Raw genomic sequence first — 288,358 nt, 5'->3', positions numbered from 1 at the left:
CGTAGCACTGTAAAATTTTCACGCAATCTCCTTATACAGTCAGAGACCAAAGGGTTAACAATCGCCATAACAGCTAAAATTGCAACATTTATGGGATCATACCAGACCCTAGGCCAAAGAGAGATAACCCTGGTCAAGCAGATGTTTATGAATGGCATTTCCCATGATGCTCAGCAATACATTCATAAGATATGTGGTTCACAAATATCTGTAGTACCAAAAGGTAGCCATCAAAGGCCTAGACAGTGCTATCAGTTAAGGCACCATGGGAGGTATATGCAAGTAAGGACACAATTATTGCGTAAGTCTAAATAATGATCATAGCAGAAAATATAGCCTAGAAAAGAAGTGGCACATTACTTATGTAAACTGGTAGATACAATGTGCAGATTTAGGAAAAATACTAATGAAGATCTTTAACATCTGATATAAGAATATTTCCATATACATAGTTCCTATTTTCATACATTCAGAACAATGTAATTTAAGTATGATGTTACAGCTACCTTCTGAAAAGGCACGGCCTGAGCATATCATGCAAAATCATTTCACAATCAACCAAAGAAGGGGTCTCCTTCACACGTCACTTTTCCTTTACAGTTTTTAAATGCATTTCATAAACTGGGGCTTGCTCTCTCTATGTGCGATATTAATCTACATTCACATAGAACAGTGCGGATTTATTTTCCATAACCAGCATGACTTTCATGAACAAGAGGAGCCATCAGAAAAAGTAAGTAACATTGACTACGACAGACTACGTTGGTTGTATTCGTAAGAAAATATTCCAAAAACAACCCCACGTATTACCCGACTGACATAGCAAATTTCATTCCTACATCAATAGTGTTAGGTTGGATGAGTACAGTATAAAGCACCAAAAGCCAATGTCACAGTTGATCATTAAAGAACCACTATAGGCACCCAGACCACTTCAGCTTAATGAAGTGGTCTGGGTGCCAGGTCAATCTACGGTTAACCCAGCCTGCTGTAAACATAGCAGTTTCAGAGAAACTGCTATGTTTACAATAGGGTTAATCCAGCCTCTAGTGGCTGTCTCATCGACAGCCGCTAGAGGCGCTTCCGCCTGTGATTTTCACAGTGAGAAGATGCCAGCGTCCATAGGAAAGCATTGTGAATGCTTTCCTATGAGACTGGCTGAATGCAGCCGATGACAGGGAAAGGAGGCGGAGGGTCTCCACCGCCGAGGGAGCCCGGCGGTGGAGAAAAGGTATGTGTTTAACCCCTTCCTCACCCTAGAGCCCGGGGGGAGGGGACCCTAAGGGTGGGGGGGGACCAAGAGACCTTATAGTGCCAGGAAAAAGAGTGTTTTCATGGCACTATAGTGGTCCTTTAAAAGCCCCGTTATTCAATGTTTCTAATGACCCTGAACTCTTTAACATGCAAAGTTTTAAATAAAGCTTATTTTATACTTTTAGCTTCCTGTGGGAGTTCTGTACCGAATGTTCAATTACACATTATACCACTATACACACTATAGCACTAGAGGCAATTAGACTACATTCCCCTGATGCTCAGTAAGCATTGACTAGCTAAGCATTGTCCGAAATGTTATTCACAAATGTCTGAAGTGTCAAGGTCAATCATTATTAATTTACTATTTATATAGCGCCATCAAATTCCAAAGCGCTGTACAATCATCACTGGTATATACAGTACATCATTATACGTACTATATGTACAGTATTTATATATGCATATCCTATTAGCCATTGCTCCTACAATGCTTTTTTTTATTGTATGTCTTACCCTGGTTTTGCTGAGAATAAAGTTGGCTTTAATGGCCTGTTTAATTACATATATCTAAGAATACAAGTGAGAACCAACCTATTTAAACATACACTCAGGCCTAGAAAAATAATCAATGATTTGCACTTGTCAAGTGAAAAAGTTACTAATCAGGAGAGAAAAGTTTACATTATATAATATTTTAATGCGTACTAAACTTCTTAACGCATCACTGACTAATGGTAATTTCCAGCCTTTATTTGCACTTTGTGATGTGTACAGAACAATTTTTTATTAACTTTAGAAGATGCAAGATATGTTTTGTTTTATTTAATTATTGCGAAACATTAGATCCGGGGTGGACAACGGTTGTAAAACTATTACTCCCTCGATGCTTTGACAGCCTGAAGACTGACAATCATGGGAATTGCAAATCTTGGATTTATTTTTCTGCAATCTTTGTATTAGTTAATACCAGATGCATTTTCTCAAAATTGAAGCTTTAAATAGGTGAGAGGCCACTTGTTAATTATTGTCATTATTCTGAGAGCAGGGCATCTCCGACATACAAAACAATTATTTATTACAAAGGCTTAAAGGGACACTATAGTCACCAGAACAACTACAGCTTAATGGAGTTGTTCTGGTGAGTATAATAGCTCCCTTCAGGCATTTTAATGCAAACACTGCCTTTTCAGAGAAAAGGCAGTGTTTACATTGCCCCTAGGGACACCTCCAAGTGGCCACTACTCAGATGGCCACTGGAGGGGCTTCCTGGCTCATTGCTGCACAGTAAGCAGCCCTGCCATTCAGCGTTCCCACGCTCTGCATGGAGATGCTGAATTTTCCTCGTAGAGATGCATCTTTTTTGGCCCTGCCCCTGTGCCAATTTCCCTATGGGAAAGCATTGAATTGGCTGAAAATCAGCCATTTTGATTATGTCACAAAGGGGGCGGGCCAGCGCCGCCAGAGCCACACGGCGCTGGAAATAAAGCGAGTTTTAAACCTTTATAGGCAGGCTAAGAGGGGGCAAGCCACCTACATGGTGGTTTTAGCACTATAGGGTCAGGAATACAGGTTTGTGTTCCTGACCCTATAGTGATCCTTTAATGAACAGGTCCGCAAAATGGTTGTGGTTTTCAGGATGATGGGGAACACAAGAAAGTGTCCTCTTCCATCAGGAAACTCCTTTGATTCTCATCAGATTATGTTATAGGCACAAGCAAAACGCAGCAAAAACAATAAAAATAATATAGCAGCAGTGTATCATTGGCTAAAGCAGAGAGTCTGACAGAGAATTGCATCAAAAGCAAGTGTCACAAACACATCTTACAAAGGTAGGGAGAAGGGAGAACTACCAAGCATATTTTGATGAGCTTACAGTAGGGGAAGAAATGGAAGACAGAGCTTCAATGCTGCAACATATGAGTTCCACGTTTGGAGAGAAGAGTGCAAACCATTAATTTCGATTGCTTTCTTCTAAAGGGTGATTGCTCGGCATTATGATGGGCAAGTACCGGTAATTTTGTTTTTAATGTCCTGCTCTGCACACAGTAAAATCAGTAGTACATTTTTTATCCATAAAGCACAACTGGCAGATTTCAAAAAAACTATTTTGAAAAATCAAAGGCATCTCAGAGAGAAGGAAAGGTCACCTTGAGATGAGACAGATGTGGCTTGACCTTTACAGTGATGGAATTAAAAAGATTTTTTTTAAAAATCCACTGGATCTTCCGACATATTCAGATATACACGTTCAAAGTTTGTCCAGAGCTGGCTATATTCTACCTGCCATGACATATGACTTTCACACTGTGCCAGAATGGATACGTAGACTGCAACAAAAAATAAAAAAAATCACCGCTCACCAAAAATGTGTAACAGCAATATTTCTGGCAAGCATATGCGATATAGGTGATATTTAGAATTGGATTTTTTTTTTTTTTTTTTTTACAGAAATGTGGTCAAATTGAATGGTCACTACACACAAGAGTTCCACACTCTAAACATTTTGGCCAAGACATTAATGTTCATTCTGCTTCATCGATTGTCTTCCAGCCATTAATGGATGTGATGGTTTGCACACTCTGCTGAGTGAATTCCAGGACTTGAGGTGTAAGAATAGAAAATGCACCATGTTCCAGAAATCCTGATTTGGTCATCTCTTGTGGGTGGGTGGCAACTGAAAAAAAAGGTTCTTATTTCTGGATGACTGTCCATGGAACATGGGTCCAACTTCGAATGTTATGCTTTTTTTTTGTTGCAAAAAACATACACTAGTTATACAAAACAAAAATACGAATAGTTTGATGATGCTATTAGATGCATGGTTGGCATTTTGGTGTCTGGAGTTTTACTTTTACGCCTTCAAAAATTGTCCTGCACTACAAAAAAAGTAGTTGCCCCTTGGTATTTCACACCCACCCCCCTTTGTTTGGGCATATCTCCATTAAAAACTTGATTAAATCCTTATTCCCAGGTTCCCATGAACCCCCCACTTATAGAATATATATACATTTCCTGATAAGTTAGAATATGCCATGATTTTAAACAAGTCTTTAAACAGTCAGAATATAACAGCCTACTTCTGAAGTTTGATATAGTAATGTGCCAACAGCTCTTCTTAATGCCACTATACCATTATTTCCAAAATTACTTTACATAATTTCCTTAATCTTAAGACACAAAAAAAGAAAACACAGCCAGGGACTATTTCCTGTGCTGTCATCGCAGATTTTTATATCAAGCTCAAAAAGACATTACTTTCATAAAAGGGCATTAGCATTCTATAAATTAAATCAGCAAAACAGGAGTATTATTGAGTTAATAGTATGTTATTATATTTGAACAAAAAGGGGCCCAGGTCATATTTTAAAACTTGCGAAAGCTAAATGTATCCTTTTTGGTTAAATAAATATTTTTATATAATTGGTATTTCTTGGTATTTCTGATTCGAACAATAAAACATCCTTTTTTATGTGAAGGGGGTCATAATGTCAAATACTACAGTACAGTCTAAACATGTCCAACAGTTTTGACCAGTGACTAATTTTACAATAGACGGGACACATCCCATGTACCCAGATTGCAATTCCCTTGATATTTCATATAAGCACTCTCTATTTTTAACCTATCGCTTTACCAGCATGACATGCAAACCTTCCATTTTACAGCAATTACGCATTTTATGTATAGCAATTCAAAAGGTCACACCATCAGATAGCGGGGTTTGAAGTTTGCAGACACAGTTTGCACGCAGCCGGATCGTATGGATCAATAGTATTTCTTAATATAAGAAAAGTCAATCCTTTCCAATGTGTAAAAATGCTACAGTTCATCCATAGTTACTTCTTAGGTATAAAGCTGTAGCAATATCTGGTGTCTGCCGTTTTAATAGGCAACTGACCAATTGTTTTTTGTTTACTTGTCCCAGAAAAAACAAATAGTTATGAATAGTTACATCTAAATATTTTACATGGAAGTGATTTATCACCCCCATCAAAATTATAAATATATATATATTAGATATCATAATTTGTTAATATTACATTTATATTGCTTATCTTGGAAACAATCTATCAGGATGCTGCCTGAAAGGAATATGAAGATACCTTGATGCTAAACAACTGACCCTTTCTATGCTTTAATTAGTGGTCAGTAATTCATATTACCAATATCCTATTCAATTTATTATTTTTCCCTGATGGTGTAAGGGTTATCTCCTGTTCTAAATACAGGTGACACTTCACTCTCCCAACATTTTCTATCATCAAGGTCAAAAAGAAGAAGAAGAGCAGGACATCAGGTACATATAAAGTGTAAGGAGACGATTAACTAGCAATTTACAGGCTGGATAGCTGGTAAAGGATGGGACAGGAAGAAGATGGAGGAGATGAGCCAACTCACAAGGAAGGATATCATGAAGGATAGGACATCCACTTCAAAGGATGATATATTACAGGGAACAGCCGAGATAAAGTCCCCTCCAAGAGAAGACAGTTGATAAATCTTGGAGGCTCAACTACACACCTAGTAAGATGACAGTCACTCTCCCAGTATGGACAGCTTAGACAAAATAGTCAATATCTAGGGTGGGCAGGTCGATTACACAACCAGGATGGCAGATTAGATCAAATGGTTACAACTTGGGGTGGGCAGTTTAGAGGGTTGATCACAAACTCAAAATGGACAGCTTACCAGAGGCATTCTCAAATCAGCATTGGTTAAGCAACAATGGTAAATAGCCACTAAATTTAGAGGAGCGTGGACAAGGCACATCCCACAATGAAGAGGTCTCGTCCTCTTGTTGGGAATCAAATAAATCCTTGGTGAACAGAATAGGAAAACTGCAGGGTGCACGTTACGAGCTGGAAAGGCAAGTCTGTGGGTGCTGAGCAGATGGTCTTCTCCTAGAGTGCAGAGCGGCAGAAAATATTGCAGGAACCTTTAGCTGCGGCGTGACTTGGAATGCTGGATTAGCCACTGAAGAGTGATATCTGAGGAGAAAGGTTATTAAAATTAGAACCCCACACTACAGCACAATGTCTTGCATACAACGCTCAGCTTCTCACCTATGTTATCCTTCTCTTTACAGGAGATGGAGTAGCAGCAAATTTCCCGGTCCTGGATCAGTGAAAGGCTCCTGGGCAGGGAGAGAACATTTTAAAAATATTAAACACAGCATATATGTAAAAGAAAAATAAAATGAAACAACAAAGGTACCAAGCTTACAAAAAAAGGAAAGCTCAATATGTGTTGCATTAGTACCGTAAACATCACACAATCCAAAATCATTAGAAACATTATGTAAAGAAGAAGTGATAGCTCTCCTGCCCAAAAGGTGTAGACAAGGCTCTTAGAAGCAGTTGATAAACGAAAGCTGTAGTGCCACCTGGTGGACACCTCTGGTGCAAACCATTTCTTCCAAGTGCATAAGAACAAAATCTTCCACCAAGAAAAGCAGGGTATTACTTAGAAATAGTATATTTGTGGAGGAGTGGCAAGGGAACTGGACAAGAGAAATCGCAGATGGGATATTTCTCAAATTCTGTAATTTTTTACTGGTTTCATATATTGGCCCAAAATGTCAGTTACCCATTACCTCATAGTTCTTGGGAACTGTAGGCTGCAAACCATGTGCAATGCCAACATAAGTCATCAATGATCGAGGGAAGAGCTGTGGGAAGAGCGGTATATTTCCTTGGCTCAAACCGACCTGCTGGTACTGCCAGACTACATATACCACTATAAGCACAGATATTTCTGCCTTGGCACAAGATGTAAAAACCTCTGAGGTTAAAGTTTTAAGTGTTGCACTTTAAAGAGCATTCTAAGCACCCCAGCTTATTATAGTAGTTATGGAATCTGAGTTTTTCCCCAACCCACAATTTGCTGTTAAACGGTTTATAAGTGGTTTGACTGCAAAAAAAAAAAAAAAAACAGGACCCAATTTAGTATGATTCATTGTACTCTAAACGGCAATGACAATCTGCAAGCACTGAGGGTGGATTTAGGACACAGTAAACAATTGACAATTCTCAGTTTAGTGGGTAGCCTTGTAAATGCTTACAATAAAGTATTTTGAATATAGTGTTACTTTAATATACTCTGTGGAATGCTTTTGTGTGTAAGGCATTCATTACATTTCCTTAGTTTTATATTTACTGACATGACATTATACACAATTTGTGGTTTGTTTTTCTTTCTTAATGTATTGCTAAAAAGAGAAGCATGTTGAAGATTCCGACACTATATATACTTTTTTTTCACCACAATGTGTTCATATTAGGACTTTATACATCATTTATTCTATTTTCCACTTTACAAGTAAGCCGCCTGTCTGTCACCTGCATGATCACGCTTTGTAAGAGAAGATCAGTGCCACGACATGGAACACAGGTTATTTCTAAAGCTGAGCAGCAGTGGACTTTCACATTTCCCAACAGTTTACGTACTTAGAATTTGTACTTTCTTATCAATAAGATTAAGCAAAAAATAAAAAATAAGCACTTGACGCTACAATGAGGAAGAATGAGAACTGTACAATTCCAGGAATTTCCTGCATGGCTGCAAAATGGCATAGTACTTCTTGCTAAATTAACCATTTCCCTGTCAGACCATCCACCCCACCCCTTTTTTTACTGCCACATACATTTTTTCAATGAGCTGCTTCTCATCCAGTGCACTGGAAAGATCTCGCTTGTTACCAAGAACCAAGACCTGAAAAAATAAAATAAAAAAAAGACATGAAATACATTGCAGAGGTTAAAAGAAAAAGTTAAACCATACCCTGGCGGTTCTGGTTGCAAACATTTAGTTCTCGGAGTACCAGAGAAGTGTTTATTTTCTTGATGTGCAATGTGATGAGCACACTTATGGTTAAAGGAGGACTTCTGGAAAAGGCATCTTGAACTCAACTAAAGACACATATATTTTAAAACATGGGTATTAATGCATCCCCAACCCTAAAAAAGCTGCATCCTCCTTGATGGAATTCTAAAGTTTCGATGGAGAATACACTGTTGGCTACCCAACCCTGGTCCATGAAGAGGAAAAGTTAAAGGGGCAGTAAATATCATCCACAACAAGCTGTGTAATATACAGCCTCCTCAAGCTAAGTAAAATAAAATGAGAGCACCGGAGCTGGAAGGTGACTATCACAACACACTACTAGTATTGAAACAGACCAGATATAGGGGATTATTTGCATTTTCTGCAAAACCCACAGAGCGCTTTCAAATCACTGTAAGCATGGGCTTTAAAGGGACACTACAGTGGTGGGAACACAAATTTGTATTCCTAACATTATAGTCTTAATGTCCATTGTTAGTTTCAGCACCCCCTCCCCGTCTCAAAATCAATCTATGACAGCATTGCATGTGTTATCACAGTATGCCTGGGTATGAGAGCCAGGAAGTAACAGTCCCTTATCCAATGAGCTTGAAGGTGTGGTTGGAAGCCATGCTTCCAAGAATTCAAACTATTAAAATATTGCAATTTTGAAGCTAGGACATGGGGGTGGGGGGTTACTGAAGCTACCATAAAAACTTTATTTAAGTTTTTCTAGTGAGTAGTTCTAGTTCCTTTCATCCCTGAGTGAGTTTGGGCAAAGCTGCAGATGACAAAAGTTAATAAATGGGGGGGGTAGGGGGGTGTGGCTGGCTGGCCGGCCTACTGAGGAGTCGTGCATGAGTGGAGCTCCGGTTTCATAAGCTCATAAAATATATTTTAGCCATGAATTTACTGAAAATGTAAAGAGCAGCAAAGGCCTTATAACCAACCACAGAGAGATGGAGCAAAAGGATAAGAAATTTGCCCGTTCAGAGGGAACAAATCTTCCTGACAATTGACTGTTATTTGAAAGACTACAGACGCAGGCCTGAATCAACATGGCGCCTGAGAGGCCACATACCTCTAGCGACTATGACTCTTCCCAAGATGTAGAGGAGAAGTGGACACCGCAAGCAGCTAGCGGAGCGTACCAGAAGACTCACTTCGAATTGGACGCTTTCCCTCCACAAAAGGAGACATTAACAAGCTCCTACTGGATTTGAGAGGTCCAGAAAGCAGAACTTGCCGAAATGCAAGCAGAGGTTGGCGGGCTGTGGCAGAGGCTTGTGGATATTGACTCTAGAAAGTGGAATCCCCAAGCGCGGCACCGCCGGAAATATTAGAATCTGTGGAGCGCCAGAGTAGGTAGGTCCAGATGGAATACGTCCTTAAAGTTATACAGGCGATGGAAGTGCAAAGGGACAGCGAGCAGTCATAGTTTCAGCCTTCGGTATAAGAAAGGCACCGACCTCCACCACAGACGCATTGAGACACAGAATAGCAATTACTAGGGACATTGTCATGAAAACATCCATCATGGCTCGCTCCCGGTGGCTCCCCACAGTTACTGTGAACAACTGTAGAATCACAATCTTCAATGACCTACCCTTCTCAATCCTTTATGGACAGACAAGTTTAAGCCCGTGACTAGGACCTTGAGGAAACTGAGCATTAAGTACAAATGGGGGATGTCAGAACTCTGGTGAAAAAACAGGGGGACGAGGTCAATGCCCTTTCGGCCTTGGAAGACCCAGCAGAATTCTTGTAAAACCTCCAGTTGCCACCAGTTCCATCCGGAAAGAGAGGGGAAGTAGCGGCCCAGAAGGGCACAAAACGCACACAGTGCTGCCGCCCATCACATGTGTTAATAAGTATGTAGGATTTAAAAAATAAATAAATAAAAATACCGCTTTCTGTCTTATTAGAGATTTTCTTTTGCTTTAAGCTGAAGCAAGCAAGGTGAATTGTTAGTGTAGGACCCAAGAGGTTTGCCTTGACTTGGCAGGTGGGCTTGCATCTAATGGCCATTGGTGTGGAACTAAAAACCTCCATTTATATAAATATGCATAGGGATTTGGAATAGTGCGCAAGTAACTTTTTTCCTGTTTTTTTTTTATGCATCAGGGCTGATGTGTACTATGGTCATTGCTGCCGCCCAAGAGTCGTGTGAGTTTGAGCGCAGGACTTATTTTTGTGTAGACGCAAGTTTACGTCCATGACTGGGGCCTTGAGGGAACGGGACATCAAGTACAGATGGGGAATATCAGAACCCTAGTGGTACAACAGGGGGGGATGAGGTCCATACCCTTTCGGCCTCAGAAAGACCCAGCGGAATTCTTGCAAAGGCTCCAGTTGCTGCCATTCCCATCCAGAAAGCGAGGGGAAGTAGCGGCCGAGAAGGTCACTATCCCCAGAGTGGAGCAGGGACCCAGATCCCGAACAGCAAAAGACACACACTCCCTGCGGCTGCAGGGTCCCCCCAAAGGACTCGCCAAATAAAAAGTTGTCCGGACATCAGGTCCTTACACCAGCCCTTCTGGCACTCACTACATTCCATTAAATGCTCAAAGCCTGACAAGATGATCAGACACTGCAAATGTTGCTTTATTCTTATTTCATCGTTTGATTCAGATGCATATTCAGAGTGTCTTTCTATATACCATACGTGCATGACTTGAGTGTTACACTTTTATTTTTTTTTTAACTGCCATATTTTTTCTGTATTGTGCATCATTATTAAAACCTGTGGCGAACAACGACAGTAAAGATGACCCAAAATGAATGAACGCACACAATACCCAATGGACCCATTTCCCCCCCTCTCATACCCCGATCTTTCCACATGGGGAATGGTCACCAACCCACACCCACTCCCTGTATTGACTCCTAGTTACGACCCTCACACCTAAATCCTCATGGGCACAGGGGTAATAGGAACGCAGATCGCCAGATGCACCAGACCTCCTGAGACTCACAAAGGGAGATCCAAGGAGAAGCTACACAATACGCATCACAGTCCCAGACCCCGAAAGACACAATCCCTAGAGGGATTCAGAGAAAATAGACAAGCTAGTTAACCCACAAGGGTCAAGGGGTAAACCAAATAAATACTGTACTGTTCTATGTTAATGCTATATGTGGATTATACAATGTAACAATGCATCATGTGAATCTGTTACCTTATGCCTAACCCGTACCCGCTCGTCTCGACGAGTCCTCACCCTCCTTTCTTTCTCTACCCCAATTCCCTTAATATAAACCAATAAAACTGGAATTAAACAAAAAAAATTCCTGTGGTGAAGCCCACAACTAAATTAAAAAAAATGTTTTGATAAAAAAAAAAAAAAAAATGGCAGAGATTCTGCCACCAACTTCTATAACTTCCCAGCAGCTGTCACTGGCAACAGCTGTGGCAAAATATGCAATGACTTCAAAACTGACAAAGCTGCTTTAACGAATAGATTGAGGAGTGGTCAGGGAATAATGCAAGTGTGTGGGGGGGGAATCTAATCACATACCGGAATACCCTGTAATTGTGGTTTTTCCAGAAGGTTGTGTAGTTCATTACTAGATGCTTCAATCTTCTCTCTGTCTGCAGCATCAACCATGTACCTGTCAAGGAAAACATGTCAGAGTTCTTAGTTTGCAATACCTAAAATAGCCAAGATGTCCATTTATTGATGTATTTATTTCATTGTAAAAGAATCCCGCCGAGACTTTTCTAATCCCGCCGAGACTTTCTGTGGCTGTCGAATCATAGACTTCCTAATGCAGCTCAATGAGAAGTCTTTGCAAGGCAGCTGCTCTGACCTTCTTCAGTCTTCCTCCACTGAACTATACAACCAGGAAGTAACAGGGCCAGTAGTCTGATTGGCCGCAAGGGGGTGTAATATGGTTAAGTTATAAAAGATAACATTTCTATTGAAATCTGCATTTTTTGTAAAATGACAAAAAATGGCACATAAAGTACTTCAACAAGCTAATGTGCTTTAGAGCCTATTCCTAGCTTGGGAGGGGTCTGCCTGATTAAGCACTTGCCTGTGCAAGTACTGCAGTTTTAGGAACTTTGGAATTAGCACCATCATTTGTACATCTCCCCTCAATGCAACAGAACGCTACCTCTCCCAATCCTAAAGCAGCAGAACACTACCTGCCAATTCCAATGTAGCAGAACACAACGTTCCAATCCCAATGCCGCAGACCACTACCTCCCATGCAGCAGAACATTACCTCCCAATCCCACATGCAGAAGAACACTACACCTCCCAATCCCACATGCAGAAGAACACTACCTCCCCAATCCCACATGCAGCAGAACACTACCTCCCAATCCCACATGCAGCAGAACACTACCTCCCAATCCCACATGCAGCAGAACACTACCTCCCATACCCACATGCAGCAGAACACTACCTCCCATACCCACATGCAGCAGAACACTACCTCCCATACCCACATGCAGCAGAACACTACCTCCCATACCCACATGCAGCAGAACACTACCTCCCATACCCACATGCAGCAGAACACTACCTCCCATACCCACATGCAGCAGAACACTACCTCCCATACCCACATGCAGCAGAACACTACCTCCCATACCCACATGCAGCAGAACACTACCTCCCATACCCACATGCAGCAGAACACTACCTCCCATACCCACATGCAGCAGAACACTACCTCCCATACCCACATGCAGCAGAACACTACCTCCCATACCCACATGCAGCAGAACACTACCTCCCATACACACATGCAGCAGAACACTACCTCCCATACACACATGCAGCAGAACACTACCTCCCATACCACATGCAACAGAACACTACCTCCCATACCACATGCAGCAGAACACTACCTCCCATACCACATGCAGCAGAACACTACCTCCCATACCACATGCAGCAGAACACTACCTCCCATACCACATGCAGCAGAACACTACCTCCCATACCACATGCAGCAGAACACTACCTCCCATACCACATGCAGCAGAACACTACCTCCCATACCACATGCAGCAGAACACTACCTCCCATACCACATGCAGCAGAACACTACCTCCCATACCACATGCAGCAGAACACTACCTCCCATACCACATGCAGCAGAACACTTCCTTCCATACCACATGCAGCAGAACACTTCCTTCCATACCACATGCAGCAGAACACTTCCTTCCATACCACATGCAGCAGAACACTTCCTTCCATACCACATGCAGCAGAACACTACCTCCCATACCACATGCAGCAGAACACTACCTCCCATACCACATGCAGCAGAACACTACCTTCCATACCACATGCAGCAGAACACTACCTTCCATACCACATGCAGCAGAACACTTCCTTCCATACCACATGCAGCAGAACACTACCTCCCATACCACATGCAGCAGAACACTTCCTTCCATACCACATGCAGCAGAACACTACCTCCCATACCACATGCAGCAGAACACTACCCAACATACCACATGCAGCAGAACACTACCCAACATACCACATGCAGCAGAACACTACCCAACATACCACATGCAGCAGAACACTACCCAACATACCACATGCAGCAGAACACTACCCAACATACCACATGCAGCAGAACACTACCTAACATACCACATGCAGCAGAACACTACCTCCAAATCCCAAAGCAGCAGAACATTACCACGCATTCCCACACAAATGTGATACTTAATATATGAGCAGAGGGAAGGCTTTGCATGCTGCTTTCTAAACATACTCTTTCCAATTACCTAAGCAAGACCAAAAACCTTAACAAATCAGCCACATTATCCATCAAAAAAATGTAAACGAGATGACTAAATTCTAGTCAACCAAAAAAATGAGCTGAATATGTAATGCATCCAAGTTCCCATGTTTCTATTTTACTAATTCTCTACACACACTGAACTGACATTCACTTACACTATTGCATTGACACCCCGACAATAACGTTCCCACATGCTGCGGAAACGTGGTTGGCCTCCAATATCCCATATCTGTTGAAACAAGTGGAAACAAACTCAGTTACACATACCACATTTCATTTAAACAGCTCCCAGCTGTACAGCTTCTTACTAAGTGGGGATAGAGAAACCATATTGTACAAATACATAAAAATCATTAATAGCTTATTCTCTAAAATGGGAATTGACCGAGTCACACAGAGTCATATTGTGCTGAGCAAAGCACGCAGAAAGTCACAGACTCGTATTGTGCTTTACAGGAAAGCATAGAGTCATGCAGAGCTGTCAGTGCTGTAGAGTGAAACAGAACACAAGAGTCATTTTGCTTTGAAAGAATATGGAAATTCAAGCAGGTCTATACTACATAAACATAAAAAAGGCCATGCATGCAAGTTATGCTACAGTGAGATTGGCAAATGAGCAGGACAAGATCTGTAAATACAGAAAACAAAACAAAAAACAAATCCTAAACATGGCATCAAGAAGCAAAACGGACTTGTAGAATTCAGTAACAGCAACAAGATATACAGTACAAAGTATATATAGATGAGAAACTAGAACATTACAGTTTAGTTATCAGCTATCAATATTTACAGCACTAATAATATCAGTAACATACATAGCTTCATCCTGTACAGCAGCATCAGAGAATCGGAATTAGAGAACCCAGAGTTGCTCAGATTTCACTCACTTTTATAGTCACGTTGCCCTTGGTAACTTTACGCATGTTGAATCCTACAGTCGGTATCATATCTTCACTGAACTGACCTGACTAGGGAGAGAAGAAGACAAAAAACAACCTATAAACTAATGTAACTACAACACATGTGGAGAACATGCAAAACACTCTATACTACTTATGGCACACCTACTTATGGCAGACCAATGCCAACACAGGTACTCTGTAGCCTCCGTGATGGCACTAAGGAGCTATGCATCCTTGAGATATCATTTTATGTCGATTTAGATCAGTCATGGCATTGCAGGATATTCAGTTGCAGTTATTTATTTATTAATTTATAAAATATATTACCAGGAAAGATACATTGAGATTTCTCTCGTTTTTAACTATGTCCTGGGTCCACAAAACATTGCATTGATACATCAGGGTACAATAAAATACAAAAAAAATATTAATACACAATATATACAAAATTTTACATAGAACAGGTAGGAAATATATAATCAACAATGACACGTGCATTCTGTTTTGAGGTATGTAGAGAGGGATCTCTTAAAGGACTTTAGGCTTGGGGAAGATTTTAAATTGTGCGGGAGGTCGTTCCACAATTGCGGTGCTCTGTTGGAGAAGGATTATCGGGCTGCTTTCTTTAAGTATTGAGGTAGACTAAGTAAAGTGTTGGTACTGGATCGGAGGTTATAAGAAGTGGGAACAGCTGGGGAAAGCATTTTGCTCAGGTAGGGTGGGAGTTTCCCACAAAAGCTCTTAAACACAAGGCTGGAAAGATGAAGGGTGCGTCTGGATTCCAGCGACAGCCAGTTTAATTCTTTTAGCATGTCACAATGGGGGGGTCCTGTAATTACATTGTAGCACAAATCAGCAGAACGAGTAATACAATGTAATGAGTTTATTAATGTGGGATTGCGGTGCAGATGAATATACTACATCCCCATAATCAATGGTTGGCATCAGCATTTGCTGTACAATCTTTTCCTTTACTGTAGGGCTTAGGCAGGATTTGTTTCTGTACAGGGCACCTAATTTTGGATAAAGTTTAGATGAAAGTTTTGTTAAGAATGATAGCAGCAATTAGATAATCACTACAATATTCACCACGGTTACATCCTATACTTGGACTAGTGGCTAGTCAGTGGCATAGGACCAGCACTATACAGGGTATGAACCCTTGTTACAATCACATGAAACTAAAGCTATTATCTAAATACAGAACTATTTTATCTGGTGAGAGATGAAAATGACACAGATGTTTTTATATAATAATAATAGGTCATGTAGATAAACTAGATACAATGTCCAAAAGATGTAAGCTCATGACTTTATAGCAACTAGAGTAACTGAGTAAAGTTACAGTGTTTCAAATGAAAAGTAAAAGCTACATTGCAAACATGTCCTTGAAAACACTGCTCAGAAATGCTTCAGACAATTAAAGGGACACTCCAGGCACCCAGCCCACTTCTGCCAATTGGAGTGGTCTGGGTGCCAACTCCCACCACCCTTAGCCCTGCAAGTGTATTTATTACAGTTTTTATAAACTGCAATAAATTACCTTGCAGGATTAAGTCTTAGAACACGAAAGTGTTTTAAACTACGCTGGACGTCCTCACGCTATGCATGAGGACCTTCATCGTCGACGGAATCCCCATAGGAAAGCATAGAATAATGCTTTACTATGGGGAGGTCTAATGCACATTAGGTCTCCCCCGCCGGCTGACGTCGGCGGAGGAGGGTAGGCAGAGCCTGACCCAGCGCCAAGCGACATCGGCGCTGGATTCAGGTAAGTCACTGAAGGGGTTTTAACCTCTTCAGCAACATGGGATGGGGGTCGGGAGGGAGAGGGGCACTGCAGGACCCTGCAAAAAAAACATGTTTTCCTGGCACCGGAGAGTCCCTTTAAAGGACCACTATAGGCACCCAGACCACGTCAGCACAATGAAGTGGTCTGGGTGCCAGGTCCCCCTAGTTTTAACCCTGCAGCTGAAAACATTGTTTCGGAGAAACTGCTATGTATTACCCGTATATACTCGAGTATAAGCCATTTTTTGTGCTGAAAAACCCCAACTCGGCTTATACTCGAGTCAATAGTCTGTATTATGGCAATTTGCATTGCAATAATACAGACTGGGGCTTACCTCTCCTGCAGCTCCTGTCAGCTTCCTCCTCCTCCGCGCCGTCCGTTCAGCACCTCGGTCAGCTCCCACTGTAAGTCTCGCGAGAGCCGCGGCTCTCGCGAGACTTACAGTGTGAGCTGATAGAGGTGCTGAACGGACCGGCGCAGAGGAGGAGAGAGAGCTGACAGGAGCTGCAGGAGAGGTAAACTCTCTGACAGCCCCCTCCCCCCCCCCCCCCCCACTTAGGAACACAGCAGGTACCATAACCACTACATGAGTACCCAGGCTTCCCCAATTGTAAGTAGTCAAACCATTTTAGAATAGTTTGACTTCTTACCTAAGGTTTGCTGTGTACCACTCTCCATCTCAAATACCTTATCAAGAGAGAGAGGAGGGATCAGCTGACATTCTCAGCCAATGAGATTACCCTGCACTGCACGGCTTAGCCTAAAAGAGCTAATGGAAACCCCTAAGCAGGCTGAGAGAGAGAGGGGGTGGTGAAAGGTTCTCGGCAGGCACTAGGTAAGAAGTCAAACAGTTCTTAAAATTAGGGGCGTCAGGGTACTAAGTGGTCATGGTGCTTGAAGTGTTCCTTTAAGGATGAAATGTCACTTCCATTTTTGCACATCCTAAAAGCCAACTAAAAGTTAGTTCTAGGCTCTGCTAAAAATAATTTACAATTCTTTATGCTTTAGTTCCTTTTTTGGACTTTCATTTCCGCCATCACCTCTGGATACAGTAGCAGATATCCAGTGGTTAGGGTTGTTTACTTTCCTAACCTTTTTTTTATTTTTATTTTTTATCTATAATAGTACAAAAGGGGTATTAATAAAAGGCATTAAATATACATATATTAATTACTGATTTGACTCAGTGAGTGGGGCCTGTATCAGAAGGCAAAATCAGGGGTTTGAAAACAAAAAAAACTAAATCTCTACACTGATCAATACATAAATAGGCTATAAAGCATGGGGGGGAGGGGGCGGGGGGGGGGCTGTGTGTTAATTGAAATACAATTATGAGTTACATTTTAAAGCAAACCATAAGCCCAAACTTTCTTCATAATTCCAGGTGTGAAGTCTGGGCTTTTAAACTGAATGAAAACATTATGTTCTAAGAATGCCATGTTATTATGATAACACAATTCCTAGCACTAGGGTAAAATTATCTCCAACCTGGACCCTTTTGGACCAAAATATTTTAGAGTCATATAAGACCTAGAAATTGTTAAAAGAAAATGAAACATCAAGGCCTGTGGATATGATTTGCAATTTTCCTTTGGATGTGCTACATGGGAGGGATTGCCTTCACTGAAATGCAATCACACTATTATAAACCTTATACCCCATTAACCCTACAGTCATTGTTGTACCAATGCCAGCTCGTGTTTCATGAGTAACTTAGATATTTGTATTGGATTCATTTTAGATTAAAAAAAAAAAGATGATGATAAACAATATATATAACAATTCAGACCACAAAGTGAGACACTTGTAATTTATGGGAATCCATCGCATTTATTGTTTTGTCCTTTATGGTAGTTTATCTACTTTTTCCCCACCTCTTCATTACACGTTACAATACAACTTATCTTGTGAAATTCCCCTATGTTATGGCCACACAATTTACTTTTTTTTTTCTATGTGATTTCCATTTCCTCTGAAACCTTTAGACAATTTAGAGATGCTTAACAATTGCTGCCTTAAAGAAGCATCAGAAAGTACTCACTACATAAAAGTAACATAAGAGTAACTCAATACCAGTAAAAGTACCCCCACTGCATAAGAACATTCCATAACATCAACCAGTTTCTCAAGAAGTATCAAACTGTATAACACCTTGCATAAAGTAAATAATGCGTGAAGCAGAGGATGCCTAATTTTAAACTGTTTATTCTATTAACCCCTTAATGACACAACTTCTGGAATAAAAGGGAATCATGACGGAATATATCTGTCGCCTGTCCTTAAGGGGTTAAGCACCTTATAATAAGGGTCTATTTTGCACTTTTCTATTAGGCACCTTATTATAAGGGTTTATTGTGACATACACAGTATATTTATCTAAAAGGCACAGCGCACCTTATTGTAACGTATTAAAGGACTTCTATAGTGTTAGAAATACAAAAGTGTATTCCTAACAATATAGTGCCCTCTGGTTCCCCTCGTCCAGCAGATAAAGGGTTCAAAACACCTTTATTTACTCACCCGATTCCACTGCCAATCTCCCTCGGCGCTCCGCCTCCTCCAAGAGGGGTACCTAATGCGCAGCAGGTACATTAGGCCCTCCTATAGGAAACTATGGACTCCGTGCTTTCCTATGGGGATTTAACTGACGCTGGTGGTCCTCATTCAGAACCGGAGGATGACCAGCATCATTTAACGGACCAAGAGTCCGGTAATCTCCCGAAAGCTGTCTGGTGGCTGTCTAAGCCACTAGAGGCTGTCTTACAACTACAATATAAAAATTTTAGTTTTCCCTTTAACCCCCTTAAGGACGGCGGGTGTTCTACGTCGTCCTTAAGGAACAGGCTCTAAATGCCAGAGGGCGGCATAGAACGCCCAAACCGTCCTTTCTACTTACCCGGTCACCGGCGATCGCGGTACGGGGACTCACCTGGGAGCCCAGGGAGTCCCTCTCCGTCCTGTTCGCCCCCCCGGGCCAGATGATCGTGAGGTCCTTGCGAGGACCTCACAATCACATGGACGGCATAGCCGTCCAAGGCATTGCCAGCAGGGGGAGTGCCTGTAATATATATATAGGATCTAAGTATATATACACACATACACTGTCTAAGTGTATTTTAATATTAATATATATATATATATATATATATATATATATTAATATCAAAATACACGTGCAATGATAGTGATTAAATATATATATATATATCATATTATAAAATAAATAAATCTGTAAATACGGTAAATAATTTAATAAAAAATAAATTTTAAAATATATACATGTGTAAATTCGTTCTAACTGTATTTTAAAATATATATATATATATAGATCTCAAAATACATGTAGAACGAAATATATATATCTACATAAGTATATATCTATAATAATTTTATAAAATTATACACACACACACACACACATATATATATATATATATATATATAAAATTCTACGTATATATTTATGTAATAATTTTACATAATAAGGTAATTTTATTAATTACAATTAGCAGGACCAGCCTGACAACCCAGGCCAAAAGTCCAGGGAATTTAATTTGCTAGCACTATATTTAACCCTGTAACATTCCAATACACCATAAAACCTGTACATGGGGGGTACTGTTTTACTCGGAAGACTTCGCTGAACACAAATATTAGTGTTTCAAAACAGTAACATGTATTACAATGACTATATTGTCAGTTAAAGTGACATTTTAAATTTTTCACACCCAAATGGCACTTACACGGACAATATAATTGTTGTGATACGTTTTTACGGTTTTGAAACACTAATATTTGTGTTCAGCGAAGTCTCACGAGTATAACAATACCCCTCATGTATTATGGTGTTTTCAAAAGGTAGAAAGTCAAATATAAGGCTTGCGTTTCAGTTTTTTCACATTGAAATTCACCAGATTGGTTACGTTGCCTTTGAGACCGTACAGTAGCCCAGGAATGAGAATTACCCCCATAATGGCATACCATTTGCAAAAGTAGACAACCCAAGGTATTGCAAATGGGGTATGTCCAGTCTTTTTTAGTAGCCACTTGGTCACAAACACTGGTCAAAGTTAGTGTTAATATTTGAAAATGCAAAAAACTAATTTGAACATCAATTTTGGCAGTGTTTGTGACCAAGTGGCTACTAAAAAAGACTGGGCATACCCCATTTGCAATACCTTGGGTTGTCTACTTTTGCAAATGGTATGCCATCATGGGGGTAATTCTCATTCCTGGGCTACCGTACGGTCTCAAAGGCAATGTAACCAATCTGGCGAATTTCAATGTGAAAAAACTGAAAAATTTAACATGCTATATTTTACCCTGTAACTTCCCAAAACACCATAAAACCTGTACATAGGGGGTACTGTTTTACACGTGAGACTTTGCTGAATTCAAATGTGTATTTTATTGCAGTAAAATCAAACAGTATTATGACATTCACAGTTAGAATGTCACATAGAACTAAACATTTTTTAAAAATTCTTATTTTCTTCCATTTTTTTTATATTTTATTCCTATAAAATTATGTTTTATACCTCAATATTTGATGTTAAATAAAAGCCCTGTTTCCCCTGAATAAAATGGTATAGAAGAAGTGTGGGTGCACATAATATAAAAGAGGTGAATTACGCCTGAACAGACATATAGCGCAAATTCAAATTTTTGTTTATGTTTTGATCACAACGTGTACATTTGGCTCAGTCCTTAAGGGGTTAAATTAAACTGTGACTTAGGTTACCTAGATTTAACATTTTATTTTTACTTTGTATGAATTAATAATAAAATGTGAAAAAGCAATTGTCCTGGGGTCATACTAATACTGGTGTGTAACTGCTAGTTTGGGAATTTCTTGGAAGCAGAGCTAGTTAGGTTTGGTCTTCAATAAGCCCCAACAGGCCCACTTCGGATAATGAGAGGCATTAAAAAAAAAGCATATCCCCCCCCCCGTGCTGCAAAAGGGGTTAATAACCACTGCAGCCACTAGAGGAGGAGCTAACCCTAGCAGGTAATTATTGCAGTTTAAAAAAAAACTGCAATAATTACATGCTCAGGGTTAAGGGTGATGGGACATTGCACCCAAACCACTTCAATGAGCTATAGTTGTCTGGGTGCCTACAGTGTCCCTTTAAAGAAGCGCTCTGTGAAACCACCAAAAGTGCCTCTAGTGGCTGTCTAGGAGACAGTCACTGGAGGCAGTCAATACCCTGCAATGTAAGCATTGCTGTTTCTCTGCTTACATTACAGGGTTAAGGGGACAGAGGCACTGTACCAAGACCACTTTAAAGATAAATCAGAACTTGTATAAACCGACAAGGAGGCATGCTCCCAGCTGTCAACCATCCAATGCTGCTCTATGAGATGCACTGCAGGGCAGCTGTGTAAGAGCCCTGCATCCCAATGCTTCTTATAGTGTAACATCAGATTGTTTAAAAGACCATAAGTATGGATCATATCGCTACAGACACAGTAGAACTGCAATGAAACACACATTTGTGTTTATGGTGTATAGACAATGGGGTTATAAATATCAAGCCAAAATAGTTGAGCTGGAAATACATATTGGAGCTAGAGAATTTTTTCCAATTCAGCAATTCTGGTCCAACACTGGCCATTCTAATGCTAATTCTCCACTATTCACAGTTAAGTAAATAAACTGCAGAAATACACAATACTTTCAAGGGTATGCATTAATCCAGGAATATGTGGAAACCTGAAAAGAGAATGATACATTTAAGACCAGAACCGCAATAAGATAAATTATCAATTTCTGCTAGTTCTCTAGTCTGGATATTATTGGCCTAGCATTCACAAATCCCTTCTCAATTTCACACAATTCCTAGATTCATCAAACAGTGTGTGTATTTTAGATAAAACTGGGATTCTGAAGGATATGATTTTGGTTATAGTCATCTAGTGATTCAGCAATGACGATTATAAATCCCTGATGTGTAATATAACACAGAACCCCCACTCCATCAGAATACTGCAATGATCATGTGTTTCTAATATTAGTAAAGGGATTTGGTAGAGTCCTTTGACAGCTAACAACTGTCTTTCTTTACTCTTGTAAACATGGGATGATTGTTATAAGTGCATTAACCCAGACACAGAGATTACCTATTAAACACAACTCAATTATAACATCCTGAGAAGCAACCAGGCCAGAAACAAAATATCCCTAGGTGTGTACAATAATTAGTTGTCACATAGGACATGTTTAAAATCTGGGAAAACCTGTTCTTCCAGCGCTACAGTTATAATGTAGTCACGAGGAAGAAAGCCACATCTTCCCATCTTCCTGAAACACCAGGTACATTAACATCAGAAAAGGCTAAATGATACAAATTGGTCCATAGAGAACTTCTGCCAGCATGGAATAACATGATTATTTAGCTATGACAGCTCAATGTTAAATAAACACTTCCAATCACCATGACCACTACAACCCATTCTAGGTGTGTCTTGGTGTTAGAACGGTTTGACCAATTACCTGGGTCACCCAGGAGTTCACATCATAATCTATCTTCTCTTGCAGGAGAACTGGAATGTAAGCAGGTCCAATACAATTATTGGGCGAGGGTACTCCGCTAACGCTCTGAGCCGAAGGACAGTACTGCTCTGCTCAGTGGAGGACCTAGATTCTCACTGTTAAATTCCTTTAAATTGCTAATATTAACTGGACAAGTCTTCTCATTTTACGATGGGATGCTTAAAGCATGGGTTGTTAAGGATGGCACAGATCATCACTGATTCTTAAGGGGTTAAAATGCAGAAGTCAGTAACCCTCAATGCAATGGGTATGCGGCTAGTGCTATCAGTACTGGCCGTTAAATATCTGTCTGGTCTTGATAAACCAAGGAGGGTTATGAAACCCTCATTTATAAACATTACATTTGGCAACTATGGCATCTGTGTGACAGTCACAAGAGACAATGAAACCACTGCTGTTCTGCAGAAGGCAATGTTTTCACTCGCAGGGTTAAAAGTGGGGGATTGTGACATGGCATCCAGACACAGATAACTAATAATTAATGGTAAGCTAAAACTCAATATAATCCTAGAGTACTTTGAGAAGTGATGTTACCCATTACTACTTTACAGTATGCCTTTCATTTTAAGGCTGCCTGCCATGCAGCAGCAGTTGGCTGCAATCCTCATCATGATGAGATAGCTAAAGTTTTGCTCATGGGAAATGTATAATGTGCATGTGCTTCATGTACAGCACTGAGATAAGAAGCACCTCTAGTGGCTGTCTGTGTGACTGCAATTAGAGTTGTCACTAGGCAGCAATTTAAACACAGCCATTTCTGTGAAAAGCCTGTAGGGACATTAAGCTGTATTGGTCCTGGTGACTATAGTGTCTATTTAAGGATGAAGGCAATTGTCCAAGTACTGAACCATAACAAAACCTAAAAGTTGACCAATAGGTCTGTTCAACCAAGTTCTGCATGGCATTTTAACCGTGAATTTCATAATATGGTTAGCTTTTACTGCTATAAAACACATATTAGTATGCTGTATGTCCCACAACTACAACAAAGCCTCCCACGTGCAGGTTTTATGGGTGTTTGAAAAGTTACAGGGTCAAATATAGGGCTTGCAAATTAAATTATCTGGCATTTCAGCTGGGCTGTTATATGAACAGCTAATATCTATTAATTATAGTAACACATCTATAATTTCATTCTAAATGTATTTTCATGCTACTATATGGGTAATTATATGTCTTCATGCATATTCTGGATTCTTGGATGAGAGTACATGCATTCTTAATATGTGTAATTATGGTTTTTAACACTCCCTCTCTTAGTACCATCTCCTGCACTGTTTTTATTTTTTCCTCTCTCTACCCCTCACTCTGTGATAATGGTGTCTATTTTCCATCAGACCTGTGTATTATCTGTACTCATGTTGCATGATCCCCAGAATCACAACACAACTTGTTTTTGTTCAGAAATGCTTTAGGTACTTGAGAAAAGGAGGTTCTCCAGAAAGCTTGTCATTCCAAAATTCTGTTTGGCCAATAAAAAAAAGGTATTACATGTCAAGATACTAATTTCATCCAATAGATAAATAGAGACAAAGAGAGATTTGTCAGATTCCTTAAAGGGACACTCCAGGCACCCAGACCACTTCTGCTCATTGGAGTGGTCTGGGTGCCAACTCCCACTACCCTTAACCCTGCAAGTGTAATTATTGCAGTTTTTCATAAACTGCAATATTTACATTGCAGGGTTAACTCCACCTCTAGTGGCTGTCTATTAGACAGCCACTAGAGGTCACTTCCTGGGTTCTAGCACAGGTTTCCTGTGCTAGAGCGTCGCTGGACGTCCTCACGCTGTGTGAGGACCTCCAGCGTCGCTCAAAACCCCATAGGAAAGCATTGAAATGATTTTTCAATGCTTTCCTATGGGGAGACGTAATGCGCATGCGCGGCATTTCCGCGCATGCGCATTAGGTCTCCTCGGCCGGTGAGCGAGATTAGTCTCGCCCACCGGCCGACATAATCACTAGGAGGAGCGTCGCGGAGGAGGAGACAGCGGCGAAGGACATCGCCGCTGTCCCAGGTAAGTGACTGAATGGGTTTTCACCCCTTCAGTAACCGGGGATTGGTGGGTGGAAGGGAGAGGGACCCTCCAGTGCCAGAAAAACGGATCGTTTTTCTGGCACTGGAGTTTCCCTTTAAGCTTTCTAGCACATGCATCAATGAGAGTGTGTGGATTGTAGAGAAGTCAAACTGAATTTTAAAGGGACACTATAGTCACCAAAAACAACTTTAGCTTAAAGATGTTTTGGTGTATATATCATGCCCCTGCAGTCTCACTGGTTCATTATCAGCCATTTGATTTAAAGGGATTCTCCAGTGCTGGCACTGCAAGACCCTCTAGTGCCCCTCTACCTCCCAGCCCCCCATCCCAAGTTGCTGAAGGGGTTAAAACCCCTTCAGTGACTTACCGGAGTCCAGCACCGAGTCAAGGGGAAATGGTTTCATTTTCAATTAGATTTTATATTTACATTAGAAGATTATATCTTTAGCATTTCTAATAACAATTCCCATTTTCAACATCTAACTCTGCTAGTGGGCAGTGCATCTAATGGACTTCCCTGCAACAAGCAGCATTCACATGTCACAGACTTCTCCTTTTACATACAGTGTTATTCAATAAAGTGAAGATTCTATTCGAAATTCACTTTGAATTCCTGACAATTCGCACTTTAGTGAGTAACCCTGTGAATGTACATCCCACCTCCAGCACTGGAATCACACATACTGCAAGGAAGCACTTTTCATGTGCTGCCCATGACACTCAGGATGTAGAAGTTGCATGGTCCTGGTAAACAAATGGAAGATATATAGCTATAGATAATATACAAAGAACCATGATGTCTGACCCCCAGCTGTTGTAGACTACATTTCCCATGATGCTCAGCCAGCAATGGGAAAGGTGATCCACAATAAATGGGGGTCCTATTGATCAGGCATTTTATTGTAGCCCATTGTTGGTTTCCAGTTCCCAGGAGACCCCCACCCCCTCTCTCTCACCGCTATGACATTGACAAACGTGGTTTTCCCTGAGTGCTGCAGCCCAACCAGGGTGAGCTCCATCTCCTCCTTCCAGAAGAGGGAGCGGAACCAGTCCAGCAGCCGAGACAGGAGGGACAGCATCCCGGGGACCGGGGGAGGACACCGGGGAGAGGAGGTACAGCTGGAGTGAGGGAGACACCGGAGAAACAGAGGGTGGAAGGGGGAGAGGAGGAGACTCTAAGAAGAGACCAGCGGAACTTCGAGCATCAGGACTGGAAAAACACCGGAACTATCGATGACAGTCCAGGGGGGAACCGGAAGTCTCATGACCTGGCACAGAATACTCGACGCACCACCCCTTGCTGGGCCAAATGCAATGCAGGACACCGCCACCTACTGGCCACACATTGTACTGCACCTGTCTGTTTACATTGATGAAGTGCTGGATCTGCTTTCATTGTAGATTGGCAAAATTTAAAGGACCACTATAGGCACCCAGACCACTTCAGCTCAATGAAGTGGTCTGGGTGCCAGGTCCATCTAGGGTTAACCCTGCAGCTGTAAACATAGCAGTTTCAGAGAAACATTGGGGTTAATCCAGCCTCTAGTGGCTGTCTCATTGACACCCGCTAGAGGCGCTTCCGCGCTTCTCACTGTGAAAATCACAGTGAGAAGACGCCAGCGTCCATAGGAAAGCATTGAGTAATGCTTTCCTATGGGCTGTTTGAATGCGTGCGCGACACTGTTTGAATGCACGCTCGTCTCTTGCCGCGCATTCAAAGTTGACGGCGGCAGAGGGAGTAGAGTTCCCCAGCGCCGAGGGAGCCTGACGCTGGAGAAAGGTAAGTGTTTAATCCCTTCAACCCCCATCAGCCTGGCGGGGTGGGGGAGACATAAAGACCCTATAGTGCCAGGAAAACAAGTTTGTTTTCCTGGCACTATAGTGGTCCTTTAAGTAAAAGTTAATGATCTGGCAAAATACTCCGACTCACCTGCAGTCTCAACTTGGTTTTTTTTTGCTGAATTTTGCCATTCAGAATTTTAATGTGCTACAAGTTTGTAGATAAACTCTGCGAGTACAAAGTTGATGTTGACTTCTGATCCATGCATTTTTACTAGTCAACTCGGGTTTAGTGAACATACTAACTGTCCCAAATATTAGAGGGTTTTTGTTTAGTTTTTTTTCACCAGTGTCCATATTAAGGGAACGCAAAACTAAAGTCCCCTAAAAGCACTGCACATGCAGTTTATTAAATTTGTTTGTGCTTCCCAAGGTTTTACTGGAGCTTTTCTACGAATACGAGAATGCTTAAAGGAGCACTATAGTCAACATATAAAAGCAAGAAAGACAGGTCCCCTAGCCTTCTTTCTTGATTTTATATGAACTTCCCATTAATAAAAAATAAATTCGAGTCCTTTTTATCATAAACTTACCTCCGTTCCAGCGCCGAGCTCCTCGGCAGGCCGCAACCCCTTTTTCGTCAAAATGACGCAGCAGGGCTCAATCAGACAGTTCTCTTAGAGAAGCATCATAGTGATCTGGTGCACATGCGCAGATTCGCGCTGCACCAATCGTATTCTTCATAGAGCGGCATTGAATGCCGCCCTATGAATGAACTGAGTGCTCTACCGCGCATGTGCAAGCGGAGCTGACTGGCAGCTCAACTCGCTGTCTATGCCCACACCTCTCCTACACTACTCTCCAGCCCAAAGTTTGTGTGTTTGCATAGAAACACTACATATAGAGATACTACATGAGACAGGAGGCGCGTTCACAGTGCCTCTTGTCTCCTGTCATCACGTTTGATGTAGTCACCCAAGCGTGAAGACGTCAAACGTGATGAATGCGAATTAGGCATACATGAACTCGGAAGTCTCTCTGGTGGCAATTTGAGTGACTGCAACTGGAGGTGTTCCTAGGTTCTAATGTAAACACTGTATTTTCTCATAGGGAGCTATAGTTCTCACCTGAACAACCTCATTAAGCTGAAGTTGTTCAGGTGTCTATAGTGTCACTTTAACCTGCTTATCGTAATGTGCTCCCTGTATACAACTACAGATTCAGCAGATGTTTACTTCTCAGAATCATCATCATAGACATTTTTCTTTTACACAATACAAATGTGTGGAGATGTAATAAGGATTCCTGCCTTCACTACAGCTGACAGAGAAAGAGATCTATGCCTAAGCTAAGCGTGGCAGAGCAGGGCTTAGCTCATTGATTGAGAACTATCAACGGACACTCTCAGCTAATGAGGTTGCCCTCGACTGCTCAGGAGAGCTAATAGAAGCTACTAAGCAGAGCTTCTGGATTACATTTGGCTGTAGTGGAGATAAGGAGCAAAAGGTTTGACTACTTACATGGGGAGAACCAGTGCACTCATTGTACCATAACCACTACAACAGTCTGTAGTGTTTATAGTGTGTAGCGGGCCACAGGTAACCTGACCTGTTACCTCTGACAATTTCCTTCCATCAGCCAGTTAGGAACTATCTAGAGCAGGGATGTCGAACATGCGGCCCCCCAGATGTTGCTGAACTACAACTCCCATGATTCCCTGTCTATCTGTTTCATTGAAAGAATCATGGGAGTTGTAGTTCAGCAACAACTGGGGGGCCGCATGTTCGACATCCCTGATCTAGAGTATAAAGAGACCCATTCCTCCCTCCCTTCTCTCACCCCCAATTAACTGGACGACACACAGTCCTGGAGGTACAATACAATTGTATTGGCCACACACGGCTTTTATGCATAACCCCATGCAAGGGGTCTACCTTATAACCATACAGGGTCACATCCCAGGATCCTCCCCCTCCCTGGAGTCCTAGCGCATGAAGGGATTCCCATCCCTTTGTCCCCAAAGCCCGCCACTAAATCCACAGGGTTCCCCACACCAACCACCAGGGGTCTTCTTCCCAGAGGCCTCTGTGCCTGGTAGTCCAGGCATGGGAAAAGGGACCATTCCTTTGTCTCCCAGACGCAGACAAGCCCGTCCGAGGGAAAAGAGCTGGTCTCTTCGTCCCTGCATGCACCAAAAAGCCTGCAAACCTAGCCCATGCCCAGAAGTGTCCATACCAACCTCAAGGACACTCACAGCGGTACCTTCCTCAACCAGTCTCCACTGGCGGGGTCCCTGTGTGAAACCGTGCAGGGGAAGCGTTTCCTTTCAGGATATGAAGACTCCCCCTGGACGTCATTCGTCTATACGAAATGGCGGCCGCCCAGGGAAGCACTCATTAATTACTTCCCATGCGGTTTCACACGTGTTGCGAGTGTGAATGTTCTGAGTAATTGGTGTGAACGTTCTAATGGGACATCTGGGAGGTCCTCGTTCGTGAGCTGAACAAGTCGGGAAAAAATCCACAAATGGTCCCCCTGGTGGGCGTACGCCTGTATGAATGGTGGCCACCCAGGGAAGCACTCATTAATTGTTTACCGTGTGGTTTGCAGTTTGACACTTATGTTGCGTGGTGAGAACTTCTAACCCAGCGTTCTAAATGGGAGATTGGGGTTGTCCCTGTTAGGGAGGCAAATGGATTGCCTTTGCGGAAGCACTCCCGAATGGGAAGCGGGCACAACACACAAAAATACAGGGGGAATACATGAAAAAGAAAAGGAAAACACACGAATAGGCAGCTGTTCCACCACAGGTGCTCCACTAACAAAGAGAGAGGGTAGAGAAATAATAGGGGAAATTTCCACGAACATAGGTTGCGCTTGTTTATGTTCGGGAAAATTTAAACGTGGAATCCCTCTAATGTTCCCCGAATATAGACCAGCTAACGTGGGGAATTCCTTGAATCCCTACGCGAGAGCTAGTTGTAAGTGCGAGCCATCATAAAACAGGTAGGTCGCAAAGTGAGGACCACCTGTATAGCTTGTAGTTCAGGGGTAAAAAAAAATTTAAAGGAACTTTATATATAATTTATAAAAATTTTATCTCGCAGTATAGTTTAAACAAATATATAAACACTAATATAGACTATTAAAGATAATTCAGTAAACCAGAATTGTCAGTAAAATTAGAAGAACTGTGTGGACAACCAAACATTTTCATCAAAATTAAGTTGTTATACTGCGGATACGTCCCTGACACTTTCTTAATTCCTTTAGTTCCTTTAATTCCTAATTCCTTTAATTTAAAAAATTCTCCATCTCAGATATTTATAGCTTATTTTGTTAATACTCAATTTTATTGAATAAAAAGAGTTGAAGGTACAAATGAGAGGATATTAGTGTCAGAATATGATTCTGTTCAAAAGTAGTTTTTTTTGGTTTGTTTGTTTTTTATGTAAATCTTTTATTTACCAAAAAAAAAAAAAAGCCAAACATGTCCACACGGATGCCAAACGGACATACTAGGTTGAATTTGATCTCAATTATGGTAATGCCTTACACAGGGTGGGCAAAAATTCAGAGCAGGATTCGAGGAGTCAATAACCTTTTTACTAATGAACCAATTTCAATGATATTACATACAATTAATGCATAGCATGTGGATATTTGTTTGACTAGGTACAGAAGATGACATCTTTTATATGAACTCCATTTGCTGTCTTGCAAAGTTGGGCTCTTTTGATTGCATTGTTTCTAACATTAGTTAATGTTGGAAGCTCTAGAGCTCGAATATTCTCCTTGAGTTGCTCTAGTGTGTGTGGTTCGTTTCCTCAAAACGCTACATTAGTTTCTGAATCATAGTCATTGAGGGTCCATTTCTTACATTGAAGTGGCGGTGGTAAGCAATGGACCTGCCATTTTAAAATTCCATTATTTTAACTTGTTCCGTCATGATGAATCTCCCAAGACTCAGTTATAATATGTATCTGCAACAAAAACAAAAATTAAACTGCTAACAAATACCCACTGTGTAAACAACTTAAGGGACACTATAGGCATCCAGACCACTTCATGTACTTCATACATTACAGTTTTAGATAAACAGTTTTGCGAATGGAGCTGTCTGGGCTTGGAGCTCCGGCTCTGAATGGAATCTTAATCAGCCTCTGCCTGATCGCCTGCACACTATGTCGAGTCTGTCGTTTTCTTAGAGCTGTTGAGTAGAGACTCCAATGGAATACAACGCACTGGATGCCTACAAATATTTTGAGTGTGAGTGTATCCCAGAGCTGCAGAACCAGTAATAAAATCATGTGTGGTTTGGCAACAATACACATGCTTTAGGATTAAATTATGTAAATAAAATTCCTTGGTGCTTTTGTATAAAATGCAACTGAAAGGAAAATAAAACTAAACAGTAGTAATCAGCAGGAAGCAGGGTGCATTGGCGGTGTGCCCCGAGACCCGAGTGACAGAGCAGACACCTATGTACCTGCGTATTGCTGTTGGGGCACTTTGTGGCAGGTGACTGCTTTGCAGCTGTTGTTGTGTGGGTGCCTAGGGGTGCCAAGGGGGCTGCTGGGATCTCACTGTACTGAGTGACCAGCTCCTTTGTATTGATACTGGAGCACCAGCATCCCAGCATCAGTACAGAACAAAGGAGAGCTGTGCAATCCATGCAGAAACTGATCTCAGCACCCACTGGACCACAGGAATGAGGTTGCACTCCAGGTCTCCAAGTTAGGAAAAGGGAAGCTGGGTAGACATCATTACGACCTCCCAACCGCCCACCCCAACACACACATATGTATATAGGAATGTGTGTGTATTTGAATATGTGTGTTTAGGAATATGAGTTTCTGTATGAGTCTGTGTGTGTATGTGTCCATGTGTGTGCTTGTGAATGAGTCTGTGTGCATGTATATCAATGTATATGCTTGTATATGTGTAAATATATAAAAATTGATTTTCTCACCCTTCCTGGGTGGTATGTTCATTCCTCAATCTCGGGTCCTCTACCAGAGGCCTGGGAGTTTGAAGGTTCTGCGCAGTATCTTAGCTGTTCCTAGAACTGCACTCTTCTGGACAGCGATCTCAGATGTCCCACCTGGAATCTGTTGAAGCCACTCCCCCAACTTAAGAGTCACAGCCCTGAGTGCTCCTATCACAACTGGGACTACTACTTCCTTCACTTTCCCCATCCTTTCTATCCTTGGTATTTGTCCACTGTGACAAACTCCCCTTTTCCAGTGAGTTTGCCACAAGTTCCTGGAGGAGCCTGCTTGCCAGCCTCCTGCCCACAGACTATGGACCTCGTGCCTCATGAAATATAATGTAAAAGTCTCTGTTCGTGCAGTTGGGATTATATGGTGCGGTTACCGAACAACTGCACGAACCAGAGACCACCCTGGAGCTTGTTAACACCTATTAACAACTTGGAACGTTTCTCACTGCAGTTTTCTAATTGTTCTTCTGTGTGTCCGGAACAAGCTCCAGAGTAAGACTATTGACTCCGTTCAGTAGTTTGTTCGTTTGCAAACTACCGAACAGTTCTCTGGAACTGTAAAAAGATAAAAGGTAAAAGCGCACACACAAAAACCAGAAAATTTTTACCTTTAATATATACAATTGTGGTAACCAAAAGTAAATGTTCCTGGTATATGCTTGAGCAAGGCGTATACACTGATACGTGTTACCTATAAACATTTAATGAAACAGCAAAACATAGTGTGATCTGTATAAAATATAATAAAAGTGAATGTTGAAGAGCTGAAACCACTCACAATTTTTTGAGACTGTTAAAAGTTGGCTCAGAACATATACAGCATGCATGTCTCATTCATGGACATAGGTGAAATTGTCTTTTGGATAGACTCTCTGGGCTTTTAGGAACCATGGGTTTGGAGTAGAAAAATAAATTCTTCCCTTGGATAGATCCTCTGATAATTACTCAATCTCATATAGTGTGATATAGAGTCAGGAACCAAAAGTAAAAAGTATATTTAAAAATGTATTTATTTCTTTATATAAATGAAATAAAAGCAGGCACAACGCGTTTCAACCACCAAAATGTGGTCTTCCTCAGGTGCTAGTCAACATAAAAGTGAGCACAAAAACAGTATATAAAGGATACAATATTAAAACATAATTAATTACACATGTGTCAAACTATTTCCACCCATTTCCTTATTTAGTCATAACCAGATGTGCACCGCCACCTCCAATATGACCGCACGTCCGGTTTTGTGACATGATTAGGGTGCCATCTTGGTATCCCAAAAGGGATATAAGACCTTCCACATAAAAGAGAAAAAAAGTAATGCATAAACCTCTTCAATACATTGCATACCTACTTAGCACAGGCAGCAACAACAGGATAGATAACCTGTTGATGTCTGTGCTGTTCGGAGAATATATAACACGTTATTTGATCCGTCGGGTCACTTCCGGTTTCGCTAAATCATTGAAGAAATGTCCCAAACTTCCTCCCTTACTTGTAGTTGTCCATGCATCATAATCTCTCATAGTCCAACAGAGGCAAAAAGTGGCATTTTTGAGCATAGCACACCAAGTCCCATATCATATATAGTATATAAAAATAGAGAGAAAAATAATTATAATAATTATGATTTCATATCTGATACTCTGTCCCTGGCCATAAACCCCTCTCCCTACTGGGGCACCCCACAAGAATTTGGAAAAGAGCAGATGGATGGCGGGCGGCAGACACCCATCAGGGGGACTTAGATCAGAAACTGTTCCAATGGGAGAAGGGACGGCTAACGCAGACGTTCTTTTGGCCCAGAGTTACCCAGGATTTACAAGATTATTGTAGGACATGTGATGTGTGTCAAAAATAGGAAAAAGGGGTGACCACCCTAGGGCTAAACTCAGATCCCTTCCAATAATAGAGGAACCATTTTACTGGGTAGCAGTAGACTTAATAGGAACGCTAAGTAAGCCCAGTTCATCTGGAAAGAAATATATTCTTACGATAGTGGATTATGCCACTAGGTACCATGAGGATGTGGCCCTCTCTGATATTCATGCAGAGACCGTAGTCAAAGCGTTGGTACAAGTTTTCACTAAGGTAGGATTTCCCTGGGAAATCATGTCCGATCAAGGGACTCAGTTCACAGCAGCCATTACCCAACAGCTCTGGCAGAGCTGTGGGGTAAAACCTATTTTAAGCTCTCCTTACCACCCTCAGACGAATGGACTCTGTGAATGATTCAATGACACTCTTAAGCAGATGCTGAAGACCTTCACAGAGTACTGTCGCAAATGGGAAATGTTTCTCCCCCATCTATTGTTCGCATACCGGGAAGTGCCCCAAGAGTCAACCGGCTTCTCTCCCTTCAAATTATTGTATTGGAGGACAGTGCGGGGACCCCAAGACCTGGTACGGGAACACTGGGAGGGAGATATGGGAGAAGCAGGAAACCCCTATAGTATGTTCTTGAACTGAGGAACCGTTTGCATGCCCTAACTGAATCTGTTCGCGAAAACTTGCGACCGGCCCAACAGCATCAGAAACTTTGGTATGACTGGGGAGCTAGAGATCGTATCCTAGAGCCAGGGCAGAATGTTTTAGTCTTGCGACCCAGTAAAACAGATAAATTACAAGCCTCATGGCAGAGTCCCTTCAAGGTAGTAGCGAGGATTAGGGACACCACCTATATAGTAGTGAGCTGTTCAAATGAACGGATCAGAAGGTCTTTCCATGTAAACATGCTCAAGCTGTACCTCGTAAGGACGGAAGAGGTATCAGCAGTTTGCGCCCCTGCCTTCGATGACAGTGAAGGTTTTAACCGTTTTGTACATAGTTATCCGTTTAATCCGTTGTCTTTTATCAACCCAGATGAATTTGTCTATTTTTGATTGGAGGGCTTTAAAGTCCAGTCTAGAGATGGGGATGGGCAAGGTCTGGAACAAATATAAGAATTTGGGCAGGAGGTTCATTTTTATGGACGCGATTCTGCCGAACCAGGATATGTGCATGGGTTGCCATCTTTGTAGATCTAACTGGGCTTGTTCGATTAGGGGGGTGTAGTTTAGCGTATAGGTTTTGGATAGGTCTGCTGGGATGTGAGTCCCTAGGTAGTGGATACTTCGTTGGTTGTATTGGAATGGTTGTGAGTGCTCTATTTGGGTTAAGAGTGGTTGTGGGAAGTTGAGGGGGAGGGCTTCTGTTTTATCTAGGTTTAGTTTGTATCCTGAGAGATGGACGTACTCTTGGAGAAGTGTGAGTAGTGAGTGGGGGCATGGAGTTAGTGGGGTCTGTGAGGGTTAGCAGGATATCGTCTGCATATGCTGCAATCTTGTATTCTTCCTGTCTAACTTTGAGGCCCTGGATTTCGGGGGTGATGCGAATGAGTTGGAGGAGGGGTTCCAGGGAAAGGGCGAACAGGAGTGGGGAGAGCGGGCAACCCTGCCTCGTTTCATTTTTTATTGTGAACTTGTGTGGGCTAGTGTTGGGGAGGAGGAGAGTCGCTTTAGGGCTGGAATATAGGGTTGTGAGGGCCATAATGACGGTGTCGGGGAAGTGGAATTTTTGTAGAGTGGAGAATAGGAAGGGCCAGAGCAGGCGATCAAACGCTTTTTCTGCGTCCATTGAGAGTAGTAAGGTGGGGATGTTTCTATGTTGGGCTCTCCATATTAAGTCTATTGTGCGTCTGGTGTTGTCACAGGCTTGGCGGTTGGGGATAAATCCTACCTGGTCTGGGTGTATGAGTTTTGGAAGGAGTCGTTGTATTCTGTTGGCCAGTGTTTTCGTGAGGATTTTAATGTCTGTGTTGAGGAGGGATATTGGGCGGTAGTGTCCAGGGTCGAGGTGTGTTTTGTGTGGTTTGGGGATTAAGCATATGTTAGCTTTGAGCATTTCCGTTGGTAACTGTTCACCTTCATTATTGAGTGGCAGAGTGTGGTAAGGTGGGGTAGTAGTGTGGTGCTGAATGTTTTGTAGTAGAGGCCCGTGAAGCCATCGAGTCCTGGGCTTTTGTTGGGTTTTGTGTTCTTTATCGTGAAGGCTACTTCTTCTTCAGTGACCGGGGACACGAGGGATTCCCATTCCTGGTTTGTTAGTGCTGGGAGGGGGATTTTCGATAGGTAGTTGTGTATTTCCTGACCTAAATTCGGGTGGATGTGGGTGTGGTTGGGGCTGTGGTCATATAGTTTGGAGAAGTACTTGACGAATATGGAGGCTATTTGGTTGGGTTGGGTATGGGCACCGGGGGGTATGGGCACTATCTGGGTTGGGTATGGGCACCGGGGTGGGGGGGGGGCTCTGAGGCACCCGTCCGCTCCCTTGGGGTAGGACCTCAGAGTGGGGGGGGTGGGGAGTTAGGCAGGTGGGGGAGGGTTACAGAGTTTGGGGGGATGGGTTGTGGAGTGTCTATCCTGGTCTTATGTGGTAGTTGCCAGGTAAAGTGGGGGGTGTCGGTGTTTACACCTTGGGTCTGTTGTGTAGTTGGTGTCTCCCAGGTTTCCCGGGAATTGGGTAGTGGGGAAGAGGAGGAAGAGTTTTCATGTTCCTGTTACTCCTCTCCCCCCCGCGCTGGATGTGGTGTTGCACTCACGGTTCGGCATTGTCGTGTTGTCTGTCTGCGGTGTAAGGTGCCGTCCGTGGAAGTAATGGCGTTTTTATGAACGGCCGGTTATTACCGGAGGTTTGGACAGGACTATAGCGCCATAGCTAAGCCCCTGACTGACCTCACAAAAAAATCCCTCCCCAGACAAGTTTTATGGTCGCCAGTAGCTGAAGGCACCTGTATTAGCAGTCAATGTCATTGGGTGATTGTTTTGAACTGCTGTCCCCTCTCAGGTCCAGTGGAGAGTGCCCCTTGCATGGGAACCTGCATAAAATTAACAGCTTGAGACCTTTGCTTGAGTGCTTTCCCTGGGTAGCCGCCATTCGTATCACCGAATGCACGTGGTTCAGTGCACGGCCATTTTGTCTCCCGAACGCAGGCAGAGATATGGTTGTCGAACGCCTGAAACTATTTTCAGCCTTGTGTCTCCGCGAACCCGAGCGGAGTTCATACTGCTGCCCGTTCAACTTCCCGACCATCTAGACGAACGCCGTTTGCGAGATATGTTCTACTGAACAGGAGGAGCATTCACTCCATAGCAGCCAGGGGGATCGTTTGTCGGTGTTCGCATAGGAACCCTCGAAAGCTGTCCGGCCATCCTTCCCAATCCCCTCCTTTTTTTTTTTTTCATCACTGCAGGTTTCATCCGACTAGGCAGAATTCGACTGTATAGTATCATAATAAAACTGCCATACTTTTTAAAAAGCCTGAACTGTGTTACAAACCTGTGCTGTGAGTTTGCCCGTTAGAAAATTATCTTTTCGTCACTCACTCATCCACGATTGTGCCAGTGCCCTTCTAGCAGCTAAATTAACTTTATTGAGCAATAGTTATTCAGTAGGCATTAGTCACTCCATGGGTTTTGTCATTAGAAAGGACCATGGTCCAAGCAGAATTATCTGTGTAAAATGGCATTTCGCATTCTCCTAACCCTTTCCCAGTATAACCGCACACCCTGGGTTATTCCCACTAGATATGAATGAAGGTCCCAGAAATCCCACATCAGTTCCAACAGACGTCTCTAATGGTTCTCCCCATTTTATATTGTTGTGCCGGTGTCATGTACCATCGAAGCATCATCTTATATGCTTGCTCCTGTTGGACCCAAGTGTTTGAATCACGTCCACCTCCCATTTATCAACAGACTTTAGAGTGCCCCATTCCCCAGTTGTGTCACAGATGTGGGAATATAATGTTGTTATAAGCTCCTTCTGTATTGTATCAGATGTGCACATCCACTCTAAAAATGTTATTGGGGTACCATCACCATCTCACCGTGGAGGAAATCTCTCACCAGTAAATATTAACAACAACAAAAAGTCCTTATTTGTTAATGGAGCAGCTTGTTTAACCTCATCAGACGTAATCAACTTGTTGTTGAGATATAGAAGCCCATATCTTGTAGGCCTGTGTGTTTCAGACTTCTGAAATCTCTAAACCGCATCCTTGGCTCAAAGGCTCTGTTTCTCAAAAATGGGGTAAGACGTGACCAGACACACCGAGTTTAGGATGGCCAGACAATTGGTGTACTATGCGAAACATTAGGCATACACAAAACTTACGTAGCCACCCTATTCCTCCTTCCAGACAAGATTTCTAATTGTACAAGAAGAGACTGCACCACACAAGTTCATTGTCTCCGGAAGATCTATAGATCATTTGTTCTTTCTTTTACTCTTTCTCTGGAATGCTCCAAAATATAATGTCAGTGCTCAAAAGTTCAAGTCATACACTACTAGACAGACCTAAAAGTTACCTGCCACTGCAAGCCTGAAAGGCCCATGGTGAATGCACACCAGGGGTAAATTTTTATTTGCCAATGGCTAGTGGGCAAGTGGAATATTTGAAACCTGATGATGTCATATCCAGGCTCCTTATGTTTCCATTAGAACACTGAGAGAGGTTTGCTATACCCTAGCTATGCCACTGCTGCATTTACCATTGCTCCCAAGTGTACCTATTTAGGAGGGACAGTCCCTATTTTGGATCCCATCCATCTTTTCTATCCTAACGTCCCTCTTTTCCTCCATATTGTTGATGTGTCTGAGTGTATAACAGAGCTATAACATCATTAATACACCTCGTATTGTGTCTTTAAACTACAATAAATGTATTTAGAAATCTGTCTGTGTAAATATGATACATTGATATGGTTCTAAATTACATTTTAGTTGCATAAATTGTGATGAGTAAGTCACTTAAAATTTCTCAGTACAGACTGCTCCTGTCCACACCCCAAAAATGAAAGTATCCCCCTTTATCCATTTGGAATGTTGGGAGGTATGGTTTACTACTAGTTGGCCTCAATTTTGTTACACAATACTTTTGTAATAAATCAAATATTATTTTTCCCTTCCTTTGTTTTACAGCCAAGAGCACATACCACAACCCAGCTGCTGGAGGTTAATAACATGCATACAAATGCACACGGGACCTTCCCCGTTTGGGTATGTCAACTATTTAGTATTTCCCCATTCAGCACCAGACCCATTTCTATCAGGTGTTTAGGAATGCAGTACTGATCAAAGGCCACTAGGAGGCATAAGAAGTAAAGCCATAAGACTATGAGTTAAGATAATCACTACATTTCAACCCTTTGCAGGTGTTGATCTTGTGCCCTTTAGTTTCATCCATTTCAGGCTTAGAGGTCCAGAAGTCAAGTCAACTGATATTGATATTAGGCTAAATTTAGCAAGTTGGCTTAATCGGAGTGCCTGAAATACGCTATATTTACAAGTATGCTAGAGAAAAAAAATGATAAAGAATATGGGTTAAATAAATAAAACTTAACTTATGAATTTTGGTCATATTGTCAGAACAGTATGTCTTCATGTTGATAATGTAATATTGCCTACATTCCAAATACTCAATACTGTTAGTACCCTACATTTTTCTTTCCCCACCCCTTTTCACTTTGCTTCTCTTCCTTAATTATTGTTACTTTTGTTTCCGTTGATATTTAATGTTCTAACAGATATTATTATACGGATTGCCTGGCCCATTCAGCCACCATGTGCTCAGTGGTGTGAGGATTAATATAACCCAGCACAGGGTTTTGTAATGAAATCACGAAATTTGTCGTTACGCTTGTCTTGCTTGACAAATCCAGGGGTAAAGAATTTACAATTTGCCTGCTAATAATTTTTCCATTTTCCATTCACTGCAAGAACCATAACCACTACAGTCAACCACTTATCAATCACTGCTTCCTGCCGCAAAGGAGGAGGCAACCAGTGCTGTTAGACCTTAGGTAAGTGATCAATCCATTCCCCAAATGTTTTTACTAAATAACTGTTCTGTTCCTGTAAATGCAACGCTGTTACCAAACTAATGTAGATAGGGTCCTTGTACAAGAATTTATTTTAGGCCACCTTCCAGCGCAAGCATGACCAAAAGGTAGATCCCCATCTGCCGTACAATTTCCACTATGCTTTGTCAGCTGGGAATTTAACAAGTGCCCATTCTTGTAGAGCTGTATTTGTGAGCAGTGTTTGTGTTTTTGAATGTCTGAATGTTTGTGTGTGCAGTGTTGGCATTTGAATGAAGTTGTATGTTTGTATGTACTGTTGCATTTTGAAGGCAGTGGCGTCGCTAGGGGGGAGGCCAGAAGGGGCCATGGCCCCCACTACATCATGCTGTGTCCACCCAAATGCAATCACTGTATCAAGGACAATGTGCTTGGTTTTTTTTTTTTATAATCCCTGGTGGATAAAAAATGAATCCTCCACCCGGGATTATTAAAAAACAAACACATTGTGGTGGGGGCGTGTCCAAAGGATGTCAGGAGCGGGGTTAAAGGTGCCCAGAAGACATTGGTTGGGGTAACTGCTGCACAGGAAGGGGGCTTCCCCAACATCCAGACTCCAGGAGCTGCACTGCCTCCACTCCAGCCCATAATGGATAGAGGTAAGTGTGTGTGACTGTCTGTCTGACCTCTGTTTTTGACTGTCTGCCTGTGTGTGACTGTAACTGTGTGTGTGTGTGTGTGTGTGTGTGTGTGTGTGTGTGTGTATGTGTGTGTGTGTGTATGTGTGTTTGGCTGTCTGTATGTGACTGTAACTGTGTGTGAAACTGTCTGCCTCTGTGTGTGTGGATGTGTGCCTATGTGTGACTGTGTGTGTGTGTGTGTGTGTGTGCCCTGCTCTAACATAATATTCTGGCTCCCTGCATCGCCGCCTTTGATGTGCTCACAGCCACCCCACTGGACCCCAGGTACAGATCCACTCCAGCTCTCCCAAAGGTAGGGAGGCTGGGTGGACAAATTAAAATAATAATATTGGTAATTTGAGAGTGTGTGTGAGAGAATGTGTGTATGTCTGTCAGTGAGTGTGTGTATGACTGTCAGTGAATGTGTTTGCGTCTGTCAGTGAATTTGTATGTGTCTGTCTGGGAGTGTCTGTCACATCAGTGAGAGTCTGTGTTTGTCATTGAGTGTTTGTGTGCTGTCAGCGAATGTGTGTGTGTGTCAGTGAGTGTATCTGTGTCGGTCAGTGAATGTGTGTATGTCAAATCAGTGAGAGTCTGTGTCTGTCACAGTGTCTGTGTCTGACGTCTGTGTGTTTGTCATTGATGTGTGTGACTATCAGTGTGTATCTGCCAGTAGGTGTGTGTCTGTCAGTGAGTGTGTCAGTGAATGTGTGCGTGTGTCTGTTAGTGAGTGTGTGTATGTCAGTGAATGCATGGATGTCTGAGAGTGTGTTTGTGTCAGTGTGTGTCTGTCAGTGAACATATGTGTTAGTTAAACAGTGTGTGAGACAATGACTATCAGTGAGGGCATGTTGTCTGTTAGTCTGCCTGTCCACACTGTGATCCCCACACCCTGCCCCCCACATAGTCCCCTTCATACACCCCGCTCCCTACACTGTCACCTTCCAACACACTGCCCCCCCACACTATCACCTTCCTACACGCTGCACCCCATACTGTCACCTTCCTACACACTTCCCTGCAATACTGTCACCTTCCTACACACTGTCCCTCCCCTTCCAGCCCACAAGTAAGAGGCAGGGAAGGGGTTTAAAGGACCACTCTAGGCACCCAGACCACTTCAGCTTAATGAAGTGGTCTGGGTGCCAGGTCCCTCTAGGATTAACCCATTTTTTTATAAACATAGCAGTTTCTTATAAATTGATTAATCCAGCCGTCAAATCCTCTAGTGGCTGTCTCACTGACAGCCGCTAGAGGCGCTTGCGTGATTCTCACTGTGAAAATCACAGTGAGAGCACGCAAGCGTCCATAGGAAAGCTGAATGAGACCGGCTGAATGCGCGCGCAGCTCTTGCCGCGCATGCGCATTCAGCCGAAAGGGAGGATCGGAGGCGGAGAGGAGGAGGAGAGCTCCCCGCCCGGCGCTGGAGAAAGGTAAGTTTTAACCCCTTTCCTCTCCCCAGAGCCCGGCGGGAGGGGCACTATAGTGCCAGGAAAACTAGTGGTCCTTTAAGCCCAATTTAATTTAAAGGGCTCACCCCCCAACACTTATCCAACACTATATGCACTACACAGACACTACTACATGCACATCCACTACATCCACTACACAGACACTACACCCATTAGACACACTGCATCCACCACACAAGCACTAGTTACACTACACAAACACAGACACTGCATCCTCTACATACACACACAATGTATTTAATACACACATTGCAATACAAATGACATCCACGACATGGAAGAAGGGGAGAGAAAATACATGAAAGGGAGGGGAACAGAGACATGGATGGTAGGAGGGGTAGATGCGAGCTGAACGGACAGTGCGGCTACATCTAATATGTGACAGATTACCTACCTGGCTGAGACTGCAGTTTGCAGAGGGATTAACCCCTTAAGGACACATGACATGTGTGGCATGTCATAATTCCCTTTTATTCCAGAAGTTTGGTCCTTAAGGGGTTAAAGAAGCCAGGGCCGGCCTTAGGCATTTGGGCGCCCTGTGCAAAAAATCTTCACAGCGCCCCCCCCTTCCCGTCCCCCCCTCCCCCACTCCTTACCCCTTCCCACACACCCTGTCACACACACACACACAGGCAGACAGCCATACACACACACACACAAACACACTCAGGCAGTCATACACAGACAGCCACACACAAACACACACACAGACATAGAATGTGACGGCAGATAAGAACCATTCGGCCCATCTAGTCTGCCCAGATACACATAGGCAGTCACACACAAACACACACACAGGCAGACAGCCACACACACACACAGGCAGACAGCCACACACACAGCCACACACAAACACACAGGCAGACAGCCAAACACACAGAGGCAAACAGCCACACACACACACAGTCACACACACACAGACAAACAGTCAAAGACACACTGTCAGACAGCCACACACACACAGTCACACACTGGCAGACAGTCACACACACACACACACACATAGGCAAACAGTCACACACACAGGCAGACAGACACACACACAGTCAGACACACACACTCACTAACAGACAAACACACTCACAGACACACACACACACACACACTAACATACACAGACACACACTAACATACACAGACACACACTAACATACACACACACACTAACAGACACACACACTCACCCACATTAACACATTTTTTTAAATTTATTTAGACACCCCCCCCCCCAGCCTCCTTACCTTTGGGAATGCTGGGGGGGGGTCTCTTCCTCCCTGGTGGTCCAGTGGCTGCTGGGCGGCACTGGCGTGCGGCTGGCGAGGGAGCACTTCCTTTGAGCCGTCTGCTCAGCTCCCTCGCGCGCCACACAGTGAGGCTGGGAGCCGGAATATGACGTCATATTCCGGCTCCCAGCCTCACTCTGCGGCGCGCGAGGGAGCTGAGCATACAGCTCAGAGGAAGTGCTCCCTCGCCAGCCGCCCGACCGCCCAGCAGCCCGGCATGTCTGTTAGCCGCAAGGCTAACAAGACATTTGCCTTGGGCATTTGGGGGCGGCTTTTTTTGCCGCCCCCTGGAAAATGCCGCCCAAGGCAAATGCCTTGTTAGCATTGCGGCTAACAGACATGCCGTGTGAGCTATGCGGCAGCAGGGCGCCCCCTGCAGCATGGCGCCTTGTGCGGCCGCACAGCTCGCACACCCCAAAGGCCGGCCCTGAAAGGAGCGTGTTTATATATACACACACATACATACATGTTTTATAACTGCCCCCCTACTTTTGTCTCTGGCCCATCATGTGCCCCCCCACCTAAAAATAAATCCTAGAGACGCCACTGTTTGAAAGCAGTGATGTACGTGTGTTTAGTGTTTTGAATGTTTGAACGTGTTTGTATGTGAAGTTGGCATTTGATTGCTGGGATGTATGCTCATAGAAACATAGAATCTGATGGCAGATAAGAACCATTTGGCCCATTTAGTCTGCTCAATTTTGTAATCCTTTCATTAGTCCCTGGCCTTATCTTTATAGCTAGGATAGCCTTATGCCTATCCCATGCATCCTTAAACTCCTACACTGTGTTAACCTCTACCACTTCAGCTGGAAGGTGCACATATATACACTATCCCGCACATAGACACTTAAAAACACACACAGATAAACACACTGACACAGACACACAGGTATACACACTGACATATACACACAGGTACAAACACACAGATAAACACTGACACATACACACAAAGGTACATACACACACACTGACACTCAGATGCACACATACACACACAGATGCACACATGTACACACACTGACACAGATAACACTGATACCGGAGAAACTGACGGAAGCAAAGCACAGAGAGATGGACACAGGTTTCTTCAGGAAGGAAGAGATTCTTTATTGGATCACCGATCGGGACTCAGAGGGACTAATGTCACCAAAATACAGCAAGTTCTGAGCCCCGGACAATAGTGCAGGCTCCTTATATAGGCACATAACTCCTCCCATATTAAGCTCCACCCGCACATTCTCTTGACCAATCAATACAAATAAGAATTAACTTCCTGCTTGACCGCATGGCCTGTCCAGCACAATGGAGGAGGGGAATACTACATCCTGTATTCTTGCACATGCTCCGTACACTACTGATCGTATCTTGCCTCGTGCAACCAACTGATCGATACGTCAGCATATGCACGTACACATGCCACGTGGTAATCTCGGCCTACTAAATTTATTTTTACCGAGATTCCACCACATTCCCCCCTTTGATGCCTCTTGATATTTCACAATTACTTGAGGCATCACTTAACCTTAGTTTGCATACACCGCAAGTTACCTTGAACCAGACCAGACTTATCTTATGATGTGAATCTTCAACACTCATCTTCCTGCATTGGTTCTCCCTGATCTAGAGCCTTATATTTATAAATTGCCATTATCTGTGCAGCAGCCTTCCTCTCTGCTATATTTTCTATCAGGCTTTGCACAGACCTAACTACTAAGGGTATAAGACATGGCAGGAGTAGACACAACATTAAAATCAGTAGGACTCCACCTACCACTGCCTTAAGCCCTCCAAACCACTCATACCAGCTACCAAACCAACTGCTTGGATTGTACCCTTTCCATACCTGAGTAGGCACATGCGCTAGTTTAACCATATGGCTAGTAAGCTCAGCTATTGCTTGCCCTTCGTCATCTATTTGAAGACAGCAATTGCTCAGGTTAAACTTCCCACATACACCTCCCTCTACTGCCAAAAGGTAATCCAAGGCTAATCTATTTTGGTATACTGCTGTCCTCATCCTGGTATTATGCTTCGCTAGAAGATTGAGCGCTTGTGATGTCTCGTTAGTAATAATCTCAACCACCGCCTGTAATCGTATAATACGGTTGAGCATATAAATAGGGGTTCTATAACCAAAAGTACCATCCTCTGCCCACGTGGCTGGCCCATAATAATCTATAATACGCTGGGGAGGCCATTCATTATCTTCCCAGGCGCCTATCTCTATGGGTCCCCTTTTCTTCCTATGATTCACATCATACACTTTAACACCTAAAGTCTCACCTGTTTCAATAGGTAACAAGAAGAAGGATGGTTTGAGCATACCCAACACACATGCCCCTTCCCAGTCCTGTGGCAACTCCAAATAGGCTTTCTTACCACAGATCCAGTACAAATTTGCTGGGGCTCTCCAAGTAGATGTGATGGATAGGTCAAACCACACATCCTTTAAATTGGCGTATCTAGCAAACGGGTTAGATGGTTCTGAGACATTTGAAGCCGACCACCAAGTTGTATTCCTTGTATCATCATCATAAGCTTTTTGCCCTAGACAAGTTAATTCTCCTACAGAAGTATTATACATCATTCCTTTCCTTGCTATGCAAACATAACCTATGATGGAGGTCTTTAATCTCCACTCAGATTTACCTCTAACACTCATATGATAATCGGCCTGTGTAGATATTAATTGGTCAACTGCCTCAGAACCGGACATTACCTCCTTTGCTTCCCAAGGCCATTGGTCTCCCATGTTAGTACCTCCACACACATAGCAGTTGGTAACATTAAGACTACCGGCAATACTTTCGGCTAAATCAATGAACAGGTTTTTAGCATTATGGGGGATCTTATTATCTATGCTCATCTCTTCATAAAAGGAATGGTATACTTGATGAGTTTGGGAGGATACCGTATCAGTCTCTATCCCTATAAACAATACTGTCCCAGGATCTAAACCCGTCCCATATATTTGAAACCCAAATAAATTACCATACTTGTCTAAGAACTTGTCGGGGTTATTTATAAGTATATGGACTGGATTGCATTCCATAGACTTACAATATGGGCTAGTAGGCAACTTAGTCACTATCATGTCCTTGTCTACTGTCTGTCCCCAAGTTGCCCACCCCACACAAGACCAATATGGGCAAAAGTTATAATCTCTATTTGGGCATCTAGGACTCACATATTTATTTTTACTACTGGGACAAATATATTTATCGTTAGACCCGTACGTCCTCTCCCATCTAAGATCCCCACATACATTCCACGGCTTTCTACCACTTGATATCGCCTTACACGCATCAAATAGCAGAACACCCGAAGAATGTACGGATTCTAATACCGTCTTGTTAATTAGGGTCCCCTGAGGATCTCCATTCCTGAGAGTCAACCAAATTGTACGAGGTTGGTACTCCGGACTGAAGCACTTAGGTTCTCCTACTCCTAAATGGCACACACTATATTCTATATTTAGGTATCTACATCTTGATACATCTCCTTTACACTCGTATTGTGAATGCCAAATTAGGGTTTGGGAAATATGGTTACCTGTTCTTGTAGTCTTAATGCATACCTCACAGCTAGGAGTGTCGGTACCTCTACCTTCCTGAATATAAAAATACACATAAATAAACATTATCAAGAACACATCTTTCGTCGTCATCCTCAGTCTTCGTCCGTGCGAAGGCACCTCAGCTTCCAGGATGTAAGGGCTGCAGGGAATGGAGTTCTGCTCGTCTTCACAGGAGTCCCTTCGAGACTTTTCCTGGCTTATACACTATACGTCGGTGAGCGGACAGGCTTTATTATGGCCGTCTAAACACTCACTTTACCAAATCTCTGAAACAATAAAATTTGTAATCCACAAGGTTCCTCGTTACTCCGACTGAGTCGTGCGTTTTAACTGGATCTTGCAGGGATTCTCTGGATCTGCTGTAACTTGCCAAGAATCGACTGCTGCTGGTTTAACCCTGGAGTGATGTATCCACGGAGTCACTTCGGCTACTTTTATCGCTGTAGGGGTAGACAAAAGAACAACATAAGGACCTCTTCACTTGGGCCCTAACAGTACATTATTCCACTCTTTAATCCACACTTGGTCTCCTGGGTGGTAACTATGAACTGGGGGATAAATATTCACAGGTAATCTATCTTGTACCCATTTCTGTACCTCCTCCATAGTCTTACCCAACTCTACAACCTGCTGCCGGGTAATTCCTTCTCCCAACTGACTCAAATCCCCCCTTAAGTTACCAAGTACGGGAGGTGGTCGCCCATACATGATTTCAAAAGGAGAGAGGCCCATCCTTCTGGTAGGGGTACTGCGGATTCGCAATAGAGCTATGGGTAAGAGAACGTTCCACTTAAGTTGGGTTTCCTGACACATTTTAGCCAACTGATTCTTAATAGTTCTATTCATTCTCTCTACCTTACCAGAACTCTGGGGTCTATATGCCGTATGAAGCCTCCACTTTATACCAAGCATATGAGTCAGTTGTTGTAGGCACTGATGAACAAAAGCTGGACCATTGTCCGATCCTATAGAGCAGGGTAGTCCACATCGGGGTATTATTTCTCGTAGCAGGAATCTCACAACTTCTCCTGCTTTCTCTGTACGAGTAGGACATGCTTCTACCCAGCCTGAATAGGTACACACAACCACCAGCAGGTAGCGATGTCCACCCGATTTAGGCATCACTGTATAGTCAATTTGTAAATCGGACCTGGGGAGTCCCCCCATAAACTGGACTCCTGGTGGCTTTACTGGTCCTTGCCTTGCATTATTTTTAGCACACGTTACACATCTTCGTACAATGGCCTGAGTCAAGTTGGACAATCTTGGTATGTAGAAATGTTTTCTGAGAGATTCTTCTGTGCTGTCTCTCCCAGAATGTGTCCCGTTGTGATAGTTTTGGACAATTTCTACCGCTAGTGACGCTGGAATAACTATTCTTCCATCTTCTAACTGATACCATTTGTTCTCCAAGTACTTTCCAGGTTCAGTCTTTAACCACTCCTCTTCTTGAGCTGTATAAACTGGAGTCCATTGAGACAGTGGAGTTGGTATAAGAGCAGCTATATGCCCCACATACTCCTGTCTTCCCGATTCAGCGGCACGCTTAGCTGTACTGTCTGCCATCCGATTTCCTTTGGTTACATCACCATCTCCTCTCAGATGCGCTCGACAATGTATGATACCGACTTCTCTCGGCTCCCACACTGCTTCCAATAGTTGTAGGATTTCAGCTGCATACTTGATTTCTTTGCCTTCTCAATTCAATAGTCCTCTTTCTTTATACAAAGCTCCGTGGGCATGAGTGGTTAAAAACGCATACTTGGAGTCCGTGTAGATGTTCACTCTTAAACCTTCAGCCAATTGTAACGCTCGGGTCAGTGCTATCAATTCTGCCTTTTGTGCTGATGTTCCTTTTACCAGTGGCCGAGCTTCTATCACCTTGTCTATTGTTGTTACTGCATATCCTGCATAGCGGATCCCTTCTTTCACATAACTACTGCCGTCGGTGTAATATTGAACATCGGGGTTCTGGATGGGAAAATCACGAAGATCGGGTCTACTTGAAAATACTTCATCCATTACTTCCAAACAATCATGTTGACTTTCAGTAGGTTGTGGCAAAAGGGTAGCTGGATTTAAGGTGTTTACAGTCTCTAAATGCACTCTTGGGTTTTCACACAACATTGCTTGATACTTGGTCATACGGCTATTACTAAACCAATGATTTCCTTTGTAATCCAACAACGTCTGTACTGCATGTGGGACTCGTACATAAAGTTCTTGACCCAGAGTGAGTTTATCGGCTTCAGCTACTAGCAGGGCGGCTGCAGCTACTGCTCTTAGACAAGGTGGAAGTCCGCTGGCCACTGCATCCAGTTGCTTAGACATGTAGGCAACAGGTCTTTGCCATGATCCCAAGTACTGTGTCAATACTCCCACAGCCATTCTTCTTTGCTCATGTACATACAGGTAGAATGGTCGTGTGTGATCAGGTAGACCTAATGCTGGGGCACTCATCAAAGCCCTCTTCACATCTTCAAATGCCGTTTGCTGTTCTTGCGTCCATAAGAAGGGGTCGTGCTCTGTACCTTTGATAGCTGCATACAGAGGTTTTGCCAGTATCGCGTAGCTGGGAATCCATATCCTACAGAAGCCTGCTGCCCCCAAGAATTCTCGCACTTGTCTTCTATTCTTGGGTATCGGTATTTGGCACACAGCTTCTTTTCTCTCTGGCCCCATAATTCTTTGACCTTCAGAGATATGTAATCCCAGATATTTGACAGTTGGCAAACACAACTGAGCCTTCTTTCTAGACACCTTCTATCCTGCCTTCCAGAGAATGTGTAGTAGATCGTGCGTTGCTTGCTGACATATTTCCTTTGTAACTGCTGCTATCAACAAGTCATCTACATATTGTAACAGTACACACTCTCCTGGGATGGACTCGAAATCCAGTAGATCTTGACTTAGAGCTGAACCAAATAGGGTAGGTGAATTTTTAAACCCTCGGGGCAGTCTTGTCCAGGTCATTTGGCGTTTTGAGCCCGTTACAGCGTTTTCCCATTGGAAAGCAAAGATACATTGACTTTCTGCGGCAATTCGGAGGCAAAAGAAGGCATCTTTGAGGTCTAAGACTGTAAAGTAAGTAGCCCCGCCCGGAATTAAAGCAAGCAGGTTATATGGATTGGGTACAACTGGATGTATACCAACAACCGCATCATTGACTGCTCTCAAGTCCTGCACAGGTCGATACTCATCTGTACCGGGCTTTTGAACAGGCAGCAATGGGGTGTTCCAGGGGGAAGTACAGAATTTTAGGATACCATACCGTATGAACTTATCCAGATAAGATTGGATGTTCTTCTTAGCCTTCTGCGGGATGTGATATTGTCTTAGGCTCACTGGATAAACCCCAAGTTTTAGTTCGATTTTAATAGGTGGAATATTGCGGGCCAGTCCTGGTGGGTTGTTCTCTGCCCAAACTCCTGGTATGTTAAATAAGGATTCATCACTCCTAGGGTTTTGGCTAGTCAACGCTGTATAAAGTCGCCACTCTTCTTCCTTTGGTACGGATAATGTCATAATACCTGAAGGTCCATTAAACTTTAAGGATGTTGTTCCATTTGGTAGGAACGTAATCTGCGCTTGTAACTTAGATAGCATATCACGTCCCAGCAATTGGACTGGACATTCAGGCATATAAAGGAATTGATGTTTCACTACGTGGCCTCCCAATGTACAGAGTCGACTTTTAAGAACCGGTTTTTCAGCACTTCTTCCAGTTGCTCCTATTACAGTAATAGTCCTTCCAGATGGAGGAGCAACTAGATTAGTCACCACTGAATGTTCAGCACCAGTGTCGATCATGAACGCACTCCTTTTTCCCCCTATTGATACATCGACCATAGGCTCCGCTCGACCAAGGGGGATGGAGCCCGGTCGGTATCAATAGTCCTCCATGACCGTGTCAGCCAATCCCACAAAGTCCCTACCTTCTCTATCGCGGGACCTTTGCGCTGCTGGAAAATACCTATCTTCCCTAACACTTCATCTGTTCCCATTGCTCCCTCTATTACGATTACTCCCTCCGGGGCCTCCTCTCCCTCTCGCTCTGCCTCTAAAGTTTCCGTAACCTGCCCTGGGTTGGTCTCTCTCGTACTGCTCTCTTTGTGGACACTCGTTCCTCCAATGCCCTTCTTCCTTGCAATACGCGCACTGATTCCTACTCAAAGGCTCCCTATTCCATCTACTATCGCCTCTATCTAGGCCCCGTCTATCTACGCCTGCGATCGCTACCGCTAACATATCTGCCTTTTTACGCATCTTGCGCTCTTCTTCTTTCTTACTTTCTGTTTCCCTATTCATATACACTTTATTCGCTACCTCCATTAGTTGGGTGATAGACATACCTGCAAACCCTTCTAGCTTCTGTAGCTTGCGCTTAATATCTCCGTAAGCTTGGCTGACAAAGGCGGAGTTCACCATTCGGGAATTATCTGCGTCTTCCGGATTAAAGGGGGTATACAAGCGGTATGCCTCCAATAATCGGTCATAAAAGACACTGGGCGCTTCATCACTTTTCTGAATCACCTCAACTGTCTTCGACATATTAATGGCTTTCTTTCCTCCGGCTTTCATGCCAGCAATTATAGCGTCTCTATAGGCTCTGAGTTGAACCATATCAGCACCATTTACATTCCAGTCGGGATCGGTGTTAGGATAATGTGTTGCGGCCCATGCTGCTGGATTGGCTTGATTCAAAGCACGGGCTCTATCCTCTAGCGCTTTAATGGCCGCTTGATTAATCCTTGTCCTTTCCTCATTGTTAAACAAAGTCATTAATAACTGCTGGCAATCAGCCCATGTCGGGTTATGTGTCTGAACTATCGAGGTGAACAGATCAGTCATAGCTTGTGGTTTCTCAGTATACGAGGAATTGTGGGTCTTCCAATTCAAGAGATCGGTAGTCGTGAACGGGACATATACGAAGACTGGGTCAGCATGTGCCATTTGACCTGCGGCATCGATATAGGCTGACCCGGGATTCAGACGAAGAGGCATCTGATAATGTTTTAATTGTTGGGTACCGGTCAGTTGTCGGGTTAGTATGGGGCTACGTAGAGGGGCGTCAGTTAGAGGTTCCGGTCGGGGGGTAATAAAGCATGAGGATGTGGGAGCTTGGTTTTGGGAAAAGTTAGTAAATAGAACACTTCGAGCCGAGCTAGAAGAAGCTTGACCGGAAGTCTGAAGTGGCGCCAAATCAGGATATTCAGATCTAATGGGGGTTGGTTCTGGTTCCGGAAGGGGAGATTTAGTACGAGAGGGGGTGGATTCTGTACTGGAGGAGGAAGCGGAAGTGGATGGGGGCAATGGGGGAAGGGGTGCAGGACTTCCTGCATTCGCGTCACTTCCTCTTAAAGGAAAGTAAGGGGGCGGCAAAGGGATCTCGGACTCAGGGGGCGTGTCCAAAATGGGCCTAACGCCAGTCCTAGTGGACAAACAAGTCCTAGCCACCATGAGGCGACATTGCTCCTCATGGCATGTCTGAATCCATTTTGGCGAGTCATTTACGGCCTGTCTCCAACAATCAATATAAGGAAACTGCCCGTAAAGTTCAGGCCTACCTGATACAGCCACGTGTAAGCGCTGTACCAGAGTTGGATCCAAACTGCCACGTGGCGGCCATGCCGCAACCAAAGTAGGCCACTCCCTAGTACACAAAGTGACCAAACGTACAGGAGACATTTTAACCCCAAAATCACATGTTTTGAATCCCTTTTTAAAATTCTTCACCATACAACCTAAGGGATCCGGAATCGTTGACTGCGACGCGCCCATACTTATCAATGGAATGTCGTTGACAACGAATACTATGCACGCGTACTTTTCAACAGTCACACCCGTTTCCTCTGGCAACAGCACCACGTGGTACGGTTACCAAGTGAAACGTACACAATAACACAATAAACACTCAGGGAATTCCCATACACACACAGCTGTTACACCAGTCACTAGATAATCAATATTATGCCCTTTGGCGAAACTATACAGTCACCCACGCTATAATTCTCTATATATGAATTACCCGTCTATAACACACCCCAGTAACATCGTCTTTTACAAATAGCGGTTACAGTACGGTTAGCATTGGTCAAAGCACAATTTAAGGTCACAATACAATTATTAGTGGTTATGGTGTTAAACATGCAATAGACGACAGTGATTAGTACTTATATACAGTGTCAGTAAATATACAGGGTTATGGTACCGTGCACTATGATACAGCAACACACTATTAACACTCTCGCTAGACGGCTGAGCTCGCGCTAACAAGATATACACTTTACTAAACAATCTTTAACACATTTACAATTCCCAACTAAACTATTGGCCAGTACCTTGAATGGACTACCTAAAACTATGTACACCCGTTTTGGTTAGCCACACTGCCCAAGCACCACATATAGCGAGCTAGAGGACCGAATTTACACAGACGCCTCTTAGTCGATTACTATCAAAAATCTAGTGGGTTCCAAATTTACACGCCTTCCCACTTAGCCAAGATAGGTTGAGAGCTAGCGAACCGAATTTACACAGGCGCCGCTTAGTCTCCCGGTCCCTCCGACCTAGCGAACGTAATATACACCCTAGAACGCTAGTCTAGACAAGACACCGGTGTCCGGCTAGGGCTATTTACACCAGAACCCCGCCTGACTAACCAATCAAACGGTCTGACTAAAGAGCGTTCGATTGAGCGGTGCGCCTTCGCTCCTTCCCTCCGACAGAGGGGGCAGATTCCATACACAAATAACCCCTTATAGGCCTACCGCACAATCGGTATACCCCTAGTGGGTCTGCCGTCTAAAACAGCAGTTGTCTTACCTCCTCGTTCCTGAACCTGAGTTCACACTCATCGACGGGGACACCCCAGCACTTCTTACGTAGAGGCCGATGATCTCCTGGACAACAGACCAGTGGCGCCGAGACGAAGGGAGGTCCACGCAGAAGTTCAGGGGTGCAGCCGTAGAGAACGTGGGCAAAGATAGACCGTCTCACGCCTCTGCCTCTCAGCTACCGTTGAACGATGAGCTTCCCGGCCAATGCACCAAATGATACCGGAGAAACTGACGGAAGCAAAGCACAGAGAGATGGACACAGGTTTCTTCAGGAAGGAAGAGATTCTTTATTGGATCACCGATCGGAACTCAGAGGGACTAATGTCACCAAAATACAGCAAGTTCTGAGCCCCGGACAATAGTGCAGGCTCCTTATATAGGCACATAACTCCTCCCATATTAAGCTCCACCCGCACATTCTCTTGACCAATCAATACAAATAAGAATTAACTTCCTGCTTGACCGCATGGCCTGTCCAGCACAATGGAGGAGGGGAATACTACATCCTGTATTCTTGCACATGCTCCGTACACTACTGATCGTATCTTGCCTCGTGCAACCAACTGATCGATACGTCAGCATATGCACGTACACATGCCACGTGGTAATCTCGGCCTACTAAATTTATTTTTACCGAGATTCCAGCACAACACAGATACACACACTGACACATACACACAGGTACACATTGTCACATACACACACAGGTACATACACACTGGCACACAGATGCACACATGTACACACACTGACACAGATGCATATAGATAACACATATTACAAAGAAAAATATAGCAGATACAGGCTGCGCCAGGAAATTAACAAGTACAAAACTTAGGAAAATTATAAAAAACGTCAGAAGAACACAGTCCAAAATGTTCTCAGACCATAGATGGTTTTACTACTCGTTTTGGTGTTTCATGGACACATAAGAGAGAGAAGAAATAACAAGCGATAGTGTAGCATGTTTTAAGCAGGAGTATGACATACAACAGAAACGTGTGGTAACCAGCAATGGGGGTATAATCCCCACCAAGGATGTAGTGTTCTACAGTTCGTCTAGGAGATGTTTTGTCCAAGTGCCAGGAACAATAAAAAGAATAGAAAATAAAATTGGCAATAAAAAATATAAACGGCCAAATACTAGTGAGATAGTCTGGGGACCACTAAGCTGAGGAATAAAGTGTTGGTACTTTTGACACTATAACCACTACAGCGCATTGTAGTGGTTTTGGTACTTGGAATGCTCCTCTAATAGCTTTTTTCATAACAGCAAGAAGACAAAAAGCTAATCTATACCTCTTAAAAGGCATCTACTGCATAACAGAACATGGCTTTAATTAGAGTGGAATTACACATCATTATAAGGTTTACTTTAAGCAATAATGTATTTCACATGTGATGTTAATTACTTTTTAGTTTCATAGTATGACCTAGGCCTAGGATAAAGATTTGGAATGCCAAGTTTCCCATAAGTACAGACAGATTGTTATTGAACTAGAAAAAAAATAAATCACATGGCATTGTATTTGTGTCGGCTAATTTAAATATATCTAATATGGTGTACTTATTTCTTATAATAGTAATTCTGTATCCACCCTTGTTAATGTATCTGGGCTTTCTTCTCATCTATGTAATAGGTGTTTTGTAATTATACATCATATTACGTTAACACAAACATTTATAGGTCAACTGCATTTGTGAAATGCTCTTGTCACATGGGTGATGGTGTGACTCCTGTGTTTAATTGCATTAAACAAATGAGATATTAGCATTGCTTAAGCCTTGTTTAAACAGAGAGCTGTGTGAACAATATTTCCCATGATGCTCTGAGACCTAGTGGCAGAATTATGGATCATCGTATCCAAGCCCTCAATAATGACTGTCTGGCACTTGAGTAAGCAGGGGCATGACTAAAAGCCGCTGGGCCACAGGGGAAAAAATTAAGAAGGGCCCCTTCCTTGTTGCTTTCCCAGGGGAGTTGCTAGGTGGGGAAAAAACAGGGCCTGCAATCAATCCAATCCAAGGGAAATTGTGTGGCCGCTCCCACATGTATTGATTAAAGCCCTTCTTAAAACCAGTCCTAAGTCCAATGCTGAACCTTAATGTGTTCTATAAATTACATTGTGACACTGTTGAAAAAAATATTTTACCTATGCAATGCTTAGTGAATATTGCCCTAGTCATGCAGAGCTATATATTTTATGTTACAGGGTGTCAGTCTCATGTCCTGCTTTCTACAAGGCCATGCTTAGGCCATTAGTTGCCCTGTGCAAAAAATGTCTTCACGGCGCCCCTCTTTCCCCCCCCGCCAAGTTGCCTGTATACAGTCACACACACAGGCATAGGCAGACAGTCACACAAACAGTTACAAGCAGACAGTCAGACACGCTCAGTTACAGGCAGACAGTCACACACACACACACAGTTACAGGCAGACAGTCACACATGCTCAGTTACAGGCAGACAGTCACACATGCTCAGTTACAGGCAGACAGTCACAGAGCGAAACACACAGTTAAAGGCAGACAGTCAGACACAGTTACAGGCACACAATCACGAACAGTTACAGGCACACAGTCACACACACAGTTACAGGCACACAGTCAAAAGCAGACAGTCACACATACTTCATTACAAGCAGACAGTCGTACACACATGGTTACAGGCATGCAGACACTCACGCACGCTGATAGGCACACACACACTCAGTTAAAGGCATATAGTCACACATACAGGCACAAGCACACACAACGGCACAGCTACAGCGACACACACAATTGGAGTCACACACAGGCAGTCAGTCACACACACAGGCAGGCAGACAGCCTCTCTCACACACACACACAAACACACAAACACAGGGAGGCAGTCACACAGACAGACAGACACAGTCACACACACACGCAAACAGTCACACACAGGCAGACAATCACACAGACAGTCACACACAGGCAGGCAGACATTCACACACAGGTAAGCAATCACACATGCAGACAGTCACACACACACATGCAGACAGTCACACACACACATGCAGACAGTCAAACACACAGGGAGGTAGTCACACAGACACAGTCACACACACACAGGCAGGCAAACAGTCACACACACACAGGCAAGCAGTCACACACACACAGGCAAGCAGTCACACATACACAGGCAGACAGTCACACAGACAGACAGTCACACACACAGGCAAACAGTATGTATTAGACATGTGCAATTCATTTCGGGCCGAATATGAATTCGGGCAATTCGGACATTCAGGTACTTCCAAATGTCCGAATAGCCGAAGTGCTGAATTACCGAGGTCCCGAAGTTCCGAAATTACCGAATTTCTGAAGTGTCGAAGTGCCAAAGTTCCGAAGTGCCTGTGGCTGCTCACTGTTAAAAATGCTTTTAAAAAAAAAAGGCTCATAAAGCCTTGCCCCGCCCTGCAATTAGGCTCAGAGCACTCTGATTGGAGGGTTTAAGCCATCCAATCAGAGTGCTCTGACAGGTAAGTCTCTACATTTACCCGTCACAGCACTCTGATTGGTTGGTGTGAAATCCACCAATCAGAGTGCTTTGTGTCATTTTACACAGCGTGGGAAAGTTCTTTGGAATTTTCTCACGCTGTGTAATTTGACTCATAACTCTCTGATTGGAATTTTCCCACACTGTGTAATTTGACTGACAACTCTCTGATTGGTTACCAATCAGAGAGTTATGAGTCAAATTACACAGCATGGGAAAATTCCAAAGAACTCAGGGGTGGGGTCCAGGGGGAAGGACATTAGGTCCCCCCCCAATTAGTATTTAGGGCCCCCCTCCCACCGCTCAGGGGTGGGGGCCAGAGGTGATAACATTAGGTCCCCCCCCGAGCGGTGGGTGGGGGCCTGGGGGGAGGACAATAGGTCCCTCCCCCATTATTTTCCTTTAGGGCCCCCACCCGCCGCTCAGGGGTGGGGGCCAGTGGGGGGCAATAGGTCCCCCCCTTATTCTAATTTAGGGCCCCCGCCCACCGCTCAGGGGTGGGGGCCTGCGGGGAGGACAATAGGTCCCCCCCCATTATTTTACTTTAGGGCCCCCACCCGCCGCTCAGGGGTGGGGGCCTGTGGGGAGGACAATAGGTCCCTCCCCCATTATTTTACTTTAGGGCCCCCACCCACTCAGGGGTGGGGGCTCGGGAGCGGGTACCCTTATTTAAAAAAAAATTTTTTTAACAGTGAACAGGCACAGGCTGCTCACTGTTTACTAGACATGCGGTATAGCGAGTAGGGGCATAATTTACTAACACTAAGTAATCTTTAATATTAGTAAATTTGGCTGAAAGACCAATTTAGGTCTTTCAGCCTTTTGGTAGATAACTCCCTAATACCGTGGGAATTAGGGAGTTTTCTACGAAGCGGCTGCAAGAGAAGTTCCGAAGTGTCGACGTGCCGAAGTTGCCAAAGTTCCGAACTGTCGAAGTGCCGAAGTTACCGAAATTCCGAAGTGCCGAAGATCCGAAGTGTCGAAGTGCCAAATTGCCGAATTGCCAAAGTCCAGAATTTTGGAATGCCAAACCGAACCGAACAATTTTCCCATGCATATGCCTACTATGTATGTATGCCTGTATGTCTCTGTATGTATCTATGTATGTATATATATATATGTCTCTGTATGTATGTATGTATGTCTGTGTATGTATATATATATATATTTCTCTGTATGTATGTATGTCTGTGTATGTATGTCTCTGTATGCCTCTGCATGTATGTCACTGTATGTATACAGTCAGGTCCATAAATATTGGGACACCGACACAATTCTAATCTTTTGGGCTCTATACACCAACACAAGTTCACCTGATTTTGAAATGAAACAAACAAGATGTGCGTTAACTGCAGACTTTCAGCTTTGATTTGAGAATATTTACATCCAAATCAGGTGAACGGTGTAGGAATTACAACAGTTTGTATATGTGCCTCCTGTATGTGATTAAAGTTCAATTTAGAGATTGAGATGTAATTTACCTTAAATAATTGTATCTGTTTGAAAGTGAAACCAGTTTTTTTTTTTCATGCAGGCTCTGTCAATCATAGCCAGGGGATGTGTGGCTAGGGCTGCATAAGCAGAAACAAAGGGATTTAACCTAAATGACAGTGAATTGAGCAGTGAAATTGCAGGGGAATGATCTATACACTAAAACTGCTTTATTTAGCTACAGTAATTTAGGTGACTATAGTAGTGATGTCCCGAACGGTTCGCTGGCGAATAGTTCCAGGCGAACATAGCTTGTTCGCGTTCGCCACGGATGGCGAACATATGCGATGTTCAGTCTGCTCCCTATTCGTCATAATTGAGTAAACTTTGACCCTGTACCTCACAGTCAGCAGACACATTCCAGCCAATCAGCAGACCCTCCCTCCCAGACCCTCCCACCTCCTGGACAGCATCCATTTTAGATTCATTCTGAAGCTGCATTCTTAGTGAGAGGAGGGACAGTGTGCTGCTGCTGATTTAATAGGGAAATTGATAGCTAGGCTAGAGTATTCAGTGTCCACTCCAGTCCTGAAGGACTCATCTGATCTCTGCTGTAAGGACAGCACCCCAAAAAGCCCTTTTTAGGGCTAGAACATCAGTCTGCTTATCTGCCCAGTGCCACCACTCATATCTGGTGTCACAATAGCTTGCATTAAGAAAAAAAACCTTTTTTGACTGTAATATAATAGCAGTCAGTTTCCTTCACACGTGTGCGTTTCAGGGCCTGCCAGGGCACAGTGTCACACCAGTGCAACTCATATCTGGTGTAACAGTAGTGTACATTTAAAAAAAAAACTAGAAATTTGACTGTGAAATAATAGCAGTCAGTTTCCTTCACACGTGTGCGTTTCAGGGCCTGCCAGGGCACAGTGTCACACCAGTGCAACTTATATCTGGTGTAACAGTAGTGTACATTTAAAAAAACAAAAACAATTTTGACTGTAATAGATTGAATAGCAGTTAGTTGTCTGCAAGCGTGTGTGTCAGGCCTACAGCGTCTACTCTGCCAACTTCTGCCAGTGCACAGTGCAGCTCATATCTGTTGTCACAGTAGCTTGCATGCATAGTACCACTAATCGAAAAAAAATGACAGGCAGAGGCAGGCCACCCCGCAGGGGCCGTCGTGGTCGTGGTGCTGTGAATCCCTTTGGCCCTAGAATAATGCCCAGTGTTCAGAGGCCACGTACCCTGAACTCGAAAAGTTCTGAGGACATAGTTGACTGGCTAACACAGGACACCCAATCTTCTACAGCTTCCGCTCGGAACCTTGACGCACCATCCTCCTCCAGCTTAGCTTCGGGCACCTCTCAAGTTACCACTCGCCCGCCTGCCGCCACCACCAACACTAGCACCACAGCCGCTTCACTTGGTATGTCAGAGGAGTTATTTACACATCAGTTGGTAGAAATGAGTGATGCGCAAGCATTATTGCCAGAGGATGTAGATAACAGGGATATGTCTCAGTCAGGCAGCATTACACACATGGACGTACGGTGTGATGCTGATGATGTTGTACCCGCTGCTGCTTCCTTTGCTGAGTTGTCAGATACAAGTGAAGCGGTTGATGATGACGATGCGTCCGTGGATGTCACGTGGGTGCCCGCTAGAAGAGAAGAAGAACAGGGGGAAAGTTCAGATGGGGAGACAGAGAGGAGGAGGAGACGAGTTGTAAGCAGGGGGAGGTCGTCGCAAGGAGCTAGTGGCACAGTCAGACAGCATGCATCGGCACCCGGGGTCAGCCAGACAGCATGCCAATCAACGCATGCTGTTGCCACCACCAGAATGCCGTCATTGCAGAGCTAAGCAGTGTGGCATTTTTTTTGTGTGTCTGCCTCTGACAACAGCGATGTCATTTGCAACCTGTGCCAAAAGAAACTGAGTCGTGGGAAGTCCAACACCCACCTAGGTACAACTGCTTTGCAAAGGCACATGATCGCACATCACAAACGCCTATGGGATCAACACATGAGTACAAGCAGCACACAAACTCAAAGCCGCCATCCTCCTCCTGGTCCAGCATCTTCAGCCACGTCAACCACTGCTGTCCTCCTTGCCCCCTCTCAACCATCCGCCACTCCGTCTCTCGCCTTGAGCAGTTCCTGCTCATCTGCCCACAGTCAGGTGTCTGTCAAGGACATGTTTGAGCGTAAGAAGCCAATGTCACAAAGTCACCCCCTTGCCCAGCATCTGACAGCTGGCTTGTCTGAACTCTTAGCCCGCCAGCTTTTACCATACAAGCTGGTGGAGTCTGAGGCATTCCAAAAATTTCTAGCTATTGGGACACCGCAGTGGAAGGTACCCGGCCAAAATTTCTTTGCACAAAAGGCAATCCCCAACCTGTACTCGATTGTGCAAAAGGAAGTAATGGCATGTCTGGCACACAGTGTTGGGGCAAGGGTCCATCTGACCACTGATACCTGGTCTGCAAAGCATGGTCAGGGCAGGTATATCACCTACACTGCGCATTGGGTAAACCTGCTGACGGCTGCCAAGCATGGAATGCGTGGCTCTGCAGAGGAGTTGGTGACACCGCCACGACTTGCAGGCAGGCCTGCTGCCAACTCCTGCAACTGACTGTATATGTATGTCACAGTATGTATGCATAGAAAAGACACAGAAAGGGACTGAGGGTAAGAAAGAAGCACAAATGGGCTGGAGGAAGTAAGAGACATACAAAGGGGATGGGGGAAGGAAGAGACACACAAGTGGGGTGGTAAGACACACTAAAGGGGAAATAAAATACACTATAGGGGCAAAAGGGGCAAGACATTCAAAATAGGGGATTTGAGACACTAAAGGGACAAGAAATTCAAATGGGGGGGTTACAACAAGACACGCAGGTGAAGATGCATTTTTTTTTGCACCACCCCTGGGGTTTAAAATGCAAGAGTGCCAAAAATAGACCTAAAGCTTTTCAGGACGCAACTCGGAACACCTTACCCCACCCCCCCTCAAGCAATATACCTGAGTGGGATGTGTGTGATTGGGTGTCTGGCTGAGTGTATTAGGTATGTGTGGAGTTTTCTGAGTGTGATTATGTGCATGTGGGCTTGTCTAAGTGGAATGTGCATTGAGTTAGCTAAGTGTGATTGTGTTTGGACTTGTCTAAGTGTTAATGAATGTGGAATTGGTTGAGTGTGGAATTGGTTGAGTGTAATGGTTTGGGCATAGAGACCATGGTCCCATCTGCACCGGTGTGGGGCTTATCATCTCCCCTTGGTGGGCTAGACTGCCGCTGGGGAGGGGGGACAAGGTTCTCCCCTCCCAGTGGACGGCTCTGCCGCTGGGGAGCAGGACCGACTGTCCGTACTCCCTGTAGCTTGGGCGCAGAGACCATGGTCCCATCTGCGCCGGTGGGGAACTTAGTGTCTCCCCTTGGTGGGCTAAGCTGCCGCTGGGGAGAGGGGGTAACAAGCTCCTCTCCCTTACACACTTTCAGCCGCTGGGGAGGGGAGACACTGCTCTCCACTCCCTGCATTTTACACTGCCGCTGGGGAAAGGAGACACTGCTCTCTATTCTCTGCAAATCACACTGCCGCTGGGGATCTGAGCCAACCGACCAGCATCCCTGTAGCTCACCCTGCTGCTGGGGAGGGAGGACGCTGCTCTCCTCTCCCTGCAAGGTACACTGCCGCTGGGGAGGGGAGACGATGCTCTCCACTCCCTGCACTTCACACTGCCGCTGGGGGTCTGGGCCGACTGCCCAGCATCCCTGTAGGGCCGGTAGAGAGACCGCCGTCCCATCTCCACCTGCCATCTGTGGGTCTTCCCAGGACCAGTCTGTGAGGTCTCTCAACATTTGCGAGTAAGGACCACCTGCTTCCGCACCTTGTAACTCCGGCTGCTGCTGGGGATCTGGGACGGCTGCCCAGCATCCCAGTGGGCCCGGTGGAGAGACCTCGGTCCCATCTCCACCTGCCTGTTGTGGTTCCTCACAGGACCAGTCTATGAGGACCCCTACTTCGGGTTCCTCCGGCCGCCTCAGGGGAAGACGGCTAACCTCCTCGGATGCAGCCTCTACTCGGCTGCTGTGACACTCCTTCTGCTGAGCATACTCTCTCTCTTTCGCCAGCCGGAATTCTCGGTCCAGCCTTGTGTTTCGCTCGGCCATGACCTGGTTCCAGATCACCCGGCGTATCTCCATTGGTACATCCCCATACTGGGCCACTTGCTGCCTCACCTCGGCCAGCCAATCATCTTCAGAGCCAGAGCCTTCCATACCTGTCTGCTCCAAGTCGTTGGATACCTCTGCTCCCAGGGGCGCTGCACGTGTGCTAGCGTTGCCGTCAATTTGTAACTCTAAACATTACCAGTGTCTCTGAGCTGCTTCTCCTCGCACTAGGATCCCATCCCACCGCTGCCACCAATGTAACGGATCGACGGGCACCCCGACTGGGTACCTCCGTTGAAGGATGCCCCTAGCACTTCCTGAGGACTCCAAGCACTGCAGCAGACACCACAACCACCGAACCGGAGAAGCATACAAATGCTCACTAGCATATGAATGCTGTAAACAGCTGAACAGGAAAAGCATTCAATCAGCTTACACTCCTGGCAATCAGCATACAATCCAATTCCCCCAATAACGAGACGACACTTTGTTTTGAGGTCAAAGCAGAACTAACTGTACTGGCACATACAGCCTCTTTTATTCCCAATCCACAAACATAGTACTGCCCACAGGGTTTTACAGAACAACCAATTAATACGTACAATACACACAGACACTCCCACACAAAATCCTCCCCTCTGCCTGTGATATGATTACTGAACACAATGGGTAATATAATTATCACAGACAGAGAAATACAGTTTTATAAAACATATCACAGGGACCCCAAAACATGCAATAACCCCATATATATCCTCAGAACTGGGGTATCTGGGTGAACCACATATCCAAAATTCACCCAGATCCGTTCAGTAGTTTGGAAGATACAGTTTAATGCAGATTCCACAGAACATATACAGTTTATATAAAAAATAATTACTGTATAATGTGTCCCCTGTTGTATAGTTTAAAACTACTGCACGATGTCTCTGTGCACCAAATACCGGCGAGATGGCACCATGTAGAAAAGTCACAACAGTGTCTGTGAGTTAAAATGGCCGCCATCCATTGTTCTCACCATGTGCTTCATCCATTGTTCTCACCATGTGCTTCATCCATTGTTCTCACCATGTGCCTCTGATACATGAAATGGTGGCCACCCAGTAACTCCACAGTATGTCCCCAGATGGTTCTTAAAGGGCCAGTAGCAGCATAATACAATACAACATGCCCAAATCCTGTATTTAAAGGGTCAAATCTCCCAGGGGAACTTCGGCACTTCAACACTTCGGAACTTTGGCACTTCAGCACGTTGACACTTAGGAATTCGGTAATTTGGGAACTTCGGGACTTTGAAAATTCGGCAATTCATCTATTCGGACATTCGGAAGCACCCGAATGTCCGAATTTCCCGAAATTCATCCGAATTCACATTCGGACCGAAACGAATTGCACATTTCTAGTTAGGAGTAGGGTTAGGAGTAGGGTTATGGTAAGGGTAGGGTTAAGAGTAGGGTTAGGGTACCTCTACTCCTAACCCTACCCTAACAGACCCTAACCCTACTCCTAACCCTACCCCTAACCCAACCCTAAGCCTACTCCTAAACCTAACCCTACCCTAACCATAACCCTACCCCTTACCCTACTCCTAACCCAACCCTAAGTCTACTCGTAACCCTACTCCTAACCCTAACCCTACTCCTAACTCAACCCTAACCTTACTCCTAACCCTACACCTAACCCAACCCTAACCCTACCCTAACCATACTCTTAACCCTAACCATACTCCTAACCCAACACTAACCCAACCCTAACCCTACTCCTACTCTTAACCCTAATCCTTCTCCTAACCCATTCCTAACCCTAATCCTTCTCCTAACCCATTCCTAACCCTAACCCTACTCCTAACCCTACTCCTAACCCTACTCCTAACCCTAACTCTACTCCTAACCCTAACTCTACTGCTAACCCAACCCTAACCCTACTCCTAACCCTACTCCTAACACTAAGCCTCCAAAAAACAAACAAGAGTCCTGCTCATCCAGTATAGCTGTGCACACCCAGGTGCTACCACAATTTAATAGAGGACAAAGTTTAAAGCAGCAAACGTTTCAGGCAGCAGCCCTTTCTCAATGCTAATGTCCCTAACCCTAAACCTACTCCTAACCCAAACCTAACCCTAATCCTCCAAAAAACAAACAAGAGTCCTGCTCATCCAGTATAGCTGTGCACACCCAGGTGCTACCACAATTTAACAGAGGACAAAGTTTAAAGCAGCAAACGTTTCAGGCAGCAGCCCTTTCTCAATGCTAATGTCCCTAACCCTAAACCTACTCCTAACCCAAACCTAACTCTAATCCTAACCCAACCCTAACCCTACTCCTAAACCTAATCCTAACCCAACCCTAACACTAACCCTATTCCTAACCCAACCCTAAACCTACTCCTAACCCTAATTCTAACCCAACCCTAACCCTACTCCTAATCCAACCCTAACCCTAACCCTACTCTTAACCCTAATCCTACTCCTAACCCAACCCTAAACCCTACTCCTAACCCAGCCCTAACCTATTCCTAACCCTACTCCTAACCCAACCCTACTCCTAACTCAATCCTACTCCTAACCCTACCCCTAATCCTACACTTACCCAAAGTGCTGAATTCCCGAAGTCCCAAATTTCGGAAGTGCCGAACTAAACCGAAGTGGCGAATTGCTGAAGTCCCGAATTTCGGAAGTGCCGAACCGAACCAAATTGCCAAAGTCCCAAATTGCCGAATTTCAGAATGCCAAACTGAACCAAATTTTTTTGCCCGTGCATATCCCTATTTAACAGTTATTTAATACATTCCCAGTATGAAAAGAGAGTAACAATTAATAATAACTGAATGAAAAGGAATGGCAGAGCATCTACCCAGCTCTGCAGAATTTCTTGGCACTTATATACACTCATGACTGATGGTAGTGTGGTAAATATCATGCTATATATACGAGGTCTGTCCAGAAAAAGTCCAGCCATTGTTAAAATAACGAGATGCACGACATCAATGTAACCTCACAGCCAAGGAGAGTGGACTGGAATGCGTTAACAATGAGTACTTCACTGTACTAGTCAGTGGGGGCGCTAGATGCTGTTGAGGGAGCATGTGTACTGTGTGGCTGTCGCATTCAAAATGACTGAGCGAGTAGAGCAGCGAATCTCCATCATATTTTGAGTTTAAAAATTCCTCTGTAGCAACTATTCGGATGATTCAGGACTTTCAGGCACGATGCAATAAGTTCAGCGCAAATAAAAGCATGGCACAGACGCATTAAAGATAGTTGAGAATCTGTTGAAAGATTTGGCGCTCTGCATTTCTGGCTTTTCCCAAAACTAAAACCACCTTTGAAAGGGAAAACATCTCAGTCCGCCAATGAGATTCAGGTAAATACGACGAGGCAGCTGATGGTGAATACAACAAATGATTTTGCATAATGTTTTGAACAGTGGAAGAAATGCTGGGCGAACTGTGTGAGGTCCCAAGGTGCCTACTTTGAAAGGGACTGAGGCGTCATTGTCCTATGTACAATGTATCTTGTCTCTACTAAATGTCTCTATTTTTCATATTACATGACTGGATACTTTCCAGACAGACCTTGTGTATATACATATATTAAGAGAGAGAGAAAGAGAGAGATAATTCAATAATGAGCTCGCACTTTATGTCTAGGTTCATTTTATGTCCTGAAGAAAGTTCAGAGCTTTCTAGTGGATTGATTTCCACAACTTAGAGTACTCTCTCATTATGGAATGGCTGTTTTGATGTGTTGCTAGACACTGGGCATAATATCAATATGGAATAAGGTTGGAGTGCAGGACTAACTTTATTACATATATATATATATATATATATATATATATATATATTTCTGTAATTCTGAAATACTAACCCATATAACCCGACTGATATATTGGATAAACTTGCTCTCTGGTAATAGAATGGTTAATAGGCAAAGGTGCAGTGCTTAACAGTATAATTGCTTAGCAATATAATTAATTTGTAACAAAACTTTCAATGTTTGTAACTAAAGTTTTCAAGGCCAGCAGATGTGTATGGAGTTGTGTTACTCCCAACCTGAGGAGTTACCCATCTCCCATTTAGAACAGTCTACTTTACTGTTAGAGAAAAGATAAAGAACTCGGTGTATGCTAAGCCTGCCAAGATAAAATTCCTTTCTGTTTTTTATTTATTTATTTATTTTATTTATTCTCTTTCGCTAATATAATGTATATATTCAGGATCTGACTGTGTAAGCTCACAGAACCAGTTGTAACTGCTTCTCCTCTGTTGCAATAATGACATGATTCTATCCTTTTGCTATTCCGGCCTCTGATTGGTTCCCTGGAAAATACTTTTCAGAAGGTATTGGCTATTTAGGACAACAGCAGTGCCAATGCTTATGTACCAATTTCCAATTATTAATCAAAGCTGAAATTAAAATTATATTTATGTAGGCAAGTAGACAGATGTTAAACACAAATACTTATTTTACAAGCAAAAATACAAACTTTGCTAATGTCTTTGTTTTTTTCTATATGTTTACATTGCAGCTCTAAGTCTGCCCTTTGTGGCTGTCTAATACTAGACAGCCACTAGAGGGGTTTCGTTATCTGACGCTGGACTTTTGGTCCATTATCTGATGCTGGACGTCCTCACAGAACTCCAGCGTCAGATTTTCTTATGGGAAGATTGAATGCGTGCGCTGGCCGCTCATGCGCATTTTATCTCTTCTGCCGGCTGATGTCGGCGGTGGAGGAGCATGAGCTGAGCCTGACCCACTGCCAAGGGACACCAGCACTGGATTCAGGTAAGTGGCTGAAGGGGTTTTAACCTCTTCACCCCCGTGGGAGGGGGGCGCGAGGGTGGTGGGCACTTCAGGAGCCTATAGAGCCAGGAAAACCGTTTTGTTTTCCTGGCACTATAGGATCCCTTTATGGGGTGTCAAACTGACCCTTTCCACAAATTCTACTGGATAACACACTCCTTGAATGAACACTTTAAGTACCATAACTACTATATCTCTGTCACTACTGGGTGTAGTCACTCAACAAAGGCTAGAAATAGTCAAGCTTGAAACATGCCTCACTTGAAGATATTATTTTTATACTCTTGTGGCCTAAAACTTTAAGTTCCCATGTAAATTCTACGCACTTGCCAGTTTTACAAATACACACAGGTCCGACGCTATCGCTAGGCAAATTAGGCAGCCACCTAGGGCGCACTGGCCCGGGGGTGCAATGTCCGGGTGACCAGCAGGAGGTGACAACACAGCGCTCCTCTCCTGATGGTCACTGCGTGTAGCAGCCCAAGCAGTGGTCAGGGGTAGAGATTCTTCTGTATCCTCTACCCGGCAGTGGCGAATCCCCGAGATTCTCCCCTGCCGGCTAATGCATTGTCCAAATGCCAGCCCTGCAATGTGCCTTCACAGACTGGAGGGGAGATCAGAGATCCCCCTCCCCGGTCTGCAGGCACATTGATGGCAGCCGGCAGGGAGCGAGAGAGGACCCGGGAGCTCAGCCTGCAGCTCCTCCGGGTCCTACTCTCGCGAGCATGGAGTGTTGCCGCGGTTACCACGGCAACGCTCTGGATCTCGCAAGAGTGAACTCTACCCCTGGCACTACGGGCTAGAGTTCACTCTACCCACTGGGACCACCAGGGATGGAGAAATGTCCCCCCTCCTCCCTCAGTTAGGGTACGAAAGGAGGGGGCATATAAATATATTTAATTTATAAAATAAAAATAAAAAAACATTATTAAAAAGCCTCCCTACCCTCCTTCCCCCCCATGCACACACTGCCCCACACACACACTGCCCACCCATAGACACACTGCCCCACACACACATACAGTGCTCCCCATAATACACTGCCCCACACACACACACACACACACACATTGTCACACATACACACATTGCCCCCGTACACACACTGCCCCAAACACACACACACTGCACCGCTCACACACACACTGCAGCTCTCTCACACACACACTGCCCCCTTGTGGTGGGATCAGCCTAACACACACACTGCCACCCTCACGCACTCTCACACACATTTCACCCCTCACACATACCACTGCTCCTATGCCCTATATCCCAGCAGACCGCAGGTAAGTTGTCAAACTGTTCTTAAACGGTTTGACTACTTACTCTAGGATGGGATCCTGGCACTACTGGCACCATAACTACTATACTGAGCTGTAGTGGTTATTGTGCCTGGATTATTTCTTTAAATAATCTACAAGTGCCCCTCCCGAGATCAGGCTCTGGATCCGCCACTGCTACCCGGTCTGATAGGAAGCTGCTCTGTGCTCTCAGTGAGCACTTCCTGTCAGCCCAGTTAGAGGAAACAGAAGATCTTCCACCGCAGTCCGACCAGCCACACTACATGGAGGGAGATGAGCTGGCACAGGATGGAAGAGACCACAAAGGCATGGGGGGGGTTCAAAGAACGGATTAGGGGGAAAAAGGAGGGATGGGGGGGGAGAGAAATGTAGAGGGTTGGGGGGCAAAGAGACACAGAGAGGGTTGAGGGGCAAAGAGACACAGAGGGGATGGGGGAAGAAAGAGACACACAGAGGGTTTGGGGGGACAAAGTGACGCACAGAGGGGCTGGGTGGAAGAAAGAGATACAAAGAGGGGCTGTGGTTGAGAAAGAGACACACAAAGGCCTGTGGGAAGAGACATACAGAGAGGCTGGGAAAGGGTAAAATGAGACACACACAAGGGGGGAACACACTTAGTTTGCAATTTTTGTTATGGCTGGGGGATGCAAATAGCTGATCTTGCATAGTCTCGCACCCTCATATTTTTAGGTGTTCCATGGGAGTTGAATTGCTGTACCTTATCTTTCCCTTACAGATCTACAGCATGTGTCATCTGTTTCTACCATTTAGACTGTCTGTCTATCTAAATAGACCATGGCTTTTGCTTGCCCTGTTAATACTGTCCCTTCCTTATTAGGAACATGGTTTGTCTGTGTAAGGGATTGGGCCACACGTGTCCACCCCGTGTGTGATGTCTAAGCAGCAGAGGGAGCAGGATAGCCAAATCCATCTTTTCTTTCAAACTCTGACTGCTCACTGGTTCGTGACGCAGATCACTGTATCTTGTTATCCACCCACAGACTGAGTCATTGCCCTGCATTCCTCCCTGACTTCCAGCATCCCCCCCCCCCTTGCAGGATAAACAGCCTGGAGACTGTGTCCCTGACTGGCCAGGAGGTACAGAGAGCGTGCCAGCTACTCTCACTAATCACTGGATCACGTGCAATGTGTGGCACTGAACTGCTCACCTAGTGTGTGCGTGCACAACCAACTAATGTAATAGCTCAAAGCACGCCTTCTAACCTTCATATAAGCACACAGTCCCTTGACAAATAGGCCCCTTTTTCATTTTTGCTTACGGCAGATCTGCTGTGTTACTTCAAATATATATATATGTATACACATTTTTACAAAGAGAGAGTGTCACATGTCAGACGCAACCCATAAACCTGTAAAATGCAAAATACACTTTGCACACTAACCTGGTATTGCCTTTGTGACTTATCTTCATTGGGTTTCCCCGGAAGATCGTACAGGAAATCTTGTAAGATTATCTGATATTGGGATCAATGTAGGATAAACAGAAATAGGAAATGTAGCGCTTATATAGTATATAAATAATAACTTACCTGCTAACTTTATTGATTGGGATCAATGTGACACATAGCTCCTGACTTTTTTTTTTTTTTACTTAACTGATCAAATACCTCTAAGCTGTCTCTGCCTAAGCCTGCTGTAGTGGTTATGATACCAAGAGTATCCTGGCCCGGTTCCCTGGTAATTAGCAACAGTTTACCCCTTTACCTGGTTCCTCACTGGGTCTAATGCTCCCTGCTGCTGTTGTGAAGAACTTTTGCCAAGCCGCGGAAACCTTAAGCCACGGCCATCACAGTTCATTGACTGAGAGTGTCAGCTAACAAATCAGCCAACCACTGTCATTGTATTCAACAAACTCTAGTCCCATCTGGTCGATGACTCCTCAATGATGCTGCCAGAGGTGAAGTTACTCCGGTAGCAGCGAGGAGTTTCAAAGTGAAACTCTGCATATACATACTCCAGGCACCATTACCACTAAGTAAGTGGCTATGGTGCTCGAATTAACCCTTTAATAGCGTTTCGTGCAAATATTAAAACCGGTTAATCATTTGGAGTGCATGTTACTATGAGCAGAGTCTTCTTTACCGTTTATTTTTGTCATTTATTTGTTGTTTTGTATATTAGCCGCATACAGCACTACAGAACATGTTGGTGCTATAAAAATTGCAATAACAACAATAATAACTATCACTAGGGATTAACCCCTTAAGGACCGGACTGTTTTTGCGATGTTGTACATTTGCGACCAGGCATCTTTTTACACTTTTGTGGTGTTTGTGTTTAGCTGTAATTTTCCGCTCTCTCATTTACTGTTCCCATACAAATTATATATTGTTTTTTTCAGGACAAAAGGGGATTTCTTGACATACCATTATTTATATAATCTCATGTAATTTAATTTTTAAAAAATGAAAAAATATGATGAAAAGTTGAAAAAAATACACGTTTTTTGACTTTTATGTGAAAAATCTTTTACTCATCTACAAAAGCGAATGAAAAAAACTGCTAAATAGATTCAAAATTTTGTCCTGAGTTTAAAAATACCCAGTGTTTACATGCTTTTTGCTATTTTTTTGCATGTTATAGGGCTATAAGTACAAGTAGGATATTGCGGTTTCAAAACATACATTTTTTAAAATGTATCAATTGTGACATTGTAACACTATTATCTGTCATAAATCGCTAAATAACACCCCACATGTACATATTTTTTTAAAAGTAGACAACCCAGGGTATTCAATATGGGGTATGTCCAGACTTTTTTAGTAGCCACTTAGTCGCAAACACTGGCCAAAGTTAGCGTTCATATTTGTTTGTGTGTGAAAAAGTAAAAAACTAAATTGAACGCTAAAGTTTTATTTTGGACGCTATGACGTGCTGACGTGTCGACGCGATCACGTGCCCGCGTGCAGTGTCGTCATGACGGAAGAGGAGGGGCTCCTGCCGGCGAGGGTGATGGCGGGTTCTGAGGCGGCCGCTCTCGTGTGAGGCGTCTGCATTCCCGCGCCAGCCTTGACGGATCACTCTAAGCTGGATATACAGCCCCCCTTCCCCTGGACTCACCACGCATACGGTAGTTTGTTTCCGCTGGAGTTCGTTTGCTGGTTGGGATATCTTTATAGATAATAAACTCAACTGAAGGTAACCTTTGAATTTGCACGAGGATGCCTTTGATGCCTTGCTATAACTTGGTGTGATATCCTAACCAACGCCGCTGGGGCTTTTATCACTGTTGCAGCCTGTGGGGTATATATACATTTATATATTCTATACCTTGAATATCCTTTAATCGTATTTAGCTTTTCATTTTTCTTGCCTATCCACCTCTCACTAATTGAGGCAGTGGCAATACAATATAATTGAATATGGCTTCAAAGAAATCCAACGATAACAAATCCTTATCAAGAAAGGATAAGAAAGAGGTCTCACAAGATAAATCATTGAACACTTATTTTTCCCCCCAACATCAAAAAAAAACGAAATCGAAAGATAATGATAATGACTCTATTTTTGAGGCATCTGAAGCTGAGGGGTTAATCACTACTGAAAAAGATCAAATTACCCCTACCATACTACGCAATACTCTAAGACTGCATCTGGAAGAAATAAAGAACGAACTGGCTGTGACTGCAGCAGCAATTAAGACAGAATTTAAGCAAGAGATAAATCTCCTTTCGGCCAATATTCAGAGGATGGAGGATCAATTTAAAGCTACCGATTATCAACTTAAATCTCTCACAGAGGACAACAAGAAGGCCCAAAGTAAGATCTTGGCCCTTGAATATAAACTAGCTGATTTGGAAGATCGAAGTCGGAGAAAGAACTTACGCTTTAGGAATATACCGGAAAATGACAGACAAGAAGACACTAAGCAAATTCTGATGGATTTTGTTGCAACATTGGGAATTAAGTGTGATCCACAGGAGCAAACAATAGAGAGGTGCCATAGGATACTTAAGCCCCAATCTATTCAGAAAGACTTACCAAGGGACATCATTGCCTGTTTCTCTTCCTATGAATTTAAAGAATCAATTCTAAACACTGCTAGAACAGGGCAAATAAATTCTGGCCATTTCAAAAATATTCAGGTTTTTCGGGACTTATCGTTTGAAACACGTCAAAATAGGAAACTATTTAGCGCTGCAACTCAAATTCTCCGAGCTCATAACATAAGATATAGGTGGTTATATCCATGCAAGTTATCTCTCACATACGAAGACAAAAGAGAGACTTTTGACTCAAATTCTGATTTACTTGAATGGCTGAGGGGCAAGAAACTACCATAGCGGATACAAGACCTGGGTGGGGTCGGAGGGAGGGGGGGGATCAATTATGAGGATTAAGAGAATAGTTAATTAATAAGAGAATAATTTAACCCTCTAGTATGGTTTTAAAGTAGGGGGTTAATGATAGATAAATTCCACACTGGGGGTGTGTTGCAATCCTTGTATGTTTTTGGTTTCCTTATAATGTACATCAGTCACCAGACATTGCTCAATGTCTAAATAGCCTAAACCACACCACTATAGAGCATATGGGAAAGAAAAAGGGAAATAAAAAGGAAAGGAAAGAAAGATGAATACCTATACTATTTGGCGATTATGTATAGTCAGAGCGATAAAATAGAATAATGATTGATATCTATAGGTTTTTCAAATTATAATTTTATATGGGTTGATTATAGGATAATACATGTAAAGGCACTTACACAAAACAATTTAGTTCACTGGGATGATTTAAATGATGTGATAAATATACAACGGGCCTCACTTAGGCTTAAGATGTGTCAATTGAGAAAAATGATAGAATTATTAATCTAGTTAACTCAACATCACTACAAAGAATCTGGCACAGGTCTGTGTGCAGACTTATGGATTGAATTGGATTGGATGTAAATATAATGATATAGGGGTCTGATATAACTCTGTAGATGCAAAATGTTTGATATTTTTGCACGGTGATAAAGATGACATAGTATCGGGGGGCTAATACAGGATAATACAGGTAATGCACTTATATATAAAATAATTTAGTCCACTTGGACGATTTAAATTGATGTGATAAATATACTAAGGGGCTGATGTAGAGTTAAGATTTGCCAAATGAGAAATATTACATAATCACTATTATAGTTAATTTAACAACACTATAGAGAATTTGGGACAGGTGTGGGTGGAGACTTACGGAGAGGATGTAAATATAATGACATAGGGGTTTGAGATAACTAGTAGTTGTAGAACGCTTGATTTCTCGGCACGGTGTTAAATATGACATAGTATGTGAAATGGAGACATCATAGAATAAGTTAATTATTAAGGTTGATTTAGCGATGGGTCCACATAAGGTGTACATTGTGGGTTAATAAGGATACGTGCAATATATACAGATATTCTGATAAAATATAACATAAGCACACACTGACAGTTAAGGATTTCACAGTTCAATACTAATGGGTATCGCTGTGTGTGGTGAGGACTATAATATAATATATCCAACAGCACTATTGTAAAATAAGTAGAGCAATGGCTACGGTCTAGAAGGGTGATATGCCAGACCCTATGTGTTATGATTTAGTGGCGGGGACACTCAAGTAATGGCTATGGTCTAGTTGTGGGTACACTTTAGATAATGCAATGTCTGATGAAATGTGGTGGTTATTTATTTATGTTCTATCTGTCTATTTATTTATTCTATTTGACAAATTCTGCAAGGTCCTGCCTAATGACTCCTGAGCGGCGGGCATAAATAGACAATACAGTATACAGTACCCATATACTATGCCACCCGGAAGCAATGTAAAGGGCTATATATTATAAGCCGATAACTATTTCGCTCATGTCCCGTGAAACTAATCGAAACAAAAGGAATCTTCTTTATGGGATACGGGATGAGGTTATTCTGCTATCTTCATCTCCCTATAAACTACATGATCCCTAGAGGCTGGGTTTTTTTTTTTTTTTTTTTTTTTTTTTTTTTTCTCCCCTCTTCCTGCTTTTTGATGGGTTGCCCCTCTTGGTGCAGTACTACTGCAGTGTTTCCGTTGATTTCTATTACAATCAGAAATTTACGGTCTAAAAAAGAGAAGAAAGAACTTTGTTCTTCTCAATTTTGTTTCATGTGGTTTGTTGACGCTGGATCTACTGCGATTTTATTCGCAGAGATTCAGCGAAGTATGTGTTTCTTGTTGTTTTTTTAGGGGTGTTTTTTTGTTGTTAGTTTTTTGTGTTTGTTGTCTTGTTTGTTTGTTTTTTTTGAGAGCACACGATACCTTTGATATAGCTATCACAATTAAGTATATTAAGCATATTATCGCTTTTCTGCCTCCAGAGGTCGGGATTTTGAATATTGGAGCATATGTTGAATCCCCGATAACTCTAGATGCTTAGGTTCCTATCTCTGAATGTGCAGGGTATAAATACTAACAAAAAAAGGAGAAGACTGTATAACACTCTTAATGAGCACAATGTACAGGTGGCATTCATACAAGAAACTCACTGGCTCAAAGATACCAAACAGAGATGGGGAGGGCATAAATATCATAATATTATTCATGCTTCATTAAGAGATAATAAAAAAAGGGGAGTTGCAGTTGTGTTCAACTGTAATTTAGATTTGGAAATTGAATATATCGAACTAGACCCAGAAGCGAGATTCATAATTATTGTCTGTACTATTGATAAATTGACCTATACTTTTGTCAATGTCTATCTCCCGAACGTCGATCCTATGACTAAATTTGCGAACATCATGGATCGAGTTGATAAAGTATTTAAGGGACATTTAATCATAGCGGGCGATTTTAATTGTATATGGGATCCTAAAATGGATAAGACGCATCTTTTTGGAAATCCTTGTGATAAAAGAACTATTAAGCAGGCCAAAAGACTCTATAACATCTCTCAACAGTATAATATCCATGATATATGGAGATTACTACATCCTACTGATAAAGATTATTCTCATCAATCGTGTGTGCATGGTACGTTTGCACGCATTGACTTTTGTCTCCTGGATGCAAACACGATATCTTTGTGCAACTCAATTGAAATTAAAGAGAGTTTATGGTCAGACCACAGCCTCATATTAATGGACCTTGGAAATAAACCCCCTATGGCCCGTACTACATGGAGACTAAATGATGCTCTCCTTAATGATTTAAAGAATAAAGAAGAATTAAGTCAATTACTAAAAAATTTCTGGTCAGAAAATAGTCCTTCGGATACATCACCGGCAAACAATTGGTGTACACATAAAGCTGTTATGCGTGGTTATTTAATCAAATTAGCCCATAAAATGAGGGTCCTTAATGGCAAGACCCTGACTGATTTATATATTGAGTTCTATAATTTATCTAAATTAAATAAACAAAACCCATCCATACTATTAAAAACTAAGTTAAACACTTTAAAAAAACAGATCAATTCTAAGGTTGAACAAAAAATTAAACAATTATTATACGGGAAACAGGGCAAATAAAAATTTGACAAAAAGACTGCAAAATCAATACTCAAAAAATAGAGTCGAACAACTGACTGACGGACAAAAGATATATTCGACACCCTCGGCAATTGGGGAGAGATTTAATCAATTTTATGAAGATCTATATAATCTTAAATTGTCTCCTAATTTAAACGATATTCAAAATTATCTAGCTGGTACCCAGATTCCTAAAGTTACATCTCAAGAGTTAATAATTCTAAATAGGAGCATTTCGGTGGAGGAAGTCAAATTGCAAATAAATAGACTCCCTACTAATAAAACTCCGGGACCAGATGGTTTTTCGAATGTGTACTATAGACAGATGCAGCCTTTGTTAATTAATCCCTTAACAGAAATGTTTAATCAAATAGCCCTAAATAAAACTTTTCCATCTGAATTGTTGCAGGCGAATATTATTCCAATACTGAAACAAAATAAATTGAGTTCTGATCCCAGTAACTATAGACCCATAGCGTTAATTAACACTGACATGAAGCTATATGCGGCAATAATTGCCGAAAGAATTAAGAAAATCATTTCGTCACTGATCCACCCTGATCAAATTGGATTTGTTCCCGGTAGGTTAGCATCCAACAATACTAGGAGAATAATTGACATTATAGACTGGGCCAATAGAACCAAGCTTCCCCTCCTGGCCCTGTCATTAGATGCCGAGAAAGCATTTGACAGGGTCGGGTGGGGTTATCTTAGTGAAGCCCTTAATGCTTTTGGCTTTACGGGATGGATACACAACGCCATTTTGGCCCTCTATTCTTCTCCCTCTGCCAGAACTGTGGGTCCGAACATTACAGCAGGGTGGTTTGCACTCAAAAATGGCACGCGACAGGGATGCCCTCTCTCTCCTCTGTTGTATATCTTGTCTATTGAGCCATTGGCCATTAACATTAGGAATAACGCATTGATAAAAGGTGTACAAATCAACTTGCTGAACGCTAAAATATCTCTCTATGCGGACGACGCGTTACTCACGCTATCGGCTCCGGAGTCGTCTTTAAAATTTCTAATGTTTGAAATTGACAGATACTCGGCTATCTCAAATTTTAAGCTAAATATAAATAAATCCACGGCAATGTTTATGAATCTGAATAAGGAGATAGTAAATAGTTTAGCCCTTAGCTATAAATTTATATGGACCGACTCACAAATAAATTATCTGGGACTAGTTATAACATCTAAAGTGTCAGAAATAATGGAGAGGAATATTTCGATTCTCATGAGAAATATGAATCACAAACTTAGAAAATGGAGAAATCTAGAAAATTCCTGGCAAGGAAAAATTAATATTATAAATTCCTATATTTTGCCCAGATGGCTATATTTATTTACAATGATTCCGCTTGGGGTCCCTAGATCTTGGTTGGCAATGATTCAAACATACTTCAATAATTTTATTTGGAATAGTAAAAAACCAAGAATTGCCCAGAAGATTTTAACCAAAAAACTGACAAATGGAGGCCTACATTTCCCTAGTATTGTGTATAGTTATCATGCTAGCATTATCAGGCATATATATTTCCTTCAGGATCCTAAACAGGTCTTGGAACCATGGTATATTATGGAGGCCGAAGTGGCCTATGTAGACAAACTACACTATTTGATGTGGACAGTTACAAGTAAAAACTTAATAAACTCGTCTATAAATAACTCAGCGATACTATCTCAAATATTAGAAGAGTGGATACTAATTAAAAAAAAACTAGGCCTAATAAATATGATACCTAAGACATGTGCCTTGGATATAATGCAATTACTTATACAAGATTTTTCGTTAAAGAATTGGGTCCGAGCGGATAAAATAAGAATTGCAGAAATTATGCAGGGAGATAACATACTACCCTTCCAGAATATTATGGATACTCTGCATATCCCGCGCAGAGAAATTTTTACTTATCTCCGCATAAAAAATTTTATTCATAAAAATGTGATTAAATCATCGTCCATTTTTTCCAAAAAGTTAGAAGTCATATTCAATTTCCAATCTATTAACAGGATTACGTCCGCTGCAGCGGCAATGTTGGAAGCTCTTAAGGAGTCTCCCCACAGCTTGATTAAGACGTGGGAACAAGAACTAGAACTGCAAATTTCTCTGGATGACTGGAATGTCTCTTTGAGTCTGGTGAATAAATATATTCACTGTCTGAACTTGTCTGAATGCCACTTTAAAGTCCTCTATAGATGGTATTATACTCCGGCAAGATTGGCGAGAATGTTCCATAATTCCGATCCAACTTGCTGGAGATGCGGTACGTACCCAGGTACTTATATACATATTTGGTGGGCCTGCCCAGCTGTCAAAAATCTATGGTCTTGGGCCTTTAATATTTTTACAACGGTGACCACTAATAGAATTATGGAGAATGCCGCTTCTGCTCTTTTACATCTAAACTTGTCATTTGATTCTAATAAAGACATTTGTTTTGCGATTCATTGTTTAGTCGCTGTTAAAATCATCATAGCGAGACAATGGAAATCATCTAAGCCCTATAACAAACGACTATTGATTGATCAGGTCCTGTTCCAAATATCTATGGAACACGAGATGATCAGCAATGAGAATTCGAAGAAAAAACAATGGTATGGGGACTGGCTGGATAAATATAAGACAATATTTTGCTCCTCTAATAGTCTTTCGTGATTATACCACTACTCGAAATTTAGTAGTTGGCATAGGGAAAGCGACGAATATTGATTAGTGACAATATAATACAATATAATACACAAAAGCGATTATACAAATATTCAAATTAATTGATCCGGTGCTCTAGATTTGGTGGGGGTTTTCTTCTTTTTTTTTTTTTTTTTTTCCCTTTTTATGTTTGTAACTTCGTTTGTATGTGATATATGATATATGCTGAGTTATAACTGAACACAAGATAAATCTCGATGATGTAAAATTTAATGGATTGTTATGCGATTTTGTGCTGTTTGCTGGATAAAATGTGAGACCAGTATATTGTTGTATATGTAAAAAAAAAAAAAAGAGAGAGAAATTCTCTAATAAAAATTATATTAAAAAAAAAAAAAAAAAAATTGAACGCTAATTTTGGCCAGTGTTTGTGACTAAGTGGTTACTAAAAAAAGACTGGACATACCCCATTTGCAATACCTTGGGTTGTCTTCTTTTGCAAATGGTATGCCATCATGGGGGTAATTATCATTCCTGGGCTACCATACGCTCTCAAAGGCAACGTAACCAACCTGGCCGTTTTCAATGTAAAAATATTTGACCCATATATTTGACCCTGTAACTTTCAAAAACGCTATAAAACCTGTACATGGGGGTACTGTTATACTCAGGAGACTTTGCTGAACACAAATATTAGTGTTTCAAAACTGGAAAATGTATCATAACAATTATATCATCAGTAAAAGTGCTGTTTGTGTGTGAAAAATGCGAAAAAAGTCACTTTCACTGACAATATCATCGCTGTGATATGTTTTACTGTTTTGAATCACTAATATTTGTGTTCAGCGAAGTCTCCCGAGTAAAACAGTACCCCCCATGTACAGGTTTTAGGGTGTCGTAGAACGTTACAGGGTAAAATACAGTGATAGCAAATTAAATTCTCTGGACTTTCGGCCTGGGTTGGCAGGCAGGTCCCTTAAATTGCAATCAATAAAATAACTTAATTATGTAAAAATATTACATAAATACGCACGTAGAATTTAAATATATATGCATATTTATATATTTGAAGTCTACGTGTATATTTATATAATTATTTATGTAATTTTGTATATGGACATATGAATAGTTCGTATTCTTTTTATTTATTTATATATACATAGATATATATACAATTTCATTCTAAGTGTATTTTGATATAAATATATATATATATTAATATCAAAATACAGTTAGAATAAAATTTCGTATAGATATATAATTTTTTTACAAATTTTTATTATTATTTTTACATGTTTAATTTAATTTAAATTACTTATTATTTGTATTTTATAATAATATATATATACAATATATATCGTTATTATATATATTATATATATACGTGTGTAATTTAATAATAAGTGTATTTTTATATTAATATATGTACATATTAATATAAAAATACACTTAGCATGACATTATATATATGATATATAGACATATATTATATAGGTATAATATATGTCTATATATCATATATATATATATATATATACACATATATTATATAGGTATAATATATGTCTATATATCATATATATATATATACACATATATAATAATACATTTTTTTTATTAACATTGACTTTAACTTTAATTTTTTTTAATGATTTTACAGTTGCAGGGAGACTGCCTGTCAGCACAGACAGTCCCCCTGCAGGCAGACACATGGACACCTATTGTGACCATGTGGTCGCCCTGTTGGGCGATCACATGGCCACAGGGGTCCTAATCCGCCATGGGGAGACTGTCTGGGCTGCAGGCAGTCTCCCCACAACGGGAGCACCGCCGATCGCCGCCGGGGGAACGACGGCGATCGGGTAAGTACATTTTAAATTTAGGACGGTTCAGGACCGTCGTCGGTCGGCAACGCAAAAATGCCGATGACGGTCCTGAACCGTCTTGCGTCCTTAAGGGGTTAAAGATCCCAACTGTATTTACCTTAAAATCTGTGAGCTCAGCTGGGATAATAATAATGAAAAAAGAAATGTTGAATTTTCAGCCTAATATTTGAAATTCCTTGGTAATTCTAATAATAAAGTGAATAACCCATACTGTTGCATTCTATCTGTACATTGTTGCTTATGCTTTAAAGGACCACTATAGACACCCAGATCACTTCAGCTCAATGAAGTAGTCTGGGTGCCAGGTCCCTCTAGTTTTAACCCTGCAGCTGAAAACAAACTGATATGTTTACAATAGGGTTAATCCAGCCTCTAGTGGCTGTCTCACTGACAGCCATAGAGGCGCTTCCACACTTCTCACTGTGAAACTCACAGTGAGAAGACACTGGACGTCCATAGGAAAGCATTGAGAAATGCTTTGAGAAATGCTTTCCTATGGGCGGTTTGAATGCGCGCATTCAGCGCTGACGTCGGCAGGAGGAGGAGAGTTCCCCAGAGCAGAGGGAGCCCGGCGCTGGAGAAAGGTAAGTGGCTGAAGGGGTTTTAACCCCTTCAGCCCAGCGGGAGTGGGACCCTAATGGGTGGGGGGGACTTAAAAACTCTATAGTGCCAGGAAAACTGGTTTGTTTTCCTGGCACTATAGTGGTCCTTTAAATGTGTAGTAGTAGGACGAAAAGATAAATTGCACATCTGACTATTTACAAATCTAACTGTTACAGAGATCACACTGAGCTCACAAGTGTTCAATAAAGTGTTTATTGTAGGGAATTCACAGCAAATTTCTCATTTTAGGCCACAGTAGCCCAAATGTTTGCTATGCTTTCAGTTCAGCTATTCTAAATCTAAAATTTAAAAATCACTTTGAAATCTCAACAATTCACACTTTAGAATAAAGCAGATTATAGAAAATAAAGGCAAGCTAGCTGCAGTGACTCCATTTTATTCACTAAATAATATAATAAAATATGAATAATATACAAGAGGCACAGGATAGCCAGACAGACATTGTATACTCCGAAGAGCAAGGGGGGACTGGGGCTCCCGAACCTCTACCTCTTCTACCTTTCAGCACAGCTTGCACAAATCATCGAATGGCATTCACCACCAGACGCTCATAGATGGGTCGACTTAGAGACCCTGCTAATGAGCTCCGACCTCCCGCAGTTCTGGATCTGGGTACCACGACCCGACAGACCAGAACTTCGAACGAGGTGCCTGGCCATCCTGAACTCAATCAGGATCTGGGACTTAACAGCACATAAATATGCCCTAACACATCAAGTGTCAGCATTAACCCCATACCTCCGTAATAAAGCATTCCCGCCAGGACTAGTGGCGAGGGATTTCCGCAACATTGAAAATATGGACATACAGCGTTATCACCAACTATATCAGGGGAACCACATCAAAACATTTGACGACCTCAAAGCATTAGCCCCACTTCATTCGCTATATGCAACTGCGTGACTTTGCGGGACAACCGCAGATACGCACAGCAGCTCAGGCCAAATTCACCTTCTACAAAACATTGTGCACAACCGGGGGACCACGTACCGGCCTCATCACCCTCCTCTACACACAGTTAAGCGCACCAACAAAAAACACACAGACACCCACATATGTGGCACAATGGGAGGCAGATCTACAACAAAAGGCATCCATTTGCGTCCTACACCAGGAACAATGCTACAAAACCCTGATGAGGTGGTACACCACCCCAGTCAAACTCTGCAGAATGGGTAAAACAACTACAGACATATGCTGGAGGGGATGCGGGGACAAGGGGACATACTTCCACATGTGGTGGACATGTCCAAAAGCGAGCGCCTTCTGGAGTGAGATAGCCAAGCTACAAACAGAAGTACTACACAAACACATACAACCGGACCCCGGTGCGTTCTTAATCGCAAAACCACTAGATGCTCTGACACACAGGGAACAAAAACTCTTCAATAAAATAAACTTGGCTGCCAGACGAGCCATGGCACAGACGTGGTTGCACGCCGACTTGCCCCCAATGGACAGAGTTACTAGCAACATAAAAGAAGCACACATCATGGACAAACTCACAGCTCAACTCAGAGACACGTACCCCTCCTTTCTCAAAACATGGGAACCCTGGGAAGACTATACCGACCATTAGACGACATAACATCGACTCGCACACACATGCAAGAACATTACACGCATTTACAGATAGCTCAGGCTCCAACTGCAAAGTGTAAGTCCATCCCGCTCCTCCCCCTTAAGCTTCTCCCCACCCCCACCTCTCTTTCTTTCTCTCTCCTTGTCTTTCACTACCTCATACTGCTTTTCACCTCTACTAAAATAAAGGAAAACTCATGCCTCAACCTCAGCACTCTCGATCGTGGCATTAGTACCAAAAGTACAAACTACGGATAGGGAACAACACTAATATGCAACGATGAGATACAATGGCCAGGTACTGGCGAAAGCACCACCAACAGCAACCAGAAGAACTGAATGTGTATATCACGTGGGGTGCCCCTGGCGGGTGTCGGGGTGGGAACGAGTGGCCGGCTGTGTGTGGCCGTCTTGGCGGCTGTGCATGGCCATCTTTGATGTCTCTGTGTGGCCGCCTGGATGTCTGCGCATGGAGGCTGTGGCTCTGGTACACAAACGTAATGATACCTGTAAATAACCACTGTGAAGGCTTTCTGTAACCACCCTATTGAATGTAAATAGACAGCTTACAATGAATATGTGACCATCTTGGCATCCCTGTGTGGCCGCCCCTCTGTACATATGTAACCGATTTGTAAAATGTGCATGGCTAACTCGGCATCTTTACTAGACCTTCTCAGAGACTAAGCAAAATCGATTGAATATGTTTCCCTATGTATATGTCAACACGAGCAATGTGCTCACTTTTGTACCCAGTTTGTGCATGACCTGACAAATAAAGAATAAAAAAAAAAAATATATATGAATAATATAAAATGATAACTGTTCGCAGTTTTTTCGCTAAAATGGAAATTGTGGAAAACTGACCTCGATTTGAAAATTTTAAGTTAAACCATCCAAGCTGGGATCATAGCAGAGTTGGGGAATTTTTCCAGTTGGCCTCTTTTGGCCTGAATATGCCATGTCATTTGTTAATTATGCACAATTTTCGATTTAGTGAATATGCTCTAAAGCATTTTACTGAGATCCTCTGGGGTTCTAGGCTCATCCTCTTTTAGATCTAAAATATTTAACTGCATTAAAAGTCTCTCGTTTACGGTACTTTAGATTGTACACTCGCTTGGGAAATATCGTCTTTACTTTTTGTTCCTGCCAAAACTTAATCTCTTACTTGCCATTTAAACCACCCCACCCCACCCCACCGGATAACTTAAAAATTCTGTGGAAACTGTTCACGCATTAAAAAAATAAAATAATCCCTGATTATAATTCTTGCCAACTCAGTGTCCCAATGGAAGGCAGATCTCCATCTGTTTCCAGAACTACGCTCACATGACGCAATAATAGCCTAAATGCTGCCCGAGCATTATGAGAGTTGCAGTTTTGTAACAGCCAGAGTTCAAACATGTGAGCATGTGTACTTCCTGTGAAACCTTGGTTTTAACTTTCTGTGCTAAAAAAAGTCAATAGAACACTTTGCAACCACCTGCATAAGTCAGTTCTCGCTAATCACTACCTGAGCAACAGATAACAGGTGCAGGTCAACACTATGTATTCTAGAGAAATTATCAAAGCCGCACCCTACGATAGGAGATGGGAGAAAGTGTGACAAGCCCGTTACCTATGTATTTTACTGCCTTCTGGCAAAAGTTCACCTAAGTGCACACAAAACGTGTGCGGAGGTGGAAAGGGGACATCACAAGCGAGGTCGTGTACACACTGCGTCACATCGTTCTCGCACCTAGTTTCATCCTGTTTACTCTTTGTTTACGAAGTTATATTGTTGCCATAAGGACACGAAATTGCCCCATACATGTAGTTTGCATATTAAAACATAGGTAGGAATGTCATTGTATTGTTATCTATTTAAAAAAAAATATATATATATTTTTTTTTTTTGCAGCACTATGAAAGGATTGCACGTCTGCACACAGACGCGTAGGAAAGTACATATTTTCAGAATTACTATGTAGCTAAGCACAAACTCTGCTCTGAGAATACACCTATGTATTCATGAGAATTTTGAGGAATCCCCCTGATGACCCAGATATTTACAAATGCTAGGTGTCTACGGACACAACACTCAAATTCTCCCACCAAGGTGTTTTTTTGTTTGTTTCAGTGAGAGAAAGAAGGTCATTGCCATTTTTAGCAGGGACCTCCTAAATTTGGTGGGGAGGGGGGACAAGGAGGCAGTTAAGATAACACTAACTATTCTTAAGAAACCAATGTTTGCCCGTGTCCGTGATAAATGCAAATTTAATTTCAGAATACACTGTATTAACAGGTGCTTTTTTTTCATGTTTAAAACTTTTGTTGCAGTTCACGTAATCCTCTATATCTCAGATATTAGACCTGCGTTTAACAGACTTGTGACCAATATGGTCCAAAAATCCGGACCTACTAAGTGAGGCAAAACTTGCTGAGGCAGAGTCTTTGATGTCCTGACAGAATATCAATGAAACTGCTAAACACCTGAAAATTCTTTTGAACTTTGAAGCATAGTGGTGTGGGCTGCCATTCACTGCTGTCCAATTTGATTTAGTTATTTTCTTGATACAAAGCAGAGGCCATCAGAGTCCTACGTGGTAGATCCAACAACTCTAGAAAAACGTTATGACCATGCCAGAGGTGGCAAGCTCTCAGAACCTCGTTACCAGGGTATCAAAGGCAAACACCAAACAGATCAGGAACTCATTAAGAGTGCTATTATGCAAGACGCTTTGCCTCATGAATGCAACGAGTGTTCTAAAACACATGACCTAATCCAGCATTTTCTGCAATGTACTCTTTGTATTAAAATAAAGTTCAGTATTATCATTTGTATTATCTTATGCACAGCATGCCTATTCTGCGGCACTGCAACAAGGTGGAAAACACGGTGAAAACTGTGCATCTGAGACGGAGTGGGTTGATCAAAAGAGCTGGCAATTTAGTAGATTTCCGCAGTGTAAGACATTTATTTGAATTTATTTGTAAAACAAGATTTTTTTGTGTAAAAAGCGTGCTTTTTCCATCATGTTACATTTTCACAAACATATCTGTAAGTTCTTTCCAAGGCATCTCAAACAAAAATGTTTAGTTTTACAACATTATTATTAAATATATACATAATAATGATTGACAGGCAACTAAGATGGAGGCATGGGGGGGCGTAGCTTGGACGCCGGACAAGATGGCGGCGTAACCCGCGAGCTCCCTCAAGGCTCCCAGCACTAATCCGCCAAGCCAGCACCTACACCCGGCGCCATGGGCAAGACACATAGGGCCACGCAGGCCGCCCACGCAGCTAACACCCCGCGGGGGTCCCACCCGGCGGGCATGCGCCAGTTCCTCACGGCGCCGGCGGACCACGCCGCACAGGCCCCAAGAGACACAGAGGCCTCAGATCTATCCTTGCCGGTATCCCCGCTGGAGAGCCAGCCGGACGACTCCTCACAGGACCCAGCATACCCACCGCAACCAGACTGGGTGGCCCTGATTCGGAATCAACTAAGGCAGACTTAAAGGAGGCAAACGCTGCACTACAGCAATCTATCACAGGAGAACTGCACGCTCTCAGAGAAGACATGCAAGGTATGCAGACCAAACTAGCACAACTGGAAGCGGACTGTGACCACATGACAGCGGCGCAGGCCGCAAACACGGGTGTAATAAGGCGCCAGGAGACAACTCCGGCAAATGGCGTTGCATTTAGAAGATTTGGACAATAGGGAACGTAGACAAAACATAAGAATAAGGGGCCTACCGGATGAAACAGACCAGACCACCCCCTTAAGAGACACCCTCACTGAATTGTTCAACGACCTCCTCAATAGGCCGAAAACAATGCACATTGAATTTGGTAGGGCACACAGGGCCCCCCGACCGCGTGGACCGCCAGACTCCCCGCCAAGAGATGTAATATGCTGTCTCGCACACTTTCTTTTTTCAATTTATGTTTTTATTAGAGTTTGGATACTCATAATATAACTTTGCCATAATATGAAAGTAATATCAAGAATTAGATAACACAAGATTATAACAATATCAAGAATTAGGTAACACAAGATTATAGCAATATCTCAGAGTTCATTTTGCTGTAGTGTAACAGGTATCAACATGACCGTGTCTACACTTAACGTCTGGTTACATTAATAACAGTCGTCTGTTGGGGCTGCAATTGGTAGATTTGAAGATTAGGTGATGCTTAGGTGAGGTTTCAGGTGGTGACGGCTCTTGCGCTACTTGCGCCACAACTGGTCAGCTATGCGGGATCCGAGGGTGTGTGTGCAGCCACTTAGTGGTGAGGCTTGTGAGTGTCTCTTGGGCATTGTCGCTATATACATGTTTTTCTTCGGACCCAGATTACTTTTGGGCGTACGCTGCGATGCGATGTCATCATCTTTGGATTCTGGCCCCCCGGGCTCTGGGAGGTGCAGCTGGCGGAGGAACTCCTTTTGGTCGTCCATAGAGGTCAGGGTGAGCGTCTGGTTTCCCCGTGGTACCTCCAGGGACCCATCTGCCCCCCATCGGTATCTGACTCCTGCTCCCCGCAGTTGTTTGGCAGCTGGTGCAAGTTGCCTCCGTTCCGCAAGTGCTGCGAATGGTAAGTCCCCATAAAGGGCCACCGTGCTACCCTCCATTTGCACAGTGCCCAGGTCTCTTGAGCGGGACATAATAGCGGAGCGGGTTGCCATGTCCTTCGTGACCGCTATAGTGTCTCTGGTTGCGTTTTCCGGAGCCGTTGCAGCTTTCCGGATTCGAAACGCTGAAAGTTTTGCGGTGGGGTCAGTGCCTCCTTTAAGGCCCATTGTAGACAATAGGCGGTGGATGTAGGGTATTAATGCCTCTCCTTCCACGTTTTCCGGTATCCCCCTGAGGAATATATTCCGCCTTCTGTGGCGAGCTTCCATAGTGGTGATAGTCCGGGTTAGTTTCTGGACTTGTGAGGAGAGGATCTGCATTGTGTCTTGGGAGTTCTGTATCTGGTGGTCCCTTGCACTTTCTCTAGTTTCCATTGCTGTGAGCCTTTGCTGGATGTCCCCCACCTCTTTCTGTGTGCTTAATATATCTGCCCTCCACACCTCTCTCATTTCTTTTAAGAGATCCCTTATGTCTTTCTTCGTGACAGGGGATGATTCTGCCTCTGATTCTGTGTCAGGACATGGGGGCTCGGACTCTGCTGTAGGTGAGGTAAGGCTTTCCCTATCGTCCTGGGAGTCCTCCTCCTCACTGCTAACTGCGGCCGCCATCTTGACGGCTGCCTGTGGATTAGGCCTTGTAAATGAGAGCCGGATATCGGTCAATTTGGGTGTCTCTGGCTGGCGACTTTTCTTATTTTTGCGCCCCATTAGTGTCTCTGGTTGGGAGGCGTGTGTGTGGCCGATTTTGGGAGCCGGGTGTCGGGTAAGTGCTTACTTTTTTATGCGCTGGTACGGAGCTCCACACACTCGCGTCCTGTTCACTCGGCAGCCGGCCACGCCCCCCGAGATCGTCTCGCACACTTTCAAACAAAAGAAGACATACTCCGTAAGGCGAGAGACACTAAACAGATCCTGCTCAATGGGGTGGAAATACAACTATACCCTGACCTATTACCGGCAACGCTGGCATATCGCAGGGCACTGCGCCCGCTAACAAGGACTCTGCAAGCCAACAAGACCAGATACCGCTGGAACTTCCCAACCGGCATACAGGTCACCACAGCTAACGGACCATTCAATGTGAAAAACAAAGAAGATCTAACCGACCTACAAAGGGAACTACAACTACCACCACTACAAATGTCATGGCCGGACCCGATGACTTTCTACGCCTTCCCGACAGACCCACAGCAACAACTCTTGCAAGCCGCTCGACCCAAGAGAACCCGACAACAGGCTACACGCCCATCGGGAGCTAATGTCTGAGACCAAACACGCAGAAAGCCCTCCCGGTGAACCACGGACTTTCATCTAAGGACTAGACCATCTCCTAAACCCCTCCGAGAGACGACACGTGCAAGACCCTATGGACTAACCACAGAGACATTAGACTAGACTCACTAGACACCCGCTTGGACACTATGCTCACAGAGCCGGGGGGGGGGGGGGTCGGGAGCAAGGGTCACGAAAGAGAGGCCAGGGAGACAGACAGTGGTACCCGAGCTCCCCCCTTCCCCCTCCCCGCTCTCCTGATCTCCTGAAACATGCGAAGCTCAAAAGGGCATACCACTGGAGGGAGTTATGTATTGCCGCATCACAGATTTACAGAGCATTTCATGAGGGGAAATGACAGGGACCCAGGCACACATAGGGGTTAAACACACAATGGCCGTGCCACGTGGCAAATGTATAAGATGATCACGTGGGGGGGTGGGGGGCCAACCACCTGGCTGGGCCCAGCCGCCGGGGCTACCCGACCTGCAACGAACCTAGGGGGGCAACGCCGGCGGGGCTCACCCGGGTGGGGACCACCACCCTCACGGGCGAGAGGAAAATGAAACGCGAGACACACGGTGTCTCTGCCTCCTCCTGGCGGGAAAGTGCATAGAAATGGGGAACAGGGGAAAGGTACACCCCGGATGGGGGAGAGGCACATCGGGAGAAAACAGGCGCAATGTATTGTTAGACTGGAATCTAAAAGGGCCACATTAACACCGGTGGCCCATCTGAGAGCCCCCTAGCCACCCCCTATCCGGCAACACAGGCCAAGACCATACAAAGGGGGAGAAGGGTGGGAATCTCACTGGCCAACCGGAGAGGGCAATACCTGAAGCTTGCTTAATTGTTCATACCAGTTATGTTTTAATATGCTGAAGAAATGTTATTGAATGCATATGCCTATATTATGTTCTGCTGCCGAACAGGGACACACCCATACACCGATACATACACACCCATGCCGGCCCTTAGGCCAACACACACCATGGCGAGGAAATGTAGCACACCACTCCATACATCATTCTACAGAGCCGAGAAGGGACAACATGGGACACATTCCAATCCGCCCCAAGGACAACAGGAAACCTTGCTGGTATTAGACCGAGCGTACTCTCATACTGACAGGTACATCTGGACGTCCTTCCGACCCCCCACATGCAGAGGCGTCACCATACAGGTGAGCACACCACGCAAACCACAGGTGGTAGCGTGAGACACTGCTCCCCGACGCCTACACCTTAACCGACGCCGACCAGCGATGGACACTGGGGAAGGTTACCGATACCCCCCAATACTACCCACCAAGACCTCCCTCACGACCCGCCCATCTCCAGGCCCCCGGGGCCAACAACAGACACCCTCCCCTACCCTCCATCTCCCTCCCCCCCCCCCCCCCCCGGACGGAACGACACCGGACGGAGACGACCGAGGTGACCCCAACTACAATACCCAGACGACATGGCGCTAACACCCAAACCCCTTACTATCCTAACGATTAATGCCAAAGGACTGAATAGACCAGAGATAAGATCGGGGGCACTGAGAGACTTCCACCGACGCAAAGCCTCCATAGTAATGATCCAAGAGACGCACTTCCGAGAGGGTGCCAGACCTAAAATGACCAACCACTACTACCCGCATGGATACTACAGTGACTACCACGGTGGTAAATCCAGGGGGACCGCAATTCTCCTACACAAAATGGTGCCGTTACAGGAGGGGGGGTGCAGGGTAGACAGAGAGGGCAGATACATATTCCTCAAAGGGAAATTTGCGAAACCAATCATACACATTTGCGAACATATACGCCCCGAATAAAAACCACTACCGCTTCCTCAAGCACACACTCCGCAAACTCCAGGACTTTACAGAAGGGATACTCATACTGGGAGGAGACTTCAACATAGCACTTGACCCCATATGGGACTGCTCCGCAGGCACCTCACATACCCCCTCATACCAACTCCAGAACATAAAATCCTTACTCCGCAACCACCGGCTCATAGACAGCTGGAGAGCCCACCATCCAGAAGACAGGGACTACACCTTCTATTCCTACCCCCACAGCTCCTACTCCCGAATGGACCACTTCTATGTACCGCACCATAACCTACCCTTGGTAACAGATGTAAACATAGGGGAGGCGACGTAACACTGACACTAAAATCCCAACTCTTCCGCCCCACCATCACTAAATGGCGACTCAACGAATATTTGCTCTCCAGATCAGACACCAAAGTCTCCATAGGTGAGACGATCAAGGAATATTTCGACCTTAACACCTCAGAACAGACATCGCCAATGATTAGGTGGGAGGCCCACAAGAGTGTGCTAAGAGGTCACTGCATTCAACAAGGGACGATATTGAAGAGACAATCCGAGGCCCGCTTATCCGAGATACTTACACAAAACAAACACAAACTAGAGGAACTAAACAAACATACACAGACACACTCCAGACAGGCCCAACTACTACAATTGAGACGAGACCTTACTACTTTACTACACTCCAAACATTATAGGGACGCAACCAGACACAAAGCCTTCTTTGCCCTTCATGGGAATAAGAGTGGCAAACTATTGGCCAGGATGCTGAACAAGCGGAGACAACAGACATACATCGAAAAAATCAGAGATAAACACGGGACACTTCACCGACTTCCGACCGACATAATGACGACGATCCGCACATATTACGCAGACCTATACACACTGCCGCAACCACAAACTGAAGCAGCGAAATCGCGGCTACGGGACTCTATCCGGGCTTACCTCGCTAAATTTCCGATGCCAACCCTAGACAGGGAGACATCAGCATTGATTGATGAACCAATCACAATAGAGGAACTGGCACTCGCAGTCAAATGCACGAAACAGGGCAAAAGCCCGGGCCCGGATGGACTCCTGACGGCATACTACAAAACCTACGCAGAACACCTATACCCCCCGATGGTGGAGGCGTTCAATGCAATCAGAGACGGACAACACATACCCAAACAAGCCTTGACAGCCCATATTACTATTATCCCTAAAGAGGGCAAGGACGGGGAATATTGTGGGAACTACAGGCCCATCTCGCTCATCAATTGCGATATCAAACTTTTGGCAAAAATCCTAGCATCCCGGCTCACAACGCACATCCCCTCGCTGGTCCACCCGGACCAGGTGGGATTCGTGGGGGGCAGGGAGGCGAGGGACAACACAATCCGAATGCTGACCCTTATACATGGAAAGAGGGGACAAAAGGGGGCCTTCTCCTGCTGTCTACAGACGAGGAGAAGGCGTTCGACAGGGTCCGGTGGACGTACCTGTTCGAAACCTTATCACACCTGGGAATAGGACCGCATATACAGAGATGGGTAGAGGCACTATATCTAGAGCCAACAGCCCAAGTACTGGTCAACGGAGCGCTTACAGACCCATTCACCATATATAACGGCACCCGACAGGGCTGTCCCCTATCTCCTCTGCTATTCATACTAGCTCTGGAACCATTCCTGATACACATTCGACAAAACAGAGACATAACCGGGCTGGAGACAGACAAAACACACCACAAGGTAGCCGCGTTCGCAGATGACCTCCTTTTCATAGTCTCCAACCCGGCAATCTCACTCCCCAACATCATGAAAGAACTCCAGGCGTTCGGAGATATCTCCAACCTGAAAATCAACAATTCCAAATCATTTATCCTTAACATTAGCATATCGACCAAACGAGCTGAACCGCTACGCCACAGCTTCCCATTCCACTGGGCTGAAAGTAAAATAAGATACTTGGGAATATGGCTAACGAGGAAGAGTAGTGACTTATTTAGAGAGAACTTGGCAGACATGCTTAAAACATTCCAAAATGACATGAGAGACTGGTCGTACCCACATATCTCTTGGTTGGGACGAGTTCAGGTCATTAAAATGAACTTCCTCCCGCGACTTCTCTACCTCCTCCAGGCTATCCCGATAGCGAGTCCTAAAACGTTTTTCACCACCCTTAACTCCGCGATGACTAAATACATATGGAACGGGGGGAGACCCAGACTTAAACTCACCACCCTGATGCAGCCCAAAGATAAGGGAGGGCTGGCCCTACCAGACTTTCATCTTTACTATGTCACCACACACCTGCAGAGGGTAATGGAGTGGTCAAAGGATGGAGTATTTAAACTATGGAAGACACCTTCATGCATCGATTTAAACACACTCAACTTACGAATTTTGTCCTCACCCTATCCCAGGGACCAGCGCTCACAAGGGACCACACCACGTTCGAAAAAATATGCATGCAACCAGCCCCAGCCCCACACGGTGTATCCCTACTTTACTCCATGCTCCAAACTGAGACCCCACAGGAGACACCCCAATTCATGGGAAAATGGGAGGCGGCACTAGCCACCACATTCTCGGACACAAAGTGGGAAACCATGTGCTATCTTACACACCACTGCTCAGTACATAGCAAGACACAGGAAACTTCCTACAAGTTACTGACAAACTGGTACAGGACACCACATTTCCTTCATACAATAGACCCGACCTACCCTGACCTCTGCTGGAGGTGTGATAAGGACCTAGGCACCACAAAACACATCTGGTGGGACTGCGAGATGATTAGGCCATACTGGGAGGGGATCGACAAAATACTGGAGATATTCTCCGACGCACCCCCCCCCTGGAACCGGCAGCGATGCTACTCCACCATACAACCATACCCAGATCACGCTACAAAAAATCTATGACTATTAGAATACTAAACGTAGCAAAACAGGTCCTTCCCCAGCTGTGGAAACAAAAGAAAACTCCGTCTCTACTAATCTGGTTCAACCAAATGGAGGGACTCAGATCAATAGAGGAGCTGACTCTGGCAACCACGACCAATCCAACAACTTACACCGACATATGGACACACTGGATCCTAGAGACAGGAAAAGAAGAGTTCCAACGTAAACTCCGATACAACCAACAACCTGACACCGACCACTAGAAATTCATGACGACTATACAGAACCCAGACATCAATGGACAAATGACTTATCAGGCAACCACGAAACATCCCAAACCCCCCCACCTCCCCCAAACCCACAGCGATGCCAGACCTGACACCCCCTCACCCCTACACCGCTTCACCTGCCAAACCGACCAATAGGGCTGGACGGGGGAATAGGCGCCCCCGATCACCCAAGGGGCCAGAGACACAGAGGGGAGACAGAGACTAATTGGGAGCGAGGAAATCATAATTGACCTACAAGCGCACCACAATTGGGAATATGACAAGACCATTTATAGGGCGACACACAACCTACCCTACATCAATCAAAGGGAGGACCGATCCGAACCTTGACACAGAGGGCCACAAGAGTTACCCTCCAAGATGGAGGCATGCAGTTTCAGGATCTTACTAAATAGAATGGTGTGGCGTTTTCCGTGTAATTTTATTTTTAAGATCTCACAAACATATTTGTTTAACCTCTTAAGGACCAAACTTCTGGAATAAAAGGGAATCATGACATGTCACGTGTCCTTAAGGGGTTAATATTGGGGCTAATTAAACCTATTGTGATAGTCTCCCCCAAAGTGCTCTCGACAGAATTTGTGCTCCTGCTCCATCTCGCTCAACAGTAGCTTTAATATGCAAGCCTTTCACTGGGGCGTTGCTGATAGGATGAGAGGGTAAGCGGACGCTCATAGCCTATTACTAGCATCACACTGAAAACAATGCTTTAAAAAGGTTGTACCACAGTGAAATGCTTCCGCATAGACTCCAAGGTTGAGCGGGAGGAGGTAGAGGGGCCAGAAAACAGCAAAAATTGTGAACACTTTTGTGTGTAGACTGTTCAAAAACTGTTTAACTCCTTAAGGTATGGTGGCGTGCAGTGCCTGACACTATAACTACTTAATTGAGTTGAAGATGTTCTGGTGCCCAGAGTGGTTCTTTAAGTACATTCTATAAACGCACTGCCTAAAACAAAACCAAGACCCCAGGCTACAATCAGGAAATGAATGAATGAATGTCTTTATATAAGCATAGGAGGTAAAATGTCAAATGATGGACACTCTTGGCGTTTATCCACAAAAGTCCAAATTCAAGTTTATTAATGCCTGATTAACAAAATTAAGGCAAACATAGCCGATCTGGAAAAATTCTCTAACTTAGCTATCATCGGCTATAATTTTTACGGAAAATTTTAATATTAATTGCTACAGATTGACTGTTTAACCCCTTAAGGACACATGACGTGTGTGACACGTCATGATTCCCTTTTATTCCAGAAGTTTGGTCCTTAAGGGGTTAATAAATACCAGGAACAATTGTACATTTTAGGCAAATTCAACCTAGAAAGATAGCTGTGTTAAATAATTTTTCCAGTTTGGCAATTTTTTTATAAAAAAAAATGCAGTTCCCTTGGTATTTCATCATCATTCTATGACTATGGAACACCCCACCTGTGCTTCAAAAATGCAGGTATGACTGGCTTTTAAACAATGGTAACCTCTCTAGGCATTTTAACTTACTCATAAAAGTGTATCGAGTATCTACAACTTGAACCTCCTCCTAGACACAGATCACATTTTTCTTCCCTTTCTTCCTCGAAAGTCCGCCACATCCGGGGGGGTAGAATTAATACGCTACGGTCTTGCACATACATGTCCCCTCTCAAACTCACATGTGGTTACAAATTCTACTTGTTTCTAACATGTGTTTTATTACCTGGTTTGACACATTCAGTTCTTCTCAGAAGTGTTTTATTTTTTATTTTTTATATGATACTTGCACTTTGCATGGGAGAGGAATTTTATCATACAACGTTCCCAACAATTACCTCCATCAGATACGGTCGGTCATATGTTATGTGGGACTGACAGGTGAGGTAGTGAACAATTGTCATTGAGGAGCAGTACAAGTTTTTATGGCAATGAGGCATCAGAATTTGGGTACAGGGAGTGAAATTAATGACTCATTTCGAGGAGCAGGTATATAATTTGGTGCATAAGCAGTGATTCTGCTGCTTTAACCTTTTAAATGCATGACAGGTGTATGTTTTATATTGTATTGTGTTAGGGGTGTGATATTTAGTAATAGGTAAATATGAACGAAGAGACAATGAGGACATTTTAAGTCACATTTTTTTTTTAAATGATAAATTTAGTCACTTTATTTATTTTTAATTGGATGCCATAGTCATTTTATCCTTTCCTTACAGCCCATGTGAACCTTTCTCACTCCCGAACATTCTCTTATTGTTTAATTGCAGGGCCGGATTAAGAGCCCTTTGGGCCTGGTGCTGACAATTATGATGGGCCTAATTACAGAATCCTATTGACAGACACTAAAACAGTTATACCTCCCAAGCGTCATGTATCTGATGGAGGTGGTGCTGGAGGGAAACTCAAAGGATATAGCTATCAAAAAACACATACCCTATGCTAATATCTTGCTTTCATCTTTCATTAAAATCTATACCCCCTAACAGCAGTGTCCAGTGAAGTAGGATTTTGGTGGGTGGGGTAAAACCAGAACTGCCCTAGGGGACAAATATACCCAAAAAGGGGGCGTGCCTGCACGAAGGATTAGATGGTCAGCCTGGCGTGAATGAACATCAGGCTGCCGGCCAATCATGCAGGATGACCAACCAAGGGCATACTGTGCAGACAGCATCATGAACTTGGCATAAATGCGTTTAATGATGCGCTGGCTCTACGCTTTTTAAGGACTGTCCACAAGGCTCTCGCTGGTCCCCTCCTCTCCTATCCTTCTTACTAGCAGGCAGAAGCTCCTGTTACACAGTATGGGACAGAGAAAAAGTGTATGTAGTGAGTGTTGAAGAAAGGGAACATGCCACAGTGTTAGAGAGACTGAAGCAGCAAGAGTATTTCCATAGTGCACAAAGTCAGTTTTACCTTAACTAAATTCATTTTCAGCCTGTCAACACAATTTATTATTATTATTATTTTTTTTTAAATCAATGGGCCTATTCCATGGGTATGCTCCATCAGCCCCTAGGTTAATTTTCTCTGTATATATGTGTATATATATGTATATATATATATATATATATATATACATACACACACACACACACACACACAGGTGCCTCATCCCAGGGCCCTATTTAGCCTTGTACTGCAGAGAACTCCCCCCGTTGACGTTGTGGCAGGCTTATGCAATGTATGATCATATAATGTAACTAAACCCCCATTATTTTTTGCCAAGATTAGGTGTTTTTAAAAAAACTAAAAATCTATCAGCACCAAAGTTGCTGTTTAGTAGATAAGGAAGTGCGCTGGATTTTCATTTATATGTTAATCCGGACCTGCATATATGTCATATCAATTATATCATACATTCACAATAAAAAAAATGTATTTTAAAATTAGTTCTGAGAAATATTAGGTAGCTTACGAATAACTATATATGCAACTAAAATGTAATTTAGCGCAATAACAATGTATCTTATTTACACAGACAGCGTTCTAAACACATATATTATAGTTTAAAGACACATTACTGTAAGTTTTATTGCTATAGAGATTCATTACATACTCAGACAAACCAACAAATATTTAGCTCCTAGAAAAGAGGGACTTGGGCCCTAAATAGGGACATTTGGGAGGTATGATAATGTTGATTTTTGAAACGAAAAGACTCATATGTTTTTGGGAGACATTATTCCCACACTGAATGGCCTTTAAACGTTGCTGATTCATACCACAGACAAACCACGCATTCCCAGGCAGGAAGTGTCTCAGCCAGAAATGGGAGTGGGGGAGGGCGGGAATTCTCAGGAACCCTCTCACCCTGACAACTGGAAGCTGGCCAAGGCTGTCTCCCAAGCCCAGCAGGTCTGTGCCCATGAAGGGCTGGAACAAGCCATGGGGAGCTGCACACACTCACGTTTCATGAATGAGAGGGGGGAGGGAGGGAACATGATGTTACAAGAACTCTGAGCTGTTTATTGGAAGAGACAGTAAATCCATACCCAGCAAACACCTGCCTGGTACAGAGAGTACATGATAGAAGGAGATTGGCACAGCTCACCGAGCAATGTGAGAGGATCCTGAAGGGTAAACGATACTAGTACAAGAGGGTATTGAGGTATGCAATTAGTCACACACCAGCGGCATCGGTTACCCATCAATCTTTTTAACAGTGGTAGAGCCATATTGCACAGAATACTCAATTAAAGATCCCGTCTGGGAGCTCGGATACATTTTGACTCTATAATTAACCAGATTAAAACATGACGTCTTAAAAAGAGCATCATGGGGGGTTAATGCCTTTAAAATGTGGATTCAAATACAAAGAAACAAGTCCTGCGCTCAAACTCCTATTACTCCTGGGCGGCAGCAACGACCATAGTACACATCAGCCAAAATACATATAGTAAAAACTAAAAGGGAAAAAGGTACCTGCACTCTTTCCACATCCCTATGTATTTTTAAACAAATGGAGGTTTTTAGTTACCTCCAATGGCCATGAGAGGGTATGCCCACCTGCCACGTCAAGGTAGACCTCTTAGGTGGGTCCTAACTCTTACCATTCACCTTGCTTCCTTGAGCTTCTGGCAAAGATATCTCTAATGAAACAGAAAGGGGTATTTTATATATATATATATATATATATATATATATATATATATATATATATATATATAGATAGCTGAATGGGGGGGAGGGATCTCCAAGTCAGTCGTGTTTTCAGTTCAGTAATTTCGGTCTAAAATCTATCATTTACTTTGAATTCGTGATAAATCGTAGTTTAGTGATTAACCTTAAAGTACCACTCTAGGCACCCAGACCACTTCAGCTTAATGAAGTAGTCTGGGTGCCAGGTCCAGCTAGGGTTAACCCATTTTTTTTTTATAAACATAGCAGTTTCAGAGAAACTGCTATGTTTATAAATTGGTTAAGCCTTCCCCCTAATCCTCTAGTGGCTGTCTCATTGACAGCCGCTAGAGGCGCTTGCGTGATTCTCACTGTGAAAATCACAGTGAGAGCACGCAAGCGTCCATAGGAAAGCATTGTAAATGCTTTCCTATGCGACCGGCTGAATGCGCGCGCAGCTCTTGCCGCGCGTGCGCATTCAGCCGACTGGGCGGAGAGGAGGCGGAGAGCTCCCCACCCAGCGCTGGAAAAAGGTAAGTTTTACCCCTTTTCCCCTTTCCAGAGCCAGGCGGGAGGGGGTCCCTGAGGGTGGGGGCACCCTCAGGGCACTCTAGTGCCAGGAAAACAAGTATGTTTTCCTGGCACTAGAGTGGTTCTTTAACTTACCGATTTGACAAAGGATGACTCCTAGCATCATAACATCTACAGCTTGTGCCGAGGCTCCTCTAATTGCGGGTGACGCACACCAACTTTTTGCAGAGCTGGATGCTTGTGCCGCCAGTTTTTCATGGACTAAAAGTGTGAGATGAGTGATTTAAGTCAATTAATGAAGCTGTGCACAGCACTTTGCACAAAATTGACATTCGCCAACCCAGAACTCCTGTTACGACCTTGCTGGTGACGTTGCCAGAGGTGGAGTTATGCATCTGCACATACAGATATATTTTATATTTCTACTAATGTTTCACAGACTTCTAGGATCATGACCACTTCCAACCACTGATGTGGTCATGGTGCTTTGAGTAACCGTTAAAATAGGCTATCCAGTCTATAAAACCAAATAACATGTCTCTTTGGTTAGTGTCTTATAAAGATGTATTGCAGTATAGTTTAAATTGTATGAAGTGCTCCCAAAAGAATAATTCATGGAGAAAAAAAAAAGTATACTTTTACTTATTCATGACAGGGCTGTCCTATCCGAGGACGTGCCTAACCCCTTCTCCACAAAGGGTCAATAGAGTATCATTACAACATGCGTTGTAATAGTCTTGTTCCTGTAAGTCAGACTTATCTTATGCTGTAACCCTGAACATCCTTTTATCATTGGAGCTCAGCATTGTTGCCCTTAACTCACACGGACCATTGAGATGCCGCCCCAGTCAGTTGTCACCTAGCTGAAAACTATTGACGTTACAGTTTATAGCATCTAGATTGCAGGCACCACCTTGCCTTAAAATGTCCATAACAAAAAAAGCAAACATTGACAACATTTGAATAGGCACCAGAGACTTTGCACAAGCACTCTTATGACTTAAAATGAATTTAAAAAAAAAAAATATATATAATTTTGCAGCTGTGTGTGTGTGTGTGTGTGTGTGTCTATATATCTTAATACACACACACACACACACACACACACACACAACGCCACCCCCAAACTGCAATAAAAAAAAACTTAAAAAAATAATAAAAAAAATGAATTGGAAGGTAAACGTCAAAGAATTATGGAATACATGGTTTGTAGATGTAAGAAGAAAAAAAAGATCTAAGAGTTCGATTTTGTTTAGTATTCTGAAAACTATGTTGAGTGACCTATTAAGACACTAAATATTGATTTTTCTCAAGTTCAGGAACTTTGAACTTACCCACCCACCCACCTTAAGGTCACTGTGAGCAGCTGCCTTGCTTTCTTGCTATCGCAAGTCTGACATATGCAAATCCATTTTTCATTGTGATGCAATTTCATGTAACTGTAAATGACAAACATGTGGCAAAGTATACTTAAGTTCATATCTCATTTTCTAAAAGGAGGGGAAATAAGGAAACAATACAGGCAGCAGTGGTTACATTTTTACATTTATTTATTTCTTTTATTTTTAATAGAGCCCCTTCTGAGATTCAGTGTGATGATAGTCAGGAAGTTTCCATAGGAATGTGTTAATATTCAGTCACAGGCAAGAGTTCGGAATGTTAAAATAAATTCAGAGGCCAATAATGGTAATGGTCAAGCAACATTAGTAAGACTTACCCCTAGACCAGTGATGGTGAGTGCCCAAACCGCAATGCATGCCAACTTTTCTTTCCTCAAAGTGCCAAAACGGCAACTAAACCTGAATACGGAAGTTTAAGTTTAGAAAAAAACAACTCGTACAGTTGTCCGAACTAATTAACATCTTTTGTTTTAAAAGAACACAGAATGCAATGATACAAATGATAAATGATATAAATTCTAAATAAAATGAAGCTTATATTTATTAGCATCTCCAACAAATGCAATACATACATACAATATATGCACAGACAGGGCCGGCCTTAGGGGTGTGCGAGCTGTGCGGCCGCACAGGGCGCCATGGAGCAGGGGGCGCCGTGCGGCCGCACAGCCGGCCGGGATTTAAAAAAAAAAAAAAAAAATTTTTTTTTTTTTTACATTTGCAGCGGGGGCGGAGCTTAACGTGCGGCGGGGGCGGAGCTAAAAGCGCCGGAAAACTGATGCAGGGGAAGCAGGAAGGAGTCCCTGCTTCCCCACCAAACAGTCACCAGGAGCTGCACTGCCTCCACAGGTAACTGTGATTGTCAGGTGAGTGTGACTCTCTGCCTGTGTGTATTACTGTCTGTGTGTGTGTGTGTGTGTATGACTGTCTGCCTCTGTGTGTGTATTACTGTCTGTGTGTGTGTGTATGACTGTCTGCCTCTGTGTGTCTGTGTATTACTGTCTGCCTGTGTGTGTGTCTGTGTGTATGACGGTCTGCCTGTGTGTGTCTGTGTGTATGACTGTCTGCCTCTGTGTGTGTATTACTGTCTGTGTGTGTGTGTGTATGACTGTCTGCCTCTGTGTGTCTGTGTGTATGACTGTCTGCCTGCATAGGCGTGCGCACGGGGTGTGCCGGGTGTGCCTGGGCACACCCTAATCCCCGCAGCACGCCTATGTATTGAGACCGGCAGGGGAGATCTCAGGATCTCCGCTGTCGGCTCATGCAGAGCCGGCGCTATCCAAGCGCCGGCTCTGCTCTCAGCCTCCCTCCCCACCGACCCACAGGCAGGGAGGGAGGCAGGAGAGGACCGGCGGAGCTCTTGCCAGCAGCTCCGCCGGGTTCCTCTCGCGAGATTTGAGCGTTGCCGCAGCAACGCTCAAATCTCGCGAGAGTGAACTCTAGCCCCGCAGGGTAGAGTTCACTCTCCACTGGACCACCAGGGATGGCGGTAGCATGGTCCCCCCTCTCTACATAAGGTAACAAGGGAGGGGGGATATTAACTAAACGGCACCTCACCTCACCTCCACTGGACCACCAGGGAAGGCAGCAGGAACAAGAATCCCCCCTCCCTACATAAGGTAAGAAGGGAGGGGGGATATTGAGTCATGTACCCCCACCTCCACCCCCCACAATCACCCACACACATACAGCACACACACCCACACACACACAGCACACACACACATACAGCACCTTCACACATACAGCACCCCCACACAGCACACACACACACATACAGCACCTTCACACATACAGCACACACACAGCACCTACACACACACAGCACACACAGGACCTACACACATACAGCACCCACACACACAGCACCTATACACATACAGCACCCACACACACATACAGCACACACACACACATACAGCACCCACACACATACAGCACCCTCACACAGCGCAAACACACACATACAGCACCCACACACACAGCACCCTCACACAGCGCACACACACACACAGCACCCACACACAGCACCTACACACATACAGCACACACACAGCACCCACACACACATATAGCACCCCCACATACACAGCACACATACAGCACACACACAGCACCCACACCCACATACAGCACCCACACACATACAGCACACACACACACACACACACACACACACAGCACCCACACACATACAGCACACACACACACACACACACACACACACACACAGCAGTGTGTGTGTGTGTGTGTGTGTGTATAAATAAATATATATATATATATATATATACACACACATACATATACACGCGGCGTGTGTTTGTGCTTTAGGGTGCACACCCTAATGCAATAGGCTGCGCACGCCTATGTCTGCCTGTGTGTGTCTGTGTGTATGACTGTCTGCGTGTGTGTGTGTATGACTGTCTGCCTCTGTGTGTGTATGACTGTGTGTGTGTCTGTGTGTATTACTGTCTGCCTCTGTGTGTCTGTGTGTATTACTGTCTGTATGACTGACTGCCTCTGTGTGTGTCTGTGTGTATTACTGTCTGTGTCTGTGTGTATGACTGACTGTCTGCCTGTGTGTGTCTGTGTGTGTGTGTGTGTGTGTGTGAGACTGTCTGCCTTTGTGTGTGTGTGTGTATGACTGTCTGCCTGTGTGTGTGTGTATGGCCGTCTGACTCTGTGTGTGTCACATACAACCAATACACGCATATCACACACTGTTAATACACCCATTACAAATATCACACATAGCATACATATCACACACAGTCATCACACCTACTATCACATACACAGACAACACAAACATTACAGCATACATGGATGACGGGGGGGGGGGCGCTGTGAAGATTTTTCGCACAGGGCGTCTAAATGCCTAAGGCCGGCCCTGTGCACAGACTGCTGAATAAACACACACACACAAAGGACCGGACTGACCATCGGGCATACCGAGAAATGCCCGGTGGGCTGCGATGGCCAGGGGCCGAGGCCAGCAAGGGAGATCACAGGCTGTCTCCGGCCGGCCTATGCAGGGCTGACACTATCAATGTGCCGGCCCTGTTGTGTGCCTTCATGGGCCGGTGGGGAGATCAAAGATACACTACAGCCGGTATGCACAACCTCGCTACATCCCCAATACACACTATGCCCCCTATACACACACTCTACAGCCCCTAGCACAATACACTTTCCTGGCCCTTTTGTCCTCTGGTATCCCACTTACTGAGACACCAGAGACAAAGTAAAAGCAAACACAGCACAAGCATGTTATTAAATTTGCTTGTGCTGCGCAGAACAAATACAGGGCCTTTTTCTCATGCTAGAGCTCTTCAGCTCTGTGCATTGAGCTAACATGCTCACTTTGAGAGGGGGCGTGCTTGTCATTAGTGATGACAAAACACACCCTCTCTGGGCCTGCCCCCTTATCAGGGGGCCGCTGTGATTGAAAAATGTCTGGGCCAAATTTTTTCCCAGTCTGGCCCTGCACACACACACTGCATTGTGTGTGTGTGTGTGTGTTTGTATGTGGGTAGGGGTGCTGGGGGGGAGGATGGCAAATGTTTTTTTTCTTTTAATCATCCTGACCTATGCATAAAATCTTTATTCCCCACCCCCTTACTTCTTCTTACCTTTGGTGAAAAAGGGGAGGGCACAGTCAGCCCTGCACTGGTGGATCCAGAGCCTTATCTTGGGAGAGACACTCAGATTATTTAAAGAAACAATCTAGGCACAATAACCACTACAGTTTTCTATAGTGGTTATGGTGCCAGAAGTGCCGTGGCACCCACCAAGAGTAAATAAATAGTCAAACCGCTTAAGAACAGTTTGACATTTACCTAGGGTCTGTCAGGATAGGGGCTGTAGTATGGGGATAAGGCCTCTAGCTAGGTATGTGTGTGTGTGTGTGTGTGTGACAATGTGTATGTGGGAGCACTGCGTAGGAGGGGCATTGTGGGTTTGTGTGAGTGGTGTAGTGTGTGCATGGGAGAGGAGGTGATATCTCTTGTAATTCCTGGTGGTCCTCGTGGTGAATCCCTGGCAGTTCTAGTGGGGAGTGAACTCTGTTTTTTGGCCATTGCTGCCGACCGGCACTAGCGCACCACCCCCCGGCTACCTATGGCCGTGTGCCCACAGATAGGGTTTGGTGTGCCACAGGTTCGCCATCACTGCCCTAGACTGTTAATAGAAAAGTTTTTAGAAAGGAAAGGGTACATTTCAGGCTTAGTCGCTAAATTGTGACTTGTGTGGAGCTCAAAGTGAATACAATCAATTTAAAAATCTGGGCCAAAGCAGCTGAAATGAAAGCACAGCTAAATTAGACAATTCTTCTAATATGGCTATTGTGGCGTCAATCCAGCTTTTCTATTCTAATGTCCCTCGTTTCTAGGAGCTCCATATTGTTGGTGTCTGAGTGCATAACAGAGCTCCACAGCAATGTGTCTTTAAACTACAATAAACGTGTTTAGAAATCAGTCTGTGTAAATAACATACATTGTTTTAAATTACATTAGTTACATAAATTGGCAAGTTTTCAAAATTTCTCATAACATTCTGCCCTTGGCCACACTCCCACCCTAAAATGAATTTATGTCTTTGCGCATACCTCCCAACATTTCAAATGGACTTTCATGAGTCACTGGACAACATGTTATTAGTTTAATTATGTCATGCGTCCTAGATATTACACAATTGAATTAACCTTGTTAGGATGAAATGCTGAAACAGAACACTGCAAGATCCAAGGTGGCGAACAACAAGCTGCAGCTGGAGCATTAACTACTGACCTACCCATTATACATACCTCCAAAGAATCATTGCACTAAAATGGTTTATAGTTCAGGTTGTACTATGACCCTCATAATTCTTAGCCAGTGGCTTCCATACAGTGTGACAGAGCTTGTAGCACAACATTGTACAGTTTACTCTCTTAATGAGGTAGGGGAGGGCTAGCAATGTGATATTCTGGGCCTACAGCCCTCCTAGGTGTTTCAAGAAACCAAAAAAATAAAAAATAAAAAAATAAAAATAAAAAAAAAAGGATTTTGCATTTAAATAAGCTGGTTAAAGGGACCCTAAAAGTTTTATTCCTCTTTTCTTTTCTGTTCATTGAAGTGATCTTGGGTGCACTGTTCCTGTCCCAATTTGTCCTGCAATGTAAAACATTGCAGATCTAAGAAACATAAAATGTGATGGCAGATAAGAACCATTCGGCCCATCTAGTCTGCCCAATGTTTTTTTTATAAAATAAACATTTATTTTGATGTGAATGGTACAACAGTAGACTTGCTCAGCCACAACAGCAGACGCAAACAGAGCGATAATAGTTACATTAAGCATGACATGGCATGAAAATAGACATCCCAATTTTTGTTTATGACGATAATAGGGAGAGACAAAATGTATTGTAAGGTTCTGGCTTTTCCCACGGTCTATATTGGTAATGTAGGTTAAGGTTCAGCAATGATAGTACTAGGTAGGTAAATTATACGTTTAACGTTTATATATGAACAGGCTTAGGTAGTTCAACGCTTATGGTGCGTGCTAGGCATGATAAAAGTATGAGGCTTAGATATGTATAGGCCAAGACATATTACATTACAGACAGTTTCATTTCCAAACAATACAGCGTCATAGCATGTTGGGTTTGCCTATTTTAACCTAGAAAAAAGGGTTTATTCAGGATGTGGACGTAGTATGTTAATTAACAGGCTTAGTCAATTACCCCATTGCTATCTTAGGCTTAACAGTGTACAATTAGTGAATGGTGACCGCAGGTTTTCTTATTTAAAGGCGAAGAGGGTGAGACAGGTATGTGGCTCTCGACAATATAAGCTTAGTGACTAGTTGTTTGCTGACTGCTAGCTACAGCCTCGTCTTTAGTAGAGGCAAACTGACAGACTTAGCTGATGGGTGGTGCGCCTTCTGGTCGCTTTAGCGGAGTGCAGCTCTTCATGCGTCAAATTAGAGCATTATATAAAGGTGTCAGTACTGTCAAGTCGGATCTTCTCCCTCACTGTGTCGTCTGTGGTCATTTAGTCGTTCGATATACCTGGGGGCTATTTACTGCAACGGGCAAGGTAGTGACCCCGGAATCGTGGCAAAGGATGGGGCTTATGACATTCCGTGTCAGGGATTGTCGTGTCAGTTCTGCGCGTCTGAGCCGATCTAGGCGATAGCGGTCAGTGAAGGAGGAATTGCATGCATGGGGTTACCCCGGGGCTTGTTGTGCCTCTCCATCATTAATTAGTAATAGTCTGTCAGGCAGCGTGGGGCAGTATTATGGTAGGCAGAAGGATTTCTCTGTGTCATGTGAGGGATAACAGATGAAACCATGAGACTTATCCAGCTGTGCTAGAGCCCTAGTGATGGTTGGGGGTGGGGCAACCGGGAGCCCAAGTACAATAGAAGTGTGTTGGTCTGTTAACTAATTGAAGGTGTCATGTCTGCAAGCATCACCAGGTTAAATCTAGTTATGGGAGCGTGGTTAGGCAAGAGGACCAATAACTAACAATAACATAAAACAAACTTTAGATACCAGGATAGGTGTGCCTCTTTTGAGATGTGCAACTAGCATTCAGGAAATGACATGCAGGGCAACCCTTGGTTGGGGTAGTTAACTCCTAATTTACCTTGTTGTTTCAAAGAGGACTAGTGCTATTTTGTACGCCATTATACAGTTAGAGCTACCTCTTTCAGAGCAGTATTACAGGATAAATGTCCAGCAATCAGGGATTATGAGATCTCCTATGTACTTTTAGGCAAATTGTGGTATATGTTATTTTATACATTTTTGTCCACTGTCTATTTATTTGTATTTTTTTATGCTGGGATACTCCGCGTCTGACCAATAGGTCGTTTCTTTACCGTTCCGTATGCCTTTCAGGTAATGAGTGCCACGTAGGGTTCGGGTGTGTGACCTGTCGGTACAAACTGAATGGATCTTGCCGGGTCCCATGGGTGTTGAGGAGACGTGGCACTATCTTGGCCTGTCTGTGCGAGGGAGTCTGGTGGTATAAAGTCAGTGCCTGTAAAAGCGGCGTTGCGTCGCTCAGATCCCTGATCTGATGAGTTTTCCGTCCCCTGCTGTACGGTGAGTGTGTGGGTCATTTGCCATCGGTACTTGAGGTCTCTTTGGCAGAGAAGTGTGGTAAGAGGCTGGAGGGAACGTCTCCAAGCCAGGGTGCCTCTCGAGAGATCGGAGAAGAAGGTTAAAGTCATCCCTTCAAAATGGAACGGCGTCTTTCCCCTCAAGGCATTCTGGACTGCTGTTTTGTCTATTCTAGTTTGGAAGGTAAGTATGACGTCTCATGTGGCCCCGGTCGGCACCCTTGGTGGTTTGGGGATCCTGAATATGTTGGCAGGGGTAATCTTGTTGGCCCGCGCGGGTGGCAAGATATTTGCCAGGAGGCGTTCAACAGCTTGGGCTAGTTCTGCCTCGGGGATCACTTCTGAGATCCCTCTTATCTTCATTTTATCACGCCGCCCAGCATCCTCCTGCTCCGCCTGCGGTGGTCATAGAGTCTTTGTTGCCGTTGAATGTCTTGTACAGTTTGTCTGAGTTCCCCAATGTCTCGGGTAGTGGTTTTGGCTTTGTGTTCCAGTGTATTTAGGCGGGTTGTTATCCCTTTTAGGTCGCCCCTCAGTGCAGCGATGTCGTTGTGCAGATCCTTGTGGTCTGCGAGTAGCCACGTGAGGGCCGCTATAGTCACCGGAGCGGTGTCTGGGTCTAAGCTAGTTGGCTGTGGTGGTCTCCCTGACTTGGTTGCCGGCAGGTACTCCTCTCCAGAGAGGTCGTCCGAAAAATCGGAGCAACCGCCATGAAGCGCCGCCATGTCGGTCCCGCTTGCCCCACGGTCCTGTCTCCACATGTCGCCAATTGTGAGTTCCGGGGTGTGTTTCTCAGTTGGCATTTTTTTGTTTTTTCGCCCCATGTCGCTCAGAGGGGGTGTATTGCGTCTTTGTGGTGATTTGGGGGTACCCAGCCTGGGTTTCCCCCCGTTTTTCTCGCTGAGCTTTCAGCCCTTGCGACTGCTTGTCTCGGTTGTCAGGCTCCGCCCCCCCAATGTTTTTTTAAATACTTTCATTAGTCCCTGGCCTTATCTTATAGTTAGGATAGCCTTATGCATATCCCACGCATGCTTAAACTCCTTTACTGTGTTAACATCTACAACTTCAGCTGGAGCCTATTCCATGCATCCACTACCCTTTCAGTGAAGTAATACTTCCGGATATTATTTTTAAACCTTTGCCCCTCTGTCAGCCACTAGGGGTATTTCCTGGAATACAACTTTGTATTCTTACACTATTTAATCCCTTTAAATAAACTCATTTTGTCTAAACATTTTTCTCCTTGAAATAATCCCCCTAATGGTAACCAATCACATTTCAAGCCCCAGAGAGTCGTTTGATCTTAAGTGGTGGAGACTTAAAAAAAAATAAAATAAAATAAAAAAATAAAAAACACACTAGACCTATGTAGACATAGGACTAACAATGTCTAACTAATTAATTTAGTGAAATATTTGAAATGTATTTTCCCAAAAACATCAAACTGGAAAATTTTACAAGGGAATTGGAAATTGTAGGCCAAATTTGAAAAAAATTCTGTGTATTTTTCCAGCTCAACAATTGTGGCAATATTATCCAGTTTATTTTTTATTTATCAAATAAACTCCAAGTCAAATATGTGAATGGATGAGTATATTATGGCTTTTTACTTTGTTCCTAGAGATGTCTGTGGTGACTTGAGTGTGCATTAAAGAAAAAGTTTAGAGAATTGTATTTAATTAGGGAAAGCAAGCACCTAACTAGGAGAAAATGAAAAATGAGAGTTTCAGGGTTAAGGAACATAAAAAAGGGAACATTTGAGAAGTGACAAGGTACACTACGGGAAGAAGTTGAGGCTGGGTGATTCCGTGGAAGGGGTGGGTGGCGTTTGAGCACAGTGCATGGTGTCAGCATGCGGCTTTTTGAACTGTTGCCAGTCACGTCTCATTCCAGGAAGCTGTGGATAGATTTAGCTCCAGGCTGTACATGAAAGCAGCAGTCGGAAACCTGGCTGTGTCAACATGTGCAGGGTGATGGGGAGGTGACACTGTCAAAACAAGTGAAGGGGAACGATTTGTCTGCTTGAAATCAAAGCGTGCACATCCCCTTCTTTAATCCCTCCCTTCAGGAGGGGATGCTGGAGAAAGGGCTTATTGTTACAAACACCTGTGAAAAGTGAGTCACACCTGGTGTGTCATAGGGGCCCTGGGGTGAGGTCAACCTGAGAAGGGGAGGGGATGCAAGGGAGTAGAAAAGGACTTATAAGCCCTTAGGTTAATTATAAGTGGTTGCAAACAGTAACAAGCAGTTTTAATTTAACCCTCTAGGAACCAGAGTTCAGCAATCTTCTGCTTGGCCGTGCTATTTGCATGGCAATAGGTGTTTACTTAACATAACATTGTAGAGAAATAGGCAACAGATTCAGTCATGAAATAATTTTATTTTCACATAAAAATATTTTTTTAATGTTTTACATTTCAGTGACATACCCTCACAGTACCCTCAGGGTACATGCTATGGATGGGTATGGACATAAAGTGCTTTATCACAGAACCTCAATTCACACCATTTTGGGGAGAGGGAAGAATAGGACCATCACTGGGCATTATATGGGCTTCTGATCTGGCAGTTAAACCCCATCCATTCTGTGTTAGAGAAAAAACAAATCTCTCATTTAATGTCCTGGAATACCAGTTCAAGTCAGTTAACACTTTTGGAGCTATCCTTGTTGACGCTGCTCATCAGTCGTCAACCGCTCTCAAAAGCAGCAGCCGTAAGTGCAAAGCTGGGAAAGGTTTCCACACGTCTTGTAGGCCTTAAAGTTCAAATTTTTGGTTTGTGATCGCTGGCCTGACTGGATCCTCAATGGCATATCCTGCCTAGTCTCGAGATCCAGAACTAGCAAAGCCACAAACTATCGATATTTCCACGGGGCCTCAGAGAACGGCGTCCACTTCTTGGGTTCTCACAGACTGGCCCGAATCCCTGATTCACATTCTACTTCAGGCACTGCCACTTGACTTCGCCTCCTGGGTTCAGTCTTTTGGGTCTGTACCTGAAGTGGTGATTGGTTTCAGTGCATGTAGCAGGGCAGAAGAGTCCAGAGATGACATGGCAGGAGAGTGAACTTGCTGAGCTCTATCCTGACTCAGTAATCCAGAGTGCGATAGTGATGGATACAACATGGGCATAGAACCTGGGTACCAACACTTCTCAAGCATGGGGAGGTAGGCAGAGGCTGAAGGTGGAATGAGATAAAAAGGAAGGCAGAGAGGATGACCAGGGTAACTTTCAATGGACTGTAGGTCATTGCCATTTAATCTGGGCTGCTCTATTGCGCTATCCATCCTAGGTCGTTTCTTGGGAATCTCATCTTTCTCCTGCTTGATGACTCTGTCCAAGCTTGGAGAGCTATGGTTCACTTCCTTCCAGGAACTACTCTGCTCCTGAGTGCTCTCTGCCTTCTCTACCTCCCCTCCATAACCACTGTCTGTGTCGGTGTCCGTTCCACTTTGTTCTCCAGATGGAAGAGGGGCTGCACGTCGGATGACAGGAACACAGTTGGTGGCTTGTCCCTTGGGGGCAGGTTTATCAGGTAGTTTTGGCGACCTGGGTGGACTACGGCTTAGGTCAGAGACAACGCGATGCAGGTGAGCAACCAGCTCTCTCCTCTCCCCACCTTGGAGAAAGCGAAGAGCCTCTTCAGCACACAGCTGGAACCCGGAGAGGAACATTTCCTCACCAGACATTTTGCTACTCTCAGAGGGAGAACCTAAAAAAAACAAAAGCAAATGATTAGGACAAATACCAGGACATGGACCCTGGAGCAATGTCAACCAACAATGTAATAGCCAGATTATCAGGAAGTAGAGGAAAAAAGCAATGACAATACATCTGAAAGTGTGTCAGAGGTGCTCATACTCGCTCATCTCAAGTTACAAGTGGTTTTACTGTGGGTCCCTGTGCACCCCAAAAGAAAAAGTGTCAACTACTTCCTTGTACGGTAATTGGGTTAAGAAATGTACATGTAAAATAGTTTGAATGCATGTAAATATTTCTTCTACTACACTTCAAAAAAACATAGTATGTTTTCCCTAAGTCATTCTGAAGAAGAGTGACACTTCATGATAGGAGACAAGTCAGAGTTCTCCAAATTTTGTACAGATATGAGTTTTCCTTTAACACAATTCTACTTTGCATTTTTTAAATGTACATGGTAGGAAGTTGTCAACCTAAATAAGCTTTAGGTTGAAAGACATTTATTTCCTTAAAAAAAAAAAAAAAAAAACCCACTCCCATCCTCGTGACAACCTAAGCGCATAAGTTTTAATTGAGATTACGTTGTTATAGGAGACGTTTGGAGTGCCTTTAAAGGGACACTCCAGGCACCCAGACCACTTCTGCCCATTGGAGTGGTCTGGGTGCCAACCCCTATGACCCTGCAAGTGTAATTATTGCAGTTTTTATAAACTGCAATAATTACCTTGCAGGGTTAAGTCCTCCTCTTGTGGCTGTCTAATAGAGGGACTTCCAGGTTCTTAAATAACAATAAGGGTTTTAAAATACACTGGGCGTCCTCACGCTATGCATGAGGACCTCCATCGTCACCGGAACCCCCATAGGAAAGCATTGAATAATGCTTTCCTATGAAAAGGTCTAATGCACGTGTGCGCCCATTGCCACACATGCGCATTAGGACTCCCCCGCTGGCTGACGTCGGCAGGGGAGGAGCGTGGGGAGAGCCTGACGGAGCGCTGAGGGACATCGGCGCTGGATTCAGGTAAGTCACTGAAGGGGTTTTAACCCCTTCAGCAACATGGGATGGGGGTGGGAGGGACAGGGGCAAATGGGTTTGTTTTCCTGGCACTAGAGAATCCCTTTAAAGCTAAAGGTTTGAGGGAGGGTGACAGACTAACGGGAGCTATTTACCATTCTGCAAGGAGAGAATTTGCTTCTGTTGCTGCTCGATCAGGCTGGATAAAGCCTGCACGTGTTTCAAAGTCAGCTCCAAAACCACAGCTTTTTCTAGGTGTCCTAAAGTCTGCAGATAAAAAAAAATATATATATAGTTTTAATAAAAACAGGATATCATATTTCAAAAGCTTGCATTACTTAATTTTTTTTCAGTACAGAAATATATAGTGAGACTGCAAAACAAATGTAACCAAGTGCATTATTTACACAGAAAAAAAAAAAAATAGCTCCTCCATTGCAAAGGCTAGCAAGTAAACCATATGGTCTAGTCTAGTGATTCAGAATATTAAACACCAAACTGCATAATTCAGTCTAAAACAAAGCTGTGACTATAGTTGGGAGTTGGCTACTTTTTCCAAATTGCAATTTAGATTTCAACTCACAACTACTCTGTTTAGTGAATAGCTCTTACTGTTAATGCCAAACTGCTTCAGGAGGTAATTTTCCCGCTTTCAATACATTACTTCACCCTCCTATTATTTAAAGTGGCACTCTCACCATAGACCCGAATGTTGTACTCTCACACAAGCCCAAGAGTACAGCAGTGACATCAACGCTGAAGAGGACCTGTCGGATTAAGGTGTCTACACCCGAGAGGGATAGGTTCAGATAAGTAAATACCACCTTTACCTTCCCCGCCCCACCCTCCCCCGGTCACCAGACCCCTAGCAGCGATGTCAGTATAGGGGTCTTTGCAAATTTGGCAAAGTCCCCAGACTGACAGGACAGATTTAGAAAGAAGAAAAAAATATTCCACAGCACTTTACAGGTAATGAGGGCCCCGCTCGAACAAACATATAGTCGGAAAGGAAATTGGCAATATTTACGTAGTAAAGGTAAAAGTACATTTGGAGCAAAAGGGAAAGTAAAGATTATCAAGTGCCCTAACAATATATAAAATACATAAACAGAACATGACACATGCAGACAAGAAGGTGGAGCTGGTATGGTGAGAATGGAGAGGTGATACAGCTTATTAAAGAGGTGTCTTTTTACAGATTTCTTTAAGGACCGGAAACTGGGTGAAAGTCCAACATAACAAGGAAGTTATTCTTTAAAAATATAAAGACGTAGTAGTAAGTGATTTGGGGCTTTTAGTGCAAAATCAGGTTATGGACAGAGAGAAGTGGGTGGGGGAGAGGGAAACACGCAGATGGCGATGATGCACAATTTGAAATAAATTATTGAGAACTTTGTACACGAGTATTAGGATTTTAAATTGAATAATAAGAAGCCAGTTTAGGATTAACAAAAGAGTGAAAAGAGAGACTGTAAGAGTTACTTTACACAATTAATATGGAGTAGGTTTTATTTTTCTCCTTAGGACTGCTAAGGAGAACAGAATCTTTGACCTGAACCATGGATTAGTTTTACATATGCGCACTACTACTGCGACTGACATGTTTTACTCCCGTGGCTGTTGAATCTTTGTCCTATGACTATCACATGCACACAGGCTTGTGCAAGTCACATGCATCTGTACTGTGTTTTCTGTTGCTATCACATGCATTTGCATTAACTGGTTTGTTTTGACGCCAGTGTGTGGGGGGGAAGGGGGTCACATGTTTACTCTAGAACAGTGTTATTAATCTATGAGAGCAATAGTTTACTCATAGGCGTTTTGTTTTTTATCAAGATATGTTTACAGTAATAATATCTAAAATGCTATTTTATTACGCTTTTATTTGATTAATAGGTTGCGGGAAGGAGTGGGGGGGGGGGGGGAATTATATAAAAGATGTATTGATTCCTCAAATTTAGATTCAATGTTTGAATTCAACATTTAATGACAAGATACTGGCAATTAATCTCTCTGTATGGATGATCAGGCCATCCTTTAGATTTTAAGTTCTTTTGGGATAAAATCCTTCCCCCTTCACTGCTTGCTTCCATTCACCTTACGTTTGTCACAATTTATATCTATACCCATGGTACAGGGCTGGGGAATATATTAGCACCATATGAAAGATAAAAAGCAGACTTCAGTCTCACCGTCAGTTTCAGATGCTCAGGCAACAGGTCTTTGAGCTGAGCGATACATTCATTGATCCGATCCCTACGCTTCTTCTCAATCAGCCGGTGTGGGAGTTTGTACGTGTCCTGGATTAAAAAAAAAAAATATTCACATTGTTAATGGCAACATACAGACTATACAGTATAAGCCACTTTATGCATGTACGAAATTACACAGTGCCTCCTACAGACTGGTTTTACCTTCCAACATTGAACAGCTTCACCTACATGTGACCGTACACGTGAGAGATAGATCACTCTGCAAGAACATGTAGCCATACACTCTTGCACACCACAGACTGCACAAAAGGTGTAAACGCCCACACACACAGAAACGGATAGAAAACAAAATATAGAAGAGGGCATTATTCACTTAACTGTTAAATGCAGTTTAAGAATTTGCAAGATTTTGTCAAAAATAGCCAGGAAACATGTAGCAAAGCTATCCAATTTTCCAACTTTTGTTAATTTTGCCAATTCCTTTTCACTGACTATTCCTACAAATCATTCCAACAAGGACAAAACAGTACAAACGCTATAGCATGACACACAGAATCAGACAAGACAATATAACAGCACAGTCCATTCATTAGAAATGCCAGGTGTTAAATATGGCTTCCTGACCACTTTGTTTATAGTTTTAGCAGAAATCGCTAAGAGAGAGTGTGCATAATATTGACACGTTCAATGAAACCCAAATATTAATCTAGGATAGTGCTTACATCAGACCACACTGAAATCTTTTCCTGTTCACAATCCATGCAATAGGTGTGCCAGTCCAGGATTTGCCCATATGTACATTAGCTTTAAATAATGCAAGTTCCATATTAAAATTCTTTATTCTAAACTAGAACCTTCCATTGGAGTCTGTGAAAAGTTCTGTTATTCAGATTAATTCTGGTTTAATAACAGGATTCTATATATACACACACACACACACACACACAATTTTTGATAAAGGTTTTAGTCCTCAATTCTATAAAGTTATATAGGGATTAAGGAAAGGTTCTGCGACAGGTAAAATATTTTGAATGTGTATATAAACACATAATTACATTTATCAGCACGAATACACACATTGATAGAGATATGCATATGGACTATACAATCTTACAAAGTGAACATAGACAGTCTTGGGCAATAGACTATCTTCCAAAAAGCACAGCAAGTTTCAGGATAAAAATAAACGAAATATTTCACTGCCAGTAAAGCTTGTGGTACAGATTAAATAAGGACACATTTTGAGAGCAGACTGCTCTAATCTATCACACAGGCTTACCTTGCTGTCCTCACACCTCTTCAAACCTTTCCTGGGTTTGAAAACTTGATACATGTGAGAGAAATCCATCCTGTGGGAATAAGACATCAGTCAGTACCCATCAGGTAATCAGAGACAGGTAAAGTGTTTAGTTTTTGCACTCTAAAATCATTCGTATACAGCATATATAAATATATATTATAATATGCAACAGTGATGTGCATAGAAATTTGAATACTTAAAAGAATACAAGTATGTTAATTTAAAGTTACTAGTAATAATAATACATTTGATTTGTTGAACCTATTTTGATATGCTAACAAAATAAAATGACAAAAAAAAAAAAGAAAAATCTTACCCAGACAAGGATGTTGCTCTGTCCAGACAGGCAGGAGGAGGTTGGGCACTGGGTATCCTTTCCATGTCAGATAGGGCAAGGTAAGTCACCAGTAGTGGATGTGACAGTAAAGGTAAGTCACCAGATGTTGAAGGAATGATTCTAAGAGACGGTCAGTATGTTCCAGTTAGGTATATTGTATTGACTTGAGGCTGCTCCAGGCAGGTATTGCATACAGCACACACTCCGTGTATCTCCCAGAGAAGCAATGTTAGAAGTCAGGGCTACTCAGCTGGGTGATGGTGTTATGAGCTGGAGCCACTGGTTAAATGGGTGGGAGGGGATGCAGGGCTGGTAGGAGGGAGGGAGGATGGTGGTGTGTCCCTCCCTGTGACAGCAGCACGCCTTGTGCCAAGTGAGCCAGATACTACTGCTGCTGTTACTGCTGTCATATGAAGCTCACGTGCCAGACAATGCTGTCTCTGTTTTAGGGAGGGAGAGGAGTGTGAGGGAAGACACTCAGGCAGCAGAGGGGAGGCGCAGAGAGAAAGGGGTGTGAAAATGCAAGGAGAGGTGTCTGATTCAGGAAGAAGAAAACTAAAACAGAATATTTTGGGCTGTTTGCTATGAGTGACAACATGGCATAAAAAGCTGTGGTGAGCCTTTTAAAAAAAACTTTCCAATAACTCTCAGCCAGCCATATCCCGGAAAACTAGAAACAGTTGGCATATAAGTTACAAGTAGAAGTAGCAATTGCTAACCTTGGTACTGGAGGTGTTGACTACTCTTCCCATTAGTCTCAGCCAGCAAAAAAAAAAAAAAAAAAGCAATCAGGCTGCTGTCAGTGTTTAACCAAATAGCCAGCACACAGTTACAGAGTAGTATATATTAATTCAAGCTACAACATATAAAAAACAAAACAAAAGGGGTCGGAGCCTGACTAGCAAGCGAGCAAGCAAGACGTGCTAAGCTTGAGCTCCCGCCAAACAAACGACTAAACGCTGGAAATCGGGGCGCACAAACCTGGAAAAACGCACAAACGGAGGTTCAACCCGTCTCACCACCCGGAATCCAAAACGATGCGGGCGAGAGAAGGGGGGTTGGGAAGGCGGCCGCTTCCCGCTCCGAGCCACAAGCACGCATGAATCTCCGGGGGACATACCGGTCACTGACCTGCTATCACAGCCGACGGTTCAAGCAGACGGACCGGAGGGGAAGGCCTCGAAGATGGCGGCCAAAAGCGATAACTACACTCGTGGCATGCAGCAGCATGCATAACACTACCCCAATCCTAAAGCGAGAGACTCCCTGGACATCATTTTTGAGAAGTTCTGGGCTCAGCTACTGGCCCACATACAACCAGCCGCAGTCATACCACTCCCTGACCCACCTACAAGGCAAGCCTGCAGCCCCGGGAGGACTGGAAAACCTCTGATGGGCGCAAAAAAACACCAATCCACTGTAACCCAAATGAAACGCCTGCCTGGACAGAGGACGACGGGGGGACCGACCCGCAGGTCACAAACTGAGGGTTGCAAAATTCCCAAGGACACACCCGCTCGCTGGGAAAGACCCTAGACCCAAGAGGTTGGCAATACAGTCAACAAGGAGCCAGGACATCAAGTCATGGATTGTTCTGCATGGCCAATTTTTTTGTCAAATTGAAAACTCCCCAGGGGTCTGCTCATGAAAAGCTTAAATCAGTTTGCAAAATTCCAGATGAAATAGCCAACGTTTCTAATAGATTTTATTTTCCCCTAAACAGGCCTACATTTAGCAACCTTTTATAGAGAGTTATTAACAAAACTAGATGGTCAAGAAATTACAAAAGTTATGGCAATATTAAAGCTGGACAAACAGCTGACAGACTTCTAGAAAAGCTGAATGGAAAAATGATCCATATGCTGGTGATTTCCCAATAATAGGCCCACTAGTTTACAGAAGAGAGAATTTCTTATTAAGTGTTTATGTACGAAGTGTAACATTAGAAAGAGGAGAGGTGGGGCGGGGAAGCAGCACCAGGGGTTCGGTGCGAGTCCAGCATCTTTAATCCTTTGTTCCATCAATGAAACACTGTATTAAGCCGGATTGTGTATCCACAGAGCTGGTTATATAATGTGAGCCCTGACTACGAGGCACATGCAGAGCCTGCAGAAGCACAGAGGTGCTGACGTTCGAGATTAACCAGTGTATTTCCAAGTATCTACAGCTGCCATGAAACGTATGAGGAACTGTTTTGCAGTATTTTCTTATAAGCCATCAGATGCTATCAGGAGTTTTATTCAGGCCAACCGTGGCTTCCATCTGCAAGGATAAAATATCTGCAGATAATGCAGAGTATCCCTGCATAATAGTGGAGATAAACTTTGTAAAGCGCCAACAAATGCCACAGCGCTGTACAACAGATATCCAGCAAGTTTACGTCAATGTAAAGGAAATATCCTAATTTAATGGTAAGGGTTCCACAGGTTAAACTGGAACTGCATTGTGCAGAGTCTTACATGATTTACTAAGTGAAAATTCAAAGTAAATTTCAAGTATTTAGGTCAAGATAGGGGAGCTGGAAAAATTCTCTAAGTCAGTTAGGCTTTCGGACCCTAAATTCACGTTGAATTCTCACTTTAGTGATTAACCCGAATCCTGTGAATTACTGGGAATCCAAAGTGAATTTTCAAACATTTAGTCCAAAACAGAAGAGCAAAAACTAAACTTTGCTACTCTGGCCTAAAACATTAAGTTTACTTTGAATTCACTTTAAATTACCATCAATTCATACTCGAGTGAATTAACCTGCCAGTAACTACTACAGAACGTGATGACCCAATGCTGCCTTTGCAGGGGAGTTTTTTTTTAGCAACGATCTAAAGCAGCTCTAAAGTACACGTTTTCCAGAAGTGATTCACTTTAGGAGTGGTCACATCTGAGATAAGAACTATGCTATCCATTTAACATACTGCTTTGGAATTAATCTCCAGACTAGTTCAGCAATGTATTTATGGCCTGGTAACTATGGGGGAGCAAAAATGTAAAAGGGGTAAGAGCCACCAATAGAATGTGCATGTTTCTTCCATTGATTTCCATGGTGACTGCCCAACTTTTACTTAAAGGGCCACTATAGACACCCAGACCACTTCAGCTTAATGAAGTGGTCTGCGTGCCAGGTCCATCTAGGATTAACCATTTCTGCTGTAAACATAGCAGTATCAGAGAAACTGCTATGTTTACCTATGGGTTAATACAGCCTCTAGTGGCCGTCTCATTGACAACCGCTAGAGGCGCTTCCCACTGTGATTTTCACAGTGAGAAGACGCCAGCATCCATAGGAAAGCATTGAGAATGCTTTCCTATGGACTGGCTGAATGCGAGCGGCTCTTGCCGCACATGCGCAGCCGATGACGGGTGAAGGAGGCGGAGATTCCCACCGCCGAGGGAGCCCCGCAGTGAAGAAAGGGTATGTGTTTAACCCCTTCCTCAGCCTAGAGCCCGGCGGGAGGGGGAAGACCTAGAGACCCTATAGTGCCAGGAAAACGAGTATGTTTTCCTGGCACTATAGTGGTCCTTTAAGAACGTAAGATAAATACCCCTCTATTTCTTATGATTCTCCGCAAGTACCAGGAAAATGAATATCCTCATTATCTGTTACTAGTCTCCAACGTTAGCAAATCCACAAAAAAATAAAAATTCAGGTAAACCAGACATCTGAACCATTAAAAGGTACTCCATGCACAGACCAAGGTGTACGTTGGTCACATGTAGGTTTCCTTGAATAAAACCTCTTAAAACTAGAGCAGTTTGCAAAAATTGGTGACAGAGGTAGACACTAGTCTTTCCATTCTGGATGCCCATTTCCCATTTGTTTGTTAAAAATGTTTTTTTTTTTTTTTTTTTATTAAAAGCCGTCTGCAAGCTGCTATAAGGTGAGGAATCCATTTCTATAAATTTTATTTAAGCAATGAAATTGCTACCAGGTGTTGAACTGCATATTTTATAAAAACTTGCTAAGCAACTGCCTATCATACATGGTCAACCCCGAATAAAACTACGAGACTGGCAGAACCACTGCTTTGGCCAGAGTCCCTGCCGAAGCTGTAAGTCATGAAAGAATTTGCAGCAATTGTAGGAGCTTCCCCATTTTAGTATTTCTGCATATTTTAAAGGACCACTAGTCACCCAGACCACTTCAGCTCAATGAAGTGGTCTGGGTGCCAGGTCCTCCAGGTTTTAACCCTTCACATGTAAACATAGCAGGTTTAATCCAGCCTCTAGTGGCTGTTTCCCCGACAGCGGCTAGAGGCGCTTCCGCGACGCTCAATGCGAAAATCACATTGAGCACGCAGAACGTCCATAGGAAAGCATTGAGTGAAAATTCTATTCTTTCCTCTGCATTTGGCTCCACTCGGGAGCCGACGTCGGAGGGAGGCCGGCGCTGGGTAAAGGCAAGTGCCAGGAAAAAAAGTTTGTTTTCCTGACACTATAGTGGTCCTTTAATACATTTGCACACTACAAGCACCATAAGCACTGCAGCCCATACTGCTGCTTGCGAGGGCGCAAGGAGACCAAAGGAATAGGCCCAGTGGCGGACTTGGTCTTAATTTGGCAGTGTCAAAGGGCTTAACATTAATTTGGCATTGCCCATACTAGTCAAGCTTAAGAAACTTTGTACAGATAAAGAGGAAGTAAAACCTGCTCCTCACATCTGAAGCAGAGGTACGTAGGATTGAGGGGTAAGACACAGCCATTACCTACACATACTTAAAGCTTTCAAGAGACATATCACGTCTGAATACAAGTACAGTTCCAATTAACTCATCTCTGTATTGCTACAAACCTTGACAAAGCTTATAAAAATAAAATTAAAAATGAAAATTAAATTGGACAGTCCCTCTTATCTGGTCATGGCACCACAAAACCAGAGCTTTTCTTTTCATTTATAACTTGAGGAAATAATGACAGTTCTGTAGTGTAATCTGTTTGCGACAAAACATTAATGTTAAAAAATTAACTGCCCATTCCCACAAGCCACTGCAGTTTCCCCTTCTCATGGCCCCAACACCTACATATACACAGAGGTCAGGACCTCAGTACTGACGCAACTCACACCAGGAGGATTTTTTGTAAGACAGGACAGAGGAGGCGTTGGGAGGGAACAGGGGAGGGGGAATTCCAAGCTTCTGCATCAAACACTCAAAACAGAATGCATGGGTTTTATAAAGATTAATGCTGCTTGCCAATTTGCAGAAGTGGTAACCGTAGCAACTCTAGTGTTTGAACTACATTTCCCATAATGCTCAACCAGTAGGCATCAACATCTGGTGGAAGTGATTAATAAGCCATCAGTTAACAATCCAAAAAGCCTCTAAAATCACTATATTTATGTTAAAAGTGCACATTATCGAATTGTATTGGGCAAAACAAGTTTTCAGGTGATCTCTGATTTCTGTGACTACGATCACAGAGCCCATGCAATGCTGTGACTATTCTTGACAAGAGAAACAGGGCAAACATGTTTGTCTATCATAAAGTGCAAAAAACAAATCTAGGTGTTTGCTTTTCATTTTTTTTTGCATTCACTAAAGTGAGAATTGTCGGGAAATAAACATGAATTTCTAATTTAACTAAAAAAAAAAAAAAAAAATTTGTTAAAAAGAAAAAAAACATTTTAAGTTAAGCTACTTCGGTCCTGAATTTCAAGTTTACTTTGAATTCAAGAATTCTCACTTTACTGATTAACCCAGTAAAGGCATTCTTGCAATCCTGTGCAATGGGAGCTATTGTCTAAGGAGTATATTCACTAAACTGAGATAAGGGTTACTACCTTTTCAGCAAGGCCTAATAGGAAACCACGTTCAGTTTCTGGTGTTTACAAGTTTTGACAATTTAGAGGCTTAATCACGTGACAAGGCAGAAGAGAGTTTATATTTAATGTGGCATTAGAAGCATAATCCAGTACCCTCAGGTGGACTCAAGATCATCAACAAATAGAACTGCTTTTGTTTTATTTAAATCTCAAACTTGCACATTTACAAACTCAGGGAGCAGTATCCCTGCACCGGAAAACAAAGTGTGTACAAAACAGAAAATGAAAAAAGAAAAAAAGAAAAAAAAAAAGAGATTGTCCCTTTATCCTCAGAGGGAGCAAGAATCAGTCACAGCTGTGAGTCTGCAGGGATGGCTTATGTATCCGTCCAAAACCTCAATCAGCATCCCACTGGTCGGTCCACAATCCCAGATATATAGGATTTCACAAAGTAGTTTTCTGGGAAATAAGCGTGGGAAGGGAGACGTGACCAGCCGGAAATGGGTTAAGTCATTCTGGGCATGGGGCCACATACGGGGGACAACCTAAAATGCTTCAAAGTGGATGCCACATTATGAAGCACACTGAACACCTTCTGGAAACCTCTGGTAGTGAAAATATTTGGAAGGAGGACCTGAATAGGGAGATATCCTGTACAAAGTACCGTATAATTATATAGTGATCCATACACTCAGATGCCATAAATTACAAAAGAAAATTCGTTTCATAAATAGAATCCTTTGAATCTGAAATATAAAAATGTACGCCTTCTCAAAGTTCAGTTTATTTGTTTTATATCCTCAAGTGCAAAAAGTCCAATTCATTGCGCGTTCCGGGACATTTGGCACAAGATTCAGATGCCATCAGATCCCTGGGTGGAGTGGTGGGACAGGACAAAGAAGGGAGTGGGGACTCGGGTCAAACAAATTCTGATCTCAGATAACCAGCAGCTGTTATGGAGCAGATTTCCATGGGCATGAAGGCAGAGTCTACGCAGGCTGCTGAGGATTGATGTTTAGATGAGCAGGCTGCCCCAGGAGACCGATCCTCTGCTTCTGTTTCCGTTGCTCTGTCATCTGGAGAGACCCATGAGATGGTGAATGAACATGCAACTAAGCCCCTATATACTCTATGTACAAATAATCACTTTACAGGCATGCCGGTGAATTCTATGGTAATTTACAAAGACAAGCATGCAACTCTCAACGCCCCCAAGTTGGACAGCAGATTGCTTAATTTAGCAGAATGAACCCTAATTTTCACAATATTGCTGCATGCGCATATAGACCAGGGGTGCCAAAAATCAGATCAGATTTTTTTTTTTTTTTTTTTAAACTACAGTTTCCATGAGGCTGTCATTCTAAAGGCATGCAAAGCATCGTGGGAGGTGCATTTCTACAACATCTGGGGATCTAACTGCTGGGCACCCTTGGTCTAGACCAGCGTTTCCCAATTGCGGTTCTGCCAAAAGTTTGACAAAATGGCCGTGGGCGGTGAGGGAGCAGTGATCTCCCTACTCAGCTTCCTTGCGCGCACAGCAGTGATACTTGAGTCTGAATATGACGTCACTCCAACTCCGGCATCACTAAGAGGCGTGCGAGGGAGCTGAGCAGGGAGATCACTGCTGCTTCGCCGCCCGCACGCCAGCCGCTCAGCAGCCCCACTGGGCTCCCAGGGACCACCTGTGTCAAGGCTTGTGTATGTCACTGTGTGGGTGCAAGTGTGTATCTGTGTGTCAGATACACACCCACACAGAGATACACAAACACAGATGCACACTTTGAAACAGATATGGTTTGTGTCTGTCAGATACGCACAGATACACACTGGCAAATACAAAAAACGGCACAATATTTAATTTTTTCAGGGGGTGGTGGGACGACTCTGGTCTAGACTATACACACATTCCATTCCCTCCCCCTAGTTTGACACCACAAGGTAGGTGATAAATCAATTCCCAAGATATAAAGCCTAGAATCACCACCCAATATTGCATTCTTGAAGAGGTATATGAATAACTGCCTTGCGCCAATTACCTGGTCTTTGAGCTCGCTGAGCTGGCTTGACAGGTTGGTTACCAGTCTCATGGTGGATTCCAGCTTCTCTTGCAGATTCCTCAGCTCATTCTGCTCTCCCTCTGAGTCACTGCTCACTAAAGACATTGCGCGCATGCGTGGGAACCAGTCTAAATTGCGTTCCTGGGGAGAGAGCAAGAAGAACGTGTAAGGAGCCTCTAAAATACTGTTGATTACTTGTTACACATAGGAAAGTCCCCACAGCTAACAGATAGTTCAACAAGTACAGGGAACAGGTATAATTTAATTTTTTTCCTTTAAAACGAAAACTCGCATCACTCAAGCAGGTTTTAAAAAATGTCAAAAGTAATAAAAAAAATGTAAAGGTTAAAGTAATTTAAAACTACACTGTACAGTGTGAGTTTAGAAACATAGGGACATCTTGTCAACTCATAAGCTGAAAGACCATGCATGCTTTCATTAATGTAATTATGTGCCAAGTGTTAAATTAATATTCTACACTAGTGTTTTGATTGGTTTGTTTTATTTTAAATGAAAACCTGAATCTCCCAATTCGTAGTTTAGAGAAGAAAATCCCGCTGGTCAAATTAGACTGCTGTGTGTACTCTCTGCTAAAAGGAGTAATGAGTATTCAGAGACGCCAGCTGGGCGGCTGAACTGCTTGGGTCCGCATGAGAGTGCACCGACTGTTTTCTCATTCCAGACTAAACCCAGCAGTGCAGAGTTTCCCCATTCTAAATTGTTTAACTACCCAGTGATGCTTAAACAAGGTAAACAGGAGATATTTTGTGATCTACATTATACACTTTGCTCTGCCAGCCTCAAGCTGGCTATGCATTATGGGAAATATAGTTTGCAGTCACTTTTGGCAACAAGCTAAGCCGTTGAAAAAAACTGCTGCATTTATCCAAGAATTGCTCTTAAATAAGCGGCTCATCCTTCTATCAAATACCCCAGAACACAGCAGCAACCCCCCTCCCCTACCCACAACTTCCGTCTAGCAGATGTGCTTAAACCGCAAAACAATTTGTTTCTAAGTAAAGCCACTGGAAAAGTCCCTTGGACAACCTCTCACCCAGACATGGGGGAGGAGAGCTCATGAAGCCCATGAGGGGGGAGCATACTGAAAGCTGCACACCACAGTGTCAAAAAGGGACAGCTAGTGTATGAGTTGACAAGGGCACAGCTGGTTTGCAGAATTCTCCACGTTCTTTATTCCTCCTGCACATTTGGCATACATATTGTAGACACCTTTAATTGCAAGTACCTGTCCCAAGACATTGTGCATCTTTAATCATAAACCCCCTGGCAGTGGCAGGGTTAAAAGGTCACACCATCAACACGTGCCTGCTCAGACTCAAACACACACTTAACTCCGCAGCGCATGTGACAAAAGGAAAAGGGCTAATAAGCATAGCTCACGTGTCTCTCCTCGCATCCTAACAGACCCCAGTCTGCTAGAACCACACTCGTGCATTCACAACACAGGCCCACTCAGATTGTAAAAGATTTTATATTGCAACAACCAGACCAAATAATTTTTCTTTAAAAAAAAAAAAAAAAGTCTAAACAGTAAGGAGGAAATGCAAAACAATCTTAAGATTTTAACGATGGACAGCCACATAAAAGTGCCATGCATTGGCACATTAATTGTTAATAGACATCCAATGAAGGGGGCTATGGCTGCATGAAAGTGCTTAGCCATGGGCAGCAATGGGTGGTCTTTCAAATCTTGGGAGACCGTAATCCGAGTTAAAGGTCAGCCCCCCAGTGCAGGAAACAATTCTGCAACCCAGGGCTGATGAGAAATCAGCAGTTTATTCCGTCAACTGACCCACCCACCAGATTATTAAATTTTTGCCAGCAAGATTCTTTTTCCCTTCCACCGAGGCTAATGTCTCATCCTTCTGTCTGATTCAAAGTGGAAGAGTGGGTGGGAAAGGGCATAATCAGGTCAAATATGCATTAGCATTGCTTGTATGCTAGAGCAATAGTTCTACAGTTTCCAAGCAATTATGTAGTTCACGTTTGAAGTGGAACGGGGACGTTAAAGGCTCCAGAAGGCAACGAAGGAAGGGACTACAAAATGTCACAAGCAGACCGGGAAAAAAAAAAAAAAAAAAAAGTGGTGAGGACCTCAACCTCCCAACATCCAGTAAGAAGATGCAGCTGGATGCACAAAGTGATTTGTGCACAAATATCAGTTACTATATGTTTATGAATAGCTTAATTCGGCTAATTTCATGTATTACACATGTCTATTTACACTGCTCCAGCAAAGAACATCTTAGAAAGCAGTCATCGCCTCCTTCAATATAAACATGACTTTCACAGTCAGTGAAACTAGTGTTTACAGCAGGAATGACTGTTTGAAAGGCACGTTGGCTATAAGGAACCGATTAAAGGGAGAGGTCAACTTTGTAAGGAGTACAGATCCGCAGTTCTTGAAATGCCCATTTAAAGGACCACTAAAGTGGCCATGCAGTGGACCTGTCATTTTAACCTGCAATGTAAAAATATTGCAGTTTTTTGTTTTTGAACTGGGGTAGGCAACCTTTTAGTATTCTGCCGAAACAAGATCTTGAACACCCTTTGTGTGCCAGCTTTTTTTATGCGTGTATGCTGCCATATTGTGCACGTTTTATTTATGTGTGCTGCATTTGCTTTGTAACATTGTATTTGTGTTTATGTGGGATGTTCTATTTTATATGTTCAGGAGTAGTTTGTGGTATTGTGGATGATCTCTATGAATGTGGGCTCTGTATGGAGGTTGCTTGTGGAATGGTGTATTTGCATGAAATGGCACACTGTTTGGGGATGTGTGTGTGGGGCTGCTTGTGGTATTGCATGTGAAATGCAGCTAGAGTTGTGGACGTGTATGTGGATGGTCAGTGTTGTGTTTGTGTGGTTTGTATACGAGTGGAAGGCTTTGTCAACAGTTTTGTGTATATCTAGCAGTGTGGATGGCTTCTTTTGGGGTCTAGTGGGAACCGGGATGGCCAGGTACAGGTACAGGTACAGGTAAAGGTAAAGGGCAGGGCTGCGACAGCCTGCTCTACTCCAGTGCAGATTCCTATTCACAAGTGCTGGGAATATGATCTAAGATCACTTCCTCTAAGTGCCTTAATGCAGATTGATAATTGCACTAGCAGATATCTGAAGCCCCACTGGGACTCCTGATAGACCTGACCCAGTGTGGCTCTGGCAGCCTTGATTGCCATGCAAAGGCACCTTGAGTGTGATAGGTTGCGGACACAAAAGTGCATAGGAAAACATTGAACAGGATGCACTTGAGTTCTCCATTGTCTGGAGCATTAGACTGAACCATCACCAGAGGAGGTCATGCCACCTCCATGACATCGCAGGATGCTGAGGTAAACGGCACTGAAAGTCTTGGTACTGGGAAAAAAAAGTGATTGAGTAAAACCTTTAGTTTTTTTAGGAAAAAGGAGAGGAATTACATGCAACTAAGAAAAGGGCCACTATAGTGTTTATTCAATGTGTGATTACAGGCCCTTAGATAATTATTCATAGAGGCATTTTGTCTGAATGTTCGCGTCAGTACGGTCACCACTAATGACAATTTAATCATAACTAGGAAAACCTGAACTTGCATTTATATGTAGGACAGTGGGTACAACCAGATATTGTATGAGGCCTATGATTGACATGAGTGTGATTCTGCTAACACCGTGTAACCGTTCGCACCTTTATCATTTCGGCTACGTAACTTTCTGGTCCAGTATACTCTGTGGAATCCTTCACCTTCACCAATACTATAAAACACAGATAATGCCACATATTGTGCTCTTCTTTAATATGCTCCTCAAAGGTCACAGTCTTATTGTCAAACTTGTCCCGTTCTAGGCCTACAGAGGGACACAAGATCAAAGGTTAGATTAGATACACTGAGAAATCTATAAAAAACATTATATATTACATCAAAACATGTTATTTTATTGCCTTTCCAACAAGAACATCGCTACCAGACTTACCACAAATGAAACATGTGGTCTTTAAAACTTCCTCTTTCTTTTGTTTTTCACTTCTCAAGTCAGCAAATGTGTCAATGATTACTCCAAAAATTAAGTTCAGGACGATAATAATCACCATGAAGAAGAATAGAAGATCATAGATCACACGGGCAGCAAAAAGTGGCTCCTGTCAGAAGGGATACATCTCAGTCAGCATCTGTCTTTAATTCGTGGGATGAATGAGTGTAACTAGCCAGACGAGACATGTGGTAAATGTTTCCAAAGTCTATGCAAACACCGTGGTAGGACATACTAGAGCAGGGCTACATAGGTCGTATATTGTCCAGATTGTTTAACCTCTACTCCATTAAATATTTTATACCACAAATCTTTTGTTGATAACATGCTTAATGTGGATACTGGAAAAGCTGGTAACATTACCTCTTTGGAAGGTTTCCTGAGTACGTCTCCAACGCCTCCACCACTACGCAATCCATGACTTAGGACTGTGACAATGCACATTAGAAGGGTCTCACAAGTGTGTTCCTTTTCTTCTTCCTCCTCCACATCCGGTGAAGAGTCTTCTACAAAGAAAGCGATTCATTTAAATTAACCGTTCCTACCAGTTCTTTTCCATTGAGTGTAGGCTTCGACACAAGCAAGCGTTAACCAATTTCCATTCCCAAATGCACAGTTTAGGACTATGTTATCTACGTACCTTGAGTGCAATTACTTCCAGACTCCAGCCGACAAACCTCTGCATACAGTAATTCCCTAGTCATGGTGCCTCCAGTCTCTAAAAAGTAGAGAAGAGTGACCATGAAGCATGGAAGTCAATATTTTATAAATAATATATATTATATATACAGGAAAAGGTTACATAATAGGTATGCCATTCCATAGTATTTACAATTATTGTGTACACGTAAAGTTTAGAGTGAAATATCTACAATAAATATCATAATATAACTTGTGCAGTAGAAAATATGACATGCAGGGAATTATAAAAGACAGAATTATTCTTTATAGTTCTTAGGCGCTCTTGATTGTGGAGTATAGTAATCCCAGATCAAAAAGAGGGCCTAGAACCGTAATGTTCCAAACATTCCAGTGAATTTCACATAGTAAAGTTATAACTTATATACAACATACAAAAATAAAAAGGAGACAAACTGTTGGAGGGAGAGATGGATTGATCTTGCCCCTTCTCCCTACAGGTCAGAAAGATGGGTGGTGTGTTTTTTTTTATATGGATTGGGACTATGCTGTTAAGGGTTCGTTACCAACTTTTCCCCCCTTGTTTATCCCAGGGTTTATAGGGTTTGTGAGATATATTCTTGCAGTATTTATACCACACCGACCAAGGTTTTGTATATTTTTTGATATTCCCATTATTAAAGAATATAGGTTTTTCTATTTTTCCCTGATAGTTTGAGTTATAATTTCTCTCCTACTGGGGATTTCTTCTCTTTTCCAATACCTTAATGTACTTCAACATCTCAGAGAAATCAAGATGAAAGAGGAAGTTTTCAGGGACTTAGATCAGATATTTTTAATTTTAGATCCCTAAATAATTGCAAGATAATGATCTTTAAACCTGGAAGAAGAGGACATTCCCACCAAATATGTTTTAAAGTACCTACATCTCTTTTACACCTCCAACATAAGTTAGTGGGGTTGGATTGATATTTACATAGCTTAATGGGAAGATGATACCATCCATTTAGAAGTTTATAAAACGAGTCTAGTATATTTACACAGTGTATTGTTTTCTTAACTAGTTTAAGAGATTTTACCCAAGAAGCAATGGGAAAAGACTTGCCAAAATCATCTTCCCATTTTACAACGGTCTTTATCTTAGATGTTAATGTATTTCTGTTGATCTCTCTGATCTTTATTGGTTTCTCTAATTGAAGCACGCAAAAAATTGGGTCCAGAGGGATTGGTTCACCACAAGCTTTTTACTTAAATTTCTTTTTTTTTTTTAAATACTCAGATTCTAAAAGAAACACTCTGTCTGACAACCCATATCTGTTCTGTAGATCTACATACATACACTGTAGTTATACCATCTTCATTACAGCCCTACAGATTTAAGTCTATTATATGGAATTTTAGTACAACCTGTACTGAAACGGGGTTTTGAGAGAAGAAAAGCTTTTTAATTGGAAAAACTGATTTAAAAATCTGAAGTATTATCAAGTGATCAATGTGTAAATTGTTAAAGGTTTTATGGTTTAATATCACCACTATTTTCATAAATATACCAAGCTTTATTCAAGGAATTTCTATTCCCCCCATTCCAAAAAATATGAGAACATCACAGTATCATGTAAAGAGAAAACATTCGGGAAAACTAATCCACCCTCTGTCCTCCTTGCGATCATGATTTTAAATGGACTTTTCTTTTTTTCCCATTACATAACAAAAAAATAAAATAATCTATGAGACATAGTTAATTGTTTCTTCGTTACTCTTATAGGGAGGGTTTGGAAAAAGATATTCCAATTTGGGTAATGTACATGCTTTCAGAATGTTTATTCTACCCATCCATGAAATTTGGAATGTAATCCTTTTTTAATTATTTCTCTCATTGCTTGCAAGCGTTTACTATAGTTCTTATCTATCCAAGAATTTATATCAAAATTCATTTCTATTTCCAAATATTTAGTTGTTTTATTGCACCAGTTAAATTTATGATTCCGAACCAAGGTTTGGAATTTTGTAAGATTACTTGAAATCATTTTTTTTTGTATATTAATTTAGTAATTAGAAAAGTGGCTGAAGTCATTGATACAGACTAAGATTTCAGAAATTGAGATCTCAGGGCAAGAAATGGTTAAGATAATATCGTCTGCATATGTTATTTTTTGTTCTTGATTACCTAGAAAGATTCCGGATATTTTAGTTGACTGCCTAAAATAGGCCGCTAATGGTTACATTGAAAGGATATACAGCAGGGGTGCAAGTGGGCAACCCTGCCACGTACTTTAATGTTGAACCCATGTTTAGCCCATTTACATTTTGGCTTAGGATAGGAATATGGAGCCATAGGTGGGTCTTTAAAAGTCCCCTTCTATTCCAAAAGCTGAGAATGTTTCAGCTAGGTAAGACCAGTTAACTCTGCCAAACTCTTTTTCAGCGTCCACAGCAATAAGGACAGAAGGAAGTTGCTCTTTATCTTCAATATCATATTTAAGATTTTCTGTACGTGGTCACCACCTGATCTTGCCTTGACAAATCCAGATTTATCATTATGAATTAAAGAAGGAATAACCTGACCAATTCTGACTGCTAAATTTTTTCAAAAACATTTATATGCAGATTTATCAAAGAAATCTGACAGTAGTTGCTTATAAAATTAGGGTCCCTTCCAGGCTTTAGAATGGGAGAGATTGTAGCACCCAGCAGGTCAGACGACAATTTCTTAAATTGAGTTAGTTCACTCAAAAGTTGCATAATAATAGGGTAATTGAATCAAAGGATTTATAAAATATAAAGGTATATACATCAGGGCCGGGAGACTTTCCATTCAAGGTTCTTACATAGAAACATAGAATGTGACGGCAGATAAGAACCATTCGGCCCATCTAGTCTGCCCAGTTTTCTAATACTTTCATTAGTCCCTGGCCTTATCTAATAGTTAGGATAGCCTTATGCCTATCCCACGCATGCTTAAACTCCTTTACTGTGTTAACCTCTACCACTTCAGCTGGAAGGCTATTCCATGCATCCACTACCCTCTCAGTAAAGTAATACTTCCTGATATTTTTAAACCTTTGTCCCTCTAATTTAAGACTATGTCCTCTTGTTGTGGTAGTTTTTCTTCTTTTAAATATAGTCTCCTCCTTTACTGTGTTGATTCCCTTTATGTATTTAAATGTTTCTATCATATCCCCCCTGTCTCGTCTTTCCTCCATGCTATACATGTTAAGATCCTTTAACCTTTCCTGGTAAGTTTTATCCTGCAATCCATGAACCAGTTTAGTAGCCCTTCTTTGAACTCTCTCTAAGGTATCAATATCCTTCTGAAGATAGGGTCTCCAGTACTGTGTACAGTACTCCAAGTGAGGTCTCACCAGTGTTCTGTACAATGGCATGAGCACTTCCCTCTTTCTACTGCTAATACCTCTCCCTATACAACCAAGCATTCTGCTAGCATTTCCTGCTGCTCTATTACATTACATTCTTCTTTATTACTTTAGTAGTTATAGGTTTATTTAATTCTATAAGATTTTCAGGTATAACATAAGGAAAATAGAGTTTAACAAAAAGGTTTAAATTTAGCGGTTGGAAGGTTATATAATAAAGTAATAATTTGCAAAAGCATTACTTATTTGAAGAGGAGTTTTATCACCTATAATTTTCTTTATGCTCTCTTTTTTCTGGTTTAAGTCTATTTGAAATAAGTCTCCTGCTTTTTTTTTTTATTACTGCAATACCAGTTTTGATTAAATGTCATAATCCTCTTTTTAACTCTACACATGTATTTAATCTGTAATTGAACTGTACTAATTTGATTAAGAATTAAGTTAGAGGGATTCTTTGATACTTTGTTTAAATTTTGCCAATTTCACATATAAGTCTGTTAAGTTGGTATTGTTTAATTTCCTAGTTCTAGCTACCAGTTCTATCATAGTACCTCTCATAACGCATTTAAAAGGTTGACCAATGAGTTTCAGTTGAAACATTCCCCTTACCGTTTAAAATAAACTCTTTGGCCTTGAGATCTAAATACTTTTGATTTTCCTGCGATATTAAAATTGATCTAATCTCCATTGAGGCTTGATTTTGTACTCTAGGTCAGGGCTTCCCAAACTTTTATGGGCCGAGACCCACTTTTCAAAATGGTAATTTTTCGAGATCCACTTGCTTTTAATGCATATTTTAAAAAGTGAACACCATGGCAATCAGCTTTAGAGGCATACAATGAGCACACCACAGCAAGCCACTTTAGAGGCATACAATTGGCACACCATAGCAATCCGCTTTAGATGCATACAATTGGCACACTATCCGCTTTAGATGCACACTATCAGCTTTAGAGGCATACAATTGGCACACCGTGGCAATCAGCTTTACAGGCATACAATTGGAACATTATGTCAGCTTTAGATGCACAAAATTGGCACACTATAGCAATCCGCTTTAGATGCATACAACTGGCATACCATGGCAATCAGCTTTAGATGCATAAAATTGGTACATCATGGCAATCAGTTGTAGATGTATAAACTTGGCACATCATGGCAACTTTAAGTGCATACAATTGGCGCACCATGGCAATCAGTTTTAGAGGCTTACAATTGGCACACCATGGCAACCAGCTTTAGAGGCATAAATTCAGAACATCGTGGCAATCAGTTTTAGATGCATAAAATTGGAACATCATGGCAGCTTTAAATACATAAACTTGGCACAGCATGGCAATAAGCTTTAAATACATAAACTTGGCACAACATGGCAATCAGTTTTAAAAGCATAAAATTGGCACACAATGGCAATCAGTTTTAGATGCATAGAATTGGCACACCATGGCAGTTTTAGAGGCATATTTCTGGGATAATATGGCAGTTTTAGAGGCAGAAACTTTGCACATCATGGCAATCAGTTTTAGAGACATACAACTGTTTATTCACAGACTCAGAATCAGAAGTGCTGTGTCCTGCTCTTTCATCCAGGCACCTCACGTTGATTATCCCAGTGGTGGAACTAATGTAGAGAGTGCCCTGGTGCAAATATGTTTTCTGGGCCCCCCTCTAGTGCAAGTGTGGCCAAAAGGTAGATCTCCATCTGTCGGAGAACTTAAACAATGCTATACCAGATGGGGATCTACCATTTTCTTATCATTGCAGGGTTATATTTGTGAGCAGTGTTTGAGCGTTTGAATGTAAGCATGTTTTTGTATTAAGTATATGTGTGCATGTATGGGTGTATTTGTATGTACTGTTGCCATTGGAATGTAGTGGTGTACTTGTTTGTAATGTTTGCGTCTGAATGCAAGGGTGTTTGTATGTAGTGTCGGACTTGAAATGCAGGTGTGCCTTTTGAGTGTTGGTGTTTGAATGAAGGGGTGTTTGTAGATAATTTTAGTGTTTTAATGCCGGGGTGTGTTTGTATGTAATGTTTGCGTTTGCAGTACGTGTGTAGTGGATGCAGTGTGTGTGTGTGTGTGTAGTGGATGCAGTGTGTGTATTGTGTTTATAAAATATACATATACACAATGTGTGTTTAAATGTAAGCATGTTTTTTTTTAATGGAGTATGTGGGAAGTGTATACACATATACACACACAGACACAGACACACAAATACACACCCTGACAGCAATACACACGATGACACCTAGTTTCCCACACATAGATAAACAGACACTCATTTACACAGATATACACTGACACACAATACACACAAAAGGACACACAGATACATATACACGCAGAGACAGGAGGTGAGTGTGACAGTGTGTGGGAGAGGTGAGGGCGACAGTGTGGGAGGGAGTGTGTGTGCTGGTAACAGTGTGGGGGGCAGTGTGAGGGCAAAGTGAGAAAGGATTACAGTGGGCGGGCAGGGGGAGAAGGCATGGGCAGGCAGGGGGAGAAGGGATGGCACAGGCGGGGGGAAAGGGTTACAGTGTGGGGGACAGGGGGAGAAAAGGCTACAGTGTGGGGGACAGGGGGAGAAAAGGCTACAGTGGGGGGGCAGGGGGAGAAAAGGTTACAGGGGGGCGGGGGTGACATGGGGAGGGCAGGGAGTGAAGGGGTGACATGGGGGAGGGCAGGGAGTGAAGGGGTGACACATAGGGGAAGGCAGGGAGTGAAGGGGTGACATGGGGAGGGCAGGGAGTGAAAGGGTTACATGGGGAGGGCAGGGAGTGAAGTGGTTACATGGGGAGGGCAGGGGGTGAAGGGGTTACATGGGGAGGGCAGGGGGTGAAGGGGTTACATGGGGGAGGGCAGGGAGTGAAGGGGTTACATGGGGAGGGCAGGGAGTGAAAGGGTTACATGGGGAGGGCAGGGGGTGAAGTGGTTACATGGGGAGGGCATGGGGTGAAGTGGTTACATGGGGAGGGCATGGGGTGAAGGGGTTACATGGGGAGGGCAGGGGGTGAAGGGGTTACATGGGGAGGGCAGGGGGTGAAGTGGTTACATGGGGAGGGCAGGGGGTGAAGTGGTTACATGGGGAGGGCAGGGGGTGAAGTGGTTACATGGGGAGGGCAGGGGGTGAAGGGGTTACATGGGGAGGGCAGGGGGTGAAGGGGTTACATGGGGAGGGCAGGGGGTGAAGTGATTACATGGGGAGGGCAGGGGATGAAGTGATTACATGGGGAGGGCAGGGGATGAAGTGGTTACATGGGGAGGGCAGGGGATGAAGTGGTTACATGGGGAGGGCAGGGGGTGAAGGGGTTACATTGGGGAGGGCAGGGGGTGAAGGGGTTACATGGGGAGGGCAGTGAGTAAAAGGGTTACATGGGGAGGGCAGGGGGTGAAGGGGTTACATGGGGGGGCAGGGGGTGAACGGGTTACAGGGGGGGCAGGGAGTGAAGGGGTTACATGGGGAGGGAGGACATGGTCTGGGGCTGTGTCCTACCTGTAATAAATTCCCTGGTGGTCCAGTGTCTCCCTGGTGGTCCAGTGGGGTAACTCTCCGGTCTGCAGCTCCGCCGGGTGCAGACCTGCAGACAGTGTAATAAAATCTCGCGAGCTCCCTGAGTGTTGCCATGGTAACGCTCTGGGAGCTCGCAAGACTTCTATCACACGGTCTGCAGCTCTGCACCCGGCGGAGCTGCAGACAGGAGCTGCTGGGCAGACTGACTGGAGGGAGCCCGGCGGCATACAGGGCAAGCCGCCGGGCTCCCTCCTGGTGTCAGTCTGCCTGACTCCCCGGCGGCCCTGGATGTGTGGGTCAGCGCGACCCACTGGGAATCGCCCTGCGACCCACCAGTGGGTCGCGACCCACACTTTGGGAACCGCTGCTCTAGGTTATTGGTGATTGTAGTCTCTATAGGGGCATGGTCAGACCAATTAATAAGACCTATATGTGAAGTTAGAAAATTAGTTAAACTTACTGAGTCTGTTCAATATTTGTTTTTTTTCCCCAAAGTCCATGAATTTCTTAAATAAAGCAGAAAGAACACAAAGATAGAAGCCTCTGATGAAACGCGTTCATCTCCTCCCTTCACGCACCCAATTTCCTTTGATGGCAATTTAGTTCTGGGGTAGGCAACCTTCAGCACTAGGGGGACTACATCAATCCTGAAGCTTTGCCAGCATTATGGCTGTAAGAGAGGGAGATCTAGTCTACTACATCGGGAGTTCTAAAGATTGCCTATCCCTGGTATAGGTTTTAAAGTAGGATACACATACTAGAGCCATTTTTTGTTTTTTCGCACCACTCAGAGGGGCGGTCTGTTCCATTTCAACTATTTCTGCAATAAAATTAGGATTGTTTAACAGGAAACTGCAGAATAGATTCTACACCTATCTGAAGCTTGGTTCTCTGTGTAGTTTGTTTTAAGAATGATGGCTTATGGGGGGCGGGGCCTGACCGCAGAGCTGTGAAGACTCTTATCCCAGCAGCTCCTGCTAAACTTGGCACCTAGAGCTGAATTTCACTGCCACACCGGCACACAATCGTGATTATAAGGCCACCACTCAAGAGTGGTCATCGGAGGGAGGAGAACGATACCTCTCAAGCGACAAACCAAGCTAAACTCACTGTGAGGCCTACAAGCATGGCAGGCGCAGGGGAGATGGCCGCTCCCCAGCTGCAACACCACGCCGGATATCTGGCGGCGGGCTCTCTCTTCCCCCCCCTCTGGACCGGCGGGGGTCATCCCGGTCCACCAGCTTATGGTGAGCACCCACCTCTAGGACACTTATGAGAGCAACTCCGACCAAGCAACCCCACGAGGCCAAGCCAAGATGGCTGCCGGCAGTGCAGCGAATCCGCCGCCACAGACAGCCAATGAATGGACAGCGGCCTTCCAGGCTAAAATTTGATGAGATCTGCCAGAAATTTGGGGAGAGATTGGGAAAGAGGAGCCCATCACCCGCTCTGAAACTAGCTACACTGGCAAAGCGACAAAACACACCCTCTCACACGCGGCCGAAGCACCTGATTATGGCAGCAACACCACAGGAGCGATTAACTAGCAACACAACAAAGCGGAGGGAGAGACAGAGGGGCATCAACCACCCAAAGCAGACAAGCAGAGCCAAAGCAATGGCGTTCACGCCACCTAAGAGGACAGCACCCGAGACACTGCCTCCCTGCACATGCCGCGCAAATGGAGGATCACCCACCGTAAACGGTCACCTCCACAATCCTCTAAATACCCAAAGCGAGGGAAGGACCGAATGACACAACATAGCGCTACTACAGCTAAGCCAGTGCAAAAGGGGGAACAGCTACCAAACCAGGGTGCACAGATCAGCCACAATCCTCTGCCTCTACTCCATGTGCCAAACAAATGCAGAAGCCCAAAGGATACCTCGGTGAGATGCCGACACTTACCTCTCAGGACACTGTCCCAGTCCCTGCCTCGACGGAATATTGCACACAGCTCCACTGGATTGGCATTGCAGACATTTGTTGACCCCAGGCAGCAAAGCAGACTTTCCCACACTGTAATACTACAGTACTGGGGACGGCTCCTGTATCACTACTTGTTCACAACATGCATACTCAAATATGTGTTCCAGACAGTTAAACAACCATTCTGAGCAAGTACTGAATTGATCCTTCCTTTACACTTTTCTCACAAGTTATGCTCTCCTTGACAAAGGTTAATCTAATCCTATAGCACACAGTGCTCATGATCATTCTATGTACTTTTCTCACTAAGAACGTGTTCCTCTGATCACTTGTTTTTATATTGGATTTCTTATTGCAATAGCATGTCTGCATCCATAGCACTGTAAACCAGCATCACCCATATTCACCATGGCACGGTAGATAATACCTCTGCTAACCAATGTGAGATTATTCATAGCATCTTAATGAGCCAAGTTATTAGTTTATTTCTCCTGATCATCCAAATGCTTAAATGATGTAAACTAGCTACAGTATAGATAACACTCTTGATTGCTAGCAAAGTTTTATTTCCTTGACCTAGCATGTATATGTTCAGCAAGTAATGTTATATTCGTTGACCCTTGAAGCGTGTACTTTAACCAGCTATTCAGGAATCTCACCTGAGAAATGTTATTTGAATGTTCATGCTAACCCATACTGCCTTTATGTTTCTACGCATGTAATCTTCATGTTATTTAAAAAAAAATAAAAAAAAAATAATGTGTTGGCTACACTGCAAAATGGTATAAAAAGCGTGCAGAAGCTGTCGTGGCTCTGCATGCCTGTTGTAAATCTGTGCACATGAAAAATAATGAATTAAAAAAAAAAAAAAAGGCTTATTTGTACTATTAAAATTTCAAAATTAAATCAGCTATTTTAGACTTCGTTTTGTAACTCTGATTAAATTTGATATAATTCAAGTTTAGTGAAAAACAAGCTAATCTCATCAGCATAGGCTAGTTCTGAAGACACCAACCCCAGGATACCTCAAGGGTACATGGCAAATAGGGAGTCTTTCAGGGGCTCTAACTTTATTTGAGTTGTAGTCGGTTCAATATCAATTGAGGTTTAGGTACTTTGATTGTATAGACTTTTCAGCCAAGAATTTCAAGACCGGGTACTACAGCTCACCAGGGAAAGAAGTTTCATTGGGCAGCCTGTCCACTTCAAGTATGAAGTCATCCTTAAAGAAGAGATATCCAACAATTGAGAAGAGGTAGACGAGGATTAATGCCAAGACAGCAGTGAGAATGATTGAGCGCCCATTTCTGGTCACACTCTTTATCACATTGAGAAGTGTCTCTTCCCGGTATACAAGGTCAAAGAGCTGGGAAGACAAATCAGCAAGTTACTCAACTGTTCACCTAAACATTTACTCCAAGAAAAAAAAGGTTCCCATGAATTATTCATGGAACTATTTTGAGACTTTATGAAACAGCCACATTCTTACCAACAAACTGTAAAAAAATTCATGCACAAAGACACCCATAGCGCAGATAAGCAGATAGAGCAGGTGATAGAGAAACTCCACATCCAGAATCATTGCTCCATAACCCCTCGTAAACGTACCGCGGTTCCCCACAAAACTGGTTAAGAATATAACCTTATTGCAGACCTGGAACGAAAAACAAGCTCCATTCAGGTAATCACTTTTTTTCCAAAGCTAAAATGAAAATGGTTCAGTACAGTGTCTGCAAGCTAGCCAACAGGACAACAAATCAAATACCTCAAAAAGGAACACTGAGCAGTAGTAGGCAGATATCCAATGGTTGAGAAGTGTGTTTTCAAGACCGCAAAATAATGGGATGTAGGAAACTTACATTAAATGCTCCTAGCAGGAAAAGGGTGGGCTGCAACCCAATTGAGAATATGAGGCGCAAGATGGTAGAAGCTATTAATGCACGGATTCCATGAGGTTTTGGAAGGACTATAACTATAGCCAGAGACACAAGCATTGCCGTCCAAAGCAGGCCGGAGAGTCGAGAGTCTAGGGTTCCTGAAATGACAAAAGAAGAATATCAATGTTGACAAACGTGAACCAGAGTACTAGGAGTTTTGCTAGCACCCTGAAAGCCAAAAGGAAGGGATAGAAGTGTTTAACGGTGTCTGTATTAATTGCTCCACTTCTATACGTGTCATTGTTACAACATTCCACTACCAGATAAAGAGAATACCATTTCCCAGCAGTCTAGATTAACCACACTTACCCCCTTTGACACCGATGAAAGGGTAGAAGAAAGCAACAAGCAGATTCATGAGCACAGCCAAGTTGAAAGAGATGCTACTCCAAAAGGTCATGTTCCGAGAGCACCAGTACAGGACCTGCTGTGCTGCAAGTCACGATACAAATTTTAAGAGCGGTTAGTCGTAATAAACATAAGCAATAATATAAACATACATCCATATTTCACAAACACTCTCCATATGTTAAATGAGACATTTTATTGCAGTATCCTCAATTGTTTGGTGGGCTCTATAACAAGACACTATTAACCCTCAGATGACTTTAAAGCTCAATAAAGTCAGCAGTCATGATGGTCACAGTCACTTCTCACCTCTCAGCTTCTTTTGCCAGTTCATCTCATTGAAGAGATCCTCCGAGCGCTGGAAGAAGTCATGAATCTTGCTCCCCTGTTCATCACGTTCCGTAGTGTAGTAAATGCGTAGCTTTGATTCCTTTGTCAGGAACTCACAGATACTTGGCACTGGGAACACTATCTGCTCCATTGTGCGGTCCAGACGTACAATCTAGGCAAGAGTTAAGATTATTCATTATATGTTGGAAAGTTACTACACTCATGGCCTGAACATCACAAGCCCTTACCTCTATTTGGGCTGTATGCTTGGCGTAGAATTCCAGGGCCTCGTCTCCATCACCAATTTGCACTCCGGGCTTTAACATTTGCTGCAGTTCCTTGTTGTGCCTTGCAAGCTGTGTTAGAGGTTAAACACTTATTATAGGAACCCTCAAAGAGAACGATTTAGAGTAACAGGGAGTGCTGTACAGTCTTTAAAAAAAAAAAAAAAAAAAAAAAATGTCTAGCGGTCATACCCTTCTTAAAATTGTAAATTTTTTCTTTGCAAAGTAATACCACAGAAAGGATGGGATCTAAAAACACTTTTAGAAAATGGTGCACAAATATAAAGCACCTGCTACTATAAGAACGTGGAGATCTATTGTACAGCGCTACGGAATTTGCTGGCGCTATATAAATTCAAATGACCTTAATGTTTTTCAACTTGCAAGTGACACCGCATGAGGGTTATTTGCTACAGTAAGTTATACGATTTAGGTTCAGACACAGTTGCTCGAAGCATTAAGTCAACAGAACCTTATTAAATACAGGACAAACAAAACAGATGTCAAGTACAAACAGAAGGACGTAAGAGGTATAATTTGGCTTCAGAGCTCCATATTAAAACACTTCTGGGACAAGGAAGAACACTTTATATTCCTATTTAGGGATGCAGATTTGTTACATAAACATTGGATCAGAGCCCAGCATGGCCATGGTACATTTTACTATGACACGCCCAGACATGCTGTGTGCCACATGCTCTTAGGCAGATACACACCCACAGCTGGAGGATTCTAGGACAAACTGTTCACGGGAAGGATACTTTGCATGTGGCACTTATGTAACCAGTGATACCTTGTTTGCTTGTATACATGGCTTACCTGATGAGCCAAGATATAAATATTGTGGCCCACATTGCGAGGAGATGCAGCGTGATCCTCCGAGCCTTCAACGTCCTCAAATTCCACCTCTCCCTGAAGATAAGCCTTTTTAATCACCTCCACCTAATAAGACAGTGATCAGGAATGACTAGTGAGGTGCTGCAAATAAAAAAAATACTGTACACATACAAACCAAGTATACAGAGTAATGTCTACCACAAATGTATACATATATAATATAAGGATCCTTTCTTAACAAGAAGAAATTACATTACCTGCTGCATGCACCTGTGTGCAGTATTTGATAAATTATGCAGAAATCTCATTGGCTGGAACAGCCCAAGCCATCACTTCATTAGTGCTGTGATACTGAGGTTTATAGTGTAGAAAGAAAATGAAATGTAAAAATTAAAAAAATGTATAGCTAGGCACACAGCTGACTGGCCGGTAACAATAGAAACTTTAGAATATAGGTGAATTTAAGGTTTATGGGAGAGACTGTTCCTCTGACTTTATTCCCCATGATACTCACGCAGCCATAAACCTTGCCAAGCACTAAGGGGAATTTAGTTGGCTAAATGTGGCATGCCACATTCCTAAACTAAATTTCTCATCAAGCCAACATTCATTAGAAGGACCAGTGAAAAGAAGAGCAACAAACTGTGGAAGATATCAGAGGGAGGGTAGTGATGAAAGCCATTTCAAAAGTAATTTCCCAAATGAAAACACAAGAGGTTTCCTAGGAGCATTAGCGGTGTGATACAGTGCTCTAACCAACTCACCAATTCCTTTGGTCTCATGTTGTACAGTATACGCTCCGCGTTCTCACTGTCGTGACGAGACTCCATGATGGCCAAGAGTAGTTTGGAAGCATTATTCTGAAGGGGGAAGTTATTAAATAATTCACTGTTTTATTATGCCACCATTCTAGTGAACCTCCTGCATTACAGTCTATGCAAAATCATCATCATTCCAAAATGACAGCAATTGGAATCGAAATAATGGATACCTAAATGGACTTCATTTCAGATGCATGCTTATATTCTTGAAGCCTGAACCATACATTAGTGTACATACAAAACCCGCAAATATGCCTGTATCTCTTGAATTGTTGTTTGATACGCTGATGTGGCGTCTGTCTTACATGTTTTGTAACATTGTATGCGCACTAAAAGACTAAAAAAAAAAAAAAAAAAAAGCATGGATACTCTTCAAGACCTTCAGTGGAAGAGGAGGACAGCCAAGCATGAGACTTACAATGCTTCTCTAGAATCCAAGTACTGCACATATCCCTCACACAACCACTTGCGATGGTTATGTTACAAAGAAGTTACTTGCCTGTATCTCTGACCAGTACCTTATTAGGAAATTTATAGCAACTGCAGTTGTAAGTTACTGAGCAGGGAGACCATGACTGGACATCTCCATGCACCACAACGCAAGCAATAACAAAAATGTTATGCTGCCCAAACATTAGCGGCTCCCATTCACACCATATGTCTGACAAAAGATTATGTCTTCAGGTAGTAGGCTGGTAGGAATAAAAAGGTTGAGACATTGTAATGTCTTGTAATGCTTTTGTTTATTTATTACAAGGATTCAGTGAGGTTGATATCAGTGTCAGCCAGGAGTTACGTTCTCTGGAAGGGATTTTTAGAAGAAACCCAAAAGTCTGGTGATTGGTGTCTTTACTCACTTTAGAATGGTATTTTAGCAATAGTTCCACCATGGATTTATCAAACACTTCTCCCGTGAAACAATATACACTACCCGTAAACCTGATCTAGTCACAATCTCTGAAACTCGTGAACGTGGGTTAATATTTTGTTTAGTGCGTGACTGAGAAGTAATGGTGTTGCCATATTCCCACCTTTAACTCCAGCACTAGGTCCATTCGCTTCCGTCCCAGTGGGTTTATGTCATTTAGTATCAACGCTGTGATTATGTCTATTCCATTTGATTCATGGGTCGCAATGCAATTCTGTGGGGAGAACAGGTTTTAGCAGAACAGCCCAGACATACTTGAAACAAATAAGCCCAATATCCCATAAACTGTTTAAACTACATAAGAGTTGCTACTGGTGTGAACACAGATTAAATGGTAAAGAATACCTATTATACAAGTTGACTCCATCTCATTCAGACTTCATAGACCGCTGTATAATAAAGATAACAGACAGGAGGTGATCAGCGCTTAAGATTATACATACAATACGGATGTGTTCTTCGTATATTAATCTATAAGTACAAAGCAATAAACAGATTATGGTGCAGTACATTAGACATTTGTGAAGGGTGTACAAAAGTGCACACACACGTTTTAAGAGCTATCTCAGCTCTATTATGAAGGCCTGGACTGAATAATCCCCATCTATGGATATAAGTGAAGGGTCTTTGGAGCTCGTCTTCAGGACGGAGTAGGTATATGTGAAAATAGCAAAATAGGAAATCCAATGGTATAGTATATACAAACAATTGGTATTGATGGAAGAAATTATCCTACTTACGTCACCCAGAGCAATGTCCTGCTCTGGTATGAACTTTAGGTCGAACCGGAAGGATGATGAGGGCTGTATGAAGGATGTATTCCACAGGTGATTAATAAAATAGTTGGTTTATTAAATAAAGAGCTGGAAACGGCTATACAAGTAAAAACAAATAACAAAAAAACCTTTGGCGAAGTGAGGACTTATTTTATCCACAGTTTGTTTTACGTGTATAGCCGTTTCCAGCTTTCTAGTTAATAAATCTACTATTTTATTCATCAACACCTGTGGAATACATCCTTCATACAGCCATCATCCTTCCGGTTCCAGCATATATCCCTAGGTGGGGTATTGTTCCACCTCAAGTTCATACCAGAGCAGGACATTGCTCTGGGTGACACATGAAGGATATTTTCCTCCAGCAATATCAATTGTTTGTATATACTATATCACTGAATTTCCTATTTTGCTTTTTTCACATATACCTACTCCATCCTGAAAACAAGCTCCAAAGACCCTCCACTTATATCCATAGACTGGGATTATGCCATCCAGGTCTTCATAATAGAGCTGAGGCAGCTCTAAAAAGTGTGAGTGCACTTTTGCCCATTTGTACACCCTTCACAAACATCTTCTGTACTGGACCATAATCTGTTTCTTGTTTTGTACTTCATATACTAATAACACCATTTGTATCGTATGTATATTTAATATAATCTTAAGCGCTGATCACCTCCTGTCTGTTATCTATACTATCCACTTCACAAGGGTGGAGAGAACCCCTTGTTGGTGATTTGCTGCCAATTCTAGATATAAAGCGCTCTTATACCAGCCAGTATCCCACCACTGTCCAATACATTAACTAAAAGGGGATCATTGAATATCTCTATACAGATCCTGTAACGTTTATTTAGAAACTGGCAAGAACCTGTGAACATGTGAATTGTTATGGTCCCCTCCCTTCCCATATCCATAGAGTGAGACTTCTCATTTTGGTATTCACCAAACCAGGAAATAAGAATTGCATATTTTCTTTAATAAGCTCAAATTCGCAGTAATCCTTAATGATGCTTTTAAGCATCAAACTACACAGTGAGGCTGCAGCAGGTTTAAGAATCATTGCACTTTTACCTGCATTGATTACTCCAGAACCATTCCTAAACACCACACACACCAAGTTTACTGCATTTCTATTGTGGCCTATCTTTCTAAGCACAGCATGTACTGTGTAGAAGCCTCTGGCCTGTCCCAGCAAGTAGAGCAGCAAGTTACATAACACTACTAGACACAGAGCGTTCCAGGAAACTACACGTGCACCGTCCCTGCTCAGCCCTGTTATGCAATAGATTTGCACAGAGTGAAGTGCTACTTGTCAAAGCCAAACCTGTACATAAACCCATGTATTTGTATAAATAGCACAGCTGTAAACTGCATGCGTCCCGTAGCATCACACCTGATTTTCATGGCACGGCCCTTGGCAGTACTCAGTCAAGCTTTCAAGAGTTTGATTTATGAGAGCCACGTTCTTTTCGTTGATGTAGAGTCCAAGCAGCCCCAGTCCACCAGTTGTACTGCCACAAATGCAATCCAAAAATTGCAAGGTTTCACACACCAAGTTATAGTTGGTTTTATTGTTCTGACAGCGTAGGAAGTTCTGAAGGGGAAAACAAAATAATTGAGTAAATTTGGAGAAACACATTGCCATGTAAGATACCCCATCATATTCCTTATCCACATTGATGCAAGGTGCATCACCCTGCAACCCCCAAGTTTCATGTTGCCCTCGTCTACTGCAAGATATACAAATTTCACCTATTTATCAATACAGAATAGAACTGCAACTACCCATGATCCTTTACTGGTACTGTCGTTCTACACTTTGCCACAACAAGCTATACAGTAAAGAGTCAAAACCCTTCACACTTAAGCCATCACCTGTAGGTCTCTGTTGTGATTCTCGCACAACAGCTGGAGAAATCGAAGTATAGGCTGCATTATCGAAATCACTGCACTCATTTCAAGCTCGTCCCTGCCTTTCTCTGCATTTGCCGGCCCTTCCCCAGCTGCAAAATGGTCATCAGGGTCAGCTTCTCGTCGAAAGGAATTAAAAGCTTTCTTGGTGGCAACAGATGCCTCTAATAGCTGATCTTTGGCCTCTTCTGTAATTTGTATGCTGGGCTCCCGGGCTGAGAAAAATACAAGTTTGTTAAGTTGTACTCTACAAGCATATGATTGTAAACAAGTTGCTGACCTTGTGAGATCAAGAGGAGACCAAGAGTTGAGCATAGAGGTTAATCGTTACAATGGATCCAGAAGCAGTTAAATTGGAGATACCGTGACTCACCTGATTTGCGGTGTGGGGTCTCTCTCTCAGACTGCTCCTCATCACGTTTTTTGCTCCCAAGGTCACTTGTATTTACAGTCACTGTTGCTTTAATCTCTTGCTGGGCCACCTTCATTCGGTCAAAAAACACCTTAAAGAACTTCTCAGACTTCTTGTCTTCGGTTAGTCGGCAGAAGAAAGAATGCTGCAAAAGAGTCAAGACTTGAGAGGGAAGACCAGACAAAAATGCCAAGTTATACCTCTCATTGCAGATGTTGCCAGTCCTAGACAACTAGGAAGCTTAACTGGTATGGGTGTTGTGACATTTAATGTCACCAGGATTGCATCTAGTCGGCAGGTCTATGAACCAAAACACTTCAAGAGTCTGAATGTTGCTTCCCTTTAAAAGAATACTCCAAATCACTAAAGCTACAGTGCTGAAGTGCTTTAGGGTGAGTGTAGCATTGTTGTAGCTTTATTTTACAGAGCTTCCAAACACAAGAGAAATGGGTATTTTTAACACCTTTCGGCCCCTAAAGCTTCCTTCTCATTTTTCTTCAGCACATGCTCAAGGCAGAACTGAGTGTGTCACCATGATACCTTATTTTCACATGCACCCAGTCTTCCAAAGATTTAGTACTAGGTGTGATAAGCAACCTCTTAAGTCTCGAAGGGGATCCTTGAACTAAAAGTAAAAAGAAACCATCCATAGTCAGCAACTTCTTTCTGATCTTGGAGAGTTTCTGTAAATTCTATTTAAACGGAAGTCCGTGATTTACAGGCCAGGACAATCTTATTCTCTGAAAATGGAATTCGGAGAACTGGCAAAAGGAAATGTAAATTTTCAGCAAAAACATGCAATCTGAAAACCGGTAGTAGAATCTTTCCAAATTGGTTGGTTCTCCATGATTATTGGTTTGATGAATAGCCCTACTTGTTTACAGTGTAAACATATGACAGGTGTAAACTCACTTGAAATCTAAAATAAAATATCCATAATAAAAACATACCCAATAAAAAGTGACAGAAGTATAGTCTGAGCCAAAATAGTCAAGTAGTTGTATTTACAATAAGAGTCACTACTGGAAAACTAGATTAAGGAACAGAGCTTCTTTTAGTGAGCTCATTCTCTGCTCTGCTAGCAGCAGCAACATGTCGGACAGGGAGAAAACAAACCACAAAACAAAACCCATCTCTTCCTGAATGACTGGTCAGACTGAGGTCTAAATTATCAGAAGAAGTCAAGCTTATTTATTTGCTGTCTGGTAAGAACAAACAGGACTTTGAGTATTAAGAGACACACAAAATAAAGACTGCCATTAACAGAGAAATAAGTATCTTGCAACAGTATTTGGTAAACAATATTGAAAGAGTGGGGAGAAAGCTTATGAAGATCTCTAGGGATATAGTAGCCATGGCAACTGCCTTGTTTCGCTCACTGTGGCACTGACGCACTCAAAGCAGCGTGGCACAGGGGAATGAGGCCAGCAACTCATTAAATCTCCTGCCTGCAGCCAGCTGATATAAATAGACCTTACATAACCTCTGCTTGTGCTTGCAATGTGGATACACTATGCATTCAATTTCCTAAGCTAGACTGTACAGGCCCCACAAGTACAGCAGGACACTGGCAGCAGCCAGTCCCTGTGCGTAATGGTTAAACTCTCTAAACAACCACAGAGTGGAGGTATTTAGAAAGCGGTTTTAACTCATGAGGTTCCCGTCGCTGATGTCCATCACTACATATTCGGATCTTGTTTATTAGAGCGGGATAGAACTCAGTTCATGCAGTAAATCCCATGCTGCTTCAATGCAGGAAATATGGGCCACATCCAATACAAGTAAAAGTATATTTTAACTTTTCTAATCTTGACATGTAAAATTAATGTGGTCCCCTAAAGGAAGATTGTTTTGAGCAGGGCCCTGATTAGTCATGTCACCAATAGTCTCTTATTTGCCAATGATCCAATTTGTTACACCTTAAAGCTCTGGAACATGTTAGTTCTGCATAAATGACGTTACTGTCAATGTTTATAGAGACATGTCAGAATAATAGCTTGGCTTTGGGAGCTATGAGCCATGGGTTTTTATTTTCTTCTGGCTGGGGGGGGGGGGAGAATAGATCCTGTAAGAATAAGGCAACGCTAATGAGGTGTAAGGTCCATTCTAGATTGTACTTCGATCAAAAGTATCTTTAATTAGTAAAAGTGAAGTGGAAGGGATGGAACACATCCCTGCTGCCTACCAACAGACCAACAGCCACTGTCACTACAAATGTGTAATGCAGGATTGTTTAGGAACAAGGCAACGTGGACATAAGGACAAGCAGAGCTGGTGGGGTAGCTAGTATCAGGAAGGGACATGGAGAAGAGTGGAAAGGAGAGGAAATACATAGGATACAAAAGTACAAGAAGAGTAACAAATTAAAAAGGGAAATAAAAAATTCAGAAAGGAATAAGGGTGAAAAAGCCAGAGAAAAAAATGTGGGATGCAATAATCTTTATGGAGATGAGAGGAAAGTGAAGAGAACATATTTCACATAATTTAAGACCCATAGCTTGTTGGTAAAGGAAGGTACATACATCGAAATGTACGGAAAAACAAAAAAAATAAAAAAAATGTTTCCCATTTGGACAGAATTTGTTGCCCCAAACCATTCTCTCCTAGAGTACTCTGTCCTGATTGCATTTAGAACAGCACCCCCATCATGCATCTTGCCCTCACCTGGATAGTAGTGTTTCCTCCCTCTAGCAAAGCTATTGCCAACAGGATGCTCTCATGAAACACACGGTCACTGGTTGCATTCATAATCAGATCAATCACTAGGTCTGATGCCCCTTCTTTATCAAGGTGACACTGAACATCAGACAGGCTCATTTCACCCCGACTTAGGGTTCCTGGACTGGTCCCTCCTGCTATATGGTGAAAGCAAAAAGTAAGAATAATAAAAAAAAAAGACAGACATAAGTTTATGCACAACTACAAAAGTTGAAAAAAAATAAAAATAAAACTCACCTGACTTTCCAACACCACCTCCAGGTATAGGGCCATTTCCAAAAGTTGTTAGGCTCTCTCGTCTTGTAGCTGGACGAGTGTTCCCGTAGTAACGATTGACGAGAATGATCCTTAGGGCTTCCCCCTACAGAGACCAAAACACAAAGTTTTGTGAGCTGTGAACAGAGTGTGTGATGGACACAGCTGTCAACTGTGCCCATGAATGTATCATCCATATATATCATATACCCATTACCCAAGCCTGTCCCTAGCTGCCACACTAATTCAAGGTATATTAAAGATACTTTATCCAATTGGATCGAACACAGACAACACTGAGGCTATGAAGGTCCCATGAACCACAGACAGGGCAATGCAACCTGCCACCACAAAGCAAAGACAAGCTACACACTAAAGTTAAACACCAAGTAAAGACGAATTTAAAATAACACACAAACAAGAACACCCACACACTGGCAGGCAGGTTGTGTAGGTCACACAAGGCAATTTGAGGTGTTCAAAAACATCACACTAGACACTCATACTTACCCTTTTGATATCCTCCAGCTGCCTTTGAGGTTGGACCTGGCCAAGCTCCTGTGATCATGCAGAGACCAAATATATAAAATGAACAGACCCTCCTGAATAATTTTTACATGGATAACTCGTGGAAACTAAGACAGAATGGCCACACTGCTATTGCCTCATGGTCCAGCACACAAGGGATCTTCAAATCCATGTGGATTTATTCTGAAAGCAATAGCAAACTACGACCCAACATTTAATTTTTAGAAAATTGTTTCAATATATATTTGAACATTATTGAGAATTCTAAGTAAGGGCCAGTTTGTATCACAGCTAGTCAGTTTTTACGCATTTGGAACGTTCCCCATTTTCTTTTAAAACTAAAAATGTTTATATACACACACACACAGATTCCCGGATCTCAAGGGCTGGGCAGGCAGTGTGTTGAAAAACTAGGATTTTTGACAAACAAGGCAACATGCAGGGTGCTTGATAAGCGAAGAAACACGGTTCGCCATGAGTCAATGTGGACAAAAGTCATAAAAATTACTGAATGAATGGTAAATCACAATGCACACCAAGGGGTAAGTTACACACCTCTGCTGACCCCTGCACATTCGGCATCTGCAGCAAGCAGCATTGGGGCAGAGAAGCAAGAAGTAATTAGAAGTGAGAACACAGCCTACAATTTTCTAGGACAGAAGCACATGTAGAGGGAGCACATAAAGGGTTCTGTACAGAGAAGATGCATCTGGTTACTTTAAAGGGTTAATCATGCTTCCACCCACATAAGATCAGTGATTCAACAGGAAAGTCCCTGTAGAGCAGAAGTCTGAGACTCTATGCAACATCGGGCCACCTCTAAATGCTCACATTAGTGGGCAGAGTGTTACACACAGATTAGACAAGTTTGTTTACACACAGTCTCAGACACACACATGGGGGCACTGTCTGCAGATATTCAGTCTCTGCCCATTGAAGTAGCCCCAAGCAATCACATTAAAAATAAAAAAAAAAGGATAACCAATAGAGAATTTTGCGATTTTATGAGTAGATACATAAATGCCAGCACTTTCCAAAAAGATATCAATGAGGTGGACCTGGGCATGTACATATATGCTGGAGATTCTCCAGCCTCAAAGTGTTTGTGGTTGTCAGTTTTGAAGTTAATCACAAGTCATGGTTCAGGGAAAAGCCCTTAAAGTGCTTGGATGATGTGACACCAAGACAAACTGCTTGATTGGCCATTTCCACCAATAACTGGTTGTCCTCAAAACTGATGTGTTTTTGTCAATTGGTAAAGGTCAGCAGCACAGCATCTATTCCAGTAAAAGGATTTAAAGGGCTAGATATATAGATATATAGCAACAAATGACTAGGGCTGGCATCTCCCCAAGAAGGCAATTAGGGCAGCCACACAGCAACTGCTTGTCCCCTGATGGGCAGTGCCAGCACATGGCAAGGAGGCAGCCATTGTACGAGAGATGCAGGTTTAAACACAAAAGTACATTTAACTCAGAAAAGACTATATTCCAAATTCCATTCTTATGCTTCAACTATACAGTTTAATAAAAGAAAGTTTTCCTTTTAATCTTTTTGCCAGAGTGTTCATATTGCAGACTCGCTAACCCTCTAGTGAAAAATTATGACCCCATATAAATGATTAGTTCTTTAATGATTAGTGCTGACATTATCGGCAAACAAGCAAGAAAAGTTCCCGCATTTAGTGCTGACAGTCATACAAAGTAAACCTTATCAAAGTAATGCCTAACCTTAGCACCTCAGAAGTTTGGACACTCTGGCCGAGCAAAGGAACTGTAGCCCCCAAACATCTGGGCCATCAATGATGGCCATCAGCAAGATTGACTATCTACTGTTCCTGCACCAGCTGAATGTGTCCATTTCCCTGCCTCCTAGACCACCTCAGCAGTGATCCCAGGATCCCAAGATTCCCCAGGATCTTGGTGAACCTACCTCAAGAGTGAGGTATTCACGTTTGCTCTAATTTCCCTTGAGAACAGGCTGCTAAACTCCTGCTCCTACCTCTCATTAAGTACATTCTCTTCTACGTTGAAATACCACCATCAGCGGCACCTTCAATTACACAACTATTGTCCGCTTGTCACATAAGCTTATCTAAACCATGTTCTCCAGAAGGAACATTCTCTGCAGGAATAGGGAGATTTGACAGACTGTTTGGGAGGGGTAAGGCATTTTATGGAGCTTATTTTGAATGTGGTTGCACTTAGGGGGTGGGGAGAAAGAGGGAATCCTTCACACTTAATGTTTTGGGTCATCCGTTTTAAGGAATCAGCGCCACCAGAGATGGTTAGAAGGACCCCTGCTGTAATCATGCAAACACCTCCTGGGAGCTACTCCGTAATTGACAAGATACTAATGTACAAACCATTTTATACCGGTTATGTATTATTGAATGGGAGTCACAAATTGGTGTACTAGCTTGAGTGGATGTGATCATAATTGTAATCTATATATAATCTAGTAGTCATAGTGTTGGTGGGTGGGGTGAGATAGGATGAGGAAAGAGGCTGGGGAGAGGGTGTTTTTCCATTTCTTCCCACGAGTCCTTATCCACGTTATGAGTGTGCTGGATAGTCTGTTTCATGGGATCTGCACCACCAGAGTTGGCTTTCCTGACCTGTGATAGAGGCATTCTGTTTGGCTGTGATCTGAGACCGACTGATTTACACTGGATGCCTCTTCTGCAAAGCTTCTCTATTTTGATACCTCTTTGGAGGTTCGTGATTAGAATGACCTACTATACAAATAATTTTATGCCTTTATGTATTATGGCTTAATAGTCATTTGTTTTGATGCTCTTCTACTTTTGTCAAACTTGGGGCTGCCATACCTGTAATTTGTATACAGTGATCATGAGGCAAGATATTAATGCATTGCACATTGTGTCTTTCTTCTAAGTCTGCCTCGCCAACAATACTTTCAGGAGACATTGAGTCCCCTGTGATGTGGACATTGCTCCGATTAGAGATACATTTTCCTACTGGTTATTTCCTGGGGCTGGTCCCATTGTATTGTATTCGTAATTTCTCCATTTATACATTATGACTTTCTTACATTTCTCCTCCACTTTAACTTACCTACTCGTAGTCTACTCTCTCTCCCCCCCTTCCACCTCCCCGAATCTCTACCCAATAAGAGTCTAATGGGGGCTTCCAGAGCAAGAACAATTCCCATCCTACTCTAGTGGTACTATTGATCCCTACTCCACTCCCACCAGTTAGTAGACTGCACAAGACAAGTATTTCACCTAGTTCTCACAAGCCATTTGTACTCGAGGATAGACCACTTCTTGCATTACCATTCTCTTCCCTTGCTCAGTTGCTCTGATATACTCTCGATGGCACAGTCTGAGCACAGCCCTCTTCACAAGAACATTGCATCATCACTCTTTAGGCCTCAACAGTTCACATGGCGCATGCATGATTTAAAACTTTCAAAATCTTCAATAGTTGACGAGACACTGGCTGCCATAAAAGACTGACACAGTCTTACATCAGAAGCCTCTAAATTCTCTGTATGGGAAGGCCACAAATTGCTATTACGTGGACATTTCATGAACACCTGAATCAAATGCACATAAAATCCGTATAAAATATCTGCTCTGTGTAAAAGGAAACTAATGCGGTAGGCTACTGACAAGACTCCTACGCCAACTAAAGAAACAGTTGTATAATCCCATGGGGGTACGTAATACCTCAGGCCACCACAGATCAGGCAAGCGCAATCTCTGGTTCTTCAAACATATCTACCTCAGTCAGTTGAAATTTCGGTAAAGCTTCAGTCGCGTTGTAGGAATTAAGTTTGGCATTGAAATCTTCTCAAACCGTAGTTTTCTGGAACCAAAAGATCTCCCGCTACTGTATTACAAGACAATTTACGCAGAATTGAACTTTTTTACTGCTGGAGGCACTGAAATCAATCTTGGATGGGACTGCCATTAGCACACTTCAATTAAGCTAATGTCCCTTTATTGCAAAAAGAGGGTAAGAACCAGACAGATTGCGCAAGTTTTAATTTCGTTCCTAAATATTTAACTTAAAGGACCACTATAGTGCCAGGAAAACAAACTAGTTTTCCTGGCACTATAGTAATAATAGGTCCCCCCCCACCCTCATGGCCCCCCTCCCACTGGGCTCTAGGAAGAGAAAATCACTTGCCTTTCTCCAGCGCCGGGCTCGCTTAATGCTTTCCTATGGACGCTGGCGTCAATGAGAGCTACTAGAGGCTGGATTAACCCATATGTAAACATAGTTTCTCTGATACTGCTATGTTTAGAGCAGGCAGGGTTAACCCTAGATGGACCTGGCACCCAGACCACTTCATTGAGCTGGTCTGGGTGCCTATAGTGGTCCTTTAAGCTAGAATCTTCGATCGAAGCCTAACATTGCACCGTTCCTACCAACTCTGTTACACCCAACAGATGGGATTTATTTCTGGAAGGGAAGTTTGACTACAGCATCAGAGCCCTGAACCTGATACACTGGACAAAAAAAATATAAATAAATAAATTTTTCGCCACACTGAGGGAGTTCAGTCTGGGGCCTAGGTTTTCGACTTTGATATGAGCCATATGATCTCTAATGCCAACGATCTATTTTTGTAGAGGCGGATCTGCACAAATAGGACTTTTAATGCATTTCATAACTGTTAAAACGTCAGTGCTCCCACTCTTACTCTATTTCAAACGATTCCAATCAAAGCCTCTAGGTCCAACTTCAAACAGCTCAGGAGGGCAATCAGAAGGGGACAAACATTCCAGTCTGGCTTACCCACAATTTGTGTTGCGGAGAATTTTATTTACCCGATTTTGGGAAGTACTATGTGGCAGCACACCTTACCTAGTGGAGCCAATGGTTCTTCAGTGGAGCCACAGGGAAACAAACTATGGATTTCATTTGAGATTACAAGCATTTTGGTTGATCTGGAGACTATTCCATGGCTCTGCGTTAAATGCGGAAGAAGTTTAGCCCATCCTAATCCATAAGTTCAGGAGACACTTGCTCTGGCACAGATGGGGCCCCAGATACCTTCTGACCACAATGTTACTTTTATGTAATAAACCATAGTTTCCCATGGGTATACATGGACCACGCAAAAACCTATTTACAGGGATGTCTCTTCCTAGAGAAGGAAAGGTGTGGTGGGATTCACAATATGTGATAACTCCGGCAACCCATATATTCCTCCACACTAGCCCACACCCAGATCTTACATTACCTATGTAATATCCCTCAGAGAAGAAGTTTCACAAGAGAGCTTACAACTTGGATTCAGGCGCCAAATCTGAACTTTGGTTTTTCGTTCAGTGGCTACAGGACTTAAAGGAGCAACTTCCAGCAGCAACCTCTGTTGCAAGTGTGTTTCTCACCTGCCCTCCAACACACTGAGGCCATTTAAGGTAAGACATTTAGCTTTTATTTTAAATGGCTCTAGTCTGAATCTTAAAGGGGAAAAAAAAATAAAAATTTTTATTTCTCTTTCTTTCCTCAGTATGTCTAATCCAGAGATTCCGGAGAAAGCTACAGAAAAGTGGAAATGCTCTACAAAATCCAAACATTTAAGTTGCTCAATATGTTTCCAACCTATGCCGGATGGGTATAAAAAGAAACTTTGTTCTCGATGTTCCAAAGAGGCTTCAGAGGAAGCTAAAAAAAAATCTGAAATGTCCACATTTCTTAGCTGGTTACAGCAGAGTATGCAGCAAACATTTGTGGATATGCAGACGGTAGCTATGCAATCAGCCCAGGCTTCGGTTTCTCAGGATTTACAGGTAGTAAAACATTCAAAGAAAAGGCAGAGCACCTGGGAAGATTCAGATACAAGCTCAGGTACTGGTGCTTCTGATTCTGGAGAGGATTCAGCTAGTGATTCATCTGATGAGGAATTTGCTTTTCCAGAAGAAGCCATAAGGAAATTAGTTAAGGAAGTGCAGAACATTATGGACAATGGGGTGTCTGGGAAAAGAACTAAAGTTTTCCCTTTACATCCACAACTGAAGGAGTTGGTTTTAAGAGAATGGAAATACCCAGGTCACAAACCTTTTATTTCAAAACACTTTAAAACTCTTTTTTTCCATAGAAGCGGACCAGGACTGCCTGCTGGATACAGCCCCTGTAGTGGACGTCCCTATAGCTCAGATTGGGAAGAAAACGGCGTTACCTATTGGTGACTCAAGTGGTTTAAGGGATGTGATGGAGAAGCGGATGGACTCGTCCTTAAAGAAGATGTTTGTTTCTTCAGCGGCCCAAGCGAAAGCTCTTATCGCAGGAACATCCGTGGCTAAAGCCCAAAAACATTGGCTAGAAGAACTAGAGAAGGTTTATGCAGGAGAGTCAAAGGAAGATCCAGTGAAGATATTAAAAAAATATCGAAATGTCGGCAGATTTTTTGGTAGATGCTTCCTCAGAACGACAGTATCTAGAAGAGCACTTTGGCTTAGAAACTGGTCAGCATCAAAAAATTCATTGTGTGACTTACCCTTTGAATCTAGAAGACTATTCGGGTCTAAACTAGATGATCTGTTAAAACAGATGCAGGAAGGCCTTGCCTGAATCCCATAAGAGACAAGTTTGGAACCGTAAAGTGGGGATTCAGCCCTCATTTAGAAGTTCCTTTCGCAGGGGCTACTATAGGGGTCAACAAAAGAAAGTCATCGATTATAGAAAGAAAGACTCACGGACAAGAGAAATAAAATGTGACGCCAGGCCAGTGGGAGGAAGATTGTCTCACTTCCTACATCACTGGGAAAGTACGACATCGGATCGCTGGGTTCTCTCAGTAATAAAGTATGGGTACAGTCTGGAACGGACAAATACACAAAGAAAATAATTTTTATGTTCCAAGGTTCATTCTCAGGAAACAGAGTTAGCTTTGATGCAAGAAGTGTCAAGACTCCTGCAGAAGAGAGTTGTGGAAGAAGTACCCCGAAGAGAAAGACATCAGGGCACATATTCAAGACTATTTTTGGTACCAAAGCCAGATGGTTCTTGCAGACCCATACTAGACCTAAAGGCCGTAAACCAGTATATTGTAAAAAAAAGAGGTTCCGTATGGAATCAATAAAATCTGCTTCTCTTCTGGTTCAGCTAAGAAATTGGTTTGCGTCCCTGGATTTAAAGGACGCTTATCTTCATGTGCCCATGGCAGAATCCAGCAAAAGGCTACCAAGATTTGCGATCTGCATCCAATCGGTGACCAAGCATTACCAATTCAAAGCCCTACCATTCAGCCTTTCATCTGCGCCCAGGGTGTTCACAAAACTGCTAGTGGTCATCTCAGCGTATCTAAGAAGTTTGGGGATTTATGTCATTCCCTTATTTGGACGACTGGCTTTTGATTGCGGAGTCAAAGGAGCAACTAAAACTAGACCTTCTTGCAGCTTTACAAGCCATGGTTGGCTAATAAACTTCAGCAAGTCGGAATTGGTTCCAGTTCAAAGGATTCAGTTCTTGGGTCTAATCTTAGACTCCATCTCTATGAAGATTTTCCTGCCAGAGGAGAAGAAGCTAAAGCTAAAACATTAAATTCAGAGACTCAGAGAAAAAGGTGTTTTTTCAGTCAGAGAAGCAATGAGTTTGCTGGGTCTTTTTACGGCTTCTATTCCTGCCATTGGTTGGGCAAAAGCCAGAATGAGGCCTCTTCAGAAAAACATTCTACAAGTATGGAATCAACGGACAGACAGCCTGGACGGGCTGATGAAATTCAACAATCAAACTTTGAGGCGTCTTCATTGGTGGACCTCGTCTCGGTTCCTGCAAACAGGGCTTTCATTCCAAATGAAATCCTTCAGAATTTTAACAACAGACGCCTCGGCACTGGGGTGCCCATTTGGGGGACCTGAAGAAGCAGGGGCTTTGGCAAGAAAAGGATGTGAGAACTTCCTCAAATTTCAAAGAATTGAAGGCAGTGTGGATGGCTCTCCTGGCGTTTCAGTTCCAGATAAAAGGTCAGCATATTCATATACGCTCGGACAATCGAACGACAGTGGCGTTTTTAAACAAACAAGGAGGTACAAGGTCGACAAGATTGGAAACTTTGTTCAAAGATCATGCTGTGGTTGGAAGTACACCTCCTATCGATCTCGGCAGTTCACATACTGGGAAAATTCAACGTATTAGCAGACGCCCTGAGTCGTCATCACTTAAAACAAACAGATTGGTCCCTTTCGTGCAGAATTTTCAGGCTTATTTCAGACCGTTTCGGTTGTCCAGAAATAGACCTTATGGCCTCCAGGACAAACAGGAAGACAAGATGGTTTGCATCTCTGAACCCCGCAGACAAAACCGATATAGATGCTCTGTCAGTACCATGGAAGTTCAACCTTGCATATGTATTCCCACCAGTAGTTCTAATTCCCAAAGTGCTTCAAAAGATCAAGTTGGAAAAAGTAAGGATTGTCATAATCCTTCCCTGGTGGCCAAGAAGAAGTTGGTTTTCGGTTCTTCTAAATATTCCAGGGGCCACTTTTTGGAAGCTTCCACTGTCAGAAGAAATTCTAGATCCCTCCATGGTTCCTCTTCCAACCCTTCAGAGATTCCAGTTGACGGCTTGGTGTCTAAACTCCAGATTTTAAAGAGTAAAGGCCTAGATCCTGAGGTCATACAAATTTTATTGGCTACTAACAAAGAGTCTACGTCTAAAGTTTACTCCAAGATTTGGAAGAATTTTTGTCAATGGTGTTGTAGGTTTAAAGATGACCCTGTTTCCGCCTCCATCCAAAAGATTCTCAAATTCCTTCAGATGGGATTTGCAAAGAGATTGAAGCCAGCATCTTTAAAATTACAAGTTTCAGCTATCTTTTCTTTCAGGTGTTTAGCCTCAAACATTCTGATATCTAGATTCTTCAGGGCTCTGGGCCGTTTAGTTCCCAACATTAGGGAAACCTGTCCGCCCTGGGATCTAAATTTAGTTTTAGCCGCTCTTTGTGAGCCGCCCTTTGAACCTCTAGCAGAGGCATCTCTGAAGATTTTATCTTTAAAAACAGTTTTTTTGGTGGCAATCACATCGGCCAAGAGGGTGGGAGAAATCCAAGCTCTACGGGCGAATTTTCAGTTTTTGGTCTTTCATCAAGACAAGGTGGTTTTGAAGCTCGACCCTTCGTTTATTCCTAAGGTTTTGAATTCTTCTAACATCAACCAAGAAGTGGTATTGCCTACTTTCTGCCAAAATCCTTCAAATGCTTTGGAAAGAAAGTTTCACTGCCTAGATGTGAAGAGATGTCTTATGCAATATCTTGAATCTACGGAATCTTTTAGAAAGGATAACAGCCTTTTTGTCTTGATCAATGGCACAAGGAAAGGGATGAAAGCTTCAAAGTTCTCTGGCTAGATGGCTGAAGGATTGTATTCTTTTGGCTTATTTCTCAAGCAACGCAGAAATTTCAGGCCCCATAAAGGTCCATTCAACTAGGGGCTATATCTACGTCTTGGGCTCTGCGTGCGGCAGCTATTCCTTCTCAGATTTGTTCAGCGGCTACTTTGTCTTCTCTGCATACGTTCTCGAAGCATTACAGGTTAGACATACTGGCCTCAGAAGATGCAGCTTTTGGGCAAAAGGTGCTACAAGCAGTGGTAAAATGAATCCCGCCCTTTGGAATTGCTTTGTCATATCCCATTGGTAAAGCACTGCCTCTAATCTGAAAGGGAGGGTCTAAAAAGTTGGAGAATTGCCTGCCTATTTTTCCCACCAGATTAGAAATCCCATTGGTAAAGCACTGCCTCTAATCTTCAGGGAAAAAATTAATTTACGGTAAGTAAAAATGTATGTTTTCTTCTTCAAGTATATGGCCAAAAAACTAAAAACTAACTGAACATGTGATTTGAAGAATTGGCTCAAGTTAGCTATTCAAGCCTAAAATGCTAAATTTCTGACTTTATTGAATAAACCTGTTTATCACCAATCTGTTGGCTTTTGTCTATGCAGTTAATAGCACTGGGTGGATGAGGGTATAATTTTAAACTATCAGTATGGTAATTGCACTGGGTAAGCAGATCGGGTATACACGGTCACAGTGCACAAAATCCATCAAAGTACAGCACTCAATCATATGCCAAGGACAGGCACATCTCACAACTAACCGCGTACCATCCAGATTAGAAACAAAGGTCAGCTCAGTATTCGGTTTGTCTGTTTAAAGACTATAAAATTGCCAAAAACTGAGATTATGGTCCATTTCATTAATGACAGACCCTCCAAATGTAAACATTACTTGAAAATGCATAAATATAATCTGCAGAATCTACTTTAGGACATTTTGATACTTTGTTACCTGGCAGGACAGGTAGTCTAGAGTCTAATAAATCCAATATGATTTTGAACATTATATATTATATTTTTACTATTCTCTTTAGCATTTGCATGTGCCATTTAATATCCCACTCAAAACTAGCCCAAATTCCTTCCTATATTTATTTCCACCTGTCCTGACACTTCACTCCTCCACAGGTCTAAAAACAGACAGGAGAGCTTTCTGTTGGCAAGTGACACTGCAAAGTCCAGCCATATCACGCACACACGTAAGATAGGATTTAGATTCCTCCAGCGAGATACCAAGCAGGACTGAATTTTGCATGTGCCAGCTAAACCTTCATGTCACCCGATCTATGCTTAGGCTGCAGAGAGAGGACCACAGGACTTCAAGCTAGGGGAGAACATCTTCCCAAAGTGAACTTTATTATAGATCTATAGAATCAACTCCCCCCTCCCCCCCCCCCCCCCAAAAAAAAAAAAAATATATATATATATATATATATATAAATAAAAAGGTCAAGAGCGTAAAGATTTGGTAGAGACAACATATAAAGGCCAAATACTACATTTCAGAGAAGTCTACTTTGTCCTAAAGGACATTACTAAAATCTAAAGCCATCAGTATCACATACAACAGTGCCGAGTAGTAAATGAGAAAGAATACTTGATTGTTTAACTATAAGGCAGGAGATTTAATACATCAAGGTGATCAATGCAGTGTTAATATCATAAAATTCTCAATTATAAATTCTATTTAACACTAGACAGTGTTCTATTAATATTAATTCAGGACACTTTACAATATGGTTATAGAGGAATAGAGGTTCAAGAGGTTATCTGATAGCAAAGTAATTACACTTGAAATAACAGGTACTGAATAATTAAAGTGTTCCTACAGAGCAGCTAGGCAAACTTGTGATCTTTGGCAGTAACCATTAAAGGTCTTAAAAATCAAGGGCCGCTCTGTTTTAGGGGCCTTACAGTGGCCTCTAACTATTATGGAAATAACACCAACACAGAAAATGATCTATTACTTGTGCTAAAAGAACACTTAAAGAACAAAACACTTTAGCTTTTGGAAGTGCTTTGTGTCAGGAGTTTATTCATTTTATAAAAATGCCAGTTTCAGAAGAAATTCGCACCTATATAAATGAAGCTTTTCCACCTCCGTGGCTGTCAGACAACCAGTCCTGTTACTGCCATTTTAGTTCTGTGGAGCCTTGCAATGAGCTGTACTGCATTCATTGAAAAGTGACTGGACGATCACAGCATGTTTGTCCGGGAAGAAGGGGAGGGCTTGCAGAAGCTGTAGATACTAGATTATTATTATTTTATTATTTATATAGCACCATCAGATTCCGTAGCGCTGTACAATGGGATCTGCAACTATCCAATTCCAGGTTTCTTGGGTCACAAGCATAACATAGGTTACTTGTATACTTTCTTAGGGATATATCTACTAAAATGTTATTATTATAATGCAATTTGACTTTTTCATGCAATGCGGTTTTCTATTACAAGGTATGACATAACATTCCAGTTAGGTACAGGCAAGGTCGAAGCACACAATGCAAGTTAGGACAGGAAGAGAAACCATTTCTTGTTATTCCTCTTCCACTAACTATATACAAGGGCAGAAAGAAAAACCATTCAGAACGACAAAGCTAAAGACTCCCAGGAAGTATTTTATGGATTTCTGAAAAATGTGTAGAACTCAACTAACATTTATTAATATTAAATGTTCAGGGTTATTCACTACAGTGAAATGGCATGTAATTCAAAGTGAATTTCAAAATGTAAAGGGACACTGACATGAGGAATATAAACCTGCATTCCTAACACTTATGCAGCCCTCTTTGCAGGCATGTTTTAGGTCATCCCCGTTTCGAGAAAAATACGTTAAAAAAAAAAAATAAAAAAAACTTTCCTTAACTCTAGCACGAGACTCCTTCCCAAGCCTCTACTTCGAGCATCATCTTTTGGCTCTTGAGCTAGATTAGAATCTGATGTGCATGCACAATTAGCACCGGACATAAATTCAATGCTCTCCTATGAGCTGTCAGAGCAGCAGAGGTTTTTCTAGGGGCTGCCAGGAACAGTCGCTATAGGTAGATTTAACATTGTAAAGTAAACACTGCAGTTTATACAAAACTGCAATGACCACTGTATCCAAACCCCTTTATTGAGATTAAGTGGTCTGGGTGACATTAGTGGTCACCCCAACTGGAAGCATTGCGGACAAAGAAGATGCTTCCAGTCTGGCTATTTTAGCCTTAAACTTGAATTCATCAGAATTATCATAGTGATTAAGTGATCCCAGTTCTCAATAAAAAAAAAAAAAAAAAAAAAAAAAAAAAAAAAGTGATTTAAAAGGCACATTATTGCATTCCAAAAATGCAAGCTATTCTGTACACACAGAAAGAGCCTATGTTGAAATTTATGTTGCTGTGATGTAATATTTTCCATCTCTTGCAAAGAACTCTGCAAAAAGAGGGGTAGGGAATTCAATAGATAATGAGTCCACTAAACTAGACGGTCTAGGATTTTCCCCTTCAATTATAAACTATTTTACCTCGAAAGATGCATTTTTTCACATTTGGATCAAGGAAGTTACAGAACCATGGTAAGATTAGTTACCTTGAGATACAACCAACTCCGTAAACTAAAAGTTGCAGGTTTATAAGGCTCTACAAGTCTAATTTGGCATTGGATGAGAAGGCTGCATAATGTGTACCAGTAAATTAACACATAAGACGACATCTACATCCACCACACACAAACAAGTATTACAGACCACAAAACTCTGCACATATTTGACAAGACAGACACAAGTCACTAGACATGAACAAGAGATGCACAGTTAGCCGCACTACAAAATGTGTGACAGATTATAGCCTTTTCATTGCCAGAGAAGACTATGCAGGAAGTTGCAAACTCTTCCATTTTGAGCAACACACATTCGGCATCTCAAACTACAAATTCAAATCCAAAGAAAAAACAGCAGGGATGGGCTTGGGTTAGGAATTACAAAGTTACAAACAGGTCAAAACCTCTGTGTTTTCCAGTGGATCAAGAGCTACCAGCTGTAAGAGATCAGAAAGCAGGTATTAGGTATTAGACCGGGCATTGCACTACATCTAGGGGAATATTGAAAGTGGTACATTCCAATCCCTGAAATACATCTTTCACTGTGGATGAGCATGATATAGTATCACTGACAAAAGAACTACAATTCCCAAGATCCTCCTTTAGTTGGAAATGTGGTTACCCACATGTCAGACCAAGAAAAAGTCTTCTACAGCTTCAGTCTAAAGGCAATCACTAGGAGGTTTTGTCTCCCTATTCTAAACAGTGGAACCGTTTTATTGTGAATAGTCATACAATTTGGAATATGGATTAAAATCTGTGCCGGAGTGCAAGCTTCTCTAGACATCGGTCATAATTCATAGCAACCACACCTATTAGAAGAATGAGATGGCCCTGCCACCTTGTGGCAAACCTTTAAATTGGATATGTCAGCAGCTATAAAAATCCACATCTTAAATGTGGATGGCACAGTTTACCAGGACATGTGCTGTAACAAAACCCTGCTTTAGATGTATTTTGAGCTTTCAGATTTCTCACTTTACAGTAAAACAGCTATAAAGGAGTTCTAGATGTTGAACCTCTCAATTATATAGTTATGTACTATGAAAAGGGCATAGCTATTTTAGTTCCCTGCTAATTTGGCATCACAACTGTGCAGGGCACAAAGATCCCCTCATAGAAATGCAGTGGGGTAATTTCCATCTTTCACACACTGGCTGAGAATGGTGGAGGTGCCGTCCAGAGTACCTTAAGTTCTGGAACCGTCCTGAGCAAAATCTGGATTGTTTTCAACCCAATGTATGCAAACACTAAAGGAAGCAATTAAAACTGGGACAGTTTCGACTGTACTCTTAATGCGAGAATACATTACAAGTAACATTTGAAATATTGTGTGTTGATGCCAATGTAGGATTTATGCCGTTCTAGATATGGCAATGCCAAAGTTTGCCACAGAACAGATATTGTAGCGATGATCCCTTTCCTTGTATCTTTTTCCATGACATACAGTCCCTTATCAATTATTTGTCTGTCCAAATCATTACCTTGTCTCCAAAGCCCCTATCCTTAGCCATCATCTCTCTAAGAGTCTGTAGAACCTTAATGCAAAGCTTCTCTTCATTTTCTTCCAAAAGCTGCTTTGTGTGTCGGATCAACCTGTAAAAAAAAAAAAATGGCAGAAATGCATGTTCAGATAGATCAGGACAACACAATTCAATTCTGTAACATACCACAGGGAGAAATTCCTCACTTGCAGATGAATTGGCCACTCTCACACTTCCGACGGGCATCTGTATTCTCAGGAAACAAGAGTTCCGGTCTGTGTAGGACATCAACCAGGACAGACAACTCTGCTTGAACCAAGGGACGCAGACGGTCCTCAAGAGAAGAAACTATGTCCTGCGGGTGAAGGAAAGACCATTTGAACAGTCACCCAGAGTTCCATAAAGAATGAAAAAAAATAAAAATTTTTTTTTTTTTTACACACAAAGCAACTTAAGAGTTCTAGCTCCACATTAAGGGAATATCCACCTATTGGCCACCCCCCTGATGCAAATGGTCACTTCTCTAGCACTACCTGTAGTCGCTCAATGATATTGCGATAGTCCCGTGACGCAGTAAGCACAGAATCACGGCGAACAGCATTTCGAACAGACATACGCCAACTCATGGCTGTTTTCTGCACAATATTGTGGCTCTTCAAGAATAAGTTGTTCACTTGACTGTCCAAATCGACTGGGATGGCTATAGCACGGCTCTTTGCTGCAATAGAAAGGAGACCTTGAAATTAACATCCTGATATTTCACAGGTATCCATAGTCTACCATCCATACGATCACCGGTGTCACTCACAAAGTCATAGCTTTATGCTTCTTAATGAAGCAATCATTTACTCCTCTATAACACACAGGCTCACAATACAATTGCCATTACAATGGACTCACTCAAGCATTCATGTCATCATGCTTCCCCAAAACATCCATTACCTCGTGCTTGCCCTGCCCTTCTTACCCACATCTGACAGCACCCGGATACAGCTTTCAACCGATGCCTTCTGGGCAGGCAGGAGCCAGCTGCAGTGATAGACCCTAAACACTGCTTGCAGGAGCTGCACAAACACTGGCTGCCGTGTCTAGGGAGACATACCAGCACATTTTTTTTAAAATCTGGAGTCCTAGAGCCGTGATTCCCAACAGCTACAAATCATTTAATACCAATGTGACCAATTAAAGAAAACAAAAAAGTTTAAAAAATAAAAAAGTTAAGGGAAGTGTGATTAACCCAGCTGCAACCCCTTCCACCTGTGACTTAGAAGAAACAGAAACCCAAATACAGCCAGTGCCCTAATCCAGTTTTACCTGTATCAGTATGGTAATGATTGAACCCTGTGGTAAGAACAATTTCATTAGTAAACTCTGCAAACCGGGACCGAAAACTACAACAAAACCACTTTAAAGAGGACTATGGTTCTAAATGCGAAAAAAGCAGCATTCATATTATTTTCTATAGAAAGGCAGAGCAAAACCGTCTGTCAAGCGGGACAAAGGAAAAGTAGTTTTGAGTCACAAGTTCTCTCTTTCATGAAGAAAGAGGAATGAAGCTATTCACGTTCATAGAGCCAGTTGCTACAAACCAAGCTATTCCATTCATGTATTAATAAAGCTAGCCAGATAAGCATATGCATGGTTGCTGAACAACAATTCTAGAAAACATGAAAGAGGCTGGGCTCCTAGGTGGTAGAGGAATCGAACTTTTCCCCTCATGCTGTTGGCAGGGTAGGTGGACCTATGGTCGAAGCCCAAGTAAATTGGATTATGGAAGACAGGGATTGCCTGGTACCATAACTTGCTCATTGGGATACTAAGGGATCTTCACTATACAAAAATAAACTGCAGAGTGACCATAGGCTCCATCTGCCCCATTTAAGCCATTTACAGACTACAAATGCTTGATCTTCAGTACAGACCTGAAGAGTTGTACTCTGATCAGAGAATGGAGAGCTGAAGAATGTGGTGACAATGCTCATGACAGTCTCCGTTACATATCGCTCCAGGATTACATCTGCATGTTTGCGATCACTTGTACTATTGCACACCTGAGGGACAGAAAATACAGCAAGTTAGTCCACCTCACATCAAAACAATTTATCGAACCTCTAAGAGTCCATATAATCTCCCAAATTCCATCATCCACTCTCACCCTGCAAATATCCACAAGGAAGTTCTCAAATAATTTCCACATGTGATTACTGGTGTAAATCTCCTTCATCTCCACCTCTGTGTCCACATAGCAATGATTAAGAAAGTTAATGTAGGCAATCTTCACCTAGGAAAAGGAAGTAAAGAAAGAAGCCATATATTCGCTATAGATCACAAGGCAAACCAGACAAGTTATTCTACAAAACTGGAGACAATCCATGGATAGGTCAAACTTCTCAAAGCAATGAAGGGTCCGGTCTTCATGATCTGATGGCTCATAAGTCCCTTTGATAGGCTAGTGTCTGCCATCCGTAGCCAGAGCCAGTTAACTCACCTCCGGGATACAGTCCTCATGGGTCACTACACGTACAATGTCATCCAATGGGAGCAGAGAGTTGCACTTAATCTCAGTGTAAACATTCTTGCCTTCGGTGCACACTGCCAAAAGCTCCACTAGATGGATGTGGTACATCAGTGGGCTGTTCTCATCCATTCGCTCCCTTTCAGAACGCATCATCTGCACCAGAGTCTGGAATGATGCACGATCATTGTAGAAGACTAGAACATCCTCACCAGAGTTCACCAGCTGCGGGGTAAGAAAGTACATGAAAGAGCCAGGATAGAGATAATCACAGAAGAAAATTTGAAACTACATTAAACTCGTTATATTCTTGCCACGTCTAGAAACTGAATTTCAGAATTCTATTCTGGATATAAAATCATTTAATCTGTTTATCTTCCTGAGGTGGAAGGTCAGAGTGGAATACACTTAAGGTCTACACAAAACCATGTCTGTTCTACAGTTTAGTTCAATGCACACAGATATAGGCATTGTGACAAGGTGAAAGGTCAAATAAAGAGTTGAGTGTAAGGAACCACATAATCCTACTAAATCCATCATACCTCTGCCATGACTATATCCTGACACTTCTTGATGAAGCGCCCTTCAGCCTTCACTATGGTTTGCAGAAACTTTATGTACTGTACACTGCGCCCATGAGTCTCAATGCAGTGAGCAAAGTGCTGTACAACTCTTTCATTAATTTCGCTACACAACTGGAAATTATTCATGAAGATATGTTGCATGGTCACAGCCTCTAAAATCTAAAAAGGAGAAAAAAAAATTGTTAAGATCACAGGTGACATTTGGAGCTAAAAGTTTTTTGGAGTTTATTAAAGTGGAATACTAGCACATAAGGCATCTACATCCAAGTTCACCCCAGCCGTTCTACTCACCCCTGGAGTTAGGAAAAGGTTTATGTGTTTATGAAGAAGGGCTTGATTTTGTTGGTTTCCAGCGCAGAAGTTCTGTAGGAATTCATGTGCAATCCTCATGATCTCTTGCATTCGAGTATCCTCGGTCTGAAAAAGACATAAAATGACAAGACAGCTCATCAGAGGCACATGTCTATAGTACATGCAATACTTGATCCACTCCAGCTAGGTAGGAGTTTCAAGAGGTTTAATGTGGCTCTGTCACATTCTGGGTCTATGCATATTTTAAGGAGACCCCAAATGGTGACAGTGCCTCTTGAATTCTGGTCGTGGCAGTGGAAGGTAGGTGTTACCCCAACATGTCCCTCGTGAGCACGTCCATCTCCTATGAGATCCTCAGATAAAGAGCATACATGCTTGAGAACAACACTGATGTCTGTTGGGATTCAGGAGGCCCTTCATTGAAAGCCTTTTCCCCTATGGTATCACTAGTGCTGGTGGAACACTTACAAAGTTAGCTCTGCTTTTTGCCAAGCGTTATGGGGGAAGAAAATAAAAAAATTAGTGTCATTTTTTTACACTAATTTTAAGAGACCAAGTAGTTCCTACTTGGTCCCTATGCCTTTATTAAACGCTCTTTTGGGGGTGTTTTAAGATTACAAGTGAACCATATGGAACAGATTCCAGATTCTATTGTCCTAGATGCAAACCTAAACAGCAGGTCTCCTTATGCAATAAGCATTACTTTTTAATCCATTCATGCAATAAGGGATCTTACCTTTTCGTAAGGTATCTGAAGCAGCTCCAGCACCACACTGTGGGCCCCCATATTTCTGAGCAGGCGCTGCTGTTGCTTGCGGTTTCGGCGACCAGATGTGTTCTCCTGCACACATAGCTTGCTGAGACGCAGGAGTATCTAACGTTTGATAAGATAGTCAGTTGTGCACGTAAAAAAAAAAAAAAAAAAAAAAAATTAGGGATCAACCGATTATCGGTTTTACCGATATTTGGTATTTTTGGCAATATCGGTATCGGCCAATAAAGATACCGATATTGCACATAATACATAACAGGACCGCCGGGCCCATTACAAGCCCGGCGGTCTTGGGGGGGCCCGCAGCAAGCTTTTACTCATCTCCCAGCAGCTCCTTTAACTCCCCAGTGCAAACCTCGTAGGTCCTGCGGCCACAGAGCGGTGCCACGGGTTACCATGGCAACTCTCCGCACGGCACGCAGACCACGAGATTTACACAGGGAGCTGCTGGGAGGTAAGCATCAGCTTGTTGCGGGCCCCACTGCTCAGTAAAATGCCACTGAACCACCTCCCTATGCCATATAGCCCCCCCTTGCCAAGTAACAAGCAGGGAGGGGGACAAAAAAAATAAATAAGACAAATATTAAAATAAAATTACAATAAAAATGCTCCACTCTCCCATTTTACACAAATCACATCCCTTCAGAAACACACACCCACACACTACACCACACCCACACCCACTACACCACACCCACTACACCACACCCATTAAATACACCCACTACACCACACCCATTAAATACACACACACACCACACCCATTAAATACACACACACACCACACCCATTAAATACACACACACACCACACCCATTAAATACACACACACACCACACCCATTAAATACACACACACACCACACCCATTAAATACACACACACACCACACCCATTAAATACACACACACACACACTACACCCATTAAATACACACACACACTACACCCACACACACACTACACCCATTAAATACACACACACACACACTACACCCATTAAATACACACACACACACACACCACACCCATTAAATACACACACACACACACCACACCCATTAAATACACACACACACACACACCACACCCATTAAATACACACACACACACACACACACCACACCCATTAAATACACACACACACACACCACACCCATTAAATACACACACACACACACACACACCACACCCATTAAATACACACACACACACACACACCACACCCATTAAATACACACACACACCACACCCATTAAATACACACACACACCACACCCATTAAATACACACACACACCACACCCATTAAATACACACACACACACACCACACCCATTAAATACACACACACACACACCACACCCATTAAATACACACACACACACACACCACACCCATTAAATACACACACACACACACCACACCCATTAAATACACACACACACACACACACACACCACACCCATTAAATACACACACACACACACACACCACACCCATTAAATACACACACACACCACACCCATTAAATACACACACACACCACACCCATTAAATACACACACACACCACACCCATTAAATACACACACACCACACCCATTAAATACACACACACACCACACCCATTAAATACACACACACACCACACCCATTAAATACACACACACACCACACCCATTAAATACACACACACACCCATTAAATACACACACACACACACACCCATTAAATACACACACACACACACACCACACCCATTAAATACACACACACACACACACCACACCCATTAAATACACACACACACACCACACCCATTAAATACACACACACACCACACCCATTAAATATACACACACACACACACACCACACCCATTAAATACACACACACACACACACCCATTAAATACACACACACACACCACACCCATTAAATACACACACACACACCACACCCATTAAATACACACACACACACACCACACCCATTAAATACACACACACACACCACACCCATTAAATACACACACACACACCACACCCATTAAATACACACACACACACCACACCCATTAAATACACACACACACACCACACCCATTAAATACACACACACACCACACCCATTAAATACACACACACACACACACACTACACCCATTAAATACACACACCACACACACACTACACCCATTAAATACACACACCACACACACACTACACCCATTAAATACACACACCACACACACACTACACCCATTAAATACACACACCACACACACACACTACACCCATTAAATACACACACCACACACACACACTACACCCATTAAATACACACACCACACACACACACTACACCCATTAAATACACACACCACACACACACACTACACCCATTAAATACACACACCACACACACACACTACACCCATTAAATACACACACCACACACACACTACACCCATTAAATACACACACCACACACACACTACACCCATTAAATACACACACCACACACACACTACACCCATTAAATACACACACCACACACACACTACACCCATTAAATACACACACCACACACACACTACACCCATTAAATACACACACACACACTACACCCATTAAATACACACACACACACTACACCCATTAAATACACACACACACACTACACCCATTAAATACACACACACACACTACACCCATTAAATACACACACACACACACTACACCCATTAAATACACACACACACACACTACACCCATTAAATACACACACACACACACTACACCCATTAAATACACACACACACACTACACCCATTAAATACACACACACACACACACTACACCCATTAAATACACACACACACACACACTACACCCATTAAATACACACACACACTACACCCACACACACACTACACCCATTAAATACACACACACACACACTACACCCATTAAATACACACACACACACACACTACACCCATTAAATACACACACACACACTACACCCATTAAATACACACACACACACTACACCCATTAAATACACACACACACACACTACACCCATTAAATACACACACACACACACACACACTACACCCATTAAATACACACACACACTACACCCATTAAATACACACACACACACACACACTACACCCATTAAATACACACACACACACACTACACCCATTAAATACACACACACACACACTACACCCATTAAATACACACACACACACACTACACCCATTAAATACACACACACACACACTACACCCATTAAATACACACACACACACACTACACCCATTAAATACACACACACACACACTACACCCATTAAATACACACACACACACACTACACCCATTAAATACACACACACACTACACCCATTAAATACACACACACACTACACCCATTAAATACACACACACACTACACCCATTAAATACACACACACACTACACCCATTAAATACACACACACACTACACCCATTAAATACACACACACACTACACCCATTACACAAACACACACAGCTCCCCTGTCTAAACACACTGCATCCACTACATGTGGCATGTATATTTTGTGCATTTACCTATAGAAATTGTTTATTTTTTCAAAATGGTAAATGTACAGAATATCGGCAAGTTATCGGCTATCGGCCTAAAAGTTTAGAATATCGGTATCTGCTCTAAAAATGAAAATCAATATCGGTCGATCCCTAATGAAAATATATAATGCTATAGCAAGTGTGAAAGAGTGAGGGGAATCTTACTTCTCTGACCACTCTGTAGTTATAGCTACTTGTACTTTCTGGTTTCTTTGGCTTTCCAGATCCCTCCTGCAATTAAGAAAAAAAAAAAGCCTTGAATCATAACATCTACAAAACATGTTCTGAAAACCCAACAAACCACCAAAAAGGGAAAAAAAACTGAGAAAGGAAGAATTCGTATTAATTGGGTCATTGATAAAAAAAATTGTTTCCTGTGAAAATAGGAGATCGAGTGGGGAAACCGAGAGAAGGGGAAGAGGAAATAAAGGGTGGAGTGTGTTCAAAAGATAGGGGCTCATAATTTAAAAAATATATATGGTAGGGGTGCACCGAAATTTTGGCCCAAAAGGGGCCTTTACCGTTTCAGCCGAAAATGGGTCAAATTTGCCCAATTTAAAAAAAAAAAATTTTATATTTTTAATTTTTTGTAGTGCATAGTTTAATACACCTGCTTGCATTAACAATTCAGATGATTATAGATCACAATGAAAGATAGTAATAACATGAGAGGTCAAGAATACTGCACTAGGGACAGGGGAGAAGGGGGAAACACTACGGGACAGGGGAGGAGGGAGGAAAGAACACTAAAAAAGAGGGAGCGGAGAGAGGAACATTAAGCGGGGCGGGGGGGGGGACGACCACTGGGAGAAGGGAAGTTTTTCATATTAGATTACATTCATAAAAAAATAATAATAAAATTATAGGATTTTTTTTTTTTTTTTTAATCATTTGGGGGAAAAAGTAATTTTCGGTTTTCGGCCAAGGGGATCCTGAATTTTCAGTTTTGGACCAGAATTTTCATTTCGGTGCATCCCTAATATATGGTGTAGTTAGATTATGAAGAAGGGAAAAAGAAAAAGCAAGTGCAGGAGAGAACACAAAAATATGAGAAAGAGTGAGAGAAAAGTCAGTAAATGATTTATCAAGAAGGGAGGAAAATGGATCTAGACACTTCGTTCCAATTTCTGAAGACATCCAGCACTTGGAGAAAACTTCCCCCCACCCTCCATCATATTCTAAAGTAGCCTTTTACCATGTCAAGGGGAACGCATGCAACACTGTGACAAAAACAAAACCAAAACAAACATAAAAAGGGCCAATACTTTTAAGTGTACCAATTCAAGACAAAGTAAGATGTATGCCTATATAAGTTCCATCTCTTCAATAAAACTTTCCAGTTTAGGTAAACCGCAGAAGCTCAATTATACTAGTAGTACACCAAGTGGCTAACTGGGAATCATGTTAGATTTAATTCCACAGCTGAAGAGCTCTGTTGACTACCACTGATCTATAATTTGATTATATTGGGCATTAAATGTAATAAACTTTATAAAGGAAGTACAGTAAGGAAAACCATAACAATGAGCTAAAAGGTACACTGAAAAACATTAGACGTTACAAGGTTAACAACGACATGTTGTGGTAGCATAGGGAGAATATATCCTTATATGTAAAAATTAGGAAGAGTAGGCAAAGAAGAGGGGAAAGAAGAATATATGTCAAGCTCCTTATAGAGCAAAATTAAATAGATTTTTCTTATTTTCAACTTGCTACCCTAGTGTCATTTTATAGAGGACAATACCCAAAGAGGTGTGGGTCAGCCATTCTTGTAACATTTATACAACATACCTCCTTATGACCTGCCTCCCCTGCTTGCGCCTCTGGTGTCTCCTCTGGGCCAGATCCTTTGTACACCCAAAGCTCTGATTTCTCTACAATGGATCTTAACTGGTCCAGATCCTGCTTTATTTGCTTATAGTTATCCACATCTTGGCTGGTCACTAGAAGCTGGACCTGCAGTCAAAAAAGTGGTCAGTGGTTCTTTATGCAAATCATGGTTTTCTCAGCTTTAATGTCCATAAACCACCTAACAAACCTGCTTGAAAGCTTGTAGCACCTCCTGTCGTTGGCTGAAGTGCCTGAAGAGTAGATGAAGCGCTCCAGACACAAGCGGAGGGTAATCATGCATGGTGAGATGAAGGAGCACACGCAGAAATGTTCTGCCGCCATCGTCATCTAGATCGAGTGGAGTATTCTCTTCACTAAAGGTATAGAAGGAAGCAAAATTATGTTGGCTGCACGCAGGGCTTTTGCCGTGGGGTGGTTATGGGCACAAGTGCCTACTCTGGAGGAGGTAGAAGCCAAAATAGCAGATAACTACTGAATGGATACTTTGCCATTGCCCATAACAGCACACAGTACTTCACAAAGGGTTGGGTAGAGTTTGGGGGTTGAATAGGTGGGGCGTCATCTGCATCGGGCTTTCTCCGGTCTTGTCGTTTGTTCGATAGTTTTTTTTATTACACGTAGTCCTCACTTTAACACTGACCTGTTTACCGACAGCTCGGACTTACAACCAGCTCTCTAGCACGGGGATGAGAGATTCCCATGTTCAAGAACCACGTTCGGGGAATTTTCCCTGAACATAGAGAATAGGGATTCCTCCTCTGGTGCGTTTTGTCCATGTTCGAGGGAAATTTCCCAGAACATAGACCTGCTCTAGTTCGCATGCTCTGTAGTGCATCCTCACTTACTGACCAGTTGGTTTTGCAACCGAGTCGTAAGAACAGAACCCAGTCGGTAGGTGAGGAGTGCCTCTATTTAAGTATTTTTGCTTGCCAATAAGTTTGTGATCTTTTGTTGAGATTACATCTGAGTTCCTTAGACAGCACACAGATAAACACAAAGTACCTATATCATGTGTGCACAGAGAATAGTACATGCAAGACCATATAATGCATCACTTGAATATTCTATTAAGTTTGTTATCACAGACTTTGGATATAGAAGCTTTTCCAAGTTGAAAATATGGCACAAAGTGCCACTATATGCCTTCTGATTGTATCTGTCTGTGCCAAAAGAGGGGAGCTGGAAAGTCATGATCTACACATAAGCAGCCCTCAAGACAACACTCCACAATTATTTACAGCTAAAGAATGGTTTAGATAACACAAGGTCAGTAAACAGAATACCAAGCAAACATACATTTATAAGATTTATACAGGGAAGGTAAAGCGATTTGAAGTAGCCATGGTTCCTGGATTTTTGCAGTTCAGAATGGGATATGCTACATGTACAGTTTAACCACTTTGCTTGGAAATGAGTAACTCCACCTCAAGAAGTGTCAGCGAGCCCAGAACAAGAGTTCCTAGCTTACTAGTGTCAATTCTTTAAGTTTCACTGCACAAGCAATCATTGGCTGAGAGCTCAGCCAATGAAGAGCATCAGAATAGACATTCAGCTTCTGCAGCTCTGCCTGCAGTTAACAGCGCCAGGGTACACTTGCCATAACCGCTACAGTGGGCTCTTCTGAGCCAAAAGAAACAAGGCTTCACGATGTCATATAAACCAGGTTTTGGATCGTTAATATATACCTAGTACTTTTATTTATATTTCAGGCCTAGAGGCACTATGGTAATACTATTTAGGTGTATGCTGCCCCATACATATTCCAATACTGTGTAGGTTCTTAAACAAAGACACAGCCTGGACTGTATGTACACCAGACACCTTTAGGAGGTAAGCACTAAAGAACTGCTGGGAATGTAAAGTGAATTTCAAGTTTAGGGCCAGAGTAGCTGACCTGGAACAAATAAACTATTTTAACTTTAGTAAACAACCATGACTTTGCTAGTTCTAGCTCAACTACCAAGAAAGACAGAGAATAAATATTCTAAAGCATGTGAGGCTCAAAAGCATGAACATTTACATTTAAAAACGTTTTATGTTGTATGTACTGACACCTATTCTATATTTTGTATTTATTCATATTGTGAGGTTACATTACTTTGTGAGAAATAACTAGTGGTTTATGTGTATTTAGTAGTTATCCGCTTAATCACATCGCCCATTTAGGGCACACATTTTAGGATTCTGTAGTCATAAGTAGGTTAATCATACAAGACCAATACTTGCCTTCCTCCAAAGATTCCTTCAGCTTGTTCTTCAATATGCTCAAAGTCCAGAGCCCCTGCAAACCAGAAGGTATTAATGGAAAAACAGCATGGGCATGTGTGCAAAGAATGGACCTACTAGTCCAAATTAAACTGTTATGGTTCAAGCTACTGCATTAAAAGGAAACCTTACTATGTGTAATGTAAAGGAATACAAGATTGCATGGAGGTCATTTGGAGAACACGTCTTAACCCATTAAGGATTGAGCCAAGTTGTAATCAAAACAAAACGTAAGCAAAACGTAAGCAAAACCTGGAATTTGCGCTATATGTGGTTCAACCATAATTCACCTCTTTCATATTAAGTGCACCCACACTTATTATATATCATTTTGTTCAGGAGAAACCGGGCTTTCATGTAGAAATATTTGATGTTAAATGAAACAATTTAATATGAATAAAATCTAAAGTAGTATGAGAAATAAAAGAAATAAAAAAATTCAAGTTCTGCATGACATTTTAACTGATTGTCATAACACTGTTGGCTTTTAATTAAATAAAATGCACATATTTGTAATCAGGAATGTATCACGAGTGTTGCAGAATATTACAGGGTTAAATATAGGGCCTGCCAATTATATTCTCTGGACTGTCTGCCTGGGTTGTCAGGCAGGTCCCTAAAATTATAATGAATAAAATCAAATAATTATGTAAATACACACACATTTCCTATGTATAATGTGTTCTAAAATAAAGCATTTCATAACATACTACACACATACAACAAAGTACACTTAGAACGAAATCATAAATGCATTATGAATAATATATTATGCATTTGCTTCACGTTCCATTTTTTGGAGATTTGGATGCGGTCTAATCTGTAGACCGTTCTCAATATTGCGGCAGGAGATTGTATTTTTGAAGTCTGAGATTTGTAAATTATCTGGTAAACAAACTAAGGCTGGAACTGCTGTAAAGACCCTGCCACAGAGACGTACTAGGAATGGCAGATGGATTACTGTAGGATCTGCTAGACTTAGAGTTGTGGATAATAGGCATATTACACAGTCTGTTGCTCTACATAATTCATTTTATGCACTTTCGGGGGGTAGTGGTGTTGTGGAGACAGGCACCGGGGGTAGTGGTGTTGTGGAGACAGGCACCGGGGGGTAGTGGTGTTGTGGAGACAGGCACCGGGGGGTAGTGGTGTTGTGGAGACAGGCACCGGGGGGTAGTGGTGTTGTGGAGACAGGCACCGGGGGGGTAGTGGTGTTGTGGAGACAGGCACCGGGGGGGTAGTGGTGTTGTGGAGACAGGCACCGGGGGGGTAGTGGTGTTGTGGAGACAGGCACCGGGGGGGTAGTGGTGTTGTGGAGACAGGCACCGGGGGGGTAGTGGTGTTGTGGAGACAGGCACCGGGGGGTAGTGGTGTTGTGGAGACAGGCACCGGGGGGTAGTGGTGTTGTGGAGACAGGCACCGGGGGGTAGTGGTGTTGTGGAGACAGGCTGAGAGACTATGGTGAGGCCTAATAGAAAGCAGTTGTTGGGGGATTCTATCATAAGAGGTGTGGAGATGGACAATGGTGGTCTTGTGAGATGTCTTCCCGGAGCTACTGCTCACAGAGACAGGAGACGTATTTGTAATATTGTTAAGCGAGCAAAGCAGGAAGGGAGATTGGATGTACTTGTCCATCTAGGGACAAATGACTTTGCTTGCAGTGAGGTTTCAGAGGTTAAGGAAGTTTTTAGTGTTTTTGCCAATGGCTTACGGCAGGTTGCTTCCACACGGTCATTCTCTGAAGTTCTGCCTGTGCATAACACTCAGAACGACAGGCGGGTGCGTATTAGGGACTTTAACTTGTGGCTTGGTAAATGGTGTCAAGAGCAAGGATTTGGCTTTATTTCTCATGGTAGCTCTGTTTGGAATGGAAATAAACTGTACAAAAAAAGACGGTTTGCATCTTTCTCAAAAGGGAACAAATGTTCTCAAGGAGCAGTTCAGAGGTTTTGCTAGGATATATTTAAACTAGGGGGGAGGCAAAAGGGTGATAAAACATCGATCCAATTGCCCCTCAAAACAAGGACAGAAGGTACCCGTGGCAAGTGTGTTAAAAAATGATAAGCTTAGAGTCATGTCTACAAATATACAAAGTGTTCTGTGTTATAAGGCGCTTAAAATAGTAAAAATTAAAGTGCTCTCAGTTATAGCAGCTTTCACACAAAAATAGGAACTCTATTCCTATTACATCAAATACAAGAAAAACACTATTTAACAAACAAGTGCCAAATTAGTGAAGGTGTGTAGCGCTAAAAAGTAGATTACTTACTCCCAAATTGTTGGGGATATAATAGTGTGCAAATGGCTGTAGAAGGAAAAGGGAAAAGTATATAGTGCAACACTGTTAAATTAAAGTGGAAATATATATTCCAAATGGAAGCACTCACGTGGTCTAGAGCCTATTGTGGATTGGCTCTAATCACTTGCGCCGTTGTGCACTTAAGGTGGCACACACCTTATAGGTCCACGTGTAAGATGTTCCTCAGAAACATGTAAAATAAAGAGGTAGGGGGGGAGACAGGGAAAATTGCCCTGGTGCGGAAATCCTTAATCAGGTGAGGTATAGTGCAAACACATATAGATGGCTTCTCACCTTAAAAAGAGCCTATCACTTGGCTCTAAGTGTGTGAGTAGATGAGTCCAGTTTTAGGGTGACTCTACCCTTCTTTGAGCAGGATAAATGGTCCACCAATGTGTAGATTCAATAAAATTTATATTTATTCTATTAGTAAAAAACTTCTATAAAATAAGTTACAATACATACACAGTGGTGGTGAATCCAAAGTCCAAAACGCGTTTCGCCGATTCTGTTCAATTAAAAAAGCCGAACAGAATCGGCGAAACGCGTTTTGGACTTTGGATTCACCACCACTGTGTATGTATTGTAACTTATTTTATAGAAGTTTTTTACTAATAGAATAAATATAAATTTTATTGAATCTACACATTGGTGGACCATTTATCCTGCTCAAAGAAGGGTAGAGTCACCCTAGAACTGGACTCATCTACTCACACACTTAGAGCCAAGTGATAGGCTCTTTTTAAGGTGAGAAGCCATCTATATGTGTTTGCACTATACCTCACCTGATTAAGGATTTCCGCACCAGGGCAATTTTCCCTGTCTCCCCCCCTACCTCTTTATTTTACATGTTTCTGAGGAACATCTTACACGTGGACCTATAAGGTGTGTGCCACCTTAAGTGCACAACGGCGCAAGTGATTAGAGCCAATCCACAATAAGCTCTAGACCACGTGAGTGCTTCCATTTGGAATATATATTTCCACTTTAATTTAACAGTGTTGCACTATATACTTTTCCCTTTTCCTTCTACAGTCATGTCTACAAATGCTCGCAGTTTAGGGAATAAGATCCATGAATTTGTGGCAATAATGGCAACTGATAATGTAGATTTAGTCGCCATTACTGAGACATGGTATGAGAAAAATGACTGGGACATAGCAATACCAGGGTACTCTTTATAGAGAAAAGACAGGGAAGGCAAGAAAGGGGGAGGGGTGGCCCTGTATGTGAAGGATAGCATAAAATCTAGCCTAATAAAAGGTTAGTGAGACGAACATAGAGTCCGTTTGGGTTACGTTAGAATTTGGTAATCACACAGTAACTTGTGTAGGTGTGATTTATAGGCCCCCCAGGACAAATTGAAGAGTTCGATAATCGACTAGTTGATGAAATAGCTAAAATGACAAAGTCAAGTTATCATCATGGGTGACTAATCTTCCTGATGTGAATTGGAAAATCAAAATAGCTGCTTGTGCCAGGAGCACACATTCTGAACTCCCTACTGGGATTGTCTCTAAAACAAGTCGTTGAGGAGCCAAATTGTATGGAGGCCATACTAGATTTCGCGTTAACAAATGGAGATTTGATATCAGATATTACTTACTGTAGGTGAAAGTTTAGGATAGAGTGATCATCAGTCAGTGTGGTTTAATAGAAGAACAGTGACTGAGTCACACCACACAAAAACAAAAAAAAGTTTTAGACTTTAGAAAAACAGACTTTTCTAAAATTAGAATATGCGTAAAGGAGTCATCAGACTGGAGCAATTTAAATGGAGTCCAAGAGAAATTGGATTATTTAAAAGATGCACTGCTGAAGGCAACAGAAAATTGCATGAGGCTTGTCAGTAAAAGCAAAAATTCAAGAAACCACTGTGGTACTCCGCAGATGTGGCCAAAATAGTAAAAAACAAAAAGTTAGCATTTAGTAATTATAAAAAAAACCAGAGTGAGGAAGACAGAATCATCAATAAGATTATGCAGAAATAGGCTAAGCAAGTTATAAGAGCTTCCAAATCTCACACAGAAGAGAAAATGGCACAGTCAGTAAAAAAAGGGACAAAACATTTTTTAGATACATAAATGAGAAAAGGAAAGTAAAACAAGGATTAGTTCGAATAAAAACCAAAAGGAAGGTATGTAGAAGAGTATAAAGGTCTAGCTGACTGCCTCAATGAATATTTTTGTTCAGTATTTACAGATGAAAATTAAGGAAAGGGGCCTCAGTTAGGAAAAGGACAAATTAGTCATTTGTTACATGTGAGTTTACAGAGGAAGAGGTTCTATTTCAACTGTCAAAAGTAAAAACAAGTCAATAAGACCTGATGGAATACACCCACAGTTATTATAAGAGCTTAGTGATGTTCTAGCAAAACCATTAACAGATTTATTTAACCAATCATTGTTAACAGGAGTAGTCCCAGAAGATTGGAAGTTAGCAAATGTTGTGCCCATTCACAAAAAAAGGTAGTAAGAAGTCTGGCAACTATAGACCAGTAAGCCTTACTTCAGTAGTGAATAAGTAATGGAAACCATGTTAAAGGATATGATTGTTGAACATCTAAAATAACATGGATTTCAAGATCAGAGACAACATGGGTTTACTTCAGGGAGATCATGCCAAACTAATCGTATTGATTTTTTTGATTGGGTAACTGAAATTATAGATCAGGGTGGTGCAGTAGACATTGCTTACCTAGATTTCAGTAAGGTTTTTGACACTGTTGCACATAGAAGGCTTATCAATAAACTGCAATCTTTACGTTTGGATTCCAATATTGTTGAATGGGTAAGGCAGTGGCTGAGTGACAGGCAACAGAGGGTTGTAGTCAATGGAGTATATTCAAAGCTTGGGCTTGTCACCAGTGGGGTACCTCAGGGATCTGTACTTGGACCCATTCTCTTTAATATTTTTATTAGTGATATTGCAGAAGGTCTTGATGGTAAGGTATGTATTTTTGCTGATTATACTGAGATATGCAACAGGGTTGATGTTCCAGGAGGGATAAGCCAAATGGCAAATGATTTGGGTAAACTAGAAAAATGGTCAGAGTTGTGGCAACTGACATTTAATGTGGATAAGTGCAAGAGAATGCATATTGGACGTCAAACCCAAGGGCAGAGAACAGAATATTTGATAGAGTCCTAACCTCAACATCTGAGGAAAGGGATTTAGGGGTGATTATTTCTGATGACTCAAAGGTAGGCAGACAATGTAATAGAGCAGCAGGAAATGCTAGCAGAATGCTTGGTTGTATAGGGAGAGGTATTAGCAGTAGAAAGAGGGAAGTGCTCATGCCATTGTACAGAACACTGGTGAGACCTCACTTGGAGTATTGTACACAGTACTGGAGACCGTATCTTCAGAAGGATATTGATACCTTAGAGAGAGTTCAAAGAAGGGCTACTAAACTGGTTCATGGATTGCAGGATAAAACTTACAAGGAAAGGTTAAAGGATCTTAACATGTATATCTTTATTGAGACAGTGGGGATATGATAGAAACACTTAAATACATAAATGGAATCAACATAGTAAAGGAGGAGACTATATTTTAAAGAAAAACTACCACAACAAGAGGACAGTCTTAAATTAGAGGGGCAAAGTATTAAAAAAGAGTATCAGTGGGTAGTGGATGCATGGAATAGCCTTCCAGCTGAAGTGGTAGAGGTTAACACAGTAAAGGAGTTTAAGCATGCATGGGATAGGCATAAGGCTATCCTAGCTATAAGATAAGGCCAGGGACTAATGAAGGTATTTTAAAAAAAAAAAAAAAAAAAAAACTGGGTAGAGTAGATGGGCCGAATGGTTCTTATCTGCCGTCACATTCTATGTTTCTATATTATAAAATGCTTTAATTATTTTATATTGTACACATTTTTTTTTTACTTTTTAAGAGTCAGGGGGACTACCTGAGAGGTCAGACATTCCCTCTGCAAGCAGCTCCATAGACTGCTATTTTAGCCATGTAATCATGGTGATAACATGGCCCTGGAGGGCCGGAGCTGCTGCAGAGGGACTGCTGGGGCCTTGGGCAGTCCCCCTGGACCGTCTGTCCAGGTGAGCACAGGGCGGCAGGACTGTGGAAGGACAGCTGGGCGTACTATGCCATCCCCCTGGACGTTTAGAGCCACCCTTTCAAGGACAGTATAGTACGCCCGCCGTCCTTAAGGGGTTAAGTAAGCTTTTTATTCTATCCCCAAGTCTTTAAGATTCAATTTTACCACTCAAAATAGAACGTTATTTTCCCCATTTTACAAACATCTAACACTTTTCTATTTATAAAGTTTAACAAATCCCAATTCCAGTCATCTATAACATATGATAATAGGTCAGTTTGATGGTATGGACGACTAAATATATAAAAAAAAAAAAAAAAAAAAAAAAAAAAATGCACTTTGTGTCAACAACCAATACCAATACCAATCAAAAGTCTGTACAATGACTATACTACCAGCGGCTGGAAACATTTTGTCCCTGTAAGTCAGGGGTTCTCAACACGGTCCTCAAGGACCCCCTAGCAGTCCAGGATTTAGGTATTACCCTGTTGTGCCTCTTCTCCCCTCCCCCCCCCCCCCCCCAAAAAAAAACCACATTAAACAGCAGGGTAATACCTAAATCCTGGACAGTTCAGGACTGAAACTGGGACTGGGTTGAGAACCCCTGCATAAGTAGTCAAGCTTCCATGTCAAAACATTAGGTAGTGATGATCGAATAAAGATTAAAATCATTCTACAGCTCCGCAAAGATTATAATTGATAATATGGGGTACAGAACAATCTGTGTGCTCAGTCTTACCAGGGACCACTGTGGAGGAATCTGAGCTTCCACCATCTACACTTTGGGCATTGCTTTCATCGAACTCACACTTGAAAATGCAAAGGAGGCAGGAGATGCGGTAATCCAACCGTACGTTCAAAATGAACTACAAAAAAATAAATTAAAAAAGACATGATTGGCCATCATTTATGAATTGAACATTTCATATAAAAAGGAAAATGCGTGAGGAGGGGTAGAAAATAAGTGATATTATACCTGCAAAATCTCAATGATCTTAAGCTTTGTGTCCATCACAAGTATGTCCTCCTTCTCTGGTTCCCTTTGAGGCTTGATGGCCCCCTCAGGAGCTGCCAGTGGAGTTAGTGGAAGAAATCCTCCACCGCGCAGCACCACCTGTGTCATTAACTCTCCTACGCCATGTATGGAACGCATCACATTGCTGCCACCTACAGACAAGACAGTGTCTTTACAAAGCAAATTAAAGAGGTGCACAAACCGATTAACCCAAAACAGAACTGAGATGCAGGGCTTAAAATGCCAAGCCAGGCCTTAAAAGCTACTCGCAAATGTAAGCCTAGAGGGTCCATGACACTCACCAGGACTGAATTTTCACTAGCCAATGGCTAGTAAAGGTTTTCGGATCTGCAGAAATAAATGCAATATACTTGCTACATAGCATGTTCATATAGTAAACTGTGGATGCATGGTGCAGTAGTTCTAACGAAAGAACAAGCTCCTGAAAAGCTCTACATCTTTATATTTACCTTTGTTATCCTCCCCTTTGCCCATCTTGCTGGATGGAAAGCTGGAAGTCAAATGCACACAATCCAGAATGGCTAGTAGGATCTTTGTTAGACGAAGGAGATCATTGAAGTTGTAGAACCCAAAGTAGATGAGGTTTCTAGCCAAGTTCACTACCTGAGAAAGGACAAAAGTAAATAGTACAAACCCACACATTCAATAAACAGAACACCTTTTTTAAAACCAGATCTTGGAAACTATTTAAAAAATTAAAAAAAAAGGGGGAAAAAAAAAAAAAAAAAAAAAAGGAATCACTGCCTGCAACATAAGGTGTACACGGATTTATAGGATTGTTAACCATGTCACACAAATAATGACTAATCTCGCCAATTGCCCTTTAACATGTTTGAAGTCAGGCACAGTTAGTAAACCGTATCTTCAGAGTGGAAAATTATGGATACATCATTCAGTGTTTAGAATTGCTTCTTCAAGGTCATTCAAGAGTGTTTTATTCTTCATGATGCCAATTGAGGGAGAGGGAAAAAAAATAAAAAATATGTAGGTTTGCCAATAACTCAGTATGTGCAGTGTGTCACGCTGAAACAATGCACATACTGACTCCTACCAACATGACCACTTCAAATCACTGATGTGGTCATGGTGATTTGGAGTGACCCTTTAGACCCATTGAATAGATGATATGATACATATTCAATGTAAAATATTGAAATTAATAAAAAGCAGAGGTTTTTGTCACTATATCCAAACTTCTTGTATTTGAGACAGAGGTCAGTGTAGTGGTACCAGCTCCATAAATATTGAAGTTAACCTACAAACTTGATCCAGAGTGGCAGACTTGTAATTTGCCCTGCTTTGGGGGCACTTCCCAGCAAGCGTTCTCCATGATGCAGGCATGCTGGCTTCATTTGCTAGAATGCCGCTGTCTGAACAGAGTAGGACAGAGTAACAGTCATTCTGTCACAATAACCCCTAGCCAGGACTATGCTGTGGTTGCTATGTGGAAAACAGAAGGACCTCCCGTGGGTGGTCTTTTCTGTTCTCCCTGGTTAGTCCACGTGTAAGATTTTACGGAGAAGGGAGTGAAAGGTTTTTCCAAAAGGTCCGTCCCAAACTATACATTTACCAGCAGAGCTACTAGGACAAAGTCTACACAATATTATGCTCTTTAAACCAGTATAAGTGAAAATTCCAGTGACTTGTACTCTTTAAAGATTACACTGCAAACAAATTAGCTGTAATAAGAACATTCATGCTCAAAAACCTAGCATGTCCTCCTGGGTACTTACAACTAAGTATTGTCATTACCATAACAAGTTTTAAACATTACAGGTATCCCACTTTTAAACATCCCTTCCAAATTACCTCAAATGTCAGTTTGTTCTTCTCCTTGTCAGAGAAAGGAAATCGTTGTCCGACGACATCTCTCAGATATTCTTCCACAAACTCCATCGTTTGAGCAAACCGCTCCTTTATATCCTCTCTCGATGTCCCACTGCTATCGTAGCTGGAAGAAAAAATAACAATGCCCCATCTACCAAGCACAATGCGGAAGAGTATATAAGCATAGGTAGGATGTGAAGATTAAGTTCCTCAGCTACTGTGCTCTCCCCCAATGATCATAGAGTGAAGAATGATAAGCAACAATTAAAAGTAAAATCTTAACATTTGTTCAAAAGACAATAAAAATTCTTACATATAAGAAGCACAACAAGCTGCATGAAGAGATTCTTCCTAAAACGAGGACAACGCGTTTCGGCTGGACGCATTCGCCAGGTGCATACTGATATTGTCCTTCTGTCCCCATTTTTGTTTTTGGCTCCAAAAATCCTTGTAGACCTGCCCATTTCAGACGCATCCCGTCACTTCAGGTTTCATCCAATGATCAGTCCTGATCACTAGATTAAACCAGAAGTACGAGCCATGCACAGCCGGAAGTGACGTGTTGAGTCTAAAGTGGGCGGGCCTACAAGGATTTTTGGAGCCAAAGTTTGAAATATGCTATATTTTACTTGAGTCAGTTATTTATGCAGGCTCATTAAAATGAGTAGGATGCAACTATAACAAATATTTAAGATTCACATTGTGGACACTATACGTTGTTTTGCCTTATGTGAGCTTTTCTCTTTTAGAAATACTTCAAAATGTATGTATATATCTTTGTAACTACACCTTCCTCAACACTCCACATATCTGTTGTCACATTTTATATTTGTTGCAAATGCGCTATCCACCTGAGTTTTTATGGTTTCTATCCTATTATGTGAAATTATGTGGTTGATTTCACGGTGGTTTTTAGCAGCACTACTTTAATAACTACTACAGCGCCATTCTGTACCACTATACTCTTTTCTATATACAACGTGGAGGAGGGTTAAATGGTTTGTGCCATCTCTGAAATATCGATCTCAGACTTACTCCTCAATGGCAATCTCTGATGGTATTTCTGACCACAAACGAGCATACTTTACAGGGGTCACTTGTTCCTGAGGATCTCGATCAACATGCATATGAAGCATAAGTCGGCAAAAGGAAGCACGCAGATCAAATGGCAGGTTCTCGTCAGACATACAACGAAGGATGAGGTCTACATCCAGCTGGCCAGAGATCTCATTAATGGCTAAATACTGACGATCGAGGCACATGCGAGCGAAGAGGTTCAACTGATACCTGGAACACAAGGAAAACATGTACCAGAGTTCATAACACACAGCAGTAATTTAGACACAAGAGTTAACCAGTTAACCTTTCACCTGTAGTAGCTCAGAACATCTTGGTCCTCTTTCTGACCCTCTTTAGCATCTTGTGCAAGCTCTCGGATACTCTTGCTTCGCGTTTCCTTGTTTCCATCTCTCCAGAAGAGCCAGACTTCTTCCTCATCTTCCCCGGTTTCAAGTGGGCTCTCCCCACTGGTAACTCCTTCAAACTCAAAGCGTGACAGAACAAGCCTGCAAAGCCCGATTCAAGCATCAGTCAAAGTCCCCAAGGTATACAATTAACCAACAATCTACTAATCAACGCAATAAGGATAGACAGTAAAACGCTGTAGAGCTTACTTTGTTTCTATGAGAATATCGGCATTGACTGGGTTTAATACAGCTTTACAGATCAACTCTTGGGTAACGGGAATAGACTTATTCATGGACACACAGAGGTCTGACAAGTAGTCCAGGAACCTGAAAGAGGAAAAAAAAACAAAAAACTTTTATATCAGCTTAGGCTATGCATATGTGGCGATCCAGGTATAACAGACCTGTATTCACATCCTGCATCTTTTTGAACAAAACCTTTGAGGCAGACACTAGCCCCACCAAGGTCATCAGGTTTCATACAAACCAAATACGACTCCATGTCCACTAGCTCACCTTGGTTCTCTGTTCTTTCTAACCAGGCTCACAAAGGTGTCTATTTCAGCTGCAGTGATGTGCTTTTCTAGTAGTTTGCGATTATTGTGCAACAGAGCAGTGATTGTGTCTTCTGCCAGTACATCATAGCCTATCTGCTTCTGCATGAAGCCAAACTGCTTGGCAATATATTCCTGGGAAGAGAAACAAAATGCATAAGATATTTACACATTGTCAACAGTTGAAAGACAACCCTGTACCTCAGGAAGGACTTCAAGTACATATTTAATACATTAAAGGGGTACTGTGTGCTTTGTTTGTTTAGGAGAGGAGTGTTTTTGTTTTTTTTAAATGAAAGCAAATCTTACTCTTTTGCCCATTATCCACCTATATTTGCAATTTCTTATTGCACAAGTGTCATTGTGTGAAAAACCTAAAACAATAGTTCACCTGATTTTTACGGTAGTCTTGCTGAGAGTGTCTCAAAACCCGGTAACACAGCCTGCATATATGTCTGAATGGTGCATGCCTTTGGTCCCCCAACTCCTCCAATCTCAACATTGGCCCATCCCCACAGTCCGTGAATGGAGCCTGTAGCAGCTTGAAGATCTAAGTAAGGAATAGAGTTTGACCTATCACAGTCTCAACAGTTCACCATAGATCATCTCCAAGTATGCAGAACTAGAAGCTTACCTGTTTTAGAATGTTCTGCTCACGCATCAATTTCTGACGTTCTCGATTTGGCTTGTTTACCAATACCTCCAACACATCCTGCCCCGAATTCACCCCAGCAGTCACAAAGTACACCAGCTCCTCCAACAGTTTGGTGACAGATCTAGCAAAGAGTAAATCTGTCAAAACCCACACTTTCAGGTACACATTTCCACACGTTTTAAGCAGCTACTCATGCACCTTCTTTCATTCTGTGTAATTGTGCCCTTCTCCAATTTGCCTGCAATTGAGGAGAGAACTTTACTGGCATCATTTGCAAAATCCAGATCCCGCACTTCAGCTGGTGACACTGGAACAATCGCAAAGGCTTCCTTGTCTTCCTTCACCGGGGATGTGCCAATCTAGACAATCGAAAGGAATTTAAGAAGAGAACCTGAGACAAGCTGACCAGACAGAATTCATACTTTAAGCAACAATTAAACAAATCCAATACATTTACTCCTAGTAAATATTTGAGTACCAATGCAGTGACGTTTCAATTGAAAAATATGTTGACTGAAGTGTAAGCAAACAATTAATCAGTTGAAGGGAAAAAAAAATACATGTTTTTATTTTATTTACACTGTTACTTTAACACTTTGTTGCAACATGTTTGTGGTTGGTTAAAAAGACTACTTTATCACAGCAATAAATGACCTACCATATAAAGAAAATTATTTAGATTGCATTATATTTAATTATGGTGCAGAGTATAACAATTAAAACTTTAGTTTAGCCCCTTTCTTCAAGTCTTCTACTTCCCAGATCTTGGTTTTAGTTCTGTTAAGTGTGTGAGTTTGATTCAATTCTCAGCCTGTACTCTGCATAAAATATCCTACAATATTGATGGTGCACCGTTAAAGTAATGTACAACACCTTTGCAGAGTTTTCTTTAGTACACCAAAAGCAGAAAGAATCAGACAGCCAAAATAGTCTCCTGCCCATGAGCAGACTTTCCTATGTTGTAGACCTTATATCTCAACAGGTAGGTCACTATACAAAACGTACTCACCCGCAACATGACTGGCTTTTCCTCATCTTTATCTATTGGACTGTTCGTGCTGTGGACCCAGGTGTTGGTACATAGATGCCGGAGCCTCACATATGAATTTCTAGAAAAGGACAGGAGGGAGAGAGGACATTTAAAAAGCCTCCTTTCCTACAATAAGGAGAAGTGAGCCAGCAAAGGACAGGAAGACTCTTCAAGACATGCATAATCCACTGTATGTGAAGAAAAGATAGCATGAAAATTCTTACCTGGGCACTAGACTGTCACCACCACGCAGCGTTGTTGGATCCAGCTCAAAGATTGATGAAATATCGTTTCCCTCAGGCACAGAGACTAAAGTACACATCATCTTCTCAGGCACCACACGTAGATTAGCTCGGGCTGGGTCTTGTTCTGCATCCATCTGTTGATTAAATTACCCAATGAGAAAAGAACAAACAAGTCCAAAAGGAAGCTGATGCTTATAGGTCTTCAGTATTAAATTCAACATGCTACGTTTTCGAACATCTATGACAGCTTTGGCCAAGATGCTCCCCTCTGGTAATGGAAACGGAAGTGCAATGGTTTGAACATTTACTCTGAGATTCATAGCTATTAAAGTTTAATGGAGTACATTTTCCCAAAACATTGATAGCAAAAAACATATCCGAGTGTTAAGAGCGAGTAAAGTTTGGTTCTCATTTTACCATTAACATAGTTTTATGGTGAGTTGCATTCATTGTGAATTTCCAGGCACTCTAATAACCATAATTTTGATTTGTTTTACCTATCCAGTAAGCCAGTAATAAGCCAAGAATGTGGCAGTAAGGCTTTAAGGAAGTTCACCTCTGCTTAACCCCTTAAGGACCAAACTTCTGGAATAAAAGGGAATCATGACATGTCACACATGTCATGTGTCCTTAAGGGGTTAAGCAGAGTGGTAGACCAAAGGCATAATTGAGGAGGATGCAACTTCTGCACCACTTATATATTTAAAGATCTAAATTGAATAGTCAATCTGGAAGTGGCAGACAAAGTGAATGAGTAATATGTCAGAAATAAAAGCAAAAATATGTTATTGAGTTGTGATTGTGGCTGTTCTGTATTTAATCCTTTAATTATAGGTCCGAGTAATTTTTGAATTTGCTAGTTTTACAGATATGGCCTCTCCCCCTTGATATATATTCTTAACTATTAATCAGCTATCAAATGCTATAGCATTAAAAATTAATAGTAGATGTCAATCTTTAACATCACTGGAAGCTATATCCACTTGTAAACAGCCTCTCATGGGCCATGCAGGGAAAAGAAAAAAAGTTAAATGATACCATGGATCCAGGTGTGCATGATTAAGTTTCAAATTTCATGCCTTACCTGTCCAATCGATCACCTGAGGTTTGGAGATTATGAGATGGGGAGGCAGGGTATGCAAGCCAAGACTAGGAAGCCTGAGAAGACGCTTGGGCTTTATGGAAGGCTGGACTAGCAATAGACTAAAAGCAGGATATGGTGAAGGGATATGATCAGACTGATCGCAATATTGGCGATTCTAGCTACCCTCCCCCTATACTTACGGCAACCTCAGTCTCCAGGCTACCTGCCTCATAGTCAGGATTTACCTGGTGGAAAAGAATTGCAAGATGAGACTGGTCAACTACAGGGAAAAGGACCCAGGACACCAGATCGGAAGATAATCCAAAACCCAAACAAAGGTACAAGGGGTGGGGGAAGTGTGTGGTGGTAGGGAATGCCTCAAATCTGGAACAAGCCAGAAAAGTACAAGTTTGGAATGGGACATCATAACGTGAGGAAGATGGCAAGATCAAGTTTCAGTAGATTGTGTAGGCAAACTGTTCTAGAAGGAAAGCTCTTTCATTTAATATAATGCACTTACTTTGACAATATGGAAGGTTTAGATCTACTGCAACTTGAGCCAAGAAACAAAGAAACTAAATCACTTGCCTTTTCTGGTCAAGTGGTGGATACAAATACCATGTCATTTGGTTCAGACCTGATAACCTATGTATTTCATGAGTTTGTTATGCTGATATTGTAGGCGCACAGTCCAATTGTATTTTTCCCTTTTGAATGTATTATATATACACACAAGGTTTGACTTCTCATATTTGAGATAATAGTCCAATATAATTTGATGCGCCAATTTGAGTGCGGTATCCTATTTATTGATTTAGAATTTTGGAGGTTTGATTGTAGGGTGACCTTGATACCGGCACTGATATCCCTATTGAGGGCCATCATCACACATTGTTTTAGACCTTTTAAGCACTACAGAGAATAATAGCTTACCAAGATTTATTTAACTCACCTCGGCTGCCAAGTAGTGCCCTGTTGCCAGATGTTTGAAACGAAAAAGGCTGTTCCAGTAACCGGCACCACCTCGGCAGGGATCATGCTGCACAACCTGAAAATAAGAAGCCCAGAGCAATACATTTATTACTGTATGATACATGAAATGGTAAGGTTATTTATTTTAGCTTGTCAGAATAAATCCAACCAGTTTATGGATACATGGGCTAAACGTTTAATTTCAAAGGATTAAAGCACCAAACCATTTCAAGAGCCTCTCCTTTCTAGCATGAATGCTTTTTTAGATTAAATTGAAAAGGGAAACAACGATAAACACTAGTGTGTTTACTCAGCACCATGTTGATTTTAATGGACAACTAAAAGATAAAAATATATATTTTTTCCAATAAATTAAATATAAATTTCAAGTTTGAGACTCCATAAAACCTACTCTGAGAATTTTTGAGGTCTCATTAATTTCGTTAACAAACTGGCAAATTTAATTTGTGAATGGCATAAGATATAGCTAGCCTACCCACCTCCACCTCCCATAATGCTTTGGAACTGGTGGCCGAAGTGGCAGACTGCCTGCCCGTAGTTCTGAGGAACACATGCTGTTTCTTTCTGTGGTCATCACACGTCAGAAACTTCTCCTGCTCTGCATGGAACAGTCGCACAACATCGCCCTGCAAAAGGATACAATGTGGTTAATGGTAACATCCCGAAAGAGGTGTAGCTAGAAGAGGGCAATTAGCTCTTCAAGAACTTGCTAAACTCATGTTTATGATCAGTCACACACGGCCTATCAGATAACCATGGAAGTTTTATTTCTGATAGAGTTACTTGTACTCGGTAGGTAGATATTCTTTGGACTACAGCAGGTATCTCAAATTCTAGCCCCCCAGATATTGCTAAACGACAATGCCCAGGGTTCTCAAGACATTACATTCAAAGAATTCTGAGAGTTTAACGGCACTCAATATCTCAGGGGGAGGGTGGGGAAGGAGGAATAGCAAGGACAGGCTACGATTGCTTCACTTTATTCCAATGGATCGCAAAGTAGGAAACTGACAGGCAAGTCCATATGGACAATACGGCTCCTTACAGATGTGCACCCCAGTCATTTATCAAATCAATGTATATTTGATTAATGATGGCCTTCGTGCCCATTAGGGCTGCTGTAGTGCTTAGTGTTTCATATTGTATTAAAAGACAAGTTAACATTTTACTTTTCAACGGCTTTAAAAATACAGGAAATGGGCAGGTTGGGAAGGAAACCAACATCAACAAAAATTCCTAACATTAGTGTATTTTATTATGAGAATACACAAAGTGGCCCACTTTGCTTTGAAGAGTTGAATGTAAGGAGAGATTGTGATCTTTATACAATCTTGCCAAGACAGGCGTGGGTATGAATGAAGGAAGTTTGTTCCCCCCCTCCCCCCCTAGAAAGGGTTAACATTTACCTTCTTTCCAGCTCTCCACGGGACTGCAGGCACTGGCCCTACCCTTGATCTGCCGCTTTGGCTGACAGAATTAAAATCAGCCAATCCAATGAGGAGATCACCAAGGAGGTTGGGGCAAATGCCACCAAGGCAAATCAACATCTTCTCAGATGCATTGATTCAATACTTCTCAGGAAAGTTCAGTGTCTCCATGCAGAGGGTGGAGACAATGAGGCAGCACTCCCAGTAGCCATCTGAGTTATGGCCATTGCCTGTATCCCTAGGCTTTAATGTAAACACTGTCTTTTCTCTTTTTCTATGAGAAGACAGTGCTTACAGCAAAAAGCCTGAAGGGAATTATTATACTCACTAGAACAAATACAATAAGCGGTGAGAGATCATCCTAGCCACCAGCGCACCTGTGTAGCCATAGCTTGGCTCTCCAGGAAAGAATCAATACACATTTGCATAAAAAAAAAAAATTGATAAACTATAAAGAACATTGTGATAACAGCCACATGGAATGGCTCTTTAAGTAATAAGCCAGATAATGATTTGCAACGATGTTTTAGTACTGAGAGTGACCCTGTGAGGGCAAATTGTATTTTTTCCATACAATATCAATATAATCTTTATTTTGTTTTCACAGTAATAACATTGCATCACAGATTAACATACATCAACATTTACCAACAAAAACACAATAACATACCATAAGTAGTTGAGAGGAGTAAAGACTGAGCTCTATGAGAGGATCTTATAGCAGACCCATTTAATTTTAGATTAGATCATAAAAATAACTCAACTATTTGAGCTGAATGAGGAAAGTGATTTTTGAAGACAATGTTCTCTTATTCATACAATTTTAAGTCTTTAATACTAGCAGGGCCTATAACCCAAATGCAATTTAACATGAACACCAATTTCAAATGCATTAAACCATTAAGCTTTCTAAACTAGGATTAATTTCAGTGCTACAATCACACTTCCTGATTAGCACTAGTTTTACTCATTACCACCTTCCTAGTGTAGTCTTATCCAGGTGAGCCTCTCACATTAATAGTTCAGCACAGTAAGTCTACATTCCTCCCCAAGCCCCTTTCCCTCAAAATTGTCTCCATTTTACAGATTGCTTACATATTTCCCACAATGCACACACACATTACTCACCCCTTTCAGAATATCATCCTTATTGTCACTCCATTTCATGAACAAAACAATTTTCCAGCTTGTGTTGCAGTTTACAGAATTTACCTAAAAAAAAATGTAAAAGTAAAATGGGAAAAGCAGACTTTCAGTCTTGATCACAGACAAGCCCAACAATGAACAGGACACCAATAATTCACAGCCTTCACATAAAGCAAAGTAATGCACATTTACTTCAACAAATTCTCACCTCGTTGCATCCTGGGTTGTCTGCTAGCTGGTGGCTGCTTGCATGTAACGGCTGACCGGCATTTACTGGGTTAAGGACAACTTTATCGCCAATAACAACCTGCACCAAATCAAAGTCAAGTGTGACCAACAAAAAACAAGACAAACAAAAAAACACAAAACTAAAACAAAGGAAAACAAGCTGCAGGTAAGGGTGCTCAGTTTAACAAATCATGATTTTACCCTTCTTGCAGGGATCTTGATATCTGCACGACTTGAGGGTGTGCAAGATCAAACTCTAGATATCCAAACTTCCCTTGGACAGGGAAGGATGGACTTCAAAACGCAAGAACAGATCACTTGTGGCAACATAAGATGTCAATGTTACAGTCAAAACATTTTCCTGAAACATATCCGTAGTTCAATTTCAAACAGTTAAAGAGCAATCAAGAGTAGCATCTAGCAATCACAATGAGCGATTGTTCTTGTCCTATTTGCAAATTGTTCCTAGATGTAGGACATGTAGAAACTGGGCAGAAAAGCTTTATTGGCACAAACTTAAATACAAAATATTTCTTCAGTTACAGGATTTGGCAATGAAAAGGTAAAGCTGAACGGGTCCAGGCTGCAAATAAAAGGTTACATATTTCCCAAAGGGATTTGTTATACCTCAATGAATAACGCCAACCAATTAGCACTGGCATTAGGAGGAGTCTGACCCAAACAAAAGCCTAAATGGCTAAATATAAAACCACAAATCATTATTAATTTGGGTCACAGTGAACAGCGATCTCAAGATAATGCAGAAATATGCTTTATTCCCTCAAGGCATTAATTCACGGTCTGGGATAACAAGACCTGACTAGACTTGGAAAACTTCTTTATGAATTCATGTTAGGATTAAGCTTACCGCATACAGATACTATGTTAGGCTGCACTGTTTATTAGGATTAAGACTAACCATGGAAACAAACAAGGAAATCAAGCATTCCAAAAACCTGGAGAATGGTCACATACCAAGTTCAAAGGTAAAACCACTTGCCTTACTTAATAAGCATGCCAATACCCTCACATGTGAATTACTCATTCAGCAGCCACTTCAAACAGGAAATGGACTACTGAAGCCAGCTGAAAAGATGGTATCACCATGAATTTTAGATCATAGATGAAAAATATGCATTTACTTGCTTTTTTTTTCTCTTTTAATAAGACAGTATGGGAAAGCATGGATTGGCTGAAAAACTAGCCAAATCTTCCATTCAAACTTGACCTTTGCTATAACCACCGTTGTAGAAGTCTTCCACACTATACAAGTAGTACTATATTACTCAAACATCTATATCCTGCCTTCAGCTGAACCACTCACTAGATGAAGACCACTTGTTCCATCTCTATTTTGCAAAGAGCTCCCCAAATCTAGATTATAAAAAAAAAGTGTCAGATCTGCTACATATTTTGAAATCCATGAAGACCTCTACATTTGTCTTCAATGAAATACCGAATGTACTTTGCATACACTTGCGAATAAGAGGGCACTTCGACTTCTAGAGCTGTAACTTCTCCATAACTACAAAAAGCCATAATGAAGACTGGCTTACTGGTGAATTTTACAAACTCCTTACGTACACTATCCCCGATTGAGCGCAGCTTGTAAAATGGTTGGATGTAGAACCAGGAGCCTTCATTCCCAGCTTCATCAAGGGTCACACGCATGGCATTCTTTTCCAGTAACGCAGGAAGACGCTTGTTCACAGTAAGGTATTTGTTACTTTTCAGGTGCAGCATCTGATAGAAAGTGTAGAGTAAGTAAAGCAATAAAGTATGCTAAGATCTATCACAGCCTCTTGTATTACCTTATACTAATCTTACTGCCCTAGCTGTATTCAATAAAGACTCATTACAATACAATAGATGGCAAACCATAGATTTCCTTTTGTATCTACAGAAATGTCAAGAAAGGAGCTACTCATAAATGCAGCAAGACTCTACATATTAGAATAATTTTACATCAATATACATGAACTTAGGGACTAGAAAGTTAAACACCTTTGTTATTCTGGATATGTAGTACACTGCAGGTACGAATTGCAAAGACCACAAAAAGGTGTGAAATCTGTATATAATGCCTACAGAGGTTCTTTATTCATACTATACAGAACCACTTCCTCTGCTGTTAATCTCCTTAGTGGACTTACAAAATGCGACCCAACATTGCACATGGTAGTTAAAAACGTACCCATATCCATCTCACGTATGGTGTTCTCTACATACATTTCAGTGTTTAAGATGCTTCTGCGTTCTTCAGACCATAATGTATAGCTTTGCATTTATCTACAGTCAATGTCACTTAAATCCTAGTGCCCTAATTTATCCTTACTATACCAAAATTACCTTAGTGTTGGGTCATCTACAATCAAACACTGAGATGTGGGTGTCAAAGCTTCAAACAGATGGACAAGAGAGAGAGCGAGTACATCAGGATTCTGTTCTGGCCAACCTTGCTTGTCAAACATGAATTCTCTATTATCTACTTTGCTAATGTGCAACCCACGAACAAAGTATCCACGAACAAAGCTGTGCTTTACGCATGTTCGGCACGGTCTCCATTATGGTTACCATTTTCTTATTGGTCAAACTGAGTTTTATAGCAGTTTTTCTATTCTACCATACCCTTAAAAAAACAAAAAAAAAAACAAAAAAAACACAAAAACTAAAGCATGTTCTTTTTAGAAACAATAACCAATCTCCCTATAAGCGGCCACCTCCCACCTCCATGTCACTGCACCTGAATAACATTCCCGTACTGGATAACTGTTCCCAAGAGCTTGCGATTCTCTGTTTCATTTTGCTTTTTCTCCAAGTCAGCTGCATGCTGAGGAAATACACAAACAAGCAGATGAATCTTCAAGTATCTACTGAAGAACATTTTTGAAAAAACAGGCAATTGTAGTGTATTGCACCTTAGAGACCAAAACCAGGTTCCTATCTCAGAATATTGAGTAACAGTTAGATGTTTATTTTATACAGTTTCCAACACACTGCACATAAATAATCCAGGGTTTTAGCAGAAAACAAGGTAGCAGCGTTAGTGTGTCACATGGGAACTATAAGTACATCAAGCAGAGAAACATGTTCTTACGATTTAGAAAGATCTGCCTGCAGTGATTGGTAAAGGCCACTAGGTGTCCTATGTTTTAACAGTAGTACATCGTAAGGATTTACATTGACAAACCATAAAATAAACACTCCTAAGTGGCTCATTTAAAAGTGGTATTGACACTGCCAAACAAGTGCAATGTACGGTCTAAATCCAGCAAGCCAGGTTGACAGAGGACTCACATGCAATTTGTTGAGAAGAACAGTATCAGTCGTATTACTGGCACCAGGTTTTGCAGCTTTCCAAAACTGCTTCTGAGCAGAGTATCTGTTCATGGGACAGAGCCTAAACAGGCAATCTGGGAGGAAACAAAGACAGACCAAAAGTGTCGAGTATGTTAACCAAAAATGTAAAAAAACATTTTACTTACATAGTTAAACGGGGAAAAAGTAGCCAACCGAGTCACAGCTTGGCTATTCCAGGCTGAAATTTGTAATTTAGTTTTCTATTCGTACATCACTGTTTTGTAAACTCTTGTGTTTTATTGTTCTGTAATAATGCTGTATTAAATTATAGAAAAAACAAATATATAATGTATAAAACAAAAAAGATACAATTCACAAAAAAAATAAAAAATCCCAAAACAAGAAGAAATCTAGAAAATTCACACAGATTGCTACAAAATAAGAAATAAAACATGCAGAATGTAAGACACCCATTATTTACTCTAGGATGGATGCGGTCATACATCGAGTGCAGCTTAATGAGCACCGCTGACTATCCTGCCAAGGCAGGGGACATTAGTGGCACCGGTAGAGGGATTAGCAAGGGCCCAGGAGGAAATTACAGTGACAGCTGGAGCAGACAGCAGATTACGGTCCAGATGAAGAGACAGATAAATTAAATGATTCGAGCAGATTAAGGCAGAGCAACAAAATATATTTACACAAAAGGGCAGAGAAGACATTTTTATTAGAATCCTTTTTGACTTTTATGATGAGCCTTAAAATTTTCACAGGGAATTCACAAGATATTGTCTGCTAGATTGACAGCTCTTTAGAAAAAGAGGGGTTCTTTCAAGCAACAGGACATTTTAAACACAGATCTTTACACAGAAGAAAAAAAAAAAAAGGAATTGGCCAATCCAGTAAACTCATTTCCCATCTAAAAGCACAAGCTGTATTCTATATTTGTTTCCTGTTTGGAACCCAGTATATGTGTGTCTTACGCAGAATAACGCCATCACCAGGCTTCAGCGGACTTCTGGACAATTGAATGAAGTCTAAAGTGCTACAGGGACTAGCTTGACAAACTGCAGCTGCCAATAGCCACAGGGCCAAATGGTCCATCAAACTTTAAACGGATGTTACAGCATTCTGACCCAGAAGAGCCTTTTACACAACACTACTACCACTTTACTTTAATGCAAAGATATAATAAAGCTGCCAGCAGGAATAAGTGACTGGTTTCCAGGGTGACAACTCCACTATTACTTGGTTGTCTTTTTTCTCCCCAATATTGTTCCTTATAAAGCACCACTTCTGTTTTGGCAAAGTTTGATTCCACTTTTTACAGCTGTGCCAGATTTGTCTTCACAGGATAAGCTTTTAGAGTGCCGTTAGGAAGGGGTTAACCCTTTCTCAGCAGAACTCCTGCCTGGGAATCTGGAGCAACCCTGCTGAGGAGGGGTGTCTGGGAACAGAGCAGCCTGCTCCAGGACAGAGGCAGCTAGCTTACCAAATAAGGACAGTGTGCTGCACAAGTGAGGGGGGTGGAGGGGAACAATGTATTTAGTAGGAATGGATGCAGAGGGAAGCATCAGCAAGGAACAAAACGTAGCAGTAAAAGCAACAGTGTCTGCATGTTTCAAACGATGGCAGAGTTCAGGAAGATCTTCAGATCTGCAAGCCCAATTTTTTAATTCTCTTTTTTTTTTTTAAAACCATTTAACAAATGGTCTCATCACAAAGATTGATTAAAATAAAGTCAAATAATGGGCCAAAGGTCATTGAAGGCGATTACAGGAGCCAACTAATCTAGAGAAATTAAACTAGATAAATGAATATGCAGAGGACAGTATATAGATTGTCACTTTATCAAAATATGTACAGGAAAAAATCCACACAATGTGGCACAGTTATTGCAAAATGTTCCCCTGGGGATTATGGGTTACTGGTCTTCAAATCTCTGCACAAATACACACCACTCTTTACATTTCAGTATCCCCCCCCTAATGTGACTGTTTGTTGTCAAATCTGATATTCAACTAAAATTTAGGACAGTAGGACACTAGAAATCCAGAGTTAATAGGCAGCAGCTCGAACCTCAAGGGGCACTGCCAGGAATTAAAAAGTTTAATTCGCCACACTATAGAAAAACCCCAATTCAGCAATCTGAGGAAAGAGCTCCCTAATCTGAGACAGTAGGTTAACTCTTCACATGCTAGAACTAGGCTCAGCTGGACGTTACTCTACACCCAATTATAATCTTTAAAACTGGTTTATAAGAATTCATCTTCCCTTTTGAGAGCAACAGAACCTCTATGTGATTTAATCCGGTCCCAGCTGATTAGACATTCTGTAGAAGAAAGTTTGTCCCAAATCCCTTTGATGGGTGGGAGCACATGCAATATTTAAAACCTTGTACGCACTTACAAGACCATTCTAATCACCCATAGTTTATACACAGGCTAAAAGAAACACGCTGCATCAGAACACTGCTGAACATGCCCTGTGGTATCTGGCTCCTCTATGGATTTGATTTGTTCAGGCACATCCCACAGATGCGCAACAGGATTGATATCTGAGGAACATTACAAACTGTTCAAGGTGTTGCCTTGGTCACCAAATTCCCCAAACCATTCCTGAATTTTTGCAGTGTGGAAGGTTGCATTATCCTGCCGAAAAAGGCCACTGCCATTAGGCAACAGCATTGCCATGAAGGGGTGCTTGTGGTCTGCAACAATCTCTAGGTAGGTGGTACGTGTCAAGGTACATTCCACAGGAATGCCAGGACCCAAGGTTTCCCAGCAGAACATTGCCCAAAGAACAGCCTCAGCCGGTCTGCCTTCTTCCCATAGTGCATCCTGCCGCCATCTCTTCCTCAGGTAAACTATGCACACGCATCTGGCCATCCACCTGTTCTAAAAAGAAAATAGGATCCAACAGACCAGGCAACCTCTATTGCTCCATGACCCAGTACCAATGCTCACGTTCCCATCGAAGGCTAATTTGGCTGTGGACAGGGGTCATTATGGGCACTCTGACCAGTGAGTGCATACTAGTTTGCAGTGTATGGGGCTGTTTAGTCTGTTCTGACACCTTTCTATCATGGCCAGCATTATGTTTTCCAGCAATTTGAGCTACAGTAGATCTGTGTGATAGGGCCAGACAGGCTAGCCTTTGCTCCCAAAGTTCATCAATGTACCTTGGGTGCTCATGACCTGGACTCCGGTTTACTGATTTAACTTCCTCATATCAATCTTCGTACGTATTAACCACAGCATAACTCACAGGGCATGCCCTTTTGGAGATACTCTGTCTTCTTGCCATCACTTTTTGGCATTTGACAAAGTCACTTGTAAGCAGGACAAATGGGCAAACAGAAAGTTCTAACACATGAAATTGAAGAACAGACTATTCAATTGCTGCTTTCTAGATCTCACCCAGTGACAGGTGCCACAATATAATATAATCAATGTTATTCACTTCACCGGTTAGTGGTTTTAATGTTGTGACTGATCAATGCAAGTCAGCCTTTTAAAACTAGTGAAATAACAACCATATCACGCCTAACACTGGCGACTGATACACCTTGCATGTGAAAAACATCTCAGATCCTTCACTAGCATATGATTTATTCATGTAGCGCCACTAGAAGAAGCAGCGTCAAAATAAGTTCGTGGACAAACCGTCTCACCTTGTGATTTAGGGAGTACATAAGCGTTAAAAATAAATAAATTACAAATTAAAAAAATCATTGCTCTACTAACTGATCTCCAACATGTCTAAGCAGCAGTTTAGGACACAGGAGAATCCCGACAGGCAGAAGGACGCCCTTCCAGAACACCGAGCAGGTTTGCTTACATTACAAGGAAATGGCTATAGGGAAACCCAGACCAGAGGCATTGGCAGGAACCCAGGGGAGAAAGGAGGAGGGAATAGCGGAGAATCTTAAAGCAAATAAAGTCAAGAGTATTTCACAGGGAAGCAGAGACCAGTGAAAGCTTTAATGAGTTACACCAAGCACCCTGACCACTTTAACTGTTTGAAGTGGTTATAGTGCTTGGAGTCTGTACTGAAAGCGTCAGTTTTAAATGTTGGCATTGATTTTAACCCTTTGCTGCCAGAGGCTCTTCCGGGATTGGCTTATGTTAATTCTGTGCACAGAAGCTCATTTACCAGAAGGTCCAGTAACTCCCATCACTTTCAGCTATGCTTGGTCTGGTTGAGCATGAGAAGTTGGGGGGGGGGGGGGGGCTCAGTTACCAGGACCCAGCTGTGGCCTACTAATGCCTGAGTTGGGGGAAGTGCGGCTGACTTCCTCACAGCCACACTCCCCAAGATGGCGGAGGCACAACTCAGAATCAGAAGCCACAGTATGCAGGGCAGATTAGGCACAACTTTGTGGAGCAGTCGCTTCAACGGCTGGATGAGCCGTTTGCCAGATTCTGGGCCACTCTGGACAATCGTGCTGCAGCCACACAGCAGCAGTCTAAGGAGGGAATTCGGAGGGGCGTAAGCCAGAGAGTGGATGGTCCCCCAGTGGGCTTGGACTCTACACATCAAGCAACCTAGCCTAAGATCAGCCTGCCTAGGCAGAGGGTCTTCAGCCTGATAAACCACATCGACTGAAGGTTACAGGCGGCATTTCAACACCAGGGCCCTCCGTCACCCACGCTGTGGGATAGACTGTCTCCCTGAGCCTCCAGATCTGTGGCTCGAAGATGTTGGCCCTCATGTCGTTCTGGGAGCAGAAGGGTGGCCCAGTCTGCCCCCATTTTGCAGCAACCCTTTGCCGATCTCCCTACCTCCATCATAAACATTCCACACATGGGCATCAGCTAGGACTGGACTAGCTGTCTGGGGCATGCTACGGTCAGCCATACCTGTGGTATAGAGCCTCCACAGGATCCCGTGGTCTTCCTCTAATACGACTTCAAAATGTTGTGCATTAGTCAGTTCATCAATGCATGCTTAGCTAGGCATTAGCTTGCCAGTCACTCTGATACGATTAGTTTACCATGTTTAATATACAATACTGTTTTCTTAGCCCAGTGCATTTTTCTAGCATTGACTCATGCAAATCTTACCTTGTTACTTAATGGCAACCACAGCATTATGTCTAGCACTGACTCATATCTGGTCTGTTGTGCTGCATCCTACTATATAGCTGTCTCGCAAAAGTTTAAAGTACTCTTACATGCATCCCTAGCCTAACAGGCAGCATTACCATTTCGTTGCAATCTCAGTATGCTATGTGGTGCTACCTAAAACAAACAGCAGTGTTGTACGGCACTGCAGAATAGTGATACTCTCAGTAAGGATACGGTACCAACTAAGGCAAATTTACCCTGTTATGCAACAATACTCCTCACTACCATTCTCCCTACACTCCATTTATAGGTCTGTTGCGACAGGTTAGCTTGGCCTGCAATATTCTGTTTTCTTATCTTGTATATAAAAAAGAGGCAATGCTGAATGTTGAGGAAACGCTACACAATATATGCGACCTTACAGCTACACTTACTGACTGAAGTATCTTGAGTTTAATCCTGCACTTAAAGGAGCACTATAGGGTCAGGAACACAACCATGTATTCCTGACCCTATAGTGCTAAACCCACCACTTAGGTGTCTTACCCCCACTTAGACCCCTTAAAAAAAGCAATAAAAACTCACCTTATTTCCATCGTTGTGAGAGTCCGCCGCAACGGCCCCGCCCCCTTGGTGACATCAGAATTGCCGATGTGGTAAAGCATTGGATTGGCTAAAATTGGCAAGGGGCAGGGTTAAAAGCCGTTTTGACCAATCAGTACCACCTCATAGAGATGCATTGAATCAATGGAAAATGCAGTGTCCCCATGCAGAGGGAGACGCTGAACAACAGTGCAACAATGAGCCAAGAAGCACCTCCTGTGGCCACTTGGAGGTGTCTCTAGGGGCAATGTATAAACTGCATTTTCTCTGAAAAGGCAGTGTTTGCATGAAAATGCCTGAAGGCAATGATTATACTCACCAGAACAACTACACTAAGCTGTAGTTGTTCTGGTGACTTATAGTGTCCCTTTAAGCCTGTTAATTTTTGTTATGCTTTAATTTTGTAGTGCAGATTTAACAGTACATTAGCGCGAGTTTGGGGGGAGGAGGGGGCAGAGAGCAGGGCCACCGCCATGGAGGATGCAGGGTTCCGCTTGTGTCTCACAGGCAGCATAGCAGGGTGGCAGCCATGCAACCCGCGCACTGCCCGAGTAGGCCTTGGTCACGGAGATAGATTTTCTCCCCTAAGGGAGAACCTTTAAGTGATACTATAATAACAAAAACAGCTTTAGCTTAATGAAGCAGTTTTTGTGTATAGATAATGCCCGTGTAGTCTCACTGCTCAATTTCCAGCAATTTAGGAGTTAAATCACTTGTTTACACAGCCTTAGCCACACCTCCCCTGGCTGTGACTGACAAAGCCTGAATGAAAACAAAATGGTTTAATTTTCAGTCATATGTTAACGCACCTTAAAGTTTCTCATCTCCTGATCTGTGTTACACACTCTCCTGCAGGGTCTAACAAGCTATTAAAGTAGGAGGTACGATTTTCTAAATTAAACATAATTTGCAATAAAGTGTAAACATTAGATGATTCTTTACAGGTAGTGTTTAAGAAGGCTGCGTAAGTCACATGCTAGGATGTGTGGCTAGAGTGGTTTAACACTTAAATGGCAGAGAATTGAGCAGTGAGACAGAGGATATGATCTATACAACAAAACCGCTTCAGCAATCTTAAGTTTCTCGTGACTATAGGGTCCCTTTAAACAGCAACATTACAATATTTAATGATAGTGTACTTTTTTTAAAAAAAAATCTTTATTTTTTCATCTTGACAAAGATAGCGATATAACATTCGCAGAAAGGCTTGTGCAAGAGCCGAATAATTTGCAACACATAGGAACAATGTTACACATATGAAATCATTAGACGTTGCATAGTTTACACGAGAGGTTAACTTTTTCTGCTACCGTCAAGGGCATTTCTTTTTTTGGAGGTTCTTAATGGGCTAAGTCATGCATAGTCATCATTTGAGATATTGGACAGGTTATTCAGTAAATTACACACATTACAGAAGACAGGGAATGGGGGTACATGCAGATAATGGGGGTTTGTTAGGCAGATATCTTTGCAACAGCTGGCCACCTATCAGTGAGGCGACGTGTGTAGACTTCACAAGATAGGTCACTATGAGCAACGTGATCATGCAAGAGCCGTCCTCCGGTTTGTATGTACTATACTATTGATAGTGTACTTTTAAATGTAGTGCTTTTTGCCAACATAAAATGTTGACAGTAAATCCAGAATCAATTTGAGAGTTCTGTGATTTCTCTGCTGCAAGTGGATGCATCAGTCACTATGTGGTGATACGTATAATGTATCTTGCATTGGTTTAAAAGGGAAACGAAGAACCAAAACAACTTTAGCTTAAAGGGACTATACTTATCTGAACAGCTTCATTAAGTAAGTCAATTCCTGCAGGCTCATGTAAATACTGCCTTTTCAGAGAAAAGGCAGTGTTTACATTACAGGCCAAGGACACCTCCGGTGATGACTGATGGCCACTGGAGGTGCTTCATGGGTCACTGCTGCAGTGTCTGGATAGGGAGGCTGAACTTCCCCATAGAGATGCAGTGATTCAATGCATCTCTGAGGAGATTCTGAATTGCCAGGACAGCGTTTGGCTCCAGCCCACCACCTTCTTGGCTGAGATCAGAATTGGCAATCTCAAGGTTGCTAGATGGTGGTTTTAACTCTAGGGTCAGGAATACATGTTTGAGCTCCTTTAAAAATGTGAAAGGAATCAGAAGATCATCATGACATACATACATAACAAATTTATACCCTCATTTCAATGTTTTTCTTGAACACCTATTTGTTAAGTCATAAGAACTGTTAAACATAAAATTTAAATACAAAAAAAATAAAAATAAACAAACACCTGGGTTTGCCAGCAACATGGATCTAGGCATTTACATATTTGAAAAGATATTCCAGTGAGTCTACTAGGCAACCACTTTAGCACAATTCCCTTCTAATTTTTACCTCTGAACTTTTTAGGTGGGTTACTAAGGTCTCCTGCCTCTGGCTGCACCACACACCGGTCGTCCACCAATCTAGGAAAAAAGAACATTCTGAAAAGCATACCAAACAAACAGCAAAATTATAAAACATCAGGATGGATTCAACTTACAAGAGGGTTATATGAGAGTTAAAGAGAAGAAGAGATAAGAAATCTTCTGATACTATTTGAACAGTAGAGTTGAGAGATATCGGAATGAAACAATCTTACCCCAATGTGCTTATGAATCCATTCACAGATCCCTCAGCATACAAGGACACGATGTCTCCTACATGGAGAAAGCTAGACATCTTGTCTGACATTGTTGCGTATGCTAGAAGAACATTAAGAAAGTTGGAGAGTCAGTCAACAGGTGTCCCAAACAGCCTTCCCATCTACTTTAAAGTGGACCTATTAAAATAAAAAAAACATTTCATTGTACACTAACCAATATTTGACCAGATAGACGGAATTATTTACCAACTTTAAGAGAGTTACTCCAGCCATTCCAACCAAAAAAAAAAAAATACCCAAACATTTTCAGGTTCACCTTACCTGAAACCCAGGGCTACCAAAGCCACGTTTTCCGTGTGTAACTAGCACTTTGGCACCTGCTTGAAACACTGAACATCCAGAGGTATTTGTGCAGTTTCCTCCCTCCATTACCATTTCAAAAAGCAGAAGTGGTAATGGATGTTGGAGTAACTTTAATGAACCCTGATCAGCCTATGCAGATTCAGATGCATACGAGAGAAGGGTCATGAACTCGATCAAAGTTGCAAGGTATACCTGTGGCAAACTGCCCTTTGAAACCTATGAGCGAGTCAGTCAGCCCCACTTGCGAGGGCAGCATTGAATTTTGGTACATGTGAGAAAACAAAAACAGCAGGACCCAAATCAAATGATTCTCAAAGAAGTACTTGGTTGAAATATTACCAGCAGCACGCTCCCTGAGCCAGATATAAGAGGGACGAATGTGGGGGTGGACTAAGGAAGGCAAAGAAAAAAGTGGGACGGCTCAAATAAAAAATAAGGGGATAGAGGCTTCTACTTGCAGGCGCACACCCAGAAAGGTAGAAGCTAATAACCTCTGTGGCCAGAGTGAGCCAATGGCAGAACAGAGTCAAGTGCCCTCAGAACAAAAGAAAAGAGATTTGCTTGAAATACTGCACAAAGATTCCTTCTACCATGACCACTTCTAACGGCAGAAATGGTGATGGTGGCTGGAGTAACCCTTTAAGTAGCTTGAATTGACTTGTCCAAGTTTAATCACAGATCTTCACTTGTTCATAGACGTAAATGTTCAATATACAGACACTGTCACTACACACGCCACAGGCCCCAATTATTATGGGTTCTTTGAAATCCTTTAACCCCTTAAGGACAAATGAAATGTCATGATTCCCTTTTATTCTAGAAGTTTGGTCCTTAAGGGGTTAAAGTCATTACATTTGCAGAGATGAAATCTCAACCAGCTAAAACAGAAATAAACCCAAAGTTCATAAAGTTATCAATAAGCACTCACCTAGCGTTTCAAACTAGACAGAATGCGGGATGTCCTCACAGAACAAGTGTTTCTGGAATATAGAAACGAAAATGTAACAGTTACACTATCTCCACCAGTTTTAGAATCGGCCATGCACACGCCTACAGAGAGCATATTTATGTCAGACACTGGTAAGCATTTTTAAAATGTGTTAAATACAGGCTGATCAAAGAAAATTAGTACAAACCGGATTAGAATAATGAGGAATTGAGGAAGAGAACCTCTGAATACTCAACTGGTTTAAAAAAAATAAAATAAAAATAAGGTTCACATAATAAAGTTCTTCAAAAATGTATTTATATGATGCACTTCTAATGAAGTTAGACAGTCAAGATAAATGCAGTCTCTAAATTTACACTAAACACCATTCGGTCTATAGTCCGTTTATTTGCTGGTAGTAGATTGTACTTCTACTTGGTGCTGCTTTCTCTTCCTAGAATGAAGCAGTTCGTTCTACAGAGTAGAAAATAGGGGGAAATGATTCAGATGAGCAATCCTTCACACAAGGCCAAAATACAAAACAGGCCAAAAGAACAAACAGTTGCAAGTACAGCCTTGGGAACCAACTCTGTAAACCGGAATTTAAAGATACACTAGGCTCCCAGACCACTTTGTCTCATTCCTTAAGACAACCTCTAGTGGCTGTGTTCCAGACAGCCACTAGAGGCGATTACTGCATTTTCACAGAGTAACTCTGAAAAGATGTTTGACGTCCTCATGCTTTACATGAGGACGTCCAGCATCTTCAAGATCTATGAGGAAGGTGTAATGCACGTGCCACTCACCGCTCATTGTGTTTCTCCCATTGCCATGACATCAGGGAAAACTAAACCAGCCCTGAGGGAAACCTAAAGCACTGTATTCCCAACACTATGGTGTTCCTTTAAACAAAAGTTGTGTCCACGAGCAGACAGCAATGAATCTTTGTAAGGATTATGTATATAGGCAGTTATTTTTGTGACGCTGTACTGTAGGATCTACACAGTAGAATAAGGGTAGGCAACACTTTGCCCCCAGATGTCGTGGACTAAATATCCCCTGATGCTTTAGCAGTCCACATCTGGTGTGCCGAAGGTTGCATACTCCTGCTGTAGAATACATTTCCCTTCCCTTCATTACCTTGTGATCTGCACGTTTAGTGATAACTTGGAATCAGTTGTCTAATGATCAGGAGAAAACCTGAAATACTGTACTCGACAGATCAGCACATGAATTTGAAATGTTGCTTTTAAAAAACAGTTGTTCCCCCACCAAACACATGTACTTGTATAGTGTCAGCCTGAAAAAGGACTATTTGTGAGCACTATAGATTAACACCTTTGGAATTATTATTTTTTTATTCAACATAAAAAAAAATAAATAAAAGGGATTGTTATGTAGCATAAGACTATTAATTTTTAGTAAATTAATTCCATTAATTGAACTTGTGTCTACAGAAACATGTTCACAGCAGAAAGTTTCTAAAATAAAATGTTTTAAGAAAGAACTTTTTACCTTTAAGAATGACTTCAAACACCATGACCACCTCAGTCATTTGAAGTAGCCATGATGCAAGAGTCTGCAGAATTTCATATTTAACAGCTGCACATTCATACAAACATATTTTATATTTTTGTCTGAGGTGAAATAAGTCAAGAGTCAAGAGTTTCAGGTTGGATAATCTTAACTCTGCAGATAGTCTTTGCACAGTGTCATTCATTGCCCTCAGCATCTAGCTTTTTCAGAAACCTGATACTGGTCATCCAGCATCAGAAAAGAGTATTCAGTTAAAATAAATTAAGAGATTTTTTTTTTTTTTGTTTAACCATTAAACATTCATGATTAAAACAAATGCATGCATATTTACATTTTAGTTAAACAAATTTGAATTGTTCTCCAAGTAGGAGTGATTAACCTATTGAACAGGGGAAGTTTAACGGTCCTTTGAGACCAGACTCTACAGATCTGTAGGATGGGGAGAAAACATTAAACAAATTATTAAAAATAGCAGCCGAGAGACTCTGCAGAATATACTACCCGTGTTTGGCATTTTACCCAGAGCTTACGATTACAAGTTCTGGCTGGCAGGAAACAAGCATGCGTTCCTATGATAAAACTCAGTGGTGTGCCAAAATTCCAAATTTAAGTCAGTGTGAAAGCACTTACTGCCCAACCACATTGCATAATTGGTCACAAAATCTAGCTTTGACAAGAGGTCGCTTTTAACCCTACGGTCTAAGTTTTTGTATGACAAACTGTACACTTGGTGCAGAGGTTTCTGCCCAGAGGATCACATCGGAAATTGAAGAAAATACGCTGAGCTTTGACTAGCCAGCGATGCGGAGATACAATGACTAATGACTAAAACCGCTTGGCAGCTCTTGAAGGAGAGGGCATAATGAATGTTTCTCTAAGTGGATGTGACAACTCGCTGCTGTAGCGACGAGAAGATTTTTGAAGCCATAAGTAGTCATCATGAAGATTACATTGGTAGTGAAAGTACATAAAATCACTGTCACTACAGTGTAGAGATAAGGTTTATTTCAACGCAAATAACTTAAAGACATTATGGCTTTACATTACATGTCTACATGCAACTCGTCTGAAGGGTCATGTAAAAAGGGTCATATGTGAAGTTGTGGAAGCTACACAGATCTATTCAAGAGCAGCTTTACTGAGCAAAGGCACAGCCATTGCGCTCTATACAAAAAAAGAAAAAAATACTGGAATTCGTGTTGAGTACTAGACGTTACAGTGCGTTTAAGTGAAACTTCCTACTTGTTTAGTAACTACATTCTGAATGACACGCACATTGAGTGGACCTGCCTTCTCAAATTATTTTGAAGCTACAATGACAATATTTATAGAAGCAGAAATTCAGAAAACCTGATGCACACAAGGTGAGAATTTGGAGAGGACATTTAAATTTGGTTACACACCAGTCTGATTATAAAAAAAGAAACAAAAAAAAAAAAAAAACACAAACACGGTCATACTTTGCATTAAGATAGCAAGAGACCCCCCCTCGGAGCTCTACCATACTGTATTCCCACCTTCCATGATAGACCTTGGCAGGATAAGAAATTGACACACCTATACCATACACATGCACGAGGGAAACTATTAGACTTCCAGCTCTTACCAGAAAACCATGGCCTGTCAAGCATCACAGTATTCCTGCAACTGAAAATCCTTTCTAACCCGAGGGCAGCCGCCAGCTCCCTCTTTACACACCACTGGACACACTTACTGCATGGGAAAAGATATACATCAATAAAAGATTACCACCATTATGTAAGCCTATCTCCATGTGTTACAAGTTACTACTAGACTACCTCCCATTCTCCAAATCTACACCTGCGCAGCACTGGAATGCAGACTTGGGAACTGAAATATCCCCACAGCGATTGGGTCAATTGTTAATCACGACTAAAACTCTAATCAAGTCTGCTACCCTACTGGAACAGCAGCGAAAAATAGTCTATAGATGGTATATGGTGCCGACGCGCATCCACAAGATCTACCCAGATAGCTCACCAAAGTGCTGGAGATGTATCGGCTGAACAGATGGATAACATTTGAGTTATGAGAAAGGCTCCTGACATGCCCGTGCCCGCCCCTCCCCCCTGCCCCCCTTTCCCTCTTATTATGGACTGTAAAGAGGCAGTATATTTTATGTAGTGACTAGTTATGAGAGTATTACAGCAGAGAATGTGAGAAGATACAAAAGTATAAACAAGCTCTTTGGATTAAGAAAGGTGAATGTGGGCAATGGTTTTAAGGTAGAATTGGCAGGATTTGGCAACTGACTGGACATAAAGTCGAAAGGAGAGACTAGACGATAAAGCAGCAATCTTGCAAGGATGGGCTAATGTGCATACCATTAACTTGCAGGGAGACAGAGACAGATTTAGCATTATAAAATGCAAAGATAAGAAGCTCCGTTTTAGATTGGGGACTGAAGAAAGACATCTGGTAACAAATTATAGGATTGCAGGAGAGTTATATCTAGGTGTTATTTGTAATACAGGTATTCGGGGAATCCAAAAAAAATAAAAAAACCACTTGTAGCATTAACTTAATGTTATAGACTTCAAGTGCATGACTGCATCTTAATATTAAGATTTTCCATTATAACCCTTTGATTTAATTAGAGCATTTTAAATGCGAGTTAACTTCTACGTGTTGATTACTGACAGAATTGCTTACATGCCAAGTCAAATCAGACTCCTATGTAAATGGTTAGTGTTTTAATCCTTTCATTTTACCCTTTATTAATATTTTAGGGGAGATTTGCCATTAACATTCTTTTCACACTTCAAGATCTCAGAGAAAGCATGCAACAATAGAAATTAAACTTATGCAAGAAGAACTTAATTCGAGGCAAGACATGTTCAAACCACATAATTTGATCAACAACTGTGCCAATCGTTCTGAGTGGTCACGTAGCGGTTTCAGAAATAGCTTGAGTTTATTTGCAACAAGCATTTCCCAATTTCCATAATGCTTTCATTTTAGCCATAAATGGTTGGTTAGTTATAGGTACACTCCAAACCCAGTATCACCAGCTTTGGCAGTTATGGTTATATGAGTGTACTGGCTCTGTCCCAGTATTATGTCCAATAGTTTTTGTACAGCTTCACAACAAACCTGGGTACCACCAGGCACTTGTGACTTGTAGCCACTGCTTGCAGGAATTTCATAGGAGAATCCATTTGGCACTACTGAGCCAAGTAGGGTCATGAAGGACCATATACCTTGGCAGAGCATCAACAGAGCTCTCTGAACCAACAAGCGCAGTCCTGATTCAACCATACTTCATCCTATAGAAATATGCCTTTCCCTGCAGAAAGTAGTAGTGAAAGCAGGGACCTAACCAGGGCTGACTGGCCAGCCAACTATCCCAGAAAGCTTTTGATACAAGCTCAGCTGTGCAATAAAGTTAAGCAAGCTTCACAATGGGCATGAGAGTTGCTTCATGGTTTGGTGAGAGTTCACCACACGAGCTACAGAACGTGGTGTTTTGCAACAAAAGTAGAAACTTCAAAAGAGAGTAATTGCACTTTCAGCCAAAAATGATTTAGAGGAGTTCACTGGTTGTCTTAATAAAGGGTTCTGTCAACCAAAAGGCCAGCGTTGCTGCATGAGGGGCATCCTGGACCACCAGCTTAGTACTTTTACAGATGCCCCACAAACATTAGCTAATTCTTGCTGGCTATAGACATCCGAATAATGTTGCTAGAGATGAAGTTATACCTCTGGCAGATAAGGGTTTAAACTTTGTATGTGCAGTATATCATAGTGCTGCACATTCAAACTCCTAGCACCATGACCACTAAAAATCACAGAAGAGGTCATGGAGTATTTTTAAACAGACTAGAAAAATCCAGACGGCTTCATAAAACAATTTTATAGTACAGGTGGTACTCACTTTGCGACCTACCTGTTTTGTGATGGCTCGCACTTATGACCAGCTCTCTAGCATGGAGCTTCAAGGGATTCCACATTAGAGAGCTGGTCTATGTTCGGGGAAATTTCCCCGAACAGATTAGAGGGATTCCTTGCTCTGGTGCGCAAGTCTACGTTGGGGGAAATTTCCCTGAACATAGACAAGCGCAGCAGAGCAAGGAATCCCTCAAATATATGTTCAGGAAAATGTCTCCGAACATAGACCTGCACTGATGCGCATGCACCTCACTTACCAACCAATTCATTTTATGACCGGGTCGCAAAAACAGAACCCGGTTGTTAAGCATCTGTACAGATCATGCCCCTGCAGGCTCACTGCTCATTTCACTACTATTTAGGAGTGAAATCACTTTAGGTGAACTTTAAGACAGACACGAAAGGCACAACAAGCTATTAACAGTGCAGGAGAAAAGAAAGAATAAATTAAACAGAACTTGCAATAAAGGAAGTGTAAACATTACATGACTTTACAGGAAGTGTTTAGGAAGGCTGTGTAAGTCACATGCAGGGAGATTAGACTAGGAATGCATAAAGTGATTTAACTCCTAAATGACAGGTAACTGGGCAGTGACACTGCAGGGGCATGATCTAAACACCAATTGCTACACTAAGCTAAAGCAGCTTTGGTGACTCAAGTATCCCTTTCAAGAGGACCGGTAGGTATGAGGGCCCAAAGGGAATAGTGCATAGCATACAGGGAATGTAAAGACTAGCAGAAGTAGAGTGGTCACATATAGACTGTAGGGCCCTGTTCAACCTATTGTTCCTGTAAGTTTTTGTAATTGTCTCATTTATTGTTAAATCTCCCTCCCTTTAATAAAATTGTAAAGCGCTACGGAATATGCTATAATAATAATAATAATAATAATAATAATAATAAGAGCAGTAGTGTCAGAGTCGGGATGGTCTTTATGAAATCATCCTTTTGCAGCCTATGAATTAAACAGCCTATAATAATAAGCAGTGTTCATGAATAGCCATTCCCTAGCAATGTGCAATACAGGTGTCTCATACGCACACAAACGTCATTTTATAGAAAATATTGCAAGACTCACTCACATGCTATTATGTCAGCTCTTTAAATTCATCTAGTACGCATTGAGAAAAAGTATAACTAGATGTGGACAGATCGACGACGTTGGTTTGCATGGTGATTGCTCAAGCTGCAGTATTTGGGTCCAGAATTTCTCGATTGGAACACAGCCTAAGCTAGGTCCAGTACTATGGAAATCTAGTAAACGTCTACACCTGCAAATTCATTTCTAAAAACCCGACACTCCATTTCCAAATCTTGTCTGTGTGTAAATGTATAGCCCAGTTTCCAAAGCCAGACTAATACCAAGGAAGACGTGCAGTCTTGCATTTTCACACGATTTACATTGCGTAGGATGTGGCGGTGTGGGGGCTAATTTGACACATTAGATTTACAATAAAAATTTGTGCCCTGTTTAGAACAGATTTGTTTTCTCCTCCTCTAGATTTAAAACCATAGATCTACCAATACTACGTTTCAAGAGGTTTAGAATTTCAAAGCAATAGTCAACTCCTAAAATGCCATATGTTTATACACAACTTAAATTTATGATGGTAGTTGCCAAAAGCCTAATCCAGTGCATGCATCATAATCACATCCTCTCCAGCCAGAAGAACTACGTTATCCTCTTAAAAGGTTTTTCATGAAGATGAAAAATTTATGAAAAGCTTTGGGACTCTTGGAATATCTATGAAATTTCAAAGTTCTTCAACATAAATAACGCAAAGTAGGGGCTACTCTCTCATGTAACAGACAATCTCATGCAACAAAACAAAGCTGATGGGAAATGGCAGGATACACAGCAATCATGTGAAACGCAGATGCATATGGCACTTTTTACACAAGTTTGTTGAATCTTAAACTGCTTTTTTTTTTTTTTTTTTTTTTTAAAGTAGCTCTGGTGAGAGGGGAAATGGACGTATAATTCAGAGAACTTTTATATTAATGCATCATGCTACGATAAGGATGAGGTGTACTAGAGTAACCGTGAGCATGCCAGTGACTCCAGCTCAGAGAAGCTACTTCAAATCTAACTGGGCAGTATGCTTCTTTGTACCCACTGCATGATTATTACTGGATATAAAACGTTTACAAAATAAAAAAAAAAGCTGTAACCAGCACCAGATGCATTGTGTGTTTCTGTGTATGTATGCGTGCAAAGGATGCATTGTGTGTTTCTGTATGTACAACAGTCTGCAGAGTTTACATTTTCTCTATGGAATTCTACAACCTGGTGTTGCAATTTTGCAAAGCATCATTGTTCAACTTGGCACTATAAAGGCCATATTAAGATTTGGGCAAATTGCTCCAGATGCAGTATTCTATGTAGCAAAGCAGATGGTGAGGTCTGAACACTGCTTTCAGGTGAAAGAGCTGCAGTCTGTCCTCTGGACACTATCGACAATCTGTCGCTACATTAAACTACACAGAATGTGGTAAACCTTCAAACACTGCAGAATCCATGCGACAGTACATTGTGCTCTGTACCCAGATGCACTGCTTCTGAACATCCATTACCTACTAAAATAACATGCTCAAGGTTGCCACTGGAAAACACAGCTATTTAAATAGCGCCAACAAATTCTGAAAAGCTTCACAATCACACAATGGAGATAACCGACAAGTAGCGGACATACAGAATATTAGCCAAGTCAGAGGTGAAGGCCCTGCTCAAACAATCTTACAATCTATGAGAAAACGGTATAGTGAGACGAATTGGGGGAGGGGGGGGGAGAGGGGTAGGAGAAATTAAGGGATAAGATGGCTACATTGAAATAAGCTAGTCTGACTGGTGTGTGGAAGAACCAATCAGTGGCGGAAGAGAGCAAGTGAGCTAGGCTGAGGAACTGATGGGGCAATTTTAATAAGAGAAGCATCCTCCAGGAAGATGGCAATCTTTCCTCAAGAGGTGAATTTCTGGAGTAAAATGCAAATATAGTGAGGAATGGAGTTATTGAGTGATTTGCTAGCTATCCAATATGGAGTCTCAATAGTACATGAAGAAAATGTAAAGACTGGCAGAGGGGTGAGGTGTGGGCCAGCAGACATTCAAGAAGAGCAGCATTTGAAACAGACCGAGTGGCAATTCATGCATTTTGAAGGGTGACTAGTAGTGAGTTCTAGCAATCAGGATAGGAGTGCATTAAAGAAACAATCTAGGGTCAGGAACACAAACATCTATTCCTGACCCTATAGTGTTAAAAACACCATTTAGGTTGCTTGCCCGCTTAAAAAGCAATATATGTCTCATTTCCAGCGCCCCATTGGTCCTAGCCCCACTTAAATCCGCATCCTTGCAGACATCAGAATTTAGGATTTCAGCCAATTACCAGATTTTACTAATTACATGACGTAAAGTCATGATTTTATAAAGGACACGGAGGCGAATATTATGCTTATTATGCTCTTTATTATACCTCAGCAGCAAAGAGAAGGTATAAACATTCATAGAAAAAAAGTTTTAACAGGTTCTCCAAGGGTTAACACAACATTATACCCTTAACCAATAGGAACAGTCCTATTTATAACTACTCATGTGACCTTTCCTTTCCCTCTTTCTTTGGTCATGCCGAAGCTGTATCTTTATAACTTGAGACGACACTGAAACACTTTATCCGTTGTGTCGAACTTTCCCATATCCCGAACTTGTAGGAACTTGTCTGTGTGAACTGCGGTGACAACTGGTCATCCAGGGTGTCGCTTATTGTGAGTTAAGCTGTAATTGGATAGAGAAAAAAAAAGTGGTAAAATGTGGTCTTAGGAACAGTTTGTCACAATGGTAGTGACTAAATCTTACTATCTGCATTAGATACTACAGACTCACTAGTATATAAAAAACTGTTGTCTTATACAATCGAAATAAGTCTAGACAAAAAGAAGACACCACAATGACCCTTATTCTATTGTTTATTGGGTGGGAATTTCACTCTTTCGCTGATATAGGCCTGATATACTTACCGGGTGGGCCAATATTCGCCTCCGTGTCCTTTATAAAATCATGACTTTACGTCATGTAATTAATAAAATCTGGTAATTTTATTAAAGGACACGGAGGCTCATATTATGCTAGTTCAAAGCTGTGCAATGACTGTTGAGGATACGTGGTCTGTAGGGTGAAAATAATATTCCTTAAAGGTGGACTCACGAGACCAATCTGCCGTCCGTAACAGGTCTTCCAGCCTGCATCCCAAGTTGAATACTTTAGATGCCATGGCTCCTCTAGTGGAGTGCGCTCCGTATACTGAGGTATCTATGTTTGCAGAGGTCATTATCCACTTCACCCATCGGGCTATCGTTATTGAAGATACTGGCTGGTGTGGTGAATTGATGGCCAGAAATAATTCATGATGTCCAGAGTTTCGAAATGCCTGTGTCCGTGTCTCATATTCCTTGAGGCAGGCTATTGGGCACAGGTTTTTGTTGTGGGGGAATGCTGGATATGATACTGATGTCACTGATTTAGTATGTCTGGAAATGTTAAACGTTACTCCCGTTGGAGTGAACGTGCGTGCGTCGACGTCCAATGCCCTGACATCCGAGACTCTTTTGCAGGATATTAGGCATAAGAGCATGGCCAGTTTCGCTGATAGCTGTTTCAGCGTGAGGTCAGAGTTCTGTGGCCATTGTTCCAAAAGGTTTAAGACCAAATTCACGTCCCATACTGTACTATATCGGGGTCGTGGTGGTCTTGCCAATCGAATTCCGCGTAAGAGTCTGCATACCAACAGATGTTTACCCGCTGGGGATCCTTCTATGCCCTTGTGTCCAGCAGATATTGCTGACCTGTATACATTGATGGTTCGGTATGCTAATCCTTGGTCGTATAGGTGTGTAATAAAACGTAACAGGTGGTTTACAGAGGCACATACGGGATCCACGTGTTCCATGCACTAACCACTCCAGATGTTCCAAGCTTTAGAGTAGGATCTCCGTGTTCCAGGAGCCCAGGCTCCCACCAGAAGTTCGAGAGTTGTTTGCGGAACGTTTGGCACGACCCAGGGTCCCCGGAAAGAAGCCACGCTAACAATTTGAGTTGTCCCTGCGTCATTAGAGGGTGTGGATTCCCATCTGGGTCTGAAAGGAGACGTGGGTTCTCGGGTAGCATTCTGGGAAGATCTATGGACATCTCCATGAGTGAAGGGAACCGAGGCTGTGCAGTCCAGAATGGAGTTATGAGGACTAGGGACGTCCGTGCGCGGTCAAGGTGTACTAGTGTTCGTGCCAGCAGAGCGAATGGAGGGAACGCGTATAGTAGTTTGTTCGGCCATGGTTGTAGGAACGCGTCCGTAGCTAATGCGTCTGGGTCCGGTCTCCAGCTGAAGAACTCTGGGAGTTGTGCATTCAACCGTGACGCAAACAGGTCTATATACATCGGACCCCATAGTGTTTGCAATCGTAGGAACGTCTCTCGGTTCAGGCGCCAATCGCTGGTATCCCGCAGGTGTCTGGAGTTCCAATCTGCTACGGTATTTGAAAGTCCCGGGATATATTCGGCCCGTACTGTTATGTTGCGTTCTAAGCAAAACTGCCAAAATTCTGTGGCTAAGTCTGCCAGGATTTTGGACTTGGTGCCGCCGAGGCGGTTGATCTACTGTACGGCTGATACGTTGTCCATCCTCAAGATGATGGAGCAATGCGTCGCGGGGCCCAGGAGGCTCTTTAGCGCGAACGATCCCGCCATTAATTCCAGGCTGTGGATATGTAATGTCCTCTCCGATTGGGACCATTTTCCGCCTGTGGAGGTATGTCCACAGCGCGCTCCCCAGCCCCGTGTGCTGGCATCTGATTCTATTACGCAATCCGGGTTGTTGCCGAAGATTGCTCTGCCGTTCCACGCTTCCATGTGCTGTAGCCACCACTTGAGTTCCTCCTTGGCTGCGTGATCGAGTGGCACAGTCTGAGTAGGAGTGTCCTGAGCGTAGTTGTGCGGCTTTTAGTCTCTGCAGGGCCCTGTAGTGCAAGGGTCCCGGGAAGATCGCTTGTATGGAAGCGGAAAGGAGTCCAATTATTCTGGCTAGTTGTCTGACCGGGAGTATTGGACGAGCCAATGTTCTGCGGATCTCCTTTTTGATGATTTTTATCTTTGAGGGTGGTAGGCTTAGGGTCCCTAAGACCGCCCCTATCTCGAATCCTAGGAATTCTAAGGACTGGGAGGGGACTAGTACCGACTTCTCCCAGTTGATTAGAAATACCAGGTTTTGTAGAAGTGTTATTGCCCAATATAAGTGTTGTTGTAGTAGTAGGGTGTCCTGCGCCATGATCAGCATATCGTCCAGATATATGATCATGCGAACCCCTCTGCTGCGTAGCAGCGCAACCACTGGTTTTAACAGTTTTGTAAAGCACCACGGTGCTGATGATAGGCCATCGGTAGGCACTGGAACCTCCACGTCTGAGTGTCCCAACGGAATTGGAGATGTTGACATTCCTTCGCAATGGGGATGGTGAGATATGCATCTTGGAGGTCTAGTTTGACCATCCAATCCCCCAGCCTGAGAAGGTCTCGTAGGCAATGAATCCCTTCCATTTTGAAGTGGTGATATCTTACAAACGCATTGAGCGGGCGTAGGTTGATCACTGGTCTTACCCCACCGCCTTTCTTGGGGACCAGGAACAGGTTGCTCAGGAAGCCTGGGGAGTGAGGTGCGACCTGATAGATCGCTCCCTTCTCCTCCAGTGCTCTGATTTCCTTCGACACGAGTTCTGTCCCGTGGGGTGAACACCATCCGCCTTGGCATTGCGGATTGGGTCCTTTACGAATTCTATGTGGTACCCTGCTACCGTGTTGAGAATCCAGGCATCGGACGTGAGTCTGTGCCATGCCCCGATAAATTTGGAAAGTCTGCCCCCCACGTGTGAGGTACGAGAGAGGGGGAAGAAGAAAGCACTTACCATAAGGTCGTCGGCCGTATGTGGAACCCCTGTGTCCCCCTGTGGGGGTTCTGGTCTCCGTCTGAGGGAACCTTGGTGTGGTGGGGCCTCGGTAGCCCCGATGGGAGCTCCGTGATGGGCAGCTGGACAGGCGGCCCCTGTACCTGCCAGCCCCTCCAAAAACCTTTGGGGAGAACACACGTTTCAGGTTTGTTTGTGCCTTATCTAGGGCTGTAAATGTGCTCATGTAGTTGGCGTGGGCACTCTGCTCTTAACTTATTCCTGGTCGTTTTATCCAGGGGCTTCCTGATCCTGGCCGCTATATATTGGGCCACATGGTCAGCTGGGAACCAGTCTGTAGACCTAGGGTGTTGGAGGTCGTCTGGGTTAAATAGGGGCTCGCCCTGAGGGTCTAGGATGATGGAGTCATCCGTGGACACTTTACCCTTAGCTGGTGTGATTGCCAGGTTGCGCTCAGGGGAAGAGTTCCCTGATTCCAAAGAGCCGATTTCCTCGGACTCACTCATTACCTCCTCTATGTCCGAACCAGAGTCGGATGTCTGTCTGGGCTTTTGCCCATTTCCACGTCCTCACCGTTTTTGCCCGGCGGGTGGCTCTCTTACGTGGGGGCCCCACGTCCTCAGTAGTGACAGGGCGTGACCTGTCCGTCATGCTGGTTTTGGAGGTGTGTTTGCCCGTATGGTGAGTCTTCTCCGTAGCCTTACGGCCGCTGAGGGACGCAGGCTTGTCAGTTTGGGCCTTGGGGCGGAGGCCGCTGTGGTTGTTGTTAGACGCCAGTATGGCGTTACTAATAGATTGTGTCAGGTTCTCTGACATCGCCCCCATTGCCGTGAAGATGGCTTGGGTGACCGATTTGGTCATGGTCGCATCCAGAAGCGAGTGAAACTCCGAGTTCAACTGCTCCATGGATGCCATGTCCTCTCTCTGTGGTGAGCATGGACGTGTTACTTGGGACACGTGGTGTATGGTGTCCTTGCTGATATCAGTGGGTGTGGAAACCCCTTGGTCCCTGAGGTGCTGCATTACAGGCAGGCTATACAAAACTCTTGGGACGCTGAATTAGTAAAAAACAGGTATATTAGAGTATACTGTTTGGCACAGTAAATTTGCACCAAATTTTTAAAAAGTGTGTAAGAAAAAAGTGGTATCCCTTTAAACCCTATGTAGGGAAAAAAGGTAGTATTGGCTACTTGGGCAGTGAGCTCTGCTCTATGTAAAGGGAATTCAGGCACAAACAAAGGCTGTCAGCTTACCGAGTGTTCCCTCCGGAATGGCCGCCAGGGAGCACTGGTAAGCTGCCAGCCAATGCTGGTAGCCAATCCGAGAGCGCCCACCCTCAGGTACAGAGGGCGGGCAGAGAAAAAGCGCGGCAAAGACCAGTCAGATTGCTGGAAAACGGCCGTCGCGCTGTGCGGCCGTTATTGCGCATGCGCGAGCGATCTCTGGATTCAGAGCGCTCGCGCCGGTAACGGCTGCCGCGATACGCTGGGAGGACGAAGTAGAACGGGTAATAAACTACCCGGGGAGGTGTGGGAGGGGAAACCCCAATGAAGCCTTCTATCTGTATCAGGAGCCGATAGGCGCCGGTCGATAGCAGAGCAGAAGGATTAACACATGCCACACATAGGATTAACACATAAAAATAACATTGAGAATATAAAAGACATAAGCAAAAGAAGCTTTAACAATCTAAATAAAGTTGCTCTAAGGAGAGCTAAAATGAGATGGTACTTAGCTGAGGCAGCAGCAAAGAAAGAGGGAAAGGAAAAGTCACATGAGTAGTTATAAATAGAAGGACTGTTCCTATTGGTTAAGGGTATAATGTTGTGTTAACCCTTGGAGAACCTGTCAAAACTTTTTTTCTATGAATGTTTATACCTTCTCTTTGCTGCTGAGGTATAATAAAGAAAGATGAGCATAATATTCGCCTCTGTGTCCTTTAATAAAATCCAAGGTTTTCCCATAGGTAAAGATAGGTATTGGCTAAAATAGTCAGGGAGGCAGGATGGAGCTAAACGCCAGCTTGGCCAATCAGCACGTCCTCGGAGATGCATTGAATCAATTGCATGGTCTAGGAGAGTTGTATAAGTGCAATCCAATATAGGATAGGGAGGCAGGGGTAGCAATGTCAGGACGAGAGACAGATTTCAATCAGAGACAAGAGATTTAATGAGAGAGATGGGAAATGGCCAATGACAGTAGATTGCATTGTGTCACAGACTGTGTGTATTCAAAAGCTCAAAGTGAAGGAATGGTTGAATTGAATAGAAGCATCTTGGAACACCTGCAGAAGCAAGAGACATTTAAGGATTGTGGTGTAACATCCACAAAAATTTACAGGGCATTAGAGACTGAGCCCCTGATTCAATAAGTATTTTTTCCCCGTTGATTCATTTTCCCTTACATGAAAGTTTGAGAAAATAGTCAACATTTAAGACACTTAAGAGTAGAGCAATTTCATTCTAAACATGGCAAAGAAGCAAATGATTAAAGATAACAGCAATAGCTGTGCTGCAGGAAATACTGAGGTCATTAAGATATGTGCCATTTCATAACAATGCTATGGATGTATTTGGCTATGGCCCTTTTCATTCCAACCCTTATCCGGTCTGGCTACCTCCAAAGAAAAAACTGCACCCAGTTTGTCTTAATCAAGATTAAGTAAGAACACCACCACTTGTTTTTTCTACTTTCGTAACTTTATTAGGATCCTGGTGATCAACAGAGGACGAACACTATTCAGGGAGATTTGCTCCATTGACATTATGCACACCATCATTTAGAATTTGGTGCATTGCATACCTGACATTTAAGACTGTTGACGGTCATAGAAAGACCATTAACCCTGCGGTTATTGGCATTGACTGAAAAGCAAGATGATCCCTGGAAAGGTACACCCTACCAGCTGGTTATTAAGCAGTCAGAAGGGGCAGTGTATGAGCTCATGGACTTTGGTTAAAAGGGAATGGACTGCAGAGCAGCAATTAGTGGTGTTTAATTCTATATGCTTGCGTTAATCAATAAAAAGCTTTAACCTACCCTGTTGCAATGACTCTGGTGTATGTAGTAATGAGGTCGAGGGAAGGCAGAGAAAAAAGCAGAGGGTTGTCACTTATTGATACAGAATGATGACCCTACATGTTTTAGCACTTAAAGTAGACCTTCAAGCACCGAGATTTAGCCGACTAACTCATAATAGGCTACCAGTGCTAACAATCAACAAACCCTCAGCCACTTCATAGTCTCCATTATGTGTATTGAGATTTGGAGCTTTAAAATAAAACTTTAAATTAAATAGATTTGGAAGGGTCTGATTGGACAAAATGAACAAGCACAATAGACTCCCCAAATGTTGGATTAACAGAGATTACAGAACTAATATTTAAACTACATTGTGTGAGCAATTATATCCTTGTAGCAATATGCAGTGGAGGTAGATGTTAGCTTTTTTTCCCCCCCCTTCTTATTTTTATGAAGACTAAACATGACTGAATACATTAGACATTGAATAAGGCCATTTTATTCTTTCAATGGTTAATATATCACATCTCCTACAACAATCTCAGAACAAACACAAACACGAGGTGAGCTAATGACAATTTGGCAACCTGCAGAACCCAAATATTATCCCTTAATACTCCTATCACATCCGTGTAATTTAACTTTATCTTAAAGACTATGGATCTGAACTCTACAGTTTTAAACAGAATGCTTGACCTGTTAAAGAGACACATCACTGTCATGGGTTTACTTACCTGAACCTGACCCTTGCGGACGCCACCATCTTGCTCCGGCAGACAGCACAGCATGGAGGTCTATGGATGATCCCGCACGATCCTCCAGACTCTGCAAGTTCTCTGCAGCTGTCACTAATGACTGCTGTCTGGATGGACACAGACTCTGCCCAGAGTCTATGTAAGTCATGGGAGTAAAAATACAGAGACAAAGCAATCCCTACTATACCTCAGTATAGCTCTTAACAGTAGGAATTTTAGTGAAATTCCTTAGGCAAAGTTAGTATTTCATAGAGATTCTATCTTTATAATATTCTCATTTTTCACAGGGCAACAGTGCTGTTTTAAGAAGAAAAGCTTAACTGCTGACATTTATATAGATGTGCTGATCACTACGAAATTATGTTCATTTCATCTCTGGCAGCATAGAATTTTAGAATTCGCTGCAGGCCTCTAATCCTAGAACATCACCATCTTGCAACCTGTGCCTTTTTTTCATGGTCTACAATGTCCGTTATGTGGCCACAAGCCTTTGAAAAGCATAGTGAGGCATACCAAATTGTGTACAGTGGCATGCTTGCAGAATTAAGTGAGGCTGTGTAGGAATGAGCTGCTGGCAATAGTAAAAATCTCAGCTAACCTGGTGATTAGTGTAAGCATTATCCACCAGACAAAAATATGATCAAATATGTAGAAAAAAAATTGAAATAGGACTATTGAACTTAAATTTTGACAGTCAATATTTTGACAGTCTTTCCCCGAAAAGACCAGGCCATATTATTCCCCCAAAAAACACACTAGGGCTTATTTTCAGGGGATGTCCTATTTTTTTGGGGGGGGAAAAAAACAAAACGTACTATGCATGTAAAATCTACATATTTCAAAATATGTTAAACAGAAACCCTGTAAAGTCAAATTCAGATTTTCTCCATCCTGTTCTCTGAACATACACTGCCACTTTCTGGAATAAGAATAAAAACAATATGGCTAGGTCTTGCATCCAGTTTTTCTGGAAAATACTTTGGGGGAAAAAAATTAGTCTTAGGGAAAGAACCTTCCCATATTCGGAAATGTTTGGTTAATGAAAAGCACACCTAGTTCAAATGTGTGCGCATAAATTTTGGCTTGGCAGCATCAGCAGACCAAATGAATTACAGGCTCTACAGGCAACTGTTAAAGGGACACTATAGTCACCCAGACCACTTCAGCTCAATGAAGTGGTCTGGGAGCCAGGTCCCCAGGTTTTAACCCTTCACATGTTAACATAGTTTCAGAGAAACTACATGTTTACATTGCAGGGTTAATCCAGCCTCTAGTGGCTGTCTTCCTGACAGCAGCAAGAGGCACTTCTGCGACGCTGGATGCGAAATTCGCATCCAGCGTGTAGAACGTCCATAGGAAAGCATCGAGAAATGCTTTCCTATGGACTGTTTGAATGCACGCACACGGCACTTGCCTCACATGCGCATTCCACTCCACTCAGGAGCTGACGTCGGTGGGGGAGGAGAGGTCACCAACGCAGAGGGAGCCCGCGCTGGATTAAGGTAAGCTGCTGAAGAGGTTTTAACCCCTTCAGCACCAAGGGAGGGGGACCTAAGAATGCTATAGTGTCAGGAAAACGAGTTGTCATGACACAAAAGTTATCCTTTAACAATTAACTAGTCTAACATGGGTGCCCCTTTAACCCCCTTAAGGACACATGACGTGTGACATGTCATGATTCCCTTTTATTCCAGAAGTTTGGTCCTTAAGGGGTTAAATGGACGATAAACGCTATAACGATTTTATCTCATTGAATTGGTTAGAGTGCCTGATAGCCTCTGGCTCTGACCCTCCATTTAGTATTATATTAAAGGAACACTATATAGCATTAGGAATACAACGTTATAGGGCCCCATTCTGCAGAAAATTATTAACCATTATTAACCATTTTTTTTACCTTACCTTAATCCAGTGCCGGGCTCCCTCTGCACTTGTGACCTCTCCTCCTCCAAAGAAGTCAGCTTCAGAGTGGAGCCGAACGCACATGTGCGGCCAAACCATGTATTCCAAACCACCCATAAGAAAGCATTACTCAATGCTTTCCTATGGGGATCTTTGACGCTGGACTCAGTGAGGACGTCCAGCATCAAATAAGTGCTTTTTACTCCGCGTAAATGGAGTCTAGTGGCAGTCAGTGAGAGCCACTAGAGGCTGGATTAACCCTGCAATGTAACATAGCAGTTTCTCTGAAAATGTTTTCAGCTGCAGGGTTAAAACTAGGGGGACCTGGCACTCAGACCACTTCATTGAGCTGAAGTGGACTGGGTGCCTATAGTGGTCCTTTAAACTGCCAGAAAATGGTTTATAGCTTCCCCACCCTGCTTAAGTCTGGACCCTACTGAAGGTATGGATTGGGCAGAGATTACACCTTACCTTCTAGCCATATTATTTATACCAGCTGTGGATGCTGTGATTGGCTTTTTGTCAGCTGGATGCTTTTAGCCGATCACAGATGCCCATTGGTGCTCAAGAGCTTGCTTCCTCTTTAGCCAAGCCAGTTCAGAGGAGATGGGCTGCTGGGGAATCTGGTTTTGCATTAAATTCTTAAAAATTATTTAAATAAGTGGAATGATGGTGCCAGGGGACGCTAGATAATATATTATCAATGAAGTTAGGCAGTTAATGTTGCCTACAGTGTCCCTCAAATTAATCATCTTTGCATGTCCTAACAGTTGCAAAGTTAATCTTTTAGCAGCTTATCTTTTATGGATCCTTTTATGGAATGTTAAAGGATCACCGCACATAGGAGGAATTTAAAAAAAAAAAAAAATTGGAAATCACCGTTTAGTAGATATACTCCCAATGAATACATGTATGAAGTTTCATGCATGTATTCATTGTAGGTATATTTTAAAAGATCTTGCAAAGGCTGCCCTCCCCATTTTTCCCTGGAAGATGCTTGCAGGACTTCACAGGAAAATAACCAGAGGCTTCTCACTGAGAATTCATGCATGCACGCACGGGGGCTCTTGTACATGCACACAGCTACATGTACCAACACCGGCTCGTGCACACATGCGTCTGTTCGGAGGTCGGGAATGGCAGGCACGCTCAAGTAGAGCATGTCTGCCACTTCCATTAGCTCAAGGGAGTTAACAGGAGTAGTCTGCAAACCTCCCTGGCTGTTTGACAGGGGGCTGTTCCCTAGCAAATTTAGAAAAGTGCACATCTCTCATAGAAATCACCCTTTTTATAAACTGGGGTTAATGTAGGCTACTCCTCACCATTAAAGCACTTCAACAAGCTGAAGTGCTTTGGGGGTGTGGAGTGATCCCTTAAGGTCTTCCTTTAGATATATAGATGCTACCTCCAGAATACTTGCACCTGCGGTCAATTACTGCATCATTATTAAACCTATTTTCTAATCCATTGTACGAGAATCTTTTTGATCCAATGCATCTTTAGACAACATGGCCAGTTATGCCAATCTAGATATTGCCACATTACCTTTGATCCATGACGGTCTCCTCAACCTTTCTATATATAGATAAGGTTTGTGAAATATTCAGGATATATAAGTCTCTAAATTCAGAGCTTTCCATTCCTGAAATATCAGGTTTTAATACTAGCATACATACTTAACTCTTCTTAAGCCTTTTTACTTCCTTCAATTAGTTTTTACAGCTTTTATCACACAAAAATGGTATTGCAAGTTCTTTGCAATCATCACTATTGTCCTCTGGATGGGTGGGAGGACACGACAAATTAAAAAGGTCCTTTTGCTTTCCTAGTGAATTTTGCACAACGTTTTAAAGAGCCACTCCTGCAGTACACCTGTCCCTATGACCAATGCTATGAGTTGTCTGGAACCTCTTATGCTACTAGGAAGGTTGCTGGGAGCCTGTTCCTAGAATTGAACAAAATTAAAGGGACACTAGTTACCAAGACCACTTCAGCTCAATGAAGTTGTCTGGGTGCCAGACCCCTTAAGTTGTAAACATAGATATAAACCAACCTCTAGTGGCTGTCTTCCAGACAGCCGCATTTGTGACGCTGGATGAGAAATTCGCATTCCGCATGCAGAACATCCATAAGAAAGCATTGAGAAATGCTTTCCTATAGACTGTTTGAATTCGCCCGCGGCACTTTGCGCGCATGCACATTCCGCTCCACCTGTGAACTGACGGCAGGGGAGGAGAGGTTACCAGCGCAGAGGGAGCCTGGCGCTGGATTAAGGTAAGCCAAGGGAGGGGGACCCTTAGGGCACTATAGTGTCTGGAAAACAGGGTTTTTTCCTGACACTATAGTGATCCTTTAAGCGCTTTGTAAGGTTGCCACAGTGAATATTATGGGGAGGTGAAATGTATAGTCTGCTACAATTATAATAAAAAGTGTCTCTTGCCAGTTCTGAATGTTACCCATATTTAGCCAGAATTTATTTTTACTGTGTGCAAGCCTTGCACAAAAACAGTAATTTTACTTACCGTAAATTCCTTTTTTCTTAGTATAGTGGCAGTACTTACAAGTGGGATGTTCCTTCCGGTGTTGGACAAGAAGCTCCCCCTTCTTTGAATAATATAGCTGTGCTCCGCCTGCTGCCTCCATATAACCTGCAAGATTGAATCACCCGCCAGTAATAAAAAAGAACCAAACGGAGACAGACTAATGCAAAAAACATTTAATCCAAATGAAAGAGGAGGGAAACCCAGTACTGCCACTATACTAAGAAAAAAGGAATTTACGGTAAGTAAAATTACTGTTTTTCCCTCCGTATAGTGGCAGTACTTACAAGTGGGATATAGCAAGAACCCTGCATACAACAAAGGGTGGGGACTCAGCAGGCCACAGCTTGCAGCACCTTACGCCCAAAAGCAGCCTCAGAAGATGAAAATATGTCCAGCCTATAATGCTTGATGAATGTATGCAATGAAGACCAAGTAGCCGCTTTGCAGATGTCTTCAGGTGATGCTGCTGCTCTTTCAGCCCAGGAGGTTGCCATAGCCCTAGTGGAATGAGCTTTCAACGGGAATCTGAGAGGAATCCCTTTGGAGTGATAAGCCAACTTGATGGTATCTGTAAGCCACCTAGCCAGAGAGGGTCCGGAAACAGCACGACCCTTGTACTTGCCTTGAAAGTAGACAAAGAGATGATCTGAGGATCTAAACCCTTGAGTCCTCTGAAGGTAGATCTTCAGGGATCTTCTAACATCCAGGAAATGCCACTTTCTTTCCAGATCCGATGTAGGAGATTGACAAAAGGACGGCAGAATAATAGGTTGGTTAATCGCAGCCCTAGAGATAACTTTAGGCAAAAAAGAAGGCCTGGGGTGCAGGACCACCTTTTCCTGATGGAATATGGTGAACTCCGGAGAAGATGATAGAGCTCGGATCTCACCAATTCTCCTAGTGGAGGTGATAGCCACCAGGAAAGCCGTCTTGAAGGTTAGTAGCTTGATGGGGACCTTAATCAATGGTTCAAACGGAGGTTCACAAAGGGCTTGAAGAACCAGAGACAAATCCCAGGTAGGAAAAGACACTAATCTGGGAGGCCTTTTTAACCGTATGGACTTAACAAACCTTCGGACAAGTATGTTTGAGGCAATGTCACGAACCAGGAAGTGACTTAGAGCCGAAATTTGGCCCTTGAGTGTAGAGACCCCTAGGCCGGCTTCAAAACCATCCTGTAAAAAAGAAAGGATTTCCGGGATAGACGTACTGGCAGGATCCGAACCTCGAAGAGAACACCAGGCTCTGAATTTCACCCAGACTCTGAAATAGATTTTCGAAGTGGACAAGCGGACAGAGGATAACAAAACGTCACATAAGTGTTCTGAGAGACCATGACCCTGAAGGATCATCCTTGCAGCAACCATGCTGTCAGGCGAAACATTTCCAGGGTTTCTACTGGAAGAGTCACATTCTCTAATATGGTGGAAGAGATCGGGAGAGACCAACGTGATATGGTCATATTTTCCACTTCTGAGAACCAACTTCTGTTTGGCCAGAAGGGCAGGACTGCTAGAATTCTTGCCTTCTCCCATCTTATCTTCTGAACAATCCGGGGAATAAGAGCGACAGGCGGGAAAATATAAGCCATGTTGAAGTTCCAAGGGATCGACAGACCGTCTAGGACATCTGGGTAGTCTCCTGCTTGGAGAGAAGCGAATCTCTGCACTTTCCGGTTTCTCCTTGTCGCCAACAAGTCTATCTCTGGCCTGCCGAAGCGGGAAACTAGCTCCAAGAAAACCTGGTTTGATAGTGCCCAGTCTGCTTGAGACCAATGATTTCTGCTGAGGTCGTCTGCAATAATGTTTAGAGACCCTTTGATATGGGTAGCCGAGATTGCAAGAAGATTGGTTTGGGCCCAAGACATTATACGGTAGCAGAGATTTTGGAGAGCTTTTACCTTCGTGCCTCCTTGGCGATTTAAATAAGCCACAGTGGTGGCGTTGTCCGACTGTATCCTCACCGACCGATTGGCGATGACTGAACCGAAAGACACCAGTGCCTTCCAGACCGCTAGTAATTCCCTGAAATTTGAGGAAGCGCCTGCCTCTTCCTTGTTCCAAAGACCTTGATGGAATTGAGAACCGAGATGGGCTCCCCAACCAGTCTGGGAAGCATCTGTGGTTATCGTAATCCACTGTTTTTGTGCAAAAGATAGGCCTTTTGAAATGTTGCTCCTGTCTCTCCACCAGTTTAGCTGTTTTTTCACCTTTGCGGATAAGTGGAAGGGAGAGTCTAGATCTTCCTGTTTTCGAGTCCATTGTGAAAGAATGTCCCATTGCAATGGTTTTGATTCTGCTTTTGCCCAAGCCACTGCTGGGATTGCAGAAGTGAGGAGGCCTAGCAAACTCATAGCATCCCTGATTGAGCTTAGGTTTTTCTGCAGCTTTAATACGGCTTTTAAGATCCTCCTTTGTTTCTCTATTGGTAAAAACAGAGACAGGGACTGTGATTCTACCTGAAGACCCAAGAATTCCAGACTCCGTGACGGATTCAACTTGGATTTTTCCAGGTTCAGGATCCAACCGTGATCTTTTAAAACCTTCATCGTAATCCTGAGATGATATTCTAGCAGTTGTTTCGATTTGGCTTTCAAGAACCAATCGTCCAGGTATGGAACAATCGAGATACCTTTCAGGCGTAAGACTGCTGCTACGGGTGCCAGGATCTTCGTAAAAACTCGAGGAGCTGAAGACAGGCCAAAGGGTAGAGCCTTGAATTGCAAATGGAGAATCCTTCGCTTTCTTGTAAGAACCGCAAACCTGAGAAACTTCCGGGAAGATTCTGAAACCGGTACATGTAGATAAGCATCTTTTAAATCTAACTTTGCCATGTGATCTCCTTTTTGTAAAATGTGCGTTACAGACAGAATACTTTCCATGCGGAACTTCTGGTACGGTATGCAGGTGTTGACTTGTTTTAGGTCTAGTATTGGCCGAAAGGATCTGTCTGGTTTCTGAACCAGGAACAGGCGGGAGTAAACCCCCTGAAATTCCCAACGTTTGGGTACCTTCTCTACCACATCTTTTCTTAAAAGAAGAAGAGCTTCTGTTAGGAGTGCTTCCGTTTTTTTCTTTGAAGGATAGTCTGATAGTAGGAAGGAAGGTTGTGGTTTTGTTGAAAACTTTATTCTGTAACCTTCTGAAATTGTTCTTATAATCCACCCATTTGATGTACTCTTTTTCCACTCTTGGGCGAAGAACCGAAGGCGTCCTCCCACTCTTTTGGCGTCAAAACTTCCTCTTTTTGTCTTGCCTGTTGGATTCATGTCTAGACCACTGGCTGCTGTTTCCACCCTGTTTTTGAAACCTTCGAAACCGCCCTTGGTAACGAAAGGACCGCTGACCCTTATACTGAAAACGTTTATAACCCTGTGATCTTGATTCCAGAGGTAGGGCTTTCTTTGTGTCTGACATTTGTTTAATAATGTCTTCCAAAGGTGTTCCAAATAGTTTGTTCCTCTCAAAGGGTAATTCACACAAGGCAGCCTTGGACGCTGAATCTGCTGTCCATGTACGTAGCCAAAGAGCTCTTCTGGCCACTGACGACAATCCCATGATTCTTGCTGCTAAACGCATAGACTCATCAGAGGCATCCAAAAGAAATTCATTAGATAATTTCAGTAGGAACATAAGATGGGAAGGATCTGCATCTGATTTTCCCATAAGAGATTCTTCCAGGGATTGTAGCCAAACGCTCTGAGCCCTGAGAACCGCTGAACCTGCAATACCGGCTCTGCATTGGTACCCTGCGGCCTGAAATATTCTTCTACATGAAGTTTCGGCTCGTTTATCCATTGGGTCTTTGAGTCCTGAGACTTCGCCAATGGGTATAGTGGTTTTCTTAGATAGCTGGGCAATCTGAATATCTACTTTAGGAAGATCTTCCCACTTTTCTTCCGACTGTAGTTTGAACAACAGTTTAAATTGTTTGGAAATAAATGCACGTCTTTCAGGATTCTTCCATTCTCTATGAAGGAGATCCAAGATTTTAGGTGGCATCGGGAAACCTTTAACCTTACCCTTGGTAGGTTGCGTTTCTTGTATAGCTGATGTTACTTCCTTAATAAATTTTTTCAGCTCTTCTGGTGGGAAGCCCTCCTCCACACTGGAAGCTAGGCTGGAAATATCCGAAGGCGAAGAAATAGAGCATTCTCCTGAAGAAACGTCAGACACCGAAGGAGATCTATTCCTTCTACGTTTCTTAGGCTTCTCTTGTATAGCCGGCTCTTGCTTCACAGAATCTTTAAAAGACTCAAACGTCTGGGACAAATTTTCCTGGAACCAGCCCAGGAAGGATGCCATATCAGTCTGCTTAGCTTTCTCTAGCAATTCCACAGAGCACTGATTACACGTCTTTTTGCGACATCCGTCAGGCAGAGGTACAGCACATTCCAGACAACATAAGTGCTTAGATTTGCTTGTGGCTTTTTTAGGGACAGATGCTGACATCTTGTCCTTATCCGCTTTGTCCGGGGGAATAGGACTGGACATATCTGTGGATCAAACAAAAAATGTTTCAATAGAAATAGAAATAGAAATAGACATATAAATAGACGCATGCAAAATAATAGATGAATAAAAGGAGAGATTCATAAAATCTCACCTTAAATCAACTAAAGTCCGTGTAGGAGGGCTGGTGACACGGAGAACCAGAGCTGTACACCCACCCTTGGGGTCAGCAAGGTTCTGCACAGTTTATATACCAATTAAAAAAAAAAAATTTTAATTTTTACATTTGGCGCCAAAAAAACCCGGTTTCGCGCATGCGCAGTTGCGCGATTCCGTGTTTGGTGGAACGCAAACGCCTCCCGGCGTGCGTTCCACCACTGTGCGCATGCGAAAAGCAATCGAGGAGGACCGCCCGGGAACTCATCTTAGCAGCCACAAAAGGGAAGTACCCGGTCGCGTTCCGTAACGCTAGACCGGAAGTACTGCGCCACTCAGTTCCCACCCGGGGAACCATCGGGCAATTACCTCCTCGATCAGCAGCCTGTGCTGATCGCACCTCTCCACCTGAACTGGGGATCCTGTCCGTCCCGTTGCCGGGACAAGAAGAACTGGCGGGTGATTCAATCTTGCAGGTTATATGGAGGCAGCAGGCGGAGCACAGCTATATTATTCAAAGAAGGGGGAGCTTCTTGTCCAACACCGGAAGGAACATCCCACTTGTAAGTACTGCCACTATACGGAGGGAAAAATGGACCTGGCATAACACTGCAGAAGTCTCAAGTTACTGGCCCCTAAATACTTTATGGGATGAGTGACCCCCAAGGCCTTGATAGAGTTATGTCAGTTTGCCAATGGCTTGGTCTCCATCAGGGTTCTCATTCTTTTTGTGAGGTTATGGAGGTTGGCTGACTGGGGAGTAGTTTATAGCAGTCTGCATCTGTGTGTGCGTACCACTTTCTATGTTCGGGTGCAGATATGCGGACCCATGGGAGACAACTTTTCAGAGACACCCAGGTAAACAAACTTTGAGTAAAACCAGAACTCCTATTAGGGGTTTCATCCATTCTTCTGAAGTGTCAGAATATGGGAAGAGATGAACAAAGTCATCTTTAAAAATCGGCTTTGCCAGAAATAAGGATAATGATGCACATTAGTCAGATAACATAAGCAATCTGTGCTAAATAAATACTAATCCAACATAATATATTGTAGATTATTGCAGTTTGCAATATGTTGGACTGTGTATCCCACTTGGTCTACAACACGATGGCACTTTGAGACCTTATCTAAACGATCTAACCATAAGTTTATCACAATGTCTTTCACTGTTAAAATGGTTTTTAACTGAACTATTCTTCTCTTGTGACTCATTTTTTACTGGAGCTGTCCATCAGATACCTAGATTAAACGGTCAACTTTTGTAGGCAGATACTAATACACCCAATTCGTTGTTTCCAAGTGATTTTTTTTATAAAAAGATTAACAATGGAATCTTTCCTGGAGTGATCTTCCACTTTAGAGAAAGTCAACACTACAAAGGAAACACTATTCTTACTCTGATTTCCCAATTCGATTTTCAAATGCCAAGACCCGCAATGTTTCCTCCACAATATCCATTCATGTAAATATTGCCTTTAGCAATTGATGCCACGGTGTCAGACAGAAAGACTCCAATCTCAAGTATCTTCACTGGATGGATCCACCTAATTTGATAAACCATTCAGGTTAATTAAAAACGAGAGGACAATTCAAACTGAACAGAAAGGATTCCAGTGAAAAATTGGGCATGGTGCCTTTTGGCTTTGTAGCTTGGCACATAACATTCCATAATAGAGTCATGGCATTATAATATCAATTATTGCTCTTTTGAAAAAACTTTTTTTCTTGAACAAGAGAAAGAAGAAGAAAAAAAAAAACACAGCTTGGGGTTTCATACATCAAGATACACATTTAGGATGCAAATAGAGTCTGGCTTTAACATTTTATGAATAAACTGGTTTTCTGCTCCATTGCATATGTCATGCCCCAATATGATTAAACACATTGCTTATGTGGAGGGGGGTGGAGAGAAGGCAAATTTGCTGAAATGTCTAAACATTAAATTTGTTGTGTTATCTGACACTGCCGGATAAAGCCATTTTATGCTTGCTACGGTTTTCTACCTGCATAAATGGAATGCTGGTACATTTAAGTGGCTGATTCCCAGCAGTAAAAGCCTCAGTAAACAAAAGGTACAAAGTCCCCCCCCCCTCAATTAAATCGTACAGTTACCTGTCAGTGGAAATTCAATAAGATTGAAAAGGTGGGACATTGTACACTGAAGACAAAAGGTCCCGAAAGGTCTATTCCCTTTTCAATCTTACCGCGTTCTGAGACATGAAAAACAGCATCCCTGACAAGCAGGCTCCAGGATAACTGAGGAAAATCCAAATTACTCTGAATGTAGGAAGGTAGGACAAGGCCACAAGAAGCTAAAGGTTAATTATTTCTGCATTAGGATTTCATATTAAGCGCTCTAGCCCCTTACTGTTTAAAAGAAGCAGATGACCTACCTAGTTGCATGGGGTATCCAGCCGATTGCTCTGTTTGGAGGACTGAAACCCAAGCTCAACCCCTGGAGACCAGGAAAGCTCTTGTCCTACTTTACGAGGTACATTTAATATTGTACCTTACCATGGAAAGAATAGAACAGATGTATCGTACTGAATATTTAGATCGTCTGGGTACACCTACATACTATGTAGATACAAATAAAAATGAAATCACATATCTAGTCTGTGGTCCTCTTATTTAAGAATTATTCAGAAGGAAAAATATAACCCAAAAAAGTCCTTTGGGTTTTTTTCTAACCGCCACAAGCTTAAAGGAAGAACTGTCACTGGTCTGGAAATCAAACTAAGAGAGATGGAGCAGAAACTATACACGTTAAACTTCAAATGAAGTGCATGGTTTTCTTTTGAATTTAAGTGACAGATTTAGCAAAAATTACAGTTCAATAAAAGCACAGCCAGGGCACACTCTGCAACGGAGGTGTACATTTAATATTTTTCAGACATCGAATACAGATTTGTAAAAAATATGGGGTTATGCAACCATTAAAATCTTGGAAAGTGACACTTTACCTTAAAAAAGGCATGTTGCGGCACACACTACACACTACGCCATGCAATCTCGCAACTTTGTTCTGGGGTGAAAGTTAAGAAGCACTATGTGTCTGCATTGGAGAAAAAAATAATTATATATATTTCTCCATCAGAGTGACCATCACTGGAGATGTAACTCAGAAGCAATTTAAGCACCAAATTTGCATGTAGCAAAAAGCCATACAAAAGTCCCCATAGGAAATAAAATGGGACTTAAAACATTACCTACATTAGTGCAAATATCACTTAGAATCTTACAGTAGGCCAAGTGGGAACTTCTAGCTCAAGTATAATATGATGTTCAGAAATAAAAAGGTCCAAGAGAAGTTCACCCTTCCGTTTGATACCTGCTTCACCTAAACTTGCTGATGTGGAATCAACTCTTTGATCCAAAGCATTTTACCAGTGCCATGCCTGCAGCAATAAGAATACTCTGGTCAAAAGGGCATTGCTACTGCCAGACAGAACGGACAAAAATGCATAAAAAACAAAAACATAGGAAACTCAGGTAGACCCTTGAGATGCAGAGACAAAAATCATTCCCACTTTGCACAACAACGTAAGAGGGTTTACTAAAGGGATGCTATAGGCACCCAGGCCACATAATCACATTGAAGTTGTCTGGATGCACTGTCCCTGCCCCCCTTAATTTGGCAAATAAACCCTGCAGTTTGAGAAATTGCAATGTTTATATTGAGTACTAAGACTGCCTCTGACAGACACTAGAGGTGCTTCCTGGAATTTCAGAAGAGATTATGAAACTATGCTGGATGTCCACACGCACTGCATGAGCACATCCAGCGTCCTTCCTATAGGGAAGGACTAATGCTCATGCAGGTACATGCTGTGCAAGCACATTAGGTCCCCTGTCTGATGAGGCAGCAGACTGTGACCCAGTGCCTAGAGACCTCTGTGCTGGAGTTGGGTAAGTAAATGGTCATTTAACCCTTTACTACCATGCCTGGGGGTGAAGGCGCTGAGGAGAATGAGGAACACAATACATCTTTTTGCCAACACTAAAGTGTTGCTTTAAAACAAAGGAATTAACTTACACTTCCCAAACCCAGAAGTTCTCACATGGTTATATAGTTGCACTAAGCTGACTGCCTCAGTATGTGATCAAGAAGAGATCACAGTTTGTAGTTGAACATGCAGGCTGTGCAATTGTATGAGGTGCCCACTGTTTGGCCTCTGGTGTGCTTTGATATTAATCTGATAAAGTGTCTCATGCCTGAACTTTGAATGCGTTTTAATTTGTAACATTATACATGCAGTTACAATTAACAGGAACATTTTGAGAGAGAAGTCTTGTGATGAGTACTAAGGTGTTATGTAGAAACAAGGTATAAAAGCAGGTAAAAGCTGTGAAAAACGATATTACATTATGGACTGTTTGCCAGAGGGATACAGTGTGCAGCAATAAAAATAAACAAACCCACAAATGTAGAGACAAACCGGCCCCAAAAACAAGAAAAATACTAGAGCTAGATTGTTTTAAAGACTAGGGCCCTCCCAAGCTAGAGTTCAAAATGAAAGTCTTCCATATAGCAAATGTAACAGCCAAGAGTTGCAATAGCTTCAGAAACAAGCCAAGTGATTAATGTCAAAGGGGGAAAGAGCATAAATGTAGCAAAAGTAAAGGTTAGAATAGTGACAATGTGTGTTAATCACCAAAAAAGGCTATAGGCTCTTGAGTGCCCCCCCCTCCCTCGGCACTGAAGGTGTTAAAACCCCTTCAGCCAATTATTTTAATCCAGCCTCAGGCTTCAAACCTGCTTATAGGAAATCATTACTTAATGCTTTCCTATGGGGGGGGGGGGGGGGATCTTATTTGACGCTGGACTCTGAGGACATCCAGCGTCAAATAAGTGCTTTTTTACTCCGTGTAAAATCGCGAAAGCGGCCTCTAGCGGCTGTCAGGGAGACAGCCACTAGAGGCTGGATTAACCCCTTAAGACCGCAGCCAAATGTACAAGTTGTGATCCAAAAAAACGTAAACAAAACCTGGCATTTGCGCTATATGTCTGTCCAACCATAATTCACCTCTTTCATATTAAATGCACCCCCCCTTATTATATATCATTTTATTCAGGGGAAACGGGGCTTTCGTTTAACATCAAATATTTAGGTATGGAACATAATTTAATATGAAAAAAATATTTAAAAAATGGGAGAAAATAAGAATTTTTTAAAAAATTTTAGTTCTACGTGACATTCTAACTGTGAATGTCATAATACTGTTTGCTTTTACTGCAATACAATACACATATTTGTATTCAGCGATGTCTCGCGTGTAAAACAGTACCCCCTATGTACAGGTTTTATGGTGTTTTGGGAAGTTACAGGGTCAAATATAGCGTGTTACATATTTCAGTTTTTTTACATTGAAATTCGCCAGATTGGTTACGTTGCCTTTGAGACCATATGGTAGCCCAGAAATAAGAATTACCCTCATGATGGCATACCATTTGCAAAAGTAGACAACCTAAGGTATTGCAAATTGAGTATGTCCAGTCTTTTTTAGTAGCCACTTGGTCACAAACACTGGCCAAAGTTAGTGTTAATATTTGAAAATGCAAAAAACTAATTTGAACGCAAATTTTGGCCAGTGTTTGTGACTAAGTGGTTACTAAAAAAACTGAACATACCCTATTTGCAATACCCTGGGTTGTCTACTATTGCAAATGGTATGCCATCATGGGGATAATTTTCATTCCTGGGCTACCATACGGTCTCAAAGGCAACCTGGCGAATTTTAATGTGAAAAAACTGAAACGCAAACCTTATATTTGACTCTGTAACTTTTGAAAACACCATAAAACCTGTACATGAGGGGTACTGTTATACTCAGGAGACTTCGCTGAACACAAATATTAGTGTTTCAAAACAGTAAAACGTATCACAACAATTATATCGTCAGTGTAAGTGCCATTTGTGTGTGAAAAATGCAAAAAATGTCACTGTCACTGACGATATCGTCGTTGTAATATATTTTACTGTTTTGAAACACTAATATTTGTGTTCAGCGAAGTCTTCCGAGTAAAACATACCCCCCATGTACAGGTTTCATGGTGTCTTGGAAAGTTACAGAGTTAAATATAGTGCTAGACAATGTAATTCCCTGAACTTTTGGCCTGGGTTGGCAGGCAGGTCCTGCAAATTGTAATTAATAAAATGACCTAATTATGTAAAATTATTACATAAATATATGCGTAGAAATTATTTTATATATATATATATATATATATAAAAATAACGATAATTTAGGCACTCACCCTTAAAAAACTTTCAGTTGTCTTGCCTTAGGTGCTACCAGCGTCTGAGATATGTAGTCAAAGGTGAAATAGGAGCACTCAAAAGGACTTTTGCCGTAAGTGGATGAATATAGCTAACAAGTGCTCCCTCGACTGGATGGTGATAGTGGTCGAAGAAGTGGGGAAGGAACTGATCGGTGTTAAGCAAGCCATCCAAACAGTCGAGAACACTAACGTTGATTTATTACACTCCTCTGCTGCCACAGAGCACATGCTGAAATTGCAAGATGACATCAATAAGTATAAAAACGAACTTGTCCGTTTTAAGAGACAGAAATTGGACAAAGTTAACTACGACTACACCAGTCACAGAGTGTATGGATGGTTAAGTGGGAATCAAACACCCAACAGAGAAGCCCTCCCCAGATATCGTTATCGTATTAAGAAACCTTTATTCCAAACTATTGATACCAGTTCTGGAGAATCGGCATCTGACGCCGAAAATAAAGAAGATAATACTCGGTCAGATAAACGTCCTTTTTTAGAGACCGGTACTCAGCCACACGAATCTCCAGGCACGTCAAAAACCCGGTTCCATGGAAGAAAAAGAACTCCATCACCAGGAGAGGAAAGAAGGGACACCAGAAGCACAGGTGTAAAAGGCAAACCACCGCTGAGGAAGAGGTGAAATCGGTATTCAATTTATCATCAAAAATTTTAACAGAACATCACTTATCGGTTCTCTCTAAAGGCTTGACTTATGTACCAGTATCGAAACCAGCACCACTACAGATGGACATTGAATTATTTAAAATTCAACGTACTTTGACCAGCTATGAGAGATGGAAGGACAACTCTGCATTGACTAATACAACAACCGTAATTACTTCAAAAAAACCTTTTAAAACTCAGTACACAGGAGACTTGAAAACCTCCAATGTGTCAATAAAGACATTCATGCAGTCAGTGAGAAAGGAATCAGAGAAAATAGTAAAAAACCCTACGGACCATCGACAGAATCTATCGGGATTAGAGAAAGCAGCCCTTAAGGACCTCACATCGGATCCGAACATCATTATCCGTCCTGCGGACAAAGGAGGAGCCATTGTGGTGATGTCATATACTAAATATAGGGATGAAATATATAACCAGCTTTCCGACACTACAACATATCAACGGTTAACTTTCAACCCCGCAAAAGCATTCCAAAATCGGATTCAAACTATTATTTCCACCGGGGTCCAGATGGGCTTTATTGACACACCTTTGGCGAAATTCCTATGCGTGGAACACCCTAGACACCCTGTGTTGTATACATTACCCAAAGTCCATAAAGACAAGACAAACCCACCTGGAAGACCCATCGTCTCAGCTCGTGACAGTCTATTGGAGCCCATTGGCAAATTTATCGACTACCATATTAAATCAACGGTCTTGGACCTTCCAACTTGTCTGCGTGATACCAACGATTTCTTGAAGCACATCAAGAATGTAACCACAGTGAAAGCAGAACATCTATTGGTCACACTAGACGTCAAGAATCTGTACACTATAATACCCCATACAGAAGGCATTCAAGCACTAAGACAGATCCTTTCGGACTCACGTAAATATGATGGCCCACCCATTGAATTCTTGATGGAGTTGCTACAAATAGCACTGACGTGCAATTATTTCAAATTCGAAGATCATTTTTTCCTACAACTAATGGGCACTTCTATGGGTGCAGCCATGGCGCCCTCATATGCGAATGCCTATATGTCGCTGTTTGAAACGGAACACATCTTGAAGAAATTTGACGAACATACTTCTGTATCATCGCTTCGTGGATGATATTTTCCTGATATGGACAGATACCGTAAGCAACTTGGAACTAATGATCAATAACATCAACTCCTCAGAGTTACCTGTGAAGTTGACACTTACCTTTGATACACATATAATCCAATTCTTGGACGTTTCAGTGTACAAGGATAAGGATGAAGGCAAACTAGGATTTACCCTATACCGCAAAGATACTGCGAGAAACACACTACTTCAATTTAATAGCTATCATCCTAAAAGATTGAAGGAATCTCTGCCCATATCCCAATACATGCGCGTGCTGAGGTATAACAGTGACCCTGTAAATCAAGCAAAACAACTACAGGAGATGACCGATAGATTTTTAGCCAGAGGCTATAGTCACGAAGTCCTGACGAAAGCAAAGGATAAAGCAATTGGACATATGACACAGGCATCTAGGGAGACTACACAGAAATCTCAGCCAGTGAACAAAATGTACCTACCACTGACTCTTCATACTGGCACCCCACAGATTCAACAAGCCATACACAAATATTGGGGAATTTTAGGTTCAGATAGGAACCTACCTTCGATTTTCTCCCAAAAACCGAATATTAGTCTAAAACGGAATAAAAATCTGAGAGACTTATTAGTCAAAAGTGACCCTACGTTTTGCTATCAGAAAACCATGGGACCCAGTAAGAAAGGCTGTCACCGATGCAGCGGATGTGTCACATGTAGTCACATGAACACAGGCAACTCGTTTGCCCATCCTCATAGTGGGACTCGAATTCTAATTACCCACTACATTACATGTATGACCAATCATGTGATATACCTAATCACTTGTCCCTGTGGCCTTTCATACGTGGGGAAAACGGACTTAACTCTTCGAGAACGTATACGTGGACACAGGTCAAATATCACCACCGCATTTAGAGACCAAAAATCGGATAAACCTGTTGCCAAACATTTCCTTCAACTGAACCACAGACTCCCTACATTAAAGTTTATAGCCATCGATCACGTCCCACCAAGCCCCAGAGGAGGAGACAGGTCCAAAATGCTGTTACAGCGTGAAACTTATTGGATACATCGATTGGACACTGTCACTCCAAAAGGACTAAATGAATATATTTCCTTTACGATGTTCCTTTGAATAATTTCCCGCTTTCAATATTGTTGTTAAGTATAGTTCTTGATCCTCATCAGATATCTCTATAGCTGAACCATTAAGTTATATATTGTTACACAACATGGAATTTGGTTGTTAAGTAAGCCAATGGTTTATTTCTAATTATTTCTAATCCTGTCAATTTTTTGCTCAAGTATATCAGTCCTTGATTTTTTAGAGACATAATTGCCGAGTAGAATTGTAACTTTTTTTTGTGTGTGTCACTGTCACTATAGACACACTTTCACATAGTTCACTGTGGGAGCACTTTTTGACCCCTCGGCTGTCTCATTCTTACATTACAAATAGTGAGAATAGTTTTTATCGAATACGTACTAAGTATTCTTTTATTTACTTTTCAATGTTTTCAATTGTAGATCTCGTCTTCTGAGATCTTCCAACAATTTTGCGTAGAGCATTTTCACGAGGGTTTGCTTTCTGTATTTTAGCCCTGGGAGTTCATACTCCATCACCTAACAACTGGGATATACGTCAGTATACACGCCCAGTAGTCTGAATGAAGACCGGACACTTCCGGGTATAGTTTCGTTGCTTAGCAACTATGATGCACGTCATCACGCACGCCCAGTACCACGTGAGGCGTTGGGGCACTTCCGGGTTTGGCTAATCACTTGCACACGATTGGTGAGTTATACATGTGTATTTGATATTTAAATGCTGCTTTTTCACTTGTTGTTTGATCTTGAAAAAGACCCTTAGGGGTCGAAACGTCGATTGATATGCGTTACACTTGGTTGTAAACTTTTTCTACCACATTAAATTCATCGAAAAAGTCCTTTTGAGTGCTCCTATTTCACCTTTGACTATATATATATATATATATATATATATATATATATATATATATATATATATATATATATATATATATATATATATATATATATATATATATATATATATATATATATATATATATAAAAAAAAAAAAAAAACGATATTGCTCCTGCACTCACGCTTGAAAGAATCCCCTTGAGAACCGGGTGCCAACCAAAGACAGCTTCAATATCCAGAAAATTCAAAGGAATGGTTGCACTCACGTAATTAAAAGTCCAAAGTTTAATGGAAAGATTTAAAAAAATCCAAGATCAACGTTTCAGTCACTACTGACTTTCATCAGGATCATGATGAAAGTCAGTAGTGACTGAAACGTTGATCTTGGATTTTTTTAAATCTTTCCATTAAACTTTGGACTTTTAATTACGTGAGTGCAACCATTCCTTTGAATTTTCTATATATATATATATATATATATATATATATATATATATATGTGTATATATGTGTATATAATTTTTTTTAATTATTTTTATATATAGGTATATACATAGTGATATATACGTATATACTTATGTATATAGATATATATATTATTTCGTTCTACATGTATTTTGATATCAATATATATATATTAATTTTAAAATACAGTTAGAACGAAATTACGCATGTTTATATATTTATTATTTTTTATTATTTTTTTATTTATTTTTTTAACGTATTTATATATTTATTTTTTATTATATATAAATATATATATAATGAAAATTATATATATATTTAATCAATATTGTACGTGTATTTTGATATTTATATATATATAATTATGTATATATTAATATTAAAATACACGTAGACAGTGTATGCATATTTATGTGTATGTGTGTATATGTGTGTATATATATATACTTAGAACATATATAAAATAAATATATATATGATCTAAGTATATATAATTTATTTTTACACTGTTTTAACATTTTTTTTTTTTTTCCAGACAGCAGGGGGAGTACCTGTCATTACAGGCACTCCCCCTGCTGGCAATGCCTTGGACGGCTATGCCGTCCATGTGATCGCGGGGTCCTCGCAAGGACCTCGCGATCACATGGCCCTGGGCGGCTGAAGAGGACGCAGGGGGACTCCCTGGGCTCCCAGGTAAGTCCCCCATACCGCGATCGCCGGCGTGGGATCGCCGGCGACCGGGTAAGTACATAAGATCGCAGGACGTACTATGCCGTCCTGCGGCTTTTAGAGCCACCAAAATAAGGACGGCATAGTACGTCCTGCGGTCTTAAGGGGTTAACACTGCAATGTAAACATAGCAGTTTCTCTGAAATCATGTTTTCAGCTGCAGGGTTAAAGCTAGGCGGACCTGGCACCCAGAGCACTTCATTGAGCTGGAGTGATCTGGGTGCCTAAAATGGTCCTTTAATATAGTCCCCAAAAACAGTATAACAGTCAGAATCAGATTAAATGCACAGCAAAACTTAACATTGATGCAAAGGATAGGATGGTAATGTTTTGCGGACCACAATAAGTGTGGAAGATTATACCCCTCCACCACAGATCAAGCTGATCTATCACAACCACTAGTCTCAACTAGTTACACCCTCTCTGAAAGAAAAAAGTATTAAGACACTAGAGCTGTTCTAACCAAGTATTACAAAAATAAAATTAAAAAAAATCCCAAAATTAAAAAAGGGACACTGTAGGCACCAAGACCATTTTAGCCAATTGAAGCAGTCTGTGTGAAGTGTCCATTTTTCACTTCGTGCAGCAATGTTAATTATTGCCGTTCCAGAGAAACTGCAATGTTAACATTGCAGCATTAAGCTACCACACAGCCACTAGAAGGATTCCTGAATTGAAATGGACCTTTCAGATTTTTTTCCCCCATAGGAAAACATTTCCTATGGGGAGATCTAACGCGCACAGAATTTGCTACGCACGAGTATTAGCCCCCGCTCGTCGTGGGCCCTCTGAGGCAGAACTTCGACCCAGTGCCGAGGGACATCAGTTCTGGGGAAAGGCAAGTAAATAAAGTGTTTTTAACCCTTTATTTACAATGGTGGGGGAGGGGAGAGGCGGGGTGGCAGAGGGAGCTTAAGTGCCAGGAATACAGCTTTGCATTCCCGCCAATTACAGTATCCCTTTAATGGAATCAACATCAGCTCCTACCTCTCCATATACAGTTCTGAGACGGCTTGGCCTGATTATCCTGGGGAAAGGATTGTGCAGCTATATTACACCAAGGAAGTGTTGAAATTGGACTTGGTGAGGTTACATAGTTATGTCAGACAACAATTACTTTGATAAACTGCAACTGCACCCAAGCAAGACCAAACTGTGGCGTTGATGTGTCATCGCAAATGGTCTATCCCATGCACCTACAAAAAAAAATCAAAAATAAGGATGGTCTTCGCCAGAAGCACTACATGTAACTATATGTGGAGACTACATGGACTTTTGTAAAGGCAGTATTTACGCTGCTGCCAAACACCACCTCTAGTGACTCTCAGCCAGCCAATAGAAGGGCGTCCTGATAAGGTCCAGCAAATCTTGTACGACTGGCATTCAGTTTCTTCACACAAGGCATGAAGACACTGAACACATGCCATAGAGATGAGTCAATGCAACAGCGCAGAGACTTCTAAACATAGGAGTTAGCACCCCAATACTACTCTGGAGAAGAATTGAAGTTGCTGAGATCAGTAACTATTCTCAGAAGAGGTGGCAGCAGTGACACCGATACAAAAGTGGAAAGTGATTTTATGACTTGCGGCACAATCTACGTAGCTTTTAGTACACTAACTTGAGGAATATGTGTTTCTATGTCTAACAGTGTCCCTTTAACCTTTGTCCACAGTTTAAACTGAAAAAAGCGAGATGGCAACTCAAGCATGGATCATTGAGTGGGTGTCTTTATCCCCGTTCCAGAACTGTAAAGCAAGGGGAATATGTTGGTACTATATAAAATATAGTAATAAAAATCAGTAAGGTGCTATACTCTGAGCAAGAAAGGTGACAAAGAAACAGGTTAAAGGGACACCATAGACACCTGAACAACTTTAGCTTAATGAAGCAGTTTTGGTGTATAGAACATGCCCCTGCAGCCTCACTGCTCAATCCTCTGCCATTTAGGAGTTAAATCCCTTTGTTTATGAACCCTAGTCACACCTCCCTGCATGTGACTTGCACAGCCTTCCATAAACACTTCCTGTAAAGAGAGCCCTTTTTAGGCTTTTATTGCAAGTTCTGTTTAATTAAGATTGTCTTATTCCCTGTTATGTTAATAGCTTGCTAGACCCTGCAAGAGCCTCCTGTATGTGATTAAAGTTCAATTTAGAGATTGAGATACAATTATTTAAGGTAAATTACATCTGTTTGAAAGTGAAACCAGTTTTTTTTCCATGCAGGCTCTGTCACTCATAGCCAGGGGAGGTGTGGCTAGGACTGCATAAACAGAAACAAAGTGATTTAACTGCTAAATGACAGTGAATTGAGCAGTGAAATTGCAGGGGAATGATCTATACACTAAAACTGCTTTATTTAGCTAAAGTAATTTAGGTGACTATAGTGTTCCTTTAAGAAGAGAACAGCATGGCAATAGTCATGTTCTAAACAGAGGTAATCCGTTCAAGCACTGATAAAGTGCGGAAAAAGTGAAATAGAAACGACTTCCTGGGTAGCGCGATTGTTTGCTTACTGCGCCCACACCTGATGTCTCTGATACACTGAATAAACAAACTCCTTTTTCCAAATGCTAGGGTTTATTACAGTCTTTGTATACAGGAACACATCAATTTCAACACAGCTGTATGCAGGTATAACCACCTTATCCTGATATATGCTGCTCTGGGAGTCTGTTCATTTCATTGACTAGCAATTTTTGTAAGATTTGACAACTGAGGCTGTGGAGAGAAAGATGCAGAGGGATTGGAAGGTGGGGCAAAGAAGATAGACAGGGGCACAAGACAGATTTTAACTAAACCAGTTACATTTTAGTCAAAAGACTGGCTTAAACCAAGCAAAAATAGGCCGTAAAAATGTATCACTGGTAATCGTTTGTTACCTTTCCATCATGTGTTCATTGAGAAATATTGCTATAGAAGAATCACAGTTGGCTGTGCAAGTTCTGTGTCTCAACTCATTGTAGAATTAGTTTCAGTATATACCATTTTTTTGTTGCATAAATAAAATACATGTCAAATAACATGAAGTATGTAAATAACTGTTAATACTGTTCCTGGTTCCTGGTACAATACAAGAACCTGCTGTATTAAAGAAAGGTGAGCACCCATTTTCCTTCCTCAAAGAGATTTAATATAATCTGACGCAATTTGTGATTCTAGCCAAGGTTACCACAAAGCCTGGCATTTTGTATATGTATGATGATTGGAAGTGGCAGAAGTGTATTTCATAGTAAATATAAGTCAAATTGGATCCCAAATATAAGGAATGGTTGAAGCAGTTCCTATGTACCCAGTGAATTCACATAATCTTGATTCAGATAACAGATACAGCACCTTATGGCCGCAGCTTGAGATCCCATCAGATATAAGAAATCATGAATGCAGTCTTTTCTAAAGCTATATTTATCGGAAACCATGAGTAACTCAAGTGTAAACATACTCTAAAAACCAAAGTTAAACATTTATGTAAACTGTCCTAATGAAGGAAAGTTACTTTACCATTTTTATGCAAGTCTATTCCATATTTGAATAATATCTGTAACAGTGACATCCTGGCAGCTCATGATATAGGTCATTTATTATTTTCACTAGTTACAGTTTTGGATGCTGCAGCTTGTGTCTAGACATTATAGGGAGCCTATGGATGAACAGTTGATGTAGAATTATTAAAAATCCTTATTGAACTTGTATTGAATTATTGTACTAACTCCATTTTAACCTCACACTGTGACAAACCCTCCATTTTGTCCTGATTACCTGACAGATCCTCCATTTTAATCCATCTCAAACTACATTACATGACAGAGTTTCCCAGCACATTTAACACAATGAACAGAGACTGTATTCTCTATAAAGACATGACTAACCCAGAAACTGCTGAATTTCCCTATAACTTGCAACATAGTATAGTTTGAAGGCCATGAGAACATTGTACTAATGAAATGTTCTATTCATAAGAGAACCTTGCACCTGACCACAAGACTTGACATCACTGACTGTAAAATTACGCTCAAGCCCCCCTTTCCACCGAGTAAACCTCATGCTAGGGAAGATGGCGCTTGAGCCCTCTGTCCCCACCCGTGTCCAGAACAATACCACCTATTGGTGGGTGGACACTTAGCTAACCACTTAGTTTTTGAGCCAATTAATTATATTGATAGGTGGACACTAACACAGACACTTAACAATTAATCCAATTAATGATGTTTATTTACTGATATCTTGATAATCAATGATGACGCAAAATGCCTCTTAAAAAGGGCCTGCGAGCCCGCTCTTGCTTCACTTGCCAATAAATTTCCTCGAAGTTATTTTAACCTGAACTCCGTGTGTCAGTCTGAATTACTTCAGCGTATATACGCAATTTAATTTTCTCTAATTTGGACAGGAACAGAGACATTTAAACATCTTTGTTTATTTCTAAATTACACTATAACAAATTTGGCGCCCAACGTGGGGCCTCGGGCTATGTCTGGCCGGTGAGCCGTCCTAAGGAAGACGCTGTTGGACGGAGGAATCCGGGGGGGAAGGAAGGGAGACTGATCACCTCCAAGTACACGGTAGAGACTTCTGCAGAGCCACCGGTATGTTCCGGCCCCTTTGATTGACCCGTCCACGTGTCTGTGACTGCTTCCCGGGAGGATATCAAAGACAGGTAATATCTTGCCCGGTGTCTCGTTACTCACTTGTTTACCTGCATTTAGTCTGTTGCCTGGGTGTGTTTGAATTGGCCTGTTTTGGTTAAGTGCCCGGGTTGAGTGTTTATTTGTTTCCCCTTTTTGGGATAAAAATGGGGGTGGACCTGTGGTAGTTTGCCTGGGGGTCCTGTGTTTGTCTGTTGCCCCTTTTTGGGATAAAGGGGGGGTGGACCCAGGGGATTTGCCTGGAGTCCTGTTGCCGGTTTACTCCTTTTAGGAGCCACGTGGCTGTGGCTGTAGGGAAAAAGGGGGGTGGACCTGTGGAAGTTTTCCTGTGGGTCTTCTTTGCCTGTTTACCTCTTTTAGGAGCCTCGTGGCTGTGGCTGTATGGAAAGAGGTGTGTTGGAACTGTGGAGATTGTGTAGACTCATAGTCTCCTGTGATCCTTCTTGTGTCACTTTGATAGCCTAGCTAGCCTCATTGTGCACGTAGCTCTGCTTGCAGAGCGGTGGTACCCTCCAGCTTTGAGCGCTGAGTTGGAGTCATTCCGTTTTTTATTTGTGGTGCGTGAATTCGGGCAGGCATTGCTGTCTTCATCACCACGGGGTAGTGAGACTTATGAGTGGGTTCATAGGGGCACTACGAGGGTGAGGATAGAGGTGGCCACTCCTAGTGGACTGCTGTAACGAGGGAGGCATATGGATTTCGGACCGGTGTTAGCGGTTATCCTTGGCCGCTGGTAGTGAGACTTGAGGAAGTCATTCTCCGAGCGGAGACACTACGAGATTGAGGGAGGTGACTTTGGTCACACGAGTAAAGGAAAGGAATTACTGTTGATTTTATTTGAACTGTGATGCATGCACTATATTTCAATTGTATTGTTGTGTTTTTGTTTAATTAGGAGTCATTCAAACTCCTGTGTCTGTCTCTAAAATTTCTCCTTACTTTTTACTTTTCCTACACTTCCTGTATTATTACTCTATCCACTCCTATTTCTCTTGATAAAGAAGTGATTGGTCACACACTTCTCACCTCGCTCCAATCCGTGTCTACCACCCCGGGTAGGCGGATTCAGTGACTAGTCTACGTTTTGGGAAGACGCACTCGAGGGGGACCCACCCTTCTTGAGTGGCAGTCGAGCATTGTAGACGTTCTGTTTCATTTTTCTTTCCCTATATCTGGGACGCCTGTATAGGGGGGAATATGGGACAGGAATTGAGTAAGCCCGGTAGGGGCTGGCTCGCATGTGATTTAGTTGAAGACAGAGAGGGAGAGGAGATGGTTAAAGGTGTTGAAAAGATTGCTAAAGTGTGTAAAATTGCTGTGCCTTCATGTGGTAGATTGCAGCCAGAAAGCTGGCGTAGATTACTGACAGAAGAAAGGCAAGCTTACAGATAACGATCTATTGAAAACTGCTGAAGCGTGGTACAGAGTAGCGAAGGCTATTCAACAGGAAGGTTGGGTTGAGGAAGAAATAAATCACAAAGGTGTGAAATTGTTTGTGTATCATAATAACTGTGTTGCTGGGGTATTCCCTCAGCCAGCGCCCCAAAATGGCACCCAGGGGATGTCTATCCCCAAGGTTCAGTCAGCAATAGGTGATAGCCAGCTGACTATGTTCCCCACTCCCAATCCTCCCGATGCTCATCCCGTCACCTCCCCTGTCTGCCCGGTCCTGAATTCTGATGGATCTTTCTTTTCCCCTTCCCCGTCCCTAACATTCCCATCATCCTCATCCATCCCCACACTACCTTCTGTACCTAACCCTAATATTTCATCTGCCATTTCTTCTCTACACTCTCTCTCCGTTGATAATCCTACCCTCCCATCTGCATCCGCCCAACTAATTAACCCCTCCTCCCTTGCTGCTGCCAATCCTACTACACCCGCTCCGGCTCCTCCTTCTGCACCCACCTCTACTAATCCCTCTCCGTTCTCTCACCCGCCCCTACCACGGCCCAGATTTCCACCCCCTTCCCAAATCCCCACCCAACTCTCCTGCCCTCCCCAGCCTGGCCATACCCTTTCCCATACCCCATGGCCCTGCCCTATCCAAATTATCCATACCCCCTTCCCCAAGCCACTCCCCAGGTTCCGGTCATGCCCAGTCCGGCACAGTCTGCCCCGGATGTGCCCACATCCAACATGGCCGCCACTTCTTCCCTTAACCCCAATGCGGCTTCCTTTCACGCCTCCAATATGGCGGCCCCCAGTCATTCAGCACCCTTGATGCCGGTGCTTCCCGGGGACTACTTATCCCAAGACTATGACCCACTAGCCACCCCCGCATCTGGGACTCCCTCCCATCCCCCGGTTCTGTCACCTCAGGCGGTCCCCTCACGCAGAAGGGCCCAGGTCATAGAAATAGAGGAGGAAGAGGATGACAGGGTATCCCAGGACTTACTGGAGGCTGCGGGGGTCTCGGCCCACCGTTCCATCGATGATCCTTTTGGACATAAAGGTCGGGGAGAACGGGCCCCTCCCAAATATGTTGCTTTTAATCCCACTCAAGCTAGTGCTTTAATGAAATCACTCCCCGACCCAGAAAAGCAGCCTATGCCTTTTTACCGAGGGATAGTTCAGATTCAAAAGACTTATTCCGCAGCATGGCGTGATTTACTAAGCATTTGTGCTATTAAAGCCGGGGATGCATATTGGCCTAGCATGGCCCGCCACCTCAGTACAGATCTGCTTGTAAGTGATGTTGATTACCCCTCCGGAGTAACTTTTTGCAACCAATTGAAAGACTGGGCTAAGGACAAACTTGCAGATCAGGCTGCTGGCCTCACTGATGTTATACAAGATAAAGGAGAATCAGTGGAAAGGTTTCATGCAAGACTATATCAAATGTTTACAGATTTGGGATTTGATCTTACTGACAAGATTCATTCACAAATGCTGTCAGGTGCGTTTGTCCAAGGTGTTAAAGACCCAATACGCAAGGGAATCATTGCTGCACGCCCTGAATATAAGGTTGTCCCTCTGGATACTTTGCTCCTAGTTGCTAGAGGTCTGGAATCTGCCCAGACCCCCAAAAGGCCCAGTTCAGCTCCTCTCATGGTGTCCCGCACTACCCCTGTCCCCAGGGGCACTAGACCAGAGGAAGGATTTTGTTTTAATTGCAAGGCTAAAGGACATTTTAGAAGTGATTGCCCAGAACCTAAAAGAGCCAAGAAAGCCGTCCAAGCCTGCCCCGGCCCCCAAGGCCGATACAACGGTTCCAATAGTTGAGGAACCTGATGATTAGGAAATTGGCAAGCCTGTGTCTGTAACCCCTGTCATGGCAGTGTCTACAGGGGATAAGGGGGGGGCACTTGCTACAGTGACTTTACCCATTGAGGGCCAACCAACCACATTTCTTGTTGACACAGGTGCAGCCCGAAGTGTTCTACGAGAACAAGACCTGCCAGACCCATCTTTTCTGTCAAATATTGATGTCTCTTGTGTTGGAGTGGATGGCCAGCCAAGACACAGTCCTTTAACAACTCCACTACGAGTTGGCACTAGCCTGCTTGCTCGTTTTGTGGTATCCTCCACATGCCCAATTAACCTGTTAGGCGCTGATGTCCTCTCACGCCTGCAGGCATCTATCACCTTCACTCCAGATGGACAGGTAGAAATGTCTACACCTCTATCTGAAGACACCTCAGCCTTGTGCTCCCTACCTCTGATGCTGCATTTAGAAGAACCCCGTGGGGAAGCAGCAGAACAGAGGTCCAACTTTCCAGATGTGTTAAAAACAAAGGTGCCTGCTAAATTATGGTCCTCAGGCCCAGAGGACATAGGTCACCTAAATGTCCCACCTGTGGTGGTAAAGCTTATTCCAGGAGCTAAGTTACCAAGAAAACCACAATATCCTTTAAAACCAGCACAGGCTGCAGCTATTTCAATTCAAATCAAAGCACTTCTGGAGAATGGTGCTCTAGTGAAATGTAAATCAGAATGTAATACTCCATTATTTCCTGTGAAGAAGAATACTCTAAAAGGTGAGCCAGTGAAGTACAGGATGGTTCAGGATCTCCGTGCTGTCAATGAAGCAACTGTCCTGGACACCCCTCTTGTACCAAACCCTCACACTCTGCTCTCTGGAGTCCCACCATCTGCAAAGTATTTCACAGTCATTGATCTGGCCAATGCCTTTTTCAGTGTCCCACTGGATCCAACCTGTCAATACCTGTTTGCTTTCACCCATGAAATGCAACAGTATACCTGGACTGTCATGCCCCAAGGGGCACAAAATTCTCCAAGTCAATTTGCAAGAGCCATGTGCTCCATCCTTGACCCATGGCAAGCTGAACACCCAGAAGTTGTCTTGCTCCAGTATGTGGATGATTTACTGCTCTGTGGAGATGATATACCCACAGCTGAAGACTGTTCAATTAGTCTCCTTTGCGATCTAGCAGAACAAGGATACAAAGCTTCACTCCTCAAGCTGCAGTTCTGTCAACCTTCCGTAATTTTCCTTGGTCATTGCCTATCTCAAGGTACCAGACATCTCACTCGGGACCGAGTAAGAGCAGTACTGGATATCCCACCTCCAAGGACTTCAAAATCTCTTCACGCCTTTTTAGGCCTCATTTCATATTGCAGAGCATGGATCCCAGAAGCCTCTCTGCTTATGCAACCTCTCTGATGCACTCATGTCAGACCCATTCTGCCTGACCAATGAAGCTCTGGATAATTTCAACTCTAAAACGTGCCATTGCTTCTGCTCCTGCTTTGGGCCTACCAGACTATACCAAACCCTTCAAATTATTTGTCTCTGAAAGACAAGGCCATGCTACAGGAGTTCTTACCCAAACTAATGACTTAAGAGGCCGCCAAAGGCCTATTGGATATTTTTCCTGCCAGCTGGATATTGTGGCCAGGGGGACTCCTTCCTGCCTTAGGGCTGTTTTTGCTGCAAAAGAACTCATTGAAAGAACTACAGACCTGGTCCTCGGCCACCCTCTGGTTGTTTTGGCCCCTCATGACATCTCTGCCATTATCGACCAAGTCCAGCTCAAGCACGTGTCTCCTGCCAGACACCTGCGTCTACAATGTCATCTTCTGCCTGACAACATTTCCATACAAAGATGTCAAGTTCTTAATCCATCCACTCTTCTTCCACTCCCTGAGGGGGGTATCTACTATGGGTTTATCATGGATGAAACCTACATCTACCTTCTCTGCGGGTGCATCAAGAGAATGCGTCCAGATTCAACATTTTATGAAGAAAATACACCTCTTTGTGAAGGCCCGGATTATGCCTTCTGTACCATGTGGTACAAGCCAAACATTACTCCTGAACCTTGCTATGAAGATGAGCTTTACCACTGGATAGAGGTAAAGCTCACTGCTCAAGATTTCTATTGTGACTGAAGGCAATAGCATGGTCCTGATCCAACTACCTCCAGAACTCAATTACCTGTACCGTCATTGGGATACTGCTATTCCACATGTCCCCGTTACCAAGTTAAAAACAAGGTCATGGAATGATCTTGGGCCCATGGCAAAATTATGGGCCACCATGGATGAATCACAGCTAAAGGAAAATGGTATTATCAAATGCCCAACAACTGATCTTCTTGAGGCATGGCCACGCCATTTCCTGGAAAAAGAATTTCAAGATCTGGTCATAGTGAATGATTATGACCCAGAAACACCTCATGACTGTTTTGAACAGATGAAAATGGAGACAGTGCACTTACCAACTGTGCATGAGAATCCATTACCAAATCCTGATTTTACCCTGTTTGTGGACGGTTCAAAGTATGCTGATGAAGAAGGAAAATACCATACAGGATATGCCGTAACCACAACAGATGAAGTTATCAAGTCATCACCTTTAACACCTGCGATGTCTGCGCAGGAAGCTGAATTACAAGCCCTGACTTCAGCATGCAAAATTTCCGAAGGAAAACGTGCCAACATCTATACAGATTCAAGATATGCTCTGGGTGTGGCACATGACTTCGGCCTCATTTGGAAGACAGGATTTCTTACCACTGCCGGTATACCAGTCAAACACAGCTCTGCAATCAAGGAACTAATGGATGCCCTCCTACTCCCTGAAGAAGTGGCCGTTTTGAAAGTCAAGGCACATGGGAAGCTGGATACAGATGAAGCAAAGGGCAACCATTTGGCTGACCAGGCTGCTAAGCAAGCAGCCAGAGATTTGCAGGAAGTGGATGAAGAAGTGTCCGGACAAGAAGAAGAAGTTCCTATTTTTACCCTGCAAACCCTTCCTACTGATCTAAGAATTTTGCAAGAACAGCAAGCTGCAATTACCCCTGAAGAAATCCAGAAATGGAAGAAGAAAGGCGCTATCCTAAAGGACGGAATATACTACAACAACTAGAAATTCTGCCTTCCGAAAAATTTATATCCAGCAGTTGTCCAATGGGCACATGGACCTGCACATTTGTCAAAAGACCTAATGGCCGCCCTCATACAAAAATATTATGAAGCACCCGGAATCACAACATTGATCAACAGCTTCTGTAGGGCCTGTGACATTTGTGCAAAATGCAATCCAGGAAAACCAATCAAGGTGCCCCCAAAACACCTGGCAAAAGCCATGTACCCATTCCAGAGAATTCAAATTGACCACATACAAATGCCCAAGAGTGGGTCTCATGAATATGCACTAGTAATAGTGGACATGTTCTCAGGCTGGCCAGAAGCCTACCCAGTGGCCAATATCACTGCAAAAACAACTGCAAGACGCCTACTTACAGACATTGTATGTAGATTTGGACTTCCAGAAGTCATTGAAAGTGATCAGGGCCCAGCTTTTACAGCAACAGTGACTAAAGAAATTTGGACTGCTCTGGGGGTGACCCTAGCCTTTCACACCCCTTACCACCCACAAAGTAGTGGTAAAGTAGAGCGCATGAACGGCACTTTAAAAGCCAGAATGTTAAAAATGTCACAAGAAACAAAGATGCCCTGGCCAGAAAGCCTGTCAATAGCTTTATTCAGCGTTAGGCACACACCTAGAGGGAAGCACTCATTATCCCCATATGAGATTCTATTTGGGACAGCACCCAGACTAGGTTGTTATTATCCACAACAGTTACAGCTTCAATCAGATGTTTTAGTAGACTATGTAACTGAACTTGCAAGTGCCTTAAACAAAATACATGCCCAAGTTCTCTCTTCAATTCCAGATCCCGATTTGGATACAGGTACCCACAACCTGCTTCCCGGAGATTGGGTTCTGGTCAAGAAATTTGTGCGGAAAAATACCCTGGAACCAAGATTTGACGGTCCATTCCAAGTTCTCCTGATCACCGCAACCTCCGTCAAATTGGCCGGCAGGCCACATTGGATCCACGCTTCCCACTGCAAGAAGTCTCCTGCCCCAGAGGAAGCAGATACCGCACAACCATGTACCTCTGGTACATAATCTCCTTAATTAGTTTAATTAAGGCCCAGCAAGTAGCCATCACCAAAGATGTTAGTGGGTACACCTTCTGGTATAATTCATCATGTACCCACGTGGCTACTTATACCTTTGATTATTGTGACATCGTAGAATGCCCATTCCCTACATCACAAATTCAGAATATCTATAGAGATATCCCTCATGCAAAAGACCCATATGTTTGTGTAGTTGACAAACAATGGGGGCACAATTGTGACCATTGGGGGGCGGCGGGATGGAATGCCGGGCCTGCCTGGGGTTACAAACCAAAAAGTGCCTTATCTAAAGTAGATGATCATGGTAGATCCCTTCTCCAGAGAATGACTTTGAGAAAGTCTGGGGGGGGTACACCAATGAAATTAATCCTCAATATTGAGCATCCAAGTCCAACAGATGCAGACCAATATGTAATGAGAATGTATTGGAAAAAGGGTTCCTATAACAAGTTAGGGCATTTCTACCTCAAAGATATGTGCAACTCTTCTGAGTGGCAAGGGGCCACCCATATGGTCCCTAATCCATTAAAACCACACATCCAGACCTTTCAAGACATGATGGCCATTGCTAACCCCACCTTTGAAGATACCATGGCCGCTGAAACAGGTTTTAATGATGTTAATTTATGGTTAGAATGGATGAAATACAATGCCAATAAGCATAACAAGACCGCATGCTGTGTGTGTGGCGGTGCCCGGCCTCATCTGGGCACCGTGCCTTTAACCCTGCCAGTAGATATAGAAGAATGTGTTTTGAGTCTTTTTGCCTATCACTACGATTTCAACAGGTCCATATGTAAAGCATGGACAGTAGAGTATCCTCTTCTAACCAAGGATATCAAACCCCCAGATGGTATTACAGTATATAAAGGTAATTACACTTGTTATGCTAATTATGATGGAATTGGTAGATTCTTGGGTAACTTCTCTAAGGGGTATTGTGCTACCTACAGAAATGTCTCCATGAACTTGTTGCAGTTTCATACTAGATCATTAGGGGATATTTACTGGTTGTGTGGGGATTTACAGCTAAGATCCAGGATGGACAAAGAATGGTGGGGGGAGTGTACTTTGGCTAAAGCCATTATGCCCATACACATTATCTCTGACACACCTCAACACCCATGAGTCCAGTCACACTAAGGTTAAGCGCGAAGCCCCAGTAAAAGGAAGTTTTGATCCTCACATTTATATTGATGCCATTGGGGTGCCTAGGGGGGTGCCCAATGAATTTAAAGCAAGAGATGAAGTTGCCGCAGGATTTGAATCACTTTTTACCATAGTTACCGCAAACAAGAATTTAAATTGGATAAATTACATTTATTATAACCAGCAGCGCTTTGTTAATTATACCAGAGATGCCCTCCAGGGATTAGCCGAACAGTTGCAGGCTACATCCCAAATGGCCTTCCAGAATAGAATGGCCTTAGATATGATTTTAGCCGAAAAAGGAGGAGTATGTAAAATTTTGCCCGACACCATGACATGTTGTACCTACATCCCAGAAAACACAGGCCCTAATGGTAAAGTTACCTTAGCCATAGAAAAATTGAATGAGCTTTCTGAAGAGTTAAAAATGAATTCTGGGATAAAAGATCCCTGGGAAAGATGGTTTGGTTGGATGACAGGATGGCAAAAGGCTTTAATGCATATTGGTATAGCAATACTAATTTTTCTTTTTATCTTTGCTCTTCTCTTTTGTTGTGTCCTCCCTTGTCTGAGAAAATCCCTCATGAAGACTGTTGACCAAGCGGCACCCACTTTCACACATCTCGAAGTTGATGACCAAGATTTCCAAGATCTCAACTCACCCTGCTTACCGCTACAAACTATCCCTTTTGTTGATAAAGTGCGAGAATTCTAGGAAGGGACCAGCTCAGGGACAGCATCTGTCAGTGAATTGTAAAGGCCCCGTGTGGAGAAGTGATGGGCAAGCCACCATGGGCCACCCATGGGAGTGAAGTGTTCGAGAGCCATACTGACGATGAGTTAGCCTATTAGGGTCAGAATTAGGGACAGAATTGCACTTTGCATTAACACCTAGCTAGCGGCCACGGGGTTTCTGTGCCTTTGGGCTAACACGTCTTCTGGTATTAACAAATAAATCCACACCCGCGCTGCGCAGCAAATGCTGTCCCACAAACTACTTCAGCAACCACCCCAGAGCGTGAAAAGCAGGGGGTAGCGAGCCTGGTAGCTGCCAGACTGCAATTCCGAGAGTTGGACAAGGAGGCTGATCCGAGAGGCAGGTAGGCCTTCGTTAAGGGAGAGATAGCAGGCTGCAAGTAAACACTGGCTACGATCTATGTACCAAACCAAAATCAGTCCCGATACCTTAAATGCACGATGAAGAAACTTTGAGTTCATGGAAGGCACATTGATATTAGGAGGGGACTTCAATGTCCCTCTGGACCCAGGTAGGAACTCATCCTCAGGACACAGCAGTATCCCTCAGAGACATCAGGGCCATCCAACTGACCCCGAGGAATCTGAGACTAGTGGATTGTTGGAGAGCCCTACATCCGTTGGATAAGGACTACACCCATTACACAAAAGATACTTGAGAATTGATTTTCTATTCATGCAACAGAAAAGCTTAACGAGACTCCAGAAGACATACATTGGCACCTCTACATGGTCGGATCATAGCCCCGTGGAAATGGATGTTGACTCTCCCTTCACACGACCAGTCAGGAGAACATGGAGAATGAACAATGCCCTGACTGACCTGGTCATTTGAGAACTCACGTAAACAATTACGTCTTACTTCAAGGAAAATGCCACCGAATAAGTATCTGATACAACAGTATGGGAAGCGAAGCTCATAAAAAGCGTACTCCGGGGAAAAATTATCCAACTCGCCCACACGAGAAAGAAAATGGACACATGGAGATAAACACCGCCATGCTGGAAACCCAGCATAAATGCCTCCAAGTGGAGGACACAAAGAACTCCTGGAAGCACGGAGACAGCTAAATACTCTACAAGTCAAACGCCACCTAGAGAATCTGCGCAGATCCAAAGTATTCTTTTATTAACACGTGAACAAAGAGGGCAAGCTTCTGGCACGTATGCTTAGGGGACAATTATTAATGGCACAAGTACATAAAATAAAGCTGCACGGAGGCACGATCACCCAACGCCCGGAAGAAATTGCCAAAGAATTCCTCAAATACTACTCAACACTATACAACACGCACCAGCAAAGTGGATCGGAACCATATACAGCAACTTGAATGCAAAAGAGTTAACGGGGCGGTGACTGACACCTTCTCTATCCACAACAGCACAAGACAGGGATGCCCACTGTCACCTCTGCTATTTGCATTGACACTGGAGTCACTGCTCGACGCAATCAGACGGAACGCTGACATCCCAGGCTTTAAATGGCAAGGAGACGCACGGTGGCAGCATATGCAGACGATCTTATCTTCATCACACAACCACAGATCAAACTACCATGCCTTATGAAGGAATCCGAAACCTATGGACACCTAAACTCAACCTAACTAATTGCAAATTACTCAACATTGCGGACACCGCCACGGAACACAAGGCTATATCAGCCGCCTTCCCCTTTCACTGGTGCCAAACGCAAATTAAATATTTCGGAATCTGGGTGACGATGGACCCAGCTACTCTATACCAAGCAAACTTCATCCCACTCCTCACTGAGCAAGATCTATGGAATTGGAACTATCCACACATTTCCTGGTAGGGCCACATAGCGGTGATTAAAATGAACGTCCTACCCAGACTACTGCACTTATTCCAAACAACCCCAATCGCACTCCCAACTGTGTTCTTCGCCACACTCTGCGCAGAAATTTTAAAATACATCTGGATGGGGGAGTAGGTTGTGACTGAGGCATGAAATACTGTGCTTACCCAGGAGATGCAGTGGAACAGCACTACCAGACTTCTGCAAGTATCACCATGCGACCACATTACAGAGTCCTGGAACACAATGTATTGCGTTGGAAAAAGGTTCCAGGGGCTGCTCCATCTTCACCGGCCTATGGAACGCAGGGAGAAGACCATCGGATAGACCGATTAAGCTCTCACCAGAGTCAGACCCTTGAGGTCTGGTCCTCAATACAGAAAGCACAAGCCATCTCCCCAACGCCAAGCCCTATGATCACCCTGACAGACAACCAGCAACTAGGGGGACTCCCCCCACCCAAAGCATGGGACTTCCTCCAGGAGGAGGAATTCATCCTACTTCACAAAGCACTGGACACAACCGGACTGAAACCCATAAACCTTCTCATGGGGGATGCACCGACACCAATGCAGATATTTCGATACTCGCAATTAAAACATTTTTATAAACACTATCGAACAAGCCTTCAGTACACATGAACCTCACATGATTCGAGGGGCTATAATGGAAAGACAGCTATCACAAAACCGATCACCATTTTGGAATATGATGTCCTCCCACATCAAAAAGACATCCTGGGCGAACCGACCCGGCTCATGTAGGACAGAGCATTACTACACTCCCGATCTCAAATACACCGATACCTATACACTGGAAACAAACCCAAGCACCCACGGCGGAACAATGGCTCACCAGGGTGGAAGACATTATATCCGCAGAGTAAATTCATGCGACGTTGATGGGTAATTAAAGAAATTTCTGGAGAGATGGCAACCATGGATAATATACATTGCAATTAGGGCTGGGGAGGCAAGGCTGGGTCGGGTACACCCCTCCTCCCGTAACACCCCCCCTCCCCCTTAACCCTTCTGTCCAAATCTTTTACACTCTACCATCCTCCCCCCAACACACGACACATAAGAGCCACGTGATCGCGAACTAGCTAGACACAAGGAGATAACGGAGATAGGGACACACTCACTGACATGGGGACCGTGATAATGAGACAGCGGTGGGTCAGGGACGACCTCAAACCTAAGAAGACACCACCACGAACCACAGGCATCACTAGTAACTACAACACGAATGATGACATAACATCCCACAGAGTGAGGGTAGACCTGAACACAACAAATGGAACTCCCTATGAGGGCATACCTCTCAAACTAAAGGCAAGATAACCAAAAGGGGACATAAAGGTACTCAGTATCACGCACAAATGCAAACCCAACTAACAAACCACACAATCCCAAAGGGACTATAGACTGACATGGACACACGAACAGATCACTGCTCGCTATCCCACACAAGCTTAAAAGAGCGTCACAACCACATACCCAACGTAGGCAAGATCCTGCAAAACACCACACATACCACCCGCCCACTCTTCCCAAATCAAAATCCACTGCCAAGAAGCAAACAACCCAAGGAATACCCAATACATCATTACACTGTTAAAGAAACAAAAAGAAGTGGATGAAAGTCAGGTGGGGAAAGAGTCGTGAAAAGGGGGACCTCTACACCTAATGCTATGTAACCAAACACATGTATAGAATTGTTCTGTTATCAGTTTTCAATATGCATCTCCCGCATCGGAGGCGAATATGTCAATCCGATATGCAAACACTTACGGATCTGAGAGTCCATCCACTGTTGATGCAATCAGTTCACTGTTGATCAAAATACTGGAGACCTGCGTGTCTCATCTAACGAATACCGCTAGAAATTGCATAAGAGATGTAATGCAACAAAACCAGTAACATTTACATAAAAATTCACAAGCAGTAACCGTGATACCCAATGCCACTTTAACGTAACTGTCAATTCAAACATCTGTTTCCAATAGCTTCCCTTTCTCTTTCATAAGGTGTTCCTCTTTCCTACATTTCTGATCCATTCCCCTTTAAAAACATAAGTCTTACGTCTGCTTCCCCATACTTGACAAAGTATTCCCTTATTGACCTTATGTTTGAAAGAGAAATGGATCATAAATGTAGAAAAGAACATTCTTAAAGAGGAAGACAAGAGTTAATAGGAGAAAGGCAACTTTTAAGTGACGGCCCCTACTTCGGTTTTCTTAAAATATGTACTATTGGCATTGTTCTATAGGTTACTCTTACAAATATGCTTAAAGAGCATTTTAAAATAATTTTAAACATTCCTTAATCTAGCGCTAATTGAAGCACCCCGGCCCACCCCGGTCTGATGTCACAGGAGCCGCGCCAATTACTGGCCGAGGGCACATGTGTGCGCCAGGTGAAGGGAGACTAAAGCCTTTTTTATTAAAGGAGGGGATAGGTGGACTTTACTTCGTGTGAGAAGGGAGAGGAGACAAGAGCTCCTACCTTGCAGGCTAGTGCGTAATGCATGCCAACAGATTTAAAATATGCAGAGTTGAAGTTATGCAGCTTTGAGTTCTGGGCTGCCCAAGACTGTGCTGGGGGTGCAACATGCCCCTGGCACACTAGTGCATTTAAGATGAAACCGTGCACAGCCAGACTCCTACCACCATGTCCACTTTAAAAAGTGATAGTTGCATGGAGACTAGCGCCCTGGAAGGAGGAACATAAGAAACCTTTTTTTTATACACTTTAGTTTTATTTATTTTTTTTAAATGCACACAATGGACAACAGGAATACAAAAAGCTTTATAGCTGCTAGAACAATATAGTGCTAGCAACACAATGTTAAAGTAATATATTGTAATGCTGTTTGAGCAGGGCCTTTACATCTTGTTTCAAATATCCCCATTTTATAATTGTAAAGCACTGTGGGGTATGTTGGCTCTACATAAATAAAAACAACCTTTAATTTGCCAGCAAGTAACAGACTATCAAAACAGATTTACATGTTTAGAAAAAACAAAACCACATTACTTCTGTTTACTAGGTTGAGTGGGCTGTTCGCCAAAGGTCTAATAAAATTGGGGGGAAAAATAAATAAAAATCAGGCTAAATGTGAATTCACAAAGACTTGCAGGACTGGAAAGCTGAGCACAGAACACTACCCAATTAGCATATTATTTATCAGCTAAAACTAGCAACCACCTTAGGTGGCAACTTTATTAAAACATTAACCTAAATAGCAGTCATAATATGTGTCCTCATTCTGTATACAAGGAATAGTCACACAGTGGTGCATTTAATTAGGGAAAACATTTTATTGGTTACAAATTAAACATTCTGGAGGGGACATGTTTAGACTTGCTGTGTAAAGTATCAAGAAAAATACATTTGGATATGTTGCAGTATAAACCTACCATTTTGAAAAGGTTTAATTCAAGTGTGAAATCCAAGCACCGTTTTAAAAACTGGTATTGTATTACCGGTCTATAACTGACCAGACTCAAATCGCAATTTCTTTTTGGGAAAAAACAAAACTAAACACAATTCGATAAAATTTACGGTAAAAGCCATTTAAGGGGATTACAAGTAGTACTGGGCATGACAGTTGTACTTTAAGGCATGTAATATACTGGAGTAGTGAATATTTCTAGTGTTGAGATTTACTACTATAAAACAAAAAGGAAGTAGGGATGCAAAGTGTAAAGTGAACACTTCTAAGGTGCAGATATAAAAATATATATACAACCTTATATTACAGCACTTGGGGACTTACTTTGATGCTGTTGATACCACCTTAGTGTGGATTTTATGCTGTTTTACTTGGATCCTTTTGTAAGTGCATTTGTACATTAAATTTCCTTTTTGTTTTATATTATTGTATTGGTGTTTATAGAGGGCACACTGTTTAGTAGGTTTGCTGTTTTCAGCGTTTTTTTTAGTGGTTGGGTACCTTTTTGTCTTACCTTGAGATTTACTACTGACCACTAAAAAAGGCTCATTAATACAAACATTTCTTCAAAAAGCTAAAAAAAGTCTAGTACGTGTAAGATTTTAAAATAAAATGCAAAATTTCGTACCTCCCCTTAAAGGGACACTATAGTCACCTGAACAACTTCAGCTTAATGGAGTTGTTCAGGTGAGAACTATAACTTCCTGCAGTCCCTCTCATGTAAGCTGATAAAATACAGTGTTTACATTGAAAGCTAGGAACACCTCCAGTTGTAGTCACTCACAGTGAACCAGAGGGACTTCGGAGTTGATGGAGGCATAATATGCCTCCATCCACTCAGATCTGCTGTCAGCAGAGCACAGGGCATCACTGTGCACAGCATCCTGTGATTCCAGCACCCTCTGCATGCAGACACTGAACTTTCCTCATAGAGATTCATTGATTCTATTCATCTCTATGAGGAGATGCTGATTTGCCAGGGCAGTGTTTGAATCATGCTGGCTCTGCCCCTGATCCGCCTCCATGTCAGTCTCAGCCAATCCTATGGGGAAGCATTGATTGGATCAGGCTACCACTTCTGATGAGGTCTGCAGACGGCTTGTTTTTTTGAGGCAAACAGCATGCAGAGCTGCAGCTGCAGACTGAATACAAGTAAGTTTTACTATTTTTAGGGAGGCATGAGGGGGCCAGTGGGACAAGATGATGGTTTTAACACCATAGGGTCAGGAATACATGTTTGTGTTCCTGACCCTTTGGTGATCCTTTAACGTGTGGGGCACAGGGCAGTAGTCTTTACTTTTCCCTTGTGTATTTTAAGAAGAGTAAAACCAAAATAAATTGATTGAGAGACAGAAAGACAAAAATAATCAATTGAAGGAAAGGTAAGTTGACAGAGCCACTTAAAGTATTATTACCAAGTCCTCCCACTTGGATCATCTCACCAACTGGAAGCAGAGATTACAAGTTTTGAAATGTTCACTAGTGGTCTATGAGAATTGGATGTCTGTGACCTACCATAAACAATAGGTTCCTATTCTGAGCAAAGCATGATACAATGGGAAGGCACCTTAAGAAAAATAAAATAAAAACAAAAAATAAGAAGGAACCAATGCACAAATTCTGAATCGTGTAATATACTACACTGCGTTAAAGTTTTATTTAGGTGTGAAAAATGCTGTCCAGTAAGAATGTTTATTTGCAATTAAAATGCAAAGTGAGTAAACAGAGAAAAAAAAAACCTTGAATATTTAAACATTTCTATATTTGAAAGCATTGTTACTTTACAGCATTTTGTATTACACCTAACAAAACTTTGCACATCAGCAACCATGTTTATAATGCATATATGTATACCAGGGGGAGATGTGTCGCCTAGCAAAAAAAAATAAAAAAAATAATATTTCTAAACTGCTCCTACAGAGAAATGCAAGTGTTATTCAAAGCACCATAACCACTAAAGCCATCTGTAATGTTATAATGCAATCAGTACCCTGGCCCCGTTTTCCACTAGAGGCAAACCATTTTCAAAAGGTTTACCCTTCTACACGGCCTTCGACAAACACCATGGGTCCTTCCTCCTCTGATGCGCACCAAGCTTCTGCAAAGCTACAGTGCCACATGCCGAGCCAGTCTCCATTCATTGGCTGAGAGACTGAGTCAGCGGATTAGGTTGTGTCAATGGATTAAATTCTGCATAGGAATATGAGCAGGGAAACCAGTATTCTAACAATTCTGTTCACTCCATAGAGAGCGAGCCTGGTCTTCCCCTTCTAAGGGAGTTACAGCTCATTGAGAAGAATAGAAAAGTCATAATAATGGCTCCAGCACAGACGTTTCTCCCATGTGAAGCCTCTGATTGGAGTATTCCCTGGCACAGCCTGAAAAGCCTGGGCTGAGGAAAAAAGGGGAGAGCTTGCATAGGTTGCAGACAAGAGAAGTGCAGCATTTGCTAGCAGTTTTTAGATATACCCTCAAAACACATACAGGTAATAGAATGGAGAGTACAAGCGCTTATTTGTGTAGGATAAGATCTAGGTTATACCAAATAAATATGCGTGAGCTGCTGTATCACCGTGCTTATCTTTATATCAGAAATAATGGAAAAGAAAGAAATATCCGGTGTAGCGCTCTAATGGCAGTGGATATATAGGGGTAGTGAAGGAAAAACCTTGCTATACCTTAATGGGTCATATATTTATGAGTAGTCCCAATGTTTTCAGGTTTACCTTAAATAAAAAACACAAATGTACAAAACATAGTGTAACCTGTATACAAAGAATAAATATAAATAAAGTGCATAAGTAACTAACTCACACTTTACTGAGCTAAACACTAGCTCAGGTATATGCGCCTTAGGGTCCGTAGAGGCGACCCTCACCCTCCTTTTGGTCCAAATTTTCTCCAGGTGCAGTATCCTAGATGATAGGTACAGGAGGGAACATATAGCGTAGTACAGTCTGTGTATATAGGATGTATATTATGGAATAATACCAATATACTCACAAACCCAGAGCCAGTATCTCGGCTCGCTTCATAGGACGTATGTGGTTAAGGACCACATTCCTTCTTTATAATAGCAGGTAAGAATAAAAGCCGTAAGTGTAAAAAAAAGTATATATGTAATTTATTGTATGTAAAAAGTATAATATAACATAAATATAAAAATAGTATATAAATAAAATAACACTTGTGGCTATAGTCCAAAAGACAATTCTGTCTGCTCACTGTTCATCCAGGACGCGTTTCACCAAATTGGCTTCCTCAGCTGGAAAAAATGTTCATGAGGCATTAAGGACTCCTTCCTGCTTATATATCCTGTTAATTGTGGCTTTAGGCTTGTATTTTTCGCGGGCAATCTTCATGGTGATGGAGATGCCCTGTGTTTCAAGCCTCCTTTTCATCCGGCTACTTCCGGGTATGATCACTTCGGAAGTGATCATACCCGGATGAAAAGGAGGCTTGAAACACAGGGCATCTCCATCACCATGAAGATTGCCCGCGAAAAATACAAGCCTAAAGCCACAATTAACAGGATATATAAGCAGGAAGGAGTCCTTAATGCCTCATGAACATTTTTTCCAGCTGAGGAAGCCAATTTGGTGAAACGCGTCCTGGATGAACAGTGAGCAGACAGAATTGTCTTTTGGACTATAGCCACAAGTGTTATTTTATTTATATACTATTTTTATATTTATGTTATATTATACTTTTTACATACAATAAATTACATATATACTTTTTTTTACACTTACGGCTTTTATTCTTACCTGCTATTATAAAGAAGGAATGTGGTCCTTAACCACATACGTCCTATGAAGCGAGCCGAGATACTGGCTCTGGGTTTGTGAGTATATTGGTATTATTCCATAATATACATCCTATATACACAGACTGTACTACGCTATATGTTCCCTCCTGTACCTATCATCTAGGATACTGCACCTGGAGAAAATTTGGACCAAAAGGAGGGTGAGGGTCGCCTCTACGGACCCTAAGGCGCATATACCTGAGCTAGTGTTTAGCTCAGTAAAGTGTGAGTTAGTTACTTATGCACTTTATTTCTATTTATTCTTTGTATACAGGTTACACTATGTTTTGTACATTTGTGTTTTTTATTTAAGGTAAACCTGAAAACATTGGGACTACTCATAAACATACAGGTAATACTCAAAAAATTAGAATATCGTGCAAAAGTTCATTTATTTCAGTAATGCAACGTAAAAGGGGAAACTAATATATGAGAGACGCATTACATGCAAATCAAGATAGTTCGAGCTGTGATTTGTCATAAGTGTGATTATTATGGCTTACAGCTCATGAAAACCTCAAATCCACAATCTCAGTAAATTAGAATATTACATGCAATCAATAAAACAAGGAGTGTACATAGAACAAGATCGGACCTCTGAAAAGTATAAGCATGCATACGGACTCAGTACTTGGTTTGGGCCCCTTTCATAAGCAATTACTGCCTCAATGCAGCGTGTCATGGGAGCTATCAGCCTGTGGCACTGCTGAGGTGTTATGGAAGACCAGGATGCTTCAATAGCAGCCTTCAGCTCTTCTGCATTGTTCAGTCTTACGTCTCCTCTTTCTTTTGGCAATGCCCCATATATTCTCCATGGGGTTCAGGTCAGGCGAGTTTGCTGGCCAATCAAGCACAGTAATCCTACGGTCATTGAACCAGGCTTTAGTGCTTTTGGCAGTGTGGGCAGGTGCCAAGTCCTGCTGGAAAATTCAGTCAGCATCCCCATAAAGCTTGTCTGCGGAAGGAAGCATGAAGTGCTCCAAAATCTCCTGGTAGACTGCTGCGTTGACCCTTGACTTGATTGAAGCACAGTGGACCAACACCAACAGATGACATGGCTCCCCAAATCAACACAGACTGGAAACTTCACACTGGACTTCAAGCATCTTGCAGTGTGTGCCTCTCCATTCTTCCTCCAGACTCTGGGTCCTTGGTTTCCAAATGAGATGCAAGAGTTACTCTCATCAGAAAAGAGGACTTTGGACCACTGAGTAACAGACCAGGTCTGTTTTTCTTTAGCCCAGGTAAGATGCTTCTGACGTTGTTTGTTGTTCAGGAGCAGCTTGACAAGAGGAATCCGACATCTGAAGCCCATGTCCAGGATCCATGTGTGTGGTGGCTATTGATGCACTGACGCTAGCCTCAGTCCACTCCTTGTGAAAGTCCCCAACACTTTTGAATGGCCTCTTCCTGACAATCCTCTCTAGGCTGCGGTCATCCCTGCTGCTTGTGCACCTTTTTCTTCCACACTTTTCCCTTCCACATAACTTGCTATCAATATGCTTTGATACAGCACTTTGGGAACATCCAACTTCCTTCGCAATTACCTTTTGATGCTTTCCCTCCTTATGGAGGGTGTCAATGATGGTTTTCTGCACAACTGTCAGGTCAGCAGTCTTCCCCATGATTGTGATTCCTACTGAACCAGACTGAGACCATTATAAAGGCTCGGAAACCCTTTGCAGGTGTTATGGCTTACTTAGCTGATTAGAGTGGGACACTGAGCCTAGAATATTGCACCTTTTCACAATATTCTAATTTACGGAGATTATGGATTTGGGGTTTTCATGAGCTGTAAACCAGAATCATCGCACTAATTACAAATTACGGCTTGAACTAGCTTGCTTTGCATGTAATGCATCTCTCATATTAATTTCCCCTTTTACGTTGCATTACTGAAATAAATTAACTTTTGCATGATATTCTAATTTTTCGAGTATCACCGGTACATACATAAAATCATGTTTCTGAATCCAGCATATCTACTAAATTGTTAAAGCAGAAAATATTCTGGAAAGTGAACATTTAAACAATTTTCAGGTTAGTTCTGGAATACCACAGCAGATTCTCTGAGCTGGCATGGTTTCTTGTATGTGTGCTGCTAAGATGCAGGTACACTTTTCATGGATTTTGCGGATAAGGTCTCCATGTAACTCAACCCCCATTCATAAAAGACACAGTCTGGTTCTCTGATTGAATGCCAATGTCCTTGCATTTTATCAACATTCATCAGTTTCCAAGTGACTTTCACTTTTGCTACTCCTAGTCATGATGCCATGGGTACCTAGTCCTGTGCCCCAGTAATAGGGTAGGCCATATTAAAAAAAAAAAATAATAAATATATATTATTTTATTTAAAGAGGTGTGCCAATCTAATCGCCATTCATTGCTTGAGGGGCCAACTGACTGCTCTCTGCTGATAAATGGCACTCAGGGGCTGCTAATGTTGTGCAAATGTCATGCAAACTCTTGTCCCAGGTTGGCTAATAACACCCCAATAAGGTTTCTGGAGGTGAAGTTACATCTGTGAAGGCAGAACGGGTTAAAGCTGTATGCTGCACATACTGACTCCAATCACTGAAGTTGTCATGGTGCTTGGAGTAATCTTTAAAATAGAAAAAAAGATTTTTGGCACCAGTACAACTTTAACGCTATATTTCTGCATTTTATATATCAATTTTATTTATTTTTTTATTCAAAAAAAAAAAAAAAAAGTTCTATATTGGAACCCAGAGTGGTCCTTTAATAAAAATGTGTTACAGTGGTCTAAATTCATAGCCAAAGTAAAGCATAAAATTAGAGGCATTGCCTTCAGTATAAAAAAGTGTTAATTTCATGATGATTGAAAGTTCACAAACACGTTACTTTTTCTAACTGGATAATATATAGTTGCCCCATTTAGGATACTGAAAAGCAAACCTTCAGCTGTAGGTCTCATCGGTCTAAAAAAATAAAATAAACATAGTCAGAGGATGTAAAGTTTCTATGCCCTCGCACATGGGTCCTCAAACTCAGGCCCCCCAGATGTTGCTGAACTACAACTCATATAATGCTTTGGATTACATAGATAGCCAGAGAATCATGGGAGTTTTAGTTCAGCAACATCTGGGGGGCCGGAGTTTGAGGATCCATGCCCTAAGCAGATGCCAATTTGAGACAATATAGTAACTGGGTTAATCTGTACCTGGATGACAGATTGCGGTTTTCCGAATTACAATAAAACTGTAAAATCAGGCGTCCTAAGTGTCAGTGACTTATTTGTTGAATATTATGCACAATCCCTCCTCTTGTGGCCTAGCCATTTTTTGTATTCAGTTAATGAGCAATATTTACTATACTAAGCAAGATTTTCCAGTTTGCTTAAAAAAAAAAAAAAAAAAAAAAAACACAAAAGGGTCCCTTATGCCAATGTCTTTTTTCCCCTATGGATAGAATGGATAAATTTGTGTAACTTTTCTTACACTGCCATTTTCACTTGGGTCTATGTTTTAGAAGAATAAGGCATAGATTGTACATATTAGCTAATCAAGCTACAGCATTGTCATCTATAATGACCACTTTACGATCTGTTTCGTTGTGGAGGTGGCCATCTTGGAATTAAAGCAATGTTCAAACATTTAGTAACCGTTTTTGATAAAAGCCTGAAGTAACCATGTGAGCTCATAAGCCAGAGACTGAAAGCCAACAAGCTTTCAACTATCTACTTGTTCTGAGAAAGATATTTTGAGCATCAAGTGCATACAAGTAAATGGAAATCTTTACATAAAATGCTAAAGAGTTTAACAAGAATTATCAACACAAAGCATAAACTATTTTAAATATACTATAAAATGGTTCATTGACAATTTCAAAAGAATTAGTATATAAGGCATGGTTACATTCTGTAGTAAGGAGATTTTGGATAACATGAATGAGTAGGACAGCATGAATTTATATATTTTTTTAAACCTAGCAGTGTAGAGGTTGTCTGGAATAATGAGCTAAACCAGGACAGGAAGTCTGGTGTGGAATTTTCCTTTGTTTGTAAACAGCTGGCACATATCTTGGCATAAGGATCGTTGAATGTGTGCAGTTGACACATGGCAAGTCTTTGCTTGCACTTTACACGCCAAGCACCATAACCACTATAGCACACCAAGTATTATGGTGCTGGGAGTGCCATGGAGCCCCTCCATTGAAAGAGCATCAAACAGATTGATGTCTTACCTGGAGTCCACCTGGTACTGCTTCCTACCTCCACCATCTCAGGTAGAGAGTTGGAAGCTCTGGCTTCAGAGCTTCCATTTGCTTTTGTTAACTAAACCAGCTCATGGGCCAGTAGCCAGTAGTGGAGGCATTAAGTAGTGTCCGGTAGACCAGGGCTTAAAAGTTTGTTTTGAATCTAGGAGCCAGTCATTTGCAACAACAAAATGCAATTCTTAAAGGGACACTATATAGTCACCAGAACCACTACAGCTATAAAAAAAAAAAAAAAAAAAAAAAAAAAAAAGACACATTTTTGGTTTTAATAAACCCCACTCAGCCTTCCTACCTTTAGGGAAAGCTGAATGGTCTTACCCTGGGGTCCAGTGGGGCTGCTCTTTTCCTGCGTGAGAGGGAGCAGTACACTGCCAGTAGCAGCTCTCTGACCCCTGCAGTGTTGCCGGGGTTGGAGTGATTTCATATTCCGGCTCCCAGGATCATTACACAGCACATGTGAGCAGAGAGCAGCTACAGGTAGAGTATGGCTCTCTCGCACACCACCAACAGTAATCCCACCGGTGGCCAGCTCCCTGCTGCCTTGGACGGCTGGCAGCTTTCAATATTCCCCTTATGGCCGCAGTCAAAACTCCCTCGGCGGATACACTAGAGAGCTGGCAAGTCCCAGTAGACCCCATGTAATATTCTCCAAAATATTTATTAAAAAAAAAAAAAAAAAAAAAAGCAGCGCCAACAATTGCGCACAGTGCTACAAAAAGGTTTGACAAGGACACCTATTGTACAGTGCTACAAAATCTGATGGCGCTATATAAATGAAAGTTACAAGCGTTTCAGGTTGTCCCCTTTATCAATGCAATGTCCCCGCATTGATAGAGGGGACAACCCGAAATGTTTGTACCACTGTGTGTGCACAACTGCAATTGTTCACGCTGCAATCCTTTTTTCTATTTTTGTGGATTACTGTACTTTGCTTGGAGCTGCAGAGGGAGGTGTCAGCAGCACAATAGGAAAAGTTTGTATTTTGATTTTCTCTGGGTACTGCAGTAACCCTTACGTCGGCTATATACTGGCCAGGTAATATTCTGGCAAAAAAAAAAAAAAAAAAACAAACGCATTCAATGACAAACAGAGCTTGAATAAATGGCCACTTTCAGACTTTCATTTGTGCAGCCCCCACCTTCCCCAACAAAAGTGGAAAAGAACTGACATTCATGTCTAAGCCATAGTTCCTGAATTTGCAGCTTCTGTAGTGAGCTAGTTAACAGATTAGCAATGATCAGAAAAGTCTTGAATCAATCTGGGTGCTTCTATAGATGTCCATATAAGTAATCCATGTAGCCCATTAGCCCTTGCATAGCATCAGGAGTATGTGATTTGTAGTTCAGTTTGCCTTCTATGGAAGGCTGCAAAGCCTACGGCAGACCTGATCACAACTCAAATTCAGAAAAACCCACGTAAACGTAAAACATATCTTAATGAAGTGATCTGGGGCCACGGGCTCTCCCACTGTTTTATCTCTGCAAGTGGAAACATTGCAGTTTTATTGGCTGGTATACCACAACCACAAGAGGCACTTCAGCAAAATTCAACTATTTCAGTCAGATGGTCTAATGTTTACGGAGGCAAGATCTAGGTTTTGTAGTGGAGTACACATTTTTATTTCCAACACTATAGCAGTCCTTTAATCTTGTGTGCACGCACATTTTTATTGTGTTACGTCTTATGCCCCACATGTGGAAGATGAGTCCAGCTTTGCGTGTAACTAGTGTCCATCAAACCACACTTTACAATGCAGAATATGAGCTTCCAGATTATCTTGGCAGCTAAAGAGTGGGTGGTCTGCAAGTCCAAAGGAAAGACCTAGGTTTTTGTCAAACCACTCCTTTAAAGCCTACGAACGTCTAGTCCTTAGCCATTATAGGGAATGTGTAGAATAAATTATATGGTGTAAAGGCCAGCGCAAAAAAACACCACATGTGTGGCACTGTCACCTCTAGATTATGAATATTTCATAAAAATAATATCTTCAATGCGTACAAGTCACAGCAGGCAGTACAACCTGAAAACCCAATAGCAATGCCTGCAAGGTATAGCCATCTTTAGCTTCACCCTTAGACCAAACACGGGCAAGCAAGCATTTTACCTAAATACAGGGCAATTCTTGAAGAAAACCTGTCTGTGGTCCAAGACAACAAGGTTGCTTAAACAAATAACAGCACACTCAAAGCCAAATTCATCAATAATCTGTCTAATGACAATTGTCATTATCAACAGTGCCTATCAAACCTGCTTAAGCAAGTATTCCGAGATCTATGATCAAAAATTGCAGGATCCAGATGAGCAAAGCTGGTCAAGATCCAAAGAGGGAAAAAATGAAATAAATGAGTTCTACGTTGTAACTGCAGTGATAGATGGTTCTAAAGTATTGACTCACAGAAGTCAATAACCAAATGTGTTGGTTGCTTGAGTTACAATAAATATTTTGCACTTCAAAGTGTTAGTTATGTGGAAATGGTAAAGTGACAAATATATGCAAGTTGTAACACTGCCAAAGTGTTGAAACGTCCAAGGTGGGGTAAATACTAATATGGCAAACAAAATTTTATTCAGGGAGCCTCGGGCTTATTTTCTGTGAAGGTCACATCCTAGCCTGCCAGAAACTTAAATAACTAGCTATTAAAACAACTGTGATGCAGCAAGTAATGAACTTTTAACAAGGTGACACTATAGTTACCAGAACTACAGCTCGGTGAATTCTGGAGTCAGTCCCTGCAGGCGTTTTTAAGTGTAAAAACACTGCCTTTTTAGAGAAAAGGCAGTGCTTACGTTACAGCCTAGGAACACCTCTAGTGACAGTCACTCAGACGGCCACTAGAGGTGCACCCTCGGTCAGTGCTGCAGTGTGCAGCACCTGTGTTAAGCATCTCCCTGTAGAGTGTGAAGACGCTGAAGATTCCCCATAGAAATGTATAGATTGATTTTGCCGCACAACATTTTACTATGGAAGAGCATTGGATAGGCTGACATCATCAAGTTTGATGATCTCCACCATGGGGTGCCCAGCCAGCCTCCGTGAAACCAGTGTGGTCGACAAAACCTCCCTCCCACCCCCCAAAAAAAACAATTATTTTTTTTTTATTTTTTTTTAAAAACCCCATCTTAAGTGCACACCTTAATGTAGCTCCTGTACTCCTACCGAGTACTTCTGCTAACAGGGATCCTGAAGCACTTTAGACACAGTCACCTAAGCTTAACTGGGATCTCCATGCACCTCTTCAACCCTGTTAAAAGATTTTGGGCCCTTTTTCCAATCAAGCAAGGATTATAAATGGCTTTTCCCTCCGCTAATTATTTGAGACGGATTATAGGGGAGTAAAATGCAGTCTTATTGCATACACATTTATACAGAGAGATATGGATTTACACACACACACGTCACCCATACAATGCAATGTCCCTACAATAGACCCACCCTGGCTGCACTTTTATTTGGACAGAAAAACATTTCCCTGGATAGTTCTTCAACAAACACCCATGGCCATCCAAAAAGCCCCCTGACAGAAGAAACCGCACCTGAGTTACAGCATGTTAACGTTTTACCAGGTCATGTCTATTCTGATGCAGTTCAGTGATCTAGGCACGCAGCCGTTTAGTCCCAGTCTTACAAAAGAGGATTCTGGGGAACCCCCACATTATATGGCTCTAAAGGCACCCATGCTGTCCAAGCAGCAACCTGAATGGTGGCTGGGGAAACGAGAGATACCTGTTCAAAGAGTCACCAGATCTCAGCACACAGATGCCTGTTCAAAATGTCCAGTAAACAGTCCCAGAGCATCTCTTGGTCAAGCACTCGATGCGGAGGACAGGTCCAGGCAATGCCCAGGAGGGCTCCTGTAACGAAGCTCCCTGTATCCCTGGCTGGGTACCTCCACCAAGCACCACTTCCTAGCTAGAACACGGGATAAACCACAGTACTTCTGCCCAGTATAGAAACTGCAATGTTAAATACGACTCTAGTGGCGGTGTTCCTGACAGATGCTTCTGAGAACAGTGTCAGAATGCCACTCAAATTTTGGTCCTGAAGTAGCATTTGGTCTTCTGAACACAGATTTACCATGCATGCGCCCTAGCCTTCCCCATCAGTCTTTATGATCTCGAGAGGCAGAGCGTCCATGGTGAGACTAGTGCAGTAAGGGTAAGAAATACTGTACTCTCCTTTTAAACTCACAGGGGAGTGGATACAAACATCGGTAGAGTCAAAACAGTAGGAGTACGTTTGAATTCCTGATGCTATAGTGCTCCTGTAGTGATAAATCGAGAGATCAAAACACTGCACAAGTCGAAGGTCAGAATTTTTTTCCCCACATTTATGTACTCAGAATGGCAAGGTTGTCATGACAAGTGTGCCATAGAAATGGAAGCTTATTTATTAGATGTTCTATATAAATGGCCACAGTCTAATTAAAACAGCCTATATGATAATCAGTTTACATAGGTACATTATATAATCATTGGATTAAAACAAGGAAGTTAAAAAATTGCATTTGGTTAAATTCGTTTTTCCACCAACAAGGATGGTTGTTCTGTGCCATTATAATGTCAGTGGTAAGACACAAAGATTTAATTCAAGGTTACATTATAAGCTTCCTGCCATACTACATCGTTGATTATAGTAATCACCAACAGCCTCCCCTCTTGTACTGCAATCACTGTAGATGAGCCTACTATTCTCAATGAGAAATGTGTTAACTTCCTGGGGGGGGGGGGGGGGGGGGGGAGTAAAAAAAATAATAAAAGTAATTGCCAATATGAATACCTCAAATTTTGTTTAAATATGGCCATATTGCCAGGCGGGAGTGGGAGAGTGGAAATTGGACAATGCAGTCAATAGTAAAGAACTTACAATTGTAGGACTATAAAGAGTTGTGTCATATTGTTTGGACAAGCAGAAGTTTTAGGTCTAGCCTTGGCCAGATGTATAGGGTAATTTTGATCCCTGGTAAGACCATAAGTGCCCCCGAGGCAGATACAAACTTTGCTTTATAAATCTGTGCGAGGGAGATTCAGTTATTCAAGCCAATGAAGTGTGCAGCATTCCAGATGGTGCAGTGTGCAGGGGAGGAAGGTGATTGAATAAAAATATACTTTTCAACTTGGTTACAAAAATGTCTTATGATTCTATAAATAGAAGACAGGGGGAGTGCAGTAGGGATTAGAGGGAGGGAGAAGAGATTTACAGAATCTGTCCTGAAATACAGACTTAAAATATGCTGAAAAGGGAAACCAGTGTGGAGAAAAAAAAAAAAAGAAGAAAGAAAAAAATATAGACGAGGCAAGGATAGTCTAACAGCACAGTACCAAAAAATACATAAAAGTCAGTTTGAGATTATATGGGGGTATTTGCTTAAAAATGATATGGGGAGATTTTTTTTTTTTTTTTACAAACCTAATGGGGGGGGGGGGGGGGGGGAATGGGCTTACTGGTTTTGTGAATAGCCAAGACTTTAAGATACTGTTATATTTAAAACCACCCCACTTGCTGCATTCATTTCTACCCTGAATACAAATGGACTCCGTACATGTAAGGCGTCATGAAGAGGAAGTGGGACAGGATTAAAGTGACAAGAGTTCAAAATATTCTAGAGCCCCGTTTTAATGCATCTAGCATGACACCATTTTAGCCAAAAGTTATTCGAATCTACAAAAGACGTTTGTACCATATTCTGCTCGTCTCTGGTTACCTCCAGTTGCATATTTTGAAGGCAGTTTAAAAAAAAAAAAAATGAATTGGGATTCCCTTCTGGCAAACAATTAGAAATCATTCAGTCTAGCTAGAAGTATGCATATGCCTCAATGCTGCAATAAAATGTGACGTTTGTAAGTCACTGGAAAATTCTTACTGAAACGTGCCTTGATCCAAAAAAGGTTGGGAACCACTGATTTATAGAACGCTGTGCAAGTGCTTAATTGCAAGGTATGAGAATCATTGCAGATATGTTTAAAATGTTAAAGTGACACTGTCAGCCACCTCCAAGTAAGTATAATAAAGACTGTATGTAGGATCCTTCATAGACCTTAGTGTTCTAAACTCACGCATGTGAGTACAACATGCACAACGGATAGATTCAGGCAAGTATAAAATCACCTGCACCCGCCAGACCCCCAGAGGAGTAACTGTCAGGGATCTTTGCAATTATGGTGACAGCCACTTTAACCCCTTAAGGACCAGACTGTTTTGACCAAGTTGTATGTTAAAGACCAGGGCTGTTTTAACACTTATTTGTTTTTGACTGTAATTTTGCCCTCTTGCTGTTCCCATATGAATAAATATTTTTTACCCCCAGAAAAAGAAGGGCTCTTTACATACCACTTGTGAAGAAAAGGGACTTCATTTGACCTTTTCTTCTATTTTTATGTATTTTGTTTCATTTTTCTGCCTAAAATGGATTATTAGTTCAGCAGTTTGCAACTACCGAACCCCGACCTCCCTCCTGGCTTGTTATGTTCAAAAGCACCGTCAATTAAGTGTTCCCTGGGTGGCCGCTGTTCGTATAGCCGAACGCCACGTGGAAAAGAAAACGGCGTCCATCTTGTTCGCACGAGGAGAGAGTCAGCGGGACTTGGTCGTCGAGTGTCTGGAACTAAAATCGGACACTCGACCGCATGAACCACCGCTGAAAACTACCGAACTCCCGCTTCTCCTACTTACCGAACAGCGACATTCGGTAGTTATGTTCATACAGACCAGGGGAACAATTGCTACTATGAGCCAGGAGGGTATATTCGGTATTTTGGCCGCTTTTCGCCTTTTTCCCCATTGACCGACCACACACGCTGAATTCGTGGAACTGTTTTGGGCAGGAGCCTTGTGTGTGGTCGGTAAAACAGGACTTCCACACTTTTCAAGAACCCCTGAACCGATCTGGGTGAAATTTGGATAGGTTTGCCTCCCAGATCGGGGCTATCAGGGGATATGTATTTTGTGGGGATACCTTGTGGGGAAAGGGGTGTTCCAACTTTTGGGGAAAAATGTGTGCCCTTTGCCTGGAGATAATTGATTTACTCCTTAACTTATCTCAATATCTCCCAGGCAGAGGGAGGGCGTGTATTAGTAAAATACTGTACAGTGATTGGTGAATGTATTTGTTTGTTCTGGGACGTCCTCTTGCAGGAGGATTCCCCATAAAAGCCAGCCTGTTTCAATAAAGCTTAGTTCTGTTACACCCTTCATGAAGTCTTGGCTCATGTTTGGGGAAGGAATATTCTATCTACTGGGAAGGATTGTCTGGGAAGCTGTATTCATCTCTACCCCCTGCTGGAGCTATAATCACTAATACTCAGCAGCTGGGAAAGGAACAGGAGACCACAGCACCATCACCACTGCAGGTCTTAACACCACTATTTGAATGTCATAATTTACTTTTAAAAATGTAAAAAAAAAAATATATAGATTTGACTCATCTACAAAAGCGAATGGAAAAAAAATGCTAGAGTTAAAATTTTGTCCTGAGTTTAAAAACAGGTTTTTACATGCTTTTTGCAAGTTATAAGGCCATAAGTACAAGTAGGACATTGACGTTTCAAAATCTATATTTTTACAATCAAAAGTGACATTGTAACACTTTGTCATAAGTCTGAATTACACCTCACATTTACATATTTCTTTTTTTTGTAGACAACCCATGGTATTCAATGTAGGTCATGTCCAATCTTTTTTAGTAGCCACTTAGTCAAACACTGGCCAAAGTTAGCATTTATTTTGGCGTGTTAAAAAATTATGAATGCCAACTTTGGTCAGTGGCTACTAAAAAAGACTGAACATATCCCATTTGCAATACCTTGGGTTGTCTACTATTGCAAATAGTATGCCATCACGGGGGTAATTCTCATTCCTGGGCTACGCTCTCAAAGGCAACATAACCAATCTGGCAAATTTCAATGTGAAAAAAAAATTGAAAAAACAAGTCATAATTTGACCCTGTAATTTTCAAAAAAAACAAAAACAAAAAGAAAAAAAAACACAAACTGTACATGGGTGTACTGTTCTACCCGGTGACTTTGCTGAACACAAATATTAGAGTTTCAAAAAAGTAAAACTTATCACAATGAGATCAGCGAAAGTGAAGTTTGTATGAAAAATACAAAAATATGTCATTTTCACTGACCATATCGCTGTGATTTTACGGTTTTGAAACACACCCATGTACAGGTTTTAGGGTGTCATCGAAAATTACAGGGTTAACTACAGTGCTAGCAAATTAAATGCTCTGGACTTTCTGCCTGGGTTATCAGGCAAGTCCCTCAAATTTTAAGCAATAAAATTACTTGTGTAAAAATGTACGTAAAATTTAAATATATACATATTTATATATTTGAAGTCTATGTGTATATTTATGAAGTTCTTTATGCAATTATGTATATTTTGTATTTTTATTTATAGATATATTATTTCAAAGTGTATTTTGATATAAATATAAAAAACAGTTCAAATAAAATTATTAAACACACACCTCTATTTAACAGATGCAGGGAGACTGCCTGTCAATTGAGGCAGACGTCTGGACGCCTATTGCAGCCATGTGAGCGCTCTGTTAGAGTGCTCACATGGCCACGGGGGCCTAATATGCTGAGGGGGGACTCTCTAGGCTGTAAGGCAGTCCTAGACCGGGAGCAACACTGATCGCAAGCGGGGGAACGGCGGCAATCAAGTAATTAACGTTATGACGGTTCAGGACAGTCAGTCCTCCAGGTGTTAATACTAGTTAATTACAATAGATTATAATTTTTGCATATTTTTATTTTGTATATGATAATTGCCATTACAGCATCAGAATGAAAGGCCATACACTTGCTAGAGGAATAACTATAGTGGTCACTACAGAGGGCAGTTTTACAAGAGTGCTCAATCACTATTGGAATAATTGAGGCCCCTTTGGGTGAATGTGTAAACTGCCCTTTAAACCAAAGAGTTGATAGTCAATGGAGGCAAAAATAATAGACTGCACAGATGATCACCTACATAATTAGGATTCTCTTTTAAAACAGATAGCCAGAAGGTCTGCGATCACTGCCTTAAAGGCAGTCCGAAAGAACCCACTATCTACAAGACTTACTCAAAGTGCTCAATGAGCCAAAGCTAATTGGGTTGGGTTATACCAATGAATGTTTTGGTTCAGCAGTTCCACTGAACGTAGCATTAAACATAGGCTTCGTTTGTGCCAACAATGCAATCATTAAGCAAAGCTTTGTTTGTTTTTATAAAAAAAAAAAAAAAACATTCACTGCTAGGTGAAATGTTCAGCACCAGCATCAAAGGGGTTCAAATAGTAATACAAACTATTAATCCCTTGTAATTGATCACCTGGCGCCCCGACTGGGTACCTCAGGTTGACGGATGCTCCTAGTGCTTCCCGAGGGCTCCAAGCACTCTACTTAACACCATAAGCACTGCAGACCGCACAAACCGCTGCAGCTTGGTTAGGGTCTCGTCGTCTTCTGGACCTACGACAAGGCTCCAGTGGGTGAACCTCTTTCCCCAGAGAGTGAAGCAGGAACAAGCTCTTACAAGAGCTTAGTGATTATACAAGGGAGTATGAAGAGCATAGCAATCCCTTGTAGCAGATTCCCCCAATAAGAGACAAGACTCTAGATTGAGGGTGAAGTAGAACTGAAGGTTGAATGGTACAGCTGCTCTTTTACACAGTTTTTCCCCACAAGGTTACTGCGCAGGCGGGCCTTGTGGGGCACAGGACATTAAATTCACAGTCCAATAAAAACAGAGTTTTACACTTAAAGGAACACTATAGTCACCTAAATTACTTTAGCTAAATAAAGCAGTTTTAGTGTATAGATCATTCCCCTGCAATTTCACTGCTCAATTCACTGTCATTTAGGAGTTAAATCCCTTTGTTTCTGTTTATGCAGCCCTAGCCACACCTCCCCTGGCTATGATTGACAGAGCCTGCATGAAAACAAAACCTGGTTTCACTTTCAAACAGATGTAATTTACCTTAAATAATTGTATCTCAGTTTCTAAATTGAACTTCAATCACATACAGGAGGCTCTTGCAGGGTCTAGCAAGCTATTAACATAGCAGGGGATAAGAAAATCTTAATTAAACAGAACTTGCAATAAAGAAAGCCTAAATAGGGCTCTCTGTACAGGAAGTGTTTATGGAAGGCTGCGCAAGTCACATGCAGGGAGGTGTGACTAGGGTTCAAAAGCAAAGGGATTTAACTCCTAAATGGCAGAGGATTGAGCAGTAAGGCTGCAGGGGCATGTTCTATAACCCAAAACTGCTTAATTTAGCTAAAGTTGTTTAGGTGACTATAGTGTCCCTTTAAGCACTCCCAGTTACTGTACACAAATCCTCACCTCTGCCTGTGATACAAGACAATGGACTAACTCCATTAACTTTAGCAGAAAAACACCGACACATTTTTACAAACCCCAAAATACTACATATCCTCCGATAGCCCCGATCTGGGTGAACAACATATGCAAAAATCACCCAGATCGGTTCAGGAATTTCCTGGAAGTCTAATTTTTGCCCTCCGTGCACATGGTCCCATGCCCAAAACCATTCCCCATACACTCAACGACAAAACACCGCTGGGCAATTTAAGATGGCCACCACCACATGTTTGAATTTGTTCCAGTTAAAAGTCAGAGGAGCAGAAACAGTACTTTTGAACATGAGTTATCACAGGGCCCATGGTAGGAGGCTGGCAAGCAGGCTCCTCCAAAAACATATGACACATCCCTCATTCTCAGGTCTTCTACCAGAGGCCTGGGAGTCTGAGGGCAATTGTCCACCTTCTCATGACCCAGCTTACTGATTTTATGGGTATTTCTACATCCACCACTGCAGTCTTCCATGTCTTGTCTACCAACCAGATGTCAGGTTGGTTGGCCACTACTACTTTGTCTGGCTCTTAAAGTCCCATGGGATATTAGCCCTGTTATTCACAATTACCCTTTCTTGTGTCTCCCATCTGGACTTCAGTAGGTCTAGCCCATAGTCTGTGCATTTCTTCAGTACACAGTCCCAGCAACTTTGTGACTCTGCATGCTGTCCCTGCCAACATCTTACACCTGGCTACCATGTCCTGGATGGTCTCATTCTCTGGGACAGTCTACACCTTGAGTCTTGCCTGGTGTCGTAGACTACTGCTTCAACAATCTGGTGCAGCGTGTGTTCTTGATCTGCTAGAATTAGTGCCTCAGTGCAGTTCAGCCCTGCATTTATCAATGACTGGTAGGATTTCATAATGTCAGAAACATCTGACGGTGGTACACTCAATTGAGAGCTTTGTCTTGTTATGGAACCATTTTTTGCACCCGCCATTCCCTTAGCAGTTCATCTTTGGAGCCATATTCATGATAGTCTCTGGCCCTGGCCTTCCTTCTGACTGGGAGTTTGATTTCAGGTGGAAACCTCCATTCATAGCAAGTAGTTTCTGGGTTTTGACCACATTATTATACCAGGCAGGTACCAGATTACTGGTTGGGCATGTGTTTGGCAAAGCAAAAGAGATTTGTGGATATAGATATAATAACTTTAATTATAATTGTGTTTATGACTGATCTTGTTCTTGATGTTGTGATGGGACTTCAGGACCTTACTATTGACATACAGACAATTTGTGCTGCAGCGTTAATGTTTTTATCCGGTAAGTGTGGATGAGGTACTGATGTGCTCTTCATGTTGGCTACTCATCGTTTGACATCTGTGGTGGGAGCATGCAGTGGTCTGCTTTTGGGTCTAGTAGCCACTGGGCCTCAGTGTTGTGATGTTCTTCCAGTACTGTTCAGTCTCTGCTCTGGGTGGATTTGTGGTTACCCTGCTGCTGTGCTTACACCTTTCGAGATTCTTTGGTAAAGAGGGAATTAATTCATAATTTCTTTGCTGCATCTGCTCGGTCCAGTAGCCATCACAGTAAGTCTTTGCTTAGCCGTTTCCAGTGCCTCTGGTATGAGCATACCCTTGTATTTCCTCATTAGGCAGCATCTATCCTTTATCTTTCCACCTCTGTGAAGTTGACCAAGCTTATGATGCCTTTATCTTTGCTTCCAGTCTTTGTGTCCATGGTGGTCATGGTTTCTTCTTCAGCCTGATCTTGGAGTCAAGCATCTGGATGATCACCAATGCTATGGCATATATGAAATTGTTGGTGTTGCTAGACGCTTTGATGTTAGGGTAGGTGAAGGTCTAACTCATACGTTGTTCCATCATATGTTTCATGTACCTTGTCCTAATGCTGTTGTAGCAAACATGTCTAGGTTCTCATGTGTCCAGGAATGTTTTTTCCCAAAGCCCACATGACAGACGACGTCCAAGCCAACAGGACTGTTCTCATCCAATTGCGTACTTCTCATAAAGACCCACTAGGGATATATTTGCAAACTGTTACTCTGACCCAATCAAATGCTGCTATAAGCAGCATTTAATTGAAGGGAAAAAATAAAAATAAAGTTGGACTCCGTTCTGGAGGTGAAAGCGCCTCTAGTGGCAGTTAGTAAGGCAGCCACAAGAGGTATTTATTAAAGGGAATGTTTTATACTAAAGGGTTAAAAATGATGGTACCCTGACCACTTCATCTCAATGAAGTGATTTTTGGTGCAGTGGCCCCTTTAGTAGTGCTTTAATCTAGATGGCATCTGGGTTCCTCAGATGTAGACATCAATGATCTAAAGAGAAACTAGATTTGATGAGCACTAGTAAAATACATAGCTGAAATCAAAAGCAAGATGGATGTTTTGGTGCAACTGCTCATGTGTGTTCATAACACAACCTCCACCTCCAGGTTACCTGCCCAAAACTCAAACTATGAATTACTGTTGGAAATTGGATAATATCAACTTCCGCATAAGCTTTTATTTTACAAATTGCATACGTTTTTAGTGTGCTTCCCATGACAGCATATTTAGTCTTATTCTAATGTGACATTATGTAAAGCCCTTGCTATAGCGCAACATCTTCACCTCATGTGTCAATTATAATTTTTACACTAATCAGCCACATCAAAACCACCTGCCTAATATCATGTAGGTCCCTCTCATGCTGAAATAACAGCACTGATGTCTCAAGCATGGATTCCAGAAGACTTCTGAACATGTCCTGTGTTATCTGGAACCAAGACGCTAGCTGCAAATCCTTGAAGTCCTGCAAGTTGGGAGGGGAGGCCTCTATGGAATGGATTTGCTGTTCCAGCACATACCACAAATGCTCAATTGGATTGAGATCTGCGGAATTTGTAGGCCAAGGCAACACCTTGAACAGTCATGTTCCTCAAACAATTTCTGAACATTTTTGCAGTGTGCATTATCCTGCTGAAAGAGGCTACTGCCAGCAGTGGATAACATTGCCATATAGGGGTGTACAGGGTATGCAGCAATATCTAGGTAAGTGATATTTGTCAAAGTACATCCACACAAATGCCAGGATTGATTGTCCTTCCTTGCACCACTTTTAGTAGGTTCCAACTACATAATACAAGGAACACCACAGACTTCCCATCATTATTTGACCCTGGTCAACATCACTCAGATCTTCTCTTGTACATTTTTCCTGCTTCCTACACATGAAATTCAAGAGCTGACTGTTCACTTGCTGCCTCATATATCCCACCCCATGACAGGTGCCATTGTAACAATCAGTGTTATTCGCTTCAACGGTCAGTGGTTTTAATGTTGTGGCTGATCGGTGCAAGTTAAATACTTGCAGTCTGATCTGAGTAATTGTAAAGCACTACAGAATAGATGGTCACTGAATAAAATAAATAAGTCCATGGAAGCAGTAACACAAAAGTCTTGCCCACAATGTTGTCAACATATATAAAAAAAAAAAAAAAAAAAAAGTATACAATAGTCACCAAAACAACTTTAGCTTAAAAGGGACTCTTCAGTGCCGGGAAAACAAACCAGTTTTCCTGGCACTAGAGAATTCTGGAGTGCCCCCCTCCCGCATCGTTGAAGGAGCACTGGGTCAGACTTCACCCATGCTCCTCCCCTCCCAATGTCAACCGGCCGGAGAGACCTAATGCGCATTAGACCTCCCCATAGGAAAGCATTGAAAAATGCTTTCCTATGGGGAAAATCTGACGTTTGAGGTCCGTGAGGATGTCCAGTGGTCTGTTTGGATTCCGGAAGCCCTCTAGTGGCTGTCTGTTAGACTGTTTTACATTGCAGCACTAAATGCACATGGGTCACAGCACCCAGACCACTTCAATTAGCTGAAGTGGTCTGGGTGCCTGGAGTGCCCTTTAATTAAGCATTTTTGGTGTATAGATACTGCTTCTGCAGTTTCACTGCTCATCTCTCTGCCTTTTAGGAGTCAAGTAACATTTTATGCAGCCACACCTCCCTGCATGTGAATTACACAGCCTTCATCAACACTTCCTGTAAATAAAGATCTAATGTTTAAACTTCCTTTATTGCACATTCAGTTTAGAATTTCACATCTTTCACTCTGTTCATAGTCTTCTAGACCTTGCAGGAACAGTGTGTTATTAAAGTTCAAAATGCAGAACAAGAGATTAAAATACACCCAAGGCAAGTTAACATCCATTTGTAAAATTAAACCATTTTTCATGAAAGCTGTGTGAGTGACATCTGTGAGGTGGCTAGGCTTCATGGCACAGACAAAAGTGATTTAAAGGACCACTCTAGTGCCAGGAAAACATACCCCATCCCGCCCGGCTCTGGAAAGGGGAAAAGGGTTAAAACGTACCTTTTTCCAGCGGTGGGCGGAGAGCTCTCCTCCTCCGATCCTCCTCCCCGTCGGCTGAATGCGCACGCGCGGCAAGAGCTGCGCGCATTCAGCCGGTCACATAGGAAAGCATTCATAATGCTTTCCTATGGACGCTTGCGTGCTCTCACTGTGATTTTCACAGTGAGAATCACGCAAGCGCCTCTAGCGGCTGTCAATGAGACAGCCACTAGAGGAAATAGGGGAAGGCTTAACACATTCACAAACATAGCAGTTTCTCTGAAACTGCTAGGTTTATGAAAAAATGGGTTAACCCTAGAAGGACCTGGCACCCAGACCACTTCATTAAGCTGAAGTGGTCTGGGTGCCTAGAGTGGTCCTTTAACTCCTAAACAGCAGAGAATTGAACAGTGAGACTGCAAGGGGTATTATCTAGATGCATAGACTGCAACATTAGGTTTTAAACCTGATGGACATCACCTGGTGCATTGAGGTTTGAAAATACTAAACATCGTGTGCTGGGTTGTCACAAACAAAAATCACATGCTTTTGCAACAGCTGTAAGTCTAACCAGGTCATATTAAACGGCAAATATAACACTATACAGCAATATTGGTAGATTTATACTTAAGGCTTATTTTTAAAAAAAGCCGATTAGGTAGTTACTCATGCACCAGTTTATTAAAATAATATTCATATGTATTTTAATAGTAGTTTACCCAAGTTACGTTCTTGAAAAGGTATATGCTATGACGCCTTTAATTTGTTCTTTTCTTAACCTTAGGCATATACATACACATAAATAAAAAAATTCAAAAAAACCCTCTTACTGCAGCCTGATCTGCCTACTATGAAGTCATGCTTCATGAGTTTCATCAAATCCAGTACTTATAAAATGTGTGCGGTGTAGGCATTCGCAAGTGGACATTGAGGAATGTCACATACAGTGTATTAAATCCATGTTCAGCATCATCATGCAGTGAGTGATAACGTGAAAACCGTCACTGAATGGGCAGTGGCTCTAGAGACATTCTGACAGCCACTAGAGGTGTCTCAGCCAAATATAAAAGAGTAGCAATGTTTTACACTATCTATGCATCAAATCCACTACATAAGTGGTATGTGTCTTGTCCCTTGAAAAAAATCAACAATACACACATTGAGAGCACTTCAGCTTGCTCATGTACCCAAGAGGTGTTCGCATATTCACATACATTATATACACATGAATGCGAAGTCTGCATTTTCATTAAATACCTTTGTACAATCTCATGCCTTATTCTAACGATTATTCACAGCAAAAGTGAATGCTTCTCAAAGAGAAGCAGAAATAACTGCACATGGGCCATAGATCCCCAATACTACTCTATGAGAAGCATCTGACTAGACCATCAATAGAGAGCTCATTGGTGGATCAGATTACAGAAAGGAGATTAACACACACACAAATAGGAAAATGTACTTTTTAAACATGGGAGGTCCCATCATCTAATATTACAAAGGAACACTAGCATTACAAATTGTACCCATATGCAGTATTACAAAAAAGAAAATATAGAGTAGAATTCCCGGCTATAGTATGTTTGTAAATGTCAGGTATAAACACTATGCAGAATTCAGCAAAGCTATTCAGATTTACATACAGAGGGCTATCAGTATACAGTTATAATGTAAGCACTCTTACCCACTATGGCAATGCTATTGGGAACTCTGCTGTGTACAGTACTGCAGCATATAGTGCTATAATAATAATATCATTTATATGGATTCCCAGACTGACAAGATTTTTTATTTTTTTTTGCAATACACATACATATGCATTTCTAGTAAAGCAAGACATAAAACATGCACAGCACTTTGAAATCCCCACATACATTTTTGGTTAAGCTATACAACATGCAGATTGCAGAGCTGCCCAGACATAGAATTGCTTGCTGGTCCATTGAATGGATGCAGATTAATACAATGCAGTGATTGCCTACATAGAGTATAGGTTGAGGTCTGTCTATAAGATGCCGTCTCCATCCAATATAACGGCACACAATGAATGGCCACACACAGCACGCACAGCCAGCCAACATGTAGCATTGTGTACCTGCCCCAGTGCTCAGTGTTCAGCCAGAGACCAGCCTCCTGTCAACCCATCCATGGCAAGGAAGAAGTTGGTCCCCTGTAGAGCACAGCAGCCCTTCCACACGCTCCTCTCTATCCACTTTATACCACACTCTGTCCCCCGCCTCCCACCAAGAGTCTCTTTATATTGCTCGCGGTGCAGCCGGGTCTTGTAGTCCGTTGCCGGCGTCTCAAACGTCAGTGGGGGAGGAGAGCGGAGGTCCCATGGACTACTACTCCCTGCATGCAATTCGGCGGCGTGCACCCGGCAATCAGTTGCGCTAAGGGGAGAAAGAGGGAGAGAGATGAATCCCGTTACTCGAAGGATGCGATAACTTTTTCTGGATTACTGATTGGGTCGAACGTCGTGACGTTATTGGAAAACTTGCTGCATGAAGTGAAAAGTGCAACTGTGATGCTCTCACATGTAATGGGAGATACTTTATGGAGAAGGCAATCTTATCTGTACAAGTTCTAAACAACATGTATGAAGAGTTATAAACTTTTATAGGGAATTCTAAAGATGTACAGGGAGTTCTACACTTTTATGGAGAGTTCTACACTTTTATGGAGAGTTCTACACTTTTATGGAGAGTTCTACACATGTATGGGGAGTGCACATGTTCTCTGTAACTTTAGTTTAATTAATGCCATGGTTCTTTGGTTTGGGAACAAAATTGGTGTCCCAGACTTTTGATGAGGGCTGTAAAATAACCACCCTTAGGATTACTGCTGTATGGGAGGGTGATCTTGGGAAAACCTTTTCGAATAAACAATGCAACACTATCAGAGTTATTTACTAAAGTGCAAAGTTAAAGGACCACTATAGGCACCCAGACCACTTCAGCACAATGAAATGGTCTGGTTGCCAGGTCCATCCAGGGTTAACCCTGCAGCTGTAAACATAGCAGTTTTAGAGAAACTGCTATGCTTACAATAGGGTTAATCCAGCCTCTAGAGGCATTTAGTAATGCTTTCCTATGGACTGACTGAATGCGTGCGCGGCTCTTGCTGCGGATGACATCGGAAGAGGGAGGGAGCCTGGCGCTGGAGAAAGGTA

At 42.3% G+C, this 288,358-nt stretch overlaps 3 protein-coding genes across 10 annotated transcripts; all 3 read right to left on the bottom strand.

The window, feature by feature from the left end:
• Positions 1–1,182: 1,182 nt before the first annotated feature.
• Positions 1,183–26,395, bottom strand: ARL8B (ADP ribosylation factor like GTPase 8B). Its single transcript, XM_063426677.1, has 7 exons — positions 26,099–26,395; positions 14,745–14,825; positions 14,013–14,086; positions 11,598–11,691; positions 7,901–7,968; positions 6,321–6,391; positions 1,183–6,245 (listed from the first exon to the last, which is right to left on the bottom strand). The coding sequence occupies exons 1-7, from the start codon at positions 26,219–26,221 to the stop codon at positions 6,196–6,198; spliced, it is 561 nt and encodes a 186-aa protein (XP_063282747.1). The 5' UTR covers positions 26,222–26,395; the 3' UTR covers positions 1,183–6,195.
• Positions 26,396–109,976: 83,581 nt separating this feature from the next.
• On the bottom strand, positions 109,977–116,592 carry BHLHE40 (basic helix-loop-helix family member e40). Its single transcript, XM_063426670.1, has 5 exons — positions 116,160–116,592; positions 115,823–115,892; positions 114,523–114,630; positions 112,486–112,597; positions 109,977–111,328 (listed from the first exon to the last, which is right to left on the bottom strand). The coding sequence occupies exons 1-5, from the start codon at positions 116,222–116,224 to the stop codon at positions 110,592–110,594; spliced, it is 1,092 nt and encodes a 363-aa protein (XP_063282740.1). The 5' UTR covers positions 116,225–116,592; the 3' UTR covers positions 109,977–110,591.
• A 5,519-nt stretch (positions 116,593–122,111) lies between these two features.
• On the bottom strand, positions 122,112–287,403 carry ITPR1 (inositol 1,4,5-trisphosphate receptor type 1). Of its 8 annotated transcripts, XM_063426661.1 has the most exons (63): positions 287,282–287,403; positions 206,837–206,888; positions 205,543–205,645; positions 205,296–205,366; positions 197,236–197,351; positions 196,682–196,768; positions 195,523–195,681; positions 193,919–194,017; positions 193,693–193,776; positions 191,617–191,763; positions 191,097–191,192; positions 190,345–190,389; positions 189,040–189,194; positions 188,795–188,894; positions 187,984–188,144; positions 187,765–187,906; positions 187,522–187,680; positions 187,093–187,265; positions 186,784–186,903; positions 186,481–186,675; positions 186,146–186,397; positions 185,093–185,234; positions 183,733–183,886; positions 183,224–183,414; positions 182,987–183,113; positions 175,850–175,904; positions 173,811–173,976; positions 173,564–173,728; positions 171,938–172,003; positions 168,095–168,232; positions 167,338–167,463; positions 167,005–167,205; positions 166,436–166,687; positions 166,103–166,228; positions 165,870–165,998; positions 165,262–165,288; positions 164,915–165,035; positions 164,481–164,665; positions 164,154–164,302; positions 163,948–164,059; positions 162,868–162,900; positions 150,125–150,151; positions 149,552–149,599; positions 149,024–149,147; positions 148,733–148,923; positions 146,030–146,213; positions 145,621–145,871; positions 145,139–145,339; positions 143,070–143,180; positions 141,982–142,077; positions 141,200–141,322; positions 140,345–140,452; positions 140,076–140,268; positions 139,728–139,850; positions 139,341–139,516; positions 138,971–139,135; positions 138,652–138,847; positions 128,664–128,741; positions 128,387–128,529; positions 127,967–128,132; positions 127,680–127,840; positions 123,972–124,133; positions 122,112–123,011 (listed from the first exon to the last, which is right to left on the bottom strand). In XM_063426661.1, the coding sequence occupies exons 3-63, from the start codon at positions 205,632–205,634 to the stop codon at positions 122,925–122,927; spliced, it is 8,232 nt and encodes a 2,743-aa protein (XP_063282731.1). In that variant the 5' UTR covers positions 205,635–205,645; positions 206,837–206,888; positions 287,282–287,403; the 3' UTR covers positions 122,112–122,924. The 8 variants fall into 8 exon arrangements, with proteins under 8 accessions (XP_063282731.1, XP_063282732.1, XP_063282733.1 ...); XM_063426662.1 differs by lacking the exon at positions 165,262–165,288; XM_063426663.1 differs by lacking the exon at positions 190,345–190,389.
• Between the last annotated feature and the right edge of the window lie 955 nt (positions 287,404–288,358).

Source organism: Pelobates fuscus, chromosome 7, assembly GCF_036172605.1.
Source record: "Pelobates fuscus isolate aPelFus1 chromosome 7, aPelFus1.pri, whole genome shotgun sequence".
NCBI lineage: Eukaryota > Metazoa > Chordata > Amphibia > Anura > Pelobatidae > Pelobates > Pelobates fuscus.
Note: the sequence above shows the minus strand (reverse complement) of the source record. Positions and strands in the feature narration are given on the sequence as shown.

Bases quoted from the DNA above. Each gene is read 5' to 3' on its own strand.
- BHLHE40 (XM_063426670.1), bottom strand. From the start codon at position 116,224: ATGGAAAGGATACCCAGTGCCCAACCTCCTCCTGCCTGTCTGGACAGA. The intron at 115,893-116,159 runs GTAAGATTTTTC...TTATTCCCACAG, and splicing joins AGAGCAACATCCTTGTCTGG to GATGGATTTCTCTCACATGT. The intron at 112,598-114,522 runs GTGAGACTGAAG...TTTTATCTGCAG, and splicing joins CTGAGCATCTGAAACTGACG to ACTTTAGGACACCTAGAAAA.
- ARL8B (XM_063426677.1), bottom strand. From the start codon at position 26,221: ATGCTGTCCCTCCTGTCTCGGCTGCTGGACTGGTTCCGCTCCCTCTTC. The intron at 14,087-14,744 runs GTGAGTGAAATC...TTGTTTCAACAG, and splicing joins AGGGCAACGTGACTATAAAA to ATATGGGATATTGGAGGCCA. The intron at 7,969-11,597 runs GTATGTGATTAG...TTATTTTTTCAG, and splicing joins CACAATTACAGGGTATTCCG to GTCTTGGTTCTTGGTAACAA.
- ITPR1 (XM_063426661.1), bottom strand. From the start codon at position 205,634: ATGTCAGACAAGATGTCTAGCTTTCTCCATGTAGGAGACATCGTGTCC. The intron at 186,676-186,783 runs GTAAGCTCTACA...CGGGCTTTGCAG, and splicing joins GATATTCTCATAGAAACAAA to GCTTGTTCTGTCACGCTTTG. The intron at 128,742-138,651 runs GTGAGCTGTAGT...TCTACTTTTTAG, and splicing joins CAATGAAACTTCTTTCCCTG to AGACTGGAGGCACCATGACT.